The following is a 247,254-nucleotide window of genomic DNA, read 5'->3' on the forward strand; positions in this document are numbered from 1 at the left end:
TGTCACTTCAGAGATTTCATGTTCCCGACATGAGGAGGAGGAGAAGGAGGAGGATGCCGTCCTGGAAGAGTCACACAGCCTGGGGCAACGTTCTCTATAAATATCCTTTTATCAGGAGCTCAAGGTCATCCAGTTGTTTTTCTCAGTAAGTCACTGCCACGTCCAGAACTACATGCCCAGTGCAGCAAGAGCCTCATAGTGAGTTTTTTCCCCACTGAATTTGTCCAGCGCAGAGCTTTCTCTTGAAACTCTCAGGCTTTCCTGTGTGCTTGTCCACAAAAATACCTAGCTCTTTTCAAGGAAAACAAATGTCCACAAACACTTGTTTTACACACATTTTTTTGGAAGGCTTTTCCTAAACATGGAGGATCTGGCCTCATGAAACTCACCCTTGAGAGGAATTCATTGTACCAATTCACTATACTATGTCCAGTAATACACTTATGCATTTATTTCTAAAAAATTGTTCCTCAGATGGCAACGTGATTCATAATTTTGTCAAAGCTGTAGTTGGGTTCCAGCTGTACAATTTCATGAACACCTCGCTGGAGCAGAGAGAACATGATTACCAAATTCAGGCAAAAAGCGAGATCCAAAGACTCCCAAAACTCGGAGGGTTTCAGTCCTGGATGTTTAGTTTTCACCCATCACCATGCCTGTGTGCTTGGCCACTTAGACATTCCCTGTGATCTTTGGCACCATTTGGCAAAGATCTAGGTCCTGTCTCTGATTTGTTAGGGCAGCCCAAACGACAGCCCTGGCGAGGCAGTGGCGGTGAAGGAGTGCACATCACCCACCGCCCTCCCGGGCAGGCAGCGCGGTCCATGCTGCAGGGAGACCGAGAGAAAGAAGCTGCAGCAGGGCTGCAACCAGAGAGTCCCAAACCCTGCATTTCTTTAGCAACGCCTCATCCAGTCTTGGGGTGAGAGGAGGAGGAAAGAACGAGAAGAGGCTGGAACAAAGGATTGAGCAGCAGAAGACTCTGGCAGGAGCTGAAGGGAACAAGAGAATGGAGACTAGAGAAAAATGAGGGAAATACAGAGGCTTGGATTTTTTTAAACAACAAAAGGAGAGAAAAGGAAATTAGATAAAATGGGCAAAAACGAGCAAAGAATGAAGAAGGGAAAGACGACAGGAAGGAGGAGTGGTATAAGAAAAGGCAGAGAATATGTAGGAAAAAATACACTGTTGACATACTTTAATTCTACGTTTTATTAGACTTCCTCAAGTGAAAATGGGAGCCAAGGAAAGGAAGGGTCCAACTGCGCTCCCAGGACGGCAGTGGAGGGTAGTCAGTACCTCCTCTCGGAAAGGGAAGAGCCCACTGGCACTTTTATTTTTCCCGTTCCGCCTCGGGAGTGCAGGGTTTACAATTGCTAGGAAGGCTGAAGCAGGAAGCTGCAGCCCTCCAGGCAGCCGGGAGGAGCTCGGCTTTGCAGGCAGGCCCTGGGGACCCGTTTGGTCTTATCTGTTCAAGGCCATCGGCGATTTTTCTTTAACAACTTTTACATGCAACTTAAGGAAAAGACACAAGTAAACCACAAGCGTACGGGCACTCAGCATGCAAAAGCCAAACCAGTAAGGGTGTTTCCAAAGACCACGCACCCTGCTGCAGTACTCAGAAGTAACAGTGGTCCAACCCCCCCCAGCAGCATCCTGAGAGATGCATTTTCATGCTAGGGTGAGGGCAGAAGGGCAGGAATGGGAAATAGAAACACACCTAACAATTCCAGTTTTCCCTTCCCTTTGGCTTCTTCAAAGAAATACTGCCTCAGCCTATGGTTTAGCCCTATCAAAGCATTTCCAAAGCCTGTGTTTTGATACGGCATGTTCCACGTCAGGGGATAACGCAGTGCCCTTGGAGGACTGTCTGTACCTTCGCTGTCTCTTGCACAGAAGGCTATACTGAGCCAGGCAAGGAGCCGCTTCATTTTGTTTGTTTCATCATTATTAAAATCCCCTTGGTCCCGCTCTTGGAAGGTCAAGATTGTTTGGGCTTGAACTTTTCAGAAAGAAGCCAGACTTGTCACAGCGGGGTAACAAAACCAGCAATGTCCTCACCCAAAACTAGTCCAAAAGATCTCAGCACAGAGGTGATGCTGTGCTCGTGAAGTCAGAGACAGTCGGGACTCTCCAGGCTGCTAAACTGCGTGTGGCCAGATTTTCTGCTGAACAGGAGCTGTGCATACGGGAAATGCCAGAGGGCTTTTCACTTAAAACTGAGCCTCCTGTCAGCTTGCTCTCCAACTGTTCAAGCCATAGACAGAGACTCTCAGAGCTCAGCTTCTGCTCTTTTCAGGTGCTGTAAGGAGGCCACAACACTTGAGCCTCCCCTGTGGATATACACTGATGTCATAAATTCGAAAGTATGATATCAATAAAAGCTGCTGAAAAGGAGAAGCTGGGCAGGAAAGAAGGAGCCCTAAAATGTTGACATTTGTCTTAATGAGAAACTGAATCCAGAATCAACAGCCAAGGCAATTGGTTTTGTAGAGAGGGGCGTTCTCTTCAGGCTGCCGTAAACAGACAGTTCCCTCTTCAGCACATCTCTGCGGTGTGAGGGCAATGCAAGGCAAGGACAAATTACAATGATCTAACATGGCTGCAGAACTCCTCCAGCCTTTTTAATTTTTGCTTTCTAACCATAATGACTGTACAGCCTGAAGGAGATTTCTTTAGCCTACAACCTGGAGCAAACTTAGCTGACATAGCACTGATAGCCAGAATCTACACAGCAGCTGAATTTGCTTCCCTCTGGCTATGTGTTTATTCTAGGTAATTCCACGGGTCAGATTTTAAGAATGTTCATCTCTTAGAAGGCCCTGCTGAAAACCTGTTCACTTGCATGGAGACCTAGAAAACAGGTCACCATCTCATGGTTAAAATCTCAGCACCTTAGACTAGACCCAAAGAGGCAGCCTTTTAGGTGCAGGTATGTCCACTACAAATGAATGGAAATGTCTAGATCAATTTAATGTAGTTTGTAGATAGCCAAAAGATGATAAAAACAAACCTGTGCTAAGTTGGGACTGCAGAGCTGGTGGGGACGAACCACTTTTCATGGAGTCCAAGACCTCAAGCTTTCATAAAAACACATGCAAGGTCTAAGGAAGTGCCTACAGAATCTGGTGACACCAACAGCGTAGAGGGTCTGTGGAAAGGAGGCACCTTCTTACACTTCCACACTTGGCAGGAGGCCAGGGGAACCCACAACGCTGTGAATCATCCTGACTGACAAAGGTCCCCTAAGTGGCTTTTGCAGACGAGCCCACTGGTGTCACCACTGACACAAAAAAGGTCTACCAAACTTGGTGCCAGATGGCAGCTTCGGCTGAACTGTCATACCTCCATGTAAATTATCACTTAGTCTTCTGTAATTATTTAATGAATTCAGGGGCCAAAGTTGTTCCATTAAGAAAAATGAAATTACCGCAGAACTGCATGACTAAGGAGAAACATCAACCTCCCCCAGCAAGAGCGTGAACCGCTAACGTACTCACTCACCCGGCAGCCAGCAGCCTCCGTCCAGGAGCACACAGATCTGGGGGTGATTCTGTCCTTCCCCTCGGGAGTCAGTTCCTCATCTCCCATCTTTTGGGCTAGGAGATGCTCTGGCTTGGGGCATCTCATCTGAAGGGCAGCCTGCTGCAGCCAGAGCAGCACGGCAGGGATCGGACCGCTCCAGCACGGCTAGGAATCCCGGCCAGCAACGGAAGAAGATGATTTCTGTTTAGGCTTCTCGTAAGTCTGTTCTTTTCACTAGTAATTAAAGTGACATTTTCCCTGCCATCTGTAGGATTTTTGAGGATGCAACTGAGTGATCTGTCAACAGCCCTAGTTCCAGGGACAGAGGAGAAAACACAACAAAAACACTGCCTGCTTCTCTGAGCAGAACCTGAAGAAATGAAAAACGCCAACCCTTGCAAAAAAGGGTCTGTTTGCCCTTGCAAGCTCTTACACCGTGAATAGCTTTGAAGGGAAATAATATCCTCTAATATTAATTCTTTTGTAGAAAAAAATTCATCCAAATATTTCACATAGGAAATATCACCTTGTATTAATTAACCTTGTATTAATTAGAATAGTAAAAAAACCCCAAACATTTTAACAAAATTGATTTGCTTCGTGAGAGGATTTTTTTAATCATTTGAAATGGTGGGGTTTTTTTTTAATTCACTAGCGTTGAAAAACTATTTACTTTCTCTTACATTTATCCCCTTTGCTTTTTTTTAAATTATTTTTTTAATACAATGACTGATTTTTGTAGAGCTCATCTGTCGGAAATTTTTAATACCTGTTAAGATTTCAACAACCTGTCAAAACTCAGTACTACCAAAACTATCTGCATAATAATCCTCTTTCAGGTAGTAATTCAAATAGTACATATAGAATTAAGTTGAAAAAGGCTCTAGTTTTGATATAATACAAATATGTGCCCTTTAGGAGTAAAATAAATATAGGAAAACAGGCAGGAGAAGTACATAAAATCATGAAAAGCCTCTACTTGAAAATGGGCAATGATTCTAAAAACCAGATTGAACCTATGTTTGTTTTATAAGCATATAGAAGGGGGAGGAAGAAGTCTTCTAAAAGCATATGTATTGTTTTCTGAATAATTTAAGACTTAGAGAATAGGTATTATCAACTTCAGTAGCTAATGACATTGAATATTCAGACACAGAAGCGTTACCTGCATATACAAGCTCATCATTTTGGACAAACATGACAATCATACTGTTGTAGTGAGCATAGGATCGCAAAATCCCATTGCTAAATGCCATACAACAACAGAGGAAAAAAAAAATCTCTACCCTAAAAATATTTTCAAATCGAAGTATGTGTTACACATTACAGGGCTGCACACAGACACACGGAGGACGAGACAGCATTGCTCAGCCCAGTACCCTCCATCAAGGAGGCAGGAGGGCAGGGAGGAAGGGGCTAAGAGCAGATGCAGTCACCGATACTGCTAAGTTCAAGTCAAAACAGCAGCATGGGTACAGATGCAGTAAGAAACCAGAAACTCAGCCCCAAAATGATCAGAGAGGTAGTCAGGACCACTGTTTTTTAAGTGGTTAAGGGCAGCAAAATGTGCCGTTAAGGGCTAAGGCAGACATGGTCTGGGAAGCTGCAGTCACAGAAGAGCAATGCTAGAAACAAAGGGAAGGAAAGCAAGATCCAAACCAAAGGGAGCAAGCTGAAAGGGAGCAGCTGAATGCTTGGTAGACAATACACAAGAGACACGAAGAGATGAGTCTTCCTTGAGCAACGCTACACCGGCTGGAGCCAAGCTCAGGGGGAGGGGAGGATCAGCAGCAGAAGCCCGGCTGTATCTCCAGCCACGGACTTGGAGGTAGCCTTGGGCTCCGTGGAACGGCAGGAAAAGACAACTGCTGCAGACACACTATCAGGTGAAGGAATCAGGTGTAAGTGTCCCAGGTACTGCCGAGGGAATTAAACATGCAAAGTTCAGGAATAAACTCTTTCTTTTCTTTTTTCTTTTAAAGCAAAAAAGAGAACATTCCTGAGAAAAATCCAAGAAAATCCAAGGGTGAAAGTAGGGAGAGCTGAAGATTATATATAAACAATGGTGAAATTGTGTAGAATTTCCTGGATAAAGAAACAAGGATCACTTTAACAGCCATCAAACGGATATTTGGCTCAAGACGTTACCCACCATTTGCCAATTCAGCTAATACATTTATCAGGTTTTCATAGAGGAACAAAGACACATTTAACAGCAATAGTTAGAAACAGGAACAGCAGAGGTACAGATGGGATGGGATTGTTGAACATCCCCCTTGATCAGTAACCCTAGGGATGAACATGCAGGATTCCTCATCTATTTCTTGTAAGGGATAATAGTTTAAAATGAAGATGGGGATCACAAATACATTATTACATCCCAAGAGTAGCACTATGGGAGAAGGATGAAAAGGGAATGAGCCAACCCTATTTGTAGCTCCTGTTTTCTCTGCTGCAAGTAATGACAAATCACCTGCAATTCTGAAAGCAGAAAACCTGAAAGCACTCCATCTGCAAAAAAAAATTAATAAACAGAAGATTTGTGGCATAATCAGCCAAGCTTCTAGACAAGATGAGGACCTGTCATTTGCATATTACAACCTCTTAGGATGGGATTAATCCTAGAAAGGGCAGGGATATTTCGCCTTAGTTTCACACACTTCAAGGAGAGGGAGATTGACATCGCCCACAGAAGACATCATTCCAGTTACTCTGTCCATTTACTACTTCTCCACATTGCTCCTGCCTCTGTACACGCTCAGTAAAAGCATTCATACAGCTGCACAGCTAGACCAGATGAGGAAATAGAGGAAAAGGATTTGCTGTTTTGTAGTAGCTGTTGTTCAACTTGCCCTTTTTTTTTTTTTTTTTTTTTTTTAAACCTGGATCCATCTCCCAGCTGGGTTCTCCCTATGATCACAATAACTCTTGTGCTACTGCACGGGATGGGAATAAGCAGCTGGGGCCAAGACCTCTTCCTTCAGTGATGGTGCTCAGTTATGTCAGCTTAAAGTCACCCTGGAACCCTGGCCTTCAAAAGTCTTGCCAGAGGACAAGTTCCTAACACAGAGAAACTGTCAGGAGCTCTTGCCACAAGCATAAGCCCGTGCAGTGGAAGGATGCTCCTCTGCTTGCCGAGCGCTCAGAAATAAGTGGTGTGTACCGGGAGGCAGACCCAAGGCAGCGTGCAGGGGAAAGCATGCGGTGCGTCCTTCTTGCCTGCTGCCAGGCTGGAGATTCACTCTCTAGGTGTGCGTCAGGGATCACATTCCCAGGGTTATGCTCATGCGTGAAATTATGTACCCCCAAATCTAGATTTTATTCCCAAGTATTTTCAAATGCAGCTCTAATTGAGAAATCACAACTGCATGTTGTTGAGTAGAAGCCTGTCTCTTCTGTAAGTATTTCATGTTGAAACAAAGATATTTTACTAAAACAGGAAGAATGCATTGAAAATTCACTTTAATACATGTTTATTGGTGTCCTGCACTTTCAGTGTAGGAGGTTGGAGATGTAATAAAAAAAAGTTTCAAAATTTATTGATTCCATTTCATTTAAATCACTCTAAACAACCAGTGCTTTAGAGTTCAGAGAATTAACGCTTACTGTCCATTACAAGCAAAATTTTAATATTAGCTTTTTCGAGTCTGCTTAGAACTCCTCTCTTTTAAAATTCTTCAGATACATTCCTCAAAGTAAACAATACATTTCAATCTGTGTCACAATCAACATTGGTAAGGCCTTCTTAACCATTTTATACCACCTCCACTATTACTTCATTGCAAAACACAATCTTATTTCATACTATAAATATCCATCCATGCACAAAACACAGGGGCCAGAAGTTACACATTAATATCTCATGTAGGCTTCCAAGACTTCCTTTACCCTCTGCAGGTTTATGGTACACTTAAAAAGATATCTTTAGACTTGGTCTACTTGGTCTTAAAATACAAATATACAATATCCATAAGCATAAAAAAGTAAAGCTAGATTGCCTTACCATTTGTTATGAACGGCTAAAATCTTATACATGTACAATATAGCATCATGCTGATTAATATACATATTAGTTAAATATATCAACCAATAATGGGGATGTGGCCAAGCTTTTCTGTTTTGTTTTCAAAAAGAAATTGTTCATATACAAGTAAAAAGATTTTTAATTTAAACTCATATGGAATACCTGAACCACACAGACATCTGTAAACCCTGCTTAGATATTCAGGTCAAACGGGGGCGTAACCTGGTGATTCACTTGAAAGGGAACACAACTCCTCACGGGTGATACCTGAGGTGTGCTATTCCCAAGAGAATGCAAATTTACCACCATTCACATTTTCAGGTCTAAAACACTTCAGTTTTGCATCTTACATCTCGGTTTATGCATCATCCTCCATCAGAAACAATTCGGTACCTCGATATCGCCATAGATTTTTCTAAATAAGTAGATATACAGTACAAAGTGTAGATAGTGAAACAAATAAGCACATATATACAGTCTTTGAAAGGCATTTTTGTGACCATTTTAGCAGTGTGTATAGAAAACATTTAAGATAGTCACATTCTGCTGATACCACTGTATTGCAAACTGTCAAGCCACATTTCTTATATTAAACTTGTACTGCATTGTATATTGTACAACAGAAGAGAAAATGATCATTCTTAAGGTGTGACACAATCAAAAAAAAAAATCACTAGACTGAGTAAAGTAACCAGCACAGGGCTTAATTTTCCTGAGGTTTGTAAGAATTTTTTAAACGAAAATCACAGTGACCAGGCTAAACTGCAAACATACTGTTAAGTTTTAAATATACAGTTTATACATAAGTTCTGTGCATGGTCGACTCAACTGTGTATGTTCACACTGATGTTTCCTCTAAATGACTCGCCACTGCATAATACTCGTATCTTTTCCGCCTGTGGAGATGAGATGGGTGTCTTCACAGAGAAAATCTACATTAGTTACATGACTACTATGTCCACCGTACACGTGGCTTGGAGCCTAGAAAACACCATATTAGTGAGAACATAAATTGTCATAAAAACATATTGTTCTAACATAACATTTATACAACAACGAAATCAAGGCATCACATCATTCTCTTGAAGTATTTTAATATGAAATTAATTTTTAAATTTAATTGTAGTCTCAATCAACTTTAAGTAAATCCCTTAGGCATCTGTATATTCCCATCTCCCTTTTTTTGGTGTTTGTTTTTTGTTTGGTTTTGGTTGGGGGATTTTTTGTACATAGGAAAACAACATTTAATGCATTTATGCAAATTACGAGAGTAAATTTTTTTGAAATGCCTTACCCTAAACTGTGAACATGGATATGAGAAGAGATGTACTTTGCCAAAATCATCCCCTGTTGATAGCAGTTTTCTCCCATGTGATCGACAGACAGCGTTGATATCTGTTCCATCTGAACCTTCCGGCCATACACCTGAAACACAGAGGAACTAATTAAAGGCTTTTATAATAGCAATAAAAGTGACAGCTTAAGTTTTTGTTAAAATATTTATAAAGGATTACTTGTTTGAAAAAAAAAAAAAAAAGAAAAAAAACCACTATAAAAATAACTGCAGCTGAGTCAGTATGCATACTTCAGTGCCAGCAAAAAACCAGATCCTAATAGGGAATCAAGCGCATAAACAAATACTTTATTTTCTCCAGTCAGCAAAGTGCTTTTTACTCTGAAAAAAAGGAATCTGCTGAGTTACGGTCACATGTCTGAGCCTAAAAGAATTTTCATATGGTTATGGGGAAAAATAACTGCTTTTATTTTCCCTTCTGCTTATGTACGAGCTGACATACTTTAGTCTACTATAGTCTAAAAAACTACCTGTGTATGATTCAGCATACTTTCTTCATATTACTAAACTCTAAAACCTATGAAACAAGAAATTACATAGTTTTATATGTTATTTAATAATTAATAGATCCCTCAAAAATACACTGAACCTACTATAAATTTTTAAAATGCTTTTGGTTTACTGTAAGTAATTCTCCTCCTTCCTCACGTACTTTACTCCTTGCTATTCTTGCACAAAGTGGTGTTCTAAAATTAAACTGTAGGCTCATCAATGCAAGGATCAAATCTATGCACCGCATCTTTAAAGCCTCTGAATACTTGCCTGTAATAAATTGTAATAAAATTCAACCAGTTATTGAAATTTCTTTTTTTTTTGTATGTAGTACTGTGGTGCTTTTTATGATTTTTGTAATTCAGATTTTATCTAATCCCTACTCAACATAAATGATACCTAACTTTGAGACCACTGACATAGTCTGTTATAATGCGTGCTCTGCCACTACGATTTGGCAAACAGCCCACCTTGTCTTGGTGTTATGATTTTCAATGACTGTCCCTATGCCACACATCCTCTGCAGTGTCTCCCAAAGTCCTACCACTTGAGTACATGCTCTTCCTTCCTTATTATTACAGGTCAGGATGAGACAGTTGCTACTTGCCCTCCCATGTCTTGGAAGGATGTCTACGCCTGCGGGCAGGGCAGGCACACTCCAGCTAGCCTTCAATCCACACGTAATTCTTCTCAAATACAGTCTTTGTGTCATTGCACAGCAATTCAAAAGCACTAAGAGGAAGGGATTCCACGTCTTTATAAGGAATTACAAATTGTTTTAAGTAAAACGAAACACAAAGTACTGATTTGCCCCTAACACTTCTGATGTGTGTGGAAACACCTCTTTGCTAGATCAGGGGCTCAAAGCAAAGGAAGGTGCAAAGAAGAAACATGGTAATTGCTGCTCGTGGAATTAGAAACACGTAGAATGAAGAGACACAGAAAAGCTGTTTCTTATAACTGCTTTGACAAAAAAGGAGGCTGTATGAACATCAAATGCTAGCTGAAAAGAGGCAGGAGTCTTCTCAAGAGGTCACAATGACAAGCTGGAGATAACCCCTAAAGAAAATGGTTTAAGAAACAAGACTGCCATTTTGAAATGAGGAAAGGATCATATCAGGGTTTTCCTTTGAGCCTCTGCTCTTTCAAAATTTCTTCCAGTGGCTCACTGTCAGTTTTTCCAAACACGTAAACTGAATCCCCTTCACTGAAAAATTAGTCCATTTGTTTCCCCATCCTCCATAGACATGGAAAGAGATCATTTCCTTTTTCTCATTTGAAGATTGATGCCATACTTATTTTCTCCTCCTCTTGTCTAAAATTCATTCATTACATCTCTTCTCCCAGAGCAACATTTAGACGGATAATTATTCTTGCTAGTCAGCACATTATCTGCTGGTCCAACGTGCAAAAACCAGAAGCTGCTATTCCAGCTGTGACTGAAGCAGATACTGATAAATGGACAATTACTTCACATTTTGCATGACATTCTTTTCATTATACATCCCGCTAATGCATCTGCCTTTCCTACAACAGCATAATGCTGTTGATTCACGTTCGGTTTGTATGTAAGAGTAATCTGATCTTTACGTGCAGATCTGCTCTCCTGCCTCCTCTCCTCCGTGCTGCGTTTGTGCAACTGAGTTCTGCTGTTCAAGTGTGTAACCTGCTATTTGTCTCATTTTTTCATACCATTCCTCTGTTTCTCAAGACAACTTGCTACTCCTGTAGCTTCACGCCACCTACAAATTATACACGCTGTTTTATCATCCATACTATTAATAAACATATTCAAACAAACATACTATTCAGTGTACAGTCTTCTAGTTGTATTTGAACCCAACCAGACTGAGCTCTGCTTTGCTTGCAATGTTGTCAGGCTTCGCACAGCATCTTAGATTTCTTCTGTTCCTGTCCTTCACCTCAAATACCAATTTTTCCAAAACTGGGCATGTTGTATGAACTGATGCCTTGGTGGCATATCCGGCACCGCATGGCTCTTGCAAGCGTGTACAGATCAGTAAGTGTTTTAAAGACTTTAGTCCTTCACATTTACATGTGTGTGCATCACTAAAGTATCCTCCCTTAAACACACTTCCTTACATGCCATTGATTTTCAGTTGAATCGTCTCTAAACATTTCCTGGCTGACTAATCTGTTCCCATACTTGAGGGCAGGTGTTCAGCAGATCAATGTTCACTTCCCCCCCTTCATTGGTTATGTTGATCTGTGAGTTCTATGCATGCTATTTATGATTTTTATGTGGTTCTACTAGAGTGAGAAAATATACTTAGTTTCAGTCAGCCAGTAGCTACTGAAAAATCAATACACTAGAAGCCTCACATCCTTGACGATGCAATTGCTTCTTCTACGTCCAGCGGGGAAATCCCGGCAAGCATTTGAAGATTGTTCAGACTGGCTGCTCTGAGGCCCCAAAGTACTGAATAGTAGAGTGACTTCCAACATTACCGGACTGGTTTCCAATTTATAATTTATGAGCTTCTTCAATTTATTATTCTAGCCACTACCTTTGCACTTTATCCTCTCCATATGGAATCTGAAAGTAAATAAATGATTCTGCAGATACTGCATTTCTCCTCCTCCATTTTTCCAGTCTTTGACTATCCTCTGTGAAGTCCTGAAAGTAAATACTAATGGTCTCGAGATCACACTAACTAGTTGGTTTTACAGATGCAAGGTCCATCACACTCAGATATCTGAAAATATCCGACTTCTAACTACTTTCCAATCCACTCCTCCCGTACCGAAAGCAGAGGTCTTATCCTTTCATTACTGGCACTAACCGGGTTGGCCATCAGATTGTAGTGAGTCTTCTAATAAAGATATATTAAAAAAGAAAAAAAAAAAGTGTTGGGTTTTTTAACACTTCAATTTTATCAGTGTCATCTCTCCTCTCTGCATAGCAGACCAATACTGTCTTTGGCCCTTCTGTTATTTCTGCACTCGTCACAAGTATGCACTTATGTTTAGCCTTTGTTTATGTCTCTCCTTGGTCCTCCAACAGCTTCTTTCTGCACTCCTCTTCCTTGTAGGAGAGGTGAACAGCAGTTTAACCGAATTTGTGTCTTGCTGCCACTCCTATCTTTCCTCTTGGCTGGCAGAGTTTGTGTGCTTCACACCATCTAAGGAACTACCACATCTCACCTATTCTCCAACTTCAGATCTTCCCTAACAGGACTTTGGATTTTTGCAGTTTGCCTCCCTGAAGTCCATTATTTTCATTTTGTTGCTTTTTTTCCTTCCTATACTAAGGATCACACCTCCCTAATTCCACAGTCATTCCTACATAAGATGCATTAATGTTCTCAGTAAGTTCTTTCCAATTCTCCAGAATCAAATCTGGAGGTAACTCCTCTTTAGGTGCTTATCTATTTCCTCTATCAGAAAATTCTGAGAACTTGTGGGTTAGCCACTGTATTGCAATTCCCTTCACAAAGGACAATGCAATAGTTAAAATCTCACATCCTCAGCAATTCCTGTGATTTTACGGATTCTGACAGAGAATCTGATTCTGGGCAAGAGTATAACCCTGCCATCATTAATATTCTTTTTTTCATCTACAATAATTATGCATTATCTTTGTAACCTCCCAGTCTGAACCTAACTGTAGAGCTACGAACCCTCAGTATGTATGGCACCATGTTCTTTCCTTGTGCCCTGCATATCCTGAGTAAGTTACATCCTTTTACTTTAAAATTCTTTTAATTTGATGAACACCCTCACAACCTCTATGACATTACTAAAATGATAATTGTGATAATTATTAAAACTAGCAGCTACTTTTATTTATTTCTCATCCTTGTTGCTTTAGCTTACAATAAACCAGTTCAGCATGGAGGACTAAGTATAAAAATGTATATGCAGTTTCTACCAGTTCCCCATTGGCCCAGTAGAGCATTTTGTTCCACAGCCTGGCTCCAAAAGCTGATCTGTTACAAAGGGGGGGAAAACCCCTCTCAGGTGTGACCCCCTCTCCTATGACTCTCTATGCACCAAAAGCAGCCCCACATTCTAACAGCACTATGTTTTGCATGAATCCAAAATATAAAGTAAGGAATACTCACTTAAGTGCTGATCATCTCAGAATATCTGAACCCATGATGCTAAATGCAAAGACTCTGTAGCTTGTAACTGCGTGTCAGGTAAGCTCAAACCCCAGGAATATGTTAATAGTTCTATAAGGGCCTTCAGTCCTCATATGAGAGACATTTTGTCTACATGTAACCAGCCTTCTACGGTTTCCTCCTTTCACTAAATCTGCGTGTTGTTGTGATAACCAAGCACTGCTTGTCAGTTAAATTATACAAAATTTGAATGTGTCTTCCCAGCATATTGCTACTGCCATCCCATCTTTAGGCTCTAAAAACATGTCCTTTCTGGCCGCCTTCAAACACAACACTGCATCTATTCTACTTGAAACACAGGTGAAAATCTTCCTTGCTTACTGCTTATACTAAACCAGACTTTTCTCTGAACTTCTTACCATGGCTTCCTATTTTATCTTGAGGACACAAGAATTTGAACCTTCTCGTACTCAGCTTTTGTAACGATCCATCTAGTTCGGCATGCGTCGTGGAATGAGTAGAAAGCTTCAGAGTACCCTGAGGAAAGCAGCTCCTTCAAAACTGGCAGAAGTCCCATGGAAACAAACCATCCTGATTATGTTCCAGTTTTCTTCTTCCTTCTTGCATTCCTTTCACCCACTTTAATTGCTATATATTGTATCAAAATATATTCTAAGTACTTAATGACAAGAGACTGTCACCCGTTTTGTGTTTGCACGGTAACTAGTGCAAATGAAATTGGTTCTGGTAAGGGGATTTGGCCCAGTAGCTGCCTAAATAAATGATAATTCCATAGAAATGGTACTTTAAATTAAAAATAACAAGCAGCAGCTCTAGTGTGACAGAAAGGGCAGCGTGTGATTTCTTCCCTGTGTCCCATTTATGTTCTAATTTAATATTTTACTTGAAGCTAGCAAGAATATCAAATCAGAGTCTTTCTGGATTGAAATAAGAGGACAGATTGTAATAGAAATGGCATAACAGAAGTTCTGTATTTTTCCCTGAAATATGAATAGTCATGTTTCATAAGAAAAAGTTGGCAATCCAAGTGTTTGTTAATAACAAGAACGGTAAGAGCTTGTAAGAGGAGAGATACTTACCAAAAACATGAAATCCTAAAGTACAGGTGTAAGTGGCCCATTCTATATCTCTAGTTGTTTCAACACTCACAACTTGTTTACAAGCAGAGGGGATCCCTACAAAAGAAAAACAAACCACGATAATATTTTTAATTCTCAAATTGTATAGATTTTTGATTGCACCAGATGAATTAAAACATATGGTCTATCTTGGCAGTTATACAGTCTCATTTAAATTTTAAATCTGTATTAGACTGCCTGAACTTTGCACAAAAGGACTAAATAGAATTCTTACTCACAGTATAAGATTTCATAGTCTCCTGAATTAGACACAAGATATTGTGAATTAACAGACCAGTCCAGATGAGTAATGAAGCTGGAATGACCCTACAAAGAGAAAAATATTGTATTAACTGCACTAACAGTATCTCTCAATGTGATGGTATTAATACAGTGCTACAAAACATACTTAAGTTGTTAATATTGAACCAGGAGGAAAAAAAAGTTGCTTACCGAACATTTGCCAATTCTAGTGTACTTTCTTCCATTTTCACTTACGCCATATATATAAATACAGTTGTCATGGGAACCTATTGCCAAGAAATTTCCATCTATAAACACAAAAGTGAACTGTAATTATTCCTGCAAGAAAAAACTCGGGCTAATTTTGAAAAGTTACTGTGTCACAGACAAGAGGAACTGGTCTTAAAGGCCTCGATACTGAAACATGAAAAAATAAAATTCTGTTTTTTTCTTTTTCAGTTCATATTGAGGCACGTTTCAAGATTCCAAACCAGCAAGTTTATACAGCAAATATTACTGTTACCAACACACGACACTTCTGGAAGCAGCTACAGCCCATTTAGGGCTAACCTGATTGCAACAACCTGCGCAGTTAAGTCATATTTGGGGTTTTTGTTTCCCGGTGAAACCAGATTGAGCATGTGGGGAAGGGAGGGAAAAGAAAACTAGAGCTTAAGACAGCACCCATTCAGAGTTGCCAATGTTTCACAGCATTTTTATTTTCAACTTCAGTATGGCAAGAGGGGAATTATTTTAAAACAAACCAACCCCAAATTTAATAGAAAAAAATTCAACACTTTTTTTTCCTAACCAGTAAATAAACGCTCTCAAACCTGGTGAGTAACGCATTACGGACAGCTGTTCGTTTCCATCTGTGTGTACAGTGACCAAGTCTTTTGTTTCTGTGTCAAACACAAACCACCTGTTGTAAATACAGAAAGAGGCCAATAAATCATTCCATAAGGAATTGAAATCTACTGTAATCTTGACCAACTTTTCTTCTGTCAAAATAGCATAAGTTTTACACCAAGAAAAGAAAAACAGCAACTGCTACTCATTTTGGTTTATTTTTACTTTAACACAAGGGTAGTTTCTTTCCCATGTTTTTTAACCAGAAAAACAATCAGACATTGACCCTGATATCAATCTTCAGATTGTAGTCTGGTTTACTATGTCTCCTGCACTAGAATAAAGTAAGCATTCTCCTTTAATGACCCTCCCCTGTGCTATGCTGATGTTTAAATTGATGCCTACATTAAATCCTAGAGCAAAGGAAAACACAAGCAAGAACCAGGACCATTCTCTTTTGATAGAAAGATTAACTTTATTTAGTAATTTATTTTAATTGTTAATTTTTAAATTAATTTTATTTAAATTAATTGATTTTAATGAACCAAAATTTAATTTGTGGAAACATGTAGAAAGGACAAAGATAAAATTTGCATTTCAATACTTGCATCAAATTATTAAAGACAAAGTAAAAATTCCTCTCAAAGCTTCTCCTTTTGATTTACTTTATTTAGTAAATAAAGCAAATTTAGTAACTAAAGTAAATCCTTTATTTAGGAGTGATATACAATCCGAAATAATCTTGGCTCATAATCTATAAGCATTCTATATGTTCTCAGTTAAGCGGAACTGTTTTCAATACTAACAGCAAAGTCTGCCCTCAAGTGACATTAAAGGAGAGGATGAAGTTACGGCGAAGGCACTCCTTGCTACTGCCACAGACAACCAAGCTTAAACCAGGGTCTGCCATTGACCCACTATGTGACCAAGGGCTCAATCTGCCCTGTAAAATGGAGATACTATCTTTCACCTCAGTTTTGCCTGCCTTGTTTACGCCTTACACTCTTCAGGCAGAAGAAGTTTCTTAATATGCATTTTTACACTATGTCTAGCAGAGCGGAACGTTTGCCAAATTTTTGTCAAAGCCTCTGGTTGTCACTGCATTAGAGATAATAAACCACTGGCTAAATTTTCCAACGAGCAACTTTTTTCTCTGTAACTTCCTCTATGCTGCCCTACAGGCCTCAGAGAAGATCTCCGTAAGCGTCTGCAAAGCTAACTCATTAATTATCTCAAGCTCCTCCTCTAGCCTCTCCTTTGCCACAATGGACACAACGACTTTACGTTTTGGTCGCTGGTATGGTGACAGCGCCTCCCACGCACAGTCTCACTGCTAACCTAGACATCCCGCCCTGTCCGAATCCATCTCCTCCCACTGATCTTAAATTACTGCTCTCCCAGGGCAGAAACCATCGCTTCGTTCCGTGCTCATGCAACACTCAGCAAACACGGGGTACTGGTCCAAGACTAGGGTTTCTAAGCACTAAAGCAATACAAATAAAGTTCACACTGAAATTCAATAGAAATCAATAGGAGATGAATATACGTCATGCCTAAATCTGCACAACAAGAACATGAACTTGGACGTGAGCTGGAAAAATCATGTAGCGTTTGTTGGTGGCCATGGTGTAGCTCTGCGCATCTTACCTTCCGGTCAGCGTCCCTACTGCGACAACAGATGCTGAAGGATGAAAACCTGAAGACTGTGCTGGATCCTAAAATGTTTCAGAAGGAAACACACTTTTTTACCAGTCCAAGTTATAACAAAAACACAGTTCAATTATCTGTCTCAGGAACAGAGTAAGTCTCTCTTGTTGATTTTTTGGTGGTTTTTTTTTTTAAAATACAAACTTGAGGAGAAATAAGCATTTTAAGTGATTGAAATATTACCCAATAGATTTTTAGATTTTTTCTTCCCTTCTATACAAGGCCACTGTTTTCTTTTCTTCACTATCTCAAAATAACTTGGCAAGTGATTCGTAACAATAACATTGGGAAAGGCAGCTTCTCAACAAATCACAAACAAGTAAAAGATAAAAATAACTTATTAAATTAGAGCTGACCTAAAAGGTGACCTAAAAGCTCTAGTTTACCTACTGTCTAAAGGACGAGCACGTACCTTATTCAAAACCAGTATGTTTCACTTTGCTTGGGAGACTAAAGCCTAACTTCTACACACTCCTTTTTCAGCACCTGCCTGTTGCAGCGCAGTAGGAGATTAAGGGGTTTCTTATTTTGATATGCAATTTTAAAACATTTTACTTTCTATAGCGTATTATTATGGAGACAGGTAGAACTGCAGTGTTTTTCTTGCAATTTAAACATATGCCTAAAAAACAAGGTAAGCATTTTCTTTCTAATACTTGTTCAGTTACAAAGAATGAGCTCCAGAACTCTCCAGGTTATAGCTGAAAGTCCCAAAATAAATAGTTCATTTTTTCTGATACCTGCCAAAAATAATTATAAAATGTAAGCAAAAATAATCCAGTAGCATATCTCACAAAAACGCGTGTGTCCTTGATTTTCTATATTCTAAAACAGTATCACATTGTAGCCATTTTAGTAAAGGTGTTCACATTTTTAACAATTTGTAATTACTAGCCCTAGAAGCTAGGTGTAAGGGATATTCTCATTAATTTTAAACAAGTGACTAATTTCAAAGACGTTACTAACTCTAAAAAAAATTTCAGAGAATTGCTGAGATCCAGGATTTCTATACACATGTTCTAAACAGTAGTCCAAGAAGGAAAATGTGCTAATTTTTAAAGTATAATTTCATAGTAAATGCTAAAATATTCTCTTGAATAAACTAGATGTTCAAAGAGTGAATTTAATCTGAGCAGTAACTTGTACTCATAACTACATTAAAAAGCTTTTACATACACCTCTATGACAACAATAGGTTAACATGAAATGATTTATTTACTCTAGATAATCAGTCACTGATTTATGAAACACAGGCTCAGACATTTCAAGTGGATAATCAGGAGATTATTGTCAAGATTGATAATAGAAATCTTGTCTTAATGAAACGGTGTGTACTTGGAGGGAAAAAGAAATACATCTAAATCTAGTTTAATAGTCCTACTGGTGTTGCCAACCTTTTCAAAAGAATGAAGGTAAATGAAGCAGTTTCTTAAATAACAACAGTTTCTTAGAGAATGTCTTATATTTGCAAAGCCACAGCTAAATATTAATTGAAGGTCACTGAAAGTCATAATCAGCTAAGTTCGAGCTCTGTTTTTCAGAGAACACAAAGGATAAAACAGTGGAAGTGAAGTCCTCTTTTTGAGCTGATGATTACTTAAGTAACTTTATTTCTGAGATAGCAGCTTATCTGATTAATAGTTCTGTCCCTGTTCCCCATAATGTAGTTGTCTCCACTAATGATGTTTCATTACCAACCCAAACTTCTAAATGCTCTTTTTTTAGACTGCAGTAGAGCAAAGTGCCAAATTTTGCATTTCACTGGCCCTCCTCAGTATATTGTTCCTGTAATGAGAGAGATATCAGACGTACTAACTTCTTATTCCCCCCCAGTGTTTTTGAAAGTGTATGCAAGTTTACAAAAACATACACCTTTGCATTGAGCAAAGGATCACATTCGTACCTGCAACTGAATTACATGCTGATTTTTTCTGACAAAAATGAAATTTAATAGGAAAGCATAAAAATGGTACCAATGATTATACTCTCCAGTTCAGGATATTTATAAATAAGACTTGCACAAAACCAGTGGTGTACCATTTCTAAATAATCAAATTAAGTCTCCACAAAACAAACTATGCTGAAGACCAGAAAGGTCTATGTGAAAGTTTCTGTTGTGTCACCATTCAAGTCACTCAGAATTGCATGTGAAGGATTTCTGCAATCTAATGTGTTCACATTCCATACTGTACACCACAGTACACTGCTCTTGCTGGATTTAAAAAAAAAAAAGGCACAGGTTTATCTTTTCTTAGAGAGCCTACCAAGACAGAGCCAGAAAAATTTGGTTTATAACTGCTCACTGATATTTAAAAATATGCTTTATTGTTGAAGTTCGTAGCTTAAGTGTGCTGGTATTTATTTGATCCTGCATTTGGCATCTTGGCAGCAGTTCAAGAGATTTGCAAGCACATGAAGATTTTGGTGCGTCTCAAGGTTTGACCATTCCCCTGAGTCCCAACTACAATATTCCTAAAGACTGAAGGGGAAAGAACTTATTTTAAAATCCAGATTATTATAACATATCTTAAACCCTAAAATGATTAGGAGGTAGGAATATGCAATTATCTGCCTGCTTCTCAGGCCAAAACCCTTAGTATCACTGATTTTTTTTTTTTTATTTTTTTTTTTAAGATTAAAAGTACTTTTAATTCCTTATACTACAGGCCAATCTGTCTTTATGTAAAAGGCACTGAGCTGTGAAAATCTGGCTCCATCTCTGGGGCAGCGGAACTGTTGATGTGGTCTCTCCAATTAATTTAGAAGTGAACAAAAATACAGACCTTAGAATATATGACCTTGGTTAGATACAATAAATTCCAATTTCCACATTCACCACACAAGCATGATTTAACAAGGGCATACAACTGGAGCAGGATACTACAAGAGACAATTTGGCAAATGCTATTCTGTTAAGACTGCTTCAATCTGATGCAACAGCATAGACTTACTGCAGATGTGTTTTATTCAAGAAGTCTTACTGATACTAGCTTTAACTTAGGCAAGTAGGCCTGAAAATGAACAATCTTTTTAGGAAAAAAGTTGCATGATTAAGATTTTCAAAACTTCATGTAAACTAATAAAGGATTATTTACTATATCACACAGAAAACACTTTAGTCAGCACCATGAGGGCCGTCTATAAGTTATTGGCTACAATTTGATTTGCAAACCTGGGGATTTGACATATGTCTACATCAGATGTATTCTTTTTCCTGAAGGAATTTTTGAACTTTTCCACTGTACAGAGGGGAGATAAAACAGATTGAGAAATAACTCGACTATTGTGATCAGTACATGTATCTCCAAAAAAAACCATAGTCACATACCTATTAAAAAAATATAAAGAGAAGACTGAAAAAAACCCCGTGAGAGTGGCATCTCAGAGAGATAAAAGCATCACCATTGTCTCTAGGAGATAAGCCAATGTCTTCTTATGGATAAACAATTAGAAAAGTGATCAGGTGTCCAAAAAATGTACTCTAAAAATCAGTTCCTAGTGATGCATGTAGTAACCAAGATTGCATGTCACCACAAAGCCATTAGGAGTCTGCAGATGCACAACTGAGTGCTTACGTACAGTATAAAACTGAGCCTCCACTAAGTATTCCTTCAGCACCTAAACACTAAGTTTCATACCAGAGATAGGAAGCGAATTTCTAAAAGCCACATTTGTTTATTTATGAACAGGATTAATGAAAGTACTATTAAATTACAGAAAATAAATAAAGATGACCAGAAAAAGTCACCAAAAAAATCTTTTCCTTCCAAATTCTGACTATCATGCTCAGGATAGTGGTAGCAATCCTGATAAGAACTACTTTTAAATAATAAATATTTCCTAGCTTTATATTTGTGGTTCTCTTCCTAGTAAAAAAAAAAATAAACGTCAACAGCACTGTACACTATACAGCATATAGATCCATATAACCTACTGTTTTAAATTCTTGGTTTTAAGAGTTTTACATCCATTTTCAGAAAGACAAATTTCATGACTCATTTCTTCCCTCAAGTTAATACTTTAAGATATTTTTAATCAATAATCTTATGAAAAACTCAAATTACTTGTGAAGTTCTGTAAGAAGAGTAGAGTTGTGTTTAATAGATTTATACCTCTATAATCTTGTTCCAGATAGGACGATGAGTGGTAGCATCCCAAAGGGTAATGTGTTTGTCATGTCCACAAGTGAAGAACTGAGGTTTCGAGGAATGGACTGCAAGTCCCCAAAGCTCATCAGTGTGACCCTACAACAAGCAGAAATGTTTCTTGACAAGAAGGATGGTACCATCAAAACTAAACACGTTTCAATAGGATTAAAATGACCAAACTATATATTAAAGCATTACAAAAATACATTGGCTTAAGATAGATACATATTTATAATGTTTTTATTGCCCAAAGTACTGTAACAATAAATCAAATAAATGCATATTTACGAAACTTAACTTTAAGCAATACTTTTACTGCTATTATGCACTTAGAAACGTTCTTATAAGGCAACAGCTTACCTGGGTAATTGGGAAAAAATCTCCTGATAGCGTGCCCTGTAGGACGAAGTTTCTAGTGGTTCCTATTAATACAACGTCCCCTTTCCCCTCTGCTACTGTCCTTATTGGGCCAAACTGCTCTGGAATCTGTGGTCATAACAGACAAACAGATAGGTAAGTCAAACAATTTGTCAAGCATTGCTATTTTTAGAGACATGTGGCCTAGCAAATGCATTTTAATAAATGTTGCACAGAGAAGAAATGAAATGGATGAATATATATGCCTGACTTTCAAAAGTTTGTTAACATCTTGCATCAGCTCAGTAACTGTCTTTATAATGCTACAAGAAAAGACATCCTTGTACAGATAAACCAAGTATTTCAACAAACAGAAAAGGTTCCTTCATGCTGTGTTAACTCGATCATATTTTAATTGCAGCTGTGATCTCAGACTAAGCATTTCCACTCAGAGATAGTGTCAGGCTTTGTATCACTTGTACTTTCTTGCAAGGAACGTTTCTTTAATTGCAGCCAAGGTTCTGAAAGAGTCAGTGCAAATCTCCAATATAAAGGTCAAGGGAAGATGTAAAATTTAAAATAACAAGGAATATCACTGTATGAACAAGTAAGAGAAAAAGAGGGACACTATGGTTAGAAACAGCACAAGGGTGTACCTTGTGCTGTGTTAAAAACTGAATTATCAAACCAGACATGCCATTCCAGCTGCATATATATTTGCAACATTTAATAATATACAGCAGATTTGAAACCCTTCCTCAGAGTTTTATGCTGATTGTTCTCTTACATTCAGTATGTTAGCAGTCATGTAGTTCTGTCTAAACAAATTCTGCTTTAAAATTCCTACATAGCATCTGAACTCCTTTTTGGAATTTCTTTTTTAAATAAAAAAACAACACTAACCAAGAAATTAATGAAAAAATATAAGTACTAAACCCCAAAACAACCCCTCACATCATTTTGGAAAAGAGGAAATTACAAAAACATTTTAATACTCTGAAGTGAAAAATGACCTCATGTTATTAATTGTAAAGAAAGGAAGAAATAGTATGAAAAAGTATGAATACAAGATTTGTTTTCCAATTACCATAGATCTTAGAAAGGAGATAGTAAGTTAATGAACAGGCTATCACAGGAATGACCTGATGACTCAAATGATACTACATTTTATCATTGATTTGCTTTCCCACAGAAAAAAATAATTATTTAAAAAGGTCTGTTCAGAAGACAGGTAAAATTTCATTTTGAGTAGCAGAGTAATTTCAAGATAGGTGATATCACCTCAGTTTTGTGAAGTTTTTGGTAATTTCCATTCCAAGATATCAGCTTTCGGTCTTTTCCACCTCCTGATACTAATGTGCCATCTCGCAGCATACACAGCGCAAATATGCCACCCTCATGTGCCCCTTGAACTGCGTGGCTTATTCTGTTGGTACCTAGATAGAAGCAGAAAAGATATTACCACTGAAATACTCAGTTTAATAGCTCCTTTCTTCCCCCAGGTTTTTTTCACCACTTCTCTACTACCTATCAAGGATTATATCCAAACAATTATAATGGTGGGCATGGAGTGTTGCACCAAAATGCTCAGACCCACAGGACAGTGAATTAGTACATCTTAAAAACATATTCCTCCCATCTCAAAAATGAAAAGTATACATATTCACTCAGTCTAGTTCAAACACAAAGTAAACCAGGTTCATTTAAACCTTTCATGGGGCTTTAAGCTAAACCGTTTGACATCGCATTTGACCTGCAGTAGCACTACGCACGTTATCAACAAAGAACCATAACCCAGTAACTTGTTATCCTCCCAAGGATATTCCAACAGCCTTCAGACACCTAACTTGCACCAAAACCCAACTAAGCTAGAGGTCTGTGTACGGCTGGCAGAAGGTGCTTTATTGATAAACTTGGCTTGGTCAAGTCCCTCTTAGACTCAAACACCTTCTAACCAACTGCATTGGATTAAATATCTCTAACTTGATGAACCGTTACTATTATGAAGTATAAAGACATGATTACTAGTGATTCTGTTACTGAAATGTGCACCTTGCATCAAAGCTTGGCTAACTTTAGCACAAGCGAAGGGCTTATGAAAAAACAACTGCTTTTTCATTTGTAAGTCCCATTTGCTTCTATCCACATCTATGGATATAATGTGTCAGTTACAAGTCATTTCTACTAAGAGAAGCTTTTGCTAAGGGCACTCCAAACTGGTGGAAGCAGCCCTTGCTTGAACATAGAGCTCTGAGTCAAAAGTAGTAGACACAGAAAGTATGCTGTATTAAGACAGAAAAACATTTTTGTTGGTCCCAAAAGAACCAGAGCTAAGGAGATCTTGCAGCGCACAAAGAATTCCCTCTCCTTCCTGGGAGAAAGGGCAGAAGAGACTGCTTGCAGTCAAGGCAGAAATTAGTCTACTGGCATGAAGGCCAACCAGACCCTGAGCACTGCACTGACCCTGCCGTGCCAGCAACTCCCACTATCTCTCTTCTCTGTTGATAGTCCAAAATAACAACCAAGGACAGGGAGGAGATGGGACTATGCAATTTCTAAGCTCTGTTTGGAAGGAAGAGCATTCAAGTGTCTTGCTTTAAACTATCATAGGAATAAGAAATGGGAAATAAAAGAGGAGCTGTGATACAAACACCATATCCACCCCCTTCCTCAGCAGTAGAGTCTTGGTCAAAAGCAGGAGGTGGTAATTGCCTGATAGCCCTTGGGTGAAAAAAAGTCTACAAAACCAGCTCAGTAAGGCTCAACTGTGTAACTGATTCACCATGTTGTTTCCTACATCTTATAACCTCCAACTATCTTGGAAGAAGGCACTGAGTAAATAAGAAGCAGCTGTCATCCATATCCCTTCTTTCTTTACCAATAAGGCCACCTTTAGGGGATTTCTCCTTATTGCTATGCATGGCATCTCATGCCCTGAGTAGACGTTTAGGTTGTTGCTGCTGTTTGCCTTCCGGCAGGCTTTGCCTTCTGCCGCCAAAAAAAAACCAAAAACCAAACTCTTTTCTTACTAGAAAATGCTTTTTAAGAAGTTTGTCCTATCCATCTGTTCTTTTGCAATAAAGCTGAGGCATTCAATTAGATCTGCATATATTTTAGCTTGACTTCCTGGGAAAACAAATAAAGCTATTTGTTGTCTTTTTAAAAGTGTATGTCAATAGGCATAATTTTTGCAAACACTAGAGAGTGACAGTACAGGAGACTGGAGATCATCAATTACATTAACAGTGTTTCTTACTGCTACATTGATGAAGGAAAAGAACTTTTCCCGCCATTTCTTACATCAGTAAGAACCACTCATGCTGGCATAGCTCTATGATTCAGCATTTGACCATAGGGAACACATTCTATAGAATTTTGTGCTCTAGTAGTCAGGTATGTATGTTCTTTAGGTGCTCGTAGAGGAAAATCCAGACTTAATCTGCTGGACTGGTCTTGGGAAAGAACTCATGATAAATTATTCTTCTTAAAATGAGGCTACACTCATGTAAAAATTCACAGTCTTTAATATTAAAATTTCACTATTAACTTCAATCTTGTCTTACCTTTCCCCCAAACCAAAATGTTTCCGCTTGAGTCTCCTGTAATAGTATCACCATTTTCAGAAAAGGTCACACACAGGACAAACTTTGGCTTCTCTTGTTTCTGCATGGTTATGAAAAACATACACTCACAGCAACACACAACCCATTTGTTTTAACTGTACGCATCTGAGTAATTTCATTTAGTCTTACACAGCTCTACTATTACTTAAATATCTACACATTCCTACAGTCTAAACAGTTAATCTGCGCAAGGGCAAAAGATTCATCAGCTGAAGTTGGTGGCCCAATCCTGCACCCTTCAATTACAAGTTGTGGACAGAGCGAGCAAGAAGGCCTCACAACATTTAACCCAAGACCAGGAATGCTCTGAGATAAACCGAATCCCCCCAACTCCCGCATAGTCCCAAAGGCTTTAAGTATTTAGAAATGGCTGATGATGCAAACAAGTTTTATTAATTTTTAACTCCAAAGTTTCTAGGAGGAAAATATTACTAGAGAGTTTGGCTATAGCATAAGAACTAAGAAATTATCTCTTGAAAGAATCCTAAGGTTCAGTAATGGGAACATTGCTGTGAGACCCTGCATTTAAGATACTGATGGTAACAAAACAGTGGAACGTATAAGGGGACAAAAAAATTCACTAGCTAGTAGCTTCTAAGGACGTTATTTACAATGTTTGTTGACTACCAGTGTGTATGGCCTCTATCTCCCTCAAACTAAGAACTGTTCTCAACTATACTTTTTCATCTGCAACAACCATCGAGGATAAGAGCCATAACAGAGGCTGAAATCTGCTCAAGTAGCTCAGGAGTAAAAAATGAATGAAAAATAAAATGTAACAAAATTTAAATGCATTATCGCAGCATCTCCTCCTGATTTCACACAAAGTACATTAACTGACGTTGCAAAATCGTTGTTGTGACTATACTTGCGAGCCATGACTCCACAAGCAGTTAACAAGGTCCTGCTGGAGTTATCTGCAGGCACTGCAAACATCCCTCATTTGTGCACGCAACTGCTGTAAAGCTTAGTCTATATTTAAGAACAAAACTCAATCAAGACCTTGAAATGAAAATTATATTTACCAAATAGTGGCCAGCTCAATCTGTATTTGAATTACATATGCGTATGTATCTGAGCAGAACAGAGGAAAAGGGAAGAATATTCATAATCATGTAATTTATGGGGTTTGGCAAGTCTTTCCTCTGACAAAATAAACCCTGAACAACCCAGTATATATCACTGTCTTATTTTTTATTTTTTTTTAACCAGAGGTAAGCATAGAGAGTTTTAAGGTAATTTTATTTTGTAGGGGGGATGGGGAGCATAGCATAAAGAATATAGGAAAAAGAATGCAAGGAACAAAATGGTAATTGCATTTCAAAACTTCATTGTGGACGTTTTACTCATGGAAAAGTTCTCTCTGCCATGCCATGAATGCTACCTGAGTTTCTGAAAATTTCAAGTTTACTAATGATCAGTTGTTTTGATTTACACAATGCTTATTAACCCTTATTTCTGTGTGACTGTACTATTATTACAAACATAAAATTAAGAAAAAAATTTATTTTACCTCAAATAATCCTTGCTTTTTAATAAGGGAATTCCCTTCTAGTGTCCAAAAATAAAGGTGTGATTTTCCACAAGTAACTATTATATTTGTATCAGTAGGGTGAAAATCTGCAGCAAATACAGCCTCATTAGAGCACTTGGAAGGAAAAAAGAAAAACATTGTATCAACATTTAAAATTCAAAGAAAACAAACCAATATGCAATGGTTCTCTAGCTAGACTAACTCATCAGCTCCCGATTTAAGAAAAATTCTGAGCTATTCATTTCTTAGTGTAGACTGGAATACTTCAGTAGAATACTTTGAAGTCAAAAGATTTTGGGTTTATAAGTTAGTATCAAAAGTTATCCTTCAAAGCTATGTCAGATAACGAGAAGTTCTACACAAAAGATTAATTTCTTTTCTGCACATGCTCCTATCATTGCTGCCTAGACTTTTCTAATCAATTTGATTGATTGCCTAATAATAGAATGACAGCAACAAAATTTTAAAACCCCCAAACTATTGGGATAATCTCAACAGTGAGCAAAAATATTCCCTTTCATGTTCTTTGCCTTTTGTAAAATGAAAGTGTTAAAAAGGCACAATATGTTAAACATAGAAAGGCATTTTATGACAAGAAATCCAAACCTACATACAAGCAAGTAGTACAAAATATCTTATTGCAACACCTTGACATCTGCCAGCTTTTCTTCTTTCTGCCAGTCCCACACAGAAAGCACGTGGTCGTTCGAGTCATCCACGGAGCACAGGCTACTTCCTCCATTCTGAGGCAAAACATAGAAAATGTTAATGCATCCCCCAACCAACATTAGAAACACGTAAATACACATTCAAAATAATTTAATACTTCTGTGTAGGTGAAAACACATATACATATTTACACTTTAACTGTTATAGTTTTAGTATCCCATAGATCTCCATGAAATATAATAATTTATAGGACTATTGAAAAACAGGGCTAAAAAGGGATCCAGAAGAGAAACTCTTGCAAACTGCAGACAAACAGACTTTGTCAGGAACGGGATAGGTTTCTCTTTCCAAACACCCAGTGATGGAAATTCCCAAGGCAAACTACACATCATTATCTACACTGTTAAAAAAGCTTTTCCTGATGATTATATTCAGTTTCTTTACAATTTAAACCAATTGCTTCTCAGATCTGCTATGGAGAGGGGGAACAATTTTACTCTTTATATGGGAATAATGGATCAAAATCAGGGAATGTAGTAAGAAATTAGAAAACAACTTATTCCTGAAAGGTGTCTTTTCTATAGGTCTATCTTCTATCAGTCTTTCTAATCTTATTGACCCTAATTCCTTCAGTCTTTCTTCAGGCATCATATTAGTTAGACCTTTCTCCAGTCGGTACCCACTCTTCTGAAGTATGAATCCAAAGACTGGATGAGGAACTCCAACCGAGACTCTACCTGAACTGAGGGGAGGTGACCGACATCGGTCTCACTAGTGATGGGAACTACTGGACAATCATCAGATCTTTTCCCAAATAGCAGCTATCTGGAAGGTATTTTTTGGATCATTTTTTCCAAATCTTCAGTGTTCATTCCTAGCTGTGTGTCTACAGTGGAATAAACCATCAAGTAATGTTTAATTGCTTTCCACCCAGTCAAATATGAATTTTGTATCCTGTTGCTCCTGGCATCGGCTATGTTAGCTTTGACTGCAGATGAGCTCGCTGAAACAGACCGAGCCTGTGGTTACACAAGCGCTCCTTTGGCAGCACGCTGACACAAACAGTCCTTCTTCTGCCACCCAGAGCAAGGCCACTTGTTGCTGCCTCATGAGCTGAGTCTCCACAAAAGTTTGGAGTGAGCCTGTTTGAGGAATGGATTGATTTTGAGCGGAAAAAAAAAGACGCAAGCAAACTCTGCTTCACTCTGTTTATATCTAAGGATGCACAGTTGTTTTCCTGATGAATTAGGTCCCTAATACACATCTCAGACGCAGCTACAAAAATAACTATGCCAACGCAACTCAAGAGATTGGACAGAGATAGGACTGAGTAGCCTGAAGAGAGGGCTATCTAAAATGAGATAAGCAGTACTGCTACGGGACAGGAACTGATGCTCAAAATAAGGCTAAGCTCTGACTGTGAAATCACAGCATAAAGCAAACATATTAAACACTTGCTTTCTCCTGGCATCTGCCAATGGGGATCCTGTTATTAAGTACCTATTTCTTCCGCCAGGGAGATATTTACACAGTATTTGCTTGCTATTCCTTTTTATTTATCCTTCAAAGCTGATCTGGAATGACGTTGTTTTTCACCTTTGTATCCTTAACCAGCTCTCCCAATTCACTCCTCTTTTCTACTTTCCATAAAATATTGTCACCAATAGATTTCAAATACTTGATGAAACTTTGATTGAAGTACATTTTGCCTAGGGAATACACCATTTACTCTCCTCCTTTTTAAAAAGGCTGTCAAGATGACCAGACACCACCAGATACACCACTTACAGATTCTGTTCTACGTGGAGGGTTTCTAGAATTGTACGTGTCAGGTTACAAACTCATGTTTTTATATGGGACCTGAATGCTGCCTATGCAATTTTTTACCTCCTTGATAGACTAGAGCTCAAAGGACAGTGCCAAGAGGCTAACAACAGGATTCTAGTTCTTTGTAATCCTTTATCCATAGGCCTTTGCTGCTTTCAAGAAAAAGTTTTTGCTTCTGCCATGGGAGTTCCCATTTTTTAAATCCAAAATCAGAGGTACAGGCCATTGTAAAGGTCTTTTATCAGTTGTTCTTAGGCATAGCGCAGGGGGCTAAAAGATGCGGAGAGAGAATAACTTATGTAGGGAGAAACAGAATGGGATGATTAAAGAGAAGAAGTAAGGATACTGAAATTTCAAGGACACAAGTATTTCTGCAATTACTCATCCTTGAAGAAATTAATTGCATTTTATTGTATATGTAAGGTAGACCTCTGAGACTGCTGAGATACTGCTAACCTTAATACCAACATAAACTGTCAGAAACAACTGGGTTGCAAGCTTTCCTCCTCTGAAGAGGAAGCTGAGAGAAAAGACAGCTTGGAAGTTTGTTTTGGTCAAGGAAGCTAAAATTTGAAAGATTTCAAAGACCTGTTCAGCAAACATTTGTAGTACGACTATTCATTTACTTTACTTACAGATTTAGAAAAAGCAATGCAAGTGACAGCTCGGTCAAAAAACCCCATTCCAATGACATGCAGTGTATTCAGAGTTACAGAATCCCAGACACGCACATGTGGTGGCAGTTGCTATAAAACAGACACATAAATAATAGCTGAAATAATGGTAGCAAAAAACCATCAGGAATTTAAAGAAATGAGAATGCATCCAAAACCACATTTTAATACAATTTAAGGTATGAAAATTATAAAAACTTCTCGAGTCACCCATGTAAGCACAGATACGCTACAAACGATTTGCTGATTGCTGTGCCGAGAACCGATATCTGGGACTGACTATCCAGAGTGTACAGCACGTCAGGTCTCACCAATCTTTTTACTTCCCTGAAGTTAACGGGCACTGAGACATTCTTCAGTAAGTGAAAACTGGTGATGACCTTGTGACATGGGACCTACTGGTAGGTCTAAGATCATTAGTTTAAACTGTAGCAACTGAGATAATTCCGGTCAATGGCAAATAGCAAGTGCTAAAGAGAGATTAAGAATTTCTAAAATTTAATTAATTTCATTGTCATAAAAATGGCCGTAGAAAAGAACTGTGCACCTGTAATCAGAACTAACTTTGGTTTTATACGTAAAATTCAAGGTATACATAACGACTCATGATGAATTCCCTATGAAAACCAGGTGGTTCCCCCTCCCTCCCCTCTATCTTTGACTTCTGCACCACCCGGAGAGCCCCACGCGGGATCAACCTTGTGGAGACAAACTGCTGCTCAAATCCACCAGAGGGCAATCCAGGAAGCACTCACTGATCCAGCTTGATTTTAGAAATAGCTAGGAGGCTAACACAGTATCTTCAGCCTTTGCAGGAAACCAACAAAGGCCATATTTTACTTCTTTTTTTTACCCTGCCCTTTCAAATAAAGTGCGTATGTTTTATTACAGTATCGGGGGCAGGGGGGGAAGCAACACCCATCAGTGTTTCTTGCTACTAAGCAGTGAAATTAAAAATAAATAAATGAATAAATCAAGGCCGCCTCAGTATCTCAGTTATACAAATGGCTTTTATATGAGCTTACCTATCTATATACCACTTTTCCCTCAAGTATTGACATCAGACCTTTAGATTTTATTTCACAAATACAATGGTAAGGAATTTTATTTACAAAGTTAAAAAAATAAATACTAAAGATTTCTCCAACACACAATAAAAATTAATAGTTTACGTTACACAACTAAGTTATCTTTACATAAACCTTATATTGCATAACTGGGATTTTGTTTTCCTCATTTACTTAAAGTAGTTAGCATACTGATAATCTGGTTTTACCCTAACATTCTTCTTTGACATCTGCGAAAAATTTTGCAATAGTTTGGCTCTGACATCAGCTGCATAATCTGCTGAGTGACTTTTTTCTCATGCTTTTCCTGCTTCTGCTTGTATCCATTCTTTCTCACTTGTCTTAGTTCTTTGGAACAATGTTCATCTTACTCTGCTCAAATAAATTCCTAGCCTACAGCTAAGCTTTATGATCATACAGGTAATAAGTGAGAGAGAAAAATATTCTTGCCTAGATAAAAGCAAGGGTAATAACTTATTTTTTTCAGCAAACAACCCAAAGCCATTCTTATTTGTACTTTGGTTTTGGTAGCTGTGGTCAGAAATGAAGTTGTATAGTGCACAATTTAATTTCTGCTGCTGCTTCTCCTTTTCCCTGCATCCACCTCCCCTCTCAGGTCTTCTGTAGCCTCATCCTTACCCATCTATTTTGGAGACCAGCTCCAAATTTACCTTCAGTCTGTGTAAGGAATGAAACCAGAAACCACTGATCAATCTTGATAATGGAACTGGGTAACTTTGACAGTGTGCACTAGGCACTCTCAAATTAAGTTTTGTTTGTGTTCAGTCCTACAATGTAAGACCAGTTTAACTGCAACGTGAAAAGAATATAGCATTTATCTTCTTGATAGCATATCCTTGTGAAATACAAGCAATTATATGTTGACAAAGGGGTCACTCACTTTTCCATCCTTGGATGTCCCTGCAACTTGACCTGTTGCTATTGTGATCCTATCAGGATGGACAGCCAGGCTGAAGAAAAGAGAAAGAGGCCAAACTTAAAGCCATTTATTATCTATTTCATCAAACTTTTACTTAAGCCTGTAATAAATAGCCTTATTTTAGTCCTATAAGACACACAGCATACATGTAAACATTTTAAAAGTATAACAACAGAACTGACAAAAGAATATTCATGCTCTTTTATTGAAAAAATATTCCCTTGTGAACAAGGCAGTAATTTGCTTAAGCCCTAATATTGCAAAGGTTGTATCAAATAAGCCTCAGTCTAACTTATATTGGGATTCGTCTCACCTAGATTTAAAGTGATTGCAATGCATAACACAAATTAGGAATCTTTATTCTAAAATTAAAACTGAGATTTAAAAAACTGTGATCAATGTCTCTACGGAAAAAACAACCTAAAATTTGTATTAAAGCCTGGAGTACAGTCTCCTTTTGCCCCAAAGCCTCTCTCCATGCTTTTTTCACTGCAGCTGCTTTGCATACAGTTCTAGAGGCAAAATGCTCTGTAAAACAAACTGTGGCAATAATTCATTTGGGTTTATAATGCAGAAAAGTATCCTCTTTCTAATAAACCTGAGAGTTTTCAAATATCTAAAGAGTCCGAAAATTTGAAAGAAAGAAAGGAGATGGAACAGGTCCAAATTAAAAATCTCCCTGTAAAACAACCAGATTATACTAATAATTCAATTTTATGAACCATGCTTCCAATGCAACCAGATTTGATTATCAGGCCTATTTTTGGCTTTGAGGGACAACAGGTGTTTCATAATGCTGAATCTGAAGAAGGGATGTCAAACTCATTTCATACACTAGGGCCCATCAGATAATCCAGGTGCTCTTTTTCAGCTACACTCAGCAAGCAGACAGATACCATCAAGATAAACCATATGTTTGTTTAGATTTCAGTTTAATGATATTGGTATTTCCTGATACCTAGTCCCCTCTAAGCTTGAACACAGCTAAAGCACTTTGAAGCCCAAGCTGGCATGCCTGCATGGCAGCAGACAAGCCAGGCTGCTCAGACTAGTTTGCAGGATACCTGCCATGTTATAAACATGCCTGAAGACTACCAGGAAGACCGTGGATGAGATTAAAACTGTTTTGTTGGCCAGAATGAGCCTAAACGACCTGTATCTGGCACCCAGACCCACGTGAAGATGAATAATTCAATCCTACTTAAAAAAGGGAAAGGAGAAGAGTCTAAAGAAGTAGTTAATGTCAAACCATCCTAAAACCAGCAGTTGCTTTGTGTGCTGACTAGGTAGAGCTATACAGACGTTTGACATCCTTACCATGACTACAGTCAGACCTTTGTTTGATTGTGAAAATGCACCGTCAGCCATAAGGACCCAATGTATGCAAGACTTAGAAGTTAAATCCAATTTTGAAAACTATATTAAAAGAACAAACCATTACCTCCCAAATACTCTTTTATGAAGAAAAAAAAATAAAAGGTTATTAGGTGACTTACCACTTCACATCATCATTATGACCAGTGTAATGTCTCTGAAGTTGCTCTTCAACATTGAATAACACAACTACAGATGCGATGAAATACACAGTTTCGCCCGTTGGAAGAAGATAGAGATTACTGCGACAGTCCCGACCCCTGTATCCATAGCTAGCATGTTGGTCAAGCTGCAATAACATCATCTACCAATGAAGAATGTTAAAAATAAGAAAAAAAAAAAAAGGATTCTCTGCCCCTGTATTTCCTGAAGTCGACATCTCTTGGCTTGAGCACAGCTTTATCACTTGGCAGCCATCAGAACTCCCTCCCTTACTACAGTAAAGAGAGCTAAAGAGTTTCACAGACTGAGCAACTGAAAAACTACACATCCTACAGAAAACACATGGTAAAGGAAACAGGATTTTGTGACATATATCCCTTTAGTATCCTCTGGAATTTGCTAAATGCCAGACTAAAGCAATATTAATTTTGTCCCAAGTGTATTTATTATTTACACTGGTTGACTAATTAAAACTAAAATTTAGAGTTGACGGAAACAGTAATAAGTCATTCAGTACATCCCCCTGCATTGCATTAGGATTGATTGCATTATCCTTTATGCAGGTTGATTGATTTCATTATTCTGGGCATTACCAGCCAGATGGATATGAAACCGTAAAAGGGTTACATCATCCGTTCCAATTTATTTTTGTAGTATTTAAAAGGCAGTGGCCCAGATTCTGATGTTAGTCATATCAACACTAATCTAAAATTAATCCAATGAAAGAACTGGAATTAATCCAGAAATAATCTCATTTAGACCAAATGTTAATTCAGCCAAATTATGCAGTTTTCTTCTTCTGGAGAGTCATTAGGGACTAAACTATTTTGGCTTTCCTTTTTTATGGGAACAGAGAGAAACAGTATTAGCAGAATCTTGGCAAAACAGAAGCGCATTCTAATTCAGTCAATATGGCGAAACTGGCTGTGATAAATATATGGAGAGGTACTGAAATCCCAATTATACGATATTAAAAAGAGACTTGTGCACTATTCTCTATGGTCAATGATAACCCAGTCAAACTAAGAAACCCACATTAACATTATCCAAGAAGTAAGGATGATAGTTATCTTACTTCTAAAACAGGAACTTAAATAAGAGCTTGCTGATTTTTTTCTAATATATGCAATAGAGGTAGTGCAGCATACCCAACCATCAAAATGTGCATTCAAAAATGCAGCTTTTGGACTCCCAAATTAAAATGTTTCAGCCAAAGATCTTTCAAGTTTGAGATATTCAAATCTGAAGACACGTAAACAACCCTGCCTTCAAATTACAAAGCATTTACTATCAATTTTGAATCTGTCTGTAAAGGTTAGTTACTACTCTAGATTGAAGGACAATGCTTTATCTGTTTAAATATATTTTTGCATACATGGCCACATACCATCGCTAACTGAAGCCTACATAAAATTTCCCTAGTTCAACAATACATAATCCAGATTATAATGAACTTAGTTGAAGTTAGCTTAAGGAACTGAACTTTTTTAAAAAGTAAAGTAAAAAGATTATAGACATTCATAAGGAACAAATGTCTGTGCATAAAAATAGCAATTAAATGGGAACAATTCTTTAGGGAAAAATCTCATTTCTTTACAATTCTTCCAGTGGGGAACAATGCTGCATTCAACCCTTCGCATGATTGCTGTTGTCAAACACTCAGTTTCTTTCTATCAGCCTTTTTTCTCAGATGTAAACTCCTGGGGTTGATCTCTCCTTCTCCTCACTGTTTCCCACACTCGGATTTGGTGGCTTCAACTTTGATTTGGTGAGTTGGCACTTCAGGGAATGTTATCTCAACCTTTTCCTTTCATTTGGCCAGCAGCTTTTATTTCAAACCTCCTGCTTGCCAAGTGAGCTGGTCTCAAACAGATCCATGCAGACCACTGCTCCCGCCTGATGTCCACAGTGCCAATTTCTCTGCTCCAGCCCTCCCTCACACCTCCTCATTCAGCATTTCTGTTTCTTCATGTCTGAATCTTTTTTGGATTACCCAGATACCTGTAAACATGACTGTAAACCCCTTTTAGAGTTCAGACATGCCCTGAAATCTACTCACATTAGGTTTTCTTCCTTCTGTTCCTCATCACAGTCTGCTTTGCCCTTTCCATTTGTCCATCTCACCTCCAATATCTCGTTTCTCTATCCCTGTTCTTACATTCTAAAGCATCCCTGCCTGTAATCACACAGCCAGGCTGATTTGTCCACTACAAAGACGTTTTCTCCCACTCCAGTTGTGTTATCCTCTGAGTAAACAGCTCAGCTTCTCCAACTTAACTGGAATGGATGCCTGCAGTATCAGTTGGTTTTCTGCTGTCTTTGTCTTTCTCCTTAAATTATTTTATGCTCCTGTCTCCAGCTTTTCTGCTCATTATAGACTATAAATTGGGCATTATCTTCTCTTTTTTTTTTTTTAATTAAAAGAAGTCTTTTATATATCTAGTCATTGGTGTAACTTTTAAGTATGGATATGATGATTAGGTTTAACTGCAAAGAAATTAAAATCTGAAAAAAAATTAGCATGGTATTTTTGGAAAAATTATGCTTCCTCCTTAGTAACCATTCATAGTTAGTTAGAGCATTTTATTAATTCATACCTTTTCTATTCATAGACAATCTTTTATATACAATTCTGCTGGGTATTCAAACACACACCTGGAAGGATATACGAATATTCAAACTAAAAGTAATACTCCATCTGGCAAATATTCAGTCATTTAAGTAAGCTTAAGTGAGAAACTAATGAGACTGAATTGATAATAATTAATAATTATCACTTCTTAGTCATAATACTAACTTCAGCTTCCATCTACACCTTGCTAACACAATCTGTTTTGTTCTGTGGTTGAGTTGTTTGTTGTTTCAGCAGGCATCCTAACTCTCCCATATCACCCTTAGGACCCCTCGTGAGGGGCACCTTACAAGTGTAAAAAGACATCATTCAATTCTGTTGTGATATATGGTGAGAGCCTGTACAACAATTAGATGGTAAAATGCTGCAAGCAGTATTTATCGCTCTAATCTCATCCGTTTTATTAATTTTGTAGATTTTTTTTGTTTTTTTAACTCATCTTCAGTTATTTCTGTATGCATTGCCTATGCAGTTCCAGCAGAGTGGCGTAGAACCCACAGGCTCAGCTGCAATAGGAATAAGAAGAATGCTTACTAAATCTGTCATTAATCTCTTGTGAACACAATGGGACTTTTGGAAACTCTCTGTGTGCATTCTGAAAGCACATGCAGTTCTATTTATACAACTTGAAAAAGACTATTTGCAGCCTGTATTCTTTTTTATGAAGACAAAGCAACTTCCTATTTGCACTGTTTGGGACCCCCAAAAAAGTATTTTTCTCGAAATAGAAAACCTTATGAAGACTTCATCTCTCTAAAGATAGTGGATATTACAAATAAAATACAAACACCACAAGATCTGAGTCTATCTTGAATCATCTATTCCATATACTAAGATTATACAAAAATGAAATGTCATTTCTTTTTTCAATAGAGTCTATTTTCTCATTATATTTAAAAGTGAAATGTGAAAAATTCTGTATGTAATGAAACACTCATTTCTTTCAAGTTGTAAGTCTGTAATTATGTCCACTCATAGAAATCAGTGGAAAATTCTGGTTGTTCCGTATTTATGGTGCTTAAACACAGTTTAAAATCTAACTTCAAACATTATTTTATATACAATATCTTACGAATTTTATTGCTAAGTACCTATCTGTTGCAAAGTGCTATTCAATTCGGGGCTTATTCAAGTACTGAAGTTGATGATAGCATCCTCTAAAGGACTATGGTGCACGTTTTATAAAACACAATTTAAAACAGTAAATTACTGCTGAGAATCAGCAAAAAAATCCTGAGCTTGTTTTACGCATACTATAATTAATAATCACAGCTCACTACATTCTTACAATATGCCTAGTTTAATCTTTAGCTAATTAGCATGTTTCAGACTTAACCTTCAGGCAACATTTAAGCAGTCTTTCTTAAGCTGCCACCCTTTACTTCACAAGGTACAGATCAGCAGCCTCAAGAAATTAACATCTGTTTCAATGGAATGTCGCTTCACTGATGAAACAAACTCTACTAATAAAATCTTAATTTTGCTATACTTTAGCTCAAAAAATTATTTAAAAGAAATCATTAAGAAATGATTGATTTCCAGTAGTCCTCTAGCACAGAAAGGATACACCCATTCCAGTTTAAGCCTCTTGGCTGGTAGTTCTACTTTTGCTTCCAAATTGTAAGATTCCACTTGCTCTTTGGGCATGTACATGGTAACAGGACGTCCACGAAGAAACATTTTTACGTATCCTTCCTCTACAAAAGGTCAGAAATGTTTAGTGTTACACAAAAAAAACATCAGTGGAGAACTCCAGAGCTCCTCCATCCCTTCCCACTTAACAGTTTGGTGCGTTATAATTACAGAATGACATGCAATCTCAAACTTAGAAATTAAGCAGGGTTGTTTTCTTTTCCTAAATCATAATTACTAAGCAGAATATTTTTTCAACATACAAAGTCCCTTTTTCTCTAAATATTTTGAGCAGCAGAATTAGAACTAAACAATGTCACGAAGAACTACAAAACTGAAAGGACTGAAATTTTTTTTTGGTGAAAAATAATTTACAGTATTACAGTTTTTTAAATATTAAAAATGAAAGGGAAAACATCAAAGATTACAATTAACGCAGAAATGCCACTTAAAATTAATTTTATTTTTTAATGAATATTTACAGTGGAGCATCAGCATCTAAAGTATTTTCCAACACTCAGTTGCATTCTTTGCATCTCAGTGTAAAGATATGCTTTACACTTGATACAGTGTTAGAGATACATTCGAAATAAGGAACACAAACAATTAGTAAAAGGAATCATGCTGATGTACATGCAGAAAAGATAAGTGCTTTAAGAATTACTAAACATTGAAAAAGGAATGACAACATTGACAGCACATTAAAAGAAAGGAAAATGACATACAGGAGAGAAGCTACAAAAACTGAATTGGCTGACAGAAGTAAACATTTCTAGAAGAAAATACTAAAAGTAATTTGTTGAACTGGTAAGAAGTATTTTTGGGGGAGAGAAGCAGGGATTAATAACAGATCTGGAAGTACTGACTTGGGGACTTCATGGGGCTTATAAAACTAGGAGATCTGGGAAATGCCATGAAGGTCTGACTAGGACTTTTAGGAACTGGCAAGGCCAAAGTGGGTGTCCTGTGAACTTCTGGTGAAGTTTGTCCAGATTCAGAACGTGCTGGCTCTTGCTGCTCCATCGGCAGATCAAGGGGTTCAGCCTTGTTCTCATGCGAATCAAGCAGTTTTGGAGTCAGTGACATCTGTAGAGTTACTAGACAGAATAACCGTGGGCACAGAGGAAATGGAAGGGCAGAAGTAACAAAATCATGTAAATGAAAAAAAATTATACAATTTAGGACTGTTAAAACTATGCTATCAATTGTTAAGTATTATTACAACTATACCATTATTTTTTAAATTTGAAAACTAAGGCTTTATTTTAATTGGAAATATGCATACGCTACAAATCCTGACTAAATGAATAAAAATTATCGGTTGAACAAATAAACATCATAGCTATGCTGTATTACCTAAATATATGTGTATTTTGCCTTTAGACTAATTCATTTGGGAAGATCTACCTGACTGTCACAGTAAAGCTACACCTAGGGGTCTCTCAAATCCCTTCATTTACATAATTCATACATATAATGAAAACAACAGAAAACTGGATGCTAAAAAGAAGAAATAATAATCGCAAAATAATGGTGACAGATGGTTGGAGCTTAAGATGCCTGTTAAAATACTGGAATTCTTTTTAAAAATCTAGTCCAATAGACCTGTATTGGAAAATAAACTATAGGGGGTAGAGCAGTAAATAGCAGAGCATTACAGCACTGTTTGTATGCGCATGCAGCATCTATTTAATGAGCTGGGAACACATGCCAATATTACTAATACTGCTGCACTGGAAGGCAATAGATTTTCAGCAGTGACAACCCCTGACTGAGCTTATCTAAGGCTGGGAATGATGAAAGTTTAATTCATGGAAATGCTTTTCTCACCGGAAACTTATAGGACTCATAAAACTTGCATTTAGTCATCTACAGTGGAAGTATTTGACCTAGTCACTCAAAACTCCTTTTTCAAGTAAATAGGGACAAACAGGTACTTTTGGACAAATAAATCACATGTTAAGGCAGATGTCCAAAAGCAAGTACAGTAAATTATACCAAGTATATTATACCAAGTATATAAATTATGCCTTCAGAATGGTCCCCTCTCTCTCTCAGCTATAAAGAGGAAATGAGGATGACTAGCTCGGGCACGGAAATTCATACTGTGTATTCATTTCTAACTTTTGGTAATATTAATTCCATCTGTACTGATTTTTGTTAGTAATCCAAACATATTATCTACATAACCAATCTACATCCCTTTCCTCGTATTTTTCATAGCTAAGTTTTTAAGAGAGCAGAGTTCTAAATGTAAAGAAATAGATGTAAAGACAGACAATCATCAAACTACAAAGACAGACCCATGGTGAAACTTTTAGACAAATGTATCTTTTACATCTGCAATTTTGTAAATTTGAAATTGTTTTTGAAAATAACTGTAAAAAGTAACAGTTACTGAACTGAAATAAGAAGGCACGTGAATGCCAGTAGGATCTGCAAAGGAGATCCCTACTGATTGCAGGCATAAAATTGTACAAAGAATACACAGAGGTAGAGAGTCTCTAAAAGACTTTGCCTTGAGAACAAACATTCTTTGCTTTGTGATCGTTGCAAAGCAGAAAGATGCTGATTAATGGCAAAACTGTTAGGATTGAGCTATCTCTAAAAAGCAAGAGAAATCTGTGATTATATCACAGACATAAACATGCATCAAAAATGTGCATATTTAGACTACACTTTAGCTAAAGCTTTAGAAAACAGTATGGTATGTTTACCCAACGTAACTCTGCTTTATGACATTGAGCGAAAAGCAGTGAGAAATTAGTCATAGGCCTAGGTCTGTTTATTCAACATTCAGAAAAATCTAGTCTACTCAGTAACAGAAAGCAAGGGAAAAACCAAGGCTTCTATAATCACGTTAGGCTAACAGCGAAACAGCCAAAGGGGCAAATTCTATATGAATTTCAGCAAAAGTGCAGAACACCATTTCGAACACAGTGAACATCCACGTGTTGCCATATAGCTCTCTCAACATATTTTTTCTAATTCAAATTCTTCTGAAAAATTCTACAGGAATCTAAATTATAACCCGTTATTATTATTAAAGTGCACCTGAGGGTTATAATTCAGGAGACTGTATAATTGATGGTATAATATTTTTGTTTCATTCAAAAGAACTAGGAAAGTTTTAACGTTACAAAACATAAGCAAGTTAGAAAATAGCTGTTTATCCATTGAGCTTTTATCCCACCAGTACCATTTTGCTTCGAGAGCTATGAGGTTTTGGAAGTGAAGCCTACCTTTGCAGTGTGTCACACGGCGCTTCCCTTGTGATTACAGAGACAGAGACAGAAGGGCTAGATAAAGATGTGTTTGAATACATAAACTCACTAAATACCTGCTCTATCTGCTGTCCGGTCGTATTCTGCTGGAGGCTAACCTTGTACCTGAGCCATACTCCAAGCCATACATTGGGTAATTACAGTCAAAACCCTTTTCCTCCAGCTAGGGGCTCTGTTTAGTTCTTTTATCATTAAAATACTGTTATGCAACTCTATGCTTAAAGTGAGTAAAATACCAAATATAACTTTCTTGGAAGAAAAAAAAAATCATTAATTTCAGTAGGAATTCTGTCCAGGTAAGAAGGGTAAAAGTAGTGTCACATCTGTTTAGTTACTTATCTTTATCTAAAAAGAAAGCATCAGAAGAAAAATTATTCCAAACACGTTTACTTACGTGGTGCAAGGGAAGGAGAAACGTTAGATGACAAAAGTATATTCTGTGCGAATCAGAAGTTTGCTTTTTCTAAACTAAGTTTTCATGAAAGGGACATGAACTGTGATTGTATTGCCACAAAATACTTAAGCGCTTACTTAGTTTTATGTACTATTGAGTTCGAAATCAATTACACTAAACCCCGAAGTATGGCTTAAGAGCTTTGTTGGATGCTGATCAATCAGCTCAGTAAACAAAAGATTTTCTACTTTTTCAGCTTAATGAATGATTACTGTTACAGAACTATACACAAAAAGAACATGATACATCTGATAAATCAAAAGGTTTTTTTCCCTTCCTTATTTTGTTAAAAGAAAGCTTTTATTTTAGTTCTCCTTGGTTTTTTAGAACAAAAATAACTGTCATGGATAGTATTCCACTTTGTATTTTTATTGAGATTGTTCAAAAGTTTGTAACTATCTGATGACAAAGATAAATTCTGCTTTCACTTATACCTACTATTTCACTTTCAAAATATTTTTACAGGGATAGTACACAAGTAGGAAAAAATTAAAGTGATTTTCAACTTAAAGATAGCCTTCCAAAACTGCAGTAACAAAACATCTTTTTATTTGTAATTTGACAAATTTTATCATGAGGTATTGGGACAGATGTGACATTGTTTAACAGTAGTTGAGGACTCCCTTTTATGACTAACTTAACATGACAGCATCATAGCTGGAACTTGGCATACACTTTAATTAACAAAACCTTAATACTGCTTTGAAAGGGAAGATATATTTGGGGTAAGAAGACACAGCTTTTTTCTTCTTTGTCTTCTTACAAAGAATCCTAACTGTAAAATAAACTTCTTGGGTCAATAAAAACTAAACTGATCAACTTTTATTTTTAAAAATATGTCATCAGTAGTCCGTAAGTAGCATGCTTAGATTCCCAATAACCAGTTCCTAGGCATCCACAGGAAAGGAAAAAAAAAAAAGAACTGTGATAACATAATAGATTTTTATTTTTTTTATCTGCTTAAACATTTTAAAAGTTCCTACCTGCACTGAACATTGGTTCCTTGGGTTTGCTGTGAAAATAATAAAAAAATTTCTATTTTAAAACACACACACACATACAGTCTGCACATATAAAAGTATATTATATTTTAATTTTATATTGATAAAAGACATAAAAAATTTTTGTATGCATACATATAAATAAAAATACTTTTTCAATTCAATTATTCATAAGGTAAATCCCCAGGTGGACACAATTAACACCAACACACATTGTGGCTCCTTGATGGCAGGTGTTAAAACTTTTGCATTCAATTCTCTTTACATTCTTAAAATTATAGATTTTCCTCTACCAACTACCAGATCCTCTTCCCTTGCAGAGTTAGTCCAGTTACAGGAGGACACAGAAACTGGTCATGAGCAGCTGCATCAGTTTTGGTGAGACTTGTTATTCCAAAGCAGTTTACAGCCGTAACAAGAAGCTAGGAATATATCCTCAACTACAAAATCTCCCTGTACATGTGGAGTCGGGAGCGGGGGGGACAACTGTATCAGTGCACGTGGGGGTGTTCGCTTACTTCATGGCTTTGTTCTCTCTGGATTTAAGGAGCAAACCAAAGTGTGAATTCTGCTTTTCCGAAGAGTTTACATAAAACATGGAACTGCCCAATTGTTTCCTGCTGAACGACAGTACTTGGTAAAACCCATATCCATCGGGATTAAAATGTCTTCTCTTTCTCACTGCACTGCTGCCTGGAAGACAACCTGAAATCAGTTTGTCTTTTTTGTCTTAAGAAAGTATTTGGCAAAACTTGAGGGGGAAATACATGAAGCATGTGGAGAAGGAAGAGGCAGAAAAGCTGAGAAGCTCTTCTGGATAGTACTACTCTGGCCAGAAAGAAGCAATCTTGTTCAAGAAATGCCAGTCATTTGTTTTCTTTGTCCTTTGCCCCTGTATAATTAGGCTTAAGAGTGTTGTTTCTGATCAAGCATGAAAGGGACACAAAGTTATATCATGCAGTTATTTTTCCTCCCAGTTCCATTTTCTTTCTAACCAGTAAAGCCTTTGAAATATCACATTACTGTTGTATGTTTCTTAAGGTGATCACAAAAGGATCCTATCATTTTGACAGAGAAATGCTGAAGCATGAAGTATCCCTAGAGCTGTGATGCCCTCTCCACATCTGTTCCTAGACTGCAATGGGCAAATAAAGAGAAACCAAAAAAAGAAAGGAAACTGGGTTGGATTTTTGCACACAATTTTTTCTAAGCATAAAAGATTCTCTCTTTCTCCAATAGAAGTTGTAGCAAGCAGTTTTACAGTATTTTTCCTTTTGCCTTGATTTTACAGTTGTATTAAGAATAATACATTTACTTAATGATAAAACCAAACCAAAACAAAGAATTCTACTGATCCTGCCAACTGATTTAGCAACTCTTCTTATTATCAGCCTTGGTATTAATCATGCATCAAAATTCACGCTTCAAGCTGGCGTACACAGCCAATCTCATCTATATAAATAGCATGATGTGTTGCCATTGTTAACACTAAGATCAACAATTTTTTATGAACAAAGATATTTTTAGAAAATAAAAACTTGATGGGATGAAGCACTAGTCAGAAATGCTGCCATATTAGAGACAAAAGAGTTCCTAGTTCTGAACAGACCATGCTGACTTATTCAAGCTAATCAAGCTAATGTGAAAGGCTGATTCATGACAGTAATAAAGCAAATCATATGTACTTTCTAATTATACAAACCCTAACCACACACACACAGCTCAGAGCTCTGACTACCCTTTTTCTTTTTTGTGAACTTGAGTCACTTCCTACTTATCTAACCCTTAGGAAGGCTTACCCACCTCCCGGCTCATAGCCACAGGGTGTCGGGACTTCCCATAGTAGCATAGCAGATTATGGTCATCTCCTTACTCCTTATGCTTAAAGCTTCTTAAAATAGCTTTCTACAGCGCTATGCTTTTGCACAACACCCTACAACTCTATATACTTCAAGAAACAATAATTTCATGATTGCCTTTTTAGATTCCTGGCATGCATTCTGCTTTAAGTTTCATCTACCAGACCAGACATAGAATCATAGAATATCTCAAGTTGGAAGGGACCCAATAAGGATCAATGATAGAAATAATAAGCCTGTGAGTAGACTGTTAAGTAACACCCTCTTCCTCACTCTTTCACACATACAGTTAGCTTTAGGAGGACAGCATCAGCCCCCAGCGTACAGAATCATGCTTACAGAATTTGCACAGTGGCCCAGCTTCAACAGGAAGCACGAGGGAAGTCTTTAGCCAGCCTCTTCCACCGGATAAGGACACTCTTGAAGGAGGCAAGAGCTGTGGTGCTGAACACCCTCAGGCTGCACGTGATGGAAATCAGGGAAAACTCTCTAACTGTACAACGATTGTTCTCATAGTGACACCAACATCACTAGCTCCAGCTACAGCAATCTAACACACACTCTTGATTAGTTCCTTGGGACACCTGGCACATTATTTAAGCATTGCATCATCTGCATGCTGGACCTCCTCCCTGAGTCCACAGCAAGTGATTTCTGATCAATGCTATTGCTCAACCCTTTGTGGCCTAACACCTGCAGAATGACATAACCACTGGGTTTCTGTTAGAACAGTATGAAAAAATTAAAAATGCATCTCAAGTACCACAATAAAGTTTAGAGAAGAAACAAAACAATTCTGCAGATAACCATCATGTCATAACATTTTTTTCTCACCTATATTAGAATACATTTTTCAAGTGTACAGTACCTCTGTGTAGCTGCTAGAAGTCGTATCTTCCCTCAATTTAAATGACCAATAACCTAATTAATAATCTTACCTTATTTCTGTAGCAGCTTTAATATAAAACTGATTTCAGAAAATTATCACCTTATGCAGGTAGTAGGAACTCAGGGATATCATAAGAACCAGATTTTGCAAAGCACTGTACTTAGATTTTGACAAATTTATCTTCCACTGCACAACACAGGCAGAATTCACCTTTTGGGGACTTGAAATTTTTGTTTAAAAATTGATAAAATACATAAAGGACACTGCAGGATCATCGTATGTTTGTTAAATCTTTTTTAAAAAACTACAGTTAATTGGAAAAGTAATGATATTTCACCATTGGTAGTTGTACTTCCTCCTCACACTCCAGAAAGAAAAGTCTTCCCATCTAATTATAAAAATTTAATTCTTTTAACAAAAAGTTTCCATAAGAAATTTGGTTTGTTTATCTAAGGTGGGGTTTTTTGAATTAACGAGGTCACAACGTAAGGGCTGTTGCTATAATTTGATATGCACCATAGCGTAGGAAGTTATATAAATGCAAAATGAAAAGTAAAAAGTCAGACTTAGAAAAACCTATAAGCTTCAAGAGATCAATACAGAAAACAGCAGCTCCTTGTTAATGACTTCGCTGAGACAATGTAGCTGTATGAAGTTATGCACTATCGCAACACTTCATAGAACTTCCAGCTTAAATTAAGAGCAAGCTTTTATCTTCTCAGCAGTCCCTTCACTGGTTGTTAATTTTTTGTTTAGTTTTGTTTTTCAAAACTTTCAGGCTCACTTGTCCATGAGAGGATTGATATTTGGTTTTCTGCTTCAGTGGTATTCTATGAGATGTGTCAAGGTATACATTCCCTGTGCTTGAAGGGTCTGAGATGTCAGCGGGATTGAGTGCACTCTCAGCAAGTTTGCTGATGACACCAAGCTGTGCAGTGCAGTTGACATGCTGGAGGGAAGGGACGCCATCCAGAGGGACCTCAACAGGCTTAAGAGGTGGGCCTGTGCAAACCGCATGAAGCCCAACAAGTTCAACAAGGCCAAGTGCAAGGTCTTACACGTGGGTCAGGGCAATACCCAGTATCAATGCAGGTTGGGGGATGAAGGGATTGAGAGCAGCCCTGTCAAGTCAAGGACTTGATGGTGTTGATGGACAAGAACCTCAACATGACCCAGCAATGTGCACTTGCAGCCCAGAAAGCCAACTGTATCCTGGGCTGCATCAAAAGAGGCATGACCAACAGGTTGAGGGAGGTGATTCTCCCCTTCTACTCCACTCTCATGAGACCCCCACCTGCAGTAGTGCATCTAGCTCTGGGGTCCCCAGTACAAGAAAGACATGGACTCGTTCTAACAGAGTCCAGGAGGGCCACGAAGATGATCAGAGGGCTGGATCACCTCTTCTACGAGGACAGGCTGAGAGAGTTGGGGTTGTTCAGCCCGGAAAAGAAAAGGCTCCAGGGGAGACCTTATTGCAGCCTTCCAGTACCTAAAGGGGTCTACAAGAAAGCTGGAGAGGGACTGATTACAAGGACACGTAGCAATAGGACAAGGGATAATGGGTTTAAGCTGAAGGAGGGGAGATTTAGATTTGATATTAGGAATAAATTCTTTACTGTGAGGGTGGTGAGGCACTGGAACAGGTTGCCTAGAGAAGTTGTGGATGCTCCATCCCTGGAAGTGTTCCAGGCCAGGTTGGATGGGGCGTTGGGCAAGCTGGTCTGGTGGAAGGTGTCCCTACCCATGGCAGGGGGGGTTGGAACTAGATGGTCTTTGAGGTCCCTTCCAACCCAAACCATTCTATGATTCTATGTTTAGTAACAATTTTGTCCAAGTCTGCACACGCAGAAAGAGACATGGCTTCTAAGTAATCCAATTGAAGATTGATTTTCCTCTCAAAAATAGTATTTATTTAGGGATTACTTAAAGAGTTAATTGCTATGGTAATTTTTTTCTTTTTGCAATTATATTTCAGTCTTTTAGGAAATTTAAAGTGAAGTACAAAAATCTTGTAAACAAAACCAGCATTCTCATTTCTTCAAAATGCATTCTCCAAAGGCTACCTGTTGTTTATAATTATTTTACCAAAAAAAAACCCCAAAAACATATGCTGAGATAATGTCAGATTTCCAGAAGTGCCAGAAGGCCCAGTCTTGCAGAATTCTGTCAGCTTATAAAAACCTCATTCACATGCATAGATGCACATCACCAAGAAGATTTTACACTGGCTAAATTTTTAGTCTGTGTAAATATTTAATTATATCTTCCTTGGTTACAATTTCATAACCCTTTCTCTGATGGTACTCTTAATTTTTTCATTATTCCCATAATTTGCTAAGCCTCTCACAAGTTTCATAAACTTTGCACACTTGCTGTCTTGCTTCATAGCTGAAAACATAAGCCAGGCAACAAACTCCTAATAATTTCATCACCCATATTTAGGCTGTCCATTAGTACACAACAACCTCAGTCATTCCTTACATCAAGTGAAGATGCTGAAGGGATAAAAAGGAAGGGATGTTTTGTGCCATACCATTCTGTTTCTATGGTCACTTCATCTGAGATAGTGACACAATACCATCAACACCACTTTTTGGTGACTGGAAACTGGAATAGGACAGGTGAAGTGAAATGGCCACGACTAAAATCTGTCTAGGAAACATAGGAAAGAACCAGCTGAGCAATACAGTGACTTTGCCACAAGCATCAATGAATTTGTTCAAGACTATCCTGAGTCTGAAACCCTTGGACAAGACATTCTCTTTTCCTTGTACTCTCAGCAGCACAGAGAAGCTTCATCAGAGATATCACAGAGACAGGCATCGCTTTATTCCACTTCTTTGGACAGCACCTGCACATAAACCTTTCCCTCCACTTCTCATTAATCCGACCCTCGGACTGAGGCAGTCATTGCTCAGCGACTGGCTGGACATCAGTCTACATGTGGAAGGTGGAAGTGATTGTCTTTCCATCGCTTGCTTTGTTTTTTCTTCCTCCTTCCTTCATTTATTAAACTGCTTTTATCTTGACCTATGAGTTTTCTCACTTTTGCTCTTCCTAGTCTCTTCCCCCATCCTGCTGGAGGAGAGGGAGTGAGTGGCTGGGTGGTGCTTAGCTGCCAGCTGGGGTCAACGCACCACCACCAGGAAGAAGTACATGTCAGGAACTTGAAGACCCAGGGAAACCACTTAGATAATGGAAAAGGTATGTTTAATAATTACAGATTTTTCCAGTCAACTCAAGGCTCTCACATTGTTTATGGTTTGGAAATAAGGCAAATAAATTTTATTCAAATTTGAAAACCTGTTTTATTTGAAATGTTTTAAAATATGTTTTTGTCCAACTGTTGGAGGTTTTTAAAAAAATAAAATCCCAGTATTTGCTAAATCAGAGACCCTAATTTCATTAAAGAAACTAATTCAGTTATTAGGGCAGGTAGGCAGAGAAAGGAGATAGATATTTAGATAACATTACCTTTCACTGTTCTTTTTACCACTAGATGAACTGCTGGTGGATCCAGTGCGGTTGCGACTCCCTTTGGAATCTCCATAGCTTTCTCTCCGACCGCCTGGGGACACACGCTCAGCTGAACTGGTTCTCTTAACAGTGCTAACAAAAAAAAGGAGCAAGTTGTACAGTGGCACTTGTAAAAACACATAACTCTACGACAAATATTTTTGAGAAACATATCAAGTAGAATGCTAATCCCAAAAATAACTACAATTTTGTTTTTAATCATAAATTAATTTGTTAAAGAGCCTACATAAGAGTTTTGCTGAGTACCTCATGCAACAGAGACAAACATACTGCTTTTTCCTCAATCATAAAATAGAAGACAGGCTAAACCAGTATCACAGAGTAAGTTGCAATATATATTTTCCAGGTCACTTTTCAAATCTCTGACTACCACTCCACACTTCTGGACTTTTGGATTCTCTTAATAAGAGGTAAAAGATTTTAAGAGAAAGCATATTACCTGACACCTCCAGCCAGAATACAGAAAACGCCAAAAGTAGGTCAAGCTAACTTTGTGTCTTCATTCAGTATCAATTATTCTGTGGTTCAAAGATAGTTTTAACATACACGGAAGTGCAATTAATGGTGAGCTAGCCTGCATTTTTTCGTTAGCTTGTCAAAAACGTATGCTTCCTACTTACATGTATGAATAGATTAGATTCCCCACATCTCCTGACAAGGGGTTTCTCAAAGGCTTAAAGCTTGCCTTAATTCTTGCACTCTTCAACCATCCTTCCTGCCAAGATAGCTATCAGGGAGCTCTTGTATGACTTTATGGCACCCCTTAGGCATCCAGCTCGCTCTGATGGAAAATTGTGAACCAAAACACAAGCAGTATTGCTCAGTAAGTTAAGAGAAGCCCACTCAGAGCTTGCACCTAACAGGAGACAAATTGCGGTTATTCGTTAGTCCAAAGCACCTCTCCCTACAGCAGTGCTTCCTAAGCAGGAGAGGGAGCAGCTAAGGGTGAGGCCCCAAGCTGGGTGATGCTTTTCACTTTGCCGCGCTCCCTGCGCGGCAGAGAGGTGCAGGCATCGTTACCCGGACTGGGGCAGGAATCACCCCCAGGGCGGCAGCTGAATGACAGGACTTGGTGCCAGGGTCTCATTTCCCCCCACCCCAATCCTGTGCTATTTTCTCCCCTCTGAAGAGCAGAACAGAAACGTCCCCTTTACCCATAACATCCCCATAACTAAATGGCCACGTTCAGCAGCTCTCTCATCCCAGAAGCCATGGAAACCATTAATTGCTTTCAAGCTCGCACCCCTCTACCCAAATCCCAACCACAAGCTCCTTCCCTCTGTTAAAACTTCAGTTCTTTCTGGTTTTGCTCCTTCAAGGCCCAATCTCATCCCAGTCACCCCTTTTACCATCCCCAGCCAGCTTCCCCTTGACCTCCATACACCCCCGGTGATGCTCTGCTTACCATAAGGCTCATCTCAAGCATCCTTGAGGACTATTCCAAACCTCCCCATCAGCCCCTAACAACTATCCCTACCCTGTTAACTCAGTCAGCTCCTCAGGCTCCATCCCACTCTGTGTGTGGTGTAACAAAGAGAGGGTTTGGCTCTTCATAACTAAAGGAAATGAGACAGACTTTTCTGTCTGATCAAAACATATTCAGCTTCTCAACTGTACACCACCACCAATACACTTTAAAAAAAAAAAAAAATTCCTGCTCCCTTATGTCTTTTTACCAGCGAGGAAAGGAATGTTTCAACACCTCAGCTGAGGCTCAGCTACAGAAATGATGGGAACAACTGAACTGGAGTCTTTCTGCAAAGCAACCACCCTTCTGAAAGGAAGGAAGCCCCCATCCAGGGGGAACTCTGCAGAGCAGATGCATGTTAAGATGCATCTCTGGTAGCTTGACAAAAAACTTTCTGGAACATGCAATGGTAGAACAGATGTTCAGTGCTCCATTTTTCTATTAAAAATAAGCACAATTTAAACAATTAAGCTGAAATTAAAAAAAACAGAAAACGTTTCTGTGGAGATAGCAATGTAAGAGAACAAGCAGAATGTAAAGTTACACACAGGCACAGAACAAAATACATGCATAGGAGAAAGGAAAAGGCAGTAGAAAGAATTTAATTCTGTCTTCATTTCAGAAATAAGTGTCTCCTACACTAGCCTAACATTATCCAAGTCATCTCAACGTCAAATGCATGAAAAAACATCCACTAGTAAATTACATAATATACTGTTAACATTTAATTGTTCTCCCTGCATCTCATAACATCATCCAATGTAATACTACTACAGTTAAAAAATAAAGCCTTGATACTGAAAATATTCACTCCACATCAAATATCTTTATTAGCATGCGTCCTTCCACTACTTCATTTACAGTACTTGCAAAAACATCCTCTCTGTGTAATTTTGCAGGATCAAACCTTTATTTTGGCATATTTCCTGGTTAAGAAAAAGAAGAGGCAGTATCAGCCTACACTGAAATTAAATTAAGAAAAATCACCAAATTATACTAATAATAGAAAAAATGAAAGTTACAGAAGCAATTTTAAACTTACTTTTATGTTGCTTGGGGGTTTATTTTTATAACTACCAACACTCAAAAGATGAACTGGTGGATAAAAAAAATGAATGGGTGGGACTAAAGCTTAAAAGTGTAATGCTAACTTTGTTCTGAATAATGAAGTCTCATATCAGCATAAAAACTTCTTTTACCGCAGGAATGAAGTTCTTTTAAACTCTTTTGGCTTATGTCCATTACTGCTTAAACTAATTAGCAATGCTATCTTCTGACAAATTTTATTTTAAACTTTCAACAACAACAAAAAAAGCCCAGTGAGAAGTATCAGCAGGTGGCTGGAAAAGAGGATTATAACTCCATTATATTAACTCAATTTTGGTATATACACATTTTGGTAGCTATAGTATTAAACACCAGTGATTATGTCCACGGCTACAGCAGATATACTGTCACCTGAGGAGGAATTTAAAATGATAGAAAATATTCATTTAACTTACATGTTTGTAAGAGTATAACTGGATTCAAGAATTTGGCTTCCACATTAGTGATATGAAGGGAGAGCATTTTCAATTATATAACAAGACAACATTTGGTAACACAATTTTTAACTGAAGACAACAATGCGGTGTAATGAAACACCCGTACAATAAAAATTATGTTAGCATGAGATAATGAAGATTAATAATAACAATTTCAGTTATGGTAAGTTTTGCAATGCATTTATCAATGATGAGAAAGTTTTAAACGTGTACTGTAAATGTTAAAAATGAGAACAATAATTACAGTTCTACCATGTTAATGCTTGTGCTAAACCAGGCACTTTTTATGTGTTGAACCGAAACAGAAAGGAAAAACCACTGAGCTTCAACACTACAAAGCTATTAAGGATCCCTCACCTTAGAGCAGGCTTTTTCAGTTTGCATGCATTGAGAAGATTCACAGACCTGCTTAATCCAGATTGAGAGGTGCGTAAACAAAGCAGAATAAAAAGTGAATGCAACAATAAAATGTGGAAACAAGACATTTAAAACAAACTTACATTAAAAGACATAATTGCATGCTTTCAAGATATGAAGTCATGTGCAAGAGTAAACAACACAGTGCTTATTGCCTAGTTAGATGTTTGATCATTTCAAACCATACATTTAACACCACCAATGTATCTTTGAATGACAAAATCTCAGCAATGCTCCAACACACTGACCGTTTCTAGAACGACTCAAAAAAAAAAAAAGAAAATCAAAGAGACTATCTGAAGAAACAATACAGATGATCCAGCTAGAAGACAAAGACTATTAAAAAAGCAACAATAAAGACAAGAAAATAAATCCTCATATACACATACATATACCACTGCATAGCATGAATGTTTCAGATGGTTGCATTACTTAGTTGAGGTAAATAAATCTGTCCAAAATTAAAAAAGATATATATTTAAATATCAAAATTTGGGGGGGGGAATAAAAGATTTTTAATAAAATAAACTAAAAAATAGCTCACAATGCTCTTAGAAAGTAACTGATGATATTATTAATATTTTGAAACTTGTCTAGCACTCTTTGTGACCCTCATTTAAATCAATTAGAATAAATTAAAGAATAACATATGACTTTAATTTCATTATGCCTTTGAGCAAAATGCACTAATAACTTTAATTGTTAGAGATATAGTGAAGTGGCATAATAGTTTTGCCACTCCAAGTTCAATGGAGAGGGATTTATCTTTTAAATTATATTCATTTATTTTAAAACATTTTCTTTGAGAGTCAAGTCAAATAGAAGACTTAATTGAAGGTTCGATACAGGGTTTGTGTGTGTGCCAGTTACAAACCATCGCTGCTCCCAGAACGCAGAACATTAATTCCAGGCGACTGAACAATTTCCTAGGGGCCATGTGTTTAGAGTTTAGAAGAACAGGAATTTATCATATTAAAGTATTTTATTCTCCCTACAAACAAAGCTCTTTATGTTTTCTTTGTTCCAGCTTCTTCCTTTTGATCTCTATTGTCAGAGTTTTGCACCATTGTAATACTTTACAATCTGCTGGGGGAGAAAGAATGACTGATTGTCTGCTTTTGAAAGGCAAAGTATGTGCTAGCCCACAGCCCGCAGCAGCATCCCTACTGGGAAAGGTACTGTCTGCATTCTCCTCCCTTACTTTTTTTTTCCCCCTCTTTTTCCTCCTCAGCTCTTGGAAACAAAGCTATCCTAGATGAGTCACAAACCCCTAGATTTTAATAGGGAACACAAAACATTACTACTGTGCGCTGGCCAAATTCCAAAGACAAATTTAGTGTTAAGTAGGGAACTTCAAGCCACATTACATCTGAAAGGAAGAGTGCAGGGGGAAGGGAAAGTTCTGCTCACTATACGTTAAACTAATCTTATTCTGAATGAACGTTTCAAATCATTACTCTGTGCAGAAAGTTCAGATCAAAAATATGACAGTGTTCAAAAAGCTGGTACTCAAAATACCTTCTACACTTCTACAGCACGAAAGGAGTAAATAAATTAATTTTAAAACAAAATCCTCTAAGCAAAGGCTTTTTGTGAAGATGACTTTGAAGCACTTTACAAAGGCAGGCAATTCCTGATTATCTGTGTCAGGTGATTATCGAGCACATCACAAAATCACTTCAGCTCTGCATTAGCTGGCGTGCAGCTGGAAGCCGCCAGCTGTGCTCACATGGCACCCCATCACCTCACCGCGGCAGTGTCTCTCAGTGTGGGACCAGAATTTTTGGTCCCAGTACCACCAGGCTTTCTATCTTGCACTGTATTATTACCATATATTTTATGATCTGATTGACCTGTGTTTTATTTTTGTGCTTTTGCTCTATTCAGGTTACTTCATTCCTTCCTTAACTTGGATAATTGGGTGTTGACCGTATGAGATCTGAATGCTGAAGGGGGGTTTGGTGCCCTCAATTCTAATTGAAGTCAGAGTCAATTGAGGTTACTCAACACTTTGCAAGATCTGGATCTAATTATCACATTAGGCCCTATAACAACCTACTGATATCCAGAGATACACATTTTACATATGGAAAACCAATATGCATAGAGGTTAAATGATTTGCATAAGGTCATTGAGAGAATATATGGCAGAACTCAAATAAAAGCCTGCTAGTTCCACCCTTTCAGCCTCGAGCCTTTTTTATTACCTCCAGTTTTATATTTCTGCCAGAAGAAGTAATTTCCATTTCAAATATTAAATGAGAAATCAGAAAATGTAGTGAACTCTGAACCGCATCTCCTTGGTAATCCAGCAAGGCAGATAAGCAGTATACTAACCCGTGGGTTCAAATGAGTTAACCAACATATTTAAATACAGCTATTGTATGAAGTGACATTGTGTGTGCAGACATGTCAGTAAGTACATCTATTTCTAAGCAGTGGAACGTATGGGATGCACACTTGGTCCCCACGGAGATTATTTGCATGTACTTATATAAATATGCACGACATACTGTTTCAAGGGACAGACTGATGTCATTTCAATTGGATATCACACACTTCCTAACCTCAATGGTGAAAGTAGCGGAGAATGGAGGAATCTGAAGTTACTTATTTGTAATCCCCTTTTTTATAAGGCTGTTCAGTAAAACATCTGAGAAGGACTGGATATTTGCCTCTCTTGAAAATATGGTCACAGGTAAGAAAAAAATTGAATATAATATTTTTTCTGCTGTAGTAATTCTCAACAGCAGACCAAAGGTTTAAGAGATTTTTTCTTTTTTTTTCTTTTTTTTTAACTTTTTCACTTTTCAAATTTCACCTTTTTGATATTTTGAAAAATTTCATTTTTTTCAATTGTGTGCCTATGTTGTATAGGAAAACTATTAAAAGTATCCAAGTAGAAATTCAGTTTTAAAACATGTATAAAAACTTAATACTATTTAGAGCTGCTATGCCACATTACCATATTTTGGACTAAAGAATACCTACACTACAAAGTAGCAGTAGTTTTGGAATCGGTTTATATGAAAAGACCACTATAAAAACATGACTGCTTAGCAGAAATCAGAACTAAAAAAATTATTTAAAGTTACACACCATCTAGAAACTGTTCAACACTGAGTGAAGCTTCTAACAGAAACAAGTCCTACCCCTTAAAAAAAAAAGGGAAGCTATTTGATCTTGCTGAAATATTTCCATTACTGTTTTATGCATACACACATACAGTTCCTGAAGGTAAAAGGATCCAGTATAAATACAAAGCATGAATGAATTCATCTTAATGAATGCATAATGAATTCATCTGCCTGACTATTTGCAAGCAAGCTATTTGGAACACTTAATACATCATCTTTGATTACTGCATAGTTGGAGCATGATTTACCACAAAAACATGAAATCCCACCAGTTATTTTAAGGTTCATTATCAAATTATAAGAGCAGAGAATAATTTACCAAAAAAAAATTTTGTACAGTAATTCATTGGTGAGGTCCTTACCACTCCATTCTCTTCCTCTTGAAGTATATTTATAGGCAAGGCACAGAAATATACTTTAATATAATTTAATAAAAAATGGAATTAAAGAACAAAATTTGCATATTAAAGACAATCAATACAGAATTTTAGAGGGAGAAGGGAATAGGAATTCCACAGCACCTGGGTTTATAACTGCTTTTTTCAGGACATGGAATAACCCCATTCTCCTATGTGTTCTTAATAAGTGTCCATCTATAACAGTAGAACTGCCCGTGTGTATTTTTCCTTTTCCACAACTGAATACACACTTTCATACTGCATATTCAAAGCACCTCCAGTCTAGCACCTTCAGCCAGGAGAAGGGATAAAGCATAATAACAGGACGTTAAAATACTCATCCTGTGGAAGACTCTCATGTAAGAACCAGGACAGTCAAAAGCTCCCTAAGGACCCTCCCACTGGCACTGAGGGTATCCTGACAGCAGACAGCTCAGATGGAAGGGCTGTAGGGTGTCACTTATCTACAGGGATCCTCAGCTAGGATAATTTCTACAGGCTGCAGGCAATACCTGATGGACCACCTGAATTACACAAAAGACTCTCCGAATAGAGAAAGCACAAGTATGATCTTGACCTGCACTTGTGCTCTCTCATGTGTTTTATAATTACCACTTGAAACTTTATTAGTGAGAATGAAATTAAGAGAATTACTCAGAAAAAATAATTTGTAAAGAACAAATTTCTTTAAAAATTCAGCATATACAAAATAGTTCTCCTTTTTAAACTCTAATAAATTTTCTTAAAAGGCAGGTTCTTTCACCCATTTTCAAAATTCTGATAACATAATTCCAATAATGGAACAGTTTATACAGTCTTTGCCTTCCTCCTCTTAAGGGCTGATTCAGGCAAACCTGCCAAAACCTGCATCTGCAGTGAGCCCCAGTTCACAAGAGCTCACAGGAGTTCATTTGTGCAACACCGAAACAGGTTACTGTGTTTTCCAATTTTAACTGTGCACAGCATACCTCCTCTACAATAACAAAACCTGGAGTTTCCTGGAAAATCAGTCACCTTCAACACAGAAACAAAGAGAGGCATTCCTTAGTCACTATCTCCCCTTTAAGGGAAAAAAAAAAAAAAAATCTCTTTACAAAAGAGGCCTCAAATCTTAGCAGGTTAGTGCTCTCATCTCCCCAACTTGCCCTCCTCAGAGTTGACAGCATCATCATTACAAAAAGCTGAAGATGACACACAACAAAAGAAATGTAAAAAACCCTTCACACAATATAATCTTTTACAGGCAAACCGTACAGCAGATTGGCACCACAATAACTGCCACACGTAACCTGAACTTGTGGCACCGGATCCATTGCGGTTATCCTTATAACCTAGATGTCTAAAACATGGAGCACACTTGAATATAACCACACACACAGACAGCAAATTGAGACAAAGCAGTAATTTTTAAAAGGACTTAAATACATGCTAGTGGTAAGGTATCTAAAGATGGATGTTTTCATTTGCATAAATACGTGCTAGGCATAGGATTTTCCTCCTCCTTGAGATGCTTCTAACATTGCACATGCAGTTTCCATGATAATTTTTACTGAGAAAACCACCAAAGGTTACATACTGGTTGGTAATGTTAGCACCATTTCTCTACAAACTATGTATTTTCTACTAGCTGCTAAAAGAATCCTTACACTACTTTTCATGTCATGTTGTGCAACAGCACAGTGGAACTGCTTTATTCTTGATGTGCTAGATGGTAGTAGCAAGAAAATAACACAAACCAGTAGACGAAGCATTGCACATTCTTTGAGTATTCACGGAAATAACCCTAGCTCTAATAAGGCCAAATAAGTTTAAAGCCTCTTAGAATGAAATCCATCTCTCCTTTTCTTTCTGAACTAAATATTTAGACTATTGCTTTACCAGTAAGAAAAGCTAAGTATCTAGGAAGCTTAAAAGAGGAGATACACTATTTTCTCAATTCAATGATTATGTTTCTGACAGATGCATACCTTTTTGCTGCTGGTGATACAGTCTCCTTTCTGGTTCCTGATGGGGAAGGTAAAGAGCCACTTGGTTTCTTTGGTAACACAGTTCCATTATTAACAGTAGTCCTTAAAGGCAGGGTTTGTACCAGCGGTCTTGCTGTAAAACAGGCAGAAGATGAAATCATTGTTTTCATTTTATTTTATTTTTTTCTCCAGCAAACAATATTAGAATATTTAGAAATGTCTGTGTAGTATGCCATTTTTATTTCACTATTGCCAAATTCACCATAAATGAAGGATTTAACAAGGAGTCTCTTTTTTTTCTCCATTTATAATCATATCAGGCAAGTCATCTGCATACGGCTTAAGCACACAATTCTATAACCTGCCTCACCTGCAAAATTCTGTCCTAGTTCAATGAGGTTACTGGTAAGTGCAAAGGTAGTTGTTGCCACCCAAACCAATCCCGTTCTTTTAAAAGAGCATCCGTCTCTCGCCCACCTGGATATGAAGACAGGTTGCCATCCTAGAAACTCCTGCTCTTTGCCCCTCAATGTTCTTGCAGGTTTTCCACAAGCAAAAGATCTATTAAGAAATCATTATTCCTCAAAAAAAAAATCTCTTCTTTTAAAGAATGTGGGCTTACGTTTGACAAAAACGAATTTTACCCTTTAGTTGGAAAAAGCGATTGAAATCAACAAAACAGTGGACTTCATGAGCTGACATTATCTACCTACGTTCTTCTGATCAAACACTGGCTCAAAAAGTGATATATATGTCATATCTGTAATTAATATTAGAATAATGGAAGAGTTCCATTCAACTACATTAGAAGTTAGTTACAAAAACAAACAGTGGTTAAAGCTGCAAGCCATGAGTACAAACATGAAAACTACAGTGGACCATGCCCTGAAACACAGACACAAACACAACTAGTGTGCTCTCTGCAGTAGGGAAGAAAGCTGTGTACATCACTTGAAATTTGACAGAACTTTGTATCACCAGCCGGCTTTGTAAAGATGCCAAAAGTTCTTGGGTTCAGAGAAAGAACACCGGGGGGAAGGCAGCAGTCACAAGTCACTTAAGGAACACAAGATAAAATTTCACTGAACTTGGAGACCATAGCAGAGAGAATACTTATGAAACATTCTTCAAAAAAAGATTGCTGAGGATAAATAATCTAAAAAGCAATAATTAAAAAAATCCTTTAAAATCAGCAATTGAATATAGTCCTAGGTTATACTATGGTAACATCTTATTGTAGCACTGATGGCAAGCATTTACTGACTGGTTCACCTGAAGTTTTCATATATTGAACAATAGAAGGCAAACGTGACAGCCTGAGCCTTGAGAAGATTAGATCAGTAAATCTGGTCTACTCAGGAATGCGAGTTTCAGGAGAAACTTTGTCTTGAAACTTTGTTAAAAATATATACTGCCTTGTCATGTATTCATCATAAATCTGTTCAGAGGGGAGGAATTTAGAAAACAACTCATAAGGAAATATTGAAGGAATAAAGCTTACTGGACATGAAAAGAAGTCAAGAAAAAAAAAAAAAAGATTATCTTCTCCATGCTCACTGAGGATCCCAGAGCCTGTAACTGCAGAAGACTGATGGGGTGAGACACTATCGTTTTCACTGAGGATAGGAAGAGAACAAGGGCTCTCTGATTTTTACGGGAAGCTTTAAGGAAAAGCTAAACTAGACTTAAATGAACTCATGGTGCCTTCCAGCCCTCGCTCCCACGATCTATTTTAACAGACTAATGCTGTCTTTACACAGCTTATGCAAAACACCCAAACTTTACTGTATTTTTCTCATGCTTCTATTTACTTTTTTTTTATTAATGTATTCAGACACCATGATCCTATTTACTTCTACAGTATTCGTTCTTCCAAATTAAATTCCTTCTACAGGTTCATGCTGGATGCTCTACTGCTCGTTTCCTAACTAATTGCTGCAATATCATAATTAATCTGTGTCTATAAAACTGATTCTGTTGCATATTACAAAATCTCAGATTGCTGTTGAGTAGTTATAGACTTGTTTCCTGACATGTGTAGCTCACAAAACTTCAATGAGGTTTTGAGATAATGAACTAGAATAATTAAAGTTAAATAAACGAATGATTCAAATATTTTCCTTCTTTATAGCTATATAAAAAAATGCCTATTAAAATGTATCTGGAGTCAACTAGCTGGAGGCTGTTTACTCTCCTGATCTTACAAAATCCTAACTAGCAGCAGCCGGGCATAAAGCCTGCAACTTTTAACAGAGGTTTTGTTCAAATCCAGCACCAACCTAGAACGCCGAACACCAGCTTCTGCAGCTGGCAATTTAAAGGTCTAGCCCCATAGTCAGCTAGTGTAGAAAGCAACACCACAAAACTTGTACACAGCACACAGAAAAATGGTAACGTTATTCAATTAAGCCACTGTTTACTCTGGAGCTACTTAGTTTTATTTACAGCAGCTAGTTCACACCAGTGGTAACTGAAACAGTCAAACAACTCCAAACATGTCATGGCTGTTAGAAGTCAGTAACTCAAACACATCAGTATTATTGCTTTGTCAGTAACATTTATTTTGGAAGTTCTGTTGCTTCAAGGTCTTACCTGTGGTAGCAGGACTGACATGTTTATCAGCCTCAGCAGCAGCTTTTTTAATCATACTCTGATCTATGGATTAATAGGGCTGTTAAGTTTACAAACAAACCAATAATTGCAAAAGGAAACAACAACAAACAAGTAAAACAAAGGCAGGAAGCCATACTGAACTCCACCAAGTAGTTGAATTAAATAAGGAAGGGGGAAAAAAACCCAAACCCCAAACACCATTGGTGAAGGAGCTCCACAAATGGACAAGATAAGCAGCTCACTTTCCGTGATGTACGCTGCTTTTAGGCTGCCTAGCTCCAGTCTAGAACAAGAACACACACAAAGACTGAAAACAAGCTCAAGCTTTTTTCCACTATAGGTTTGAAAGTCTGCAACTTGAAATCTTTAAACCAATTTTAAATCCGAAGTATACTGAAAATGTAGTCTTCTGTCCCATGAAGCTTCTTGTTCCAGACTAAGCTGTACACTGGGGATCCTGCTTTCTAAAGGCACAAACCTCTCCCTGACACACACGTGCTTTTAACTCTGATCTACTTCATCTATAGATCAAATGAAAGAAGCAGCATACAATATGCTTCAAACCCCAGTTTGCACAGATGAGATTTTTGTGACACTTTATGAGCTCAAATGCCACCTTTTACAATTCTGAATGTGGAATTAGTCATTAAACGATCAATGTAAAGAAAAGAGATTGAGTCCCACACAGCCCAAGTGGCAAAACACGAGAAGCCACCGCTCCAGTTGTGCCCATGTCCAAGCAAACCCCTCTCCTAACAGCCTCAATCACGAATCTCAGCAACGCTATTACAATACTGAAATTCAAGTTAGTCTTATGCTAAGTAACTGCATGCAATCCGTTATAAAATAGTTGTGCCTGCTACAGGAAGAACAGTCCATGGTGTGAAATATATCACATTTGACAAAACAGCTGGAAGAAACAAACAATCAGGATACTTCAGATTCTGTTTTATGTTACAGAGTATGTTTAATAAGGCTGACCATACACTAATGATACAACTGATACACAGTAACAGTAAAAGTTCTTTATGGAAATTGTTACAGTAGCAATTATTTCCAGAAATTAGTTGGATTTAGTTGACAATTATCAGGACTCTCTTCAGTAATTTGTAATGGATGAGCAATAGGCTTTGTAGTCCTCCGTTTGCATTATCACAGTAAAACTTACACTGTCACGCATTAAGAAGTATCCATGCCATGTACACATTTAAAACAAAACCAAAACACAGCTATAGAAGGCAGAGGGACTGGCTTACAGCAGCTTTTCTTCAATGTACAACTATGACTTTAATGATCTGCCATGACCAAGAAAGCACTTCCTGACTTAGAGCTGAACTCTGCTCACAGAATCCATGAAAAACTGGTCTGTATTTTGCTAAGTAAAGCAAGCAGGCAAGAACAACTGATTTGGTGACAACTCGGTAATAATTACTAGACTTTATTTCCTCCACACATCAGATAATATCTATTTTACAGGCAATATAAAGCCTTTTAATCCCTTGTACAACCAGATTTGGTGGAATATTTTATCCCAGTGGAGGCTATCTTTAGTAACATTTAACTTATCTGGTAATTTTTTTTTCTTCAAAGACAAAATGAGGAGAATACAACGGAAAGGAAACAGAACAGGAAAACAAGATCACAGACATTTACTGCACATTCTGTCCAACAACTAGCATGGTATACAATCAACTAACCTGGCTCTCTAATTCTGTCCCTTTCACTTTCATCGTCTCCCAACACAAAACATTATAATAAGCATGATGTCTCAGTTCAGCAAATTATTTAAGTAGCTCCTTACCTATTCTGTTAAATCAATGCCTAAAATTAAATATCTGTCGTGAAGTCACAAATATATAACTAAGATGAAAGGAAGTCCTAATTTCCAGCTGAGAAAATTATGAATCCATAATTACATGTCATACTTCCGATGTGAATTAAGTTTTTAATTTTATATTAATACACATCAGGACCCCAAAAGAAACAATTTCTTAATTTAGACAACAGAGAGCCTGTGAAGTCAGCCACACTTTCTTCCCACATCTAGGTTGCCACCACTCTTACTCCTAAGACTACTCAAAAATACCTTGTGCATTTCTGCTAAGCTGCAGATAGGTATCTCCCAAGCATACCACAAAGTGCTGGATGTTCAACTCCAGCTTTTCCGATTTGAGTACTGACAAACCCGTTCTCTTGCGGAGCAGGAACCACGAGAGAGCAGGCTGCAGCAGGTGGGCGCAGCAGAGCAGACTGCCAAGTGGCAGCGCCTGTCACACCTGCCCCCTCACTGGCTCTGGATCCGCTGCGCTGCAACGGGGTCGGGCACCAACCACAGCTCTGCCTTTCCTTCGCGGCTGAGCAGCTGGTGTTGCACCATCTCCTCGGTCATGTCACCTCTGCGCTAGCTAGCTCAGAGCTCTGTCTTTTGCTATGCCTGCGCCATCCAAAGACACTTAAGACACTTTTTAATTAAATTAAAATTATGTTTTACTGAAATTTAATTCATGTTTTCAATCAAAAAAACTCTTAGGAGTTTCACCAACAGAAGCTGATACATACCCTGAAGAGTTTATATACTGATCTTGATCAAAAGTCAGGAAGTGGTAGCCATGGGAGTGGGTTACGCAGTAAGAACACTGAAATGCTTCGCTGGTTCATGGGAACTTTAGAAGGCTCACAGACTTAACCACCTGGAACGCTATGTGTTCTCTTTAACAGGTTAAATTTCAAATATTTATTTGTTTTAAGTTTGATTTGTTGATTTTGAGCATTTCAAAGATGTAAAGAATAACCTACTTTAATACATATAAAACACTCACTCAATCACGCTACTTATTTTACATAGATCTGAAATGCAAACCTTTGGTAGGTCCTTTCTTGTTCTGCATGGCCTGCTGTTCCTCTGTAATATTCAAGCGTCGAACCACATCAGCAAGGGCAGACTTAAGCAGCTGGATGTCATCTTCCTGCATCTGGACACGTTGCTCCAGAGAGGCAATGCGATCCGTTACCTCCATGCTGCTCGCAGCAGAGGCACTGTCATCTAAGTAAAAGAGCAGAAAAAGATGCATTATCAACAATGTATATTTATCAAGGAATATCTTATATAACTGGCTGCAGGTAAAAACAAGGTTTTATCAGACCTGATGACCTCCTGAGGAAGAAAGTTTTTAAGTGACCAAAAGGAAGAAATGGAAATTAAAATAAAGTTAAAAAGACGAATACTTAAGCAAGATGTGATAATGAGGTTGGCTTCAGGGCTACTTACTGCTAATCGGGCCCCACTATCAATTACCTACACGTCTGAACCAGAGCGATCAGCATTGCCCTTCACTGTGCTGCTCAACACAACATCCTGGCACTGGCAGGCATTCAGGTACAGAGCTAGAGCTTCCAATATGCTACACACCCTTCCAAATATTTTCTCTCTCACATATGTGATAGAATATGTACACTAGACATACACAAGCAATAGATAGGCTTATGCTTTTTCAAGTTATCATCCACAGCCTGTAGAATAGCTATTAACCCCATCTGCTAACTGCTAATTTATACCAGCAGCTTTATGAGAACATTCCCTCTGACTGAAATAGAAACATTAACTACATTCAGAATTACTCAGTAATTGTACTCTTGGCCTGCAAATTCTTAAGAGGGTCATTACTTTGCATACAATTCACCCATTATTTGGAAATAACCCACAGAAGCTTAAAGCCTGCAACTCCCTGATGAGGACTACACATTCTTTCCACCCAAAACCAGTAATAAGAATATTTTTTCCTAAATGAGGACTTTCGTTCCACTCCAGTTCCTATCACATAGAAACATTGTAATTTCCTACAATATTACCTTAAGCAAAAGAAAAAGAAAGTAAGACAAAAGCAATGTCAAAAGATGTCAAAGTTCATATCTACTACGGGAAAAAAAATTGTGTGGTTTTTAAAGAGAATTGCAAGATTTTATTTAACTAGGTGGATTTGAAACCTTAAAAAAGTCGTTAACTTACTGGATCATTTTAAGTAATGATAGTCAAGTGATGATTTCATTTGAACTTAAGAAGTTATACTTTAGCAAAAATGGTTATTTATGCTACTGTCTACAACCATAATTGACTTCCCCCTCATTCCTAATGTGAGTCCACAGCACATACTTCTTGCTGATCTCTCTTTGTGAAGAAGCTGATATTTGTTTTCATTCCTTGTGTACTTAATTCTCCTCCATTCCAAACTGGAGTTTTCCACTTCTTTTGTACAAGGGCATAAAATGAAAGTTAAATGGCTTGTGCATAGTAACAACTAGTATTGAATTTTAAAATAAAGTGTTTCAAACAGAAACAACAGCTTCTGAATGCATTTAAAAGCATGTCCAAAAATGTTAATACATACAAACTTTTAATCAGAAGGGTCTGGGGAAAAATTGCATTTAAAATTAAATTAAGAAATCTATTCATCTCCAAACCACCCCAATACAAATTGTTTTCAAAATCTGTTCATAAACTGTGTTTTGGCTTTCTCACGCCTCCCACCCCCAACAGCTCTCTGCAGTTACCAAAAGCTGCATTAGAAACAACTCAGAAACAAAGACTATAACAATACTGACAGCCTATAAAGAGCTACAGCCTAATGTAGTTTAAATTGCTTGTTAATTTTGTTATCAGATTGTCAGAGAATATTTAAAATATCAGCATTAGGATATTATTATGCTGAACACAGTGGTAACGTAAGTATCCAGTTCTGACAAACTAAACCAGAACTCAAGTTCCTGAACAATGCTGAAAAAACTTTTCCCATGACAAAGCTTCCCAAACTTTGGCCTCATCAGACCTCTGCTCAGCACAGGACTCTGTCCTGCAGCTGTACAGGTAATTAATCCCCAAACTCAGATTAGCAGCCATGCTGGCAGCAGTATGAGCTGCCTGCAGAACTTAACCTTGCCTTGTACAAACAAAAGGCCCACGCTGCTCTAATGACTTTACACTTTAACTCAGCTGGAAATAACATGGATTAGCATATTGGACAATAGGCAACCAAATCAAAAGCCTGATTTAACCAATACAAGCCAAATTCAAACTTCAGCCATTTGCCGAACTCAATATGGCACAGCATAGTTTCCTTCTGAATTCAGTTAACAAGAAATAGCCAGTTCCCAAATTCCGAGCACAGAAGGAAACCCAGGGAGAAATGAGTTGGTGTTAAAATGATCTAGCTCTTCTTAGAAAATACAACATTCTCATTAAAGTATCAATTGCACTAATTTTTATGTGTATAGAAACAGTAATTTTACCCAAACATAAATATTCAAGTAGTATATCAGTGACACTGGTTTATTTACAGTCCCATAAGAAATCACTCCCACTAATTATTAAGATGTACATCTCTTTTCTTTCCCCTTCTCCCAATTGCCACTGGACTCTTCCCCTCGCTTCCTTGCTGACCAACAAGCACCAGCAAACCCTTCCTCTGGACACAGTGTGTCTGTGCCTTCTACTGTCACCGATCTTCCTGGTCCTTAGGAACGTAACCCTCCTCCTCGCTGCAGCCTACAACTTGCTTTTTTACGGTGGTTACCTTGCTGGATGCAGTTCCCTTCCAAGGATGCAGAAAAGAATAAAATTTGTAACAACTTTCAGTAAGATTACAACTGGAGACAAGATTTCTTTGAGTCCAGTCATACTTTGCCTCCCCTTTGCAGGTATATAAAAGTAAGCTAGAAAAGAAAATATAAGAGTATAATAAAATTTTCTGAAGAATGCAAAGTTCAATTATAAAATAAGCATAACCTGTTTGTTATGCAAGTAGAGGATGGAATGTTCTTACATCTGAGTCTGTTGAGTAATAAAGTTGCAACTTCAACACGGCCAAATAAGCAAAGTGGTACAGTATCAGAAAAGAAAAAAATAAATAGCTAATGATATAAACTAACCAATCAACAAAGTCACAACAGATGTCACCTACTCTGCCCACAAGAGCAAAAGCTATATTGCTAGCCTAACCTGTGATCTGCCTCTGCAATATATAGCTCATCCTCACAGCTAAGAACATTTGCAAGGAAATTTTTAGCACACATTTGTAATGCAATTTAGATTCCGAGTAGAGCCATATTATTATTATTGTTCCCAAGCCAATATTAAATTTAAAGTAACTATACATTTTATAGCACCTAGTTCCACGTTTTCTCATGGATAAAGCACATCCTCAAGGAATTCACGCAGAGAGGGCTGAAAGGGGAGCACAGGGCTAGGGAAGAGGCCACCGACTGCTTTGCCCTGTGGTCCAGCCGGGGGCTACGTTTTCGTCTTGCAGACATTGTATCACCTACACTGGTAGCCTGGATAGCATGTTGGACTTAATCATTGCCTCTTTTTTCATCAATGGGTAGAAAAAGGACTTTTAAAGTGAAATTTATGCAACCTGTTTTCAGAAATCTGAAGTGAATCACATTCTACAACTATTCAATTCTTTTCATGGATTATAATGCAAGTCTAAATCACAGTCTCAAACATATAAAACTACATCTCATGAGATAAATGCCACCTAAACATCCAAAGTTAGATAAAAGAAGGAGGTATCAATTCAGATGCCTGATTTTTCATCATAATACATATTTATGGTAAAGCTTGGAAAGAAGAGCCATTTGTCAGTTATGCTTTGCTGAGATTCTGTAGGTTTCAAAGAGAAGGCAGCAAAAAAAAGGGAATGTTCTTCATGCCTCTCTTTAAATTTTCCAAGCAGCTAATCCATGATCTCATAGATTGGAAAGATTTCTTGTGACAAACTAAAAGACAATACTGAGTCAGATGATTAATCTGCTTCCAGAGTGTCTTCCAGTTTTTCGGCAATTTATTACTTGAACTTAGCCAAATGTGAAGAAACATCTGAAGCAGAGCCAACAACAGGACGTGTACACTGTTTACAAGAATGATTTCAACATTATTTCACTGTATGTAAGCTAAAGCAAAATGACATACTTCCACTATTAGTTAGAAGGAAGCAAATTAAATTGCATACTATTTTCTATAGATTTTACCTGCTGGAAAACCTAAATCTGAACTGTACATTAATGGTATAGGAAATAATTAAAATAGACTTGGCACTTTCCACCCAGAAGAATTACTTCATTAAACATATTGCACCTTTGCCTTATGCAGACATTAATTTTGAGACTATCTTGTCCAGCTCAGACCAGGGCAGCTGATTAAGCAGTGGAAACATTACGTATTGATTCTCAAAAGACTAGCAAACAAATTTGAGTTTATTCAATCTACATGGTCTCTTTGGAGCACCAATTAACAGGATCAAATTGTACACAAAGTACTTCCAAAACTTTTCAGAATATATTCAGTGCATTATATGTCTGCAAAATACCTAGCACAATTGGGGTGGTAGTTGCTAGACACCACTATAATACCCTTTAAAAGCAACATCTTAAAGTCTTTGCCAGAATTGTCTCTGAATTTAGACACTCTGCAGAACGTCAGAAAAGAAATTGTAAGTAAATTCCAGCAGTGGTCACCAGCAAAAATTAACGATAACCCACATGATGGAAAACATGGCAAAGGATGGCAGTGAAAAGGCAGCATCACCGGCATGCAGAGATGCCCTTCTTCTAGCATAAAGATATAGATAGTGCCAACAAGCCTGAACTGAGCTCATCTGGTAGGAATACTGTCTGTCATGGAGAGGTATTGGTAAGCGTATCATGCTCTACGCTTGTCCTGAAGTTAAGTGGTGCAAGTATTTACGTCCCTTGGAAATCACTCTGAACTTCAGCACTACTACTAGAGCCTTATGAAACATGCACATGGACAGGAAGGAATTCTCCACCCCCAGCACGCAGCCAACTCTACGGTGGAACACAGCAGCTGCTGAGAAAGCCCATGACACCAAAGGAGAGAAAGTTAAAAATACCATTTATTAAAAAATAAGCAAACAAAAAAGCGCAATCCTGCAGCTGAGTTTAGATAGGGAGAACTACAGACTGGATTTGACCCAGCATACTAGCAAGCAGGTAAGAACAGTGAAGATGCTACACTTTCAGAAACGTTTTTCCACCTGTAAAGGCCCACATTTTTCAGATGCCACTAACTCTGCAAACCTGTCAGATGTGGCACATGTCACTTGGTACACATTTGGCAGCCTCCCCTTCTCCTGCCCACATCATCAGTGATATCTCATGCAAGTAATTGAGTTACTTAAACTACTTCAAGCTCCCTGGGAGTCACACTAACACTAACTTTCAAATGACCTCTCTGCTTCACCTCTCCCAATACCATCTGTTTAGCTTGAAACTCTAACAGCACAGAAAAAAAATCCCTCTGTGGCAGGCATCTCCTACGTCTTCAAAATCCTGTCCTCCCTTTTTGGTTCATTTCATGCATCTTTGAGTCTGGGGCACAGAAGTCATCCAGACAACCTATTTGATAGATACAGTCTGTCTGAACTGACAGCAACAGAGAGAAAAAGGAGAATTAGGAAGACACACAACCATCCAAGGTTTAAAATGAAAATATCTCGCAAAATGAGCACAAGCAGTTTGCTGTGGCACATAAACAGGGGAATGCAGCCACTACACCGTTGCCAGGCTTAGATGCGAGATCTGGAAAGTACCGAGTAGCCTCTTCCTAGCAATTTCTGTGGCGTAATGTCAGCGGTAGTTTCAGACCAAAAGACTCTCTGTGTAAGAGAACAATGAGGAAAACAAAACAGCAGGTTTAGTTTCCTTTGACAAGCCATGCCAAGCTCCTTTGTTTAAAAGATTAGCATTGACAGTATTGTACAGACTAAGTATCTTTTCTGCATCCACTTTTCTAATGCAAAACATTGTACATACCTGACACACAGCAGCAGCTTTCCAGGCTTGTCTCCTGGGGACAATGACAACACATATGGGCAACAGCTTATCATAAGGTCTGGTACATACTGGACTGGTCTGCTAGACCCTGATTTGAACAGATTAGAGCTTTCCACTGTGAGAAGCAAGTGGATTTAAAGCCCAAAATAATGTTATCCTATTTAATCTTGTTATTTTGTGTGGTTAGGGAAAAAACAGGCGTAAATCTTTAACTACAGTTAAAACTGTAAAACCACATTGCTTTACATGAAGTTTTGGAAAGCAAAACTGGTTGCCAGCTGAACGCTAAAGGAATGGTGTTTATGTCAAATCCTCTAATTACAGTTCGTTATGAAGGTATATATAATAGGATAAAAGTGTAAGCACCATATATGCTTTTTTAGCTGGAAAGCTTTGTGAGAAACAAGCAATCACATCTAATCTTTAAACCCGATAGCTACAGGAACAATACCATGCCTATCTATAAGCTTATACATGTACATGTGCATACAGTCTCTGAACAGGTAGGACAACTTTTCAGTTCAATCCCTATTCTAATGCATGTACTTAAGAGTGATTAGCATTGCAAGGAGATGCCCTAGTTCAGTACAATCAGGTACATCTCGCAGTAAGCAATCTGAACAGACCAGATTAGTTTTTCCATGTCCTCACAAGGTATGTATGTGTAGGAGGAAACAGGAAGAAGACAACCCTATCCCAACACATCCACCTAATGCTGTACTCTGGACTGCACTGGGAACCCAAAAGACAGGTGATCTAAAAGAGACCACAGTAACAGTAATGTTAAGCATCATCTTGTGAGAACAGATCACTTCTAACCCATATTAATAAAAAAAATTTTAATCCAAATGTTTGTTCATCTACTATATATGGACTAGAGATGGTTATTTTTGTGAACAGTGTTTTCCCTCCTCTGATATAGCTAGCTATTGTAGTCCAGTATTTATAAAATCTTATTACTGTATTTCCCAACATGCGCTGAGGAATAACTTGTCCTTTTACAGTTTTACCACTAGAAACTTAAAGATGAGGAATATAACTCCCTAAAATTAGAAGCAGAATTTGAAAGGATAAATCCATAATAGCAATCATCACTCAGAGCCTCACAGCTGGGTGCACTGTGTTCATTAACAAAATAGGAGAGAAGAAAATGATCTTAACAGAAAATTCTCAGAAAGTTCCTCGTGGCTAATTAGGCAGCAATCACTGTAGCAAAATTATGAGCATGTGCCCTTGACCTGCCTGTAGCTGTCAAGCTATAACCAGCGGCTTACTGTTTTTCCCCAGCAGATGGTAGATAAGCTTCTATTTGGAAATCAACCAGTTAAAAGTTATCATCTTCTCCAATAGTGCTTAAGTGGAAGATGGGAAAAAATTTTGACACATCAATAAAGTACAGGAATTTTCCCCAGAAGAGATCTATGAATGTAAATGCTTTACAGTTCAGAGTTACTGTGCTGGCTCTGTTGAGCATAGAAGTAAAGAGAAAATGTTTTAACAAATTATTCCTCCACATTATGCTGGGATCAGCCTGTACCATTAAAAAAAAAAAAAATCACCCCACATTGTGAACAAAAGCCAGGAGAGTAAAGATGACTTTCTATAGCATAAAATTAATGCAAGGATAGTAGTTTGAAGAAAGTGACACCATGGGACGTGCCTAGAGTTAAGAAGCTGAAGATACAGCCTAACGACCTTGTAAAGAAAGGAACCGGTAGGGTAATTAATAGAGGTGTCTCAGGGCAGAAGAGCTGCGCTATGTTTTACCATCTTCTCGGTGATGCACTGAGGATGTGTCTGTAACACACCCTTAAGAACAAGAGAAGAAAAGCAGATTCTGGAACATGGGAGAACATTTACGATGACTCTCATCTCCACATTACAGATACAGCTCAACGGCCAAGTCATCCTACAAAAACTAGAAATGAATTAATTCAAATTCATCACATGATGTACACTAATAAGACTTCAGCTTTTGTTTAGGACCATTAAACAAGAACAACAAACTTAGATGCAAGATTTCCTTCTCCTAAATGTGTTTTAAACCACGTGCAAATAAACATCACACATTGGTATGCACAAAACGTTTTCTTAGAAACTTTATCAGTACTTAGTTCCATGTATTTTCACTGCCTTTAAAAAATCTGGATGTCTCCAACCGGATTCTTCAACTATGCCATATGCAAGTAAAGCAGAAAGATTTGCTTTTACTTGCAGTGAAGGCAGATTTAAAAGGTAAGAAAACCGATTTAAAACATCTTTTTTAAAAGTTACTGATGTCAGCCTGTGATAATGCATTACAAACTAATTTTATCTTGTTGTGCACTATTTAAGTTATTTTCCTAGAGAAAAGTTGATTCACGCTAGCAAGAAACCACTAAGACATATCAGCCACTAGTTGATCTGCAATTAAATTCAGCCTTTATGTTACATTAGAGGCAGCACTATACAAACATTTAAGAAACTACTTACATTAGTATACATCTTTTCACCTTCCTTACTTTCATATTCAATATTAGAATGGCAACTGATATTCAAATTTACTCGGTCCATTAACTTTTTATCTACAATTTCTTATAATCTGCATTTTTATGAAAATTATAATCACATATGCATAAGGTTTTAAAAATCAAATTGAAAACACTATTAAACTTCAGAAATACATAAGCAAAACTTCCATTTTTTCCACTTAAGAAATTAAAGATTTACTTAAACTGAGACTACATAAATAGCAAGTAATCGATAGTTATGAATATGAAATAGTTTGTGTTTCGTCTTGTTTCCTAAGTATATCCTTTGAGGATTAAGAATTGGAAAAACTCAGCCTCTAATCAACAGCATTTATTTGTAAGATATCAAACCCTCCAAAGGTTCTGCATGTACATTTCTTAAAGGCTTATCAGCTTTTTAGATTGTCTTCTGTAGACTCAAACTAAGCAGCATAATATGAAAAGAACAAAACGTTCCTCCTGCACCTGCAGAAGGGGTTATTGATGTCAAAAGCAGATTTATCACTTTTGCAAAGTCTGGTTACTTGTTCTCAGCTAATGGCTTCACTTCCAGCAGCGGTCTGACTTTTCTTCAGAACTCTGTACCTCATTAATATTTTAGTTTCTGAAATTAACGCAGTATAACATTAGATTTCATTACAGGTTGTCACAAAGACAAATCACAATCTAAATATTTAAAGGAAAAAAAATCTTTCAAATTTATAAAACTATTTTAAGTCTTCTTTTAAAACCTGTCATGTTCAGGTACTGTTACAGTAATGTACAAACTTTTTCACTATTGCCAGTTAATATAGCACTCATGAGAAGTACTTGAATTAACTAGTGACAGCCATGCTTGGATGGGAGAGGAAAAAAAAGCACACAGGATGCCCACAACTGACTGGAATTTTTCTCATATTGTCCATCTTCATCTTCAATTAGGGTTAAGTCTTCCTTTCATTTCATTCTGATCGATAACAAAACTATCACGTTAAATTATTTGATATATAGTAAACCAATAATTTATGCTAAGTAATATAAATTATTTTTTTAACTCTAAAATCTTCAGATCACACATTCCCACTCTCCAGCAAAAAATCTTTACTGGCATTAATGCAGAAAGAACAAACTGCCCTTGCCAAGGACTCAAATACAGCCAGAGACACTGCATTTGATAGAGTGTTAGATGTCCTGGTAATAACCAGGAAGAGGACTGCTTCAGGGCTTCTTCGGATACAGAGAAGGAAGAAAATCCCTTCATTCCCTACCCTTAAAAAAAATAATATTTCAGCTTTGTTTCAGGAAACAGAGAAACATACATAATCTGAAAAATTATTTGGTTTTAAATGCAACTCCTCTATTTAAAGGCAATTTGTGTTCTTTTTATTTTTAACTGGATTCCCTAGCATGAGATCATACTCTTATTTTTATCACAGTGGGGTGCACAGCATTGTCACAAATTTCACCCAGCTGCGATGCCATTCCCAGCACATTATGCGAGTGTGGTCCTGCCACCCTGGGAGAGCGAGCGAAGGAGTTGCACTCCAAGGCTTGCCCCATCCTCTGCAGCATTTGGCGATGCTACAACCACACGCACATGACCTATTTTTAAAAGAAATTCAGGGTTTCACATAGGAGGAGAGGAAGGGACAGAGATAATCTATTTTATAGCTTTCACGCTTATAAAAAAAAGTTTACAGATATGCAGTATTATATCTCCCCAAGACTATGCAGAGTCCTCAGTAAAAGGGAGGGAGCCAGCAGATGCCTGATCTGCCCTTCGCTGGGAACAATCAATCCCCAGGCCAAGGTCCAAGCAGAGCCTGGCTCATGATGTTCCCCTCCCTCAAGGACTTTCTGGGACTGATTTCCTCCTGGCAGCAGTCAGTACTTCTGTATGAGCTTCACCTGAGAGATTAGATGGGCAAAGGCTGTGCAGAGCAAATCCTTTTCCAAATGCCATCTCCTAATGGCACCGAGCTGAAGTACTAAGTGCCAACAAACCCTGCAGAAAGCCTGGCTGATAAAGCTCGTGTCGCCCCGTGATTACCAAGCATCTGAGCTTCAACCTTTGCAGTAAGGTGGAGCCTACCAGCAAAGACGAACCTTTAGAGCTAATATGGTCATGCAGATTTAGGGCAAAAGTTCTCTTATGCTTTCTCCGTTCTGCACGTGAGTGGACCTCGCATAAGTCAGACCTCTGTATCCAAGTGCACAGACACAAGGTAGGGCAAGTATAGCCACTTGAACTAAATTAATTTAATATTTTCAGGGTTCTCACTTGTGAACCTGGACCTTGTTTATTTACTTATCTTCCCCTCCTTGATCTTTTTTTTTTTTTAATAGGCCACAATTTCAGAAGTCAAATTCAAAACATGCCAGGACACCATTTAACATTACGATCTTTATTTACAATTCAAACAGGTAGATTTTTAAAAGCAATCCTCAACACAGATTAGCGGTCTCCAAGAATGTAAAGATTATTTCAGCGATAAGATTTGCCCAAAACAGCACCCAGGTATAGCAAACTTCCTCAGTACAGCACAGAGCAGGGATTTCCACGGGCAGTAAGCCAAGCAACATACTCAACTTGGAAATCGCTAGATTTATGAGAGGTGGGAATAAGGCTGGAACTGACTAAAAAACATTTCTCCCTACTGCACCAAATAGTTCAGAAAACAATATCTGCTTGCAGCACATCAATTTTGTAAGCCAGACAAGAGATGCCTTTTTCAAAATATCCTTCAGTTTAGCAGAAGACAGGCAAGAGTAAAGTCTGGTACAGAAAAGCTTCAGCATGAAAATACTTAGTTACATAAAAGACACAAACATAATAAACAATCTCATGGTAAGATATACAGATCAGAAGATCATATTCCCAAATTTAACGAGCATGATGTCAGGCTCTCCCCACAGCAGAGAAGTCACCCCCAGAGCTACAGCTTCCCTGGGCCAGTGACCCAGTGCCTCATGCTGAATGGTTTTAATAGTAACCAAGAGTTTCCAAATTTTGATTCTTCACCAGAAGCAAGCATTTCATATGTGCAAAGTCAAAAGTTTAGGAGAAATTTAAAATGATCTGGTTGACCGGGCATCCTCAGTTACACTCAAGCCAACAAGCACCAGCTGTAGCAGTGACTGCCACCAAGGCAAAGGAGTCACACCCCCAAGGAACTATATTCTATCCACACCTTTTTTTTTGTTTTTTAAATGGAAACAAGACAGCTTCATAAGCACACTATAAAGTACAAAAAACCCACCAAAAACCCAAAAAACAAAACCACAAGTATTTTACTGAAAAATACATTTTGAGCAGTTGTTCATAGAGCGGGATAGTTCTCATTTCCCCATTCATTAAAAAAAGAAAAAATCCTAGAAAAGTACCATTATTTTTTATATATACTTTTAACTGTATTGCAAGTACTTCAATGCCTTTCTAGCTCTCCTTGCCAGAAAGAGAGAGGCTTTGGAACTGGCTATCAAATTTACTGGCTTTATATTTACTGGCTTTAAAATTTACATTAAATACATTTACTGGATTTATTGGACCTAGTGAAAATCTATCTTGTGAAATGAATGAGGAAGAATTCCAACAAAAATTATAGGGGGTGATGAAAGAAAAAATACCTCGTAACACATGAATAAAACAGCTGTGTTTTAAGCATCATCATTCAGTCTTAGTTCTATCATTTTCTAACTTCCCACAGCTTAAAAAAAGAAAGCTTAATAATTTTCCCAATTTTTCCAGAGGGGTTGAAATTTTCTATCTGCTTGCTACTTCATCCACTGAAATGACCAACAGCAAGGAGAGTGTATTAGTATCCATGGATCTGTACTAGAAGATAACAAAATCTTTTGTTTCATAGACAACTGCCTATAGCAGAGTAAAGATGAGACCCAAGAAATCTGCATTTCCCTACAAACTCTGCAAGGGACTATGCTCTCACGATGCTGTTTCTGGAGGCTTCTGCTCTTCGAACTTTTCCATGTCTGTTAAGACACTGGAACAGGTTGCCCAGAGAGGTTGTGGATGCCCCATCCCTGGAAGTGTTCAAGGCCAGGTTGGATGGGGCTTTGGGCAACCTGATGTAGTGGAGGGTGTCCCTTCCCATGGCAAGGGGATTGGATTAGATGATCCTTAATGGTCCCTTTCAACCCAAACCATTGTGTGATTCAACCTGTTCATAGGCTAGTCCCTTTCCACCCCCACTCCCCCATTTGCCCTGTTCCTCCTTTTCCTGGTTCCCAGCATCCCGCACCAGACATGCCAGCCTGCTCCCCACCAAGCTCAGCCTTCCCACCAACCTGCTCCGACCTCTCTCATCCCAGCGTGCCCGAGCCTACCCCAGCTTCTGCACCTCCTGCTCCCTCCACACAGCCTGTAAACTGTTGGGGCAGAGCAGAATATACATCGCCTGCACCCATCACAGGTAAAAATCTACCCAGCCCTACCCCTGAGCCCGCAGGGTCTCTTTAGCTGTTCTGCAGGGTAGGTGGGGCAAGGGCTGGAGGACATTCAGTTGTACTGCCAAGACCTGTACATGAAGCCTGATTAACACTGGTGCTATCAGAGACACGCAGCAGAATTAACATCTGCTATTTTGGCAGCTCACATCTCTGCTGCAAAATATCATTTCTGAAAGACTTGCAGCCTGGCAAACGGGACAGAGCAGCGATGTGGTGGGAAAAGGGTCCTCTCGATGTGCCCAGTCCTCCAGAACTCAGCCTGACCTTCTCTCAAGAAACCAAAACGGTGCTAAAAATTTGCAGAGAAAATAGTATCTAAAAGCTGGCAGCACTGGACCATTGTCCCCTCACTGTTGTTTTGAAAAAGGGCTGAATAGTTTGAATCAGACACTGAGGAACACATCTGCATGTAGGACCCATACGCTGAGCCCAAGGGTCCAGATGTCGCCCGTGCACAGCCTGTACACGGTGCCAGCAGCAAGTTGCTACCCGACCCTCACAACTGCCTCTGGCTGCCCACGGACAAGTCCCTGCAAGGCAGGCAGCTATCACTGCTACTAACTTTATGGAAGAGCTTCTCCTGCATCTCAAGTCAGTACATGCAGGGATGGAGTCACCTCTGTGAGCTGCATCAGGGAGTTGTAGCCTCACGGCATGGGGTGAGTGCCTCCCACCAGTAGTACCTGCAGAGCCCGCAGCGCTGCCAGGCCAGGAGCTCGGGGGCTTCAGAAGGTAGGAGTGGGTCCCTGTTTGTCGTGGGAAGGAGCTGGGATCCAGTGTGCAGGTGGGAAGTAGGGAATTAGGCTCCCAGCAGGCACAGCACCCAGAACATGCCCAATATCCAAAGCATGTGGTTAGAGCACAAGGAGAACCGGCAGTTGCCACTACCTGATCCCAATTCTGCTTCCACCACTACCTTTGACCTGCTGATGATACCCTGCCAAATTAAGTTGGATGTCCCCAAATCCCACAGGAATACTAAATGCCATGTATTTTCTTTTGTCTCATGCATATCTCCTCACAATCCATTCTCCTGTGGGCTAATTATAAAATTCATACATTATAGCTGCATCAAGGCCCTGCTTCATCTTCCCTCCCTCTGTCCATTCCTCCTCCACCTCAATACAAACTACAGAAACCAGATGCACAGGGCAGGAAGGGTAATATTCAGAATATACCATGTAAGAAAAAGGTTATTATTCCAGCAAGTTAATTTGAAAGTGAATAAGACACGGGTGTAACTGGAAGCTAATGCACACAGTTCTAAGATAATATGCATAATGTACTGTACTAAGAACTTCTTATCTAGACAAAGGAGTTATTCGGAAATAGAAATGAGAGCGCCAGTAGGTTGCTCCAGCTTCTCTTGGATTATTTCAAACACATACAACTCATTTTCACTTTAAAACCTCTGCTTTACACAACTGTTCAGAGGGCTTCATCTTCAGCACAACGACGTTGCTTAAAGAAAAATGCATACAAACTTGCATATCATTCATATCTAATGCCTTGCCAACCCACACCTTCTTTTAACTATCTAATTATCATGTGGAAGTCTGTCAAAAGTGTCAAAAGCTTTTTTTTTTTTTAAGCTGCTACTTTTATCATAAGGAAAAAAAGGCTGAAAAATTCTGAAAGACATAGGCACTTTAAAAAATGCTCATTTGCTTCCCAAGGTTTGTGCCTTCAAGAGGTCAGAAGAATCCCCTGGACTTCACTGCACTCTGCGCCAGCCACCCTTGCAAGGAGCCTTGAAGGACTGAGCTTATTTCACTGCCTCACGTTTCCACTCCCACAGCCCTCGAAGTAGGAATTTGGATCATACAGATCGCAAAATACGATGACTGAGGTTTAGTATGCAGCTCTTAACCATAGCTTGCTAAAGGACAGGTAACAGAGACTCATTTCTTCCTGGTCGTAACTGGAAAAAAAAAGGAAAGATTTCATAACGATGCAAGTTGCTGACTTGTCAAGGGAGTCACAGAATTGCTGTTTCCAGCAAAGAATGATTTAAAATTTTTCTACAGGTCTAACAATTAATTTTAGTATGACAAATGGTTATATACAAAGAGAAGCTGAATAAATATCTATGCAGCAGAACAAAAAGTACTACAACAAATTGCAAGTAAAAACAGATCATTTACACTATTGTTTAAGATAAATGAAGTTTCTACTAAAAGTTGTGACAGCAAAGACATGGCAACAAAGTCATGACAACAAAGACAGTTCTTTTTTCTTGGCTTACAAAACAAAGTTTCACTCTGTCTAACATCAGGGATCAGCAAGGACTGATTAAACAACTTTGATCCAGAACCCCAACAAGCTGCCTTGCTCAACCCGGAACCAAATGTTTCAGATTAACTAAATGAACTAAGATCAGAACAATGCTGGTGCTCCTACAGAGCTCCATGGGGCACCCTCCCCTTGTTGCATGGGGTTTGTGCCCCGGGATACAGGTGAAATGGCATCCTGTGCCACTCGGGTATCTGCAGCAGACAAACCCAGACAGCCTGGTCAACCGAGCATGGGTGCATAACACTAATGTTTTGAAATCATTTTATATATTTTAGCTAATAGTAAATCTCGTAATCTTAGTTAATACTAACCCATGTGGTGCAGGAAGTGCTCTATGTTCCCACAGCTGGGAACATCCAAGCAGAAAGAACTTCACCCATCCCCTAAAGTCAAGAGGTTTGCAACAGCTTTTCTCCCTCTCTGATGTACTTGTCCTACTTCTAGTCTACTCCCTCAAGACACTTCTTCAGGGAGCCAGACTGGAAAAAGTTAGGAATAGCCAGGAGCAGTGGTGAGATAGCATCTAAAGAGCCCGGCTAGGAAAGGTAAAGGCAAAGTTTCCTCTTGTGGTTGCTGCTTGGGACACAGGCTGCCATGGACTTTGCAAATGTTTGCTCACTGAACCAAGCATGGGACTTGCAGACACCGCGTACAACCAAAATTACAAAGATCAAAAAGCTTGTGGTGTTTTCGCAAATACTGTTCCTCATCTTTTCTGGTACTCGCCAGCAGTCCATGGGACATCATTTAAGAAAGCTAGGCTGTAAAAAAATATCTCCCCCTTGAATCTCATGTTCCACTTTTTAAATGGATTAACCAGTTCCTAATACTAGATATTAAAACTCTAACAAAAATATATATGCTTTTCCCCACCACTGATTTTAGTGATTGTTCCAAATTAAAACCAAACCACAATAGATACACAGACTTTGCAATTCTGTAATTTTTAGGGTCTTTACTAAAAATCAGCAGTTTCACTTATTCTTAAGTTTTGTGTTAAGCTGTTAAAATATCTATATGCTGGAAAGAAAAAAAGAATGTCAAAAGCATGAACTTTATTATCCTTCTCCCTGCCCCCAGAGAGGCTTCAGCCAGGCACCAGCTACTTCAAAGCTTCACATCGCACATGCCTTGAGACTTAAACTAAGAGAAGCGACTGCCAAATGCAGGAGGCAGTAAAAGGCTTAGATTTAGAGCGCTCCCTGAGGCTAAACATTTTTTTAAATTAAAAACTCAAAAATAAGAACTAGAAAGGATAAAAACCCCTGAAGTTACACCCTCCTGGAACAATATGCACGCAAATCTCTCATAACCTTCTGAGTCACAGCTACCAGGGTTAATAGCCCAGCATCGACCAAATGGTTTCTGGGCTTCACAAAATCTCACAGTCCCACAGAGCCTTGCAGGAATCACTGGAGCAGCTTCAGGCTTACTTCAACTTTTTGGAAGTGTAAACAAAGAGGACAGACAACTGCTCTCTCCAGCACAAGGATCTTAACCCAGGCCTTCCTCTATGGGACCACTGAAGATGACTGCTAGCTCCTGCAAGAGTCTTTTGTTTAAATTCCACAATGCACAGAGATCTTGGGGATCTTCTTCCCCTTGCACTGAGTCTGCTGTAATCCAGAGAAATGCTTCAGTCAGAGTCACCCAGACTTGATTCTGAGAACTGAGCAGCAGCATCACACTGATGATGTTTGTTACCAATTAATTCACACTCCTTTTTTAGGGTGTGCTTTTTCCTGCAAAGTTGTGGAGTAACCTGATCAATGTACCTCTGAAAGCAGTATGTTCCCAAGAAAGGTGATATAAGAAAGAAGAGATCATTCTTCTTTTGATAAAATTTTCTTTTGTACTCTTGAGAGAGAAGTATAATTTCTAAGAAATACAGAGTTGCAAAGTTTGAAAATGAAAGAAAAAATAGATGATATGCAAATAGGAATTAAAATTTCTGTATATAAAAATACTGTGAGTACACCTGTGCACCTGGGGCTATTACATTTTTTTGAATCAAATGTGATTTCATATTCAGCAAAGAACATAAGAAGAATTACCAAAAATATTGAGATTCATAGGTTCCAGGGAGAAAAAAAACAACACCACAACAAAACCCATACAGACACACAAGAAAGCAATCACAAAAGCTAAACATTCAAAGAAATGCAGGAATCTCAATGTTAAAAAAATTTATGCTAGTCCATTGTGGACTGAAAATTAAATTTATGATGCATATGTAATTTTCCACCAATATGAACTTTTAATTCAATTATAAATCACGCTTGCAGCAGCCAAAAAGTACTTTTCCTCTTTATCACGGTCTTTTAGTGGCTGCCTGCCTCTCCCTGTATTACCTTACACATTGTTTTAAAACTTTGCCTACCACCACTATGCCTAGCACAACACAGAAAAAAGAAGGGGATCACTTCTACCTGCTACAATACAAAACAGATGGGTATCGCTTGTAAGTTGGATTAATTTATTGATGCCATGCAACACATGGTGCCACAAGCAGCTGCAATGACAAAAGCAAAGGTCCGGTTCCAAAGACACAAGGGCCAATCTAGAAGCCCGCAGTCTGCCTGCAGCACCCGCTACTCCTGTAATTTATCTTCTGCAGGCCCTGGCAGCTGATTCTCCAACCTGGCAGAAAACTAACCCAGCAAAAGCAAAACCAAAGTACCACACACAAACACTGCGTAGATTTTTTATTATTTTTTTCTGTTGGGTTAGCATGTTAAATTAACTCTGACAAATTAGTCTGTCAAGTGTTGAGTGGGTAAAACCACAGAGAGCAAGAGAGGGAAGGGGAAGCGAGACCTGCCTCCCAAACAGCAGCGTGGGGTATGTCAGCTTATCTGCCTAAGCTGTCGTAGCCTGGAAATGGGAACGGATGGTGGTGGGAGGAAGGGGGGCATCAGGTTTGCCCCCAAGCCCAGAATCCACTTAACCTGAATCTCTGGAATTTTATACTACTATCTTCCAGCTCTCACAGCTCTCTGGTTTGTTAACCTTGACTCCTAAGCAACTCTATACACCCTCTTATTGCATAACATCTGAAGGACCAAGCCTGTCATCTTTAACACCCCTTATTCGGTCTCCCCTGAATCTATATTACATTGTATTACTTAATTGAAAAATTGAAACATTATCACATAGCGTTACTCATCTTCAAAAGTTAGTAGCTAGAATGACTGAATGATTTTATTACATCAATATGCATCAGAAACCAGGTAAATTTTATGAAAAGCAGCAGATGCATCGAAAGAACCCTTTCTCCTTCCCGCCTCTCCCCTACTCCACCCCCAAGGGCAAAGCTAAATGAAAAGAAAGGGAAAAAAAAAAATAGCTGGTTGGTTGTCCTGGTATTTACTTCCCCTGTTTAAACAAATTTTAGAAATAAGCGTATCAATTACCATGGGGTATGTCTTCACGTAAGAGGTTAGGGTCCCAGTAAGAGTATCCTACCTAGGAATGACAGCTACAGAATGGAATCTCTCAAATAACTTACACATGAGACAATGCTGGAATAAACCACACTACTCTTGTTCACTGCTGTAGAGCTTCACCTTAATGCCTTACAACTGTGAACTCCATAAAAAAATGAATAAATATAGATATATTGCTCTTGAGAGACCATACCAACAAACATATTTTCCAACTTCCATGAATTTTAGTTATAAAGCATTCACTTAACACAACAGCAAACATTTTTTTCAATTCCATAGCTGAACATTTAATCCCAGGACTCAGTTTAACTGTTTCCAAAAACCAAAACAAAGCATCCAGGTCATAAAAACAAGCTGAAATACAGTTCAGATAACTGAAGATTTAATTCAGCTATAAATTTGTTCCTAAAGACTACTGGTGTGATAGAAACATTTTTTTCAGACTTCTGCAGATAACATGCTTATTCTGTCTTTCAGATAACAGACTGTCAAATGTAAAAAAAAAGAAAAAAAAAAGAAGAAAACCCAGCATACAGTAATTAATTGTACTGGGAAGAAGAATCTCATAACCAAAATCTTTACCATTTGTATTCTGTTTATTCAGCTTTAAAAGCAGAGGTGGAAACACTGAGCTATTAAATAATAAAAAGGCCAGGTAAACAGCTATACCCATATCCCACCCCGCCATCCATAAAATGACTGGGCTTAGATCTTTCAATAAAGCAGAACTGTTGTAAATGTAATGTCTTGATTTTAGTTCTGTCTGATCCATTAATCTTTGCTTAAAAGAGGCCAAGAATTTTTAATTTTCAGTTCTGAACATGATCAGTGTCCACAACAAGTTTTTTGATAAACAATTACAACTGTGAATAACTCTTTGGACCTATAGAAGTGCAGCTTAAGCCCAACACGAGTCCTGTGGTGACTTGTTCGTGATGATCCCTCTACGTATTTCAGTTTGGATGCGAAGGGTGCTCATGCAATGATCATCACCTCTCACCCCTCTTTCATTTATATCATGGCAAAGTCTTGGAAGTGCACTCCAGTGCACCAGGAGCGCTTGAGTGCTGACACGTGTTTATCACATGACATCAGAGTAGAGCTAGTCCATGGTAAACACAAAGACATACAGATACCCGAGTCCCCACTGCCAACTGTTTTGCTGTACAGTCTTCCTCTTGTCCCACACTTCCTAGCACTAAAATACAGCACCTCCGAGCTAGAGCATCTTACATATATCTCTTCTAAAGTATTCTGCCCTTCAGCTGCAGCAGATCCTGCAGCATACCATTCAAGACAAGGTTTATCTGTATGCTGCCCGTAGCTGACCCCAGCCTACACGTCTGCCAGAGCACACACCAAACCTCCAAATTTTAAAAATGGATCTTTTCTCGCTTCTCACTAGAGAAAGGCCTTGAGCCTTGCAAAACATATAAATGCTTAACTTCAAAATTGTATGTATAAAATCTTTTGTCCCAAGGGATCCCTAATTAGTTCATTAAAACATCTGAACACAGAGGAAATTACTTACTTCCAAACTGAAATACAGACAACCACAGGGATCTCTCACACACACGTGCTGTCTAGCATAAAAGAGACAAAAAGAAAAAAAACTACCCTCAAACCTTCCTCCTTGCATGGCATTATACAGTTAGCTAAATTACAGTGGTGTATATTTTTTACTATGAGAGCCAGTATTTCTAAGAATCCTCATTTTCTTAGACTCAACTGGAGTTCACCATGAGCGTTTTCAGAGTTTGAAATCACAATCTGACTGAAATCCATAGCCAAACTCCTATCTGCTGCACAGCCCCAAGATTTCATCTCTTACCCCAAATCACATCAGTAATTGTTTACTGTGTTTCACTGAGCTATTTTAAATATGCTTTATATCCATGCCTCATATAATCCATGGACAATTTTAAAATTCAACTCAAAATTCAATTTTTAGGTTCGCAGTTTGGAACCTAAAAAAAGATGTCCTGATTTTTCAGATCACTTGAGCACAGTCCTGGCCGTCGCTGACCTATTATTTTGGCCGATATTTGGAAGATGTAAAGCAAAAAGGCAGCAACGCAGACACTGGTTCGACTAAAGACTGGCCTGAGTCTCTGGATATGCTAATGCCTGTAAGGTTTTTATCAGTTTAGATAAAGACCCCATCGCCCCCTGTGGCCCAGCCGGCCTCGCCAGACCACCCATCTAGTCCTCACAGGCCTCACTCACCTCCAAGAAGCCATCCTCCGCCAGTACGCAATTTATCGGACACTGAGCGGTAGGACCATGTCACGTAAGACATTAAGCCTACTTCAGAGTCAGGAGGAGGACCCACCTGCCGGACCCTGCAAGGTGTTTGAAGCAGTAACTCCATGTGGGAGCTGGAAGGATGCTTTCAACGCAGCGATAGGGCTGTGTGAAACAGTTTGGGAAATGCTGGACAGGGAAGGGGAAAGGAAGCAACAGAACAGTAATTGGTTTTAGTAAACATAAACATGAAACTGACTGTCAGCATCTTTCTCAGGTTTCAGCATGATTTATGTTTTTTCCCCAATGGGAAAAAATTAAAAAAAAAAAAAAAGCTGCTCCTAATGATGCTTTCTTCAGGGTACAGAAACCTCTCCCAGCCTCAGGGAAATTCTAGACACCACTGCCCAGTCATCCCCACTTGGGAGTACAGGAGCTGCAGCAGAAAATCTCAAAAGCTGTTTCTGTTTGTTGACAGAAAAAACTCACCACAGTTTTAAGAAAATGAAACATCAAGTTTTCATGAAATATAAGGTTCTTTACAAAGTTTCCATTAAAAAAAATATTTGCCTTTACTAGCTTGAAACAATGATTGTTTCTCTATCTTTTCTATTTACATGTTGAAACGTGCTCATCTATTCTGTATCTTAGGAACCTCACATTTCAAAGCTTAGCTTAGGCACCCATTCACACACAATTCTCAGATGCCTACAAGCCAGTAGCTGTGTTTCATATATTGACCTGCAATGGATTATAGAAGTTATAAGAAAGAGATATTTCTTCTTATAGAAGTTATAAGAAAGAGATATTTCTTCTTTCTTGTTTGCAGGAAACTTACGTAGGTTTCCAATCAAATACAGGGTCTACACTATTAAGAAATGCAAACTGCTTTTTATCACAATGAGGTGTTTATTTCAGATTTTAAATCCAAAAAGGCAATTAGTTTCTACATTATACCATATCTAAAAACACTGCTAGAGACCTCCGATACGTTTTCAAACAAGTATAGTATATTTATTCAATAATCAATCATTTCAAAGCAAGACAAGAAAATGATGGACCATGTCAGATTTTGCTCTTTGGAAGTAATGGAGTGTGGACAATCTCACTTAATTACTTTCCAAAGAATTAATTTAGTGAAATCATGTTAACATATCATTATCCCCACCCCATCTCCCTAAAAAACCTCAGGGAGCTACTTCCACATTTTAATTATGTAATGGACGAACATTTTAAATTGTGTTTCATGGAAGAGCATCATCCTTAGTTCCTTCTGCACTCCCTCTAAGCTTTCACAATTCCTTATGGTTGCCCAATTAGTGTCATTTGCAAATAGCAAGCACCCCACAAAATATGTAGTCATTATACTGTTTCACACAGCCTTCCTACTTATTCTCTCACATCCTCCTTGAGATTTTAATGATCAAAAGACAGGTTCTTCATTACAGCTTTGCAAAATTTCTCTTGACAAAAGAACTGCAGCATCAACTTTAAAATCTTCATCTTAAATTTCTAAGGAAAGGAGAAACAGGAGGGAAGTCAGGATAAAACCTATTAAAATGTATGTCACTGACTGGAATACTCCCTCACTGCCTCCTCACGTATTCACTTTTTTAATAATGTACTTCTAATATAATTTTAATCCTTATTTGAATTGTTTGCATGTGGTTTAAGCTTCAATAAAAGAATCTGAGTTTTGCTATTCTTAATTAGAACTTAAAACACTTATTTTATCAGCTCTATAAAGTACTATCAGATTTTTAAAAAAACTCCTTGAAGATCAGATAAAGCATGTTTTTCTGCTGAGATCCCAATGCTTTAATTTGCAATTCTGTATGTTGTTTTATTCATGATAAAATACTTGATACGTGTAGTTTCTCTCTACACTGCTAACACTGACACAGATTCTCCACTGAGGTTTGACTATCACTGAAGAATTCTCTCATTACTGGTCTATATTTTAATCATTTTTTTTTTCCTTTTAAAGCTTAGTTTAAAAAAATTCTAAAAATTAAATTCCAGTAAGTACAATTAATGCTATCCATGACTAAAATGAGCTTTAATAATTAATGATTTGGAAATATGTAGCTAATTAAAGGGCAACAAATTCATTTTACTTAGATAGTGTCTTATTAAAAATCATAGTTTGAGCTTTAATAGGCTAACAATATATATTGTGAAAGTGCCCATTATGGCAAGTTATTTTTATTTCATAGTATACTGATTTATTCTGCATTCAATTACTGCACATACAAAAAACCCCATGTTTCTATACGTCACCTCTCACCTTTATTGCAGGATAGAAGAAAATAAGTTCTAGAAGCAAGCTGACAAAAAAAATCAACTTATATTCTATATAGGTCCAAACTGTGCGAAACAGACACAATGTAGAGTCCAATGCAGCATTACGTTTAAGGGTTTGACTGCAAGAGGCAGAACAAATCTCAATGAAAGGAAAAATAAGAAAATGCTCTCCAAGCAATTCTGGGTAATAAAATCTTCAGGTTTCCTATAAAACTGAGGGAAGCTTCATGTAGGGTATCGCCTCCACTCCTGAGTTGAAAACATGCTGCTGTCCTGGAGAGAACAGGTCTAGCGATGAAACATGAGAAAGCCTGGTTTGTCTGTCTCTGTTGTTACAGGCTATTGAGAAAAACAACAAACACGAGTAATGCTATTAACATGTTTGCAACATCTTTTTGAACATGCTTGCAACAACTCTCCATACACACAGTGCGTAAATCTGCCCAGTGAGAACCAAATTCAATCCAATTTCACTTTGCATTATTCCTAGGAAGTAATCACAGTAAAACAAATTACAGTCTCTTCCAACTCTTGACAGATTTGAACTAGTGACCTGAAAGCTAAAATGCTCAACTTACCATTGTTCCTCCCCTAATCCATACTATATTGTGTGATTTTGGTCCAGCTGTAGGAAGAGGGTAACTGGCTGTATATCGGAGGGCTAGGAGAGGAAGTGTGAGAGTCAACTGGGAAAGAAGAGCTGACTGCCAGAATAACACCGTCCATAAAGGTTTCCTGTTTGTGGTGTTGACTTCCTCACTAACAGGGCATCACTCCACTTGTAGATACACGAGTCAGAGAGAAAAATGTACACATATTTGATTTGTTTTCAGAAATGGTGGATACTTACAGAAGCAGAAGATTCAAACTCAAAATAAACTAACCAAAACTAGTGTATGAACTGATTCACACAATTTACTTTTCATGACTTAAAACAAATAATGACTATTACCTGTCCAAAAAAATCTTAATATGATATAGTGATTTTGGAGGGAGGGAGCGGAAAAGGAGCTGTTACTTTTTAAGAGTTTGGGGGTTTTTTATTATTTTTCTTTTTGATAAGTGTTAATATAGTTGGTATCACTCCAAAATTTTCTCAAACTAAGTTTTTCTACTAGCAGTTACACTTCAAGTAATCAAACAGAATTGTAATAAGATTGTAATATTATGGAATCCCTTGTGAAAGAAATCAATTTCATTAAGAAAGAATTTGTTTTATACTTTTTTTACTGCTTTACCTAGATATTCTAAATTTGAAGTTTCTGTCAAACAAGACATCCATGGTTGCAGAAATGCCCATTTGACAGCCACAATTTTCCCAGTAGCCAAGAACAGTAAAAAGATGCTACAAGTTGCAAATGAATCAAGGATAAATTCTCGCTTCCTTCTCTAAGTCCACATAGGCATTTTGCAGAGTGCAGGAATCACAGATTTCACCCTTTACAAGTTACGTGCCTAATAATCCTGCCCACAGACATTAGCGTGATGCAGGCCATGTTCATTAGGTCACTGTTACAGCTATAAATGGATCGGGAATGGTGGTCAGAGGACCCATGAACCTCTGCCCACACCCTCACGCCTCCCCGACCTGCTTATAATTACTACTGATCACTCTTGCAGCTCAACGGATCTGCTGGAGGCGAGATGAGCACTGTCTATAAATCCAGTATGCGCTTTGTTCTGTAGTTTCATGTCCAGCACAGTTCTCTCCATCAGTTTCTAAGCAGGCGCTAAAAACCTCAACACTATCTTGGCCTTATTAATATTCTACCACTTTTACCTTCAGCTTAAATAACACATTACTAACACTCTGACTGACTGTATATAAATATAATGGCTTTCTACCCAAGAACTACATAAAAGTTACGTTAATACCAAGGAGAGTATCTATAACCAGGCATGGTTAATATCATCCAAGCTTTACTTTTCAATATGCAAACTAAACCAACAGCGTTCTTAATTACCTAGAAAGTGAGATGTAAGTCGAGAACTGTTCTTAGACAGGCAGTAAGAGGACTTATTTTAGTGTCTGTCTTAAAAATAAACAAACAGAATAGGCACAGCAACTAAAAAAAAAAATGTTTTGTGCATCTGAAGAGACTGTCCTCTAAAAAATCAAGAGGGAGATTTCAAATTAATGCGATAAACTCCTCCAAAGTAGGCATGTACTTTCCTCTTAGTGTACAACTAAGGAAACTTAGGCAGGAAGAATGAAATAACTTGCCTAAAAATCACATTGCAAGTTTGTATTTCTTGCTTTGATGCTCTCAGACTGACACTTGCACTCATTAACACGTTTCTCAAATGCCAACCCTACCCTTACTGTTCTGTAAAGCAGAGTTGAAGAAAGTAGGTGTCTTTGAACGAGCCGTGCTAAATATTTGCCCTAGATTGTAGACACGCAGCTCGAAACGAACAGATTTTCCTCACCTCTTTCTTCTCTCCCTTCCTTCTCCATTTACCGTATTTTTAACGCATCGCAAGCCATAAAAATACATTACCAAACAATCACGCAGACTAGATCTGCATATGAGTAAAGAAGGGTAAGGAAAAACAAAACAAAAAGACAAAGAGAAAAAAAGACCCAAATTCTTCTCCTGAACCCAGAGCCCTTTCTAGAGAGAAAGGGAGGCTTGGTGTAAGTTTGCCCTTGTGTTACTCCCTCTCTGACCAGGTCCTCTGACAGCCAAGATCCTGCTCCCTCATCCCCACCACAACCTCCTGCCCACCAGTGCTCCCTTCCTCCCCCATCCCCTCTGCTGCTGCCACTCACCCTGAGCAGGGAGAAGGAACTGGGAAGCAGGAGAAGCTGCAGCCATCCTTGGGCCCAGGCTAGAGCTCACTTGCTATCTATCCTACAAGTGATCTGCATTATTCTGACAGGAGCGCAGGCTTTGTCTCCTGATCTTTCCAAACACAATACTACGAGCAGTCTCTTTACCATTTCTTCAGTTTGAGACCATCACAAAATTCCATCATGTCTTTGCTTACAAAACTATAATTAATCCTTCCTTCTATGTTCAGAACAGAAAACCTCTCAACATACAGCAATGATCACTTTGAGTGCTTGCCAGCTATTTCTGTATTTCACTTTTCCCTCAATCAAAATCACATTTTCCTTTACAATCTCCACCACTTGCCTGCTCTGCCTGGTTCTTCTTCATGCCTGCCCCACTCCCAACTTCACATTGTCTTTCATAATACCCGTTATACTTGCAAGAGCTTTCCACCTCCCTGTAAAGCAATTTTCTTTTCCTCCTTCAACCTCAAAACTATCACTGGCATCCTCCATCTGTATTTTTTTCCTCATGGGTCATGTGTGTCTGTGTGAAATATCCCATCACCTCAAGGCAATATTCAAAGGTCTGATTCTCTTGTTCTTCCTCATCTCATCTAATATAGTCTCACTGAAGCCTAACTCATAAAAGGAAAGGCTTCTGAATTCAACCACTTTCTTTTATAAACAGAGAATAATACAAGTTTACAACAGCTCTTGAGCTCACTATCTACAATGATACGACAGCTAGGCGAGCGATCTCGTCAGTAACGCATTCTAGAGCATAATACTTAAGGATTAACTAAGATTTTAAAACCTATGTACAGCATAAATACATATGGCTTATTTCCATCATGTATAATAGGTGTTCAGAGTTACAAAATCAACATGAGTGACAGTTCTCAGAAATAAGCTACTCTGCCTGTTCAAACTATTCAGAAAGTGCTGCTACTCCTACTGTTCCCATATGTATGCTACTATCACAAACACTGTAAAGCAAAGCCCAGGGATTTTGGTAGGAAGACAGCTTGCTTATAAATGAGTTAAACTTTGAAATACATTGCTGTGTGTTTTCTTTTTTAAAATACTTAAAATAAATATTTTTTTAAGTTTAGGCAAAACAGGCATCTGCTATTAGCGTACAACCCCGTACACAGTCATAGTTTTCTCTCCTAAAGAGCTCTGAGAATACGGCGTCACCACACAATGCATAGCCCACACGCACAACTCATGCCCTGAAAAACTGCTCCCACAGTCTCAAGGTTCACGCATATCAGAATTTGCTGCTAACCTGTCCCTTTCTTGCGCCACACCACAAAGAAAATAATGTAAAATTTATCATGTTCATTTCTTCCAAGAGAAGAGGCAGCTATGTTTGATGCAGTTGCTGTCATGAAGCAATTCAACATGAACCTGACTCCAGCTGTTCAGATAGCAGTAGAAAGCCAGACCACTACTAAAATCTGGAGGAGTAAGAGACTCACAAATCAATTTTCAATGAAATGAGATTACGAATGCTCACAATTTTGCTGCTAGAAAGCACTAACTAGACAGAATCAAAATAAGGTATTCTGAACTTAAAGTTTACCATGAAGAACTCTTTGTAACATTTAGGACACCAGATTTATTTCCCCCCAAATAACAGTAAACACCAGCTAGTTGAATAATCCCAGACACTATGCAGGCCAATCTCCAAATATCTCCTCTGAGGATACCTCCTTCTTTCTTGTTTTTGTATGTCCTGTCACTGCAGCCCAGCAGCTCCCCTATCACACTGCCACCCAGGTGACGCCACCGCCCCACTAACCCCTACCTTAAAAAACAACAGAAAGAAAAATCACTAAGTGCAGGCCAACTACCTTAACTCCACACAGGCGTACGACACCTAAAAACTGTCCTTCGCTGGTGTGGGGAGCCGCTGGGTGAGCTCTGCGGGAGGCACCGCCGCGGGGCGCGGGCAGGGGGGCGGAAGGACACCTGCCCCGGCCGCACCGCGCCGCCGGGACGGCTCTCACCGCCCTGCGTGCCACTGCGCGCCTCACGGTCACATACGTGCGGTCACAGCTCGGCCGTATGCACGTATATATATATATATGTACGTTGGCATACGCGCAGCGGAGACACGCAGCGGTGGGTGATCGCTTGAGCCACCAGCTCTGCCTTTGAGGCAGATACAGATGCATATACATAATACGTACACAAAATATACACATACGCACACATATCTATACATATTCCCGTGAAGGAGGTGCAGGAGAAGTTCCTCACAGAGGCACCCCGGCGCAGAGGGCTGGCAGGTTTCCCGCTGTGTAACGGGGGAGTCTGAGGGGGGTGAAGTTTCCTCCCTCCTCCTCTTCTCCCCGAGTTACACTGCGGAGCTGGGCGGCCCTGGGCGGCGGAGACGCCGCCGACAGCCTCAGGCAGGCCCGCTCCCGGCGCTGCCTTCCCCGCGCCGGCCTCCGTCTCCGCCCCGCCGGGGCGCCGGGACCCCGCCGCTCCCCGGGGGCTGCCGTGGGAGGCGGCCCCCGCCCTTACCGTTGCAGAACTGGAGCAGCGAGGAGGTGTCGTAGAGGCTGCTGTAGCTGGAGAAGCCGTCCTCCATCCTGCCGCTGCGCTCCCGGCCTCCCCTCGGCTGTCCCGGCGGCCGCCCGCTACCTCCTCGCCCACACGCTGAGGAGCGGAGGCGGCTGGGGCCGCGGCGGCCTGCTGCCTGCCTCACTCAGTTGCCATGGCAACCCATTCACTCCGCCGCGGCTGGGGCGGCGGCCGCTCCGCTCCGCCGCTGAGGCGCGGGGGTAGACCCGCGGGGCGGGGCGGAGAGGGGCGGGGCGCCGTCACGGCGCGGTGGCGAGGGGGGAGCAGCGGGGGGGGGGGCGCTCCCCTCGCCCTTCTCCCCTCGCATTTGTCCCCTCTCCCCGCACCGACCGCGGGGCTGTTCCGCCGCTCGGCGGCGGCTCGTCCTGCGGCTCCCCGGCGAGCGGCGCAGCCTCCGCCCCGCAGCTCGCAGGCGGAGGGGAGATCCCAGCGCCGCGGCGGCGGCGGAGCCCTGTCGGAGCGCGGCCGGCGGGATCTCGCGGGAAGGGAGGCGCTGGGCGGGCGGCGGGAGGGCCGGGGACAGCGCAGGGGTGAGGCCCGGGGCGCCGCTGGCTCGAGCGGGGAGAGTTGGGGGGGACCCCGGGGCGGGAGGGCGAGCGAGGAGCCACGTCTTTCGGCAAGCGCGGGGCCGGCGCGGCCATTTCTCCTCGGCGGCCCCGCCGAGCCCCCGCGCCGGGTCAGGCCGCCCCTGCGCTGCCGAAACCCGGCCCTCGTCTGAAAAAGGGGCGAGCCCCGGTTCCCCGTGCCGCGGCGAGGGGCCCTGCCTCCCGCCTGACCGGTGTCCCGATCGGGGCGAGGGAAAGAGGAGCAGAGCCACCTCCCGTCCCTGCGGAGGGAAGTACCCGCCGAGTGGCTCAGAGGATTAAGCCAGAAGTACGGCCGTGCAAAGGGTTACAGATCGCAGTATTCCTGAATTGAAGGCAGAAGTTTTGCAGTAAGTGTTGGGGCAGCCTGTCAGCCGGATATAGCCTCGGCATCCCTCCTTGCTGCAGTAACTGCCTATTGCTGGTTGCTCTGACGCTCCTCGGGCTGCCTCCACTGAAGGCGCAGCCTGCGTGTCATTGCACCTTCTGTGCTCCGCTGAGTCCAGCGGCGATTCGACTGGCTGCAGGACAGACTTGTCAGGGTGATGATACTGTGATTTGTGCTCTCTTACAAAGAAAGATACGTGGTGTAATTTCTGTCATTTTATACGGTTTTAACTATTTAGTCTGAAGAATACTACACGCTGTTCCGATATAGGATACTATAATAATTTCAGCTTTTTAATATTTTTATCTAGTTATGTTTATAACATCCAGTCATGGGGAGATGAGGGTAGTGGGACAAAACTGTAAAATTATTTTATACCTTACGGGCTTCAATTTCTATGCTAGGGATGTTGAAGTGTCCAGTGAAAGGCATTTTTATTTCAAGCTCCTCAAGGGACACAAGAAAAATAGTGCATTGCGTATCTATAGCAACTTTGATCTTGAGAAATGCCAAAGCACTTCACAAAGCGTGTCTTCAAGTCTCAGTCCTTTCAGGAGCTTTTTGCAGGGCAGTTCCAGCATGTGGATCCACTTACAGACACGGGTTTGGTATATATGAGTCTTTCCACCAACTGGTAAACCATGGTAGTGCTAACACAAAAATAAGCTATAAAATTAGGCAGAGATACAAGTTCCGTATTAAAGCGGAGTGAAAAGTGTTCCCTCCTGAATTGCCACTGCCAATATCAGTGGAGTACAAGTCATCAACACAAGAGCTTACCCAGCCTGATGGTGCTTAACTTGTATCTGACAAAACCAACTGCATTTTATAGCTGTGGGCTATAAAATAACAGAATTTTGTAATGATTTAATTTTATTTAAAAAAAAATTCTTGGAAGAGAAAATTACTTCAAAAATACTAAAGACAATAGATTTTCTTAATGTTTTAAATGAGCCGTGATTCTTCCTCATCTTTAAAATTAACAGAGCCCTCAAGTTTTCTCATGACCTTTTCATTCATAAGTCATCAAACTTTTCAAAGATTCCATATTCTAAAAAAAATTACACACAGAAACACATATATGCATGGGGGTTTTGGCAGATGAGTTACAGTAATAGAACAATGAAGCTCATTTTTAATACAAATTTTAACTAAGAATTTCCTTCATTTTAAAACATTGCTGTGATTAGGTTATTCTTTTTGAGGTTGAGAAATGTTTTAATACGCTAATTTTCCACCAGCTAGAGACAGTTTCAGCACCAGCAGTGTGCTCACCGTAAGATGTCAATGTTAGCTTAACCTATACCTCCTTCAGATGTGCAAGTTTTGGCAAATAAATCTATGAAATCTGTGCTATCTAAAAGTATTATGTCTGTAGTAAAAAATGTCAATATGAGAGTGATGCAAAGAGAAGTAAATGCCTTAAAACTTTTATGACATCTGCCCAAGCAGAAGAAAGGACAAAAAAGGGCAATGCAGCTCCATTTCGGAGAGCGGAAATTAAAAGTCACTTAGAAACTCAAATCTAAGCCTGATCTGAACGCGACATCGTTAAAGGAAGATACAACACGTAAAACCTTACAATAGATCACCCACTGAAATTAGTTGTGAAGGTGTCAGGGAAGCCTGTCAGCTCACCACACTGCAAATCAGCTCAGTGATGTGACAGAAAATGATCTCAGCTCCAGTCTTTAGACGCTGTTATGATGCCATTATATTCTGAGGGCAAGGGTTAGAAAAGGAAAACAGTTTCATAATTTAATTGCAATGATTTCGAGACCTGTTACAGTCTTATTACACTAAACTACACCACCAGGCACAAAATGAAATTCTGTCTGGCTGGGGGAACAATGGGACAATGATCCGAAAGATGCACCAATGTGTCTCTGGGAATTCTGCGGGTACGACAAAGCAACGAAAATACTTCTTGTCCATTTTTAGTAAACTATAGCTTTAATCATTTGTACAGATCCAAGCTAGTGCATTCAAAAATGGGAAATCATATAGCTGGGAATGTGGCATCCTGAGCAATATAGCAGGACTGATGGATCTGGAGGGGATTTGTTACTGTGCATCTGTGCACGCTTCTTGGTGGCTGTGTCAGAAACTCTGTATGATGTTACATTTTTGAAAGGTGTATTTTGTAACTAATGATTTAAGTTTCATTTGTATTGAGTAGTGTAATACAAATGACTAGTAAGTGAGAACAAAAGAGCTTTTACCCATCCCTAGCTGAATTTTCAGGAGTGAATACTCCAATTTCAGGACAAAGAAGCCTTGCTTTCACTCCTTGTTGACAGGCTATAGTCAAATAATTTTGCTGGTTTATGTATTCCCTTTCCTTTTATATTTCTGTTTCTTTTGCATTACTAATAAAAAAAAATACCCTGCAGCAGATTCATATCAGAAGTATTGTAGTTCATAACTCTCAATAGTATAGAATTGTATAGCATTATAATATGATGTTAGAGCTAACGATACTCTCAAGTCAAGAGCGAGTTGTCCTAGTCACCATGTCAATATGAAACAAAGCTGAGTTACAGTATCCTCTTAAAATCCACTAAAATAGCAGACACTGATTATATAAATCTTATCCCTGCGCTGTTTACATTTAGCAATAATGTTGAGAGAAGCCCAATACGAGCACGTTTCACCTGGCAAGTAGAGAAGGAGTTTTGAAGAGGGACTTTCCCTTCTGGGTCATTTCTGTGGCTCCGTCATTTGACAGTGTCAGGGTGTTTTCACCAGCTTGGACAGTCTGCCCTTCAGTCCTGGCACCTGGCTCTCTGCTCAATGCTGTTCCCTTCGGCAGGATCGTTCAGGGAATGAGATGGCACTCGGTACGGGAAGGGCACTGGGATTTGGATCTCGTTGGCAAAGCCTGCAGTGCAGAGCTGCTAATGCATCAGGTGTAGCGGGCCCTTCTTTGCAGAGGGGAAGGCTCAGTTCTGCATGGAGACTGGAAGGTTTTTCTTTCAGGTCAGTGCAATGCACATCCGCAGAACGGATCAGCAAAGCTTGGATGGCCACTGTGCACACTGAACATATTTTGTAACTAGAGAAATCTTCATTGGGCAAAGCATCCACCACCATCAGCAAATGTGCTGGTTTCACTAAAATTTATCAGCGGATATAATCGTAGCATCTATTTCACTGTGACTAACTTTTGAAGAGCCCCTCAAGCTCTTTAGCAATCATTGGATAGGTCACATTTACTGCGGTGTGATCAAAGGGAGCTGAGGAGTTGAGCTCGGTTCTGTAGCTCACTGTGTTTCCATTTAAGCCATAAGAGTCCATTTCACCATTTACAGCCTGTCTTAATGTAGCAGTCGGTCTCTGCTTGAGCGTGGAAGATTTTAAATTGCATGTTTGCTCAAGTTTTGCCTTTCCTCTGTGCGTCGAGGCTTCATCCATTAAAAAACTGAAGAAGCGCTGCAACACTTGGTGCCTGGCCCCAGACTACAACCCAAAACACAAGGCATCGCGCATGTGCTTCTCCCCGAATCATCTATCGCTCGTTCAAAACTGAAGAAATGGGCACCTCTTCCAGCTGTTTGTCACCGGCACTGGGAGTTAGGCAGTCTGAAAGCTGGCGTTGGAGCACACGGGCACGGTGCTCTGCCTCAACGCTGGAGTTTGCGGTGCTTCAGCAGGAGCCGGGGGCCAGCGCTGGGCAGCCGCGATGCCCAGCAGCAGCAGCAGCAGCAGCAGCAGCTGGCTACGCACCACGGGAGCCTCAGGGAAGGAAGAACCAGCATCTGGGTTTTAGGCACTTTGAGGATGAGAGCAGCATTTAGCAGAGGGGGGCTCTGGGGTTAAGTTTTGGGTTTAGCTGCCTAAAGTCTGCTGAAATCCTGATTTAGATAGATTTTTTTTTTTTTTTTAATTTGCCCTTTCTCTTCAGCAAGCAGCAGCAGAGATTGTTTGGGTATTTTAAGAGAATTTCATGCAGTGAATAAATTGTCTTCATTCTTCAGAAGTGTTTTTTCCTCACTGCTAGACTATCTCCAGGTATTAGAGTGGGGTTCTCTGCCAGGGTCCTATCATAGGCTCAAATAAGGATTTCCTCTCCTACTGTGGTGTAGGAAAGGAAGAAGTGCCTTACCGCCCAGTCTTCTTTATCAAAACACTTCAACCGCTGGAATAATTGTTCATTCTAAATAGCAGGACTCCAGCGTTTCAACCACAGCAGGGGTCTTCATGAATGTCACTACAAAGCATGCTTCATGCATGTGGGAAAGATGGGGTATAAGGGGAGGATCACCATTATGCCAGCACAGTCTGAGCACATTAAAAATAAAATATAACAAATGTGGGATGAAATCATCAAAGGTATGCATGTTTTACAATCCAAATGAAAATATGTTGCAATGTGTCTGTATACATCATGTTGTTTTCAATGACATATATTGGAATTGTGGAGTTTTCCCTATAATTAATAAGAATATTCTTAATCATAATGTCCAGGGGAAAAAAAATATTGCTTTGCAGATTGATTAATGTTTAAATACAAAGAGAAGGCTTTGAAGATGAAAAGAATAATGCTTTGTACATCTGTGACACTTCCCATTCAAAGATGGGAGGCTGCTCAGCAAACGCTGGTGCTTTCAGACTTGCACCACCCTTTTTAACTAAATGTTGTCTTTATTTTACTTATTTGGAAAATGAGAGGGAAAACGCGGCACAGCCCAAGTCATGCGAAGAAGTCAGTGACAGAATCAAACCAGAATAACTACCAGTTAAGTGCACTAACCATTAGACTGACTTGTCTGCAAACACTGAATGTATTACTTGTATGGTTTATTATGAAATGCTGTCAAGCATAGTGCCTGCAGTAGAAATACCTTTATTTTTATAAGGTCCCCTAACAAGTTGGGTTCAATGCACTTCGGTGCATGTAATGGCCAACTGCAGACTTGTTACACCCTCACATGTAACATTATGATACTAAACTGATGAGAAGCAGAATACAGTACAGATGATACACAGGAATGCCATTCCTTTTCAACCTTCTGTGCAATCTGTGCTGGTGGGAACAGCATTTCTGAGATATTAATACTCAGAGATTGATGTGAAGAGGCGCAATGATGGATAGCATCACATGAGGAAATGATCCTTTCACTCCTCAAAATTACTCCTTAAAAGTTTTCAATTCTAGCTTAGCTCTGCAATCTTATTTTTGGTGGCTTCAGCCCTAAATGGAGGCTGAAAGCTTCTAGTAGCAGAGTTCTTTAGGACCTACGTGTTCAGGGGCAAGAATCCTACCTCCTGGTAGAGCTGCTTCTCTGGTTTCCCATACAATAGCTTTGGTGCAGTTCACCAGCCGGGAGGGTCATCCCCACAGGCCTGTATCACTCCCCGTGGGGAATTCCCTCCCAGCAGAAGGAGCTTTTCCGCACCCACCGAAGCCTCGGGGAGCCCCGGGCATGTAGGCATTAAGAAACACTTTCAGGGCGTATGAAAAAGGGATGTTTTTGTGTGGCTAGCACCACATAGACAGTCCTCCTGCACGTGGCTGAGATTATTGATGATATTTTATTTATTTTTTTTTTAGGTTTTGTGTTATGATTATAAAGATGTTACCATGACAATAAATATTCCAGAGGTCTATTTTATGCATATATTTAAGTCATGCTTTGTTAGAATTGAATATCTGGTTTATACAAAGCCACAACAATATAAATCTGTGCCTTCTGAATTATATTGCAGAAGAAAAGGACTAGAGCAAGCCATAATGTAGATACATTTTTTGAATGCTACTTAAATAACAGCATAGCAAATCGATCATTTAAGGTGTACACAAAAATTTCCGTTTTTTTAACAAAGTGGTACTAAAATAGTCATTCTGTTCCATTTTTAGACTGAGAATTCGACTGTAGCAATTTACAAGAATGTATAAAACCCAGAAGCAGTAAACAGGATATATGTCCAAAGGATATATGTCAGCTACACTGTGAGAGAGAAGTCTCTCTACTCTGCAAACAGATACCCACAGTGCCTGTGAACAGAGGGAGGTATCTCAGCACTATTTCTTACACTCTTTGGTCAGTAGAACAGTGGTTTAAACTTGTGCCTTATCAGACCTGGTATTCATAATTTCCCATCTTCCCATGTCACTGTTTCACTGTTTTCAGGATCCTGCACAATTAAGGGCATCTCATGGGAAGCGATGCATACTAGGAAAATATACTGTCAGCCATGTAAATAATAAAGCACACATAAAAATGTATGTGTACAATGAAGCACCACATCCGTTCAATATATTAATGTTAGAAGGGGCTAGCCGATCTCATTTATGTCACTTTCTACATTTGCAATAAGAGCTAAAACTGGTAATTTATGTTACTGGAAATTTGCCCAGATATGGAAAATGAACTATGGCAAGTGTCTTGAGAGGTAATTGGAAAAAATACTGCAGGTTTTTTAGTGATTTTCTATGTCATGCTTGCTTTTAGTTAGGGGTTTATTGGAAAAGCTAATTTGCGTGACTAAACAACTCATCGAAAGCAGTTGCAGAGGTTAGATGTAATCTTAACTCCTGCCATCACATATGCCCATTTACCGCCTCAGCTAACCTATCTTAATGTGTTGCTTATCCATCTCCTGTTAAAAGAGGTAGGGGGAGAAAGAAGAATATTCCATTCGTATGGTGTGGGTTATTTCTGCAGGGGACAATAGAAAATCCACCGGTTCAAACTCATTGAATTTCCATGAGCTTTTCCCAAGCTGGTGGAGGAGTGAGAGGGTGGAAGGCAGGATGACCTAGAAGGGATATGCAGGAAATTCAGCCCACTACACTCACAGATTCCTTTGATATCTGCCAGAGCCCAAGACCACCTACATCGAGACCTTCATCCCTCCGCTGCTTTTGCTGCCTCAGCCCATTTCTGCTTTCACAGTACAAGATCCCAGGACACAACCTGGGGATGGAAGAAAACAGTTAAATCATCAGCTAATCTAAGCTCAAGAAAAAAGCAATAGGGAACAAGCCTTTCCTACAGTTTTCAACATTACTTTACACTAATTTCCAGCATGGGCTGTAGCTTTTATTTTTGTGGGCAACTATAGTTTTGTTTTGAATTAAACTTTTTTATTTACTTTGGAACAGAATTTGGCTTCGAATAAACTTTTTTGTTCTGGGCTGTACAATCCCCAAGGCCCACAATGTGCTCAAAGAAATTTTGTGTTACATGTAAATTTCTCAAAGTAATTTCTTCCCACAGATTCATAGCATGTGTATCCAGAAATTTAGATAAATTTTACTTTTCATCTTCTTTTAACATACAAAACTTAAGAAATAAAATGCAACAAAGTAAGTAAGTGGTTGAACCAAAGAAGCTTTCACTGAATTGCCCAGGAACATGAATAGATATCAGGGTTTAAATTGCAGGATCAGGTCCATACAGGAATAAAATATTTGGCTTTTGGGAAAAGAATGCTGGCTGTTCTTAAAACACCTCTGCCAGCCAGTGCAAGGTGTAGGATTACTAATCCTCCTCAGGGGAAGCCATGCGTGGCATTCTTCGCTTTGGTGGTGGCATTCAAGGGAGTCCTGGACAGAGGAAAAAGCAATAGGGGCAATACTGACAGTGTCTGAATAAAGCCCTGAGAAATAGCCCAGGCCCTGCCTCCTGGCTGCCAGCCATCCAAGCATGAAGAACAATCGTGCGTTTGTTTCGGATACCAAGTCACCTAATTTTAAAAATCCTTCCTGATGCAACTCTTTAAGTCTTAAGTATTTCACCACCTGACGTTTCTCACTCAAGCTTTCAAAGAAGCAAGAGAAAACCAGAGCTATGGATAAGGGGAAGGAGGGAAACTAAAAGGATTTTGTCATTAGCGCAGCCATAATTCAAGGAAAAAAGGGCAAGACGACAAGTTCTTTTCAGCTTTTTGATGCCAGATAACCCCTCCCTGTCCCACCACTTTCCGACAGAATAAATGCTGGAGTAAAGAATAGAATGAATCTCAAAAGAAAAATATGTATTGTGTGCCGTAAATTATACAAGCAGATGCAGCCATGAACGAAAGAATTAAGAAGATAAAACCCCTGCAGCGTGCACTGGCTGATGAAGGGCTGGAGGTTGCCAAGGGACACTGCGTGACCACCGTGCAGTCCAAGCTAGGATCTCACTCTGAACATCAGCCCACAGCCCTGCCTCACAGGGGCCTGCTGCCTTTTCCTTCGCATTCGTCCTCTTAAACAGCTTTTTTACACATCAGTAGCTGTTCAATTAATGTTTTGGCCATAACCAGCTTGTGGTGTATTTTACAGATGTCTGAGAAATCTTGCAATGAAGAATTTTGCATCTTTTCTCCAAACCATCTCTTCGGACAAATATTCCCACATGAAGGCTAATGAGTCCCCCTAGACTAAGGGATGGGTTGAATAGGCCAAGGACCAAGTCTTCATCTGCTGCAACCTTGCAGAGCACCATCAGCTTCAGCTGGAGTCTCGATTTCGTTACTTTTAATTTGTTAGAAAAGGTCTTATATAGCTTTATGGTGCTATATACAGAAATAATTCCACATAACCTAGCTAGCTGCTTAGTGCTTATCCGAGGCTTCATTCAACTGAACAGGTTTTTGGTGAAGTCAAAGCTCTGGATCCAGATTTTTCAGATTTACACATTTATAACATCTCCTCATTCTTTCATGACATCTTTTATTTCAAGACATCAGCAGCTATTTTCTTACTCAGCAATTTCTTCAGCAGGAAAAAAAAGCTTATCAATATTGATACAATTTAGCATCATATGACCAATTAAGAAAAAAATGCATTTCAAAGAAGTTGTCAGCATTCATTTCATACAGTAAGATGTTTTAAACAAAACCCATATAAGACTGTGTAAAAGGACATCTTGGCAACTTCACTATTTCAAATGTCATTTGGTGACCATCCAAGGATAAGGAGTAAATAATAATTTATGCTGGAAAAGACCACATATGACTCATGATTTTCAGCTATCATACATGTGAACTTGTGGAAAATGATGCAATTAGAGACTAGAAGCAGAGCAAAATAGCTGTTTACATTCAGCTCTGCCCTGCTGGAGGACTGCAGAAAAAATGTCCTTTTCTCTCTTGCTCCTGCCCTCCATGGGCTATGTCCTGCTCTGGGTTACATCGTATTCAAGTAATACAATTAGGGGAGAGTCTGGATATGATTTAGCATTTTGTACTTTTTCCATTCATCTGATGAAGAATGTTTGCTCTGTCATTCATTCACCATTTCCTTCCGTGTGAAATTAGGAAATATGGCATGCGAAGACTGAAACTCAGGGTTTTTCCATCCCTGCATGTTTTCCCTTGGAGCTCAGAAACTCAAGTTATCCCAGTGTAGCAGGAGGAGAGGAAATATAGTAATACAATCCCTGGCTTCTTCACAAGCCCCTTTCTGACCTGACCAGAAGAAAGTACGTGAAAAGTGATTGAACTATTGAGGATAAGTATAGATGAACAGCAAAGTATGCTGAGGTAAAATCAGAAAGAAGCACAAAACAAGATGCAAGCAGGGTCAGTGAGGTAACAAGATGTCATTCTACAAATGCGTTTGAAGGCGGCCAGGGGAGTGCTGTTCCACTACGCAGGGGTGTGAGACAACTATCGACAGACGACACGGGGAAGGTACAAGTGATTAATGACTTTTTTGTATCTGTCTTCATTAAAGCTGTATTTCAACAAACGTGTTAAGCCAGTGCTGTTGCTAAAAAATGTCATTACGCCCTCCCTGCTCCACTCCGTTCCCACCTCCTCGCTGCCCTCCTGCAGCCCGCTGCTGCCGTGATTTGTAAGGGTGTGCAGAGACCTCGATGGGGGAACTGATCCAGCTGAATATTAACCTAGCAAATATATGACTGTTACTAGGATCAATTAGTTCTGCAGTTTGATTCATCTCATGGCTCCACTGTATTCAGGTATTTTTTTTTCAAAGTAGCTAGATTTGTTACCTTCATCCTATGATGCTTAAAGAGCAGACTGATCAAATGATGGGTAGTTGCTGTCTCTGAGTGACTAGATATTCAGGGTGTCAGAGGATCAGAAATAAGAAAGCATGGTGCCTGTCTTTAAAATGGGCAAAAAAGGAACTAGGAGATTATTGATTCCATCTGGTTGACTTTAATCCCCCCCAAAAATCTGGGACTTCTTAAACAACCTATTTATAAGTGCCTAGAAGATAAAGGGGAAGTAGGTAGCATTCAGCTTTAGTTGTAAGAACAAAGTCTGTCAAACCAGTCCAGTTCTTTCTATGACTGCATTGTGCTGTGGGAGGGGAAAGGCAGTTGGTGTCATGTAACTCAACTTCAGTAAGCCTTTTTGCACACCCATGAGCCTCTCATAAGCAAATAAGGAAACACAGCCTTCCTGACCCTGCTACACCTGTTCTCACAGGTGTAAGACTGTTCAGGTAATTATACCTAAAAAGTGACACAAAATAGAAGGATGTATGAAACATAATTCTGCATGGTTTTGTCCTTAGTCGCATTATATTCCACATTTTCATTAGTGACTGAAAAAGGGAGCAGAGGACACACTTAGTAAATGCACAGGTGACAGCTTGGGAGCTCTGCAAGTATGCTAGTCAATAGGCAGATTAAAATTTAAAAAAAGATCTTGGCAGCTTGAAGGAACTCTCTGTAAAAGCAAGATAAAATGTACTAAGGACCAGTACAAGGGACTACATTTAGACAGGAATTATCTGCTGGAAGGTGGGTAATAACTGGTTAGGAAATAGACCACAAACCAAACATTGAGTCAGCTATGTTATGCAGAGTGGAAAAGGCAAGCAGCATCCTGACAATGTATGAAGAAACCGTTCCACCCTATTCAGCATTGATAACGCCTCAGCTGGAGCATTAAGTCCAGTTTAAATTGTATCAAGAAAGATTCTCATTCAGGTTAGACATTAGAATAAAAAATCTTTCCAACTGTAAGGGCAGTAAGGTACCAGGATAAGTTGCCTGGGGAAGTTACAGAACATCCGTGGAACATCTCTAAGGTCCTTTTAGACAAATATATGTCCTGTTTGATGTGATATAGCTGGTCCTACCTTGGGTCAGATTGACTAGATGAACTCTCAAGGTCTTTTCCAGCCTTGATTTCCTGAGATCCACCTCACTGATTTATTGTCTAGCCCATTAAGGTTTCTGTGGAGGAGTAGCTGCAGCCCACTTCCATGGGCATTTTGCTGTTGTTCTTCTCACGTGAGGTTCACAAGTAATTGGCTGGAGTGCCTCAAATAATCCCGCTTTACTTACAAAATCTCTCTCAGTTGCTTTCAGGCTTGAGTAATATAAATTAGGACATAACTCCATTTTTCTGTTCTGAGGAGATCAAATCTTGCCCCCATTTAAGTCATTGGCAATATATTCCTACCACCCCTAAGAGCAGCTGATGAAAAAACCAGTTTAGTTAATCATACCAGAAAATAAAGTTGATATACAAAAAAATCAAGTCACTTTTCTGAGCACTCGTGTATGGTGCTACTATTCGGGGGGCTAGTGATGGAGGATCAGCCTTTCTTCTCACTGTGTGTCAGGTCAGGTCAACACGAAGCAATGGCAGTCCACTAGTGCTCGTTATAAAATGAGCTAATGCCCCTTTCCCTCTTATGAGAAGATACAAAGCAGAGACAAAACTTGGCAAAAAATCACTATCACTGTTGCAATAGTGAAATGCCAAAAGCCTGAGTCGGCATTAGGACTGAGGTGTCCTCACTGTCCGCTTCCAAAACAATACGTGGGATGTCTGGGATTTCATTTTTCTGCTCTGTTCCGTCTTTTGGATCCACTCCTATAGTGCTCATATGGACAAGATGATGAAGTAAAAAGGCTATTTGCACTGACTGCAGTATTTGCTTTCAGTTAAAAGCGTCTAATTGCAGTTCAGCAAACAAACACGTACACCTACAGAAAGGAGAGCTCTCTCTGGGTTTGATGCTCCTCAGCGTCTGTAATCAGCACATCTGAAAATATTTTAAAGTGAGCTCAGCCTGTTTTTGTCTTCATATCACAAAGTACTGCTAGGGACAGAAACGAATGTTTAGGTCTGTTTATGTTATTCCCTCGTATGAGATGAAAGGCATTTATGCCTCTCTTTTCTCTGCATTCACAGACACCTACATGTAAAGGCGTCTTGTACAAACTGTCCTCCCTTTCCCTCATAAAAGAGTGATAATCTAATATGATTTATTTCTTAGAGGCACAGTCTCCTAGACAGGCATTGAAAATGGTCATTAACCTTGAAGACTAGACCGTCTACTTTCTGGGCTTGCCCTTCACAGCGCTAACAAAAGTCATTTCTACAAGAGAAATTTGACTTTGTGTTACCTAAGATACACATTCAAATTCATAAAATCTATTAATCTTTTATGTATTCCAGAACCTAAACCACAAAGTTTAAAATTATGTCTTCACAGTTATGAAATTCCAGTTTGCCATTCTGCTGAGGTGTAATAGTGTGACATTTGAGAAAGCTGTGACATTTGGATCTGTGTCCAACAGAGGGAGGTGTTCAGAAACGCGGACTTGGTCCAAACTCTTTCGAAGTTTAAGGAATTCAACAGAAGGGGCGGGGGAGACACACACACGCACACAAATGCAAGTGAGCAACACATACTTTAGTATTGCAATTCAATTCATTTAGCTGCTCTGTGAGAATCCAGGTGTGGAGTCACTGTCTCACTCCCTGAAGCTGAGGGAGTCAGACCTGCTCGGAAGATTTTGGATCAGACCAACTGGGATGATGTGGTGGGAGGACTTTTAGGTCAGACAGGTGACAATATCATCTCTGTGTCAGAAGGGAACTATGATTCTCTTAAAAATAAAAAGTACTATTTGGTTCATACCGCCTGCTTGATGTAAAAGAAACTCAAGCAGAGGTCCGGTCTGGTATAGGCAATTTGGGTTCAGTTTGAAGTTACTCGGCTGCGCCTTCCTCACAGGCAGTCACTATGGCAATGGGAAAATATTGTGAGGTATAGGAATGATGGGAATATGACTCAGAGAGTACAGAAAAAGGAACGTTCAAAAACATAATTCCCAGTAGGCACAGAGTACACTTTTCAAAAATACGCACGAATGGAGGATGATAATCCGGTACTGCTTTGCACCAATGTGTTTATTGGGGAACACGGTTAATAAATAATGAGCTGCAGTCCTGCATGTTTTCAGCCCCTCTTTTATCAGGGGGAAACAGGAGCTGGCAGCGAAGGAAACGGCGGTGCTGTGCTCTGCTCCTTCCAGCCCTGCACCTTTCCCCACGGGACCGCTGTGTGGCTGGAACTGCGTTTATCAGTAAGGGACATGTTTGGACAGACTCGGCAAGTCAGCGTACGACTTCCGTGGCCTTTCCAAGTGGGAAGGCTTCTCGTGTCACTTGCAAAGCCACAGAGGCTTGTGGAAGCCTCTGTACGAAGTCTCTCTTTTCACTGACCCTCGTCCCATTGGATTGGGATTTGGCCCAACTACAAAGGAAGTAGCCCAAGGCAAGAGCCATCCTGTGGGGAGGCATTCCTGCAGAACATTACATGAACGGGAACGACCAGCCTAACCCAGACCTGGGCCCTGGCTGGCCCAGTACCAGATGGGCTTCAGCTTGCCACACAACAGGCATTTACAAAATAGGAGAATTTTCTCCCCGGTTTTCCTATGTAGTTATTTAGTCCCAGGAAGCAAATATATATATGTATGCATGTATGTATGTATGTATGTATTTAATTATTTTTTTCCTTCCTTAAAAGAAAAATCTACTTCTTCCAGCTAATGATGATTGCATGACCTGTATTAGTGCTAGTCATTCTCCAAATTCTTTATGCTTTTGGCCTCAGTAGCACTCTGATGCAGTTAGTCCCACAGATCAATTATGCAAAACCCTTTCTTTTAATCAAATTTATGTTCTGCCTTTTACTTCGTTTAACATCTCTTTATCCTTGAACTCTGAGAAGCGCCAGATTAACTACTGTGTCTATAGCATTCAATTTTTTTCCTACATCCCTCTCAAGCTTCCCCTTCAATTTACTCAAATCCTTCAATCGTTTCTGCCCTGAAGGAGGTGAGACCTTCCTTCCCCGTGGGTTTCTGGGACCTGTGGAGTTTGGGGGCTGTCCTCAAGCTTCCCTTCCTGACCTGCAAGCCGCTGCTTCTTCATGAGAGATTCAGTGAGCTGAAGCAGTCCGCTGCGCCCTTTGATCCTGCTCCCCTGAGTTTTACTATGGGAGGTACGACGGAGCCCTGAGGCATCAACATGATTATACTGTATTCATTTACCTTAAAAATACTGGCCACCAGTATTGTTGCTCAGCAACATGAAACTGTGTACCACTGCTGGCTTCATTAAACTTTAAAAATATTTTTCCTTGCCAACTCAAATAAATAATTGACGATGATTTCAGTGTATATTTAGCATGTCTGTTGGAATTCCAGTAAGTAGGTAAAACAGTTTTTATATTTCTAGAATTAAGAAGTAATAACTAATACTAGCTGTAAAATAAAATGTATAGCTGAAAAATACTTGCTCTTACATTGCAATTTGTAAATCACTCAAAGAAGCTGTACCAAATAAATGTCAAAACACTATAAAAATTATTTATTTACTGAACACACTGCACCTTCATTTTTGCAAAGATTATTAAATCTTATTATATAGTTTCTTACTAGGAAAGACTACAACAACTGATCCCTTAACTTCTTTATTATATGTATATTTGCTAATATAGGCAACTGAATACATTAAATATGCATAAATGGAGAAGAACAGATTTCAAAATATATATTTTCTGGTTGAGTAATAGTGCCTGGGGTTATCAAAAGGGAATGGGTTGTAAAACTCAAGTGTACTTTTCGTCATCTAACTGATGGATTGCTTGTTATTCACCTCTAGCACGGGTCCAAGCTAAAGTAAATTGCTGCAATCCTTATCAGCAGATTCTTTGGTATTATCTGCATGAAGTCCCAGTTTTATCTAATTGGTGGCATTACCAGAACATTTTTCTGCAAATATAGAAGCCTCTTGGTAAATGCAATTGCTACTTTAATCCATGAGAGGTGCATTTAGATGCGTATCGGTGAGCAGAATAGAGAGAACCTGAGCTAGGGAGCTCCGGAGATCTCAGATCTAAATGACTGCCAAAATAAACATGAGTGGAGATAGAGGGATTAATCCTGTAATCCTTACTTAAGCAAAATTCCGGCTATCTTCAGTGAGATTCTCACTGGGGAACAGCTGTAGAAATTGGCCTGAACAAGGCAGAAATGAGAAAGGCCAAATTCTACCTCTGTGTGTACACGTGTGACTTCTGTAAAACCTGAAGCATGACACCCTGGGCCTGGGATAATCACATAAATTCCCACCAAGCTTACGGTGCCAAGATTTTACTTGGTATAAATACCAGCCACATCCGTATCCCCATGGGGAAATATTTCTATTCACGCTTCATTAAGAAGTGAGAAAACAAGTGCAAACTGAAACTCATATTCAGAAATAAAAAGTGCATTTTATTAAAAAGTATCTTCCATTTTAAGCAATCTTAGGAGTGCTTGAAGCATTTGTCTTCACTGAACTCAGAGTTATTGCCCCCATTTTCCAGCTGGGATGGAAATCCAATGTGCAAAGTTAAGTGATTTTCCACAGACCACACAGCAAGTGATTAGTATCATGGGGATGAATTAATCTTGGGTGTAAATCCATAAAGATTAATGGAGCTCTAACAGGGATTAATTTGGCCCATCATCTCTAAGGATAGCAAAACCAATTAGGTGATGTCATTAATCTTCTGGTTACTACAGGACTGTTTCTTAAGCAATACTGAAAGAGAGACAGTAGAACAGGAATGACCAAAGGATCCACTAAAATGCATGAATTGGCCACTCCTTGGCAGAGGATTCACAGCAGGAGCCTTAAATAGTGCCGGCAGCCCTGATGTTCCCTCAGGCTCCCATCCCAACTGAGACACTCTACGGCAATCATTTAGTTGAGGATTGGAGAGTCAGCCCAGATTTCAGTCCTGATTAGGTTTACGTCTTTTCTTAGGGCAAGACTTCCATGAAACTGATTTGGAGTCAAATGGATTTATTACAGCCCTGGGATCTTTAGATCTTTGGAAAATACAAAGTTGTTAATGCCCTATGGAAAGTAGTACTGGAAAGATTAATGAATTTTCAAATTTCCACTTCTGGCCTGACAAAATGTGAACTATCCCATTAGAAATAAGTCTACAAGAAGGAAGTATTGCAAAATATGTATAATTGATGTGTTCTGAGATTTGGGAAAAAAAAAAAATCCTTATTAATTTGTTGGGACAATACAAAATTTCCCATCTTAAATATCAAAGATGTTCCTGATGCTTACAAAAGGGTCAAAACTGGCCCACAGCAGAGAATGATCTTTCTTCTGTTTGCCTCAGAAATTTCATTTTAAAGAGAGGGTAAATTAGACAGAAAGTTTTTGTTAAAGGGTAATTACCAGCTATACACATGCATACAAAGCAGAGATGAACAGAACAACGGAAACTATGGCTTCCAGACCATGGTTGATGGTATTTATGGAAAAAGAACATCTGTGTCATTGGCAAGGTCCAGCATGAGGATATTGAATAGGAGATAGTGAATTTGTGCCCAAAAGTTGTGTGCATTACCTAATAGGCCTGGTAAAAATGTTCCACTGGGATTTTGAAAGCAAAACTTGGCAACAGTGAGATCATTAAAACCCTACTGCATAGAAGACCTCATTCAAAATGTAACAATATGTAGTGAGATTTTCATTGTTATTAGGAGAAAAAATATTCTAGCTGTAATAGGGATCTTCCCATCAATAGTTCTGCCTGAACAAGAGTTTCACGCCTGAGATCTCATAGTCGGTGAAATGACTTAAAACTCCTTTCATGAGGATGTTCTTGGATAAATTAAAACCTCTTTCCTCATTTTATGTAATGTAGGAGTTCAAATGAGGCGACATACTCAGGCTGATGGTATGGCTCCATTTAGGAGGGAGGACACCCTGATGCCGTAGAGAAGCAAGGCTTTGGGGGGCAGGGCTTTCCAGCTTCCTTCCCACCCCAATCGACTGAGCACTTTTTAGGAATGTGATGACACACTGCTGCATCCATCCATCTATGAACAAAGGATGCTAAAAAAAGACATGGAGTAAGCACCTAATCAGAATATGAAAGAAACTTGAATTTTGGCAGGGTGACTTGAGTATATAAGATGGAGTGGGGTGGAAATGCTTCTGAGTTGGTGCCGATAGTATGTCAGCATAAATACACTTAGGAGTTGGTACTTCTAAATACTGATGCTCATAAGCCTAGCAATTGTGATATGGAAAATTTCGTCAGCCAAAAGTAGTAAATAAATGTACCGTGGAGTGTTCCTACATGGTATTGTCTATGCTTCAGAAGGGCAATAAAAACAACAGGAAATGCGCTTAAGAAAAAGCTGTCAAATTAGGCCCATAATATACAAAAAGATAAAAGAACGTCTGTTTTAATATCTTCCTTTGACAGATGGATCTAAAGAAATATTCTGAGAAATGTTCCAGCATAAGCCTATGTTTCCAGAAGGCCTTTCAGACTGTAAAATGAAAATGTTTCTGTCTCACTGTTTGTTTCTGACAGCTGTATTCGGTGATTATTAGAGGATGAAGCGATAAAAATATACTTTTTCCATAAGTAGCTATTATCTTGAACATTATAATTTCTAGGTAAAAAGAAAATTCTGAATATAAAGAGTTGTATTTCAGTAGACTAGCCAGCTGAATGCTAGTTTTCCTTTTAAAAAATAGACCAGCTTTATCATTAGTGATTAGGACAAATAGGTAGTGACCATGTCACCGTTTATCCAGCCTTTCGAATATGCAAATATACCTGCAGCACAGTGCTGCAAGCGCAAGGCTATGTAAAACCAGACAGTAAATGTAAAACTGTGCAAAAGTTATGCAAAATAAGTGCAGTAAATGTGCACTCTGGTATAGCTGGAGTAGGATTCATGTACAGGTACCTTATCTCATCTTCTGCAGCTCGTGTTTGTTGTAGAAACAATATAGCAACCAACACAGCCTCACAGATATTAGCTCCAGGCAAATAAATTTATATTGAAAATCATATTTAGTGTTCAGGTGGACAAAAATCAACACTTCAGTGCTGTAGTGCATACCACAGTAAAAATACACGACATGCAAATCAAAGTTGCTTCATAAAAAGTAACTCCCCACAAACAATTATAGCCCATCTAGTTTATATATCTTTGTTGCCCTACTTTAAACACATGTGCCAGAAATAATTTATGAGAGCAGATGTGTGCATATTCATAGTAACTACTGCTTCACAAGTCCAGCTGCAGTAAAGCTGAAAGATCTTGGAGAATATCAGTAAGAAAAGTATTGATGGCAACGGCTTCTAGGCGCTGTGGAGCAGAGTGAAGCCCAGACCTTGTCCTGTAAACACCGTGTTAGCTGTTTGCTGATCATCTGATTGCTACAGCGACTGCTGATTTCATTGGCAATTAGCTCTGGTTCTGTTTTAAGAACAGAGTTACAGGCATCCCGAAATGCATGTATTTATGGAAAAGCCTTTTATGTTCTAGTTTGGATATATTTGATGCTATTCAGAGGTTTACTGGGTTCTTTTTTCCAGACTGCAAACACAATAATGGAAACATTTATTCATTGGCTTGCGTACGCATTTAGTGCTATATATGGATTGTGGACACAAATGAAAAAGTTGGCTTACATCAGTGGAGATACGTCATCTCACACACAGAATAGGAGAACAGACTCTGTGTGAGTATGTGAAATCTTTGTGGTCATTTTCACATACCCATTTTACTTCTTATTTACAGCAAATTAGCAGCAAATTAGCTCCTCACCATGTCCTTGCAAAGAAGCAGGAGCTTCAGCTGTGGTGGCAGCTTGCCCTCTTCAGAGGTATCAACTCAATCACTTGCTACCATCCCACAGTGCCCAATGTCACCCTGAGGAACGTCAAAAACTCATTTCTACCAGCAAGCATCCCTTAAAATATTTTGGAAGACAATACCAGTCCAAAGCAGATGGTACAGGTCTGCCCCTGCCATCTCCCTAGGGAAGGTACCACATTTTGGAGGGAACACAGATGCAGAGCAGTGTGTGCAAGGGGACTAAAAGGATCCCTCTCACAGAAAACAGAATATAGGTGTCCCAGCAAGTCAAGCCAGACACAATGCCCTTGCTGTGAGCACACAGCTGTCAAGGGGGTAAATATGTAGGTGAGACAGACCAAGATCTGAAGTACGCCCCACAGAGTCAGTGTCCTGAGAGCATGAGCAGCTGGTAAATCTGATTAAAGGAGATGGAAAAACATCCTGAGGATGACACAGCCCAAGGCAGAAGATCAATGTGCAGTAAAAGCCAGAGAAGTGCCTGGGCACACGCATGGCTCAGTGTCAATACCAGAACACATGCAGGAGGCAGCCCAGCGTGACTGTTCTCTGCACAGCTTCGTGGTACTCACCAAAAGCCACCGTCCTCACCTCCCCAGCTGCCTGGCATGCTGGGGGTTCCCTTCCCGCACATGCTGGGCAATGTGAACTCCAAGAGTATGATTAAAAGTAGTATCATTTATCCACATACGGCCATCTTATTTTGAACAAAGAACCCATGAGGATGGATTTCTCATTCAATCTGTTATAGACTACAGGTAATACCTGACCCAGGATCTTGTCAAAGATGTTTGTTAGAAAAGAAAAATATCTGCTCTTCTACAAAGCCTGGCATTCAGCCTCCTGGCCGGATAGTTTCAGATAGCTTCAGAGATCTCACTGTACTTCTGTCTTTCAATAGCTCCTGGATGTCTGACACAGCCCTACGCTTGGCTTGTGCCAGGACGTGCCTTAATGGATCTCCTCCATCTGTGGTGTGCGTGAGCCTATTCCACAAGAGCAAGCGTAACATTTTTTTAAAGCTCTCTGAACAAAGCAGCCAGCTCCAAAAGCATCTTTCTACCTGGGCTGTCTCAGCTGCTCACAGTTAATGAGTCACATGCTATATAATACAGCGATGGGGCTGTCAGAAGGGGTTTTGAACCTGTGCTCACCGTGCAGAGCCCAGGTTTGATACATGCATAATTCAGATAATACCGTTTGCTGCTGTGATGTCAGTTGCTGGACTCGAGCAGCTTCGTGGGATCGAGCGCTGTGAAGGGAAGGAATGCTGCGGGCATTGGCAGTGTACGGCAATCGCTGACAGCACCTCCCGGCATTATACCTGTGGACCACGAAGTCACTGCCAGGCACAAAGAGCGGTCCCCGTGCCCTGGTACGGGACAGCTGGTAGTTCTGGGACTGGGTAGACATTTTTTAGATTTGGTTTTGGTTTCGGTTTCGGGGTATGCCGCCAAGCTGTACAATGCAGGGAGAAAGACAATACAGCTATTTAATCTACATAGATTAGTCTCTGCATGAACTCCAATCCCGGATTTTCTTGCTAGATCTCAGGATGGGGATTACTTTTGTTAGCTAATGAGTAACATAAAAAGATCTACAAGTCTACTACTTAGGAAAAAGAAATATATTTAAAATCAGGTATTTTGATTGCTTATCTTGGTTTTTTCCGTACTGACTGAAAGTAGAGTTATGTATAATCTCAAGCTAGTAAGCAACAAATCCTTTCTTATTAAAGTAACTTAAACCATTAATGGCATTATAGCTTGCTTTAGATTTGTGGGGTTTTTTTTACTGCCACCTGTCTACTTTCCAGACTGTACTGAAGGAAAAGAAAAGCTATTTTCTGTTCTAAACTCACACTAAAACACTCACCATGAACAGGTAATACTTAAAAAGAAACAAGTCTATGAGGTCTTCAGAGCTCAGACTGAGTCAGAACGAGTTTTCTTGCTGCAGTATGGTATTTAAAATCAGACAATACAGAAACAGACACTGTCTTACAATATCATATCCAGACCACAGAAAACATCATTGCACTAACCCTGTCTACTTACTACTTAACACCGAGCCACCATCACACTTAAGGAAAATTAATTCCTTTGTAGATGGAATTAAAATCCCAGCTGTTATAAAATACAAGGTAATCCTCATGTCAACGGCAACGTGGAATTAAGTAATGGAAGAAATGAGTGACCTGCACAGAACTCTGGTGCTCCACTGTGGTCTGCCTGGGCCGGTTCCTCAGGGATGGACTTCATGTTCCTCAGCGATGCCCCCGGAGCAGCTGGTGGGTTATGTCCGGGACTCAAAGGGCTCTGCATGAGAGGCAGTTGGGTGCCTTATCTTCTTTTTATTTATGTGAAGGTTACAATGGCAGCAGACAGCAATGCATAGACGCTAAATTAATTAAGCTGTTTTTAAGCCACAGCATTAAGGTGATGTCATAAGAACCCGCTTAGGATGGCAAGGTCACTGGAAAGGGAGAGTACACATCCTGCAATTAAAAAAAATTTAGTTTGGAGGGCTTGTGTTGGATGCCTTGTGTGGACTTGTCAAACTGCTTGTTTTCAAACCTGGTACCACCTGGAGAAGTACTTTTTCTATCCATTGAAATATCCAACAGCATCTCTGATTTAAACAGGAGAAGAGCTGATACACCTGCTTCAGCTGTGAGCAACACACATCATATACTCAGAAATGCATAAATTAGATGTATTTAGAAACACATAGAACTGGGAAAATATTTTGACACAAGATAAAATAGTTCATATAATTTATGCCAGACTGCATTTGTGTTTGCATACACACATGCTTAGATAGACACATGTCAGGCGACCAGAAATCTGCTCAGTTTACCACTTGCATTGACATGGCATTGCATTCCCATTTGGCATTGAGAGTTTGATTATGTTGTACAACTGAGCCTGAGATTTTTTTTCTCTATTCCCTAAGTCTTGTAAAAAGACCTTTCTTGTCTTTACAATCTTTTCTTTACAAGAAAAGGATTTCTTGTAAAAATCAAGAACAGCAGCAATTAATTTTTATTTTCTTCATAGCCTTACAAAAAGTAAAAGGGGAGAATCTAACAGAAGAAACAAAGCAGATGCTGATGCATTGCAAGCTCTTAATGATGCTATTGCTTCATTGTGAAATATTTCTACTAGGAAATGTTGAGCATCTGAACTGTAGCCATAATCCTCTCATAGAGAAGCCTCTTCTACAGCTTGTACAGAGTAAATGCAAGCCTGTGTCTTCAGCATTAATGGAATTAGCTGAAGTGAGTAATGCTTTGTGTATCCGAAGGCTGTGATCCTGTAAACGTGGTAAAAAGATGGCAGTGTTGGTTTTTCTAAGCAGTATGTCCCACATGAGGTGAAGTGAGTCAGAGCATTCGAGATGGATGGGCAGCTCTCAGAAAGGAGCTTTTGTTCCTCGTCTCCTGTCTCTAACAGTCACAGTGAAATCGTCTCTACCATCTACCTAGTAGCATCGACAACACTGGGGCTGTTTGTGTGAGAAACACAACTATAAGCAAAGGTCACACAAGGAGACTCTTAAATCAGGATCTTTTTTTTGTACCAAGCTTAAAATGACCACGCTGGTGACCCACCACTGCCTCCCATAAGGAAAAGCTAGAGGCAGCTAGAGACACAGATGGGGATCAATTTGTCACTGAGAGCTTTACAGTAACAACTATTTATCCTTGTCTGCAGCATTCATACAAACAACTGAAGAGAAACATTTCTATTCACTACATGGCAGTCTCCTACCCTTTCTTTTCCTGATAGCTGTTACTTGTAATTGCAGCAAGAATAATATCCTGAGGGCTTTATGCTGATCTGCTGGATTTGAACATCAGCCTCTCAACTTACAGCCTCCATATCCCCCACCGCCAGACGACTACACACTGTTCTGCTATCCAATAAAAGCTTATGAAACAAGCTTAGACCTGCATAGATTTTACCACCAATTTCATACAAGGAATTGAATGTAAAGTCCACTTGGCAATCATACAAAACCAGAAGGCAGATGAAATAGCTCTGTTCCGCTCTCGATGCCACGGGGCACATGTCCCGATTTGTGCGATACAGCAGCACTGCAGGCAGTGAGCTGTGCGGGGTCTGAAGCCGGGCAGCACATGGCAAAGAGCAGATGTGCTCTCTTAACTGTTCCTTCTTGTAGCATCTCAGCGTTTCTGAGTGCTCAGAGGTTATATACTAGCTATGCTTCAATGGTGCGGAAAAGCACTTTCCATTCAAAGTGAATAGTCATCAAAGTAATAGAGAAAATTGTTAAGTGCTGTCAATGGAGACATCTTTGCTTTTTTATAGATGCGTTAATGGAATGCCCTGCCACAAATCATAAGGGGTTTGCAGCCTGTTACTTTCAAATGGTGAATATAATGATAAAAACAAATAGTGTGTTACCCACTGGTTTCCATTATTCAGATAAATTATTGGATTAAATCATGATCCCTAGGGCTAAAGTCCAAGGATTTTGCCCAGAGCAATGATTAGGATATCAGAAGATGCAATCTCCCTGATCCTCGCAGGGGAGCTGAGGGGAAGCACGGGAGGAGGGGGGGTGGCAGCACAAAGGATGCCTGAGCACCCCCACCCTACCCACCATGTGAGGATATATGTTGGAAGAATGAACTTCTGCATGGACACACACACACACACACATGCGCATATATATACACGTATATGTCTGTGGGCACTGCTGCACAGCAAAGCCAAGGGCACTCTGAGCCCTGCCCATCCATACAAGGAAGCCCAGCATTGCTCCGTATAGATTTTTGGTGGCTCCTGTGTAGTGCTTCACAGTTTTCTTGAGGTAAAAGACAAAAGAAACATAGACACTGCTGCTAAAAATAGCCAGTTATGCCCTCGATGATTCATTTGTTGGTGGGGAATACCCGTAAGTGCCTCTATCTAAACAGTCTGTTCTCTAGCTCAGTATCTCCCGTGCCAGCTTGTATACGTCTCTCCAGTCTTGTTCAGTGTGTTTTCCTATGGGTTATATCTTCTTTAGCTAAATATATTAGGACAGTCTATTTATCTCCCTCCATGGCAGCAAGATCCAAGCATGACTTCCTCCTGCTCTAGGAATTTAATGAATAAACCACTGTCTATTATTTCCCTGAGAGCATATAGCATTACAAAAAAAACCAAAACAAAAACAACCAAAAAACCCGAACCAACAAAAGAAAAACAAACAAAAAACCCCGCAAAAAAAACCCCAAACAAAACCAAGGAGTCATCCCTTTCTCAGGTTAGATATGTTGGAACAATAACAGAAACAGGAATATGCTGTTATAGACCTCTTTGCATTGCTCTGATTTATGCAAGTAATAAATAATTGTGCTGAATGACTTTTCGAGGTACAGCTAAAGAAAAGGCTTCATGTGAGAAAGAAAGCTTTGTGTGATTTAACTCCCCCTCCCCCCAAACATACACACTCAAAGTGATGACCAGGATTTAAATCACAGTCCTGTAAATTGCCACGGATTGGGAGAAAATTAAATTGGGCCCTTTCGTGACATCCCTGTAGTGCAAGTGGCTGTTTATGAATGTATAACTGAGCTTATTGATAGGCATTTTGAACCTGAAACAGGCTCTGTTTAGAGCTGTTGGAGTTTTTGTTACCTGTTACAATATCACTATATTTCTGGAACTATCTTATGCTTTTTGTAAGCAAGCCCCTACCCATCACTAACAACCCCTAGGAAGAATGAGGGAACGAGATGCTTCTTCAGTTGCACTACAGGATTCTTTATGTCTGCTCCAGTGCAAAGGGCAGGTAAATCAGAGGTGGTTTAGCTCAGAGAGCAGGGCAACAAGTGCATATTGATGTTACTGACATGAGCCCCAAACGCAGAGAAGCCAAAACTTGCTTTTCCTCCAGAGCATCCCTTCAGCTGCACATGGCTGAGTCAGGCCTTTCCCAGGACTGAAATCATCACTCACACATCACATGAACACTGGCTCTAGAGGGAACAAATCTGGGGTGATGGGATTAATGCCTGCCTGCCTTTCTTTCTTTCTTTCTTTCTTTCTTTCTTTCTTTCTTTCTTTCTTTCTTTCTCATAATGGGATCTCATGTTTGACATCTTTTATCTTCCTATGCTGGGACTTGCTGATAAGTAATAAAATATAGCTGGCTTTAATTTTTGCTGCTAAGGGTCATTTTGTGAGGTATTTAAGTTGCAGTAGGATAACGGGGGAATAATAAATAAATCCTTTGGGTAGTGATACTTAGTTACCAAATATTTAGTCTTCTCACTTTAGACAATCCACGTAACCATATTTTAATGTCATTATTTTTTTTGGTACAAAATAGTATTTTCTTCATACATTCACTGATATTATTTGGCAGTCACCTTTCTTATTTTCCTCTGTAGACACAATCTGTCTTTGTTAGGAAATGTTGTTACCACTGAAAAAGGCTGTGATTTCTTTAGGCAGTCTGCACATAATACTGCATGTCATTATTGGAGCCAACAAGAGATACCAGCATATTTGTCTTCCCATTTGTAAAAGTTTCATAGAATCATAGAATCACAGACTCATAGAATGGTTTGGGTCGGAAGGGACCTCAAAGACCATCTAGTTCCAACCCCACTGCTGCAGGCAGGGACACCCTCCACTAGACCAGGTTGCCCAAAGCCCCATCCAACCTGGCCTTGAACACTTCCAGGGATGGGGCGTCCACAACCTCTCTGGGCAACCTGTTCCAGTGCCTCACCACCCTCACAGTAAAGAATTTCTTCCTAATATCTAATCTGAATCTACCCTCCTTCAGTTTAAAACTATTACCCCTTGTCCTGTCACTTGTAAACAGTCCCTCACCATCTTTCCTGTAGGTCTCTTCAGGTACTGGAAGGCTGCAATAAGGTCTCCCTGGAGCCTTCTCCTCTCCAGGCTGAACAACCCCAATTCTCTCAGCCTGTCCTCATAGAAGAGGTGCTCCAGCCCTCTGATCATCTACGTGGCCCTCCTCGGAATCATTCCAACAGCTCCATGTCTTTCTTGTACTGGGGACCCCAAAGCTGGGCACAGTACTCCAGGTGGGGTCTCACAAGAGTGGAGTAGAGGAGGACAATCATCTCCTTCAACCTCTTGGTCACACCTCTTTTGATGCAGCCCAGGATACAGTTGGCTTTCTGGGCTGCAAGTGCACATTGCTAGGTCACGTTGAGCTTCTCGTCCACCAACACCCCCAAGTCATTCTCCTCAGGGCTGCTCTCAGTCCATTCTCTGCCCAGCCTGTTGTTGTGCTAGGGATTGCCCTGACCCATGTGCAGGACCTTGCTGAACTTCATGCAGTTCACACAGGCCCACCTCTCAAGCCTGTCCAGGTCCCTCTGGACACATCCCTTCCTTCCAATGTGTTGACCGCACCACACAGCTTGGTGTCGTCAGCAAACTTGCTGAGGGTGCACTCAATCCCACCGTCCATGTCGCTGACAAAGATGTTGAACAGTGCCCGTCCCAATATCGACCTCTGAGGAATGCCACTCGTCACTGGTCTCCACTTGGACATTGAGCCATTGATCGCAGCTCTTTGAGTGTGACCATCCAGCCAATTCCTTATCCATCGAGCGGTCCATCCCCAAACACCTTCTCTTCCAACAGCACGTTCATGATCCATACTACATATGCTTCGACTACTCACATCACGTTAGTAAGGCAACATTGGTGACCTTGTGTTTTATCCCTGTTTTCCCTCAAAATCCAAGCATGAATAGTTCCACACTTGAAGAGGAACACTGCTGGCTCCCAGCAGCCAAAAAGCACAGCAAGACTCATGTGCTGTGGCTCCCTCTGAATGAGTAAGCAGCTGAAAATAATACTGCTTACATTTTCTTTGGCAACAGGGGTTATAGACAATATTTATTCTCCCTTTCAAATTTTCTGTGAACCAACTAGTACAAGATCACAGCTAACATAACTGGAATACAGACTGTAGTTTGTAGTGCTGTAGCTGGCTTCATCTCTGATGAACCAGCTTTGAAGTACTGATAAATTCATCCATGAGATATTCTGCTCTCTTACGTGTAGTCATGGATTTTGCAGCTAGTGTTTTTCTTTTTATGTAATCTGACCCTATCTAGGTCCTGCTCTTAATGCTCCTCACTATCAGCCAAGGCATTAATCTCTAGACTGTGTCCTAAATCCATTCCTGGAAAGGCAGTGGAAGTCTGGGTTTCAATGCTGTTTCTCAGTTCAACCAGTACATGCCATAAAGATTATGTTTGTGTAAGACACAACAGGACAAAGATACATTTGTCGGTTGATGTGTGTTTGGATCAAACAATTTAAAAGAAAAATAATAGGTGAGATGTTGAGATTTTAGGAACCTAAATTCAGTCCTAACTGTAAGTCCAAGCTAAGCTCCCAGAAATCAATGGCAAGATTTGAATGAGGAATGAGACAGAATCAGGGTGATTATTTCCAGGCATAACTGCAAACTACCTCCAGGCATCTTGCAACCGATAATTTCTGCTTGTAGCAGTGACACATAGCACTAGGTGAATGGCCTTCAGGGGTTTGTGCTTATTCGGTGGTGAGCACTTGGAGTACCTCTCCTGCAAGAGACACTCTGGGATTGATTTCCAAGTGGTGTAGTAGCAGGCCGCCCAGCTGGAGGGCATTAGGAGGAAAGGGCATCAGCTGGGAAGAGAAACAGAGACTCAAGGAGCTCCAATAGAAAAGAACAGAACTAGAAGTCATCTGTGAATAGGGCCCTTAAATCTAGATTATTAATAGCTGCAGAATGGGTCTCCTTTAAACATGGACCTTCATTGTCCAAGTCCCCAAAATGAACTCTCTAAACTCTGATCTCTGAACCTCGTGTGACAGTTTTGATGTTTACAGTAAATGAAATTTTTCTGATTGCTGCTCCACGTTTGGCACTTTAGCAGTAAGTTCTTTACAAATAAATAAGATAATGATTGGATGCTTTTTTTATATAATTGTTAAGTGAATAAGGACACCTTTATTTCCTCCCTTTCCAGAAAAAGAAAAAAAAAAAACTCTAACAGCCTCATAAAAGTCAGACTTTTTTCCAGCTATCATCAAACACAGGCGATGCAGGCTAGCACGCAGGGCAGAAGGAAGATTAACGTCCAGGACCGCAGACAAGCCAAGTAGGGCTGGAGCTTGGCAGAAGACCAGCAGTCCTTCCCTGCACAGCCACACGGCACCACAGGGAAAAGGTTGAGGTCTGTCACGGAGGGTCTAGTACTGATTTCTATACCGCTTCCTAAATGCTTCTCCACACCCTCTGGTCACAGCATGCCAGCCCAGTTAGTTTGGATGCCCTCTGCTAGAGGATTTGAATCCTCTCAAGAAGCTGTAGGATAAGAACCAGTGCTTATCTGCTCAGCAATGCCAGGACTCAGGCATTTGTGGGTACACACAGAACTGACAAGTTGGGCTGAAAGGTCTGACCCGGCACTTGTATCGGGGCTGTAGCACTCACGGTAGGATTTGAGACTCAGGTACCCAAACCTTTGCTCCTTCCCGGGAGCCCGAGCTCTCTGTGGGCCTGGGGTGGCTTAGCAGCCTGTGATTCATTCACAGACCACAAAAGACCTCAAAGGCTGCATTCCAGCCATCCCCTGAGACCCAGGTTGGGACATGGGCCAGCTGGGCTACCCTGTGCCACTGACTGGAGCAAGGTCTAAGCATCACCTTGTATAATGGGCCTCTGTCCTTATTCAGGAAAACTTGCCTTTCATTTCATATATTTTATATCTGAGTAAGGGCTCAAAAAACCTGAAACAAAACCAAAATAAGGATTGGATTCATTAACTATTAATACTATTCATTACTAGTATTTCTACAGTAGCATTTGCATGCATGGAACTTCAGTGCAAATGAAAACACATCCCTCCTTCACATATCTTACAAGTTCATTTATATGCAACGTAGCCTATCAAGAGTCAGCAAACAAAAGACCTGGGAGGAAGAGGATTTACTCTGAATAAGCCGATAGCTACAAATGATTCTGAATCATATTGGAATTAAGTGACTTAGCGCCTCTAATGCCACTGGCACTGCTGCTAGCCTTGACACTGGTGAGGGACTTAACCCAAGAGGCTCTTTTGATTTCTCAGAGGCTCCTAATGGTTAATTTTCTATTCCTTTTCCTTTTTTTAATTTCTACTTCTTTAGGACTCGTCAGACAGAAAGGCTGATGTGTGAAAGGATCTAATCTAGGCTATGCTTAGGTTATGACAGGCAGGAGACAGAGGAACAAAAGAGGAGCAGGACAGAAGAAGTATTTTGCAGTTCAGCTGATCCACTAATATTTGCTAATTGCAATAAATATGACACTGCTCAGAAGCTCCTAATGAGCTTATATAAAGCATTTAATGGGTTAAACATTGTGTTTAAAAATATAAATGTCCTTAATAATTCCAGATTAAAACAGAATGAAGGTTGAATACACAATTAATTTTTCCCCCTTTGAGCCAGGGTTTGAACTGTATTTCACAGAACTCAGCCACCAAAAACACACAGGGCTTTATTCTGCTGCTTTCAGGCTGGAGCACACCCATCACACGAGGGAGGACAGCACATGGATGCCCCAGACCACGCCGGAAATGCAGCTGCAGAGATGCAGCAGGGCCACGTTATGCTCACCAGGCTGCCAGGCAGCTCTTGTTAACTTTGGCCCAGCCTCGGGCTCCTGGGATGGCAGCTCTGGGGTTTGCACAAGGGTTCCCCCCCAGCAAGACAGCTCTGGGAGTGGCATAAGGGTTTTCATCCAAGGACAGCAGCTCTGGGGCTTGCATGAGGGTTTTCCCTGGTTTTTCCCTGCTCTGTGCAATGGGGCCATTGCAGCTCCACCAGGACCAGCCCGGGGGTCTGGACGTGGCACCAGATCACACTGTGCAGCTTCATTTTCTTGTTTTAGTGCATGACTTAAATGTTTCCATGTTTAGATTACAGACCTTTCAGAGCAGAGTTTAAATCCAGAGCAGTGACTATGTTGAGTTTAACCGAAACTGAAGGAAAGAGCCTGTGGAAACTTCTTCACAAAGAAGTTTTGTAAATAGTGGTTTGATACTATGGTGATGGGTCCTTAGAACTGCTGACTCCATTTTTCTTTCTATTCAATCCCTTAGTTTTCTTCCAAACATGCAAATCTTAGTCCTGTCCTACATGGCAGTGTTGATTGTGTATTTTTATGCATTAAACAAGTGCCAAGGAAATCATACTTAGAGAATAGCAATGCTGGGCCTCCTTCCCAGCCGAGCCTCTCACAGAAAGTGTGGGAGGGGGCCAAATGCGTCTACTTGCCTTGGTATCTCCAGGGGTCTCTGGATGTGCTCATTTACCCTGGGTCTTGGTAAACTGCAAGGGATGGTCCAAATGTGAGAAGGCTGAGAGTGCGATGTGTCTTGCCCAAACAAGAAAATCCGTTCATAGACTGAAGGGCTCAGGTATGTGGCCATGTGGAAGCAATGCCAAGGACATGTTTGAGGTCATGTCCTCTGCTGTTGACATCATCTGCCTGCTGCAACCCCCCTTGGTGTTGGTCCTGCAGCCCTGTGAGGACGAGCCCTAGGATGGCCCTGCTGCTGCCTGCTGTAGAGGAGCTGGACCGTGCTGGCAGCCTGAGCTTGGCCTGTGGATTACAGGGTGTCTGATCCTAAAAGCGCCTGGGCTTCAGGCCACGATCACCACAAGTAGCTTCTGGTAGGTGCCGCCGCTCGCTAGCATTTGAAGCATTTGAGCATATCTATTCCCACTTACCAGAAAGACACTGCAGCAAATTTAGTGGGCTTCTGCATTTACTATTTATCAAATTCTCTTCTCCCAGGTGTAAAGATCCTCTGCTCTTTTATACTGAAGAAGCAGAGAAAATAAATCCTTCCGAATAGCCCACAATCTGGATGACTTCACCAGAAGCAAGAACTTACAGCGTGATAGAAGGATTACTGTTGCCACATATCATTATCTGGGGGAGGACAAGCCCAACACACTGGAAGCTTTGTAAACATCTCAGACTACTTAGGGAATCTGCAACACAAGCTGAAATGCTTGAAAATGTATTTTTCCTACGCCATGCATTTCCCAAATGAGTATGGACAAATTTGGGTCTGGAGCAAGTCCAGTGAGCATGATGAACTACCATTAGAGAAGAGCAGAGGCAATTGTTCTGTGTTACCCTCTCCCTCCTGAAATGATGCAATATCTCTTAAATTCAGTGAGAAAATAGAAAAAAAAAAAAAAAAACCTATGCAATATAATAAGGACAAAAGTTTGTTCTGATTTCCTCAGCCTCCAAGCCTGCTGGGCACAAGTCTGTGTTCACTATATACTGCAGTGTCCTGGCCCAGCAGACTGAGCGATTTATTCTGTTTTCTGTTTACTTCTTTTTCCAATCTCTTCCATAAGCCAAAGATAAAGCCAGTACAGCTCCAGCTGTACTTTTGAACCCATGTTTAAATGGGGTAGAAATAAATCTTAATGAGATTGTCCAGCCCTATTACCTTAAGTAGTATACCTCAAATGAACCCTGCTAAAGGCTGTAATTCCCTTCTGAGATTTCAGTGACATGAGCCAGTGGCTCATATTTCACTATTGTGGTTTGGGTCATCACCAGATACTTGGTAAAATTCCACCTTTATTGCATAAGAATTGGAGAAACTTGCCTTTATTAAAGATGTGAAAACAGTAGAAGATGCTTTCCTCTATTAAGCACAAAGAAATTTCTCCTAATCTTCACACCAAGCAGAAAATTACTTTTGCGTTTCTACTTCACACATATTCAGATGCAAAAGCTTTAGTCCCATAAATGCTTATTATTGGTATTTTGATGATTTGTATTCCATCTCTGGATAAAACCAAGGTATTTTCCCAGGACTTGCTGCTGGGCAGAGGGAGGAAGGCAGCAGCAGATGGGCAGGACTGGAAGAATCAAAGGAGGGCCAGAGAGGTCTCAAACTGGGTGTCTCTGGGGAGCACCGCACTGCGGCACAGACATCACTTATTTAGGATCTCAAGAACCACATATGCAGCTGCAGAGAGACAATTTTTAAGAAATACTTGCCTAAGGTAATATATAAGAAAGAAAGAGGTGGTCCTAAGTCTTTGGAAACCTGCAGCAGCATCCTTCAGAGCACAGGGCACATGCCCTTCACACAAAGGAGTTCTACTATGTAGCAAGGAGAAATCAGTCTTCCTAGCCCCAGCCCACTTGGCTGTGCAGTAAATGGGATTTTTAGATCCCATTGTCCCCACAACAGTCAATGTGTAACTCACAAAATGAAGGTCCAGAGGACAAATCTCTCCTCCTTGTCTAAACTTAGCATAAGGGCTTGGAAATACAGAGAAGGCAGCCAAGCATCGTCAGTAGCCAGAGAGTTTAGACAAGGAAGATAACTCAGTTCTGCTAAGTGGCTTTTGGGAAATAATGGAACCATAAATAAGAATCTAATAACCTTTTACTGAACTAAAGTTAACCCTCAGTTCTGGGCAGAAACCTAGGGCTATCCCTGACCATAAACCGAGCTCAGTGAAGAATTAGCCTTCCTGATGGTTTTTTGCACCTTTTGTAAATGTCTGTTACCTGATCCACACACAGAAATCTGAGCACGTAAGGCTCTCCATGGGCTCATCAGATGCTATTAACTGTTGAGAGGAGAGGTCTGGGACTCATTGCAAGTGATTTGGCACAGAGGAACAAGGCAAAGCCTGGAGAAGCTGTACCAGAGAGCATCTGCCCACCTGCATTTGCTCCACGGTGTTCTCCACGCAGCCGACTTGTGAAGAGGCTGGCCTGCGACAAGGCAGCGCATCAAGTAGTGGAAAGCAAATTTGATCTCTCCGTGCTGGCTTGTCACTCCAAACAACTCCGTTTGAGTTCGTTCCAGAGAATGCAGGTACTCTGAGTTGCAAAGACACGGCTGTTTGGGCAGGCTCAGGGCTGTGCTGGGATGGAGTCACGCCACAGCCTTGTCTTGCCCATCATGTCAACTCATTAAATTGTCCAGTTGCCTCCAGTTCTCCTCTCTCCCTGAACGCAGTTTAATTAATGAGGCAGACTGTCAATGGAGCAATCACCTCAGAACAAGGAAATCTTTACAGATTTGTCACCGTTATCTAGGATAACCCAGCTGCTGAACTTCATTAGGAAAAGGAAGCAAATGCTAAACATGCACTCAACTTTGAGGCACATTTCTGTGGGAGAAATTAAAACTAATTTAGGAAAACTGAGTATTTTCTAAGCCTGTATCTCCCGCTTGGACAAAACAGACATTCAGCTCCTGGCTACCGTTGTGTCTCACAGCCATGGAGTAGTGAGTTTTCTCGTGCACTTTGGGGTGGTCCTCTGCCTCTTCTCCCCTGCAGGGACAGCAGAGCTTTGGAGTGAGGGACATGGCACAGGAACTGCCTCTGTCCTGCTGAGGTCCCAATGGCAGCACAAAGAGGGGAGATGTTTGTGCTCAGGGTCTGATGGTCCTTCTGCATCCCCAGAGCTCAAAACCATGCTGAAACCTCACTGGTGTCGGTTATGTTTGGATTGATCTGAGCAGTGAGGTTCCTTCAGGAGGGCGGGGAGACTCATCATGCCTCAGCAAATTGTGTCATCTGGCCACTTTTCAGAGGTAGTCTCCTTCCAATGTAGTAGGAGAAGAGTGAAGAGCTGTGTTCTTGCTCCCCCTACTTTATCGGACATCAGAGTAGGCAGGGAGTAGTAAAGGACAGCAAAAAGACTCTTCAGCTACTTTATGTGTGAGGAGGCTCCCCAAAGATCTGAATAAACCAAATAATTGTAGGAGAGGAGTTTACTGAGAAAACAAACACTCCTCCTGTGAAAAACTATGAGCAGATTGAATGCTATCCCTGGAGTTTTCCAATTTTTTCATTAAATGACTCAAAATAAAAACATGCAAAAATGTGGTTGGTGTTTAAAAAGACAGGTTTTGTTACAGAAATATTATTCTCCAGCCTACACATGTGAGCACTGTGTGCCTCAGCCTGGCATATCTGTTCCAGACACTGCACATTCTCTCGCATTTTCCCACGTGAGGCTTCTCCCTATGCTTTAGATGTTTAAATACCTGACCAAAACATCTTTGAAAAAAAAATCCTCATTCTCTAGTGGCATAAGACTCTCCATATGTTGCTGACTGGGTGAAAACAGACGGTGCATTGACATCTTGACAACCCCCAAAAACTCATGACCCAAGAAACCTGGCTTTAGAAAAAAAGATTAAAACAAATTTTATGAGGCTCATGATAAACATCAAAGAGTTGGCAGCACTAAGGCAAATGAAACAGTTTAGGTGAAATTTCCCAGAGAAATTGCTTCCATTTCATCAATGTACTGTCTGTTTTTGAACAGTTACGCGTGAATATACCACTTGGAATTTATGATAGATGCAGGAAATAATAGTTTCCTTCTCAAAATCCTTTCCACATGCAGTCCATATGCCTGCAGCACAAATGGTTTGCAGTCTCATGCCTAAGTCAGATGGGTGTGAGAAGGCCAGCTGACCATTGTAGCAAGAGGATGAACCTGGGAGCCTCTGACTTGGAGTAGAAAAGCTGTAGAAAATGCCAGATTTAGCGTCCAGGGACAAGCTGCCTGTATCAGAGGTGCTTGTGTGTGAGGCTATCAACACTGTAGAGTATCTCCAAACAATTGTTATTATTATAACAAGTATACTTGTTGCTAGAGATCTAATTATAAGGTGTCAGAGTATTTTGCATTTTATGACACGTGTTCCCAATAAGCTGTTTATCATAACATCACAGCTTCACCTGTTGGAGATACTGAACATGGTAAAGAATGTAATTCCAGGAAGATCAAGGACGATTTCAGGCTAAGTCAGCTTGAAAAGTTTGACTGAGAACTGGATTGCATCTGTGCCTCAGCTGCAGAGCAGCTCTCAAAAGGAGGAGAGTTACTCTACAGAACAACTGTGGAAACCAAGCTTTTCACAAATGGTCACTGATGCCATGTTCCTCATCTCCTTGTACTGGACCAGAGGCCACAGATCACAACGCTCACAGCTGCCAATGAAGTTTGGATGAAATACGGTGCTATGCTGAGCGCTCTGAAAGAAGTGCTCCTCGGCATCTCCAATTAGACACCCACGTCAGTGGGAGCTGGTTTGGGCTTAATCTTGATGTGCCTCAGTCCCTCATATATAAACTCTGAATAATACCACACACATGGCTGTGACTTATTGCTAAGTCATATCTAGAATGTTTCAGTAGGGGAAATACGAAACATTCACTGAGTTTTAATTAGGTGCAAATATAAATAGGTTTCTCTGAGCAATCATGCTGGGACAAAGTATGACTAATGCATGGTGCTTCCCACGCACCATGAGAGTGCTTTCTGGTGAGGTCTCATCCAGAAAACCTCACCAGCCACACAGCACAGGGGTCAGGCTGTCTGTCTTATGAAGAAGAACCAAGCTGATGCAGCCACAGTCTGTACCTATGGGTCAGGTGGATAAAGGTTTTTCTGAGATTTTATGAGTTGTGATCCAAATTCGTTGGAGTGAATGGAAAAGCGCCTCTTGACTCCAAGGGGTCTAGATCAGGGTCCTAAAACTTCCTTCCCCCAGAGAATGGGAGATGCACAAATTATAAGTTTAACCTGAAGTTAGGTGCTTCTTAATCCCTGTGATATGATCAAGACAACCTGAGGCCCTCAGCTTGCTGTCACCTTTGTAGATTTTTGAGTATCTGTGGAAAACACTTAGGTGTTCAGATGTTACACACAGGTCTTTTTTGTATGCTTTTACTTCTTCCTTGTGTCAGCAAGGCTTCTTTAGGCAAGTTGTCTAGCTACAGGAGTTTTCACCCAGCCCTGGCTTCAGGCTGGAGACCCCTTGCCTGGGTAGCTGGCTGCCTGCTGGGGTTAACACATTTTTACGACACATGAAGCTGCTGGAGTGCAGGCTTATTCTCTCATCAGAGCTTCTGAGGAGAAGCAGGAACAACCATGCCCATCTGAGTGAACTAGAAGAGCTGCTACTCACCTAAATAGTGAGTAGCCAGCCAACAGCCCTGGTTGCAGCAGCAAGGGTTTTACCATTTCATGGTAGTTTTATTAGTTGCTGGGAAGTGTTCTGGGTGCGCTGTGTGCTTGAGGGGTATTGGCAAAGCCATATCATATCCTGCAGCTCCACAAAAAGCACATCACAAAAGATAAGTGTGTATGGGTGCTGTGTAGGCACCAAGGAAGTATATTTATTTGCAAAATAGGTGAAAACCACGTGAAATGCCAAGTTTGGCAAGCAGTGTCTATGGATTTATGAGGGCGTTTTGGACTTAAACCTTTCAAACATCTCTCCAAACTCTTCATCTCTCCAACTCTTCAAACCTCACACTAGGTGGTGTGGGTGAAAGCCTTTGCTCTTCCAAGGAGCGCTGACGTAATGGAAATATGAGCCATAAAAATGGTGCTGAGAGCAGTGATGAGGTGCTGGGGGGTTCCTGCCCAGCTGGTGGGGAAGAGCTGTCTGAGACGAATGAGCCATTGACAGCTCTCTGAAATGCTCCTTGTGATCTATGATGGAGACAGCATTGTACTTTCCTAAATCTTCCTGGAATTTGTGGTGACTTCTCAAGGGCCACAGTCAATTTACTGAGCCCAGTTTGGAGTCATCTGAATGAGGGCTTGCAGAGACAGGCTTTTCTTCCCAAAGCGATTTCTGTGATTGACAGACCGTGTGCAGAACCAAAGAGCAGCTCTGACCAGTCCCCACATGCCCCGCTGACTCAACGGTGACTTCAGTTGCTCCGTGAAACCCAGGACCCCTCCGGGGAACTGATCCCAGGCACTACCAACAGGTCCATGCCCAGCGCTTGGCATTTGTCAGGAGCCCATTCCTCTGCCCCAGAGTTTCTTTCCCACAAGGAAGAAAGCATCTGGGGGATCTTGCCAGTCTTTGAGGTGAGTTTTAGGGGGGGGTTGAGATCTAAGGGAATCCTAAATGCTACGAATTTAACTGTGGAAACCATTAATGAGTGGTGACGGAGCTGGTAACAGACAGTAAGGAAAGAAATGACAGGGGTAGAGAAGCAACTGAATACGTAGATGACAGACTGGGCACTCACTGGGTTGGTGGGAGGGCAAACGGGGCATTTGGTTTGGAGTCTGAATGGCAAAATAAGGGAAGGGTGCCCCACCCTCTAAATTACTGCCTGTAAAACAGGTCTGTAGCAAGAGAGGGCTCCAGACAGCAAGAAGCAAATGTTAAATGCAATTATGGCTTCTAAATGCCGATGGCTTAACACAGACTATGATGGAAATGCTGCAGATGTTGTGAGGCATGGAGGAGAGGAGGAGAAAAAACACATCAGTTGGGTTTTTTGCATGCCTTAAGTTACTGTAAACATAATAGAATAAGACTGTTCAGAAATGTGCTGTACAGCCTGTGCAAGTGCTGTTGCTCACAGATCCTGGGACAAACTACAGCTTCCAAGTATTTCTACAGAAATATCCAAGCAAAATCCTCCTGTCGTTGGGGGGGCGGGGAGGAGGAACACTTGGGAACTATGTAGTATCTTCTGTATTTCCTTACTTAGATCCTTACCAGCATCCCAGCTGCAAACTTTCATGCTAACTTCTGCTGTCTCTAACGAGTGCCTGAAAGAGCTCTCCTTCTTCAGCACTCCCCCTCAAAAAAAAAAAAAAAAAAAAAAAGGGAAAAAAAAGAGAATAAATTCTCTCTTATACTCCCAGATATGATTTCAGTACATTTCTGCAAACCTAGACTTTCTGGAAGTGGGTGTTAATGTCTCTGCTAGCTCTAAAACCCCTGACCTGGAGCCCTAGTAGCACATAGCACACGTACTCTCATTTTGCTTTAGAAACACGGTGAGCAGGCACAGCCCCTGCCTGCCAGCCAAATATTTAGCCTAGTCCACAGAAGGACACCTCACCTGCTACACTTTAAATGCAGACACTGAAGATGCTGCCTAACCCTGTGCCTTTGCTCAGGACACTCCAGGAATATAGCTCCCACCTAACTGCCACGAAGCCCTGGGGACAGGACACCTGTGTCCTGCTGCTCCCACTCTGCCTGCAGTAAACCTCCAAAATTAAGCTTATGGACTCTCACAGGACACACACCACTCAGTGTCACCGACCCCAGCCAACCCAAATTGTTTCTCGTCCCCCACCGCCACGCTGCTGGAGCCAGCACTGGGAGCCAGGGCAGGAGCAGCTGGCTGGGCTGCAGAGCCAGTGGGGCAGGGCTGGGGCTCCTGGGTCTGTGCTTGCTCCTCAGCAAAGTGTCAGAGGCGAAAAAGGGAGTTGGCAGCAGTTTGTCTTTCTCCTGTTTCCAGAGGTAGCAAACTTTGAACCTAGTTTTAAGAAATAACTTTGAGTAACGCACAGGGCTTGTACTACACAGCTATGTACAGGTATGTTACGTTTGGCTGAGCTGGGCTAACCCCTGTTGAGAACAAGCCTGGCTGCGACAGAGAGCAGCTTCTTTCCTCTTTGCTTTTCATGACAAAGAACCAGCTTTGCCATCTGTGGCATTTTACACAAGTGAAAACAGGAGAGTTGCTCTGAGCCCTCCAGCTCTCTCCCTTTCCCAGCGCTGCAGCAACTGCTGCATGGATTTGAGAGGCCACAGGTTTCTCCCAAACAAAAGAAAAGCACTTTTTTCCCAACAAAATACCTGAAACAGTGGGTGAGAAGTGACTATGGTTGGGCCACTGCAGCCTCATGGCTTTGAAAGCTGTGTTTGAACCTGGTGGTCCCTCCTCAGCGGGGGGCTGTTTAACCAGGGCTCAGCCCTCACCAGCCTGTGAAGCAGGTGAAGGCCGCACGCAGGCGATTTTAGCTTTTCACGGACTGTCAGCTGAATATTTTGGATCATGGGGCTGTCTTGAAAAGCCTTATGGGCAGAGAGGGCTTTCCAGGTGTGCCTCTGGCAGGCTCCCACCCCTGTATCTCAGCAGGGCTTGCTTGTCATCATAAATCTGCTTTTGGGGGATTTTCTTGCAAAACATGGATTCCTGAGGCACTGGAGACATTCATTTTTCCTTGCGTGTTTGCCTGATGCTCATGTTTCAAGAACTTTTTAAAACCTTAAAAAATAATGATTGTTTCATTGTCATCGGTGTTTGCCCCCTCCATGCCCAGCCTCTGCTGTTCGACACACTGCTCAGACAGATGGGGGAGCAACAGAGCGGGTCGGCAGGAGAATTCCCAGCTGCCAAGAAAATTCTGGGATTTCAGTTTCATTTGAATCAAACTGGGTCAGGAAACCCAGTTGGTTTTATTTTACCCAAGCATTCCAAGAATTTTTGTCTCACTTCCCACTCAATTTCGGTTTTCAAAATATAGTTTTTAGAAATATATTAACATATTGAAATTCTTGACAAAATGTTGCATTTTGATTTAGTGACCTCTGTATTTTGTGATGGAAGAACACTCTACTGGAAAAACCGTCACTGGCTCTAACAGTTAATGTTTATCTTCTGACCTGACTTCCCAAATGCAAAAGTAAATGAGTTTGCCAAGGGCTACACACATCAAGATCAGTGTTTTTGTGAGGTGCTCATCAGTTACAAACCCTGTTAAATAATACAGAGCATTCAAGGTTCTCTTTACAAAAAAATAGCTATTAGTGCTTAATACTGCTATGATGGTGATTGTGCCCCTGTACTCGGCTCTGGTGAGGCTGCACCTCGAGTACTGTGTTCAGTTTTGGGCCCCTCACTACAAGAAAGACATTGAGGTGCTGGAGCGTGTCCAGAGAAGGACAACGAAGCTGGTGAAGGGTCTGGTGCACAAGTCTTATGAGGGGTGGCTGAGGGAACTGGAGTTGTTCAGCCTGGAGAAGAGGAGGCTGAGGGGAGACCTGATCGCTCTCTACAACTACCTGGAAGGAGGTTGTAGCCAGGTGGGCGTTGGTCTGTTCTCCCAAGTAACAAGCGATAGGACAAGAGGAAGTGACTTCAAGTTGTGCCAGGGGAGGTTTAGGTTGGATATTAGGAAAAATTTCTTCACCAAAAGGGTTGTCAATCACTGGAACAGGCTGCTCAGGGAAGCGGATGATACCTTCCCTGCAGGTATTTAAAAGATGTGTGGATGTGGCACTTAGGGACATGGTTTACTGGTGGACTTGGCAGTGCTATGTTTATGGTTGGACTTGGTAATCTAAAGGTCTTTTCCAACCTAAATGGAAAAATGACTCTATATAAATCCGGAGCAGCCAGAGAGCCTGGAAGCAGAGGGCAGAAGCCCGTGGGGATTTCCTCCCCATCTCTCCATGAGACAGGGCTTTCCCCACATCCAAGCAGGCAGAAGACAGGCTGCTGTCCTGGGTGAGCATGGCAGAGAGCTCTTGGGAAAAGAGGGGAGAGCAGGAAGGAGCCATGCAGGCTGCAGGAAATCCCCTGGGATTTCAGCCAAACCAGATGAAACTTCTTCATGGATAGGATGCTTTCCTATGGAAAGTCGTGTGCAGAGAGATGATGTCTTCCCCAGTGAGTCTGGATCAATCAGTGGCTGAAGCAAAAGAACAGCTCACTAAATGGGATAAATGCTAGCATTTGGAAATGCTTCTTTCTTGAGAATTTATACTGATTGTCAGATGTTTTTACCTTCCCTTTTTAAAATGTTTGACTCAGCCATGTCCATTACAGCTGCAGAGCATCTTTAAATGACTTGGCCATGGCATGTAGCAAGTTAGCCAAGAGCAAGGCTGGACTCATAGAACTTCAGATTAAATCCCTTGACAGACTTCCTGGAGCTCCGAGCGTGCAAGCCAGTGCTGGAGGTTTCAGTGGGGTGAGGAGCTGTTGGTCATCCTGCAGACTACTCTCTTGAGATGCTTAAGACATGCCATTACCTTTCTAACCTGCAGCAGGCAGCTGGGTTGATATACTGAAAAAGCCTTGCCACTTCCCTGTTTATCCCGGAGCACTAAGCGCATTCTGTACAGCAATTCTGCAAGGTGATTTCAGTGTGTTGCCTTTTCCTTAGGGTCTCACCCTGCAAACAGTAATATTCAGTGGGACCTCTCACTTGTCAGCATTAGTTTCTGAGTCAAGACTTTTTATCTAAGGTTTAGACTGCAAAGCAGAACTAGTGCTCCAGCCCTAAGGGGCACACAGAGTTATCTGCAAGAATCTAGACATTTTTTACCAAATCTGACAAAAGATTAATTTAAAGCATAGTCCTACCATGAATATGTGAAAGTGGGGCAATTTTATGTGACAGGAGCACTGCTCATGCATGTGTTGGGTAATTTCTAATGATGTTTTGTTACAAAAATGTATTCGTGCCATATTTTATTCGCAGCGGCTGTTTAGAGACAGCCCAGTGTGGGAGATGGAGATCTCGCTCACTAGCAGCCTCTCTGGCTGAGCTAAATGGACTCCCCATGACAGTGCAGAATATGTGTTGAATTTCAGGAAATCTACATTCCTGTAGGTTTCTGGGATATCCTGATTCTGAAAGAACCAATTTTTAGCAAATTGGCTCCAGACTGTCTTAAAGAAATGTTTGAAATGTGTAATTTTAGCTTCGAAAGGAAGTATTTAGCTAAAGAGTCAGGAACATACTTCAGATGAAAGGTCTTGTTTCTTCCTCTGCTGAAATGAGGCCAACAAAAGTTTGAGAGGAATTTTAAGGAAATTCAGTTAGATTCGCATGCCACCTGCTGCAGAACAAGCTAAATCAATTCTGTTTCTTCCCTTCTTAATCCTGTTTCAGTAAATGACAAAGTATGTACATATGAGACTCCCAGCGTCTGAATAGCTACTGCCTCTTCAGCAACATAATCTTCATCTATTACAGCTGAATACCTTGTATTATTGCAACAGTGATGTTATCCTCAAAAAGTTACCCAAGCCATTCAAAGTCAGCCTGTGGCTGAAATAAGAAAATAAGGAATGAGGCACTTTAAGAACCTTTGCGTGACTTCAGAGGTTTTTTCTGAAGTCAAAGGGATTGTGTTAAGAACCAGAACCATCATGACTCATATATTCCTAATCAAAATGCTGGGTGCGTGAAAAGCTGTTCAGTCCTACAGAGACTGAACTATGTCTCCTTACAAGAGAAAAATAATACACACAAGAGGAAGCACTTAAATAATTGATGTGCTTTTCTTTTATCTGCATGTAGGAATGACAGAAAATCTATGCATCTGGCACTAATAGATAGCATCAGCATGTCAATAATTGCTAATGAGAAAGAAATAGGAGTCCATTTGTCCTGAAGTGACTGCTCTTTCTTTCTTCTTTATCTCCCCATGTTACAATGGGAAATTAATAGTGTAAATTTTAGAATATTGTTCACTAATAGATCATTTTGATAGCGACGTTTTCAAGTGCCTTTTTTGGTATGAATTCAGTCCAAAATGACTGTACACTTCCTTACATTTATTCTGCAATCTGACATCTAGGATCTTTTTTTTTAATGTCTTCTGTGCTACATTCTAACAACAAAATAAAACTTTGTTTGCATCACATGTTTAGTTTTCCATTCCACATCAGCAAAAGGGTGCAGCTACACTAGAATTGAACATAAACCAGAGATTTAAAAACACCCAATGCTTTCATCCTGAAAAATTGCATAACCATTTCCAGCGTTGAAAAAGGATACTCTTACAGAATAAAGCTTCTTGTTGAAAAATTATTGGTATATTGACCCATTCATATCCAGCTATTTAATTCAAAGATTGTATTCAGCAGTTCCCTCTAAGTTGCTTGTCCAAGGGAACAATTACACAGCTGTTCTTGCTACATTCTTGTGTAGGCTGAAAGCAGGCTAAAATTTCTGGCATTAATTTACTATAACTACAAACTGCAGTCCTCCAGGTTGTTCATGAGGCATACCCTTTGCGAAGAGGTTGGCGAACCAATACGTACACTTGACACTAATATTGTGCTTCGGCTAAACTTATTTATAGCTGTGTGCATGTGTATACACGGACGCACACATACGTCTGTACGGTTTGTGTTATAAGCAGGGCTCTGGATTCTAGCCACATTGCAGTGCTAATGATATCTGTCACTGCAACAACTTTTTGCAGCTATATTATCTGGCTGCATGCAAACCAAGGATTTTAAAATTACAACGCCAGCCTTACTATGCTCATTGTATTCAGCGAAGTGGTATTTCTGCACTACTGGATACCGATCATTATTTTAGAAAGTTTGATGATGATTTTTTGCAACCCTTTTTAGGGAGTTTTTACTGCTAAAGTTTTAAACTCTGAAGTAGCTAGTAAAAGAGCAATAACCACAAAGAGAATTATTTGGTTTCAAAATACCTGGACATGAAAAGCAAGCTGCCAGCAACTGGTTCACTAAAATTGCTTAATAACTGCACAGGAGTGCCACTATTTCTATCTCCAGTGCTGGTTTTGTGTGTATTTATGTATGCCAATGTGCACATACACATCTATACATACATGAACCAGAAGATGATGGAAGGTCGGTGCAGCAGTGACCACCGGGCTGTGATGGGCTATGTGTGCCCGGCGTGGGGCAGAGCGCCCAAGGGCAGGGTGAGCCCTGGTGCCAGGGAGGTGGGCTGGAGGCAAGGCCAGCACTGGCTGGGCGATGGAGGAGGATTATTGGGGCAACAGAGAGAAACGACCCTTTCCTCTGCATATGCTGGCACGTTTCTGATCCACATCCACATCTAAACATCAATTTCTCTTTACTTTTCATTCCTGCCCATAACAAACTGCTTCCTTCCCTCAAATCCTGCATCTGTGAACGCTTTTCTGGAGGAAACCTCCTAGGTCCCTTCAGCAGCAAAGGTAATTGAGATATCAGTAACTTCTGCACACAACGTGCCATGCACGCTCAATATCAGTTTCATCATTAATATCAGATGCCAGCTAAATACTGTGACTATCACCCTGAAATGTCCCACCCTCAACTCAGAGTGCTTAACAAGCAAACTGAGGTCAGGCCCTTAAAATCAAAGCCTGAAGGAGGGAAGCTTTGCTGGTTAACAGATCAGCCCTTGGAGAAGGTAAGCAGGAAATAATCGTCTTCATCTCTCTTTAGACAACGACAGCAACGGCACAGGGAATTGCGCATGGTGCAGCTCACTCTGCACCGTATACATAATTTATATTTTTCCACTCTAGTTTTGAGTGCGCATTTTTGGACTTGGGATTAGTTTTGTAAGATGGAAGCAGGGAGAGGAGGAAAAAAAAGCACTGCAGCAGCCTTCTCCTTCTGCAGCCTCACTTTTTAGTCCAGATCCTCATCTCTGACACACAGCCTTCACAGGCCAGTGAAACACAAGTGCTACACCGTATATGTACGTGTATATGTATACACAGATGTGAAAAGATAAATGCTTGCCATTGCAAAAGGAAAAAAGAAAAAAAGTGTTTTCAATGGTCCATCTCTTTATTAGTAAAATGCCTTGGCAGAGAATTACTCTAGCATTTTGACAAGAGTTTCCTTTTGTGCAGACAGTCTAGTGAGTGTTTACAATTCCTATAGAAGTTTAAAAAAAAAAACAGCTGAGAAACATGCTTCTTGCTGATGTGCTCTCCTGCTCAGTGAAGTTTGACATATACAGCCATAAGTGCTAGTAAAGGACCCATTTCCAGATATAGGCAAAACACGTAAGGCACTTATTTTGAAAATAAGGTACACTTCTATTTCCTTTCAGCAAATAAACCCTTTGCATTAAATTTTTCTGCCTTTGCTGAGTCCGTTACCGTCCAGGAAGGTTTATCAAGGCATGAACAGGACATGTACACAGCATGCTTGGTCCTGCAGGACCCATCCCCACAAACTCTCTTTCCTGAGCTTAAGACTACGCACGTAGATACCATGATTTCTCCGGACACAGACACTTCAGACCATCTGCCTGAATTACCAAACCCTTTCTCCTATCCAGCCCCTGTGCCTTCAGACAAAAATCAGGCGATACCACCCACACCAGCCCTCCATCACGGGCTCGTAAGGAACCGCACTGGGATCCAGGGTGGTTGCAGGGAGTTTCTCCTCTGCCTGCCACGGCTCCGGCTCCCTTCGAAAGCAACCGGCTTCGTGTGTGACTTTGCAATCTGAGAATGTGAACTAGTCAGCAGGACACCGGGGTAAATATAAATCTGGCGCTTACCCACAGGCAGTCCCTCGCAGTCTGACATCGTGCGAGAAGTCCTCTTCACCGGGGGCTTAGGAAAACCACAGCAGGAATGCAAGCGCGGTCCTTCTGCTTGCAAAGGCAGGGAGGAGAAAAATATCTAACAATTTACAGCCACCCTTCTCTTACACTGTACATCTACCCACCCAGAGAGCTGTAGCAACAGTCCCGTCCCTGCCTTCTCATTATGGGATGTAAAGATAAGAATGTGCTTTTGTGCCAAAAGAGTGTGCTATTGGTGGATAAATTTGTTGTCATCCCTCCCCTTCGCAGAGTTTCCTCTTTAATGTCACAGAGGCACATTACCCTGTCGGAAAGGCCATCGAATATTTATGAAACGGCTTTTAAGAGCTAAGCCGCAAATCTGCGCGGGAGAACCGGGCTAATTGCTGTGCGGTGGGGTTGGTGGTGGGAGCCGCGCTGCCGGGGCGCTCCTGGTTCCCGGGGGGGCTGCAGGGGGGAGGTGGTGTGCTGGAGGATATGCTCTGACATCTTGCTCTGTACCTTCTCCTTCTGCAGGTTAAACAAGGGTCCGAGCAGAAATACTTGTTGGTGAAGAGGGGGAAGGAGCCGGGGTGTATCTGTTTAAGGGAGCACGGACAAAAAAATGTAGTAGTTTTTCTGACACTGTTATTGAAGGCTGTTTCATGATATATGATATTATGAGTACAAATTTCTTTGTAACTCCATGACTTTTGCTCGCTTAAAATATGCTGCTTTAATGCTGCCTTAGTGAAGCATTTTGTGGCTGCACCTACAACTTTTAATCTTTGGAAATGTTTACAAGGGATTTGCTTGGTATGAGATTTCCAGACAGGGTTGAGTCAGTAGAGAGTACCCCTGCACACTGGAGCGTTCATTAGGCACCTTAATGAAGTGCAAGCGAAGGCTCTGGTGGCGTTTGAGCCATGGCAGTCTTGGCAGAGAGATGTGCGGGATCTGGTGGGTGCTCACAGCACCCCGGGGGGAGATGGTTTGCTGCCATTTTTTCTCCCAGGAACAGTCAGGGACAGTCTGAGCTTTACCTGACACAGACCTTTAGCGTCTGAGCCCTTCACAAATGTCAGGGTTTTGAACCCAGAGCCAGTGTGAGAGCTGGGAGGAGGGGGAGGCAAGCGGGGCTCTATGGGAGGGGCCCTGGGAAGTGCTTCCAGACCCTGTGGCCAGAGACAGCCCCTCGAGGAAATGAGCCATTGGGGCCCCAGGGGACGCCTTTCTTCAAGGGGATGCCTTGATGAAAGAAAGGCTTAATTTACATGAAGTATACTGGGAGCTCAGTGTGCTCAGCACCACTGAAAAATTTGGGCTGGTTTTACTTAGATGCTTCAGTCTAAGCACCCCAGGCTGACGCTGCTGGCTCTACCTGCTTTCTCTCTGACGAGAGGCCTTTTTATACCCAGCTGGTTACTCAGCAGCACAGCTAGCCACGGGTTCAATTCAGGATGTCAGGCCAGTGACTAAGAACCTAAAATAGCTGCAAATGCAGATAGCTACATGTTCCCAAAACCATCCCTCAGGTTGCCTGCATGGGGGTCAGGCAAGCAGGGCTGGGGATGTCCCATGGCCACTGGGGTTTGCCAGCATGAAGATCTGTTGTTCTCATTCTGTCAGGGACAGCCCTTTTCGGTGGCTGCTTCTGGGTCTGCTCATGCAGCAGCAGGGGATGTTCACTGGTGTGGGGCTCACCTGCATGGTGGCTCTAGGGAGAAAGAGAGCCTCAGGCTGTGCTCTTTGCCAGGGAGGCTGTACACGGAGGAGAAGTGCAGGGCATCGTGCTTAGCGTCTCCATCCTGCTGCCACCCACAGACTCAAGGAGTGGCCTGGATGACAGGGAGACGTGGAGATGTCTGGTCGTAATCTCAGTAGGCATGTGGGAAGGGAAGAAGGCCTAAACTAGACCGGAGGACTTTTCTTCCAGCACAGTTTTACTGCAGAAACATATTGCTCCAACGTGTGTGAATTGAAGCTTTCTTAGCTCGACCCTGTGCAAACGCAGGCTTCCAGTTCTGCAAGCATTTACGTGCCAATTTAACTTCAAGCCCCACTGAAGTTCCTGGAACTACTCACAGTTATGAAGTTAAACACATGCATAAGTATTTGCAGGATCAAGGGCTCACCATTCTGACTTGTATTCACGAAGCAAACAGCTGCAGCTGATTTTGAAGGTACCTCTCACAGCTGTGTGCTGGTGCTCCTCCGCTGAAGGTTAGAGCCCTCCAGCAGAGCTGGACAAATGCCTGCAGTGAAGGCACGCCAAATCACAGACTGGTGTCTTAGCTCTAACTCATCTTCAAGAGCAATTTAAGAAATGCCTCAGCCACCTCTGTCGTCCTTGGCCAAGTCTGCTACAGGAGGTCAACATTCTCTGGAAGATGGGCAGAGAAGCCAGAAGAGAAGATTGAGGGGGGAGGACAAATACATCTTAAACTATTACAGCAAAGTTGGCAAGAGCTTGTCTGCCAGAACCATTATTAGGATCTGGCCTTGGGAGAGCTCTTCAGTGAAACACTACAGCATGAAGTTATCCACAGGTCAAAAGTTGAACAAAGCAGACCTCATTCTTACAATGATACTCACAAACACCTGCCTTTGATGAGGACTACTCCAATTAAAAAATTAGCTTTGATCCCTGGATACTTTAGTTATAATGTTTTTTTGAGAGGTTATAAGAATTTATTTTTTTTTTTTTAGTAGAACTGAACATTTCTTTTAACTTCCACTGTTTCTCAGCCTGAAAAGAGCCATGCTTGCTCCTGGAGAAAGGCCAAGCCTGGAAAATTTAAGTCTGAAAGGAGAAAGTTTTGGGAATTTATGAATAAGCCTGGTGTCTGTCATGGCAAAAAATGCAAAAGCCAAAAATTGAACTAAACAATAAAAGGTGAGAAGTAAAGCACATATTATTTTAGGAGGTATTAAACTAATGTGGGAAATGTGCTAAATATCTGTCAATAACTGCTCTCACTTGGGCTTTCCAAGGAACCTGAAGGATGCTTATCCCTCAACACACAGTGAGAACCGGTCATGAATCTCTCTGCTTCATACTACTACCCAACAGATAGTCCTCTGCATGAAATCTGTGACAAATTCCATGAGTGGGATGGTAAATGTAATGTATGGAAGGAAGTCACTACACTATTTCCTAAAGAAGGTTTGCGTGGACTCATTTGGTCTTCTGTGGAAGACACTTGCATCGCCCTGATGCATTGTGAAACACTTAAGCACTTGCTAGATGGCCATACCCCTCTCTGGAGCTTTCCAGGAAGAAATATAAATGTCTTGTTTGCTGTTTATGCCACAAATCCTGCAGAGAACCCACAGTCTGGACTGTGCAAAGGGCTTTTGAGATACCGAGAACCTGGAGCTGAGCTGATATGCCTGGGGAAAGAGGATGCATGTGGGGAAACCTGGGTGCAGGGCACCTACAGCAGTACAAGTACACAGTCACCTTAGTGCCCAAATACTACCTGTCACCTGCATGAGCAAGACACGTAGTGGGACTTAGTTTCTAACCTAGATGTTTACACATCCCATTGTGCTCCTGATCTAAGTGCCTAAATGCATTGGAAAATCTGGTCTTTAAGATTTTAAATCCCATAGGAGGTCATAATTTTCCCCACAACCTGCTGGGCTCAGCCATCTCACCATGCAAAGAACCAGATCCACCTGAAAGCTCCCAGCTGGACTAGGGCTTTTGCTATTGCTGGCTCACCTCTCTCTGAGCCACGGATGGAGCCAGCCTCGTCCAAACCTCTTAGGGAAAGCAGGGAGCTGCGCTTCTCACTGTGGAATCTCAGGCCCTGCCAGATGCTGACCGCCTGCTAACACCACTGGTGGAAGGGCTTGGCTAAGCTCGTCACCGCTGTAGGAGCATGGGCAAATTGTTCTCCTTCCCTCTGCCTTTCTCTCTCCTGGCAGAGAGAAATCATGAGAAGTGAGAATGATTTCTTTAGCTAACCAAGTCAGATCTGATTATTAAATCTGCAATTTTCCATGAGATTGAAGCAAGCGCCTTACTGCCCGCTTCGGCAGGCATTTATATCTCCCATCAGCTTGATTTCCATGCAGTTTAAATAGAGAATGGCTGAAATGCGCTTCTCCCTTCTAATTTATGCAAATTCCCTTGGTTTTTTTCCTGCCGTGTGAAGAGATTTCTGCCTGTTGGGTACGGGAGGATTCACAGCCTGGGCAGGGGGAGGGGAGGGATAGGGCTAGAAGAGAAACTGCAGGCTGATATAAGCAGGTTGACATCAGGACATGGGTGACCTTCTCTCAGAGCACCGAAGAGCCCAAAACACAATCCTGCAGGCGGGGACGGTCTCTGCGCACTGGGATGATTCTGGAGCAAGACCCACGCTCAGAGAAGCTAAACATTCCTGCCAGCACAGACAGATGAGCTGAATAAATTCAGCACATGCTTTAAGTCTTTTGCTCCTAATGCTGTTTTCCTTGGGAGCTGTGGTTAGGAATTTCTTAGCAAAGACTGGTTTCCCCCCCTTAAAAAGCCCTTCAGCTGTTGAGGAGAGCACAGGCCTTTCTGTCCTCTAGTGTAAGAGGTAAAATTAACCACAGCTTTTGAATTGCACCCGGATCAAGTGCAGAGAAGCAAGAGGGACCATGCTGGCCGGCCACCACCCGTCCCACTGCCAGCCCCGCATCTCCTGACTCACTGGTGGGGCCTTGGTGAGGTCCCAGCTGTACCTATGGGACCAGTGGCCAAATCCAAGGTTCATGGGATGTTGTGCCATGTGCACATGCAGCAGAGAAATGATTCCAGAGCTGCTGGTCAGATGGACCTGAACCTCTGCGCAGCGATCAGCAGATGCCTGCCCTGAAGAAAGCAACCAGGCGTAGACCAGAAGTGCCCAGCAAATCCCAATAATTGGGATTTTATTTCATTATTGTTTTCTGACACATTCTGTTCGCATTTCAACTTGATGGATGGGGAGTGTAATAACGCAATCACAAGAGAAGCTGATGCACTGACAGGATCTCATGTGAGTGCATCCAGTGAAGGGAAAGCAAATGAAAAAAGGCAAGATACAGCTGACAGCTAAAATAGTCCTCTAGGAAACAACAAATACAAAAGTAACAGCAGTGCCCCAAAATAACTAGGTATATAATGATTTTGCATTAATCTGTATTTTTTTAATTTTTATTAACAAATTTTCACTAGTCACAGTTGAATCTGAGCTTTGTATTCAAGAAAGGAAACGTCTCCATCATCTCCTCTGATGTCACCCCAGAGAGAAGATTAGAAGATTAACTATGTCAGGTGACGCCAATCCAATGGCTGGGAAAATAATTTCACACATTAAAAGAGAAAATGGAGGAGAAATTCCAGCTATCTCCAAGAAATGTGAACCTTACTGGTAATAATTGCTGGCTCTCAGAGGAAACATTTTATGCAAACATGCAGATATACAGTAAATAAAATAAGAAGATCAAAGACTTGGAAGAGGATTTATCTTAAAGAAGAAATGAGTGGATAGTCTGAATCTCAGTGGCATTTTAGTCTCGTCTTATTTATAAGCAGTTGCATTCTCTAGGGAGGAGTTATGAAAGGCCATTGAAATTATGTGAGGAAATAGAAAAACTACATCCAAAAGATAAAACTGGCTTCTTGAGCTGTTGCCGTTGTTGCTGGCAATGTCTCCTGACACACCGGGTACCAAAATGAACCTGCCCAAGTGCTCCAGTGAAATGCATTTACAAAAGGATGGAGAGAAGGTGAGCAGGACAGTGTAAGCCCAGCTTTCGGCATCTGCTGATGCAAACGGCTCTTTGCTGGTAGGCTCTGCAGGAGTCACCCGCGCAGGGCGACCGAGGCTGAAGCTGTTTGCCCCTCCGTACATGGTAGATTTTCGTGCACAGCTGCAATTAGTGTTAATAGGAGTACCCTCTGCACATGTTCCAGGTGTTACTGAATAGTGTCCTGGTGAACATAAAAAGCCAAGAAAAATTATACGATTCAATCCGGTTTTAATGGCATTATTGCTGTTTATTTCAGTGGGATTAAGATTGAGTCTTGCACAGGTGAGTGTAACTACATTTGCTCTGCACAAATCTGATGGAAAAAAAGAGTGGCGAGCCCTGAATGTAAATATTACAGTATCAGGTGGTGGGTTTGAGGAGAAGGTGAGAGGCTTGCAAACCTGATTTGGCAGCTGCAGAAATAACACTCAGGCAAACAGATGGTCTCTGCAATGAGGGAAGTCTTTAAAAGATTCAGAAATTAATGAGCTCTGCCAGGTTTTTAGTGGGTCCTACCAAAATTCCTATAAATCAGCCTAACTGGGCAGGGAGGTGGAGAAGAGAGGAATCAATAACTTCTCTAGACAGCTTGTATATCCAAGGTTAGCTGACAAAGGCTTCAGAGCTGGAAAATCCCAAGAGGAATTATGGAGGTGCAGTATCATCCTTTCAGAAGGCAAAAGCCACAGTGTTCATCATGTACTACGGGTGCTCTGGGGACTAATTGCAGCCATCCGTGATCAAGGATATCGGTTTGGTGATAAAGCAAGGTGAGCTGTCAGACACTCTGAATTATTGGCTTATCCTGGAAACACTGAAATGTGTTTTGAGGGAGTGAAAGCCTCTTCCTTCCACTGCAGGTCAGAGAGAGACCACACCTTCACCCACCTTCAGGCTTTATTAAAACCAGGCCCAGACAGCAGGTTACCAATGCAGAATATTTACAATAGCCAAACATAATCCTGCCTTCAAATAAATGACATCTCATTTCCATTCTCATCTCCAAGACTTTCTCCCTGCTCAGTGCTATGTCAAGCATAGCAAGATGCTTTCACCGAGCTGAAAATATGTCATTAAAATTGTTACTGGCCAAGGTTAGCCACAACAGGTAACCAAAAAGATTGGGGTTTCATCCCAAACTTGAAACAGGAGCAAACTATTCTTTTGGGAATGACCAGCAGCAGAAAGAGAGCACCAGAGATATCTGATAATCTTCCAGCTGATCATCTGTCCAGCTGATCTTCTCTACCAAAGCAGCTGCTGTCTCCACAACACTGAGCAAAGGTCTGCCATGCTAGGAGACAGAATTAATTAAGGAATTGCTAATGGAATCAGAGTTGAACAGCAGGGGAAATTATTCATTAGGGTATCTATGAAGTTTGTAACATGGTGCACTTTACAATCCACTTTCATTTGCTTCTTTGCAAGCGTTCGTCACCGGTCTTTGACAGCGGGAATGATCTGGGAGGAGTTTTCATTCTTAGTCACTTGGAGCCGCCTCTCTCTTACAATAAACACAGTCACAATTAACGGAAGCAGTGACCTTGTTGGCAATTTCTGCAAAGAGGACAAGACTCCTTGGGAATAGTGAACAAAGCAGATTATTACCACGTAAGTGACTTCTGTAAGTCACATTGGGGGTGAGGCATGTTGCTGGGGCAAAAGGCAGGCTCTCTTGTGACTGCTTTAATAGCATTTAAGTAGTATTTTCAAGCAGTTTTCATTGAAAACAGGATTGGATTTGTTTCAGGTTCTCAGATATTGATGTTTTTCACTACACGCACCTCCAGCTGCCTCAAGGAGAAATTAAAGACCGCCTTAGTGTGGTTAGACTCTCGGCTGCAGGGGTGGGCAGCTCGGTGCTGAGCCAGGCAGTGCAGGGTGACAGGCACTCAGACCCCTGGGGGGGATAGAAGTATCCCTCCGCCAGCACAGAGAAGAAGAAATCTTGGAAGGGGGTGAAGAGACTTTCCTAGGGTCACCTGTGAGGCCATGGCACAGTGGCATTGGAGCCTGGTCCTGGCTCCACAGTGGGCAAGGAGCAAACAGGAGAGTTGACTAAATCGGGCTATCAAATTGGAGTGCTGCTTTTGAACAGGAAAGTCTCAATAAAGCTAATTTGCTTATTATTAAAAAAAGGGAAGAGAAAAAAAAATATGTGTTTCCATTCAATGCGCATGAAAAATGTGAGAATCTTTATTTTTCTTTCTTATTGAGTGTCTCCATGAATGGAAAAACATTTTTGCATGGCAGGCTGACGGTGTGCCTGGCACTGATATCTTGGAAGTTTGGTTAGGAATAGCTGCTGCAGAACCGCTGGAAAAGGGACTTTAAGTATGTGACATCCTTTCACTCGACGGAAACCCGTGCCTCAGTGTACTGAAGTGATGCAGCTGGTCCAGGAGACCCCTCTGCACACTCACCAGCCTGGCTGCAGCTGGCTGCATTGCCACAGAACTGGGGCACCTTTGTGACTTACTTGGTGTCCACCTGGCTGGGGTTGCTCTCTGGTATGCTGCAGTCACTTCCGCAACTGAAAGATCTTACAGCCGTTCCTGAGATACTCAAGAGCCCGGCAGCAAGTGCTTCTTTCCATATGTGAGCAAATGTCCCAGCCTCCCCTCAGTGCTGGAGGCGTTCAGGAAGGATCAAACGTTTTATGCTTTAAAATTGTAGGGACAAGCTTTCTTGCAATTTCCTAATTTGATGCATGAAGCTGCTGCTGCTGCTTCTTTCTCACTCTCCAGTTCTCAGCCAGGTCTAATCTGGGGACTGAATTTCTCCCGCTGCCATTTCCACACGCAGGCATCGTACCCTCCCTGAAGCGGAGCAGGCAGGGGAAGCCCAGCATTCTCCCATGCAGTGAAACAAACCCGAGAGCTCCCATCTCAGGGCAGAGCCAGGGCTGCTGCTGCCTCTCGACATCCCCCGGGGCTGCCTCTTGCAGGTCTCAGTGATGCCTTGTCCACACTGTGCCTTTCCTCCCCTTCGCCACAAACCCGGGTCAGTATTCCTGCTGTATCCTGGATCCATTCCTCACCTACCACTTTATTAATCCACAGTAATGACATGAATTAGTAGTAGCAGGTGAACCCTTGTCTCTGAAGGCCTGGGATACAGCTAACTAACAGGCCTGCACATAAAATCATCGTTAAGTTGTGCAGAGCAGAGTCAGAGGTGTCAAAGTGCCATCCTCGGGCCATCGCTGCAGCAGCTAACGTGGACTGATCAGGGATCCTGGCATTCTTGAAGTACGGTATCAGTGTATAGTTAGTTATATTTTACCACAAAATGATACTTAAAAGTTACAAAACCTTATTAATGATGAGATGTTAAACTTGCATGGAATAGACTGGAGAAGCCCAAAGGCTGCAGAGCTGAAAATTAAACCACCATTGATATTTTTTTTCTTTTAATTTAGAAAGGAGCAGAAGCCTAAGAGAAATCTGCCTTACAGCAGAGCCCACATCTGAGGAAATTCCACATATGGTCAAATGTCAAGTTGTTTCTTTTGCAAAGGGCAATGTGGCAATTGTATTTCCATTTGGAGAGGGCTTTTTTCCTTCAAGGCGAGTTTTTCAGTGGGGGAAGAGGAGGGAGAGAAAGCAAAGTACTTTCATTTCAGCACACATGTATTCAGAAAACCAGCTGCTCGTTTTTAAAAGGTTACGGCTCCCTTCCCCGCTCCTCCCCGCGGGCACAGCCTGGCCAGCCACACCTTCACCGCCGGTCCTCCCTTCCTAAAGTCTCCCTCCTTCTTCTGGGAGGCTCCTTGGATTAAAGCGAGCCCTTGGAAAGGCACACGCTGCTGGCACTGAAATTACGGAGGCTCCCATCCACCCATCTACAGGCAGAATTTGGCCCGCTGCTTTCTTGCCAATTTAATGTTCCTTTTCATCGCTGTTTCCTCAAGAACATTTGCACAGTCCCTTTGGTAATAAATCCTCAAGCCACCAGCTAGTCCCAAGCAACGACGAGGTCCAAAAGGCGTTGAAGTTCCCACAGTTTCCAGAAAACATCTGGGGCTCTGTTAAAGGGGAGAGATTGGCCTAGTTCAAGGCTGCCCGACTGGAGAGGCTGGCACTGTGACCCACAGTCAGAGCCTGTGGCCAGGCCAGCCATGCACACACGCATTGCCCCGAAGCTGGCCCGCATGTGCCACCTCCATCCCTGCCAGTGGCACGAGCAGGGGTGTGGGGACACAGGAGGAAGGTGGGGATCCGAAAGGGGAGGCGGGGGTATCAGCAGTGGGGGCTGCTGGAGGCGCGGGGGGAGACTGCAGTGATATGGTGGGGATGCTACAGACAACTCAGGGGGAAAACAGGTGTCGCTGCAGCTAGAAAAATAGGAACGACAAAACAACTCATAGCAAGCCAGCGTTCATTAGCGTTGCAGGGGTGCAGGGGCTGTTCCCGTCCCAGCAGGCAGCCTGCCCAGGGCCCGCTGCCCACCGACTCCCTGCACCCAGCAGGGCCATGCTTGGCCTCAAGCCCGTCCCCGTAGGGCTCTGCCCTTTCAGGAGGAAGCTGCAAACACGTCTCTTTGTTTCTGGAAGTCACCTTCATCACCTTCACCTTCCTCCCTGACCTTCCTGCCTCCACTGCCCACTCCCCTTCGCCACTCAGAGGTGAGAGGTGCAGCTGTTCCAGCTGCAAACCCTCCTCCCTGGCCATTTCACTGCTTTGCCAGGTCACCACCAACCTCAGTGGAGAGCCCCCAGCTCCCTGCTTTCCTTTCCATTTCCCCCCGCTCGCTGCTATTTATTGCTCGGCAGTATTCAGGGGAGGAATGCAGCCTGTCCCGGGGAAAGGGCTGCTGCCACCGGGACTCGGCAGGCTAAGTTTAGTTCCTGGCTCAGCCAGAGATCGCCTCTGTGACACTAATCAAAGATTAAATTTCTCCCTGCCTCAGTTTCCCCCTGTAGATAGCAAAGTTTCCCCCTGTAATCTGTCTGGGGCAGGAGCTGGTTTATACTGCTTCTTTACACCGTGCCTATCACTGGAGCTCCCGCCCTGGACGAGATCTCGGTGTACTTCTATAATTAGTACATTTGTGTTATGTTTTCATTAAAGGTCTTGTTACGCTTTTGAGATGAAATACAGAAATACTAACTAGAGCTAAATTATAATTCTCCATATTATGCTTTTTTTATTTTGTATGGAGTTCCATTTAAATTGTAATTCCCTAACAAATAAAATGACTCGGGGATTGCTCTCACAATTGTAGATACCGATGCGAGAGCTGGTGTGGCCACAGGCAATCTGTCAGTGTTAGACCCCTTCCTGTAGGTTCCCCAGGAAGAAGTCAGCCTTTGGAGATGTAGCCAGAGCTACTGTCTGTGGTTTGGGAATGAAATTACAAGAGTCTGTGAGCAACAAGAAAAGAAAACCCGCTATGTATGAGCTGCAGACTGGGCTTGTTGCTGTCTCTTTAAAAAATCACTCCAACAATACATTAAAAAGCAAACCTCTTCTATCACATACATATTTCATCTGCACCTTGGAACTGTAATTAATGGCTCAGGAGGCTTCATTTGACAAGCTGTCCTCAGGGCAGACTTTTACTTCTATCTACATCGACAGTGCTCGCTGCTGCTGTTTCCCTTGGCAAAACTCCTCCTCAGCTTCGCCCCGCTCCTTAGCAGAGAGGCGAGCAGATGTGGCGCTAATCCACATTTCTCTCTCCATTGATTAATACTCCCCTTAGATACAATAGGACTAAAGAGAATAATTTTTCAAAGATGGAAGAAGATGCACTGGGACACACACAGCAGGAGGTGAAGAGAAAACTCCTGTTTGTAAAGCCTGCCTGCTGTGTGAAATAACCAACGATAATTCAAACTGAATACGAGCGAAATTAAACACCATGGGCCAAATTAGTCCCTGGTGCAGCACCAGTAACCCAAAGGCAGATGATTTGATTTCACTGAACTTACGCCAGGAGTGAACTTGACCCACAGTGTTACGTGGCATCTAACAGTACGGCCAGGAAACCTGAAATACATCACACGCGTCCAAACACGGGTGTTCTGGTTGTGGCTGGTGCTCTAACGCATGTGGCTAGTTGTTAGCTCTTGAGCCCTTGCCACCCCCTATAAATATTTTTGGTGGTCATTTACCTCCATCCTTTTCATGATGGTGATCATTTACCTTCATCTTTATGAAAAGGTTACAGAGGCACTCTGAAAATATGAGGAACAATAAAGCAATTTGGTTTATGAACCTACTAAATATTCAATTAGCTGTACTTTTTCTAACCAATTCAAATGGAAAAAAAAAAGGGAAAAAAGAAGTGGTAACCTTTATGCAAGATCTGCCTGATGTAACACATGCTTGTACAATGTGTACTGAATCCATCACAAAGCAAATCAGCTTGCAGCAGGATGGAGATGCACAGACATTAGCTCCGGGAAGAACTGAGGTGGTATGAACCATGGATCCCAAAGGCTTTCAGACATCGAGTTATGGATCTTAGGCTATGAGCAGGAACACATTTAGGTTTTGCTCCTTCCTTGGGCTTTGTAGCATGTAAAAGCTGAGGCTGCTGAGCCCGGTTTCTCTGTTTGAGGGGAGCAGCAGCACTGCGGTGTTACCCAGCAGCTCTCCGCAGGGACACGTGCCATCATGGCAGGGACTATTTCCAGGCTCAGTGCAGACTGTTTGCTCAGACTCCGCTGCTGTTCGTCCAGGGACTGGGCAGCGCTGAAGTCAGTGGGAGCTTTGCCATCAGCTCGCAGGGTACCGGGCCAATACCCAATAGTATGTAATACTTACAGCTTGGTTAGAGACCTTGTACATTCCCCTAAGCGCTGTTAATACCCAAAAGTAGAATTTTGTGTTTGGTGTTCTGGCTCTAAGGTTTATCCTGCTGATCATCTGCATTTGCTCTATATTGAATTATTTCCTCTGGAATCTGGCAATAGCTAACACTGCTAGCTCTTCTTATCAGTGATCCAGATATATAAAATCTCAGAGATGGGATGGCTCTGCAAACTCAATCTATTGGATGAGGTTTTACAAAACTACAGCCAAAACTTGGCTTTTTGTCTGGCTCTGTTTCTGAATTGCATCTGGGTTTAATTTGGCTTTTGGATCTTCCAAACAAGGATTTCATTCTTTTGGGTAATTTATTTCCAGCTTGTTATCCATTACCTACATCCCTCTTGCTATATAATATAATACTGCAAAAAACTGCTTCATGCTTATATCTACAGCCCTAGAAATAGTCCTTTTAGAGCAGCATCATTGAATTTATCAGTATTAAATGCTGCAAGATTGGCAATACACAAGAATGGAGGAAACTATCAAATCTTGAAATTCTGAGACTCATGTAGATACCTGATGTTTCCAAAATGACTCCCAAAATGGGCACTAATACAACTCGATGGTGAGGTGGCACAGGTTATTAAATCAGTGACAAAGAACACATAAAGGAGACTGACATGCCAATATTGGGCATGAGGGTCTTAGAGGACAGAGAAGCAAGACAACAGAATCCCATGATTTCAAGATAGAAAAGGCCATTTGGGCTTGGTACTCAAAAGCTGCAAGAACTAACAGACTTGTCATTCTCCCAGTTAACCACCTTGTGCTGGCGAGAAAGGAAGATGTAGGAAAATAATGAACAGGAGGCAGTTGCAAGTTAAAAATATTTTCTTAAGAATTCAAAGTCTCACATTTTCATAGATAAGTGGCTGCTGGGTCTGGTCAGCCCAGGGATGCTGGCCTGGCAGCTGGAGAGGCAAGGAGGTTCCTTGCATGGTATGCAGAGGGAAAGAGGCCCCTTGGGCTGGCTGGAGCCTCGAGAGAGCCCTGGCACTGCCATCACCTTCCCAGGGTTGGCACCATCGAGTGATTTAGGCACTGGGTGGCAGACCGGAGGTGCTCACACCCTGAGGAATGCTGCACACTGCAGGCCTGGAGGGACCTGGAAAGGAGACCCAGCCAAAACAGGTCCTTTTGCCTTGACTGGCCCTTAGGAAGGCGAGTTATCAGTTCACAACCGTGCATTAGGATCTGAGCATCTCTGGGATTGCAGCATCACGTGTAAAGTCACCAAAGCCTTGCGAGGATGAAGTGGGAGAGGGAGGGCCAGGACCCACCTTCCTGGTGGCAGCATGGCCCCACACAACCTTCTGGAGCATGTTCACCATTCAGCCCAACACCACTGCAGCACAGGCTGCTGAAACAGCAGGACAAAAGCTGGATCTGCTTTTTGGTGGGTGCCAGTAATAGTGCCTGTGGACCTGGTGACAGGGCTAAGCTCTCTCCACGTGGGCACAGATGAGGTTTCTCTCCCTTCTCACCATCTCCTTTCTGTGCTCACCCCACCTGCAGCATATGCAGCCATGCACTCCTGCTCCATCCCTCTCTCACAGGCTCTGGAATAGAACAGCAATGCCGATGTGATTAAAGATAATGAGCTGCTGATTAGCACTGGAGAACACAACTGAAAACATTTCATTTCAATTGCCTTTCTTGTTGAGTTAATTAAAATAAACCACAAAGCTTCTCAGCTGTATTACCATGCCTGCTTGGCTCAAAGCACTTCGACTGAACAGGTTTGCAATTAATACTTGTGTTGACTTCCACCTGGCATTAGCATAACAAAAGAGACTAATAGCACCTTTCAGATGATTCCCAGTGATGTAGCTGCTGCTTCAACTATCACTGATTTGCTGCTGGGATGCTTGGATTGCAGGGAAGGTGCAATGCAGTCCTTCCACAAGCAAAAGACTTCCCAAAGAAGCAATACCAAGGGGAAATGTCCACTGACTACCTGCTCTACGGTATTTATATTGAGCTTTATACAGGGCTTTAATATCTGTCAGCTGCTTAATGAGACTGTTCAGGACATCTGTGAAAACTTTGGCTGTAGCATTATGAAAGTATGTTTGACCCCAGACCGATGGTTCAGAAAGTTCAGGGTCATGTCTTAGTCTGAGAGCAGCACTGCAGAGACTAAGGTCAAGAAAGCAGAAATAGATGTTCATATTTTTTAGATAACCCATTTCTCTATGTATGCTCTGAGTCTATAAACCGCTTGTCAACCTTGTGGACATATATGACTGCCCTCTCCTGGAAGATGATGGAGTTGCTAGTGCATTCTTCCAACCAGCTGAACATTAGACCTATGGAAATCATACTTTTTGCTATTTTAGAGTTATATCATGTATATCATATGTACATAGCATGCATATATAATCTATATAGTATGTATATAACATGTATATAATATATATGCTAGTTATCATAGGTATAACATACAAAGGCACATATACCTGTATTTTCAGCAGTTCTAATGGTTATAATTGATTTACTTCTTCATACAGTAGTTTATAAATAGACCTACTTTTTTTTTTTGGCTATTGATATTATCATCTTACTAGATTTACTGAAAAGCATTTTAGTAACTGGTGTAGGTACACACATCTCTAAACTACGTTCCCTCTCTCACCTATACATTAATCATAGCAATGACTGTACTGAGTTTAAATGATAAATTTCTTGTAATTTTGCAAATTGGCACCTATTTTTTTAGCAGTTTTATCACAAAGAATAAATAGAATTTGACTGTCTGTAAAGAATTAAGTAATTAATACAAGGATGTTTAACTACACACAAATTTAATGTTTTTATAAATGTTAACTGAGTGGAGAAAATGGTATTAGTTTCTCTTTAAATTCACTTTTAAAGAATTCCTTATAGCCAGGTGGTAAGAAATCACCAAGAGCACCAAAATAACATGGTTATTACTAAGCATTTTTTGCAGATATGAGGGGGTTGGGTTTTTTTTCTGAGCAACTCAGAAAGCTCCCATCTGAAAATTTCTATTTACCAATGCGTATTTCAAAAGCAACCCATAGCACAAAGCTCCATCCTCGCTGAAGCGGCTGCCTGGGCTGCACGAACCTGACCCAGCAGAGAGCCCGTGGGGGCTGCGGCAGCTGGGGTGGGCTGGCTGCAGGCTCAACCTCCCGCTTGCCGGTGACCGATGCTGCACCGACTGATGCTGCTGCCGCTGGGCTGTTATTACAGTGTCAAGGAACAGACAGAACAGCTACCCACTTTAAAACAGGACTGGTATCGTCTGATGGAGGAGCGAGGTAAAAACCGGAGTGTAACATCTCGCAGCAGCACAGTTCGCTTACCCACAGCCGCAGAGCAGGAAGGTTGGGTTTATGCCTCAGATCAAAATGGCTGGCCTAGTTTTGACGACCCTGTGAAAATGTCTGCCATCGCTAATTAGTCTCCAGTTTGGGAAAGAGGATGTGTAGCTAATCATTTAGGAAGCTCATTAGGTTTGCCCCATATTCGGTATTACATTTGCTGAGGTCTTTATGCGTCTGAAAGTGTCTTGCAACATCTTCTACAAACAGGTTGGCATCTCTCAGTAGCACTGGGGGAAGTAATAAAACTAATCAAATTCATTATCTCTCCTTTACGTTGGTATCACTCCATTAATTTTAACAGCCTCCCTTGACACATGCAGGTATAAAGGAATTCCAGGCAACCTGCTTTGCTATTCTTGGAAACTGACTTCAATCCAGAAAGCTCAGAAAAGCATCTGTGGGTTTATTCAAACATTATTTTTTTATCCTTCCAAAATTATTTTGCAATAACTCATTTTAAGGCATTTTACAGAAGAAAGAACCTAAAGCAGATAGATTTGCTTTAATGGAAAAGTGTCATGTTTTTAAATTCATACTAGAAAGCACTGAATTCAATGAGAATTAGAAGCCTGGCTGTGTCTTAGGTTTATGCATGGTTTTAAAAAATTGGCTTTGTTTCTACAGGGACTACCACAAGGACAAATTCACTAGAAGAAGCAGGGATGAGCTGCAATCATTCATTCCGTGTTAACAGAGACAGGGATGCTGCAACCCATGGGATGGGAGAGCAGATGCAGCCCTTTCCCTGCTTCCCCCTGCACCGTGGCTGTGCTGGGAAAGCCCCTTGGTGTCAGCTGATGGTGTGAACATCGGGGAGTTGGGAAGGGGCAGGCCACCATGGTCATGCTCGAGAACCTGATGGGTGTGTTACATAGGACTTCTCCCCATTTTAGTCATCCTCACAGAAAAAAACCCCAACTCTCAACTGTGTGGAAATGTTGTAAGCAGAATATTTTAAGCCAAGGAACCTGTGTAACAGTGTCAGCTCGTGGGGTCACATCAGGGATGGCTGGTCAAGGTAACAGGGCACCAATTGCCATAGTCACCCATGCTGATGTCCAGCTTTTCCCTCTGCAGGCCCAGAAAGACTGAAAAACATCCCATGCTCTACCAAACTAGTGAAAAAACTAGTACTGAGTGATAAACATGCCGACTCATTCAAGACTTGCCAAATCAGGCTAATCTTTCATGTAGATGCCAATGGTCATCACAAAACAGCATTCTTCTGTGGATGTGAGGAGCTACTCTGCAAAGAGACCATGGAGTGAGATGGAAATGGGACAGTTGCCTCCTCTGGGCAATATCACTGGACTCAGTGGGGAAGAGAGTCAACAACAGGTAGAAATGCACTGCAGGAGCAAAACGGGAGAGCAGACATGTAAGCTCCATTAGCTCATTAAGGGTGGAGATGTTGGCCTGCTGGGAAATTATTGTCCACTTTATGTCTTGATATTGGAAAGAAATTAATGAAAAGAGCCAAGGCAGTTTTAGCACTTGAGCTACTTAATTATGCCTTTTAAAGTTGTCTTTGAAGCCACAGAGTGAAGGATGAATGAAACGCTCTCTGAAGGTCCTTATTAGTCATTCCATTCTCTGATGGCAATAATAATTACATCGTCCTACATCGGAAGGAGTGTTCCTAGTGAATCCCCATACTCCTTGATAACATTTCCAGCAAGGCAGGCTGAGATAATGATGTGGGTAATTAGAGCTCTGGCTGCAGGGTACAAGAGCCATGGAAGTCAGCTGTGAACATACCTCCTGGGCAGAGCATCCCAACCTCATCTCCAGAGGCTTAGGCCAGATGTGAAAATCCTGAGATTGAGGGAAAGTCCAGCTCAAATTATTTGACTCCTGCTCCTCTGTGTGTGGACTTCAAGAGAATTTCCTTCCTTATTGCTGGCTGCAGACAGAATGGTAGATGAGACCTCTGCTAGATTTTAACCACTAGAAAATATCGTCATCCTTCAGCCTATCCTCCTGTGTAATGTGCTGCATGACCTACAGCTCAAGCTGATAATGCTGAATATCCTGACTCTATTAAACCTTGAAACCTATTCACTAATGGCCCATAGCAAAAAAGACCCGTAAAAAGGCAGTGGTGTCTCAGCAGCACTTTTGTGCCACTGATGTTTTATCTGGCATTTGGCAAAGCAAAACTGCACAGAAATCACATCCCGCGAGCACCTGCACATGTGGCAGCAGCAGCTCTGGCGAGGCAGCGCGCAGGCAATGGCAGATAGCAATGGGACTTTCCCTGGCAGCACCTGACACAGGCATGAATAATGAAGGGACTCATTAATCACTTACAGAATTGCTGTTCCTGTGGATTTGTCAGTATTAGAGACTCATGCTGAAATTTTTCTCTTTTGATCCCACTGAGCACTTGATTTTTGTGCTCGGCAAGGTCACGCTGTCCCTAGGATGGGGAAAGTCTCATCGGGGAGAGGGAGGAGGTTTGGCAGCCCACAGCTCAGCCACTTTGGCATCCCTGCCTTAGCTCAAAAACCACAGCATTGGTCTGAGAATAGACTGGCTGTGAACCCAAGGGGACACGCACTCTTCAAATAACAGAATGAAATGTGAAAAGAAGTAAAAAAAATAAACCTCATGTTTAAAAATGTAACTGTCCCTCCATCACCTCTCAGTGCTCTGCCTCCTCAGCACACCGCTCTCTAGTGCCCTCCCAGAACCTCTTCTCCCTTTGACTCTCCATCCCCAGGGCAGGACACGACCGCCCAGGCCCCGCAGGACCCCCCAGCTCCGCCTCGGCCCTCCTTCACGTACAGCCCCCTGTACTGCCCTGGGGCCCTGCGGTGCCCCCCGCTACCCTGCCTGCTCTGCCTGCGCTCCCTGCTTGTACCGCCCTGCCTGCGCCGCTCAGAGCTGCTCTGCCTGCACGCCCGGCTTGCGGGCCCCGCCCGGAGCTGCGCTCCCCCGGCAGCAGGCAGGCAGCAGGCAGCTCTGCCTGCACCGGCCGATCCCGGCCACAGGAGGGGAACGCTGCAGCACGCAGGAGGCAGCTTCGCCAGCCACTCCTTACGGACGGCACAGACGGTGCCCCCGAGCCCTCCACCGCGGCGGGGGCACGGCAGGAGGCTGCGGCTGTGCCCCACCCCCGGCCCCGGCCCCGGGGCCGCCCCCGGGAAGGGCGCTGCAGGGCAGGAGGGGGTGCCCGGGGCCGCCCCGCATCGGAGGGCACCCGCCGGCCCGAGCTGGCCGGGTGCGGACTCCCCAGATCCGTAATAGCACACCGGTACGGATCCTAATAGCTTAATCGTGTGTAAGCGATTTGAATAAACGCGGGCAACCCGCCACTATTATTCCGAGCAAGAGACGTGTGTGTAATCAGATCAGCGGTGTGTGTCATACATAGCATGAGACTATTAGCGAGTTAAATGTTTCAGATGCCTAAACATGCAGCAAAGTCAATCTCGGCGCCTAGATCTTGCTGTGTTTGTGATAATGCATGCAGGACGGGGAAAGGGAAAATGTGCTGTGATTTCATTCTCCTGGAGCATTTACCCAGCTAAGACTCTTCTCTGTAGTATCTAAAAAAAAAAAAAAAAAAGTTTCCTCATTAATGTAAATAAAGATGTTTGTCTTTTTTTTTGGTAGGTATTTCTAGATGCGTGGTTTCCATCTACAGTTTTCCATCCATAGCTCAAGCACTGGCATAGTGTGTCTGCTCTGATTGCTGCCTGGCTGTAGGCACATATCTTTTGGTAGCCTAAAGAAAGGTTGGGAAGCACTGCTTCAAGGCAAATATTGGGCTGGATCCGAAGCTTGCTGAAGTCAACAGGACTCCCACTGGGGTTTTTAGTCAGGCCTATCATTAATTCCCTAATGAAGTTAGCCATTTATCTTTATTAGATGGACTCTTCAATGAATTGATTTAATCTAGAAGACTTCTCCTCCATGACAGATTTTCAGACCCCCATGCACTCCTGCCTCTGCAAGGAGCCCAGCCTGCCCTGTGCCAAGCGTGCTCCGCTTCCCAAGGAGCTAATCAGCCAGCCCATCTCCTCTCAATCAATAAGCATTTATTCTAACTGAAACCAACATCGACTGGAATCCAACCAGGAATGTGAAATGCTCTATAAATAATGTGCATGAGCTGGAGCCCGAGAGCAGGCGGTGGCAGGACTGTCAATGGGAGCGCTAACGGGGGGAACATGCCACCCAGCACTCTGTCACTCTCCCAGTGCCCTATTTACAGCTCTCACCAGGGAGCTCCCTGTCTCGCTTTGATGATGAATTAATTTCCTCTGATGGATCAACCTCCCAGTCTCCCATTGCAACACCTTGCAGAATGCATTGCCTAACGAGAATTGCTCATTAACATATAAATCATGATGTATTTCTTTTTGGCACTCCAGGCAAAACAATGGGCTGAGTGCTCGCTCCCCCCTCCCATCTAACTTTTCCCTGGAGGGAGAACTTTCATTGATTGCTAAATGGAAGGTGGAATGAATGAAATCATTTAATTGTATGACTCCTCTGATGTGCTGCTGCTTAGACTTTAAGTAAGCATATGACTTCCCCAGCGTGTATGCTGTCTTCATATTTTATTGCAGGATAAGGTATGACGCTTCTCTATCATAACCAGTTACAATAGTACATGTTCAAGTGTTAGTTTACCAGCAATATCAGGGTCTTCTGAATACCTCACCTGCAATGGGGATAAAGCCTAAATTAACAGGGAAGGAGCAAGACCAGAAATCTGTTGTATCTGTCCAATCTTTTGTAGATGGATCTGTTTTCTCCATGCACGGGGGATATACCCAAGCTGTGTGGATACACGGTGGCTCCAAATCAGGAGCTGAGCAGCCACCACTAGTTAATAAACCCTTTTTATCGTCAGCCTGGGAAACACCAGCAAAAATACCTTCAGGCATTTAGTATTTTATATCTAGCTCTGCTACAAACTTGGTGGGTGATGGTTGGTGGCTGCCTCAGTTTTTCTGCTTGGATAGACAAGGTAGGATCATCCGCACTAGTAAATTTTCAGTTCCTAGTATTTCATTCACTGTAGCAATTAAATAAAGTGCTCCAAACTCCCCCCCCCCCCCCCCCCCCCTTTTCTACTTGGTTGGACTACGCAGCAACTCATTTCTGATTCTGGATTTTCATATGGGTATGTCATGGGCTGATAGCAATGCAGCAGCTGCAGCTGCCAAATCTGACTGGAAAATAAGGATAGAAAGCACCACTTTGTCCACTGAATCAGCTGAGGCTTATCTTGGTGAGAGATACACATTGTAGCTCCACCTCAGGCCTTAATAAGGTGGCCAGGCAATGGACCATGATGGTGCCGCCCTCAGCAGCAGAAGGAAGGAGCTGTCAGGCACTGGGAGCCTGCAGAGCAGCCCTCTTGGAGCATCCCCTTCCTCCTCCGGAGCTGCACCAGAGACACGGCATGCAGGAGCTGTCAAGCCCAACATCAGCATAGCTTCAGTACCTGAAGAAGTAATGAGGACTATGAGTTAGTTCACTTTGATGAACGGCAAGGAAATCTGTTGACCAAACAGACTCAACCCATGCTGCCTGCTCCTCTGACTTCCACACCAGTGGCACAGCCCACGTAGCCTGTCCCTCCCAGCCTGTCCTGCAGCCTCTCCCATTCCCCAGCACGTCTGGTTGATGAATCAAACTTCCATATGGTGCATTTGGCATGAGGAGCCTGTCTGGAGAGCACAACAGATGGTCTTTGAGGAACAAGATGAGGTTGCTTCCCACAATACCTCATCCCAGACAGTGCAGCAGAAAGTCTGTGAGTGTCCGCTTTCCATTTCTGCATGCAAGTCTCCATGGTTTCAGGGAAGCTGCAGAGAGGGACCTCACATACCTGAAATATTCACCTAGCCCAGCACCTGTGGCCAAGATGATAAGCATTTCCAAGAATCTGACCAGCCTGGAGTGGATTTACAACAGCAATTCCCACCACATCCTTCCAGCCAGCAATACGCCATCCCCTGAGCTTAGGCAGCCCAGCCTTTCCCCAAAGCATCGCCAGTGCTGCTGCCCCATCCCTGCCTCTCCTGCCTCCTCCCAGCCCCAGCTCCTGCTCCACAGCAGCTCTTCATCCGCAGGCTTCCTCCTACACCACCCTGCCTGTGCTCCTCAGATTGAGGATAAATGCAGTTAAATCAGCACAGGTACTATCTTCTTTTCTTCTGCCACCTTTTCCAATTTCATGCTAAAATCCATTAAGAATTTATTTCTTTGCCAATTTTAACAGGAATAATAAGAACAGTTTCACTATTGTAAATTTGCCTTTTTCCTGTCCTACTTTCTGTCAACACTAGGCAGCACCTTACTTTGCTTGCCTTTAAATTACACACTAAACGCAGCCTCTGAAGTTAAACATGCACCAGCCCGCTAACCCACCCTTCGACCTTCTGTTTACCATCCATTTGCAAACTTACGCAGGATTTCAAGCAGGGATACATTTTTTTCTTGTTTTGTGTTTACATTAGTGAGATTGGTATCAGTTTAATTAAATCATCTTAAAACCAGTTAATAGCAGGCACTGTTTTCCTTGTGTAGACAACAGCAGAGCACGGAGCCAGCATAGCTCCATCCAGCTCCGCCACGGTGGGGCTGAGCCAACCAGGCAAGGAGGGGACCCCACAGCAATGCAGCTCGGGGTGATCACCTCTGCCAGCGCTGCCAGAAGGAGAGCTTGGAAATTCCAGCAAGTCTTCTTGGAAGTTGTCCTAAAAGGTGTCCTTTGTTAATATGAGGGAAACGTTAAAATTTTTCATCCCCACTGAAAGCAAACCTGGTGCCATTACTGCAAGGTGGGCTATAAAATAGGCATAGTTTGTTTCCTGAGGCACACAAGGCAAGTTCTTCCTAAACCCTGGTGCTTTTTTGCGATATTTGCGTCACCAACACCTATTTCTCTCACTTGCATGGAACGCTATTTTCGGTTTTACAGCTTTTTTGAGGTGCCGTTCACTTACCAGCCAGGTCTTAGCTGGTGCACCAGTATTAGTTTACAGCTGTCCTGGCACCACCCGATGAACTAGTCCTCCTTTTTTTTTTTTTTTCTTTTGTTTTTCAGAAAATACTAGAAGAACCTGGAGCTCTGCCTGTTTAAACTCCTGAATATTTCCTTCACATTTTTTAGCTATGGGCTTGAGTCATGACTGCAGATTCTCTTCTACTGACTCAGATGAGGGGAAGAATTCATCTCTTTTAGAAAGCTGGGTGATCAAAATGATTTACACCCATCATGCATTTATCCCTTTAAAATTTACTGTGCGTCACACAGACCCAAATTGTAAATGCCTTGCGAGGAAATTAAAGCCACTGTGAGTGACTTTGAACGTGCCGGTTCTCTGGGGACCCTTACCCATCCTCAGCTGTGGGACCAGCTTTCTGAAGAAACCTCACAGTGACAAAGCTGCCCAACAGCCACCACCACCAGAGGTGACCAAGGGGTGGAAAAGTCCAAAGGAGGCCTGTGATCAGAGAACCCGCATGCCTGGCTCTTTCCACCAAGCACAAGGATTGTGGAGAACTGTTGTAGTTTCACCCCAGCAGGTAACTGAGCACCACACAGCTGCTGCCTCATGCCTCCTCCCTCAAAGGGATGGGGAGGAGAATGGGAAAAAAACCTCCAGGGTTGAGATAAAGACAGTTTAATAGGATAACAAAGGAAAATAATAATAACAACAACAACAACAACAACAACCACCACCACCCAAGTGATGCACAAATGCAATTGCTCACCATATGCAGAAGGAAAAAAACCAACCTGATGCCCAGTCTGTTTCTGAGCAGTGATCCCACCTCCCAGCTAGCTTCCCCAGTTATATCCAGAGCATGGTGTTCTATGGTAGGGAATACCCCTTTGGCCAGTCTGGGCCAGCTGTCCTGGCTGTGCTCTCCCAGCTTCTTGTGCACCTGGCAGGGCATGGGAAGCTGAAAAGTCCTTGACTTAGTGTAGACACTACAACTACCTAGCAACAACTAAACCATCAGCGTGTTATCAACATTATTCTCATCCTAAATCCAAACCACAGCACTACACCGGCTACTAGAAAAAAAATTAACTCTACCTCAACCAAACCCAGGACAAGAATGTTAGCTCTTGCTCAGAAGAAAGCTCTTGGCAGCACTTAAGAATGCAATAACTGGTGCATGAAGCATCCAAGGACACATGGGATCTCCTCCAGGGCCTCACCAAGGACAGTGCTCCTTCCCCAACAGCCATCACCTCTGTGCTTGGCAGAGCCCCTGCACAGCTGGGGGAGCTGGAGAAGAGCATCTCTGCCTCTGCTGCTGTTGTGAGAGAGCAGATTGTTGTCGTCATAACCAGGCCATGAGTTAATACAGGAAAGATGCATGCAACCTCTTATAGCTGGGGCCATGCAAAATACTTAGCACTTCCATTCTCTTGACCTTCCTCACCATGTTTTCAAAATACAAGTTAATGAGTCTAAGGAATCCCTTTGTGCAGTATTATATCTAGTGATTTGGGGTTTTCTGAGGCTGAGAGCTTTACTAGTAGTCACCTGAACAGCAAAAGCTGTGGTTACACAATAGTTAAGCATCCCTAACTGAGTGTTTCATCTGGTGTGCTTTCCCAGTCCCTCCTGCGTGCCTGGTTGCTGGCACTGATGCTTATCTGACCATGGGGTAAGTCAGCCCAGGAAACTAAACTGGCAGAAAACTGACCTGGCAAAAAAAAGATAATTGCTTTCTGCCAGGTAAGCTCCTGTGTTGGCTCATTGCAGGGTCAGGGAGATGGGAGTGCCCCTCAGGGCATGGAGGAGGTATCTTTGTCTGGGGAGAGGGTGACCGTGCCAGTGATGACTGAAGTAATTTTAAAATGATGTGGCAGAGCAGGCTCTGTTGCCTCACCGTATAAAGGGGCAACTAGACACAGGAGTCCAGGCATCGTGATGAAATGGAGTATGCCACATGTTAAAATTTGAGGTCTTCCTTGAAATCCCTTGTAGAAGAGAGCTTGCATGTGCACTTGTGTTGTTCACATTGTGTTTGCAAATAGGTTGTCTGGGGAGGTTGTGGAGTCTCCTTGGAGATATTAAAAAGCATCTGGACACAGTGCTTTGCAACTGGCTGTAGGTGGCCCTGTTGAGCATGGAGGTTGGACAAGATGACCTCCAGAGGTCCCTTCCAACCTCAACCGTTCTGTGATTCTGTGATTCTATGTTAAAGTCCCATGAAATATAGTTCAGAAGCAGCTGTAAGCACAGGAGCCTCAGGGAGAAGGCTCCAGCCGCCAAGGTGGAGAGCCAGAGTGCAGTTTCTTAATTAACGTGAGTCAGCCTCAGTCTGCACTGGTGATTGATGGAAAAGCGGGTTTTGTGGAGCTCCCTGGTTCTCAGCCATGTTCTCACTGCCTCCCTGGCCTCCTGACCACACTCATGCAACCACACGCTCCACATCAGGGATCTCCCCTGACTTAAAACTAATGTATTTTTCAGGTTAGTGTCTGGCTCTCTAAAGCCTGTTGATCTGGCTGGCTGTGGAGCAGCCCCATTGTAGGTGATGGTGGAAGGGAAGTGGTGGAAAAGCTTTTCCAGAAACACAGATTTGCATTTGCTTAAGTAGAGCATGAAACCATGCAGGCAATGGTGCTGTACCATGGTGCCCTGAGCCATCTGTGCCGCAGCTCTGCCCTTCCTCCTGTCCTTTCCATGTCCTCCTGCCCCTTCTCCAGCCTTTCTTTGCTAATAAATGCTAACTCCTCAGCAACCTCCCCACTCCTCTGGCACTTGTCCAACCAGCTTTTTCTCACTAACCTCATGTACTTATTTTCCTTTCTTTGCTTGGAATGTTTGCTGCCATTTTAGTGGGTGAAATTGGTTTTCCAGGTAGCAGGAGCTCAAGGTACCTGGCAGAAGCACAGAGGAAGGCGCAGGGAAGGAGACTGTGAGACCCTTTGGCATCTCCCTTTGGAAATGCTGCTTTGGCTAGGCAGAGCCAGGCTCAGATACACCTCTTTGTTCTCACTCTTTGATTTAATTTTTAATTTAATTTTCATTCTTTCCTGCACTTTACTGATAAAAATGGAGGTTCTAAATGTAATATTTTTTTTTTTTCCCAGCCACTGAACCAATCCACTTAACAGCTCACTAGCCCCAAAGGAACGCTATTATATGGTCTGAGTGAGGATAAATAGTGAGTTGATAGCAGGGTTGAGATGCAAATCTACAGATAACATTTGACTTCAGAGGAGCTGGTTGCAGGGAAGAGGCTCTCAGAAGTTCTAACACCCTGCTGTACGGTTCCTCAGGAGCAACCCTGGAGGAGCAGAGAGAAGAGCCAGCAGGCTGACAGGCAGCCCCTTCCCATCCCTGTCCTCATGTTTAAATGCAAACAAATGCTGAGAACAAAAAACAGAGAATTATTAAAATAGATATATATATTCCCGCTGTTCCCTGCATGTGATTAATCCTCTTTTCCTCTACCAGAGAATATATTAGTGAGAGTGCACTTATAATACAGAGGCATCTGGCTGAGACTAGAAAGAGCAGCATGCTTATGCATTATTAATGCTTTAGAAAAAACAGACTTCCGTGGCCTGACTGTATATACTGGATCAGTACGGAATAGCCTTTATAGGATAATTAGCACTGATAACTGGCCCATTTTGCTTATCTTTTGCAATAGAATAATCTCCAGGATGAGGCGTGTTTATTTTGTCAAACAGTGAAAGAGATTATGTTTTGAAATAGCTTTTAATGAGCAGCTAGTGCCCAACACTATTCTTAAAAGAGAAAAACGTGATCTGGGAAGCAGTGCACGGGGACCATAATAGGGAAAATGCAAATCTCCACCTTAGCAAACCTGTAATCATAAAACGGGTCTTTAGGGATCCTTGGTTATCCGGGAGCAACAGCGGTGCTGCAGTCTCGCCAGCGAAACAGGAAATATTTGAGGGGAACAAAAAATTATAGTGGGGCTTCCTAAGGCATAACTTTGGCACAGAGGAGTTGCATTTCTTTAAATGGTTTATGTCTTGACAAATATAATATGACATAAGAAGGCTAAAAACCCAAAGCCAGCGCAGTAGGGCAGGGGGCTATGGGGGCTGCCTGGGTATGAGACGTAATAATCAGGTTTATCTTCCAGCTTTGTCTCCCATCAATTTATCTGTTGGAAGATGGTTAAATCAGTAAGAAACTGGAGGAGGCCCTAATCTTGGGAAGATAGAGCTACATTCATTTGTGCACTGCTCCTTTTCAAAGGATGAAGTGACTCTGTGAGTATCTAGCTCGTAAATCAGGGTGGCAAGGAGACAGCCCGGCTCTCCTCTCCCTAGCCTCTGACATGAAGACCTCGGCTTAGCAGAAGGATAGGGTCACATTTCCAGCAGAACACGGAGTGCACCAGCCGTATCTCTTAGCTTACACAGCTGAGTATTGGCACCAGGCTCCTTGAGTAGGATCCATTTCACATGTCTGTGTCTGAGCTGGTCACCCTGGGCTGCTTTTATAATCAATAGGTGCTCTGAGGGTGTAATTCATCCCGTGCAGGAGTAGATATCTAACAGAGGTCAAGTGCATTGCCCCAGAAAGGGCCTGTTTCTCTCTGTTGATTACAAAGAGAGCCGAGACTGCTGTCTCTGCTGTCTCTGCCGTAGCCGCCCACGAAATGCTGGACAAGACCTCAGCCTGTGGCAGAGGTGGCTGGGCACGGCAGCCTGCGTGCCGGCGGCTTGGCACTGCTGCAGCACGGGGCCACGGCCACGTGGCTGTGGACAACCGCAGCTCCATGGCAGAGGTGGCAGCTCCCCAGGGCACGGTGTGGTGGCATGCCAGCAAATACCCCTTGCCAAGCAGGCTTGTGGGAGCACCACGGTGGGCTGCTCCAGAGCCAGGGCACACGTGGTGCCTTGGGGCAGGGTGTTTCTTCAGGGAACCTGCTGTCTGGGTGCACAGGTAGTCAATGCATATCCGAGGTATCCTGAAATCCCAGGGAAAACCAGGGCCCTACTGAAACAATAGGAGAATACACGTGAAATAGGATTTCTTGACTAGGTTGCAGCAAGATGCACCCTTCCAGCACAAATTGCACCGATCTGCCGTGCAGAGCCCTGGCATGTCGAGGCAGTGCGGAGGTGCTGTGCTTACCCAAGGGATGCACGGGTGTGCAGTGACTCCAGCTGGGCTGGGGACAGGCTGGGGTGGTTGTGCAGACACCGACTCGCTCCCAGGACCATATGTGGTAGCTGTGCCACGCTCTGTCGTGGAGCTAAAAACCAGCCAAATCTTGGTCTTTTGGAAAGATATGCTTTTCTGGAAAGCCATGAAACCACAGTAAAACAAGTTATTCAGAAGCCTGCCACTTTTCAAGCCCCCGGACAAGGTGCAGCCTGACAGTGGCTCCCAGAGCCAAGCAGTTGCATCCACCGTGCCGAGCCCTGGGACAGGGGAGAGGCTTGGGGAAGGCACAAGACCCCACTGAAGCTGCGGGAAGCACTGAGGCAAAAACCCACGGTGTGAGATTCACACCCAACGTGTGAGACTTGACGGGTCTGTCACTTCGCAGAGCCAGGCTCCGTCTGCCAGTGAATGCAGATGACAAAAGAATAGATGCTGCCAGACTGTTTGGCCTTGCTCTTGCTGCAATGGCAATGACACTCGGCTCAAAACCTGGCAGCTCTGGAAGAGGAGTCCCAGCTCTTTGTCCTGCCCACAGGACTGCAGCTCTCCCCCAAAACACACGAGACCAGTTGGGTTTCTCAGTGATATTTCCTGTCCCAAGGGAAAGGAGAAGCCCCAGAAATCCTGTTTTCACAATGTGTTTGAGACAGTTAGCACCTCTCTGGAAGAGTTTGAATATTCATGTCACGCTTGTGAAGTGTTTTGACCCCCCCTCTCAGCTACTGTGGTCCTACCTGCCTCCCCCCCCCCCCCCCCCCCCCCCCCCCCTTCAGAGACCTCTTTTTCTCAGAGAGGGGAAGGAAAGCAGTTTGCCTTGGCAAGTAGTTTGCTATGAAGATGATGAATTCAAGAGCACGTGGAGCTTGTGGTTGAAAAGAAACCGTCTGATCAGCAGAACTCTTCTCCCTCAGCTTGTAAGGGCAGATTCAGTCTCAAGGCCAAGCTGCCATGTGGCTGTAGAATAGAAGCAGGCCTTGTAAGAACCGATCTAACTTTCTTCAATTGTCTGTGCATCTTTAATCAAGTTCACCACTTAAAAAGCAGTGGAGCTGGCAGCTGATAATTAGGCTGAGCCTGCAGCAGCATGGCCAGTGGCCAGATCACATGGCTCCTTTCATCTGCATATTTATGCATTTAAAGGAAAGGAAAACTTTCATAATATTTTAATAACTACGTTCTTCTGAATCCATAAATCCAGTCCTCCGGGCTTAGCCTACACTCTCTTTCTGATCTTACATTAAGTGGAAGAGGGTGGGGTGCTTTGTTTGTTCTCCCTATTCTTTTCCTGTGCATGAATGTGCAAAGCCCATCCTCTCAAGTTCATGGTCCTCTGGAGGATGGGAGGGTCAAGCAAGGTAAAACTGTACTTCTAAGGATGAAGGTACAACTTTGATTTGGTTCCTGGCATGGGAACAATTCCCCTTTCCCGAGATAGCTCATCTACAGACTGGCAGGACTGAAGCTCCTTTGCTAAACAATGGCTCCAAACAAAGAACCCGTGATATCTGTGTTTAAAAGAGAAGCTAGAGTACACATTGGCCATTGCACTTCTTAGGAAATCACTGTCAGATCCACCCCTAGGACAGGCAATGACGGGCCAAAAACCATCAAAACGCAAAGAGCTGGTCCCGGTGTGGGTCTGTGGGTGCTGGAGCTCTGCCTCCATGCACACTGCCAGAAACAGCGATGGGTGGGCAACCTCCCTCTGCGTGGTGCCTCCAACCTCCTCCCATGGGCAGATGCAGCCTGGCAGTGCCCAGCCACAGCCAGCCCGCTGCACAGCTCTCCACCAGCCACCGGCCGCTGCCCCAGCCACCACCTTACCTCCTGGTGGGGCAGTGTCAGGGGGATGCGGGCAAGGGGGTCACAATGTCCATCTCCCCCACCTGTGGGTGGCAGCTCCCTTGGCAGCCTTGGTGACATCCTGCAGGGTCCTTCGCAGTGAGGCCTTGCAGACCGTCCTCGCTCTCCCTGGCAGCATCACCCGGCATGTGCACGTGGGCTTTTCCCTTAGCACTGAATGGCAGCCGCTATCAGCAGGAAAACAGAGAAGGTGAGGAGGAGAGACTAATCGTCATGCTCCCGTGTTATCTTAGTAAGATGGAGGAAGCACTGTTAAAATAACACGTCACTGATTTCTTTCAAAGATGAAGCACTCAGTTAAAATAAAATAAAAACTATTTAATGAAATGTGTTTCTTAAACACTATTTTTTTTTTTAAAAGGAAAACTTAGCTATAAGTTAGCCATTCTGTGCTGGAAGCAGCTTCTACCTAAGATTCCCTGTGTGGAGAGAAGAATATCTTGCTGATTTGTAAGGGTCTTGGCAGAGGCTTTAATTGTTGTTACCATACAGGAAGTGAACAAACAAGCCAATGGCAATGATTAGGCAATTTCCAGAGCACGTCTTGAACTGGCCTTTAGTTGGGGTGTAACACTGCTCTAGAGTACGAGTGAATTTAGGCTAGTGCAACTGCTTTGTTTCAGAGGCAATGTCAAGTAACAATAGTTTTGCCAGACAAAGTGAAATAGTCAAGCCCTGAAAAATGCAAACGATGGCATTAACTTCACTGGGAGGGACAGTGAATTGTTTCTTGTGTATTTAAAGAATCAGAAGAAACAAACAAGGGTGAGATTAATTAGGAGTGGGAGTTCACAACTCCCTTCTCCAAGCAAATGAGGAACAGTTCTGAACGAGACACAGCAGCGAGTTTGCTGAAATGTTCCTCGGCATTTTCCATCTGAGGTCTAAGAAAATTTCCTTTGCACCCCAGTGTCCCCAAGACATTCATAAACCACCTCTCTGGCTACCCAATGTGATGATTAACTTGTGTCCCCAGGTTTCATTATCAAGCTTTTAATCTAAGCCTGAACTCTCTGATCTGTCATCTGAAGCAGTGAGGGAATTTGCAGCAGGGTTTTTTCCCAGCAGAGTAAAACAATTCACTTGCTAAAGACATTATGTGGGAGATATAACTTACAGATATAAGAATTTGGAAATTTGGGCATTTATTTTGCAGCTTTGGGGGTGGCTGATGTTTTACTTCGAGGCTGGATCTTACATTTCCAGTACTGTAAGTAGGGCAACAGATTTCAGTCCAAAAGTCCATGAGAGACTCCCATTGATTTTGCGGGATTTGAGGATAAATACTGATAAATGTAACATGATGTAGGAATTTGCATTTTGTTAAGCCTTGTCTAGACTTGGATTTGGAAGGTGTGATGCACCATGTGAATAACACAATGTAGTTAAGGCCCCATGGTTTTAATGCACAGCTTTAACTCTGGTCCTTTGCAGGAGGTTATTACTACATTGTATTTAGCACTTGCTCATCCAGAAATCATCAATGGTAAATTAAAAGAGAGGATAAAAATCAAAGGCGGGCTAATCTTGTGGTTACACCTTTCAGATGTGGCGTTCTGCTGTGCGTAGGACTATTGGACCTCTGACAGTACAGAAACAAGGGCTCCCCAGCCGTACTACCACATAGGTGTTGAGTGTATGAGGCTGTGGGGCCGTGCGACAGTGGTGAGGGGGGTCTGCACGGGGATATGGAGTAGGCGGCCTGCGATGGCACTTGGGGAGTTGGGGGGCTGAGTAAATGACAGGAGGGAGAGACCTGAGGGTGCAGCTGTCCAGTATAGATTTGGAGGTGGAGAAGGATAATGGTTATGGTGGTTGGGAGTGGGTGAGGATAGGGCTGTAGTGACAGTGGGTGCAGTGCAGGACACCTTTCTGGTGCCCAGAAAGGCCAAGCATATATTTCATAAGAAGCCATCACCATCTCAATCTCCTCCACAGCTACATTGAGAAGTTTCCCCTACCAGTAAACCCAGCACAGTTGCCATCTGGGTTGGCCAGCCAGGAGTGCTGAGGGTCCAAAAGCTCCAAAGCACAAGCTGTTGCCTGGAGCTCTCACACAGAGCCAGGAGCTGAATTTGAAGCAGAGGAGTTTGGCAGCCGTTCCTTCCAGCTATCACCCCTCCTGGGTGCACCCAGACCTGTTTGATGTGATCTGATACATTTTGCCATTAGCCAAGAACTATCACTCAGGGCAAATCCATCATCGTGGATGAAGCAGGTGCTACATACAGAGGAGGCAGAGGGGCTCATGGTTGCCTCATATAAAATTACCTTCTTTGAATTTTCCTTCACCACCACTATCTCCACACTGCTGTTGGTGGCACTTTGGTACATGGGGACAATGGAACCAAGGAGAAAGATTGCTGCACGTGCTATAGTTAGGGGGCGAATAATAGAATCATAGTCATTTAGGTTGGAAAAGACCTTTAAGATCATCAAATCCAACCGTAAACCTGGCACTGCTTAGTCCACCAATGTCCTTAAGTGCCACATCTACACATCTTTTAAATACCTGCAGGGATGGTGACTCAACCGCTTCCCTGAGCAGCCTGTTCCAGTGACTGACAACTCTTTTGGTGAAGAAATTTTTCCTAATATCCGATCTAAACCTCCCCTGGCACAACCTGAGGTCACTTCCTCTTGTCCTATCACTTGTTACTTGGGAGAACAGACCAACGCCCACCTGGCTACAACCTCCTTCCAGGTAGTTGTAGAGAGCGATCAGGTCTCCCCTCAGCCTCCTCTTCTCCAGGCTGAACAACCCAAGTTCCCTCAGCCACCCCTCATAAGACTTGTGCTCCAGACCCTTCACCAGCTTTGTTGCCCTTCTCTGGACACGCTCCAGCACCTCAGTGTCTTTCTTGTAGCAAGGGGCCCAAAACTGAACACAGTTCTACCAAGCTATTGTGATGGGCTATGTACTGAAGTTACACTTCACTAGTTTCTCAAACCGGACGCCAAATCAGCTCTTTCAACCCAGTAGGACCAAAGTGCTCTGACTTGTAGCGATCAAGATCAGTGCTTTGTACGTGTATTTACAGGACAACTTACAGAAATTAATGTTAACCCAGATGTGTGATTTTGGCCTACAGCTGCCTGTGATAAATTCCTGGTTTTATCAAGTGCTCCAAAACAACCTGAAAGTTCATCTATTTGAGCGTTCCTTAGAGCATCATTGAAGTTTGCAAAATATGTCATGTAAGAACACAGGTATGACTTTCATTGTTATTTGAACCTTCTCTGACGCACCAGGAGTTGCTTTTTCTTTATTGGGTTCTGTCCCCCTTGCTCCGCTCCTCAATCCATCATGAAGTCACCAGTCATGTAAATGCCTGCGCAAACATTCTGAACATGAGTCATGCGGCATCTGTTACTATTCATTAAACTGTGGTTTATATCTTTGGAGTACATGGTATTATCCTTCATGGATGTGGCTTTATCTCTGTTACTACAATATGGAATTAATTAGGAATATTAAAGTTTGTATTTAAAAAATTATATTCCTAACTTTTATCTATGGAGGCAACATTTTCATATCCATTCTCCCCTCATGGCAGCATCCTGTGGGAAGATGTGATAGACCCATTTAGGTAAATATTATTCCCCCAGCACACATGGTTTCCATTGCAATCTATCCCCTGCTGTTTCCTTCCAAGCACTTTCCTCTGTTACATATTCTACAATGGTGGCTGAAATACTGATCAGCGATAGCAGAGACAAATTGACTCCAGCAACTGGGAGTTTTAAGGGCAACAAATGTTTATATCTTGGTTTTGCATGTACCGTAGTTACAGTTACAGTTTTTAGGCGTGCACTGAAATTTTCACTGGCATTGAAAGTCTAAAGCTGCTTGAAGCAGTTACAATTTAATAAAAGGACAGAATGAATAAAGGCTGCCTGAGTGAGATGGGACATACAGACAGTGAACTACAGAACAGCCACATGGGCCCAAAAGCTGTAGAGAAGATGCTTGCTCCCATAGCCTCCCCTTCAGACTGCGAGTAGCCTGGGTGCCCCGCACAGACCTGGCGCAGAAGCTGCACCTGAGCCGCTCCCGAGCTGCCTGGAGCTTAGGGGTGACAAGCTGCCCACTGCAGGCTAGCAGAGAATTAATTTCATGTCTTTAAACTGGCATGGCCACTGGAAAAGGTTTCTTAGCAGATGATAACAGCAAGAAGCTGGGAAAAAGCAGGGTGGGAACAGCTTTTTCCAGTGACTCTGTTTCCTCAAATGCATGTCAAGCTACAGCTCTAGATGCAGTGAGTCGATAAAACATTTTCTCTCCCTGTGCCTCACCCAGCATTCGCTGGGCACCACTGAACTGCAGTGGGATGTCATTCCAAATCAGACTGGAGCTGGCATGCCCACCAGGTGTTAACGTGCTGTCAGGAGCTGCACGGAGGTATGAGAAGAATCCATGCACACGCTTCTACCAGCCTATTTGCAGCACCTTCTAAGTCTCTAGTGCATGGACAGAATCGAACACAAATGCGTGCCTGTGCCCTGGCTATTTGTCTGTGCCAGTGTCATGAATGTGCTCACAGGGGTCCAAGCTCTAAGCATGCACCTACTCGTTTGCAGGGGATGGTCCAAATGTCCTACAAAACCACTCGCTGTGGCAACAGCATATTGAGCATTGGGATTCTTTGAAGCCTGGCTGCCATTATAATTATTTATCGTTATTATTGTTATTGTTATTAATATTAATATTATTATTGTTGTTGTTATTATTTGTTAAGTATCATGTGCTCAAAACTTTCAAGGCAGGATGATATGGTCTCTGCTCCCAGGCTCTAACCGCGGGTTTGATACTGGAACCTACATTTACAGAAGCGACACTGCCATACCCTGTACTATCTGCTGAGGGCTGGACCTGACTACCTGGCAAGCAATCATACAATGAAAGCTTCATGGAAAAATCTGCAACTTGAAAGGATAATCGCATGACTAAACCAATTTTTTTTTACCTGGAGAGACTTTTAGTACAGGAAGATCTTTCTAACACAAACTGGAATCACTTCAACTTTTACATTCTCTCTCTGAAATGACCCCAGGCTGGCCCTTGCCCTTGCTTTGGGGAATGTAGTTCTGATTTGTATCTCAGGAGGCTGAGAGATATGGAATAAACTCTCATTACCTCTTGCTAATGTAAAGCACCACACAGCAGATGCCTGAAGCCCTGCTCAGTGGGGTCGATGTAAAACAATAGCGGACCCCTGGCAGGACCTTTCCTTCAACTTCCACAGGACCCACTGTAATGGAGAGAGCGGTCTGTGGCTGTCCATTTAAAAAGCCTTGCCTTCACAAAGCCTGCAGCAATGTGGCCATCGCTAAGAAGAGCCTTCTTGTTGTGCTAACTAGGAATTCTCATTAATTGATATCACTATCAGAGTCCCCGAGCCCCACTGTAAGCAGCAGGGGTTATAGCGCATGAAAAAGCCCCCATACGATGACATTGCTGTGGGTTAATAGAGTACTAATGAGTTGAAAGGCGAGAACCTGCATTAGGGAACACAGGACCAGATCATGAAAAACACAGCACAACCGTCGGGGAGGGAGCGTGGGGGGTGGTACCCCAGCTGCTACAGGGGCCCACATAGAAATGGCCACACCGTCAACGGCAACATCCCGAGAGCCGCTGTGTCCACCCAGCAGCGTGGGCCAAGTGGAAAAGTCGATGCAGCACAACACAGAGGCTGCAGCGTGGCTCTCCTGCATGAGGCCAGGGACCTTCCCTTGCAGGGCATGAGGTCAGCGATGATTTGGGCTTTCCCCAACCGTGCTACAGAAGAGGCACTGTATGGTCACTGCTTCCAGGCGCTCCCAGGAGTGGCACATTACGTTGCCATCTTTTACAGCCTGAAATTATACTAACCCCCACCTATTTTTCAGAGGTCACATCTACATTTTCAGTAAAGGGCAGATGCAGGAGGCTCTTGAGACCAGACTGTCTCTTCTATGCCTGTGAGCCTGCAAGTGCAGGCACAAAGTGTCCTCCAAGATCTAAGTGTCCAAGGGGCTTTGGCGCATTCGCACACTGCTGAGCACACTCACAAGCTGTCCTCGGGAACAGGTGATGATGCTCGGTGAGCTGAAGGTGGGGAACACTTGCATTTGTTCATTTGGTTGCAGTAAAGACTTGGACAATTAAAGAGAAAAACTTCACAGCATGCTTAGAATAAACATAGTCATTCTTTATCATACAGAGTAACGCCTTATACATAAATAATTTGAATGTCTCGTTCTTTCACAGAAAGTAACAGAGAAAAACCTTCAAGGTTGATACATGGGAGCTGGCATTACAAATCACATAGGGTCAAACCCAAATCCTGCATTCAAACAAGAGTTGACCTATACACCACCTCCCTCCCCTGCCCTGGAAAGAACTGAATCAGATCCCTCCTTGGAAAACCATCCCCATCATCAACCTCTGGTTACGGATCCCAACCCTGCAATCTCAACCCATTGCTGAAATCCAGTTCTTTACATTTGCAGTGGTATGAAATCCTAGTCAGCAGCTGCAGAAGGAGGCGTTGCCTTCTCCAAGGTACATTATCCATAGGTTTTTGGAGGTAACTGAACTAACTAAGCCTACCCAAGCCAGATCCCTTGCAGCTATTTCTATTTCTTGGCTGACAAGCTGGTTACTGAAGCAGCAAGGCTAGGTATTGCACAGTCTAGCAACATTTGACTAAAACTGGGAGGGCTTATGCAGAACAGCAGTGTGGGAACAGAAAAAGAAGCTAGCGGGGCTGCAATGAGAAATCTGAGCTTTGATCAAAGAGACAGCAGCATTTGACTCTATCCGAGCTGGCAAGGAGATCCCATCCCAAAAGCAAAATAAAATATGTCATTCTTTTCAGCAGATGAAATTCTCCCCAGTGGTTTGTTCCTCCCAGGATCATTTTACGTGATCTCCTTTTCTTTAAAGTCTTTCCCTCGAGGAAGCCGATCGTTTAATATAGACTACAGAGTTAGCATCCGGTATTAAATCAGTCAGGCTACTCTGAAATGAGGCAAGCGGACGTCCTGGAAAGGAAATAAAAATGCAAGTTTAATAGAGGAGATAGGTTCACCTTGACCCATGCTATTTATTGCAGAAGACACAGGAACACGCTGCTCATTCAACGGAAGGTCACTCCACCCTGCCATAGATGTGGTATACACTCCCAGTAAACTCCAGATGCTCACTGCGTGTGCACAAGGAACGCACAATCGGGCCCCAGCAGCTTTTACGTCTTGCTTCGCTTTACCGAGCTGCCCTAAGAGGGACTAGCCTGTTCCCACAGCTCTCATTAATCCGACTGGCAAAGTTAGGCGCTCGGCATTTCAGCCGCACGCTTTTGGCATCTTTGGCTGCAAAGATGAGCTGTAAAAATGTGGGGAAGAAACATGTCAGGAGCGTTAACAGACCACAGGCACAGTGCAGGATGGCAGGGATCAGCATCTGAGCCAGGCGCTGCCGGAAGGCTCTTCTGTCCCACGTGCTGCTTCTTCTGCACCCCCAGCGCTATTTTAAGCGGGGTTCCTTCCAGCCAGGCACCGAACACAGCAACTAACAGCCGCCCCATGAGGAAGCCAGATGCGATGCGTTAGGCACAACTCACACAATCCATTGCTGGTGTGAAACCCGCTCAGAGAGATTTATGTTGCATCACTGTAAGCGCTTTTACGTCACTACTTAGCCACATGCCAATTGCACACGAACCCTTGGAAAAGCTGCGGGTTTGGTAGTTTTGGGTTGTTTTTTTTAAATATCATGTGAGCCAACAAGACGTGATTCTTTAGCACCGTTGTGAATGAAAACACTCATTTACCTCATTTAGCGTTTCACTTTATAAGTAACAATTTACCCCATGATTGAAGTGTCAGCTAAATGAGGTAATTTATAATAATTCTGAAAGCATGCCAACTGTAAGAGGCTATAATCAGAGCTAATTACAGGGACATTTTGGAAGTCCATTGGTTTGGGGCTTTAGTTTTGATAAAGGGGATAACAGCTTGTAAGCTATGATTCTTTTAATTAAAACAGTAGTAACCACCTTCTTTTACATAGCTTCTTTCATCTCTACAAACCTCACAGCTTTTTGCAAACTATACATACCACAGGAATTATTTAGCCTAATACCAAAGTGAAGCCATCTCTGCATGAAATAAGTAACTGTTCAACAATACCTAGCAGTCCTGTGCAAAATTTGTAGAGGAAAGAAAGTGCAGAAAGAGAATATAATTTCTCTTGTGTCTCCTTACAAATCCTCAGGGGATCCTTGGATGCCCACCGCAGTAGCTATCCGATCTCGAGAGTAAGGAAGGCGCTACAGAGGAGGGCAGCAGCAGCATCCCCACTTGCGACTGAGGAAGCAGGGGCACCACGCCGCAGCAGCCTGTCACCTCTGGCCAAGCTCACCTGTCCACGTCCTCCGCTGGGTAACGATAAAACTTTGACATTGCGATTGGGAGTTACAAATTGCGGCAGCTTCCTCAGCACTGTGAACGGAGAGCAGGCACCCCAGGTGGCTGTAGGAGGGCCAGCACTTGTAGTCTTCTCCTTCCACCGTTCGGAAGCCCTTTAGGGAGATGTAGTCTGGGAACAGAAAGAGGGAAACTCTTTAAGGGCACTTTCAGAGACTAGTTACACTAAACAGTATGCTGCACTTCAGTGAAACTCTTCAAGAAAACATGACAGTGATAGATTGAACTGACCTGCTTAGATGGAGTGGGTGCAGCTGCAAAGATAAAAGAAACCCAAATCCTAACTTTTAGTTCTGCTATGGAGCACAGGACAGCAATTCCCCCACGGATGTAAGAGAGGGGGCAGAGCTGTCAAGGGTGAAGGGACAGGGGAGCGACCATGGGGAAGGGGGGGTAGAGGCTCCTCTTCTTCTCCAGAGAAGCCACCCTCACCATGGCCTCTCCTACACCTCAGCCCCAACAGCAGAACCAGCTCATTACAGATCCAGCATCGAGCTACATGGGGCACGCTCTGACCCACCCATCATGGTGCTTCCCACAGGTACAGGAGATTTAGGGACCCCAGTGGGGGGAAGGGAGCCCAGATCCTGCCCCAGTGGGATATAAAAGACCTGACAAGCCTGAGCATGTGATATTCAGCCTATTGTTCATTGACTGCTAAGAGTCTCTCCCCACCCTCCCACACCTCTAGGACGGTGATCATTTTGGCACACTGCTACTGGGCCAGTTGCAAAGCCAACAGGTAGGTGTTGTTGGAAAATACTAGTAATTTCTGTTAAAGCTGCTGGTCCTTCAGCGCAAATGACTGGGTAGCTTTGTTCGAATTGGTGCAAACTCCAGTTCTTTCACACATAAAGAGATTTCCTTCCATGAGCCACCATCACCACCCCACCATCTCAAGTGAACACTCAGGAAAATGTAAGCCTCAGTAACCACAGGACTTTTGAAGCCTATCTTTTGATTAGCCTCATCTCTACCACCAAACGGGTCCTTTTCAGAGGAATGCACCTCATAAAGGCTCATTTATCCATCCAGAGGTCCAATAGGATGGTCTTCAGAAAAAAGAAACTTAGAGGGCACCAAGGTCCCCGCTACCCTGCCACGCTCATCTCAGTGTTGTCACCTCCCCACTGTACATTCCCAAAATAATCTGTGCTCAGCAGTCAGAAGCCACCAAGCGAAACGGGAAGTTTCAGTATCAGCCTGGAAAACTGACCCATTGGTCTACAGGATAAGATGACCCCGAAGAGAGATAGGAGACAGTTTGCTACTCTGGTCTAATTGCTTAAGCTAGCCCAAATATATTCACTTGAAACACCAATGCACATTATGAGAACAATATTTAGAATCAGTGCAAACAGATGTCCATATGTAGGCCAGATTGTCTGCATTGCATTTATTTTGTGAAACAATACAGTCATGCATAGCTCCCATGAAAAACCAACAAAAGGCTGCTCCAAGAAAAGATACTTTTGGTGCTTTTCTTAGCGACTGTACACCGCCTGAATGTATGGGAGATCAGAATTTGACCAGTTACCAAGTTCCTCGCTCCCTCAGCAGTTATGGTACTTAAAGCATTCAAAATGATGTACCTTTTAAAAGAAGAGGTCTTTTCTGCAGATAGAGCCCAGACTTGTACAGATGTAAAACCTTTTCAAAAGCTTTCAAGGTTTCATTTATTCCATATCGTAAATCACCTGCATTTAAAGAAAAAGATGACAAAGATGAGTCATTCCATCAAATACCATTTAGAGACTTCTAATAAAGAAGTTTACAAATATTAGCTGGTACCTGTTGCATTCAGAATATCGGTCAAAAAGGGCCGCAAAGCCGGTGGTGCAGAGTGCGGCAAAAGGTAGGTGAAAAAATACCTGCAAAAAATCCCACAGACTGATTAGAATACAGTTGCTTAATTTCCCTAGTGATTAAGTTGTCTACATTTTCCCGTAACTCGATTACCCAAATGTAACTAGTAAGTCTGCTTTGGTTATAAGTTATGTTTGAGCACTTCATTGGCATCTCACAGACCATTCCTGCGAGTTGGGCTGAAAGCTTGGTCCTTGCAGCACAGCACGTAGCCAAGCACGGCGTGAAACCTACCTTGCCAAAGCTCACACAACGGAGCTTTCCCTCATTCCCCAGGGCCGTATTTTTGCACTAAGCAATGCATTTCCCATCAAAAAAAAGACCTGTATAAAAGAAGACTCATGCAAGACCTTTCCCTTGCCCTGAGAAGGTTTGGCCTTCTTATTACCACTGGAAAGGCAGGACTCGTTCCCTGAACCTCCTAGAAAACTCCTGTTCTACAAGACACAAGCGCGTTACTGCAAGGCTGCAATAATCTGTGCAGGGATTTGCCCTTTAACACCGAGTCCTGCAAATTCAGGCTCCCTTACCAAGTCCTTCTGTGTAAGTGTCCAGCTGCCAAGACTTCCACCAGTACATGACCTGCCAAGCATCAACGGTGAGTGGAAGTCACCGTGCTTTCAGCTGGTGGACTACACGAGGTGCTGCAGCAGTCTCAGCCCCTTGCCCGTTACCTGTTTCATCGATCTTCCATAGGTGCCCACAGTCTCCATAGGGAGGCTCGGAGTTCAAGGGAAGAGTTAGCCACCCTGATCCCAACAACGCGGGCTCAAAGCTGGTGGGCTTTGGCAGGTAGCCCACGCTGCCGCTGCTTTCAGCAAACACAGCCCGTGGATGTCAAGCGCCAGGGCTTGTTTGGCAAACACTACGTTCACAGGTGCAACCTTTGGGGCAAGCTTCTAGAAGGCGCTGGGGAAAGGGAGCAGCAGAAGAAAGATGCCTGCATTCTCACCAGACAACAACTACACTATTTTCCTGCCTTATAAGGAAAATAAAATGGCTTCAAAGCAATCCTTAACTACCCTTTGACAGAGGTGAGGGGCAATCACCGCACGGAAGAAACGCGAGATGCTAGAGGCTACATGGCACTATGTGAGCTCAGCCACCCCAGATCTTTCCCCCATCCCGCTGGACATACCGATATGCATTAAAAAGATTCTTCTTTTCATTTATTCCTTCGCATTTCCCAGCCGCGGAGCATTTGAGAGGAAAGCTTTTTGTAGGGAAGTCAAGTGTGCAGTCATTATCTTCCTTGCATGACAGTTCCTCAGTGCTGGCATCATCCATGTCTGTCACTTTTAGGTTTCCATCCACCATAACAAACTGCCTCGGCTGGAAATCCAAGAGGACTATTGAACCCAGGGGCGAATGTGCCAAGTAAAACAGCAGTTTCACAAGACTCAGGCAAATCTGAGAAAGAGAAAATGAATATGCATGGGAAAAACAGATGAAAAACAGCTATTAAACTGGAAGTAGAACAAAGGGGAGGGCATTCAATGAAATTAAAGGGGGGAAAAAAAGCATATAGTACTTAAAAGGTAATTATATGTATGCTACAAAATTTATTATCAACATTGCCACAGGATTTGACTGGTAAGTCGTTTAGCAACATTTTTTAAAAACGTGTGTATACAAAAAGAGACATTTGCAGTTAGAAGAACCAGAGGAGAAAGCTGTGAGGAAAACAATAGCAGCCTTCATGTTTCAGGGGCTATATTGATTTGCTAGCTGAAATCAGAAGGGTTTTTTCCCACTCTGGCATAGAATTAACACATTCCCCTCCCTTCCCCCATGCTGTTCCATACAGACTGAGGCTCCATGGTCATTAATACCAGATTCATGCCTTGCTGCATCACTCAGCAGTATGAATTTGCGCACACAATCGTGCTTCTGAAGAATTAGCCAAAGCATGCAATGTATTTATTGCCAAATTTTTTGCTTTTATGTCAACTTTCTGGCAGCAGGGAAAGGCCAGACAATACCTGATCCAGCAGAAACCTCAGTAAACTATTTCTGAGCAAACCAGAGCTAGAAGAGTGCATTTATACTGCACCGGCACTTTGTTCAAGTAGCTTTTTGCAGCAGTTTTCATTCAGTCTCAGCAGCCCTGGCATCAGACGAACTGTATCATCAGCTAGGTGTGCCAGGCAGACCCGCGCCACCCCGCGCTGCCTCCGATAGCGATCTGTGCAGGCGCGAGAGTTTGTTCACTTGGAACGGCTCACAGAATCGCTTGTATCTGATGTGGCTCATCAGAGGGGAATCCCATTCGTTTAGACACCCTAATTAGGAAACAGGACTAGACAGTGCCAGCATAAGTTCTGAATTAGTGTCTTCATCAGTCAAAAGATTAGGAAAATCTTAATGCCACCACACCAGACTTCACCACCAGCTAATCCAGCATCATGGGTTTCTAGCTCTACAGAGACTTTGGCACATTTGAAAAGATGAGGTGCTGGGAAAGCTATGTAGAAGCCAGCATGAAACAGTTTGTAAGCAAAAGTGGAACTCCACAGGCTAAGAGAAATGACTCTGGAAGCTCTGACGCTATTTTACTTGATTAGCGAAGCAATCCTAAGAATCCCAGCTTCACATCCGGCTTGGATGGCAAGGCTCCTTTTCAACATTGTGGACCACATGCAGGCAGGGATTTTATTTTGGGACTTTTGTTGTGTTTCTATTTTGCTCAAAGCATTTCTTATTGACATTAAGGTACCCACGCTTCTACTTGATGCTCTTTCCTCCTGGGAACCAAACAAGTAGTAGTGAACCCCCAACTGAGATCTTGAGGCAAACTGTAATACAAGCTATAACCAAAATAATTGCCATGTCGTAAGTCATTTATGTTCCTGGGGAGCTGAAGAGTCCCTACGTGGGATGCTTATGAGACAAGGCAGTTCTCACTACCAGGCATGCAATCCTAGCACCTACAGCAGGAGGAAAGCAATTTAGTAGTGTTTGTAGTACAGTAATACCTAAAGGGCTAAGATCAGAAACATCATACAAACACATGGTGAGAGACAGGCTGCTCAGCCTGCTGCCTGAAGTAGATAATCCACAGAAAACACCAGACTCACGGCGTGGCGAGGAGGTTTTCCCAAGACAGACCCAGCTTGCTGAGGGGCCTCGCAAGGAAAGCCCCTCTGTGGAGCGGAACAATATAGAGGGAAAACTAGCAATATAGTGTAATACTGAGTATTAAACACCACCCCAGCCCTGAGCAAGATTTCGTGGCCGTTTCCTCCCAGATGTAGCTCTTCTAACATCGCTTAGAGAGAAGGAATATAACTGTGAGACTGCAGGCGAGGGCTATTTTAATGTGATTTAAAAAGGAGTGAAAACAAAACGATTTGAGGACAATTTGCGGGAGCAAACAGAGTGTCAGCATGACAATCCCTTTTGCCCCAGCAGTCACCGCGGGCTCTTCGCATTTACCCAGTTTGCGGTCTAAAAACGACTGATAAAACTCCCTTTGTTTTCTTACTTTAAATCTCTCCTCCCAGGGGGTCTGCAGAAGCTGAATCATCTCCAGGGGGGATCCCAGCTCCAGCATAGCTGTGACCCGTATTTCAGGATCTCCGCTATTATCATAGCATTGACCGTGCAGCTGCCGGGGAGGGAAGGAAGGATTGTCAGAGCGATGCCGCTGCCAATGCCAGCAGGTCCGGGACGCCCGGGGACGGGGAGCGGGGGAGGAGGCGGGGGGGCAACACACGGATCGATGCGGCACCGAGCCGGACACCCCTCCTCCCCCCCCAAAAAATTCCCGTACCGAGGGAGCACATCCCGCAGCCTCCCCCCCCCCCCCCCGGCTTCGGCGCGCCCCGCCGTACCTGGACGATGCCGGGATGCTGCAGGCGCTGCAGCAGCGTCACCTCCTTCAGCAGCTTGTAGGCGGCCAGGCGGCGGCAGCCCGCCGGCGCCCCGTAGCGCTGCACGCACTGCCGCACCTCCCGGCCCGCCCCGTGCACCGACTTGAGGGCGACGGCGCCGCCGCCCGCCAGCGCCGCCCGCGCCACCACCTTGGTGAAGCCCCAGCCCAGCACGCTGACGCCCGTCGCCAGGCTCAGGTCGCCGCAGCCCAACCCGCCCGTCGCCGCCTCCCCGCCGCCGCCCGCCGCCGCCAGGCGCCGCAGGTCGCGCCGCCTCTGCCGCAGCTCCTCCCGCAAGCCCGGCGGCAGCGGGAGCGGCGGCGGCGGCGGGGAGCCCGGCTGCCTCTCACCGCCGCCGCCGCCGCCGCGGCCGGCCGGCAGCGCCAGCAGCGCCAGGGCCAGCAGCGCCAGCAGCGCCGCCGCGCTCAGCCGGGCGCCCCGCCGCGCCACCGCCGCCACCGCCGCCGCCATGGGGAGCGGGGCTGCACCGCAGCGGGCTCCGGCCGCTCTGCCGCCCGCGCTCCGCCGCGCTGGGGAAGGCGAGCGCCGCCGAGGGGGCGGGGCGGGCGGGCGGCCTCCCCCGGCGCCGGGCTCCCCCACCCCCGCCGGCCCGGCCCGGCCCGACGCTGCGGGGCAGCCGCTGCCCGAAGGGGTCCGCGGGCGCACCAGGCAGCGGCGGCACCGGCCGCCCGGAGAGGGTCCCGCCGCAGCGGTTCTGGGAGAGGCGGCCCGGGGCGGATATCGGAGCTGCCGGCAATGAGCGGTGCATCCCCCCCTTCCAAGGGAGGCTGTGTGTAGCAAAACACGCCGATTTGACGGGCGAGAATTCCGTCAGTCCCGCTGAAGTACCGCAGAACGCAGCCGAGGGATGTAAACCGAATTAAAATTAGTTTGAACTGAAATATCACGTTCCCGTGCCTTTGAAAAGTCTCAGGTTAGGTTTCTAAGAAAAGCAAACACTGGCGGTCTCTCTTACTAGAAGGATAAGCCCTGTTAGGTTGAAACAGCAATACACTGGCTAAAGCACAGAACTCTAAGTGTTTCCAGGACAAAAAACCCACCAAAACCCTCCTCCCTTAAAACCGGCCAATCCAGGCAGAAAACGCAACTTTATTTGTGAGCAAACCGATCAGCCTGGTGACACGCAGCCAGCTCAGGGCTGTACCTGCACAGAAGAGGAGAGCGCTGCCGAGGTGGCTGCGAGGAAGCAGGCCGGCCTGCCGTGCTCTGTCCCTGGTTTCACACACCGGGCGCTGCTCTGCAGAAAGTCAGTCAGGTTAGCTTAGGGCAAAGGCCGATGCGGTTTATCTGCTTCTAATTTAGGTGAGATGCAGTTAACTCTCCTCACTGAGTGGCCTGAAACACCAGCCCAATGGGCTGATTCACTTTTCTATTTACCATTATGCTGCTGGGTTACAAATTAAAATAACACTCTGCCTCTACCTGGTTTGCTTCAGTTTCTGTCATAATTTCTTCGGTGGCATCACTTGCCCAGGAGACCCTCCCCAGAAAGGGAGCAGGGTGATGCACAGCCCAGCGCGGTAACCTCCTCCGCGGTGCAGTAACCGCACACCTGGGTTTGGAGGATGCATGTCTTGCTTTTCCTCTGCTAGCCGGGGTGGCTGCTGTTTCCCAACCACTGTCCTATCTCTGAGGGACCCAGCTCTGCTGAGAGTCTGCAGCTTCTGCCTGCACCAGGAGGAGATTGGTGGGACATGGTGGGTGAGATTTCACAGGGTTTGTCCTGGCCGTGATAAAGCAGTGGGACCACTCGCTCCTGCAGTGCTGCTGCTGTCCTTGGACGTGTCTGCGCCTCCTTGCCTCCCTCCATGTGCAGCAATGCCACTGCCTCTCCGGACACAGAACACGCACTGCTCAGGTCGCTTTCTCAAGCCACTCCTGCAAAGGAACCTTTGTGAAACCTACCTGAGAAACTCGACTTTAATATCATGGCTGATCCCAGAACAGCTCTTTCAGTAGCTGAATTTCCTTTGTTGCTTTTTAACCTTAATAGCTCTTTAATTACTGTCCTTATTTTCAAATCAAGTATACATCTGTGTCATATTAATGAATATTCATTGTCACTGGAGAGCTATTAAGTGTATTTTTACCTGTGTTTCCAAGGGAATAGATGCCAGCTGAGTGTAGTATTATCTAATTTCAGCCTGTCCTCAGCACCGTAATAATATCAAGACCTATTAGAGAAGACTCACAGATACATAAAAAATAATAATGATTGATTATTTATTATTTGCTTTATAGTAGCACTTAAGGATTCCTGCCAAGATCATGGCTCTGCTGTGCAAGGCTTCTTGCAGACAACGGCACAAGAGGTGGCCTCGCTTGATGGAGCTGACACCTTAAATGGGAAACGCAGCCAAGTGCTGCAGCAAGGATGTAGCAGAGGAGTACGTGGTCATTTGGGTGTCTTTTAGCTCTTTGGAGGATTTGTGCAAACAAAAGGGGGGAGGAGGTAATGAGGGAAGAGATGGTGAGGGTGGGTGAGACAAGGATCAACCCTTATCAGAACAGCTGAGAAGACCCCATGGAACTGGACTCTACCCCGGTGCTTGACACCAGTATCCCCCGCTAGGATCCTCGGGGTGGATCCAGTATAATCTCTTAGTGGATGCTGCTGGTGCCTCAGGCAGTGGAGGTACTCCAGTGTCTGCTTGTAGCTTACAGTCCTGTGATCTTCTGAGCAAATGGAGCGAGAGTGAAGCTAATTGAGTAAAATCCATTTGAAAAGAAGGAAGCAGTTCTTTAATATCTTTACAATGGGTCTGTACTGGAGGAACAACTTCTCCTGCACCAGTCCAGTGAAGATGCTGGCATGGGCTAAAGAGTCCAAGACCCTCAGCTGGCCCTCAGTGTGGGGGCACTATAGATAGGAAGCAAATCCTATAGATGGACCAAAGAGAAGGACAGCTGGAGCCTGTGTGATGATCAGCGTGGTGATGTTTCCAGAGCAAAAGAGACATGTGTGGAAAGCAGCATTGCTGAGAGAAGGAGGGCATGGAGCTAAAGGGGAAGAACGAGAGGGGAGAAGTTCAGTATTAGCAGGGTTAGCCTACCAGTACAGACTGGGTCTAAAGATGAACAGTCTTCACACTAGTACAGACTGGAAAAGTTCAAGTGCCAGGTACATTCCTAAGTCACTGGCACTTGATCTCCCCTGTAGCCACATTGTTAGAGCAGCCCCTGGCCACTAGCACTCTCCTGACAATTCCTGTTGTGATCTGGGAGTCAAGGAGTGCCAGAGACCATTCCTGATACACAGGTTGCACATAACCACCATAGTTTGAAGGATAAGAGAGCTCGATTGACACGGCTGTTCTGTGCCAGTCTGCCTCAGTGCCAGGGAAAGGTCCAGGGCATATTTCCTTCGTTAATATAGATATCACCTAAGTATTTTGAAGAGGGGGGGGGAAACAGTACCGATCCTTGAGAAGGGGTAGAGGTCCTGCTCCTGAGCACTGTCTCACTTCCAGGAGCTCTGGGCACCTTTGCTGGCTGAACCAGAAGGAGGATCAGAAGATGGTTTGTTCTGAGGGTGCAAAACCATTGGAGAAGTTCAGAGTAGAGCTTGTGTGTGTTGCAGACTCCGGGAGGGAGGAAAGAAGTGCACATTGCTGGGTCGTGTTGAGCTTCTCATTAACCAACATCACCAAGTCCTACTGGGATGCTGGCAGGATTGCAGTGTCCCATTGTGGCCAGTCCCCCCACTCTGCTGCTGCCTCCCTTGTCCCCAATATCACTGGAAGAGTGAAGAAGAGCATGCCCACTGCCTCAGCAAGGAAATGTTATTCATCTTCTAAAAGTGTTTGTCTCTAAATCCAGGAGAACACAGGATGTTGCAATTTGTGGGAACACTGAGAGGTGGTGCAACAGCCCTGCCCATCCCCTCCCGTCCCTCTCTTGTAACACAGCAGAAGGAAATTTCTGACTTTATTGCCTTCCTGGCCTATGAGCCCTGTGTGGAGCAGATGAGTTGGGTACGTGTTATGGACACCTGCTTTGTGATTGTCTTGTCTCAACAGCAGATGTTGCTTAGACCCAGGGAAGGCCTCCCATTGTAGCTCTCATCATATAACCACACCAAGTGCAAATGCATGTATGGTTGTGTGCTTGCACTGGGCCCATCATGTCCTAGGAGCACCAGTTTTTCTGAAGATACAGATACAGTGATTACATGTGCTGCACACCCCTAGCACAGCGCTTTCAAGCTGCTATGGTAAAGAAAACAACTAGGAGCTGGCCATGGCTGGATAAATGGATAAATGATCCTGACAGGGAATGAAATATCCTGATTCCTGCTCTGCATACCTGGCCCCACCAGTGAAGGACAGTATCTTATGCTTACCTACATCTGTTGCCCCAGAGGCTAGATGGAGCAGAAGGCTGTCCACTGTTCAGAAAACGTGCTATAATTGCAATGACTGCAATTGAATCCTGTGCTTCTGAGCTTTTCCTGGCTTCCTGCAAGGGCTAGGGCGCTATTCCTCTCATGCAAAATTGTGATGATTCTTCCCATTCCCATCCTGGGCTCCTCCCAGGAAACGTAGGTGAGTCTGTACACGAGGTGTAGATGTGCTCCAGACTAGCCCCATCTCCCATGCTAGCGATGAAAGGGTTGCCTTCCTCTGAAAGACAGAGGCTTCTCTGGGTGTATGTCCCCTAACTGGTTCCCTCCTCTCTCAAGAGGTCCAGGCAGCAGCATTTTCCCTGTTTCTTGTCTATGACACTGATAGCAAAGGGATAAGATCAAGCTCTCGGGTTAGCACAAAAAAACTGGGGAGAAATCCTGGGGGGGGAAGTCCTCACTCTGAGCACATACCTGAAAGTCCTGGGCATCGATCCAGAAGAGGGAGGCAAAGAGGTTCTAGGTGTGGGAGGGGGATCAAAGAAACCAGCAGCAGCCTTCCATCAGAACAGGAGGAAGACAGACACCTCTGATAAAGACTTAGGAGCAAGTGTCACCACTAGTGCCCTCAGCTTTGGGGGCAGCTGCTTACCTTGACTCCTGCCAGCTGAGCTTCTGGCTGCCTCCAAAGAGTTCTTGTCCATGTGTAGGTGTGGACATCTGGGGACGGTGAAAGCAAGAGGAGCTGCTGGAGGGCAGGCTCCTACCTGCAGGGTGCAGGGACAGGAGCTGCCCTGAGCAGCCTGGCTTTGCAGTTCATGTCAACTGAGAAACCCTTTTGCATCCAGGCACGCCACACAGGGCTGCACCGGGCCCCACCTGGGTGGAATCCAGAGAAAAAAATCACCCCACCAGCCATCTCCAGATTTTTGTTTTGCCCAACAGCCAGTAAAAGGATAATAAGAAAAGGAACTGCTCCTACAAGCAGCTGGGAAGGGGAGACAGACCTTGCTCTGCTTTTTTTCCTTCCTGGCCACGATCCCAAGCAGAGGGCTTGGTGCAGATAATGATTGCTTGCCCCAGAAGAAAAATAACACGTTTCTCTTCCCCAGAATAACGAAAAACTGTCCTTCTGTGTGCTTTCCATGAAAGCTGCAGCCCCCAGCTTCTTCATACCTATGGCTGTCACAGCTGAGTCTGTCTGGGCACTTGTGGCCTGAAGCTTCTCAACAGGGTTTGGCAGAGCCTGTGCCAGCACCCAGCTGGCATGCAGGGCCCCAGAGAGCAGCTTTTCTGATCCTGCCCCCTTTTTTTTTTTTTGGCAGACAAGGTATCACCTCCCTGCTGGGAGTGCAGGACAAAACACTGCAGGGTGTTTGCACAACATCACAGGGCATCATCTGCTCCTGCCCTATGATGCCCTGGAGGAGCCCAGGAGGTGATCTTCTAAGAGAAGGAGCTGTCAAAGCTGAGGAGCACTGATCCTGTTGGGTGCATCGACAAGGAGAGCTTGCCATCTGCTGGAAAGCGATCAGCATTGCCAGGCGACAGTCTGGGAAGAGCTCTTGGGTGTAAGAGCAGGAGAAAGGCCTGTGTCAGCAGTCCCTGGAAAGCTGGATGGCATTTGGGCTTGCAGAGAGAGCAGGAAGAGCATCATCTGAGGGGGGGTAAGCACAGAGCAGGCAGCAGGAAGCACTGGTCTTGGGCAGATGAGGTCTGACCAAATGCACTGCGGGGTTTTAACATGCTACTGCTCCCCTCAAGCCATCCCTGGAGGTACCTGTCCCCACTGCAGAGGTAGCAGAAGAGAGCGTGAGACTAATGCATCTTGACTCATTCATTAGTAGGGCAGAGTGGAGAGCTGGCGTGGTGGTGTCTTGCATCTCCACAGCAAGATTTGCCAGCATGTCTGTCAAGCTGTGTGATGTTCACAGCTTTCCCCACCACTCCCTACGCCTCTGAGATACTTCCCTCCCTCTGACATATTCTCAAGCTTCAACCTTTCATTACACCACTGGCACACCTAGCCAGGCTGGCATCAAGCATCCCACTCCCAACCGCCTCAGGAACACACATCCAGCTGGAGAGCCCTCAGTTTTCCAATGAGATTTTATTAATGTCGAGGAGGATATAAGCAGATCTCCAGCACAAGGGACTGGAGAGCTTACCTACTGATAGCTGGACTGAACTTTCCCTAGCAGCACAGGTATTGGTACCTCTACGTATGTTAGTACATACAGAGTTAGTATGACATTGCTTATGGTATCAAAAGCCACATCAACCTTATTGGCCTGCTCTCCCACTGCTGCACTGAATCAGACAGTGCACAACAGGGGCAGAGCCCCGGAAAGCCTGTGGTGGTTTCCACACCAGGAGAACTTGACAGTGTACAGACTGGGTTCTAGGCCCTTTAATTCAAAAAGGTAAGAAGTAACAGTGGCAGTACCAATTGTCTTGAATTCCCTGTGTTTCATGACAGAGAAGGCCCAAACTCACATTAGGTATCCATGTATTTCTGGAAGGCGGCATTTTCACACAATGGGTTTTTTTTTCCCTAGCAGAGCCAGGCTGCAAGCCTGCATGCAGTGAGCAATTCTGGTCCATCTGTGGAAGAAGGGGGCATGGGATCTCCTCCTGCTTCTGCCTCAAGTTGCAGATGCATTTCTTCAGCAGCAATATCATTTTAAGCAGCATTTGGTTGCAGGCACTTACTTCCAACCCTACTGCACCTACTAGACCATCTAGCCCAAGTGTTGGTATAGCTTTGTGGTAAACCAGATGGGGAAAATGATCCAAGTTAAAATAAACCCAGCAAGATACCCTCCCCCTCAAGGAAAAGGCATGGGCTGTGGAGAGGGGTAGCAGGAAACAGGAGAGCCCCTTTCAACAGCATGGACTGGGAATCTATGCTCTGAATAATACTGTAAGAAAAATAGGAGAAACTGAATAAAAATGAGGCAGAAGAAACCAGGAAAAGTAGTGGCCTCAGTCTCTGATTTTTGTTTCACTGTGTAAACAGGAAACTCCCTGAACAAGGGCTTACTTAGACCATGTTGTGTTGGAAGTAAACTTAATGGAAACTATCAGCTGGGATTTGAGTGTAGGTTTGTGTGGAGCTCCAGGGATACTCCAGTGAAAGGACATTCTTTTCCAAGTCTGGTCAGAACCAAACAGGCCCCCAGGAAAATACAGCCTTTGCAATTCCAGGTACGCTTCCAGATCAAGGATGCTCAAACATACCTAGAGTGACTCTCCTAATGTTTTCTTCAGTGAATGATGAGGAAGGCTAGGAAAAAATTCAGTCTAGTAACCCTCCAAAGGGGCCTGCAAAATCTAATCTTTGATTAGTGTGAAGATCTTCAAAATCAGAAGAAACGCTACCACTACCGTGTCACGCTCTTTTCCTGCGCAGTCACTCCTGGCAGCCTCTTGGAGTGCTCCTTGGCTTTAATTTACACATCACTCCATCTAGTGGCCTAACGGTTCCGGTATCCAAGAGTTTGAAACTCTGCCCTGGTACCAGCTGGAATTCAAACCTCTGCAGCAGTTTTGCCATCACCACTTTCGCCTCCATCTGTTAAGAAAAAAACCCCAAAACTTATCAGTGACAGCAAATACAGTTTGGACTGCAGCTGCTTAAAGCCAGTGTATTACGCCATGCTGCTTTGTCAATAGAGAGATTTAAAATGTCCATGTTACTCTTAATGTAGCTGAGTTTGGGCAGAAAGAAGAGTCACCTGGGGCTTCCTGGATTTGAAGACAACCGACAGGCACAAAGATCTGTCCCTGGGTTCATGTGTTAACCCCATTTTGGAAATCAGAGGTAAAACCAAGCACTTTAACTTGAAGATTTTGAGCACTGATGCTTAGATGAACTCAACAGCACAGACCCAAAGAGCAGGTCTCCTACTGTCCTTCCAAAATGCTCTCTGCCATGCTGAAGTAATCAGAGACTTTACTAAATTGTTCTTCCCATCCATGCAGCCCCCTCTCCACCTTCTCAGTGCCAGTCCTGGCTTGTGGCCTTCTGACAGCTGTTTTTCCTGCCTTGTCTCTACCAGCTGCAACCACAGGATGGTCCCCAAGAGCCCCTGCACACACCCCCACCACGTGACCTCAGCTGGCAAAGGGATGTTGACTGCAATTCCCATCAAGGGGCTTGGATTCAAGCAGGGTGACCCAGAGCAGTTCAGAGGGAGAGCAGCCTGCACCCCTCCCCTGCAGGCACCTTGGCTGCACGTGGGCACAGGTGATGCGGGACCAATTTGGTACATGTATGTCTGCTCACGTGACAGCACTTTAGAGACATGCCCTGTCGTGAGCACGGTGGGGATCTTCGCTCTGGAGAGAGGAGGGTCAGTGCACCATCAGTGCGGCCTTTGGTCCCCCCACCAGCCACGGCCAGCGCACCCCGAGCCGGCCCAGTGCTGCTACGAAGCATTGTTCCAGGCCTCCGCTTACCTGTGCGAACGCCTGCCCGATGCAGGATCGGGGGCCCAGAGAGAATGGAAAATAGCAGTAATACGGCCTGCAAAGAAGAATGTTCAAATCTGTCATTCTGACAGCTTGGTTGTAAAGAAACAAGCACCCATTTCATCACAGCAGCAAGGAAATGGTCTAAATACCACCTCACCTAGCTGACTTGTTAAGACGATCTCCAAATTAACTTTTTTTTTTTTTTGCACTTCACAGCAGCAATACAGCTCTGCAGCAAGGTTCCTTGTCATCTCCGCTTACTGTATGGCTCAGCTCACAGAGGTGTTTTGATGTGTGCAAAGCTGAATGTCAAGCATACTCTAAATGCTCTCTAGCCTTTCACAGGGACGTAACGATCCACCCAATTATTGCTCCTTTGGACAGCTCTGAACCATGCGAGTGAGGGGGCATTTGGTTGAGGACCCCAGACTAACTCTAGGCTGAAGTAAAACCCCCGACTCATGAAGTAGTGAGATGCAGGGATCAGCACCACCTGTTTAGGTCACCGGTCCCTCCTACTGCACTCCCGCCTACTGGTTAGGCATAGGCTGCCTCCCCACGTGGCTCAACAGCATCTTCTGTCCCTTGTCCCCTTCCTAATGTGGAGACACTTCACAGCATCCTTGGGCCAGGGCTGCCACACGTTAAATGTCTGTGTAGCATTAAGGCAAATATTCAACCTGGTTTTGGCCCAAACCTTGTTTATTTACCTCAATGTAAACATTAAGTAACATTGGTATTGATCTTTTTTTGTAAGGTATCACATGGTATAAAGAACTTCTGAACAGAAGCTGTGCATTATTGCTCTCTATTTGCATTTGGATAAGGCTTTAGCATTACTTATACTGGAATGGAAAAATAGCTGTATTCTACTTTCTTCAAATCTCTTCCTATAATGGTTCCTTATTACATATTTAATAACCTGAGAGTAAAAAGAAACTCACTTAGGTGCATCTTTGCTAAATCGGTCTGGATTGAAAGTGAGTGGATCCTTGAAATACCTTTCCATCCTCCCCATTACGTAAGTGCTGAACTGTCAAGAAAGAGTTTATTTGCGTTAGTGAGGAGCAGCAGACTGAAAACGCCTCTCTGCTTTCACAGGTACAAAACCATAACTGCCTTCCACTCCCCAGGCAAAACCGATCCAGAGGCCCAATTCATACCTCGGTTTTGGCCAAAATTTCAGAGAGGATTTTGGCCCTCTGATACACAGATCCATTACATTTGGATTGACTGCAGCAGGTAAAAGGTGCTGCTGGTGGATGGGACTCACAATGAGCGATGTGTTTGCAGGAATTCTGACACCGTTGATGACGCGCTCCTTCTCCATCCGGCGTACCGTCCCCGGGACGGGTGGGTAGAGGCGCAGCGATTCCTTCAAAACCTGCATCAGCGAAAAGCACAAAAGGTCAGTTAGTTAATAGAGTGTAGGAAGTAGAAATACAATTAATTATCTCCCTATGGCCTTTCGCTTTGGCTAAATGGGAGCTTCTGACTTGTGGAACAGATGCTGGTGTATCTGCCTTGGACTCCTGCGGGCAAAATATATGGCTAAGTCAGCTCCGTCAGGCCTGGTGCTTTCTTATGACTGGTTAAAATACAGGGGAAAAAAAGCCAATTCCCACAAGAGATACCACGCATTGAACAGATCTAACACCTCAAGGCAGGTCAACAACTAAGTGAAAAGTTACTGGGAGGCAAATTCAAAGGGAAAAATTCTAAAAGTGGAGTCTCATGGCCCCAGTGAGCCATTCTCAGTGCCAGCTGCCATGAGGACAGGCAGTTGCTCCCACCTCCTTCCCACTCTCAGCACTATGCTCCCCCTCCTGCCTTTGTCCTGCTTCTGCTGCTCGGGGAGCCGAGCCAGGTCAGAGCACCAAAATGACAAAAACACAGCCTGGCAAAGTAAAATGTACAGGGAACAGTGAGGAAAAAAAATGGAACGAGATCATTTCTTTTGGTGGTAGTGAACTGTAAGAATGGCTTATTTCATCAAAGTGAAACCTAATTAGCAGTGCACATTAGCATCGCACTGCAAATGCAATTAACAGGGTGTATTCACAAGTGGATTAATGAAAAAGCAGCATGGACAAAAGGATTCAGAACTGCCTGAGCGACAGGAGAGGAATCCCATGGTCTCTGATACTCCAGTGATGGACTGGCTCTGACCAAGGGTGACTGTGATTTTGGCTGTACAGATCCAAGTTTGTTCTGTTAAATTAATGGTCGTCTTTGAGATGCTCTCATGTGATCTGTCTTAAAACTGAAAGGCTTAGATACCTCATGCTAATTGGAGTGGTAATTGTGATGGTGTTTGAAGAAGCCTAAAGAAATCTGATGATTTCTGTAACGACACAGAGATGCCTTTTCCTTATGAGAAATGCACCTCTGAAATCCATCCGTTGTCAAAGCACAGTGATTTGTGGGATGGGATATAGTAAATGGTAAAACACCATCACCCACCTCGACAGGGCAGTTTAAGAAAAGAGCCATCATGGCAAATTACTAAAATCACAGGGAATTTAAGCAGGGAGAATAGGTGCCAGGACTGTGATTCAGCCTCTCCTGAAGGCTACTGGCATCCCTCATCTTGTAAAAAAGGATATGCAACACAAATGCTGGCGAGTAACCAAGCCCTGGCTTTGCAGTTCATTACCAACCAGTATTTCTACACACAAGACCAAACTTCCCTCCCCCCAACCCGAGTGACTGAAGAGAGTTTCAAGCCTGCATAATAAAAAATTGAAATTGCAAAAAGATTATTTTTTGACGTCCTCAAATCCTGCTGAGTTTATGGCACATGGTGAGATCATAGCTGAAAATGCTTTAACAATAATCAAGCAAGAGTTGTGAGTTTGGAAAGGGCCTGGGACTCATGCACAGGTTGGGCTTGAAGTTGCAAGCCCTTCTTAAAATACAGCTATGGTATCACCTTACACAGGTAGGGATCAAGCAACTTCGGTCTAGCTCCCAGATGGGTAATAATTAAAGAAAGCAGTGAAAGAATCGTGGGATTTTGGAAAGAAATTCGAGCAACATCCTTCCCAACAAGGCTGGGCTGCTGCAAATGGCTCATGGTACCTGCTTGCTGACTGTCTGGGAGGGTCAGCTGTCAGGATCAAATGTTGGCATTGATCTTAAAATTTTAAGTGTGTGGCTCCTCTTGGCAGTCCCATGAGATGGCAGGAGTGCTACCAACAGCTCTGACTGGTATTTTATCTCACTCCTACTGTACCTGCGATAAGTACGTGAGTTTGCTAAGATCCTCATGGTTAATGTCTCTCTTGGCACCAAGAACTTCATCCACTTCAGCATAAAGCCTGCAGTTAAATTAAAAAAAACAAAAACAAAAAAGTTAGTTGCAGACACCTATTTCTTGCTAGGCAAGGTGACAAATTACATTTTTTACTTTCCAGACACTGAGTTGGACTTTGATTCCCATCTTCAGGCACAATGCCTACTGATTCCCAGCCAGCCTACCTGAACTTGCGCCTCCTATCAGGCTGGAGCAACGTGCATATAGTGCAGCCGAATCAGGCAGGACTCCAGACCAGCTTTGTACAAAGGCTTTGGAAAAAATCACTTAGATGGAACTGAAGTAATTAATCATAACTTTCTTTAAAATTTTGAATATATTGGGACCACAAAACTGTTTATTTTGGAAGGGAGGCTAGAATTTATTGGGAATTAATCCTAGCTTTTTAATAATCCTTATAATTAAGTTCACCTTGAAATTAACAGCAAGCTGGGTTTGCAAATTGGAGCACACGTACCTTTCCAGGATTTCAGGATGCTGACCCAGTGCCATTACTGTAAATGACAACTGATTGGCAAGGGTTTCATGACCTAACGACACAAAAAATTGGTTTAAAGGTTAGTATGAAATAACATGATACAAAGATGGTCTACTACTGTGAACAGGAAACTTTAAACATCAGGCCTTGGATGTTTAATTTCAAGTACGCTAGAAATTAAAGGACACACTAAAAGGGATGTAAATTCTACGTAAGGAGCTTTCAAGAATGACAAGACCTAGCTGGTAAAGATGTAAGTCGTCTTGCTCAACGCAAAGCTGCAATGGCTGCATATGGCACCTACTGGTTATGAGCTCCCTAACAGGAGCGCCAGTGAGGTTCAGTATTTGCCTTGTCATATTATGGGACACGTGGGCCTGCGAGAAGCAAGGATTTACTGGTTTTGAGGGGAAACAGAGCTTCTAACCAGCTTTCTTTGAAAGACCGGCTTTACATGGATAGTTTTCATTTTTCCATGGGTAGGCATATGTATTACTGTGAAGCATCACAGAAAACAGACTTCTGCAAAGATGTATTTGTTGCAATAACATCTATCTTGTGAAAGAACAGTGTTTTGACCTCACCTTCTTAGGAACCTAAATCCTACTGACTTGCAAAATTGTTTTTTCTACATTGTTCGCCTCACATATCATCTCGGACCCTGATTTTTCTGATAGTCAGCAGTTGGTGGAAGAGGGCACTGTCAAGCCTAACACTCTTAAGGCAAGAATGGCATTTAGTCTGGTGCGTAAGGCGATGCGAAGACATGTGGAATATGTTAAAGATGCTTTCAGTGGGGTTCAGCAGGATCTGGGAGGAAGGGTCAGAACCCCGTGAGGAACAGCCTTGCACCCCAGCGGGCAGCGCTGCCCTCTGCACTGCAGGTTGGAAGCCATCGGCCTGGCACTATTTGCTGTGTTGATATGCCCAAAGGAGGGTAACGCATCATTTGCCTATGAGAAAACCAGGAGTTCTCTGCAGACCTCGCCCAGCTGGTCCTACACCAGTGTAATACTGCTGTCTTCCAGCCAAGTGACTCCTGGTTACAGCATCATCACACAGAGTGAACAAGGGCATTAATCGTGACCCTACAGATGGCCCAAAAATGAGTACAGCTTCCCACGTGACTTATCTAAACATTAAAACAGCTACCAACCCGCAACAAAGAAAGTGATAAAGTTATCCAGAATGTTTTCATCATCTCTAGTTTCCTCCAGAGCTGTCAAGAGAGAAAAGCAAACAGATTAGAAAACACTCCTGTGCCCCAGCTGGAACAGCCAGAATGCTCTGCCCCATTTTGCACATTTTGTCTGAGGTGGCATCAGGAGGGGATGATAAGTGGGCAACTCAGTGGTGACTTGCAACCAATATTTGATACAACACAAAGAAATGGGGAATTTTCAAAGCAACTCTCACTATCTCCAGTGTGAAAAAAATCCTTCTGAAGACATCAGAGGATCAAAGTTCAGATCCCCAAAATAAGCCTCCCCAATTCTTCCCCGGGAGGCTGGTGAGGCACTGGAACAGGTTGCCCAGAGAGGTTGTGGATGCCCCATCCCTGGAAGTGTTCAAGGCCAGGTTGGATGGGGCTTTGGGCAACCTGGTCTGGTGGAGGGTGTCCCTGCCCATGGCAGAGGGGTTGGAACTAGATGATCTTTGAGGTCCCTTCCAACCCAAATCATGCTATGAAATCTCATGGCAAAACAGGCCACAGATTAATTAACTGCAACAGCAACGTGTCCCTTACCATCTCCTTTCAGTATCTGCGTAAGAATATCCAGCGTGACTTCCTTCCCGTTCTGGATGGCCTCTCTCCTCTGGTCAATGCACTCCTTCCCCACACGCCGCAGCAGCCTCACGCTCTCCCTGACCTCCAGCTTCTGTTTCCCTGACATGTACTGAATACAGAATTTCTTTAGTCATTTTATTCCTTTTGCTAGTGAAAAATAATGCTTGACAATATTTTTAAGTGAGCACATTGTTTCCTGCTAAATGACATTTGTCACAAAAACGTCTGCTCTTCATAGAACAAAGTGAACATGCCCAAGGTGAAGGGTCTGGGCTGAAATGAGAAATATTCCAATCTGGGCATGGTGACGTCCTGCCTTGTCAGAAACGATGTTTTGAGCACCATCAGCAAAATTCCTCAGCCCTCTACGGAGAGAAACTGCAGCATGCGATACAGAATCTCACCTCTGGGCCCAAAAAGGAAAATGGGAGCTCTAAAAGCCTGAAGTACAGCTTTCATGAGAAACTGTGGAATGATTTTTAACTTTAAAATTTCAGATTACATCCCTAATTTCCTAGTATATGAATTTTGGTCAAAAATATAATTTTTAATGGTAGGAAAGTTCAAATTTCTTCCACCTTGACCAAAGGCTGCATCCTTCTTAGACAAGTAACAAAAATCTCAATTCTTGCAGTGATAAGTGTGAAAGTGTAAAACCACATGAGAAGACAACACATGCATGGGGAAGAGAAGGCAGAAAGTCAGAAAGGAAGCATTAAATGTTAATTTTGCAAGTTTTTAATAGCACTAACGAATCTTATTTCAACGTATGTCAGAGGGAAAGAGCTACTGATGACCCTTTCTCCATCGTACACGGATCTTGCACAGCTCCAGCCCACTGGTGCAGGAGCAGGGCTTCCAGCTGCGTGCGAGGAGAGAGGACTGAAGCGAGGTGTGTACAGACCTGCAGGAAGGGGATGCGCGTCTTGGTCATTCCCTCTAAAATCGTGGTCACAGCATGCGGGAAAGGTGTCTGGTCATCACTCAGTGCGTTTAATTCCAAGCCAAAGGCTACCTGGGGAGCAGGAGAGAAAAAGGCAGCAACTTGCTAAATCCTCCTGGCTCCCTGGGACTGGGGTGAAAGAACAGGACAGCCTCACACCACCACCTTTTCCCCTAAAAATGCCTCAGGATACATCCTGCCTTGCAGGAGGCTGTGAGGGAAGGGTAGTATCTACGTTGTGCTTCCTCCTTGTTGGGGGGATTAATAATTTACTATTACTCTCCATTCATCCCAAACTGTTTTGCATCAAGAAGGGAAAAGCCAGCACAAAGCAGACTTCACGCTGACATATAATGGTAATAATACATCCCCACGTGAACCAGCACTGGTGTGCCCCTTTGGGCACAGAGGGGTGGGAGGTATGAGGCTGTAAGGCCTTTTGCAAAGGGTCCCCATCCTGCAGGCCACACCTAGGCTGTGCAGACCCTTCCCTAGCTGCCTCTCGCTATGGCTCAGCCTGAATGCAAGTGGCACAATTAGTTCTTCAGCTCTTCTGGCACTGCTGGGTAAAGGTCTCGTTCCCTGGCTCTGGCTCCCGATCCCGTCCTGCTGCTGGTACCAGTTACTTGCAATCCTTCCTGCCAGCCGCAGAGGAAACAAGAAAGTGGACAGCTGGTACCTTTGCAATGATATCCAAAGTCACCCGGCTCATCATCGTCAGCATGCTAAACTCTTTTTTTCCATCTGCCTTTTCCTCTAGCTTCTTCATCAGCTCCTCTGCTTTTTCATTAAAAGTTTCCATCAGACCAATCAGGTAGCTGAACAATCAATAAAAATGAGTGATGGGGGCTCTGGAGAGGATGCCGTTGCGCAGGCAAAATTACCTTCATTATTTTCCATAGAGAATTGTAAAGATTTTTTTCTTATTTATAATAAATAATTTTTATTTTTTTTTTAATACTTTAAAAAGCAAACAGATAAAATGAGCTAAATTCTTCTCATAGCAGCCCTGCTCCATCCTGCCATGTAAACAATGGCTACCATGGCAAAGGGCTTTGGCCTGTGCATGCCAAAGTAAACGGACTTTATCTTCAGACCCTAAAGGCAACGCATAAAGGCACACACAAGCAAACAAGACCAACCTCCTGCTTATCAATCACACCATATCTCCCACAGCAAATCACTCAGGTGAATTATGAGGCTTGCCCACATCAAAACCCCTGAGGTCTGTTTTCCAATAGGATAAGGCAGTCATCACCACACCCCTGGACACGTAACCCTTTCTGTGGTCGCTGAGCTCACATGGATGTCACTGCCCCATGGAAGTCTGGTCAAATTATACTTGTGATGGAAACGGTGCGTTGGACTCTTAAGTAAAACATGATTTTGGCACTAATTTTTTTTTCCTCTTTCTAAATATCAAATAATGGATCAATGATGGGGAGAATCATGAAAATACAACACAAATAACAGCTAGATCATCCCAGAGATATTTGCCTTACGTTCTGCTGAAAGCTGGATCCATCACCTTCCGCTGCTTGTGCCAATGCTCATGGTTGCAAACAGTTACCAAGCCATTCCCGAGACACCTAGCATTTGGGAAAACAAGGAGAGGAACAGTTTTCAGCAAGGGAGCCAGCCGAACCCTGTGTAGTCACAAAGATAACTCTTCCACATCTACCTTCTTGTATTTTTCCCCACATGTAGGGACCACCATGCTGCTTTGAGTACAGAGCTGTTGCATCACTGTGGACAATGACTGAACTGCAGATATGTTTTGCCTGGTAGGTATGGACTGCTGAGTGCAATAAGCTGCTGGTTCATTACAGTTGTTATGCAAATAATTAATACAACAACTGGATTATTATATTTTTTTTAAAGCTTCAGGCTAACAGAGGAAAATCCCCTTTTTTGCTATTGAACTTCGGAGCTGGAAACTCCCATGCATTAACGAATAATTCAGTGCTCTAAAATCTAAGTGAGTTTGATGATGGTCTTGAGCAAACTATTCTGAGACTAACTGAACACCCACAGGGGAAAAAAAATAGTATGTGATCAAGGTAAAAAAAATTCAACATAACCTCCTCCCTGACTGGGAAGACATTTGACCTGACACATAATTTAATAGGTACATGCTGCTTACACATGTCTGGAATTAGTCATTAATCCCCACACAAAGGTAAATGGTCTGAGTCAAAGTAAGTGTCATGCCTGTGATGTTATTAATCTGTCACATATTTTCAGATCGCAATGGCTTCAGATGTGTTTCGCCTACCTCTCACCAAGTGTGTTGAACATACGACCATACACCATCCGATCCTTTGGGTACTGTGGTGACATCAAGAACTCCTAAAAAATCAAGTCTCAAGTCAGTGAATACCGAGTGCAACCCGTTTCCCAGACAAAACATAAAAAGCCACTTGTACATTTGCTCTTTTCCTCCTGTAGCAATAGTCTGAAGACTAGATGAATTATTTGGCGTGCCCCGATTCCCCAGTTCCCGTGCTGCTAGCTTGTTTTGCGTGCCTTTAGCACTTTTTGCCCAATGACCCAAAATCTCACTCTGTGGTTACTGCAAAGATTTAGAAGAAGAAATTCAGTCCCTTGTGCCTTGCTCATTTGAGATATTAAGCTCTTGCAGAGAGTCTGCTTTTCAGAAATAGTGGATGCTTGCTCTATCTGCTGTTTAAATAAAGGCAACAATGTAAATCAACTGATCAAGGAAGATAAATCAGGACAGCCCAGAGAGCAGAGTATCTCATCCTCCTAACCCAGCCAGAGCTGCTGTCTCCACAGGCACAGCCTGGCTGCACTGTGCTGTCCTGAACACCAGGCACCACCGCTCTCTTTCTGGAGGGACGGGCCAATCCCCACTGTCGATTCGGCTTTATTTTGCAGTACCTTCACTCCTTCAGGACTCAGAACCATTACCGAGACTCTGTGAAAGGCATTAAATCGTACGAGAGGTCCATATTTCTCTGCCCTACAAAAAGAGAAGAGAAAAAAAAGAAAAAAAAAGAAAAAAAAAAAGGAGAATTATGGCACACAAACCACCAACACGTAACAGTTCAGACCTAATAACCTCAAAGGACCAAAGCAGAGAACTACTTGTACTGGGAACTACTGCAGTCTGCAGTGAATAAAGCCATTAAGAGAAAGATCAATGCGCTCTCTCTAGCTCCTCTACCAACCTTTGGAACGATGCTACACGCATAATTCAGGGCCTCTGTGCCTCGATTTCCCAATTTGTGTTACAGGGCTACCCCATTGTATGTTACTGATGTGTCTCCACTTACCACTGCAGTAAGAGATCATGCATAAACTCCTGTTTCCTCAGCATCCTCCACAAGATCAGCAGATGGCCAAATAAAAAGCTGCAGAAAATGAAGGTTGAGAAGGTGAGTGCGTTGGTTGAGGATGCCAACACAGGGGTTTGTATAGATTGCAATCCTTGTTGCTCAGTGATGCAATATGAGCGCTGTTCATGCTTTCCTCCTTGTAAGGAAAGATTAAAAGTAACACCTAGCTGTGCCAAAGCCCAGCCCTCACGTGGGTAAGCTGGGGACCAGGGACAGGCTGGTGCACTCCTGCAGCCAGGAAGACCAGTGCAGAGACACAGGACAAGGTCTTTTTTGCTGCTGTATTATAGGAGATGTTTGGGTCTGGGTGGGAGCTCCCAGCAAACTGCTTTGCTCTTTGCCTAGCTGACTGAATCTCCACTGCAACTATTACGTTTCTGTACATGCAACAGATATTTGCATGAAATATTCTTTAATACATACTCAGCCCTGATAAGCATAACTTTGGTTCTATCAATGGAGTTTAACTGAGTAAAATTAGGAATGGTCGCCTGCTGTCTAAAGTCACGTCAACTCAAATGCTGGGTAAAACAAGACAACCTAGAAGGGTAATCACTGCTTAATATGGAAATTGCAGAAATGAATAAAAAGGGTTAACTCTTCAAGTGTAATAGCTGTATTAAAAAGTTAGAGATCAATTCCTTCCTTCAGCTGCAAGTGGCAAATTCCCACCGGCTTTGCATACATCTCTGAAGGAACATTTGGCCAAGTTCCTCTCTAAATGAAGCAAGCTGCACTCGAGATCTGTTGTCCATGTGAGAGACAGACAGCCATGCTATCATCCTTTTCAGTATAAACAAGCTATAGAGGAAAAACAGGCTCTTATTTTATTTCTCTTGGAACCAGGAGGTGCTTAAATTAACAACCAAAGTTATCCAACATCTACAGAAACTTTTAATCCTTCACTTGTTTGACTTCTCCATTGTAATTGGACTCCAAAAAGATGTGAAAGCCCCAAACTTGACAGATGAGTCCTTCGTTAACTAAAGCTCTGGAAACTGCTCCATCTGCAGCGCACGAAGATCCCACTCGTGGCTCCTCTTGTGTGACACATGAATCCTCAGAGATATTTTTCATCCTCTGCCCCATCACTACACAATTAAGTCAGGTGTTACAATAGGCCTAAAACATTCATCCACTAATAAGAAGTCGGAATTACTTACTGCCTGACATAAAAAAAAACCCCTAAGCAAAGGATTGGCTTGAGTCACATTCAGATGATGTGCCACTATTATCTGAAAACATGTATTTGCAAAGAAATCACTTTTGCCCATTTCTTGCTATTAAATCTTCAATATGAAGCAAATCTTTGAAGAGATGACCTCCTTTTTTCACAGGTGAGCCGTTCATGTGGTAAAAACAACGCAAAGCCACTAGGACTCACTTTTCCAGCCTGTCCTGCACAAGCCTCCTTTAAGAATATGCTGTGTTAGTTCTGCTAAAATAAATCAGCCCAAGAAATCAAGGGCATTAATGAAATCTTGTCATTGTACATCCGTAAGACCTTAGACAAGGTCTGAGGTTTTGATAAGATCCTGTTGTAGTTCATCATAAAACACAGCTTTCTTAAGCTTTTCTCAAAGGGAAAGAGCCAAGGGTGAAGGGAAAGTCATGCATCTGGGTCAGAATAATACCATGAAACTATACAGGCTGTGGGCTGGGGAGCAGATCTGCTGACCACAACTTGGGGGCTGGTCCTGGTGGGCAGCAAGCTGGACACAAGCCAGCCTTTGCTTCTGGTGCTGCTCCTCTCCAGTTTGCCAGATGCAGTCTCAGCTGAGAAGTGTTTAGATTTGGATGAATCCCATTTCAGAGCAATTTGGGTTGGCAAGGAGCTCTGAAGGCCACCAGGCCAGTTCCCTGCTCCAGGCCAGTCAACATTAGAACTATGTTCCATAGCTCAGAGCCTCACCTGGTCAGGGTTTGAGCACCCTCATGGTGAAGGTGTTTTACCTTATACCTAACTGGGATTTCCCTTGAGACAACTTGTGCCCTTTGTCCTTCATTTTGCAACTCCAAGGAGAGTCTGGCTCCATCTTGTCATAGCCACTCACTAGGTAGCTGAAAATAGCCAGTGGATCCCCTCCACCCTTTAGCAGCCGCTTCTCCATCCAAAGCAAGCCCAGCTCTCTGCCTCTGGGGCATCCTGGCTGCCCCCCACTGGACTCATCCCAGTTTGTCAATGTCTTTCCTGTACTGGGGAGACCTCCACCACACGCAGCACCCAGCTTCTGGCTTTACTTTTTTTTTTTTTCTTTAATAAATTACTTTTAAGAGCTGGAGGTATTTGATTTTCCTTACCTTGGACATTTAGAAGTCGAAGTCTTTGTGCAACAGGTACTGAAATGGGGGTTTTTGAACTGTCCCTAGCAAATTATACTTTTGAAAAAAGCTATCAAGCACTGTGGGCTCACATGACATACAAGATTCCACCTAGACATACCAGTACTAGAAACCTTCCTGGCAAGGATCCTAGGTTGACCACCATCAAGCCTCAAACCCTCAAGAAGGAACAGAAAAGGCAACTTGGGAACCCTGTGGCTGAATTACTCTAGGGTGTTACTTCACACCGCAGAATGAGCCTAAGGACAAGCAGGTTCAGGTAAGACAAGATCCATCCTCTCTCTAATCTTAGTACCTGACCCTGATTACACAAGTAGGCCGAAACTTGGAAGTTAGGCAGCCACATTTGGTGTCCCTGTAGGGTTGTGTGTAAGAGCACGCTGGTGTGGTGTCTCCTCCTGTGGCAAGTTACAGAGGACACGTGCACCCAAAGGTGAGGCTGAATGGGAAGCCCACACACTCTGGTAAGAACTGTGTCTCCTTGTGACAGCACTGCCACTGACTTGCTGGCAGCCTTCTCACTGCCCTTTACCACGTATGAATTTTTTTTTTTTTGGCAGAAACCCAACACCTAGCTCATGAGAGGGAGCAGGGAAGGTGCCTGGTGGAGTTAGTGTCAATGTGCCTCGTGGAGCGGTGAGGGAGGGCAGGCTGCACTGGTCCAGTGCAGAAACCCCCTCCTGCACGGCTGGTGCTGCTGGTCAGGTCCCCTTGGCGTCCTAAGCAAACGCACAGCTCCGATGGGCAACTCTAAACACCTCGTTTCGTGCCGCTGTGGCCACCTGGAGCAACCAGCTGGGGAGATGTAGGTCAGCACATCCCACCCTGCCAGCCCACGCCAGGCAGGCAGTGCTGCGGGATGCGCGTACGTGCGCTGCTCCCAGCCAGCCTGGCCGCCTCCACCTGACCCCTGCCCACAGCAGCAAGGCCCCGGCCCGTCCCGGCAGGCCGCCCCGCAGAGATACGCCGTGTTTATTTTCTGCTCTGACATCTTCTCCTGGCTCCAGCCTGGCACCGAGACCAGCCGCGGTGCAAGGTCCACCGCTCCGGCCAGCCACGGGAACGGGCGCGGGGCTAACGCCGACGGCGGAAAGCCCACTGCAGACGCCTGAAAAACCCACCCCGAGCCCCAGTCTCCTCACCCCGACCCTGCCTCGCCTGCCCCTTACCTCTCCCGCGGGGCGCCGGGGATGTGGTCGTACTTGGCGTGGATGTATTTCACGTAACAGCAGTACAGGCCTACAGCCAGGAGGCAGAGCCCCAGCAAGAGCCCCGCCGCCGCCTCCAGCGCCTCCATCGCTCCGCCCCGGACACCGGCCGGGAGCCCCCGGCTGTGGGGGGAGAAAGGAGGGCGGGCTGCGGGCGGGGCGGCCCCGCTTAAAGAGCCCGGCGGCACCGAGGCGGGTGGGTGAGGGGGGACGCTCGCTGGGGGTGCGAATAGGCCGACGCGGGGTAACTGCCTGGCAAGAGTGTGCGTCTGTATATACATACGCGTATGTATGTATGCATGTGTGCTTTCCTGGGTGGCGGTGGTGCTTTGCACAAGTGTGTGAGGAGGTCAGGAAGGGTGCTACACCTTCATATGTTTGTCCACACAAGTGTTTTAAATAAGGGTCATTGCTGAAGGCTTTTATGCAAACTAAACCATCACGGGACAAGGAAGGTGGAGGCTCTTTGTTGACTTTTAACTGTTTAAAACACTAGAGGCAAAGGGAATGTACTGTTGATGCCTGTAGGAATCAATAGATGAGGATTTTCAGAGCAGTCTGCTTTGGGCCCTGCGTTATACAACAGACTCATTCAACATCCAGCAGGGGAATGAGAAATGATACAGTTTTATTTAAAATAGGTGATCTAAAGCTGACTGCCACAAATTGCATAAGGATCACAGGACATAAGGGACTGAGCCATAAAATGGTGGAAATTCATTTCTGGTAAATGAAAAGTAATGCATGGGGAAAGACAAACTATGTATATACATCCAACCCTGTGATATATATATGTTCAGTGGTGGCACCTGTTCAGGAAACATCAGCTTAATGCTCAGTACAGACCAAAGAAGCAAGCAGAGCATTGGTAGTGATAGAATAGGAGTGTGAGCAAAGCAAGATGCCTGACTGTGCTACTATATAGGGGACTAATCTAGAGCACACCCACTGTGTACGAAAACTCTCTTTTCCCCAGCTCAGCAGAGGTGTAGAAACAGATACAGAAGAGATTAGGGCTCCAGACTGGAAAAAGGATGACTGAGGGACATTATGACAGGGGTCTGGAAAACCATCAGTGGTTTGGAGATGAATAGAGACAAACTAATCATTACTTTGTATAATTCAGGAGCAAGGAGGCACCCACTGAAATAACCCAGCAGCATGTCTAAAAGAGGAAGAGATTTTTCACAACAAGTTGTTAAATGGGGGAACTCGTTGCAACAGGCTGTTGTGGAGGCTGATGAATAAGGTAGCTCACAAGGAACCAGGGAAGGTGATGGGGGGTGGAGCCAGGGGCCGTCACTGGTCTCAGCAGGAGCTCTGCACTCAGGATTCCTGTAAGGAATGGCAAGACTCCAAATGCTCCAAGAAGACCCCCCCCTGACTGGCCCAAACTCTGAGGATACACAAACCTCCCACTGCATCCTCCTGTCTTCACATCCTGCCCTTGGCCCAGCAGCCTTTTTATCCCTGCAGCATCTCCACAGTCTCCTATAAACCCTCTCCCCCCTGCCACCTTCTTTCCTCCTCTGAGACCTGCTGCCTACACTCGAGGCCCCTTCCCCGTGCTGCAGCCCCTGCTTGCTGGATGCTGTGCCCACTCCATCCCTTCGAAGGTTGCCCACCTTGTATGCAGAGTGGCAGACACTCCTCTCTACTGTCCCCACGGCTCTGACTGCAGCAGGAGAAGGAGAAGCAGGACACGCTGCTGCCCTTTAAAGAAAAGCACCACACCACTTGCCTGTTAGGCTTTCACAGGACAACCCAATTCACACACTATTTCTCCATACACACTTTACTCAACCGGCTGGAGACAGGACACTAAACTACCTGGATTTTTATCAAGTCTATTTTGGTGCCTGTGGATCTCTGACATTTCTGAGCACCATACGAGGCTGCTGCAGGAGTTGTCATCCCTGCTGTTTCCAATGGGGTGCCTTTCCCCTGCTCCCCTCCCACAGCAGCTCCCATATGGCCATGCCTCTCCGCAGCAGGAGGGAGAGGATGTAACTCATGGCACCCCTTGTTTCTGTCCATCTGATGCAGCAATCATCTGCCAGGCACCTCCAAGAGTCAGCTCGCCTCGGTTTCCAAACAGAAGCAATAACTGTGCTAAAAGACCACAGTCCTTGGTTTTCTTGTGTCATTTCTGCTTGCGTTTGAGACCAGCAGATGAGAGAGAGCAGATATAGGCTATCAAAGCAACAACAGCACATGCTGGTATAAGGTGAGAGATTTTTTTACCTCTATTACATTTTTATTTCAAACTGTAAATAATTTTGAATGGGCTGTTAATGACAGAGAGGCAGCAGGGAGTCAGTGGTGAAGCGGAATTTAAGGAGCACCTGCAGCAGCCATGACTCTGTGTCTTATTTATGCTGCTTTCCTGTGTGGATGCGTGTCCACATATCCCTCACCAGCAAGTTAGTGGCTAACACCTACTGGCCGACTTCAACTACACTTGCCATGGAAACACAGATCACAAAATGCTCGAAAACCAGACAGGCTTTGTAGAGTGAGCTAGGCTAAAGAAAGATTTGGTATTGAAGACCTCAGAGGATGACAGGGATTTTCTTTTGAAGTCCCCAGGAACCGGCACCTCTCCCGGCAGGCGTGGCCAAACCTGCCCACATTTGGGTTTGTCCTCCTGCGCAGGGCAGGAGTCGGGTGCCTTCAGCCCAGGGGAGGCAGGAGGACCAGAGACCTGTCATCAAACTGTGAAAGCTGTGAAAGCCTGTTAGGAGCTCCTGGGCTTTTACTTTTGGGTGGCCACCGTGCTCGGCAGAGGGGAGGAGGGACACCTGATGCACCTTTGAGAACATACACACCTGATCACTTCATCCATGGACTTCCTACCTGCAGGTGGGCAGGGCTGCTCCGCTGGGCACGCTTGGTCCAGCATCGCTTTTCTGGCTTCACATGGCATAGCACAAGAGTTTGGTGGTAATGCCGCAACCTCAGAGAAACACTGACTCGTGATAAAGGTCAAATGGTACAAAGTGTTAGACACCATTTGTCAGTACAGAATGGAGCAAAAGCTGGTTGCATATTTTAAAATATGGATTTTTGTTACATTGAATCTTAACACTGATTTTTCTTGAACTGGTAGTTCCTTCTTTGCTTTGAAATAATTGCAACAACCCTGGAATGATTTTCCTTTCTGTTTTGGGTACACATGCTTTCACAGAGATTTTTTTTTTTAATCTGGAAATTACATTGTTTTTATATTCTCAAAGACCAACAATATTATCTAACTACTGTTTCTGTTTATCTTAATTGATTTTTTTTCCCCCCCCCGTTAAAGCTACCGTTTTATAACCTCTTGTTTTCAGAAAAAAAAAAAAAAGGTAACATTCCTTCCCATTTGGTCAGGCAACATATACCATGTTCTAATGATACAAATACCCATCACTAGGAAACATACAGCTAATCACAAGAATAGCATCACCAGAGAAAGTGCTTGAAAACTGAAGTTAGCTAATGAAACCACATCTTTAAAGCCACTCGATGAACTTCCTGATGAAATATTGATTTTCTGAGTTTCATCAATGTTTTTTTCAGCATACTTCAAGAATAGATCATAACTATCTGTAAGGTGTTCTTTCATTTGAAATCACTCTTGGCATAATTCCTGTGGAAAATTCCTGCTTGTACCTTGTTGGTGAGCAGCTCAGAGGGAGGTGATTAAATTTGCCTTTTTATACATTTTTATGGGATAGCAAGGCCATGTAATATAGTTCTGATCCCTGTCTAGAACAGGCAAGCTCTCAGAATAAATCTTCTCATGCAGATGTAATTATCAGCTAATCACTCCCCATCCCTAAGTATTCAGCCTGGTTAGATTGCAGAAATTACCTTATATTTCAAGCTTTAAAGATAAGCTTTTATAAAACTTTTTGTTTGTATCCTAACAAGCTTTAATAACAACTTCTGTTTGTATTCTAACGTGTTTCTATGCTCTTGAGTGAAGGACATGATACCGAGGGACCGCACTGCCATGTTTATTACCTGCTGGGAGCCACGGGCTGCACGGAGAAGGAAGGAGCACAGGCCTGGGCACGCTGAACTTCCCTGTCTGTCACCTTTCTGCTGGGGACTGAAATGCCATCGCGTGGACATTTTGCCAAGTTGCACATTCCCATAAACACGAAGAGCAAGAGAGACTTGGGAACCGAAGGGAAGAGCAGAGAGCTGGGAACCATTAACTGGTGTGACATTACAAGGTGAATTTGAAAAATTGATGGGACATAGGGTTAGTCTAAACTCTCTTTTGCTTGTCTTTTCATAGCTATTTAGGTTTGAAAACATTTACTGCTCTCTCTCAAGGTCCAGCATCGTATAGGCTGTAAGTGAGGACAGCAAGGAGAAGGCCCAGCACAGGCACTTCTTCTCCTGGGAAATGCCGTCTGCAGCACGCAGTTAGCCAGACGGCTGGGTATCCCCGGGCAGTCTGAATTTACCAATAAAATACATTTCTAAATAAAGAGCTTTTAATTTTATTGTTAAATGTCTCCATCTGTTGTGTGCTACTGGTTAAGTGCAGATGGTGATTAAATTAATACCTCTCCTGGACAATTTACAGTCTAAGACCTCACCCCTTGCCTAAAGGTCCATGTGGAGCTAGCGGGGGTCTGGGGCTAGCATGAGCACTGCACTTCATCCATCTCCAGCAGAAATGCAAACTTCGGGGCTGGTTTTACTAGGCATCTCCTCCTTTCCTAGGCAGAAACACTACCCAGGTGGAATCCAAGGACCGAATGCTGTTTAGGGATTTCAGTCCTTCTGCCCAGCTCTAGCGGCTCTGCCACACATGGGCAATCCCACAGGAAGCACCATGTCCCACGCGTTCATTGTGTCTGTACACAGCATCCCTTCACCTTCCTCTGTTTGGTCATCTCATGTAGTTGCTATTATCATGGCAAATAATCATTTTCTTTTAATAATGCAAAAGATAAAGTTCTCTGCTCCAAGGATTGGAAAATTCAGGACAGAAAATGTATATTCTCAAGCTTTCTTGCTGCATGACTGCAGCTCAACTTACCATTAAATCTACTGTAGCCCGAGAGTTCAGACAGATTCATATTTTGCATTTCTTTGAACCTGGGATACGAATGCCACGAAGCCAGCAGAGAGTTATCTGGCTCAGAGCAACACCAGGAGAGGAATATGACCAGATTTCAAAATATTCATTGAAGTACACCTCCAAACCCCACCTTGTGCTTCTGAGGGCCAAGTAAGAATTTCTGACCTGTCTGTTTTATTATTATTACAGCCAATGTGAAAAGTAGTGAGGCAGATGAAGTTGTTTAGAGTAAGACCATACAGATTTTTTTACCAAATATAGGGACACATTTACCTTAACCTCCCTCCACTTAAACAGTCAGTGATTGCTTCTCTGTTACTAGTCATTTGCAATGTACGGGGAGGTGTTTGCTGCTCTGTGCTTATGGTTACATTCATTCATACACCAGCTCAAAGAAAAAAAATAAAATGTGTACTTCAGTGTAAACATTGGTTCATTTTATTATATAAACAAAATTGCAATATTATGACTAATACTACAAAATATGGACTTCAGTTGTGTTACCAGGACAATTCAATACACGACCCTATTTTAAATCCAGTTAGTAATAAAATTAAAAGAAAAATGTCACTTCTGTTCAAAAGTAAGTACCTAACTTTCCTCAGCATATGTATACATATATATGGGTATAAAATATAAAGCAGTAGGCCAGTTCTGCTGTTATTTCTATCAGTGCGAAGCATTATTACATCCATCCAAGCCAAAGCTAGCGAGGGTAGTTACAATGTTTTTTGGAAACAGAAAATGACCCGTTATTTTAACTTAATTATTGAAGAACAGGAAATGGAAATGTGGCATCAAGTTAGTAACAAAAACTTGACCTGTCTGATGTTGGGAAAATCAACCTGCTGGGGAAGACCAGAGCATCTTCACCGCTGACCCAGCGGCTGCTGGGGAGCAAGGGCTGCGGGGAGGACACCTCCAGCCAACGGGACTGTGTGAGATGAGACTGCACGATGGCATGCTGTGTAATGCCACAAGCTATGGCATGCAGGGAGAGGCAGATGTAAAACTGAAGTGAGATCTTTCTGCTGTGATAAAGTTTGAAGGATAATTTCCTTTCACACTGCACTTCCAAAGTAAAGACTCAGGTGATGCAAGATCTTTTCAACCTGCAATGCAGAACTGCAGATGCCTTGGAAGACCGTCGCAGTTCAGGACTTTCCCTATTGCCCTGTGCATGGCACAAGCCTCTGGGACCACAACTTCCAAAACAGCTTAGATGTTACTTACCCAACAGTGCCAAATACAGATCTTTGCAGTGATTTTTCCCTCTGAGCCGGTTGTCACCCAGCTCATATATACTGAGGTCCATAAGGACTGGAAGAAAGCTGATCCTTCTCAGTCAATAAAATTTTCCAGCACAGAGTGGGCAAGTAATTGGCAAGATAGTTAATAATAATGAAAACCATCCAAGGGTTTAGTTGTTGCTGACAGCAAATGCCCTGAGGAACAAGCTGCTTGATGTCAGTGCTTACAGCTGGCTGAACACTAGAGACTTTTTTTTTTTCCCTTAAAAATAGCATCCCTATTTACGGCATTAGTGTTAAGGAATGAATGCCGTTTCCACTGTAGCTGCTGTTCTGACTACATTAAAACATTGCTCAAGGCAGCTCTATAGCTGCACCCATGCCCCAGAGTAAAGTCTAGATGTGAAAAACCCCAGGAAAGTCATGTACAAGGCAGCAAGGTATTGACACGTCAAATGGGTTTGGAGTCTTATTTGTTTAACAGAGGAAAAACTATGAATTCTTAAAACTTACATTTGGGATGCAGTTATTAGTTATCAAACGATGCTTACACCTCTCTTCGTAACGAAAAAGATGTGCTTATGTCTGAAAGTATCAATAAAGGGGGCCAATGTATCTCACATGCCATTTTAAAGAGGTCTACTGGCATCTTTCAGAGAGGAAAAGCAGGTTCGGATATCGGTATGTTGTCACTAGTTTTCTCCTCTGCACTTCTGAATTTCTGTGTCGATAATAGGCAAGCAGTGCTGGGCTGAGCTCATGCACCCCGGGACGGATTTGTACTGAGGACCCCCCCATACCACCACATCGACGCTAACAGGCTAAACAAGAGGCAGGCTCTGCTCAGTGCATTCCTGAAGCGTTTTGCTGGCCGTGGGCGAGCGGTGCACGAGCTGCTCCCTTGGCCACGCTGAGTCCCAACACGAAGGTGCTGACGGGTGAGAGGTGGGGGAGAGGCTGGTAGGGGAAACGAAGGCAGGAGAAACACCACGGCAGCATGAGAAGTTGGGCCCCCAGGCTTACCTCTGCACTGGGTGCTAGTGTTGCCCACAGTGCCACCGCTGAGCTTTCTGAACTTGAGTCATGTGTTTAATTACAGCCCGCTGCATTCAGTAATGTGATATATGTGCCTCGTGCTATTGGTACCCTGCAAACTGACACAGAGAAGCTGGGCAGAGCCCAAGCTCCCCCCATGTGAGGGATGCTCACGCTGTGCTCCATCCAGGGCTCAGCACCAGAAGGGTTTTGCCAGCATTTGAGTGAGCATCCCCGCTGTGACACCCTAACTATTTCACTATCTCTTCATTGCTTTGGCAGCAAGCTCTGAAGTTTTTTCCCAGTTACTTGTGGGAGACTTTGTCTATCAGATGCCTTGGAAAGAACGTGGTAAGTTCAAATGATTTTGGCCTGAAGATAATGTCTACACCACAGACTGCAACACAGCGTGGTGGTGCTTGGGCTGGCTGCTGGGTACCAGAAATGATGTAAGTGAAAAAACCCCTGAGCTCTGCACAGAGCTACTCTGCCTTGGAGGTAGAGAAAAAGGCAGCAAGGCTGGGTCTAGGCTGTTCCCTTAGCAATATGCTGGGCCCTCCATGTGATACAGCTGTGCTAACATAAGAAAACTGCATAAGGAAAGATGCAGATGCTCCAGTCTCAGTGAGGTGAATCAGGAGAGAAGGCAATAAACCATGTTGCTACTAGACAAATGTGTCAATGACAACTTTCTCCTCCAAGTGATAGAGGAGCCCACGAGGAGAGGTGCCATGCTGGACCTTATTCTCACCAATAAGGAGGGCCTAGTAGGGGACATCAAGCTCAAGGGCAGCCTTGGCTGCAGTGACCACAAAATGGTGGAATTCAGGATCCTCAGGGCAGCGAGGAGGGCGCGCAGCAAGCTCGCTACCCTGGACTTCAGGAGAGCAGACTTTGGCCTCTTCAGAGATCTGCTTGGTAGAATACCATGGGACAAAGCCCTGGCAGGAAGAGGGGCCCAAGACAGCTGGCTAACTTTCAATGGTCACCTCCTCCAAGCTCAGGAGCGATGCATCCCAACAAAAAGGAAGTCAAGCAAAAACCACCAAGAGGCCCCCGTGGATGAACAAGGAGCTCCTGGGCAAAGTCAAACACAAAAAGGAAGCCTACAGAGGGTGGAAGCAAGGGCAGGTAGCCTGGGAAGAATACAGAGAAACTGTCCAAGCAGCCAGGGAGCAGGTTAGGAAAGCCAAAGCCCTGATAGAAATTAGTCTGGCCAGGGATGTCAAGGACAACAAGAAAAGCTTCTATAGGTATGTTAGTGATAAAAGGAGGACAAGGGAAAATGTGGGTCCCCTCCAGAATGAAATGGGTGACCTGGTTACCCAGGATAGGAAGAAGGCTGAGGTACTCAACGACTTCTTTGCCTCAGTCTTCACTGGCAAATGCTTGAGCCACACTGCCCAGGTCGCAGAAGGCAGGGACTGCGAGAATGCAAAACCACCCACAGTAGGAGAAGATCAGGTTCGAGAATATCTAGGAACCTGAATATAAGAATATATAAGAATATAAGGAACCTGAAGGTGCACAAGTCCATGGGACCTGATGAGTTGCATCCGCGGGTCTTGAGGGAACTGGCGGATGAAGTGGCCAGGCCACTCTCCATCATATTTGAGAAGTCCTGGCAGTTTGGCGAAGTTCCCACCGACTGGAAGAGGGGGAACATAACCCCCATTTTTAAGAAGGGTAAAAAGGAAGACCCAGGGAATTACAGGCTGGTCAGTCTCACCTCTGTGCCTGGCAAGATTATGGAGCAGACCCTCCTGGAGACTATGCTCAGGCACATGGAAGAAGGTGATTGGTGACAGCCAACACGGCTTCACTAAGGGCAAATTGTGCCTGACAAACTTGGTGGCCTTCTATGATGGGGTTACAGCATTGGTGGATAAGGGAAGGGCAACTCATGTCATCTACCTGGACTTGTGCAAGGCATTTGACACTGTCCCGCACGACATCCTTGTCTCTAAATTGGAGAGACATGGATTCGATGGATGGACCACTCGGTGGATAAGGAATTGGCTGGATGGTCGCACTCAAAGAGTTATGGTCAATGGCTCAATGTCCAAGTGGAGAACGGTGACGAGTGGTGTTCCTCAGGGGTCGGTACTGGGACGGGCACTGTTCAACATCTTTGTCGGCAACATGGACAATGGGATCGAGTGCACCCTCAGCAAGTCTGCCGACGACACCAAGCTGTGTGGTGTGATCGACACGCTGGAGGGAAGGGATGCCATCCAGAGGGACCTTGGCAGGCTGGAGAGGTGGGCCCGTGCAAACCGCATGAAGTTCAACAAGGCCAAGTGCAAGGTCCTGCACGTGGGTTGGTGCAATCCCAAGCATGACTATAGGCTGGGCGAGGAATGGATTGAAAGCAGCCCTGAGGAGAACGACTTGGGGGTATTGATTGATGAGAAGCTCAACATGAGCCGGCAGTGTGCGCTTGCAGCCCAGAAAGCCCACCGTGTCCTGGGCTGCATCAAAAGAGGTGTGACCAGCAGGTCGAGGGAGGGGATCCTGCCCCTCTACTCGCTCTTGTGAGACCCCACCTGCAGTACTGCGTCCAGCTCTGGGGGCCCCAGTACAGGAGAGACATCGAGCTGTTGGAGAGAGTCCAGAGGCGGCCATGAAGCTGATCAGAGGGCTGGAGCACCTCTCCTGTGAGGACAGGCTGAGAGAGTTGGGATTGTTCAGCCTGGAGAAAAGGCAGCTCTGGGGAGATCTAATTGTGGCCTTCCAGTACCTGAAGGGGCCTACAGGAAAGATGGTGAGGGACTGTTTATCAGGGAGTGTAGTGACAGGACAAGGGGTAATGGGTTTAAGCTGAAGGAGGGTCGATTTAGATTAGTTGTTAGAAAGAAATTCTTTACTGTGAGGCTGGTGAGGCACTGGAACAGGTTGCCCAGAGACGTGGTGGAGGCCCCATCCCTGGAAGAGTTGGATGAGGCTTTGGGCAACGTGGTCTAGTGGAGGGTGTCCCTGCCCGCAGCAGAGGGGTTGGAACTAGGTGGTCATTAAGGTCCCTTCCAACCCAAACCATTCTGTGATTCTATGATTCTATGAAAAGTCTAACACTGCCACATAACACGTGCAGAAAAGCAGCAGCACTGTGGTAACCAGCATTATTCCTGGCTACTTTAAGATCTTTATCCTGAATCAGCATCCAGGTGGTATACTGGCATGTTCTAATGTAGCAGCATGGTTTATGTTTATCTAAAGCTCAATTTGTGTAACATCCTGGTATGTAAGTGTATTTTGAAATGAAGAAAAAAGCTATCAATAAGAACCCTCTTAATTAGCAGATGATATATCCGATATTTAAATGCACATGTACTTCTGTGCTTTGAATAATACTGGCTCATTATTTAAATACCAAGGAACTAGACTAGTAGATATGTTTTAAGCTTGGAAGGGACCATGACGGTCAGAAATATCTTCCCAGCATCATAACAGCACACTGAGCTGGCAGGCACAGACATGCACACACATCCCCGCATACTGAGCTGGCACGCACCTATTTGAATGCTTTCCCCACTCAGTGTGGGCTGGGAGAAAGTAAAAGAGGGAAAAAAAACTTATTTGCAAGTCTCGTCTCTTCCTCTGCCGATAAATATTTCCCCTGTGAAGCTGGCACTACCCACGTCACGCCGGCAGCGAACACCAGGGGTGTTCGGCTCTGTGTTTGCCATCAGCTGAGCCATGGCACAGCTCGCCCTTACCCACGGCTGCTCCTCGTGGGCTGGTTGCCATATGCCTTTAGCTGTCAGCTGGGGCTTGGTGGCAATCACCACTGGCAATATGCAAGAAGCAGGTGGCTTCAGGAGGCTAAATGGGCTACAGCACACATAGGGTAACTAATAGTTAAATCACAAAAAGAGTACTTGCATACCTGGAAAATGATGGCAAAATTCCTGTCTAATTGGTCTATGGCAGACAGCCTTGGATCATCTCAATTTAAAGCAACTTTTGTTGTGCAGGCCTTTTTTCTCCCCAGAAATCTGAAGTATAACTATGACCAAGATGCTCCTTAAAATCTCACAGCTAGAGCTAGCTGAAATTTGGCTAAGGAGCCAAAAGAAGCTGAAGAGGAATTTGGAACAAGAAAGCTTCTATCTCCACTTTCTGTTTTCTTCCAGCCCTCTAGTCCCATCAGCTCAAAAGGTGCCAGCTCTTTTAACAGAAGAATTTACAAAGGGCTCGCTTGTTCCCTGAACGTTTTGATGTGCCTGAAGTGAATTTCTGCATTTTAAACAGATGCATTTGCACCTTCACTGCAACAGGAAAAGCCTACTACTCTGGTGTCTGATGGCATTTGTAGGTTTTCCAATTAAATAAGAGTAGTATTTTCCTCTCTCCTTTATCCTTCCTAAGAAGTAGGGAGACAGTGCTATTTTTGTGATCACCTGCTTTTGTATAGTGAAGGTATTCTTTTAATATAAAACAGTATTTAATGGATATATCAGAAAGTTCAGGAAAACACAAAACCAAATCCATTTACCATATACATCGATAATTTAGGCTTAAGAGAACACTGTCAATACTAATTGGGGAATTAAAATAAACATCCACAGTAAGAGCTTTAGATACAAGGTTTTGCTTGCGAACTTCTCTGGCTGCACTCGTCATTTCACATTTGTTTCATTTTGTCTTTCTCATGTTCTTGTGTAAGCAGCAAGACAAAACCTATCCTGATTACATCAGGAAAAACTTCACCAGGCAAAATGGTATCAAGTGCAGAGAGACCACAAAAGAGGAGAACATGTGTCTCCAGTCACCACTCAGGTGAAAAACACATTTCAAACAAAATGAGTTTTAGGGTTTTTTAATATCTTTTCAAAAGGGGTAAATATTACAGGATTCTTACCCCAGTACATTACCTTTTGTCTAGTCATTCCCACCTGTGAAAACTGAATGTAAAACCCATGTGGCTTCACAATGTTTGAGGAAGTGGAGAAACTTGTATGAAGCATCTTTAGGATTAAACTAGATAATAATCCTGTTATGTAAAAAAGACCAGATTTTCTTTTCACTTAGGCTAGTGTAAACTGAAGAAATAGTATCCAGGCAATATGCTCTGACATTTTATAATTTATCTGATTTTGCTTAGATGCAGTTATCTTTGATAACCAATAGGCTTATAGCAATATAAAGCATTACAGAAGAATCATTTTCCTTTAATTCTGTGACTCTGTAAACTAGTCATGGAAAGTTAACCAAAATTCTACTTTTGTATTCTGCAAAGAAAGGCACAGTTTTACACATACTTAGAAACCACCACTCTGAGCTGCAGGTGGCAAAGCAAGCCCAACAATGCAAACACTTCCACAAGCAAGAGCAAAGCGTGGTCATTTGGGAATTTATTTATTGGTGAAACACTGTGAAGCACGGCTGTGGAATGTTGTATTTTGAAAGGTGCAAGGGCAACAGGATGCATCTTTTTTCTAACCCATAATGGCTGGTTTTTGGGGTTTTCTTCTTATAAAAAACCCCATACAAACGCAGTCCCTGCCCATGACATACTCAAGTCACTGCTTCATTTTACTTTTTCTTTCCCTCCAAGACAGATGGATGGGGATGAACACAAAGAAAACAGCAAGATCCCTTTGAACAGACGCAGCATCCTCAAGGCACAGCACACCCTCCTCGGTACTGACACCGGTTTAGAGGGTCAGGCAAGAAGGGTCCATGCTCCTCTGTCATCAGTCTGCCACCTCCTCCCGGCTGCACACCACACCGGCGTCCTCCTCGTGGGAGCAGTTGTGCGTGCCAACTTCGGCGTGGGCACACTCCAGCAGCGTCTTCTCCTGCCCGAAGCACTGGACATCATCCAGGAGAATGCGAAGGGAGGTCCCTTCCCCAAATTCTGCCTTCTTGCTGGCCCGCACCACGTAGGGGAAGCCCAGCTGGCGGCACACCACGGCAGCAGCGAGCGAGCTCCAGCCATCGTCGCACACCGTACCCCACTCCCCGTCGATGTAAACCTCCACCCGGCCCCGGCTCCGGCCGCGGCCCTGCTGCTCCATCAGCCGCACGGCGCCATTTCGCAGCGGCGGGGCCGTGCCGGGGGGTTTCTTCTTCCTGCGCTGCCCCCTCCTCTCTCCTCCCTTCCTGGGCTTGGGGGTCCTGCCGCTCGGCGCTGGCGTGGTGGGTGTCCTGCTTCGGTTCCCCGGCGGCGGCGGGGCTTGGTCCACCCAGTCCACAGCTGGCGTGCGGGGGGTTTCGGGTTCTGGTCTGCCTCCCCGTGGGGCCTCAGCCGTGGCCTTCAGCCGGGGACGTGGCGTTGGTGTTTTCACAATAAGCTCTGTTGTGGGAAAAACCCAGGAAACCATCAGCCTGCAATCTACGGACATTACTTAAAGACAACTAAACGAAACCAGCGCTGATTTTTTACTTATTTAACTTGTTTCTTGGAATTTGCTTACTAAATCCTATTGAGAAGCGACAAGGCTTCCATTGAGCCAATATTTCCTCAGCGAAAAATGTCGGCTGCTTTTAGTTAGCAAAGAGGACTGCGGGGCTTAGTGCCAACTAGTAATCCTCTCCCAAGAAGGAAACTCCATGCAGTTTATCGGCAAAACCTCAGCCTGGCCATTAAAGGGTGGGCGCTGGAGTTTCAGGGTCAGAAGAGGAGTTCCCCACCATACCCTTCTCCCCTGCTGAAAGCATTTTAAAGACAGGCACTATTCCTGCTCCTCTCGTCATTACTAATGATTGGATCATTACCAGACCGAGAGCGCTGGCCTCCCCACTGGGCCAGATGCTTTATTCAGAGGAGCTGAAATCAGGAACATTCAAAATCAATTCTCTCTGGCAACTGGAATGTGCAAAAGGAACGGAGTTGCCAGGACAACACATAAAACAGGATTTGGGGTTGGGTTTTTTTCTTCCTTATGAAAAAAAAAAAAGAGCCTTGAACTCTGAAGAGCTGAAAAGTCTTTGCTGTCACAGTTTCCAGGCGTTACTGGACTTACTTATTCACATGTGCTCTATTTTTAGCTTAAAAGTAAGTTTTAGCTTGTCAGAAGGAAGCAATTCAGAATTGCTTAGAATAACAATCAACTGAGCTGGGACAGTGTCACAGACATTTGCAAAGACATCACGACTTATTGAATTATATCCCAGATTTAGCCATTTTCTCATTCATCATTTGCTTTGTAGCATACAGATGGGGAGAAATATGACTGCCTTATTCACCCTTAGTATTTATTGTCCCCAAAAGACAAATCCTTGCACTGGTCCAGTTTTTTCAAATAACCCTATTTGGAGCAGAACTGTATTTGTAGCATGAAAAGATTTCCTTTCTCTGGAAGCTGAGGTTCTGAAGGCAGGAAATAGATGTGAAAGCCTTACCTGTGCACACCTCAGTTGCTGGAGCCCAATCTGGCAAAGCACTTAAAAATCCTGGAACTCATATAATGCTGTGTAGGACTGCATGAAAGCTAATGGCCACCTGAGAGTGCTTCTCACCTCCCTGAATCAAGTTGTTATTATATATTACTCTTCATCAAGCTATTTATTACATATGTTTCCAACAAATGCACTCATCCAGCTAATGCAAGCCGCATGCCTTGGCGATTCTGTTACATTCACACTAAGCACTAACCAAAAGGGCAAAATATTTACAGCCACACATTCTGTTTGCATGCTTCTGAATCAAAATCTTCATGCTTGGTTTTCACCTACACATGAATTTAGTTCTTGAGACACTTAGTGGAACCTCTCCCACTGTTTCTAGGTTTTATTTTGTGATGAAAACTACCTTGTAAACAAACCCAGAAGATTTAGTTATAGGTGTACTTTAAAAATCTGAACTTTGGACTTGCATAGAGAATAATGCATAAGCAGAAACAAAGCTGGTAGAACATGAACCAAGTTACCAATGTTTGGAAACTGCATGCACAGCTTGCAAAGGAGAACCTTTCTGAAGACGTGCTGAGTGCGCAGGCATGTCAACAGTTAATAATTAGCCTTAGATCTTGTTCCACCTTAAAGACTCAATCTTGCAAGGTGCTGAGTGCCCTCATTCCTCCCCGAAGTCAAAGCTGTAGAAACTGTCAATGACTCAAATGCAGTGTAACATGATTAATGAAATTAAAAATTAAATAAAAGTATTCTGACATTAGAGTTCCTACAGTAATATTAACTTCACAACAAAGTTGTTATAGTACTGCCTAGGTTCTTACATGTGTAAACAAAATGCACAGGGGAAAAGAAAGGTGATGCTGCCTAATCTAATTTTGAGATCCTAATAGTGTATTTAGGTTTCTGCACTTAACATAAATAGTACTTGGCTTGCTGCAGATCCACCCACATCGTTGACTACTCCAGCTTTAGCAGTACAATACTTCATTCAGTATGAAGCAATCAAAAAGCCCTGGAGGGTTTGGATAAGCCAAAAGTTCACCTGAATGGCTGATCACATCAGTTCTTTTGGGAGCATTTTCTCATCCCCGTATTCTCTCACTCACAACTAACAATGACTCAGTCCTCATCTCGCTCAATCAGCTACTTCCCAACCCTTTAGCCATCATATCCTTCAGCTCCTGAAGTGCTCCTCACTACCTGAATGCACTGCAAAAAATCACTCAGAACAGAAAAACACCATCGAGCACAGGATCTCAGTACAGAAACAGTTCTGGGGAAACCAAACTAGTGGTAATGAAACCCTTACGATGTAGCATGGAAAAGGGAAAATGTACAGGGGCAGAAACTACAGAGAAGATTTCACATGGCCAGGAGAGGGGAAATACCTTATGCCTTATTTGAAACAACTCTTCAGATCCAAAACAGCTTGTAAGAATTAATTTTGAGGCTACTCTGAAGAGTGAAGTTCTGGGTGGTCTCCACGCATAGAGATAGTGTGAGCCTGGAGTTTGTATTTACCGCCAGCTCACATGCACCAATAATAACCAGCAACAGTGACACTTACTCTCCTTTGGCACAAACTGGATGAGTTTGCTTTTTACTTTCACTGGCGACGGCTCAACTCGGCATTTTCCTGGTGGTGCTCTCCTGAGAAAAAAGGGACACATACAGCCCACAATTAATTCCTTTCCCCTGGCATCATGAGCCTTAGCTTCCCATTGTTCTTCAGTGAAAGTAACGCTCATTACAAAAAAAATAAATGTCTGTTTAAATGATCCAAGTAATCTCTTACAGTAGAAAACATAATTAAACAATCACATATCTCCGTTGATCAAAGTCCAAATATTCACAAGGCAGTGGAGTCCTCTGGCTGTGTTTTCACTTGCCATTGCTCAATCCATTAAGGAAATAAAACACTGGCAGGTTCAAGCATTACAGAAAGAGATTAATCAAACTGAAAATAAAAATCACAAAACACAGTGTATGTTGAACATCTGTCATGTGTAAGCAAGTTTTCAGGCTGTCTTCAGAGAAGCAAAATAACACACTATTATTTGTAACTAAAGCCAAACAAAAGACTAACCACTACAAAAATAGTACCAAAAATGCATTAGTTTTGAACAAGAGCTTTAAGTGTCTCCTACAGAGGCTTCCTCTTAGTCTGACGCATTATTTTGACACAACTTTGTTTGTCATGGCGGTAAATCTCACTTCTGAGAAGTTACATCCAGTTCATCATCACTTTTTCCTACACCGGCTGGCTCGTTGATCTGCAGCCTTCTTCAGAGGTTTTCAACTGGTTCAAAAATGCATGATGTTTGCATTTGGAGGGTATAACTCCTTTGTAATTAGATTGTTTGCATGTGCATTTCTGTGGAAGGCAAAGAGCTCCCCTCAACTACTGCCACAGACACATTCCCTACTTTTATGAATTTTCCTATGAGTTCTTTCTTATTTGTATTGCTGAACTCAACACACTAAAGGAACTTCTTTTTAAACTTAAACTTATGACTTTTTTTTGACTGCTGCTTGCTTTATTTTTGCAAAGGTTGCGTAATACCAGCCTCTTAATACACAGTTTACAGGAACTCTTCCACTGTGTGAGATAATGGAAAACGCTCCTGACAAGGAGAGTCGGAGGAAAACACACGGCAGCTCTGGAGGCTGTTTAACTTTCGCATCTGGTTCCAACATAAAACCAAAAAAAGAGGTTTGGTTCAAAATGCTCAGATAGCTAAAGCTGTAAATTTAATCTGTTTTAAAAAAAATAAAAGCTACAAAAGTCTCACTCTACATGTCTGGCTGAAATTACTTTGGTGTTTCGCCAATAATAGTAATGCTTAAAAAACAGGAAGATGGAAAAAACAGCTATAAGTCCTCTCATAAAACATAACTATTCCCTGCCTTGCCCAGTCTGAAGATATGTGCACATGGGATCCAGAAGGTGTAACAATGGTCTTATTTCCTTGTCCAAACCATTTTCCACTTTGAAACACAAACAATAATGTACTTTTTGACGTTCATTTTGGTTTTGCCTGCGAAAGCACTGCAGGTCACGCTGGGTCAGCTTTGGCTGCAGCTGCCTGGGCACGGGGCTCTCATGGGAGATGCAGCTGGCTACAAGGGACGGAGAAGAGCCGAGAGTAAACACCTTGAGAAAACTGCCTTCTTCTGGGCAGGAATCTGTAGAAACTTTGCCTGGGAAAGACAAGCCACCCATAAAATAGTCCTTTAGCTTTCAGGAACAAATCTCCCAACCCTCCTAACACCAACAGGCCCCATAACAAATTGGTGATCACCATGACTGCGGGAGCAAAGCAGACCCACAACGGGTTGCTCCAGCCACTCCTTGATCAAGCACCAGAGGGGCCCAGCACGGGAGAAGAGCTAGTTACTTGGTCAGCATCATTCATCAGATCCACACCTGGACACATCGCACCACACTTAGGCTTTGCAACAAGAACATCTCATACCTAGAGGTGTCCACCACTTTGTATACCACTCCATGGGGTGCTGTGGCACTCGGTATGCCGGTAGACATGAAGTAAAGTTCTCCTGGAAAAAAACCAAACACAGCCATGAAAACTCTCCTTGGAGTTTCTGTCCCATACAGCACAAAGGCATGAACTTTGCATCACACGTCAGAGTGCATCAGGAAACCTGGGGCCGACATGGAGATCGGGCTACTGGAGGAAACAAAGTAGGTTTGTACTGGGGTTTGTAGTGACAGTTCATCTCCAGTCCAATGGCATAAAATACTCTTAGTGAGCCAGAGCTTCTACATGTTGTCATGAAATATTATTTGGACAAATTTCCACTGCAGGTTCAGCTGCCCAGACTTCAGCTGTCATCTCAGTCTGATCTGTGTTCTTTAACTTCACTAATGGAAACCAGTGAAACTCTGAATTCCTATTGTCAAAATGAAAGGAAAGGAAATGAAGAATGTTCACACTGTCTTCTGCTCTCTTGGATAAAGCACTCCTTTGGCGTGAATTACAAGAGAACAAGATTTTGCTTTTGCTTTCTCTCGCACACTCACAAAATGAGATGTATCTATCTCACATGAAAGGCATTTGGTTCGTCACAGCTCTGTCAGGTCACATGGATAGGGCTTGACCTTCAGCCTAACAAACAACTTCCATCACCATTTATTTGACGTATTTTCTCTTAACTGCATTTCCATCCTTCTCCTCCTGTTGTGCAGGGGCAACTGGGATAAGAATTTCCTCTGGCACTCCCCCTTTTCCCCGCTCAAGTACTTGAGCAGTCCAATGAAAAGGACCAGAGAGCAAAAATAAATTCACAATACTTCCAAAAAAAAGGCAGTGGAGACCTGTTTAGTGCGTAAAGCAGATTTATTTGGGCCTCCTATGGGTACCCCAAAGGGAAGAGGGGAAGGAGCAGAGAGGTCAGAGCGAGCAAAGGGAGATGTGGGCAGTCGGTGGCAGCTCCTGCTGGCCGCTGAGCCTCCCTTCTCCTCCCTGCTCTCCTCTGCTGCCGCAGACCAAGCTCCTCCGGATGCTGCCAGGGCAGAAACCAGCCACCTGGCTGCTTTCTTCCTTTTTCTGGTGGGCTCCATTAACCACAGGCCAGAGGCAGCCTTGATCCAAACAGGGATGGGAAACACCTGGCACTGCGTTTTGTGGCGCAGTGATGTGTGCTTCACATCCCACTCCTTTCCCAGAAATTATCAGGCAGAAATACGGATGCTCAGGCCATGAAGCACACAGGCTGTATCACATGTGTGCCCCACAGACACAGCACGGTGCCTGGGGTGTCCCCGACCTGTTCAGCTGCCAGGGGACAGGGCTGCTGGCTTTATAACGGCTGTGCGATGAGCCAAAAATACAGGTGTCCCCACCGCATCATCCACTGCACCGGCTGGATTAACATTCAGCACAGCAACAACCCCAAAAAACCCAAATGCTTCCGTGAAGAAAAGGTTGTTAAAACAAACTGTGTGATAAACTTGTAAAAAACCAGATTCCCAGCACACCAAAAAGGTGCAAGAGAAGACTGTTCACTGCAGATAAAGAAACCTCACTACACTGTTACCAACAGCTTTCTTTCCAGTATAATAAAGCAAACACAAGGCAAATAGTACCTCTGAGAACAGCCTTCAGCCCAAATTTTCACCCAGTTCTATTTTACTTATGCAAAGTACGTATGAAAAGCGCAAGGCAGAAGGGCAGCAGCGTTTCACCCCCACTTTGCACAGACTCTGCTCACAGGTACAGGACGAGGGAGACGCCGCTCCCCAAGCGCATGAGCAAGGGCTGCAATTAATAGCTTGATACTGCACTTGGCAGCCCTCTGAACTGGCATAAAGCTGATTTAAACTGAGTTATTCTGATTTTAGGGTAAGATATCCTTCTCGCCACAGCACTGCAAAACAGCCTTACCTTCCATAAACATTGACTATTAAAGAAAATGGTTTTTAACTCCAAAAAAGATAAAATTCCAAAGTCAAACTTTTGAGCTAATACTTAGTTTGGATGATTTACATTTACATGGTAAAATTTGCATTTATATAATATGCAATGCATATATGCAACATCCACACCCGACATAATCTCCAGGAAAAACAGATGTTTAAAACTGAGGCATTCTGGAAGTGGGTGCTTGTGACCACAAGCCAGGACCTCCCCACAACTGGGCCGAACACAAACTCCTGTGTCGCTGAGCCGCGCACGAGGCTGCTTAGCAATGGGGCTAAACATCGCGTGGGTCATCCTCTCCCCATCCTCAGTTAGGAGCTGCACGCTCTGCCTGCCCCGCTGCAGTGCTGGGCAATTAACCATACCCTTACACAAACAAAGGGAGCAACCACCAGCTTTCACCCCAGGACTCTTTATTTCCTCCTTTTCAAAATGCAGTGGCATTTTGAAAGCAAAATGTCTCTGTCTTACAAACACAGCTATGCAAAGCTCCACGGAGACTGATCCTTCAGTCTTACGTGAGGGAAAATCCCAACTGGCACTAATAAAATATGGACTTAACCAGCCTTTTGCTGATACCTCACTCGAGACATAATGTAGGGCTTTCATTCTGCTTCACCTCGAGACGTACAAATATTCCAGGCCAGGGTGAGCAGGTTCGTAATTACTGTTCATTACATCTGCTTTCCTGTATTCATTAATAACATCAACAGCCTTCTTGACTAGCATAGATTTGTTCTCGCTTGGGTATCAGCTTCTCAGCCTCTCAGGGCCTGCATTCCCCACAGCATGGCACTGTGAAGAAGGAGGTTTCTTTTCTAAGCTGTGCTTTATTGTACTTGCCCCCCCCGTTCCCCGTCCCTCCAGAGGGTAGGCGTGCGGGCAGCAGCACACCCAGCCTCAGTCCCGAGGGAACTGCCTCTCCAATTCCCCCTGCAGTCACTGCGTGGCACACTGGCCTCAAAATCAGGATTGTAACTTTGGTTTGATATTTGGGAGATGCTGGGAGTCTCACCCACTGGTGTTTTAATGACTGACAGACTCGTGCTCTGCCTCCCCACCACCCACGGCCTCCCAGGAGCCCTCTCTGACCCGTTCTCAGGTGTTTTACTCTGCAGAGAAACCACAAGCATGTCATTCAGTGTGATATAAAGTTAAAAGATTACCCGCTTCATCTTCAGCAAAGGAGATGATGTATTGGTAATAGTTATTGATGAGCCCAGGGAACATGCACGTTTGTCCCGTCCCCATGCAGATTTCACTGTACTGCCATTCTCTGGTAGCACGATCCTCCTTCAAAGACATCAGGCGTCTGCAAGGCAAAAAAGCACTTGCACCAAGCAACGAAGATGACGATTTATGAATGTTAATCAGCACACCTGAAAGGATGTTTAATGCTTCCTATCTGCATTGGCTACTATAGGAGCTGTAGCTCCTCCAAGAAACAAAAGATTGTTAATATTAAAACACATATATTATACAACCCTGCAACACTTTGTCTTTCAGGGACTACACAAGCCCAAGAAAAAAAAATATGGGAGGGTTTAAGCGATGTCAAACTGGGGGGACCTTACCAGAGATGCATAGCACTTGGCTTCACCACAGCTCTGCAGCCCCTCTCCTGCGCCCAGGACCAGGGCATCAGGACTGCGTGCGAGAGGCCTGGGAGATGCAGAAACAGCAAGGGCAGAGGAGGTGGGGGAAAAACAAGGCAGGCTCATGCCTGCTTCAACACAGACTCACTGCTGGACAATACTTTCTTTTGTTCAATATCTTTGGTGTCTGAAAACGTTGCATCAGAGTGGTGGAGGTTTTTAGGATGCATTCAAATGCTTTTTACACCGCTTCTAGGACTTTAAATGAACATCATATCATTGCCTCTTTATTTGTACTGGAACTATGTAAATCAGCAACATGGATGGCTGCTGGAATGCAGAGATTGCATTCCTGCACAGCACCATGGACTAAAGGTTATATAAAACATGCCACGTGAGCCCTCTGCAATGAGCAGTCAGGCTTTGCCCAGTGCTTGCAGGCAGCCAGTAGCAGCATATCCTCAGTGGTCAGACTGCACCAGCACTCGTAGGCAGTAGTACGGCTGGAAGGCTTCCGCTGGGGTTACAGCTTAGTGAGTGTCTGAAGTATTTCACAGAATCATATCATAGAATGGTTTGGGTTGGAAGGGACCTCAAAGGCCATCTAGTTCCATCCCCCTGCCATGGGCAGGGACACCCTCTACCAGACCAGGTAGCCCAAAGCCCCATCCAACCTGGCCTTGAACGCTTCCAGGGAGGGGGCCTTACTTACCCACTCATGAAATCACCAACTTTACTTACCCACTCATAAAATCACCAAATATGTACAGGCCATTCAAGTTTGGAGACTCACAACCCCGATAAACATAGCCTCCCGTAACGGATTTCCCCATTTTGTGTGGATAGGCATAAATTGGAAGCACATCATCTGCAGAGGAGAAAAGATCTGTGACTTGCTTTGCTTTACATGTGATGCAGAATAGCCATTTATCTAGATAGTTCTGAGACTAGATGATACGATCAGGTTCATTTGAGCATTTTCTAATTAAATGAACTGCCGACAGAGTCATGTTTAGTTTGATTTTCACCTTTTCAGAACCACGTTCGATAGCCCTGCCCAGCTGGCTGTGTGAAGCAAGGACAAGCTAGCTCTGAGAGACTGCTCGGTGTCCTGCTTGCAGTATAAGCTGAATCCCTGATGAGCCCGAGGGCTCTCTATCACCCAGACACCTCACTGTTCTCCCGAGCCCTTCTTGTCCCACTGCCACCCAGCTCTGTTAGTGCTGCTTCTCACCCATTTCTACACAGCCCGGCTGGTTTTGCTGTGAATTTGCAGGTTACTCTTAAGAGTCACTGCATCCATGGAAAAAAGAGATGGGTAACTCCAGGCTGCAGGCACTGATGAAAAGATATGTCAGATGTCAGCGCAAATAGCTTCTGTTTCCCTGAGACAGGAGAGCTTAACCTGAAAGGGCCATCAAATATTTATGGAATGGCACAGGCAAGATGTAGTTCTGGCACATTCATTGTCAAATGCAAGTTAAAACACAAGACAGAAGCAAAACAGCGGGAAATGTGCTGATTTTGAGGGTCTCCATTGAATGCTTCCTCCCTTTTCTTTTAAAACTCTTGGGTTACAGGTATTTCTTCATGGTACCCACCCTTCCTCTTCCTCACAGCCTTTCTCCCTGCCCACACAGCAGATGCCTCAAGTAGCAAAGCCAGCAGCTCTGCGAGCGAGGGACTTGCACCAAGGGCATTTTATCTAACATGTTTTCTACACTTCAGCTGCGCTTATCGTTTTAAAGGGGCTGTGACACTTCACTGTTCTAACAAAAGGGTCTCTAAAGGCATCAGAAATTGTTCCAAAACCCTGGAGGTCTCAGTAAAGTGCTTGCCATGAATGCTCACACAGGTGCTGTCACACAAGAGAGCACTAAATGGGCTCTCTGACAACTGCTTCAGCAGAGGGAGTGCAAAAAATCTGCTCCCTGCTCTCAAAATTGTTGTAAAAAACACTTAATCACTACCACTGTACTTGCAGTTAAGTTAATAAAAGGAAGGAAGTTAAACAAAGTTAATAAAAGGAAGGAAGTTAAACAGCAACACATAGCATATAGAAGACAAAAAAAAATCAGGATCTCAGCTAGTGCAAACCAGTGCCAGCCCACTGCAGCCTTGGATCTCTGGGGAGATGCTCCAGCACAAGATGTGGTTCACATCAGACCTTGCAGCACAAAACACTCTGACTTCACACGTGCACTAGAATTTAGCCAGCCAGCAAATACCCTGAATCCAGGTTTGAAAAGGTTTGTGGTTTGTTTTTTTTTAAAAAAAGCTTTTCCTTTTTGGCATAGCTAAAAAAAAACAAAAATACACTGTACATTCAATTACCTGCAAATCATGCAGTCTGCATACTGGTTGGCCAGCTTACATACTATGTTTCGTTCTTTTTTTAAAATAAGGACACTGCTTCTGAGTTACGGAGAAAAATACAATTGCTGTAAATTTTTCTCGCTTCGCCAAGAAAGTTTATTTTATGTGGAAAAGATGAAATTGTCACCCTAAATCACAGAATCACCAGGCAATTTGACTAACAACACAGATCGCCTAGAAAAAGGACAGCTAGCACATTTCATTTGCCTCCTAACTCAAAAATGGCAACATTTGGACTTTCAATATTTATCCCCAAGTCAGCTCCCTTCTAGACTGGGACTGCATAGTTTTACATCTCAGAAATGTGTGTTTTCCACCAAGCAGCCAGGCTTTGAAGGCAGGAATTAAAAATGACGGTGTAGAAAACTGCATGGTGTAAGACAGGTAATTTAGAGAGAACATCTATCTACCCATTGAAGAATTGGTGCAAAGTTTTTTGTCATAGCAGCTGAATCCTTCCCTTGCCCTCCAGCCGTAATTTTTCCCTTTCTCAACGATATCAATTTCTTCGTATTTATTCTGCCCCACGTCTCCGCAGAAGAGCCGCCCTTTCCCTTCCTTGGTTTGAGGTTCGCCCCTATCGAAAGAGCAGCGCCACATATTCCTCACTCCATATGCATAGATTTCGGGGCGAGCCTTAGGGTCGTTAAGGAAAGGGTTGTCGGGAGGGATTCGGTACAGAGGCCCACGGTCATTGTTGTTCACATCGATCCGCAGCACTTTGCCCAGCAGGGTTGATCTGTATGGGGAGAAGAAAGGAAAGAAGAAAAAGAAAAAGAAATAAAACTAGGCCTTGGTTAAACATCAGAGATGGGGTTTTTGGAAAGTCTAGAGTTTAATTCTTTCTGTTTTGGCTATTGATTTCATTTGCCTTGGGCCACCAAACAGCCTTCAGGTGGCACCGACTTCCCACACCCACTGCCCCACGGATGCGCACTGGTGGCTTGGAGCTGCCGTAGGGACGGGTCCGCTCTTACTTGTTCTGGGCGTTTCCAAAGGTCCCAAAAGGATCCCCAGCCATGCCTCCATCTCCAGTAAATATATAGAGATACCCATCATCTCCAAAGAGCAGCTCTCCTCCGTTATGGTTGGAAGCGGGTTCATCTATTTCCAGGATTACCCTAAGTGAAAACAGGGAGGAGGCATTGCCGACTGCACAAGCCCGAAGCAAAGGGCAGAGCAATGTCACGCCAATGTTGCCTTTGACACATGGAAACGGGAACAGATCAGGTTTGATGCAAATTCCTCCATATCCACGTTACTGAAAGTTACTTGGGCATAGCTGATTTTCTAACCTTAAATAATTCCAACATATTTTCTGGATTACAGAAACACCAAATTGTGTAATAAGGAAAATCTGGGAAACCACAAGATAGAATATACTTTTAATTAATTGTACTTTTCCTTTGCCTATTCCTTCCTCCCTGTTAAACCTTTTTTTCTTTTCTTTTTTTTTTTTTTTAATTTTTAAGAAAAGGCAGCTCAGCTTAAATCTGATTGTAAGCTGCAAGAGAAAGGTCTCCAGTCCGTCTGTGCATCTGTACAGCATTGGGCACAATCCTGACAGGCGCTTTCAAGGTGAACCTAAAACTTTTCAAACATTAAGTAATAGTTAAATTCTTAGAGAGAAGAATCCTTAAATGGTAATTACATACACAGAACTTTACAAGCTTAAAGAGTGTTAAAAGCAGCCAATAAACTAACATTTTAACAAAAGTTATTCAAAGCAGTATCAGCAACCCTTACCTTAATTTTAAAACCTCTCTCTTACTTTTATCTGTTTATTTTATGCAGCTGGCATCCCTTTCATAGTAAGAAAAAGCTGAAATATATAAAAGGATAACTTTATAGAAATGCAAAGCCACAAATACATGCAATGGAGCTTCCCAGGTATAATAACTGAAGTTTATTTTACTGCAGCTTCTAAAAAAGTCCAGATTTCATGCTGACAGTGCCTCTTAATAGCTGCAAAAACAAATAATAATCACTTGCGCCACTTCATTTTTAGCAATTTTTTTTCCCTTCTGAAAGTACTGATAGTTTGTGATCAGACTGTAAATTGTGGGAAGGAACCCAGCTATGTAATTATTCTGTCACCTGCTGCTAAACGGCACCACCTCTGAGATAAGGTAACTGTGCACGAGCGCACAGACTCCAGCTGGCAGCAGGAGCGAAGGAGCATCCTGTGCGGACACAAAGGCGAATCCTCCTCCACCTCCCAAAGAAGATGGAAGAAAACAAAACACACTGAGCACAAATCTGCGGACAAACAGACATACGCCTTCCTGCTAAGGCAACGCGCACCACGTGCCGGCCAAAGCTGCCTCTTGGGCAGCATCTCAGGATGAAGTCAGTGGGAGCCGTGCCTACACAAGCACAACAGGACCACAATTTTGTTTTCTTAAGCTTTTGCAGTACTAACCATCAGCTAAATAAGCACAGAAAATGTTACAAACGTTGAGCCTGAGGATTTTTAAACAAGAGAGCTCGTGGGCCCTGACATCTGCAGGTTTAACCTCTTTCCTGAGGACCACGTTTCAGTTCCCCTTACCTGTCATCTACCGTGCTGCTCATGCTGAGTTGTCATTGCTTTATAAACCAGCGTCCCCTTTCTGTCATTAGGCTACAATTAGTGCATTTCTGAGCGAGAATCATCCACTGCTGAGTATCTGGAAAGCCTCCAATATAACCCATGTAACAAAGCAAAAACTTAGTAATATTCAAGGGTCTCTTAAAACAGTGGTTCTATTATGTGGTTCTGCAGCAGGTTATAAGTCTATAGACTGACTCCACAAAGCAAACCTCTCATTATCTGCACATATCAATATGGATCAAGTGCAGGATCAGACTCAAACAAATGAAATTTCCAATCAAAATGTGCTCAACAGTAGCCCAGAGGTTTGCATTTTATGTAATTACAGTTGTAATACCACAGGGTTGAGCTGTCATTCACATAAAGAAATGTGGGGCCAAATCCATCTTTGGCCTGGTATCACTGAGTTCATTTATACCGATTTTGGAAACCTTTGGCTTTGGAATGAATTTCACTTACGCTTTGTAGAAGTCTTTTTTAAAGGGTAATCATTACAATACCAAAAAAAACCCAACCAAAACCCAACCCCCAAAATACTAACTGTAAATAGTGTTTAATCAACTGCTCAGTTAAATCTTCTGACATGCCAGAACTGGGAAATGCCACAAGATTTATCCCTGAGCGCTTGCAGTTCATTCACGGAGGACAGGCCTATTCTCTGTCTCAGTAAGCTGCACATGGACTTGGACTAACTTGCTACCACACTGGAATGCAAGAACAATATTAAGCTAAATAAGTCTCATTCATTAATAGCCTTTAAAAATGCACAAGCTGCCCTCAGAGATCTTAAATACATTTGCTAGAGAAACGTGTGTACAATACCTTTCAGAACCATGGTCCAAAGCATTCATGTCAGCAGCAGAAATTCTGAACTCACTGATTCGGATTCTCTCTTCATAACGAACTTCAACTGAATAGTAGACATACACTTTACCATTAAATTTGAATTTAGGATGGAAGACAATACCTAGAAAACCTCTCTCGTCTCCTTCCCAAGGTGAGGTAAGTACGGCCTCGCTGATGTTCAGAAATGGCTTTTCGAGCCTGGATCGATTGGGGAGGTAGGTCCACACCAGGCCAACCTGCTCCGCAATGAAGAACCTGTGGGTACCATCGTTGGCGTGCACCATCGCTACGGGATTGCGCAGCCCATTGGCAACCTCGACGAGGCAGAGCTGGAGACAGCCCTCCGCGTCGGCGGTGACTAACCCCAGGTTTTGGTTAAGGTTCTGGTTAGCTAGCAGGTGTGGAAAACAGTAGTCTGTGTCCTCCAAGGACAGGTAACGGCAGAATTTTGCCATGTTGTTCTCCAGTGCAATTAACTCTTGATCTGCAGAGAGATAGCGAAAAATGGAGCGGCATTTTTGCCACACTTGCAGGCAATAGTCTTGGCAAAGTCCTGGTATCGTCCGCACGGGGGTGGAGGGATCCTCAGCGTCGTACAAGTGAGCTGCATATGGAGAACATTCCTAGAAGGAGAGAGAAAAATTTCTTGGACCAGATTTGAAACAGCTGAGCAGCAATACTAATTGGAGAAATTTCACCTTAATTACAACATATGTTGTGGTTTATTCTGAAGATATATTAACAGAGGAAAAGATCTTAGAAAGGGGGTTTATCTCAGCATTCACAGAAATGATCTTCAATATTCCTGGTGAAAGCTGGCTTCCTCATGCTGTTATTCATTTATTCCAACCATAGCACTAACACGAGAAAACCAGTGATGACATATATCTTGCTACAACACCCCAGCAGACTGTACTGGGGAAAAAGAGACTTTTCTATCTTGGATGCTCTGACTTTATCTATGAAATACCGAGCAGCTTCACCACAGCACAGCAGTGAAACCAAGGAGTTAGCTAAGAAGATTCAGGTCTTGCATCTCCAGGCTGAGCAGGGAACGGGAAAGGTCAGTGGGGCAAAAGCCTGCAATTTCCATATCTCGTCATTCGACAATCCAGACACGCACCTCAAACACAGATGTGATGTACAGGTTGGAAGGAGCGGGATGAGCAAGCGTAGGAGGAGAAGAGAAGGACGCTCATCCTTTTTACTGTGCAGTGCACCCAGCCCTGGGATGCCATCACTGCATACACCAGACTTGCTTGGGTGCAGCTGCCTTTGCCTGTGGATATTTGCCTACAGACACTTTATATACCTGATTAGAAGTGGTGTAATGAATCTCATGATCATGACACCGGTCACCAAGTTCTGTGGGCAATGCTCGGGCTACAGGATTTCAGGCAGTGAGCACCAAATGGCCATAAGCCAGGCACGGTCCACTGGCAGTGACTGCAGCACAACCCCAGTTTATGGAAGGCGCAGCCTTGGAAATCTATCTAAGGACTGAATCAAGTTCACATAGTTCGTTGTATTCTCCATTACAAGAACTCCGACAGGCACATTTTCCTTATGTAAAAAGCCACTGCCATCCAGTAACACTGTCTGTAAATTACAAACTGACCAAAGTGACTCAGTTTTGCTTTGCAAGGACTTTTCCTTGTAATAAACACACACTATTTTCCAGCTGTAATGCATCTTCCTGACAAGCATCTCAAAAGTCCTCTCCAAATAACATAACATGACTCAGTGGAGGCTCAGTTATTTTCACAGGGCAGATAAATAACTGAGGCAAGAAAGGTAGGAAGAGAAACGATCCTTCTTGAATAAATTCTGTATTTTTTAATTCCTAGATGGCATTTCTTCCAAACAAAACCAGCTTAGTTTAAATTAAAAAAAAAAAGATTTCTAAATCTACAGGGAGCTACTTCTTAATGCAGATTATAGCACTATTCAGTAGCTGAAAAGATACAACATCCAAGATACTGAAGTATTTATATTAGCTGATAAGTACACATAATATTTAATTTTCATTTTATTTTCCATTACACACCATAATAAACTGAGAGGCCATATAACAGATCATTAGTGTACAATAAGCTTTCCTCCTGGAATGGCAAGCCACTCATTGCAAAATTAAGGTTATTATGCCTTCAAATGAGCAGGAATTAATGTGGTAAAAAGGAGATTGCGCGTGACACAAAACACTGAAATTACACGGGCAGATTGGGTAATGGCACTCGGCTCGGTTGCACGAGGTGCGCCAGCAACAGAAAGAGCCGGAGCATTTCCCGATGCAGTTGTTATGACTGAAAATTTGGCCTTGGAAAACAAATTGAAACGAAAGAGAAAAGGAATGTGAAGGCAGGGCTGGATGGGAGCTCAGCCTGTTGCTGCCGACGGAGGTTTCACATTCAGAGAGAGGAAGACCACTGCTTGAGTACCGGTGTGTACCTGGTTCTCTGAAAGCCTCCTTGAAAGCAAGCAGTGATCTTAGGCATTATAAAGCCATGTCCTGGCTTCAGCATGGGAATTAAAAATAGCGCAGAGGTATGGTTTCCCTGTCCCTTCACCACTGCGGGCTGTTCACCCCAGCCTCAGGTGTGTTTGAATAGCTGTTGTGGATGACTTCTTCACTCCTTACCACGTTCCTGGTGGCATACAGCTATTTACAGTGGCATTACGCTGGCGGTGATGTACAGAGATCATTCACGAGCCAGACAAGCATGTGTCTAGGGTATTTTCCAGATACATTCAGAATATCTTCCAACTTTTATTCCACAAGAGACAGAGCCTGACGCCTGATCCTGAATTTCCCTGCTTCTGGATCAAATGTTGTGGTCCTTCACCCTTTGCATCATCTTGTCATGTCCACTGACTCAAAACACCATGAAACTCTACACTCGGTCACAGCCCAGCATCGCTAACAGATCTGAATTCTCGTTTCCAAATGACATGGTCTGTTCGCTCATTTTAAACTACGATGTGGTCCAAAGACCAGGGAAACTAATGGGCTGATGATCAGTAACTGGAACAAGCTCACAGTATGAAAATAACTCATCAGAAAATAAAACAAGTGATATTAAGACAAGTTAGCTAAATCCGTCTTATTTGTTCCAGGAATTCAGAGGCAGCTATTTATCTGAGGAATTGCAACAGTCTGAATTTGGCTGAACACCCACATCAAACAATGGCTTTTTTACTGCTGCTATCAGCCTGGGGGAAGCAATGAGACTCCTCAGGAAAGTGTCTAACGTTCACGTAATTCCTGACATTCCCTGTCCACCTCCATCTGGAAACTCAAGCCTTTAAGCAAGCTGTTCCCCGAGAAGCAGAACGAGGCATCTGCTCTCCTGCAGTCTGGTGTCCTGTATCCCACCACATAACAATCCACGTCCACACACATCCCTGAGACCCGCTGCCCCCCTCAAAATACCTCCAGGTGTTGAGGCTGTGGGGCAGGCAGGGGGGTGTCCCACCGCAGCCCTGCTCTCCCCCAAGGCCAAAGGCAACCTCTCAGCCTGCTTCTGGGTGGGGGAAGACCCTCTTTTGGGGCTGGGGGATCATGGGCAGCATGGAGGGAAGGGTGTTGCTGCTCTTCCATTTGCCCTTCCACGAGGAACAGAAACAGCACCACGTAGCAAATCACAATTTAAGAGAAGGTAGGAATCCTCACCACAAGTACAAGCTGCAACACGTGTCAAAATAATTTGATCACATTTGAGAGAAATCATGAATTGTGAGCACACTGAATAAGTCACAGAAACCCACTTACTAATTCAGGTCTAGGATATAAATTGTATATATAACAAATGAATAGAAGCAGAGTGTTCTGGAGTGTTTGCAATGCCCAAACTCCCATTTTGTGCTTGCGCAGCCAGAGGTGATGGTTTGTAGCCACATCTGGGCTGGTGATGCACTGAGCTCATCAGAACATTTCAGTGAATCATTTTTCCCACACTGAAATATTTCACTGCTTCTGAACAAATTTTCAATGGTCAGGTTTCTGATGTACGCAGGAGACTTACTTATCGCTTCCAGAGGCAGAAGGAGTGCTTAGCAGGCACTGTTAACTGGTTTCCTATTTGCAAACTGACTTTTGGACACCGCTTGTTTCAGGAATATACTCAAAGGTTTTTTGCTTCCAGTACAACGTGAGATGAAATAAAAGTCAAATCTCTAGAAGCTGTCGAGGAAAAGGGTTGGTTTTCTCTTCATGCTTTCAGGAACACAAGAGGTAGCCTGCAAAATGCTAAGAGCAGGATTTCTGAAAAGCCATTTTGATCCCATCTGAGCACAGCAGACAAGACTCCACTGTCTGAATTAATTTAAGATTTACACTTGCACAGCACAGAGCTGCCACTGCTCTGTCTCATGGGCATTTTCACACATACGAGGCCACCGCTGATGATAGAGTCAGACGCTGTGCTCTGCGCAGACTGTGATCATCCCGTTATCCTATCTGGCCACAGAACATCAACCCCGAGTGGAAATTTCCCCCGTGCGGGATGGCCACCACAGAGGTTTCTAGGCCGCATCCTCAGGCATTACTCTGCACCCACGGTCAGGACTGTTAGCACCTGGCACATACTAAGGGCCTCTCAGGATGCTGTAACCCAGTACGAAACCCACTTGATCCCGTAAGTTGGGCATAACAAGGAGCATGTCTTGTGCAAGCTGGTCCCCTCCTGGGTGTCTTCACCAAGTCCAAGAGCATTGCTGCTCATAAATTAAAGCAGAAGAACACTCATATTCCTCTTTCAAACACCTGCCAAAGGTGGAAAAGTCCACTGGGAAACCTAACGATGGACAGTTGTTCCTGACAGTGCCTGGGAGCACGTCTAGGCTGCTGCACTAATCCCTGATGCACCCGCACATGGGCCAATGCACCCGTGCGTGGGTCTGGGCACTAGTGCCACAGCGGACAGACCTGTGGAGGGGTCCATGGCTCACACACCCCTGTGCTGCCCTAAGCCCCCTATGCCTGTGCTGATGCAGCCCTGCACGGGTCGATGCAGTCATTCCTGCGCTGATGTGCCCATGTCATGGCTCCCGCACCCCTGTGAGGTCTAAAATGCCTGTGCCTGGACCAGTGCACCCCCCATGGACTAATACACCCACGCCTGGGCTAAAGCACCCACACCTGGGCCAAAGCGCCGTGCCGGGGCTGAATCCCCCTGTGCGGCTGATGCCCCCTGTGCGGCCCGGTTCCCCCGTGCAGCTGAATCCCCGCCGTGCAGCAGAAGCTCCCCGGAGCCCCATGCGGCGGGCGGGCGCGGCGTGCCGGGACGCCTCACCTGGCAGAGCAGGTCCTGCAGGTGCCCGGCGCAGGCGGCGTAGGTGGGCCCGTCGAGGCGGGCGCTGAGGCGGTAGAAGCGCTGGAGCAGGGCGCGGTCGCGGCGCGGGTCGCAGCAGCCGAAGTCGGCGTAGCGCCGGCAGAAGGCGAGGCCCCGCGGCGGCCGGAACGGCGGCTTGAAGTCCAGGCACTGCGGGTGCGGCCGCGCCGGCCCCGGGGCCAGCGCCGCCGCCAGCAGCAGCGCCAGAGCCGCCCGCGCCCCGCGCAGCCTCCGCATGGCCGCCCCGCGGGCGCGGAGGGAGGCGGCACCGCGCAGCGCTGCTCCCCGCGGAGAGCCGGCGGCGGCGGCGGGGCGGGGGACGGGACGGGGACACACACACCGCCGCCAGGCCCGGCTGCGCGGAGGGAGGCTCGGCCGCCCCGCTCCCCCCGCGGCAGAAGGGGCGCGGAGAGCGGCCGCCCCGCCGCTGCCGCCGCCGAGGTCAGGGCCGGGGACGGGCGGCCCTGGGCTCAGGGCGCCGGCTCGGCAGCGCTGGGCTCGTAGGGACGCGGCTTCGTTCACAACGTGCTTACGTTTCGGTGATGGTTTTGGAAAGGCTTTTTTCGTTTGCTTCCACCCGGACCGCAACCTGGCAGGTACCTGGCTGCATAATCAGCCCGGGGTGTCATACTGGAGTACGTAACACCAGAAATGTCATACTGGAAACAATTTCCTTAGACTGACTCCTCAAGTGTTTGTTGACTGCTGGGCTCGGTTCTGTCACTGAATCTTTCGTATGACCAAAATATTACAGATAATAGCTCTCTGAGTTTTACAGCTGATGGACGTATTTTAAAAAAAGAAAACAGGTTCGGTACAGCTAGTGCTTCTATGTCCTTTGGCATCCTTCAGCAATCTCATCCTGGGATGAGATTCTGATTAGATTCATCTTTGAGGCAGGAAAGAAGACGTCTGGTGTAGTCTTTACACCGCGTGGCCCTAGCTAGCCCAGGAGACATATTCCCCTTTCTGAAGATACTCCTCCCATTCAGAACGGTGTTCCCTCCATGCTGTCCGGGTACTCCTAGCCCAGACAAAATGACATTGCTGATGATACTTCCCTTACCTTAAAGCTCTTGATGGCATACCCCGGGAAAATATTTATCCCAAATGCTGTTTTTTTGCATACAGTATCTCATATCATATGTGGCATTATCAGCTATTAAGATCAAGTCCCAGGTAGATGGCATTTTTTTGATGTTAAACGCAGCTAGCCACAGTGTATTATGTATTTCAATATTAACACGCAGACTGCCCATAAAAGACAAAGAATGTGAAGTTCATGCTGATATGCTATTTTTGACTCCTGCTTTGAGACCAAAAAACTGCTGTACAGTGCATATGGACTGTAAAATCACTGCATGGCTTGGAACATCCTGTCAGGAGACCATATGTGTTACAGCATTTAATACGAGTTTGTTTTTCTCTCCATATGCTTATGTAACTGCTGCTAAGGTCACTAAAAACTTTGCATATGTGCAGGCAACCAGAATACCTGATGATCTCACTTGAGAATTCTCTGCCCTTTTATTTTTGGTCATTTAAAACCACTTTTTCATGGATGACCTTGATAAGCACATTGGAAAGGACACGATCTAGCCGCTGCCCCTGAAAACTTTGCATGCCATGCAAAAAAAATGAGTATGCAGTTATGCAATTCCATATTTGTGTAAAAACAACTGATGTAAAGGCATCTCCCTCTTCATCCCAGTTAATCTTTTGTTCCTGCCGTTGTTAACACCGCAACAATGCCTAATATACAAAGAATGGATCACAATAACCAAACATAGCCTGTGATAATGAGATTTAGCCTATAGCCTCTTGATTTGCTATTACAGCTCTTGATTAGTTTGGCATCCATGCAACGTTTCAGAAATGAAAGGAAAATTAAATGCTGTGCATATTTAGCAGTGAGTTGTAGAACAGGAACTATGGATTTGATCTGCTCATCACGGCTAAATGGCACAAAATACCTTTGGGAAGTCCCCTGTGTGCATTTACAACACATGCCCCCATGCCAGAACGCGCAGTGTTTCGTTCATTCGGGCAGGGCAATTTGCTGGTTACCTCTCAGGCTGGGGACCGCACACCAATTCATGGGCAAGGCACTGCTGAAACGGAGTTCGTAGCTGCCTCCATCGTGATAACGAGCTAGTTCTGTCAAGGATGGCTTATTTTACATGTTGTTGTGAGCTGTATTTTGAGGCTTCCCAGGCCACAGGTAGGAGCTCATGGGCTGTGTTTGAGGGACCTGTGCTGCGGTGGATAGGAGCACACAGCTCCAGCTTTCCTTTCCAGCCCTGCCTGAGACTTAACTGACTCTATTCCCAAGTTACTATCTTTGTGCCTGGTTTCTCCCATTCATAAAATGAGGACAGTCAATGCTCACCCACCCCATGGCAATCTTTCAAGGTGTAGTTTATTGATATTTTTAATTACTGTTTTGATATTCTTTATGAGTTCTCTGCCGAGCCAATGCTAGAGACTAAGCTCTGGAGGGGAACTGTTGCCCTTGACCTGATGTGCTAAATTTGAGGTTGCCCTTGTTGCTACCTGAGGGCAATAACACGCATCTGTGGAGAAATTACGGAATGGGGATGAAGTTTGATTAGGCATATTCACCAGGATCACATGGTAGTTTGAGAACTTACCACTCAGGAAGTTTCGTATTAAAACGACTCATTTTTAATTTGAATAATTTGAGCATTCATCCTTGTGCTTAATGACCTAAATCAATCAATTGAATATTTTGTGCTGTATATCAGCTATTGAAAACGTGGGGTTTTTTTGGTTTTTTTGGTTTTTTTTTTGTTAAAATATTGGATTGCTCCTATTCCCACTGAAGTCCACAGGAGTTTTACTAGTTGACTTCAATTAATTCTCAAATTCAGCATTTGTATTGATTGAAATTGAAGAAGCCAGGTGTGAAAATGCAGTATTTACTTGCAAACAACACAACATTAAGGCACAAAATGCTTACATTTAAAAAATGGCAATCATTTTGGGGTATCAAACCTGAAATCCTTAGAGACAATTAAAGCAACTGATAGTTGTACATACTCTGCAGCTGAAAATGATAGTCTTATGTCCCTCAAGCTGAGCTCCTTGAATGTGCAACATCCAGATTTTTTCACTCTTTCTGCATACGTTAGAATTTGTTAGTGTTCATGGGACAGAGGGAATGTGGGCACATTGCTTAGAAATGTCATCAAATCACATTTGATCAAATGACCAGTGTTTGACCCACTGTCTGGAACTCCTTCCATCAGGGGAGTTTAATGCTCTAAGCTTTAATAGCCAAAGAACACATTGCTCATACCCAAGCCAACTGTGAACACCATCCCTAAAAACATAACAGTCAGGAATTAAATACAAGGCTATAATTCTTTGTAGAGGAAATTAGGCTTTGGTTTCTCATTATGCATCTGATCGCAAAACCCTTCTGTTCCTCATTTGTCTTCTAAGCGTTTTATTTTCCTTAGTGGTGGAGATAGTGACAACAGATTATGATGATGAGACTAAAAGAACACGTGGCGTGTACACACAAGCCCACTGACGTGAGCAAGGTAACGCCTGCCTTCCAGCAAACAGAATCCACACTAGGCAGCGTGGAAGCGATCCGCTGGCATGGAGACTGCTCATTCACACAGCTTCTAGTATTCTACACGAATGACAGAAAAAAATGTATGAAGTCTTTGGAAAGACACGATAGTTTTACAGCACAGTGAGAAGCAAACGGGCATCTTCTCATGTCAGGTGATTTGTCAAGGAACACAGCTATGCGCTGAGGGGTACCTGAAGTCACGCTGGCTGCCATAGGCCTAGCGACACATTTTGATATTGTGGTGGGTTGACCCTAGCTGGGGGCCAGGTGCCCACCAGAGCCGCTCTATCACTCCCCTCTTTCGTTAGACAGGGGAGAAAAAGTACAACGAAAAGCTTGTGGGTCGAGATAAGGACAGAGAGAGATCACTCACTAATTATCGTCACGAGCAAAACAGACTGAGCTTAGAGAGGGAATTCATCTAATTTATTACCAAGCAAAACAGAGTAGAGGAATGAGAAATAAAACCAAATCTTAAAAACACCTCCCCCCACCCCTCCCATCTTCCCGGGCTCAACTTCACTCCCGGCTTCAACCTCCGCCCCCCTCAGCGGCACAGGGGGACGGGGAATGGGGGTTACGGTCAGTTCATCACACGGTGTTTCTGCCGCTTCTTCATCCTCAGGGGGAGGACTCATCGTTCCCCCGCTCCAGCGTGGGGTCCCTCTCACGGGAGACAGTCCTTCACGAACTGCTCCAGCGTGGGTCTCTCCCATGGGGTGCAGACCTTCAGGAGCAGACTGCTCCAGCGTGGGGTCCCTCACAGGGTCACAAGTCCTGCCAGCAAACCTGCTCTGGCGTGGGCTCCTCTCTCCACGGATCCACAGGTCCTGCCAGGAGCTTGCTCCAGCGCGGGCTTCCCACGGGGCCACAGCCTCCTTCAGGTGTCTCCACCTGCTCCGGCGTGGGGTCCTCCACGGGCTGCAGGTGGAATCGCTACACCCCCTCATCCTCCCTCCATGGGCTGCAGGGGGACAGCCTGCTTCACCATGGTCTTCACCACGGGCTGCAGGGGAATCTTGCTCCGGTGCCTGGAGCACCTCCTCCCCCTCCTTCTGCACTGACCTTGGTGTCTGCAGAGTTTCTTACATCTTCTCACTCCTCTCTCTGGCTGCAAAAGCGCTCTCTAACTGTTTTTTTTCCCTTCTTAAATATGTTATCACAGAGGCGCTGATGGGCTTGGCCTTGGCCAGCGGTGGGTCCGTCTTGGAGCCGGCTGGCATTGGCTCTGTCAGACACAGGGGAAGCTTCTAGCAGCTTCTCACAGAAGCCACCCCTGTAGCCCCCCCCGCTACCAAAACCTTGCCACGCAAACCCAATACAGATATTAAGGAAGCATTTAATGGAAGAAATCCGAGGAGCCAGCCCAGTGCAGGTGATGTCACATGCTATATTGAGAGTATCGTCAGAGGATTCGATAAGCAGAAATCCCGCTGCCTCTAGACATGCTGGGATGACTCAGATGTGGAATGAAATGAACCGCTGCAGCATCGAAGACCTATTTTCTCCTGGTAATGGAACCACGCGAGTCCCTCATATCCTTTAATCCTGTTGTGATGAAGCACCTCCTCCTGCTTCAGCAATACCCTCTGGTGCGCATTCCTGGGCTCTGTGTCATATGTCACAGCAAATGTTCATACAAAACACTAGAGCAGCCCTGAAAACGGTGTAAATCAGCAGAGCTCAACTGTGGCCTTGCATACGATATCCAGGATTCCCATATAGGCAGCATGCTGCTAAATGCTTTTCCTGTCCTTCTTATGCGCAGGCAGGATGTAAACATCACAGGTTTACAGCAATCGGATAACTCCCTCACTTCTTTTGCTTCACAACTTGCTACCATAGAAATTCTATCGCAAGGGCCCTAAAGAGACCATATGGGCAGTAAACATTCCTTATGTGTTGCACGTACAGAAAGAACGTATTTTCTTATCGACTCACACAACAGCAGATCATGCAGAAATGATTTTTTTTTAAATTACTACTATTTTCCCTGCAGTAACAGCAATACAACAATAAGTAACAACCCTTGAATGGTTTCTATTTTACAGCACAAGGAACTTTTCCCCTTTTTGGTCACATGAAAAATAATAAAGGCATTAAAATGTACGTTTCTTTTCAGAAAGTGCTGTATTGATTTTATGTAACATCTGAATGCTTTGTGTTGTAGATTACATATAACCATTTAATTTCTCTGTAACAAGAAATAGACCAAAATACTTGCTCAGTGAATCGTACAAATGAGCCTTTCCTCATCAGTGATCTAAGGCATAATAAAATACTCTGCTTTTTTAGTTCCCTCTGAGAGGTGAAAAAGCTCATTTACAGAAGCAAGTATATTCCACTGAAAGAAAAGGTGATTAATCATAGCTTGAGCCCATACTGAAAAGGAAAAATTCAGTTTGGATCCATGCCTTTGTCCCAGGATCATTCAGCCCCATCTCTAGTTTGGAGAGAATAATGGTATTTTTGATTAACAACCACAAAAATGATACTTTTATGGAACAAAGCTAGCCGCAGCCAATGCTGCCATTACTCCACCCCTGTTGAAGGACAAGGAGCTAATAAACAGGTGGTTCAGATATTTTCTAATAGCTGAAAATACAAGTCATAGCCAATAAAAGCAAGCTGTAACTTGAAAAATTCTTCCCCAAAGTAATCAGGTCTTGTAGCAAAAGAGAATAGATGCTGGTCTCGAAACAGATTGCAAATTTAGTATTTCTGAAACCTTTCTGACGGAAGACCCCCAGAGAATCCTGACCCAAATTGGCAGCTCATGGGTAGTTATGTCCCTTGCATAACTGCCCCAGTACTAGCAGGCAGCTGGTAACTACACTGCCACTGGTTTCCAGTCACATCCAGTGTCTTCATGAAATATGCAAGGAATGACATTTTCTGCTAAAGGAATATGCAAATTTTCAGTTTATTTAAAGAAGTATGGCATTTAAAGAAGGCCAAGGAGATCACACTTCTCCATCCACTGAATGGGTGCCTTTTCTTTCACATTCTCTGGGCCAAGTCGAGAAGAAACACATGTGATCATTTCCCTCCTCAAAGCTGGGGAGGACTTTGAGCCCAGAACTGCTCTCTGCCGTCGTGGGGTATCATCAAGCATCTCTCCCGGTAATGGCAAGTGCCACAGTGGTCTGTGGACATTGCAGAGCTGGACTGACTGCCTTCAGAGGGGCTCGTAGCCTCACACAAAACCTGCTCGAGATGCAATAAATGGAAACTTGAGGGAAGTTCTGAACATTACTTCCCTTTCTGTCAGCTGTTCTGCCTCGCAGAAAGGGCTGTAATGGAGCAACAGTATTGTAGACAATTAAATTCTCTCACAGCCTAACTCTGGTGGAAGTTCACGATGAAAAGCCTTTTACGAGGAGTCCCAAGTGAGTTAGGTGCCTGCCTTCCCCACTGGTCTCCACACAGGCTCAGTGTCTGATGTGCTTCGGCACCTTTGGCATTCCCACTGTCTGCACATGCCTCTGGACCTTTGCAAATCCAGCTCTACACACTTATTGACTTAAATCATAGTGTTAAACCCTAAGTTTTTTTAAAATGGCATTTCAGACACTTATTTTGCCATCATCAAAAAGTCTCATATTCTGTATATCAGTTATGATTTATGAGTCAGCCTGACAAAGCTCAAAATGCTAAACTAGATGTGGCACTTCCAAAGCGATGCAGTGACGTTAACAGTGACAGCCAAAAAGGCATGACTACAACAGTCCAAGGCTCGGGTACAAACTCTAGATATTTTACAGAATTTTTATTTTTGCAGAGTTTTCTAAGCTCTCTTGGAAATAACTATAAATTAAGAACTATATTTATTTGATGTTTAATTCGTGAGCAATAGTACCTGTTGCTGTAGGGGTACATGCGTATAAAGTAGTTTCTACCCTTGGCTCTTCCCTGGCCTCCCCTTCAGCTGCAGCATTTTCAGTGGGGGCTTTGTCAGGGGCGGCAGCTTTGGATCTCGCAGGCAGGAAGGAGCGAAGCTCAGGATCAAAGGGGTTTTCCCTGGCAGCAACCTGCCACAAGCCCTGAGCAGGTCATATCAGGGAAGGTGGTCTGATCTCCTCCCGCAGCCCCCACAGCCAAGCCATCACAGCAAGGGGGAGGTGAGGTAAGGAGGTCTTGAACTAGCTACAGCTAACATATGTCAACATTAACAGCCTGAATTACACACAGAGATAACTGGGAGGTCACTGGAGATCAGATAGTATTGCTATTTCTGGATGCCCTTGGGGCCTGCTGCAGTAACCCAAGCTAGACTGAGCAGAGCCTGGTTTACTATGCCAACATCTGGGTCAGGAGCAGAAGGAAATCCCCTCTGAGCAAGCACCAGCAGTGAAAAAAGCATTGCTGCTCCTGGAGCTTTGGCTTGTCGACTGTGGAGGATCCGGTGCCGTTTCTAAACTCTGACCCTGTTTTATGGAAACCAGGCAATGGTCCATGAAATAGCCACCATTTATCCCTTGACTGAGAACAGCTTCTCAGGGGCACTCAGTTCTTTACTACCCCCAAATGCTCTTGTGTGGGGAGCAGAGAAGGTGGCCTTGCAGGGTCACTGCAAGCCCAAGGCAGGCCTCGAGGTGCTCCAGGATGGGTTGTCTCCAGACTGCACTGGAGGAGATGTGGTTGGCCTGTTGGGATAGCGTAAATCTTGTCGCCACACTGAGCTTTCATGCATGAAGCTCCACCAGGGTACAACCACTTCTGTCAGCAGAGTCTCAGCCAGGTTGTGGAGATGCCCACAAAACATAGCCTGCTACCGCATGGATATTTTCTGTATCTACTATGACAGAGCTAAAGGGATGGATCTGGGTCTAGTATTTGTGCTTCCCCCCCTGTTCTTTATGCAACATGCTTTGTTGGTTTTGCGTGGCAAGGTTTTGGTAGCGGGGGGGCTACAGGGGTGGCTTCTGTGAGAAGCTGCTAGAAGCTTCCCCTGTGTCTGACAGAGCCAATGCCAGCCGGCTCCAAGACGGACCCGCCGCTGGCCAAGGCCAAGCCCATCAGCGCCTCTGTGATAACATATTTAAGAAAGAGAAAAACAGTTAGAGAGCGCTTTTGCAGCCAGAGAGAGGAGTGAGAAGATGTAAGAAACTCTGCAGACACCAAGGTCAGTGCAGAAGGAGGGGGAGGAGGTGCTCCAGGCACCGGAGCAAGATTCCCCTGCAGCCCGTGGTGAAGACCATGGTGAAGCAGGCTGTCCCCCTGCAGCCCATGGAGGGAGGATGAGGGGGTGTAGCGATTCCACCTGCAGCCCGTGGAGGACCCCACGCCGGAGCAGGTGGAGACACCTGAAGGAGGCTGTGGCCCGTGGGAAGCCCGCGCTGGAGCAAGCTCCTGGCAGGACCTGTGGACCCGTGGAGAGAGGAGCCCACGCCAGAGCAGGTTTGCTGGCAGGACTTGTGACCCTGTGGGGGACCCCACGCTGGAGCAGTTTGCTCCTGAAGGTCTGCACCCCATGGAGGAGACTCACATTGGAGAAGTTCGTGAAGGACTGTCTCCCATGAGAGGGACCCCATGCTGAAGCTGGGGAACGATGAGAGGAGTCCTCCCCCTGAGGATGAAGAAGCGGCAGAAACACCGCGTGATGAACTGACCGTAACCCCCACTCCCCGTCCCCCTGTGCCGCTGAGGGGGGCGGAGGTTGAAGCCGGGAGTGAAGTTGAGCCCGGGAAGATGGGAGGGGTGGGGGGGAGGTGTTTTTAAGATTTGGTTTTATTTCTCATTCCTCTACTCTGTTTTGCTTAGTAATAAATAAGATGAATTCCCTCTCTAAGTTCGGTCTGTTTTGCTCGTGATGATAATTAGAGAATGATCTCTCCCTGTCCTTATCTCGACCCGTAAGTTTTTTTTCATTGTACTTTTTCTCCCCTGTCTAATGAAAGAGGGGAGTGATAGAGCGGCTCTGGTGGGCACCTGGCCCTCAGCCAGGGTCCACCCACCACACATGCGTACAATATTTTGGTTTCTGGTGGATCTAAAGCCAGGTTTCACCTCAGAGACTTTACCTGAAATGTGATTCAGTAACACCTAAGAGCTGTTACTGTCCAAATAGATGCTGTGCGAGCTGTATCCAATGATATCGTTATTAGCCTCTATTCTAGCTTGCTGCAGATGGGAGGCTGGCCTGTCCACAGCACCGTCGTCACAAGAGAGTGCCCACGGTTAGTCTTCCTTCTTTCACACCTCTTCATCAAAGCATACGGC

At 43.1% G+C, this 247,254-nt stretch overlaps 4 protein-coding genes across 11 annotated transcripts; all 4 read right to left on the reverse strand.

Annotated features, from left to right (window-relative positions):
* Positions 1 to 6,981: 6,981 nt before the first annotated feature.
* EML1 (EMAP like 1) lies at positions 6,982 to 138,300 on the reverse strand. Of its 8 annotated transcripts, XM_075753563.1 has the most exons (25): positions 92,032 to 92,271; positions 63,486 to 63,668; positions 60,605 to 60,667; positions 58,013 to 58,145; positions 52,451 to 52,498; positions 49,019 to 49,153; positions 42,779 to 42,807; positions 41,300 to 41,326; positions 37,993 to 38,122; positions 33,754 to 33,903; positions 32,219 to 32,288; positions 30,212 to 30,322; positions 27,728 to 27,823; positions 27,060 to 27,194; positions 25,487 to 25,586; positions 23,205 to 23,359; positions 21,927 to 22,052; positions 21,531 to 21,662; positions 17,359 to 17,426; positions 15,696 to 15,784; positions 15,073 to 15,170; positions 14,859 to 14,946; positions 14,581 to 14,676; positions 8,844 to 8,974; positions 7,043 to 8,530 (listed from the first exon to the last, which is right to left on the reverse strand). In XM_075753563.1, exons 1-25 carry the CDS (start codon positions 92,096 to 92,098, stop codon positions 8,405 to 8,407), a joined length of 2,586 nt encoding a protein of 861 aa, XP_075609678.1. In that variant the 5' UTR covers positions 92,099 to 92,271; the 3' UTR covers positions 7,043 to 8,404. The 8 variants fall into 8 exon arrangements, with proteins under 8 accessions (XP_075609673.1, XP_075609671.1, XP_075609674.1 ...); XM_075753558.1 differs by lacking the exons at positions 60,605 to 60,667; positions 92,032 to 92,271 and adding an exon at positions 138,081 to 138,300 and having other exon boundaries at positions 6,982 to 8,530; XM_075753556.1 differs by lacking the exon at positions 60,605 to 60,667 and having other exon boundaries at positions 6,982 to 8,530.
* A 35,867-nt stretch (positions 138,301 to 174,167) lies between these two features.
* Positions 174,168 to 182,777, reverse strand: LOC104639494 (extracellular tyrosine-protein kinase PKDCC). The gene is made up of 7 exons (XM_075753579.1): positions 182,207 to 182,777; positions 181,858 to 181,980; positions 179,512 to 179,783; positions 178,299 to 178,378; positions 178,100 to 178,204; positions 176,443 to 176,619; positions 174,168 to 175,064 (listed from the first exon to the last, which is right to left on the reverse strand). The coding sequence occupies exons 1-7, from the start codon at positions 182,714 to 182,716 to the stop codon at positions 174,961 to 174,963; spliced, it is 1,371 nt and encodes a 456-aa protein (XP_075609694.1). The 5' UTR covers positions 182,717 to 182,777; the 3' UTR covers positions 174,168 to 174,960.
* Positions 182,778 to 188,699: 5,922 nt separating this feature from the next.
* CYP46A1 (cytochrome P450 family 46 subfamily A member 1) lies at positions 188,700 to 204,644 on the reverse strand. Its single transcript, XM_075753580.1, has 15 exons — positions 204,482 to 204,644; positions 200,907 to 200,984; positions 200,512 to 200,593; positions 199,886 to 199,959; positions 199,113 to 199,199; positions 198,290 to 198,428; positions 197,572 to 197,682; positions 196,626 to 196,776; positions 196,035 to 196,097; positions 194,858 to 194,930; positions 194,320 to 194,404; positions 192,358 to 192,468; positions 192,029 to 192,117; positions 191,070 to 191,136; positions 188,700 to 190,182 (listed from the first exon to the last, which is right to left on the reverse strand). Exons 1-15 carry the CDS (start codon positions 204,607 to 204,609, stop codon positions 190,021 to 190,023), a joined length of 1,500 nt encoding a protein of 499 aa, XP_075609695.1. The 5' UTR covers positions 204,610 to 204,644; the 3' UTR covers positions 188,700 to 190,020.
* A 12,581-nt stretch (positions 204,645 to 217,225) lies between these two features.
* HHIPL1 (HHIP like 1) lies at positions 217,226 to 237,884 on the reverse strand. The gene is made up of 9 exons (XM_075753582.1): positions 237,390 to 237,884; positions 232,075 to 232,721; positions 229,637 to 229,780; positions 229,070 to 229,398; positions 227,025 to 227,151; positions 225,855 to 226,000; positions 222,724 to 222,805; positions 220,815 to 220,897; positions 217,226 to 218,186 (listed from the first exon to the last, which is right to left on the reverse strand). Exons 1-9 carry the CDS (start codon positions 237,663 to 237,665, stop codon positions 217,585 to 217,587), a joined length of 2,436 nt encoding a protein of 811 aa, XP_075609697.1. The 5' UTR covers positions 237,666 to 237,884; the 3' UTR covers positions 217,226 to 217,584.
* Between the last annotated feature and the right edge of the window lie 9,370 nt (positions 237,885 to 247,254).

The sequence above is a fragment of the Balearica regulorum genome, chromosome 5, assembly GCF_011004875.1.
Source record: "Balearica regulorum gibbericeps isolate bBalReg1 chromosome 5, bBalReg1.pri, whole genome shotgun sequence".
Taxonomy (NCBI): domain Eukaryota; kingdom Metazoa; phylum Chordata; class Aves; order Gruiformes; family Gruidae; genus Balearica; species Balearica regulorum.

Excerpts from the sequence above, each read along its gene's own strand:
- EML1 (XM_075753563.1), bottom strand. The coding sequence starts at position 92,098 with ATGGAGGACGGCTTCTCCAGCTACAGCAGCCTCTACGACACCTCCTCG. Across the intron at positions 33,904-37,992 it reads AGGCTTAAACTGGAATGGGT|CTATGGATACAGGGGTCGGG; the intron begins GTATCCTTTCTG and ends CCAACATGCTAG. Across the intron at positions 22,053-23,204 it reads AAAAACTTCACAAAACTGAG|ATTCCAGAGCAGTTTGGCCC; the intron begins GTGATATCACCT and ends TTATGACCACAG.
- LOC104639494 (XM_075753579.1), bottom strand. The coding sequence starts at position 182,716 with ATGGCGGCGGCGGTGGCGGCGGTGGCGCGGCGGGGCGCCCGGCTGAGC. Across the intron at positions 178,205-178,298 it reads CGATATTCTGAATGCAACAG|GTGATTTACGATATGGAATA; the intron begins GTACCAGCTAAT and ends CTTTAAATGCAG. Across the intron at positions 175,065-176,442 it reads CCAGCGGAGGACGTGGACAG|GACGTCCGCTTGCCTCATTT; the intron begins GTGAGCTTGGCC and ends TTTCCTTTCCAG.
- CYP46A1 (XM_075753580.1), bottom strand. The coding sequence starts at position 204,609 with ATGGAGGCGCTGGAGGCGGCGGCGGGGCTCTTGCTGGGGCTCTGCCTC. Across the intron at positions 199,200-199,885 it reads TTCAACACACTTGGTGAGAG|GTGTCTCGGGAATGGCTTGG; the intron begins GTAGGCGAAACA and ends CCCAAATGCTAG. Across the intron at positions 192,469-194,319 it reads AACTCACGTACTTATCGCAG|GTTTTGAAGGAATCGCTGCG; the intron begins GTACAGTAGGAG and ends TCGCTGATGCAG.
- HHIPL1 (XM_075753582.1), bottom strand. The coding sequence starts at position 237,665 with ATGCGGAGGCTGCGCGGGGCGCGGGCGGCTCTGGCGCTGCTGCTGGCG. Across the intron at positions 226,001-227,024 it reads TTTGGTGATTTTATGAGTGG|ACGCCTGATGTCTTTGAAGG; the intron begins GTAAGTAAAGTT and ends TTTGCCTTGCAG. Across the intron at positions 218,187-220,814 it reads CCAGTTTGTGCCAAAGGAGA|AGCTTATTGTGAAAACACCA; the intron begins GTAAGTGTCACT and ends TTCCCACAACAG.